The sequence below is a fragment of the Lampetra planeri genome, chromosome 2 (assembly GCF_965212315.1).
Source record: "Lampetra planeri chromosome 2, kcLamPlan1.2.h2, whole genome shotgun sequence".
Classification (NCBI taxonomy): domain Eukaryota; kingdom Metazoa; phylum Chordata; class Hyperoartia; order Petromyzontiformes; family Petromyzontidae; genus Lampetra; species Lampetra planeri.
In genome coordinates, this window is record NC_136108.1 from 29,444,834 (window position 1) to 29,712,967 (window position 268,134).

A 268,134-nucleotide genomic window follows, 5' to 3' on the forward strand; every position below is an offset into this window, starting at 1 on the left:
TCTTACACGGGATGATCCCGTTCGTCCAGTTTCCCGGCTATTTTGCAAAGGGAGATCCGTAGTGCGTGCGCACAGCAACTCGTTAACGAGGTATTTCATGCTCGTAAATATAACTCCAGTGCAAACATATTGCGAGAGCAACAGGCGCCAGAATAAAGTTAAAGGCACAGGTGCAAGGAAGCTCTGTGGTGGGTTTTTTGTATCTAATAGGGGAAAAAAGAGGGATAGGCAAGGGATAGAACCAAGCTGTGGATGTGTGCCAAGGGGATTCCAGAAACGTGGAGGAGCAACGCGGACTTGTTTTTTACGCAGTTTTCTCAAATGGCAGTTTTAGGAGGGATAAGGAGGCATTGCTGAGGCTACGGGAGCGAGCCAGAGGAACTAAGTGGCCCTGGAGGTAATTGGCGATGGATTTGATAAAGAGGGCGTCTTGGATGAAGACCGCCTAATGATCATGGTCACTCCGGATGTCCAAGGAGGAGGGACGGATTTGAGTGAACGTAAGCTTGGAATGATGCGTTCTAGAGGGAACGGAGTGGGGCGGAGTGGAATCATGGAATGAGACGTTCTAAGGTAGATGCCGAAGCGAGGCGGGAGGTGGTGTCACTAATCAGAACATTTATACTGGAGGAATCCGATGAGCTATGAAGCGCGTTTCACAGATGTCCAAATATGGGCAGGATAGTGGCTTTAACTATATTCGGATTGAGTCGAGGTGGATTACAGAGTTTGTTTCTGGATAGGAATTTTTTTTAAATCTTGTTGGCCATGTGGTCAATGTGGGTCTTGAAAGACAGTTTGGAGTCCAGAATAACGTCTCGATATTTAAACGTGTCGACCTACTCAATAGGGTGTGAGTCCAACACCAACAATGTAAACTAAACTATTTCGTTTTGTTACCAGCTAAGGCCCACTGAGCTGTCTAGCTCTTTTTTCAGAAGCGACCTGGCCACAAATGACCGCTCAACGAAGTGGCTTTATCGCGTGGACATTTAAAGCAGCCAACGTAATCTAATGGCAGGTTTCTAAATGTGGAGGGTAAAACCCGGGGAAGAGTCCACGCGACCACGGGGAGAACCTGTAAACTCCAAATATACAGCAGGCATCGTCGGGGTTGGGATAGAACTCACGACCTCCTGCATACCAGGGGAGGTCGTTAACATCTCACCACCAATGTGCATGCGAGGGTGGCGAGACAGGTTTGGGGCAGTCGTACAAGAACGTAACTTTGGTGTTACACTTCTTGGTTCTTTCGGTAAAGTCACGTAGAAAATAAAATAAAATAATAACAGAATACGACGTTTCGATTGCAACACAAGCAACCATCATCAGGTAAGAATGAATGAGAAAAAAGAAACATAGTAAACTTATCTTCTTGGTTCTTTCGGTAAAGTCACGTAGAAGGGAAGTAATAAAATAATAAAAATAAAACATAATAAAACAATTCTCACGACGTTTCGGCCACAACGCAAGCAGCCGTCCTCAGGTGAAGAATGAAACACCACCAAGCTTGGAGCGTATATTTAAGCTGGGTTGGAGGGGGGGAGGTGGGAAGAAGAGCGCCTTGACAAAATAATTTGCATATCAAGAGGAATTTAGCATATGGAAAATGCGTAGGAGGTGGGCGGGGGGGGGTTCAAATTAATATTATGCCCGTGCATTATGCAGGATTAGCGGCATCAAAGGGAGGGGGAAGGGGGGTAGCATTAACAAAGGAAAGGAATGTTAATAGTATGTAGCTGCAGTTACTAAACAACCACGTCATGGTCGGAGATGCATTGGGCTCTATGATATAGAGTCTTGATGAGAGAATTCTTCTGGGATGGATGGTGGTGGGAATCCGGTTTTAGATAAGCATCCGTGTGGGTGGCTTTCCTGTAGACAGAGTGGCTCATTGAACCATCAGGTCTCCTTTTGATTAGGACATCCAAAAAGGGTAGCTTGCCATCATTTTCGACTTCCATGGTGAATCTGATGGCTGGGTGTATGGAATTGATATGGTCGAGAAATTGGTCTAGAGCAGGCCGGCCATGTGGCCAGATGACAAAAGTGTCGTCTACGTACCTCTTCCATAAGGTCGGGCGTAGAGTCGCAGTCTGGATGGCGTCCGTCTCAAATTTCTCCATGAAGATGTTGGCTACAACCGGAGATAAGGGGGAGCCCATTGGGGTGCCCTCAATTTGCTTGTAGAAGGTTCCATTCCAGGTGAAGTATGTATTGGTTAAGCAGTGTCTCACCAGGGGGGGTACCCCAGCATTCAGTCCTTGATGAACCAAGTCTTCAATGATTGCGATGGTGTCAGGCACAGGCACCTTGGTGAACAAGGAAACCACATCAAAACTGACAAGCAGGTCGTCTGGGGACAGGGCAATCCCCTTGATTGTTGATACCAGGTCAGTAGAGTTTAGTACTGCAGAGGTGGTTTTTCCAGTGAAAGGCCGTAGGATTTCGGACAAAAAACGAGCCAGTTTGTAAGTCGGGGAGTTGATAGTAGAGACAATGGGACGAAGAGGTGTATCTTCTTTATGTATCTTTGGCAAGCCGTACAATCTTGGTGGCCTGGCTGCAGAAGGTTTCAACGAGAACTGTTTGGTCTGATCAATTAATGCGGTTGAAGCAGAAATGATGTTGTTGGTTTTGGAGACGAGGCTGTTGGTGGGGTCTCTTTTTATTTTTGTATAGCTGCCATCGGTGAGTAGTTCTTGAATTTTGTTGTTGTATTCTATTTTGTCCATGATGACAGTGGCATTGCCTTTGTCGGCTGAGAGGATGACAATGTCATCCCTCTTTTTTAATTGAGCTAATTCAAAACGCTCATCTTTGCTGATGTTGCTAGCTGGCATCTTAGCGTTTTTGAGGGTTACAGAGATTTCCGATCTTGCTACGTCTGCAGCGATGTGACTCAAGCCCTTGAGAGCTACATCTACTCGAGCAATTATATCATTAACTGGTATGTGTCTAGGTGTGACTGCAAAGTTTAGTCCTTTAGCTAAAACGGATTTCAAACCTTCAGAAATAGGACTGTTACTGCGATTAATTACGACTTTGTTAACATCTAGCTTTTCAATGTGTGGGTCCGGTTTCTTGTTTGAGAGGCGGTTGAATTTGGAAATCAAGTTGTCCTTACATTTAGTCGACATAGCGGCAGCTGAAGAGGCAGTCATTTTTTCCACATGTTCCCAATCCGATGTGGACATTGTTGCACTCAAGGATAAGTGTGATTTGTAGAGTGTCTTGTCTAACTGATCTAGTTCGGTGCGCGTAAGTCTGATTTTCTCTGAGATAAGAGCTAAGCTAGTTCTAGACAGAATTCGTTTCGCATTAGAAGAAGTTACAGCAGCAGATGTTAGTGTAAATGCGTTCGGTATTACCTTAGAGTCGCGGCATCTCTTCAGAAAGGTGAGAGACTCGATTAGCTGAGCCTTCTTGTCCCGGAGCTTGTTGAAGGATCTCAAAGTTATGTGGAAACCCTCCCCGTAGAGGCGGTTAAATTTCGATTTAAAGCTTTCGTGACTGCAGGGATTCATCTTCTTGGTTCTTTCGGTAAAGTCACGTAGAAGGGAAGTAATAAAATAATAAAAATAAAACATAATAAAACAATTATCACGACGTTTCGGCCACAACGCAAGCAGCCGTCCTCAGGTGAAGAATGAAACACCACCAAGCTTGGAGCGTATATTTAAGCTGGGTTGGAGGGGGGGAGGTGGGAAGAAGAGCGCCTTGACAAAATAATTTGCATATCAAGAGGAATTTAGCATATGGAAAATGCGTAGGAGGTGGGCGGGGGGGGGTTCAAATTAATATTATGCCCGTGCATTATGCAGGATTAGCGGCATCAAAGGGAGGGGGAAGGGAGGTAGCATTAACAAAGGAAAGGAATGTTAATAGTATGTAGCTGCAGTTACTAAACAACCACGTCATGGTCGGAGATGCATTGGGCTCTATGATATAGAGTCTTGATGAGAGAATTCTTCTGGGATGGATGGTGGTGGGAATCCGGTTTTAGATAAGCATCCGTGTGGGTGGCTTTCCTGTAGACAGAGTGGCTCATTGAACCATCAGGTCTCCTTTTGATTAGGACATCCAAAAAGGGGTAGCTTGCCATCATTTTCGACTTCCATGGTGAATCTGATGGCTGGGTGTATGGAATTGATATGGTCGAGAAATTGGTCTAGAGCAGGCCGGCCATGTGGCCAGATGACAAAAGTGTCGTCTACGTACCTCTTCCATAAGGTCGGGCGTAGAGTCGCAGTCTGGATGGCGTCCGTCTCAAATTTCTCCATGAAGATGTTGGCTACAACCGGAGATAAGGGGGAGCCCATTGGGGTGCCCTCAATTTGCTTGTAGAAGGTTCCATTCCAGGTGAAGTATGTATTGGTTAAGCAGTGTCTCACCAGGGGGGGTACCCCAGCATTCAGTCCTTGATGAACCAAGTCTTCAATGATTGCGATGGTGTCAGGCACAGGCACCTTGGTGAACAAGGAAACCACATCAAAACTGACAAGCAGGTCGTCTGGGGACAGGGCAATCCCCTTGATTGTTGATACCAGGTCAGTAGAGTTTAGTACTGCAGAGGTGGTTTTTCCAGTGAAAGGCCGTAGGATTTCGGACAAAAAACGAGCCAGTTTGTAAGTCGGGGAGTTGATAGTAGAGACAATGGGACGAAGAGGTGTATCTTCTTTATGTATCTTTGGCAAGCCGTACAATCTTGGTGGCCTGGCTGCAGAAGGTTTCAACGAGAACTGTTTGGTCTGATCAATTAATGCGGTTGAAGCAGAAATGATGTTGTTGGTTTTGGAGACGAGGCTGTTGGTGGGGTCTCTTTTTATTTTTGTATAGCTGCCATCGGTGAGTAGTTCTTGAATTTTGTTGTTGTATTCTATTTTGTCCATGATGACAGTGGCATTGCCTTTGTCGGCTGAGAGGATGACAATGTCATCCCTCTTTTTTAATTGAGCTAATTCAAAACGCTCATCTTTGCTGATGTTGCTAGCTGGCATCTTAGCGTTTTTGAGGGTTACAGAGATTTCCGATCTTGCTACGTCTGCAGCGATGTGACTCAAGCCCTTGAGAGCTACATCTACTCGAGCAATTATATCATTAACTGGTATGTGTCTAGGTGTGACTGCAAAGTTTAGTCCTTTAGCTAAAACGGATTTCAAACCTTCAGAAATAGGACTGTTACTGCGATTAATTACGACTTTGTTAACATCTAGCTTTTCAATGTGTGGGTCCGGTTTCTTGTTTGAGAGGCGGTTGAATTTGGAAATCAAGTTGTCCTTACATTTAGTCGACATAGCGGCAGCTGAAGAGGCAGTCATTTTTTCCACATGTTCCCAATCCGATGTGGACATTGTTGCACTCAAGGATAAGTGTGATTTGTAGAGTGTCTTGTCTAACTGATCTAGTTCGGTGCGCGTAAGTCTGATTTTCTCTGAGATAAGAGCTAAGCTAGTTCTAGACATAATTCGTTTCGCATTAGAAGAAGTTACAGCAGCAGATGTTAGTGTAAATGCGTTCGGTATTACCTTAGAGTCGCGGCATCTCTTCAGAAAGGTGAGAGACTCGATTAGCTGAGCCTTCTTGTCCCGGAGCTTGTTGAAGGATCTCAAAGTTATGTGGAAACCCTCCCCATAGAGGCGGTTAAATTTCGATTTAAAGCTTTCGTGACTGCAGGGATTCATCTTCTTGGTTCTTTCGGTAAAGTCACGTAGAAGGGAAGTAATAAAATAATAAAAATAAAACATAATAAAACAATTCTCACGACGTTTCGGCCACAACGCAAGCAGCCGTCCTCAGGTGAAGAATGAAACACCACCAAGCTTGGAGCGTATATTTAAGCTGGGTTGGAGGGGGGGAGGTGGGAAGAAGAGCGTCTTGACAAAATAATTTGCATATCAAGAGGAATTTAGCATATGGAAAATGCGTAGGAGGTGGGCGGGGGGGGGTTCAAATTAATATTATGCCCGTGCATTATGCAGGATTAGCGGCATCAAAGGGAGGGGGAAGGGGGGTAGCATTAACAAAGGAAAGGAATGTTAATAGTATGTAGCTGCAGTTACTAAACAACCACGTCATGGTCGGAGATGCATTGGGCTCTATGATATAGAGTCTTGATGAGAGAATTCTTCTGGGATGGATGGTGGTGGGAATCCGGTTTTAGATAAGCATCCGTGTGGGTGGCTTTCCTGTAGACAGAGTGGCTCATTGAACCATCAGGTCTCCTTTTGATTAGGACATCCAAAAAGGGTAGCTTGCCATCATTTTCGACTTCCATGGTGAATCTGATGGCTGGGTGTATGGAATTGATATGGTCGAGAAATTGGTCTAGAGCAGGCCGGCCATGTGGCCAGATGACAAAAGTGTCGTCTACGTACCTCTTCCATAAGGTCGGGCGTAGAGTCGCAGTCTGGATGGCGTCCGTCTCAAATTTCTCCATGAAGATGTTGGCTACAACCGGAGATAAGGGGGAGCCCATTGGGGTGCCCTCAATTTGCTTGTAGAAGGTTCCATTCCAGGTGAAGTATGTATTGGTTAAGCAGTGTCTCACCAGGGGGGGTACCCCAGCATTCAGTCCTTGATGAACCAAGTCTTCAATGATTGCGATGGTGTCAGGCACAGGCACCTTGGTGAACAAGGAAACCACATCAAAACTGACAAGCAGGTCGTCTGGGGACAGGGCAATCCCCTTGATTGTTGATACCAGGTCAGTAGAGTTTAGTACTGCAGAGGTGGTTTTTCCAGTGAAAGGCCGTAGGATTTCGGACAAAAAACGAGCCAGTTTGTAAGTCGGGGAGTTGATAGTAGAGACAATGGGACGAAGAGGTGTATCTTCTTTATGTATCTTTGGCAAGCCGTACAATCTTGGTGGCCTGGCTGCAGAAGGTTTCAACGAGAACTGTTTGGTCTGATCAATTAATGCGGTTGAAGCAGAAATGATGTTGTTGGTTTTGGAGACGAGGCTGTTGGTGGGGTCTCTTTTTATTTTTGTATAGCTGCCATCGGTGAGTAGTTCTTGAATTTTGTTGTTGTATTCTATTTTGTCCATGATGACAGTGGCATTGCCTTTGTCGGCTGAGAGGATGACAATGTCATCCCTCTTTTTTAATTGAGCTAATTCAAAACGCTCATCTTTGCTGATGTTGCTAGCTGGCATCTTAGCGTTTTTGAGGGTTACAGAGATTTCCGATCTTGCTACGTCTGCAGCGATGTGACTCAAGCCCTTGAGAGCTACATCTACTCGAGCAATTATATCATTAACTGGTATGTGTCTAGGTGTGACTGCAAAGTTTAGTCCTTTAGCTAAAACGGATTTCAAACCTTCAGAAATAGGAGAAAAAATGACTGCCTCTTCAGCTGCCGCTATGTCGACTAAATGTAAGGACAACTTGATTTCCAAATTCAACCGCCTCTCAAACAAGAAACCGGACCCACACATTGAAAAGCTAGATGTTAACAAAGTCGTAATTAATCGCAGTAACAGTCCTATTTCTGAAGGTTTGAAATCCGTTTTAGCTAAAGGACTAAACTTTGCAGTCACACCTAGACACATACCAGTTAATGATATAATTGCTCGAGTAGATGTAGCTCTCAAGGGCTTGAGTCACATCGCTGCAGACGTAGCAAGATCGGAAATCTCTGTAACCCTCAAAAACGCTAAGATGCCAGCTAGCAACATCAGCAAAGATGAGCGTTTTGAATTAGCTCAATTAAAAAAGAGGGATGACATTGTCATCCTCTCAGCCGACAAAGGCAATGCCACTGTCATCATGGACAAAATAGAATACAACAACAAAATTCAAGAACTACTCACCGATGGCAGCTATACAAAAATAAAAAGAGACCCCACCAACAGCCTCGTCTCCAAAACCAACAACATCATTTCTGCTTCAACCGCATTAATTGATCAGACCAAACAGTTCTCGTTGAAACCTTCTGCAGCCAGGCCACCAAGATTGTACGGCTTGCCAAAGATACATAAAGAAGATACACCTCTTCGTCCCATTGTCTCTACTATCAACTCCCCGACTTACAAACTGGCTCGTTTTTTGTCCGAAATCCTACGGCCTTTCACTGGAAAAACCACCTCTGCAGTACTAAACTCTACTGACCTGGTATCAACAATCAAGGGGATTGCCCTGTCCCCAGACGACCTGCTTGTCAGTTTTGATGTGGTTTCCTTGTTCACCAAGGTGCCTGTGCCTGACACCATCGCAATCATTGAAGACTTGGTTCATCAAGGACTGAATGCTGGGGTACCCCCCCTGGTGAGACACTGCTTAACCAATACATACTTCACCTGGAATGGAACCTTCTACAAGCAAATTGAGGGCACCCCAATGGGCTCCCCCTTATCTCCGGTTGTAGCCAACATCTTCATGGAGAAATTTGAGACGGACGCCATCCAGACTGCGACTCTACGCCCGACCTTATGGAAGAGGTACGTAGACGACACTTTTGTCATCTGGCCACATGGCCGGCCTGCTCTAGACCAATTTCTCGACCATATCAATTCCATACACCCAGCCATCAGATTCACCATGGAAGTCGAAAATGATGGCAAGCTACCCTTTTTGGATGTCCTAATCAAAAGGAGACCTGATGGTTCAATGAGCCACTCTGTCTACAGGAAAGCCACCCACACGGATGCTTATCTAAAACCGGATTCCCACCACCATCCATCCCAGAAGAATTCTCTCATCAAGACTCTATATAGAGCCCAATGCATCTCCGACCATGACGTGGTTGTTTAGTAACTGCAGCTACATACTATTAACATTCCTTTCCTTTGTTAATGCTACCCCCCTTCCCCCTCCCTTTGATGCCGCTAATCCTGCATAATGCACGGGCATAATATTAATTTGAACCCCCCCCCGCCCACCTCCTACGCATTTTCCATATGCTAAATTCCTCTTGATATGCAAATTATTTTGTCAAGGCGCTCTTCTTCCCACCTCCCCCCCTCCAACCCAGCTTAAATATACGCTCCAAGCTTGGTGGTGTTTCATTCTTCACCTGAGGACGGCTGCTTGCGTTGTGGCCGAAACGTCGTGAGAATTGTTTTATTATGTTTTATTTTTATTATTTTATTACTTCCCTTCTACGTGACTTTACCGAAAGAACCAAGAAGATGAATCCCTGCAGTCACGAAAGCTTTAAATCGAAATATAGTAAACTTAGAAACACAACAGCCAACACCCCAACCTGGCTGACCACGCTCCTCCAAAGAATGGCTGTTGTGTTGGCCGGCTCTCTGTGTTGTGTTGCATCGTGTTTCTAAGTTTACTGTGTTTGTTTTTTCTCATTCATTCTTACCTGATGATGGTTGCTTGTGTTGCCACCGAAACGTCGTATTCTACTATTATTTCATTTTATTTTCTACGTGGCTTTACCGAAAGAACCAAAGAGTAATTCCTGCAGTCACGAAAGCTTCGAATCTAGTTTCAACTTTGGTGGTTTTTTTAGCGTTGAGCACCAGTTTTAGGGCAATAAGTTGAAGATGATTCTAGTCCTGTTGTAGATGCTGTTATATGCATATTGAACTTATTTCGCATCCTACGTAGCCAACCGTGCTAATCGGAGGTGCAGCTGTTACAACTCCTCCGTGGAAAATTCGGAGGCCATCAGGGGCCGTGTTCATCAGCAAAAAAAAACATTAATGTCAGAGTGCAGATTCGGGATATCTCGATTGTTGACGGTTCATCGACAACAGGATCGGGCATGAGCACTGCCCTACCCAGTGCACGCGCGACATTGGGGACAACAGTGAACCAACTTTGGCTCATTCAGACGCTGTCTTTCCGACAGACCTGTTCTTCACCTGAGGACGGCTGCTTGCGTTGTGGCCGAAACGTCGTGAGAATTGTATTTTGTTATGTTTTATTTTTATTATTTTATTATTTCCCTACTACGTGACTTTACCGAAAGAACCAAGAAGATGAATCGCTGCAGTCACGAAAGCTTTAAATCGAAATTTAACCAACCAACGTTCGCTTAACGTTGAGTGTTTACTGGGTTTGCGTGATCGCGTGCGTGCAGGTCTGTGTGCAAATGCAATCAGCGCATTGCATGCGTGGTGCATGCGCAAACGCCACGCGTACGTGCGCATAAGGGGCCGTCCATAAATGACGTCACGCGATTTTGTACGATTTTTGACCCCCCCCGCCTTGTCACACGACGTCACAAAAAGTCAGACCCCCCCCCCCCCCGAAAAAACATATTTCCAATTGAAATCGCTTTAAACTATTGTCATTGTAGTGCGTATTTAATGTGGCGCTGCACTCTGATGTTGTAGGAGAAAACATTTATTAAAAGTCAATTTAATTAAGTAGAACGTGTTGTCTATATTTATTTAAAGTTGCGCATTTTGATGTGACGTCACATTTTTCACCCCCCCCCCTCGTCACACATCGTCACAAATGTCTGACCCCCCCCCCCCAGGTGCGTGACGTCATTTATGGACGGCCCCCCACTCGCGCCGCTGCTGGACATGCCACGGGCTAGGTGGTGGTGTATTGCGTAAGTAAGTGCAGGCTAGACAGTGCTGTGATATATTACGTTACGCATCAATAATACAACCACACTATTGCATAATGACATTTACAGCAGCAGTGGCGGTTAGTCTTCTGTATCGGGGCGTTGGGGGGGGGGGCATCATCTCAGGTAAAATACTCGTTTTAAAAAAGATCATGCTTTATTAAAAAATAATTTGGCAGTCTGGCTGGCTGGCGGAAGGGAGGGAGGGTCACGGTTAGTCGTGCTTTTTTATTTTCTAAAGGAATGTTCCATTTATTTATGTTTATTTTTAAAGGGTCACGAAACTGTTTCAAAGTTACAAAATAACTTTAAACATCAAGTATGTCCTGAAGTTGTTTTGTAAATTCCCCCTATCAATATTCAATACAAAGACTTTGCAACACAAAGGGGGCGATGTGCCAATGAGGTTATGTCGGCTTCCCATTGGCTAACTCAAACCCCTCACACGTGGCCTATGGGCGCTCTCAGGGACGCCCCAGCCAATCACAAGCCGCCATGTATCCCCAATGTAGATACGTGATTTGGTGACAGTGGCGGTTTCACAAAACTAATTAAAAAACATACACCACACATTCATAAATAACACCGACTTAAACGGCGACGTTTCGGGCAATGGCCCTTCATCGCAGCACACGTAGAGAGAGCCAGGCATGTCGAGTGATATTGTAGTACAGATGTATGCATTGTGATGCACGTGTTTGTGTTGTGGGTGGGTAGCGGTTGTGTTGCGGTTAGCGCGCTGCGCTATGAACCTGGCTACCCGAGTTCGATTCCCGCTCACGGCCACCAACACCAGTGACAATTATCCGAACCAGTCCTAGGTCGAGTCAGCGGTGTGTAAACATCGCCACTGGAAAGACAAAGGCGGCCAGCCGTGGTTGCTGGCCACCCACCCCCCTCGTGCGCCGTGTCGGTCTTCATAGGTGCTCGCTAACAGCACTTGCCCCAACAGTCTGTTGAGGCTACACGGGTTATCTTTGTCTTTTTGTGTCTAAATGAACACGTGGAGTAGGCTTGGGCTGTCAGGTGGTCTACAGCAGGAGGAGTGTCAGCAGCTCTGAGTGTTGTCCCCTCGGATGATGCGGTGAGTTTTCTCCACGGATTCTCTGGTTTGCTGCTCCCACACGAAATGTATTGAGTGACGCCTGCTGTAGTATATTTGTAGTTTGCATGGTCTCCCTGTGGTCGCGTGGATTTTTTTTCTCTCCGGGTCCTCCGGGTTTCCCCGCTCAACATTTAGAAACATGCGTTTAGAGTATGTGGCCGCTGCAAATGTCCACGTGATAAGGCACTTCATTGGTCAGGTCGCTTCTGAAAAAAAGAGCTAAATAGCTCAGTGGGCCTTACCCGGTCGAATAAAAAAAAGAGTTTGAATCAATTTTTTTAAGCGGTGCAACAATGAAATAGGTACATTTAAGTATTTAAGTGTTTACGATTTTCAATAACATTGCCCAAGAAAGGTCGCCTAATTATAAATTTTCGCTTTTAAGGCCACAGTGTTATTGACGAATGTGTTTATTTTTTATTTTTTGTGCCTTCGCACCAACCACCAATGCAGTATCGTTAAATAAGCTAAATGGAGCTAAATTAAGCTTCCGTCCTGGGCACTGGCATCAAAATCGCACCCGGTGTGCGACACCTCTGGCTGCCGTGATGTGTCACCTACCTTCGGTGATGGCCCCACGGAAAACGATCAACTTAGGAGCCCGAGTGTGGATTGTTTGGTGTGATGTGGGGTGACTTTGTAAATGGACCTTCGGGTCCGATGTAAAGCATCGCTGCTGCTGACATACAAGGCCTTAAACACGGCCTCGCGACACTTTATGTGCGTGCTGTGTACTAATAGGATTTTTCCCCTTTTTTCTGGCAACAAAACTGACACCTTTTGCAAGGAATCGTGTTTACATTAACCACAATACTTGCAGTCAAATGCAAACAAAAAAGAATACTCTGATAATTTATGCATTGTCCTTGAGACTGATTGGTCCACACCAGAGGCAGCTTTCTTTAGAGCCTAGTCTCATATGGTGTTCGACCAGATGATGCCAAAAGACTCACAGTTCAAAGACAACGCACTATCAGAGTAATGAGAGCTCGGGGTGAGCAGCTACATCATGGGACCTCCTTTGCCAGTACCAAAATATACTAATAGGGTTTTAAATTATCAGAGTATTGTTTTTTGTTTGCATTTGACTGCAAGTATTGTGGTTAATGTAAACATGATTCCTTGCAAAAGGTGTCAGTTTTGTTGCCAGAAAAAAGAGGAAAAAACCCTATTAGTATATTTTGGTACTGGCAAAGGAGGTCCCATGATGCGTGCTGTGTGTTGAACTTCTGTGGAACCATGCGAGGCCAGCTGATACACGACCTCTCCAATCCGTCGATCCAAATCCCTTCCCCACGTGCCGAGATCTCTCAACTCTGCTGCACCCGGGGTGGGTGGGGGGGTGACCGAACCACCACAACGCGCCCGGGCCAAGCCACGAAGCTCAGCTGGTTCGAGACAGGCGCGAGCTCAACTCGCCCTGTGCGTGTTCAGCTCTTCACTCAAGACTCGTCGCCCTGTTTGGATTGCAGACCTGCAAACTTCCCACTTGCCGTATTTCGTATTTCAGTTCCGCAAGGTTTGATTTACTCGACAGAGTCTGCACGCTGTGCATGTCTGTAATGATCCAGAAGGCTTTGGTGATTTCGAAAAGTTTACTGGTTTGGTCATGTTTGTTTGTTGTAGTACGGAGTAAGACTGATGGCCTTAATCTAAGTTGTCTTGTAGTTGTTGTTGTTGTTTGACTTGCATCCCACTGGGATTTGTGTACACAGCGTTGGTGTACGGTGCCTTTTCTGCAATATTTTGCTGTCTTTTCTTGGATTTTCTGTTTGCACTTAGTCACATATTCACTTTAAGATGTTTTCTTGTTCATGTTTTTGTTTTTTGTTTCTTGCGGTTGCACCCGATTCAAGAGCCGAATTGCTCACAGGGCTATACCTAATAAATTAACTTGAAATGAACTTGAACTTTGTCTGTGAACCCAGCGATTCTTAGCCTCCCCTGCTCCCTCTCCATCTCAAGCGATGTTATGTATGTTGAACTTCTTTCGCACCATACGTAGCCAGCCGTGCTAATCGGACCTTATAGTATTTATATTTCCTGCAAACTTCGCGAATGTCACACTGTGATCCCTGGATTCAAGGCGCCGTATAAGTGTCAATTACATAGATTTGATATCAATCACGTTTTATTGTACGTATTTATTCTCCTCTGACATATTGTATTCACAGCAATGTTTGATTAAAACCCGCCACGTTTACCATTAATGCTTCCCAAATCGAGAAATGTGAGGCTAATGCTTTGGGCAGAGATTCCGTGAAGCCCAGTGCCATGTGTAGGATTTCCGTGATGTAATTACTCGCAATTAAATACTTTGTTAAATGCTCGCGATATGATGGTTCTTGCGATATCAGTTTCCCATAACGCTCTATAATTTTTCCACGTGTGTGACGTCTTGTTGTTGTCCTTTGCCGCACTTCTGCACGAATGAAAACTGCAATTCCATCAACATAATCCCGCCAAGACTCTTCTTTCTCATCACGGCGACTTTACAATCTGAAACACGTGTAAATACACGTGCAGTTAGAAACATGATGATGACGTCTTCACATTACAACCGTGCCTGTCAATTTATCCAAAGAAATTTGACAACACCCGACGTAAAACGGGTGTGTGTACACGTGTGTTATGGGTGTACACGTTTACCCATGGGTTGTGTGTGTGTGTACACGTGTACTCTTTACACGTAGGTGGTGTGTAATGTTGCGTGTGTGCACGTGTACTGTGTATACACATGAGTGGTGTGTGTGTGTGTGCGTATTGTGGGTGCACACCTGGGTGGTGATACTTTGTAATGTTACATAATGCTCTGTGCATGACCTCTGTAATCTTTCTCATTAACCGTGGGATCTGACACCCCGTGGTGATCCAGGCGCTCCCGTGTGTGTGTGTGTGACGTGTGTGTGTGTGACAACGTGTGTGTGACGTGTGTGTGACAACGTGTGTGTGTGTGTGACAACGTGTGTGTGTGTGACGTGTGTGTGACGTGTGTGTGTGACGTGTATGTGTGTGTGTGACAACGTGTATGTGTGTCGTGTGTGTGTCACAACGTGTGTGTGTCGTGTGTGTGTCACAACGTGTGTGTGTGTGACGACGTGTATGTGTGTGACGTGTGTGGTGTTGGCCACCGACCCCCTCGTGTGCCGTACTGGCCTTCATTGGTGCTCGCTAACAGCACTTGCCCCAACAGCCTTTTAAGGCTATAGGGGGGATCTTTGTCTTTGTCGTGTGTCCGATGGTTGTGCGAGAGATGGCTATACTTGTGGTGCGACTGTGTAAGAGAACATGTAAATGTGTGTGTATGCGTATATGCCAGATGGCTTTGTATGTGAGTGTCTTCATGTGATGGTTGTATTTATGAGATGGCTGTGTGTGTGTGTGTGAAATAGGGTGTGCGTTAATCCTCGTGTGAGAGATGGTTGTTGGTGTGAGAGGGTGTGGATGTGTGTGTGTGACTCTGTTCGACGTTTGTGTACGTGGGAGGGAGAGAGCGTGCGTGTGTGTTCGTGGTTGTGTGCGCGAGTAGATGGCTGTGTTGATGTATGTGACAACGTACGGTGTGAGGGTCGACTCAGCCTTAAATGAGTGTCTGGTGCGGTGCGTAAACATCGGCACGTGTCGATGTTGGCCTTCAGAGGTGCTACTCGCCAACAGCGCTTAGCTCCGACAGCCTGTGAAGGCTACATGGGGCACCTTTGTCTTTGTGTAAAACATCAGCACAGAGGTGGAGGTCACAGGCAGCCCGGGCGTGTTGACCACACCGCGTGACCTCGATAGGTCAGGGCCGGCTAATGTCAGTTTCCCACAACACCTGCGAGCCAAACCGGTAGTGGACATCCCCTAGATCGACTCGGCCTAAAATGAGTAGGCTAGTACCTGGCGGAGCGGTGGCGTAATGGGTCTAGCGCACCGAGTTTCACTCGGGGCCACGGCGAACGAACACCGACAGCGACGTTTCATGAAAAAAACCCACAACAACATTTACCAATAATACTCCCCAATTGTAGCAATGTGAGGCTAATGCCTGCGATAGCTGAACCGGGCACCCCCCCCGCCCCGCCCCGCGCCCTCCGGGTGTTGGGTTGCCTGTGTAAACACAGCGCCGCACTGTAGACTTGACACAGCCGTGGCAACTATAGACTTGACACGGGGTCGCCTCCGGCGGGCGAGTGCACAACGGCGATGCGAGTAGCAGATGTCTCCCGCGAGCCGTGCGGGAGCCACGGGGGGGGGGGGGGGTAGCAAGCCTCGGGGTGGCCGCGCATCTCTTTGTCGCGAGAGGGACCCGCTAATCAATGCGCACTGCCCGCACGATGTGTGGCATGGGTCAGAAAGCAAGGGTCGTTAAATGAACGAGATGGAACACACACACAAAAAATGGAAAAAGTTGCGCAAAAAAGCATGGGGGGGGTGGTGCTGTCCATGTGGAAATGTGCCGAGAGGCTGACATTCGTGGATTAGGGGCAGATACGATGGTCAAAGGCATCATTTAAAACTGTTGGGGAACGTGAGTGGGCTTGGGCAGGGGACACGCAGCTCGAAGGGTTGACGGCTGGTGGTCACGGATAATGACAGTGGCAGCCAAAGGCTTGGGACCGTGTCCAACGACGCCGGGCACCGGGGAGATGCAGCGATGAAAGCGGCTCACGTGTTCGGCCCTCGGTTAGCACATCGCGGAATGATCAGCTGGTGGTTGCTTGCGGATGCCTTCATCCAGCAGTGGCTTGATCATGGCTGATGATCGATTGAGCGTGTCTAGCTCCTCTCTGAACCTGGCTGGCGGAAGGGAGGGAGGGTCACGGTTAGTCGTGCTTTTTTATTTTTTAAAGGAATGTTCCATTTATTTATGTTTCTTTTTAAAGAGTCACGAAACTGTTTAAAAGTTACAAAATAACTTTAAACATCGAGTAATTCCTGAAGTTGTTTTGTAAATTCCCCCTATCAATATTCAATACAAAGACTTTGCAACACAAAGGGGGCGATGTGCCAATGAGGTTATGTCGGCTTCCCATTGGCTAACTCAAACCCCTCGCACGTGGCCTATGGGCGCTTTCAGGGACGCCCCAGCCAATCACAAGCCGCCATGTATCCCCAATATCGATACGTGATTTGGTGGCAGTGGCGGTTTCACAACACTAATTATAAAACATACATTACACATTCCTAAATAACACCGACTTAAACGGCCACACTGATGTCCTGGATCAAGATCTCCTGCTTGGGTGTCTCTCTCACTCCACATGTCCATCGTGGCTGAGGCTTATAGCAGAGGTCGCAACCGGGTACCCGATACCCGTACCCTACCCGATACCCGGCTACCCGTACCCGGCCGGGTACGGGTACGGGTACCCGTTTGCGACCCTGGTGCGGCCGGGTACGGGTACGGGTAGGCCGTGAGTCACTGCTGAGTAACTGTTTGTCACTCATTTCCCAACGTCTTGTCTCTTCTCACAATTCAAGTTCCTAGAATCAACCCACCCACGCCTGCAACATAGCTTCATCCCAGAGGTCGCAATCAGGTACCCAATACCCGTACCCTACCCATACCCGGCCGGGTACGGGTAGGGTACGGGTACGGGTACACGTTTGCGACCCTGGTGCGGCCGGGTATGGGTAAAGAATCAAACCCCGTTTGCGACCTCTGGCTTATAGCAACTGGGCCAGCAATGTCGAGTCCTGAGTTCAATTGCCGGAGCTGGGTTATTGCTGTCAGTGGTTCAGCGTCGAAGCTACCGAGCCCACTTTCTCTGTCCCCGAACATGTTATATTCCCTGGGGCTGCGTTCACATTAGATGTGTCAGAGCAGCCGCTGAGGTCAGAGATGATTAGACCTCAGGTTGCCACCAATCCGGATCAGACACCGGGACAGCCCGGGAATTAGCGTCATATGTGTTCGCGTGGCAGCAGGAATTGATTTGTGTAGAACTTTATCGCAGTTACCTGCACAGTTGTTTTATTGATTTTTTATATAATAGACCGAGTGCTGACTGAGAAATAGATCCTCGATCGGTCTGCAGTGGCACGATTGGCGACTCTCAATCTTGGTGATGACGGCGATGTCAGCCCGATGCAGTCACCGAGTCGGCGTGAACGTCTCGGTGGGGGGGGTCTCGTGGTCTTTCAAACCTCTGCAGCGATTCGCGTTCTTCTCCTCCTCCTCCGCTTTGTCGCTCGATTTCCTCAAATGGGTTGTTGGTTCCGTGACCTTCAGTGACATTGGAGGCAGGTTCCAGAGCTCATGACATCACCGGGACACTTTTGACCTTTGCATACAGTGTATATACACACACACACGCGCACTGCCATCGAGTTTCCGGGAGACACGAATCCACACGTCGAGTTATTGCGGGCGTAATCTATTATTTATATATTTACGTGTATGCACACGCACGGCTATAAATATATAAACAACACACAACTCTATACCGGTAGACCTCGCTCATGCACACTCACGTATCAATACTTACCTTTGAAACAAAAACTACGCACGCATCGCTAAGCACAAACCCTGGCCGCATACACAGATGCAGAGGTGCACATTTAAAAGACAAAGATCCCCCGTATAGCCTCAACAGACTGTTGGGGCAAGTGCTGTTAGCGAGCACCTATGATTCTGGGATGACCAGAATCGCGCCCGGCCGCCTTTGTCTCTCTAGTGGGGATGTTTCCACAGCGCACCAGTTACTCATGTGATACTCACACGCATGCAGATACAAGCACGTTAACACAGACACACACATGCGCAGGTGTGAGGGCACACTCACCCGCTCACCCACTCACTCACCCGCTCACTCACCCACTCACCGATCCGCTCACTCACTCAACCGCACACTCACCCACTCACCGACCCGCTTACTCACTCACCACTCACTCACCCGCTCACTCACCGACCCGCTCACTCACCCACTCACGCACTCACTCACCCGCTCACTCACTCACTCACCCGCTCACTCACTCACCCGCTCACTCACTCACCGACCCGCTCACCCACTCACTCACCCGCTCACTCACCCGCTCACTCACCCATTCACCAACCCGCTCACTCACTCACCCGCTCACTCACTCACCACTCACTCACTCACCACTCACTCACCCGCTCACCCACTCACCGACCCGCTCACTCACCCACTCACCACTCACTCACCACTCACCGCACTCACCGCACGATAACTTTTGGTGTTTTCCACTCGTGGCTGAACAGCCCGGTTATCGCACACAGCACGGTCAGCGCCGTGGTTGGGGGACGAACCCGCACTGTAATTTCCTTGGCACACCCTCCTCCTCATACCATCTTCATCCTGACACCCTTTCTCTTCCTCACACCCTCCTCACAGCCTTCTCGTAGCCTCCTCCTCCTCCCCATACCCTACCTTCACCCAGGAAAGCCTCAAGGATTCTCACGACTTTTTTCAGGAGGGTCCTGCATTGGGATGTTTCGTCAATTTCACTCACGTATCGTTCACATTACGCGCCAGGAAACCGCAGCACGGTAACTGGAGCTGGAAACTTCCACGAATTGGAGGAGGCAACGCTCAAAGCTGCTCACACACGTGGAATCCGGAGACCGTAGAATGAACACAGGATGACGACTGTTAACGCATCCCACAAATTGCTTCTTATTTTATTAACCCATGCGGGGAAATGTGCAGCATTACAACTTTAATGGGTGACTGATGGAACCAGGCAAATTGCACAATTTTTCATTTGGGTAAAAGCGGGGTCGCCGTGTTGTCCACAAACCACACTGGGAGTTTATTCTCAGCCTCCGTCTATTATCAAAACCGTGCAATGCACCAGTCAAGTTCAACACGATACCAGTAGCGGCTCTCGGTGGAACACTAAAATCCTGCCACACGAACACAGATGCCAATTCCTGGACTGTCCCGGACAGGACAATCCTGGAAACGTGGCGACCTTTTGCAGAATATAGACCCTCACTTTTATCAAACACGCCACACAAGCGTGCCTGCTCTCCACACCACAGAAGCGTGCCTGCTAAACACACCACACAAGCGTGCCTGCTAAACACACCACACAAGCGTGCCTGCTCTCCACACCACACAAGCGTGCCTGCTAAACACGCCACACAAGCGTGCTTGCTAAACACGCCACACAAGCGTGCCTAATAAACACACCACACAAGCGTGCCTGCTCTCCACACCACACAAGCGTGCCTGCTAAACACACCACACAAGCGTGCCTGCTAAACACACCACACAAGCGTGCCTGCTCTCCACACCACACAAGCGTGCCTGCTAAACACGCCACACAAGCGTGCTTGCTAAACACGCCACACAAGCGTGCCTGCTAAACACGCTACACAAGCGTGCCTGCTCTCCACACCACACAAGCGTGCCTGCTAAACACACCACACAAGCGTGCCTGCTAAACACGCCACACAAGCGTGCCTGCTAAACACACCACACAAGCGTGCCTGCTCTCCACACCACACAACCGTGCCTGCTCTCCACACTACACAAGCGTGCCTGCTAAACACACCACACAAGCGTGCCTGCTCTCCACCCCACACAAGCGTGCCTGCTCTCCACACAACACAAGCGTGCCTGCTAAACACACCACACAAGCGTACCTGCTAAACACACCACACAAGCGTGCCTGCTCTCCACACCACACAAGCGTGCCTGCTAAACACGCCACACAAGCGTGCCTGCTAAACACACCACACAAGCGTGCCTGCTAAACACACCACACAAGCGTGCCTGCTCTCCACACCACACAAGCGTGCCTGCTAAACACACCACACAAGCGTGCCTGCTATACACACCACACAAGCGTGCCTGCTAAACACACCACACAAGCGTGCCTGCTAAACACACCACACACGCGTGCCTGCTATCCTAACCACACAAGCGTGCCTGCTGTCCTCACCACACAAGCGTGCCTGCTAAACACACCACACAAGCGTGCCTGCAATCCTCACTACACAAGCGTGCCTGCTATCCTCACCACACAAGCGTGCCTGCTAAACACACGACACAAGCGTGCCTGCTATCCACACCACACAAGCGTGCCTGCTAAACACACCACACAATCGTGCCTGTTCTCCACACCACACAAGCGTGCCTGCTAAACACACGACACAAGCGTGCCTGCTATCCACACCACACAAGCGTGCCTGCTAAACACACCACACAAGCGTGCCTGCTCTCCACACCAGACAAGCGTGCCTGCTAAACACACCACACAAGCGTGCCTGCTATACACACCACACAAGCGTGCCTGCTAAACACACCACACAAGCGTGCCTGCTATCCACACCACACAAGCGTGCCTGCTAAACACACCACACAAGCGTGCCTGCTCTCCACACTACACAAGCGTGCCTGCTAAACACACCACACAAGCGTGCCTGCTAAACACACCACACAAGCGTGCCTGCTCTGCCCACCACACAAGCGTGCCTGCTATCTACACCACACAAGCGTGCCTGCTAAACACACCACACAAGCGTGCCTGCTAAACACACCACACAAGCGTGCCTGCTCTCCACACTACACAAGCGTGCCTGCTAAACACACCACACAAGCGTGCCTGCTAAACAGACCACACAAGCGTGCCTGCTCTGCCCACCACACAAGCGGGCCTGCTAAACACACCACACAAGCGTGCCTGCTATCTACACCACACAAGCGTGCCTGCTCTCCACGCCACACAAGCGTGCCTGCTAAACACACCACACAACCGTGCCTTCTATACACACCACACAAGCGTGCTTGTTATACACACCACACAAGCGTGCCTGCTATCCACATCACACAAGCGTGCCTGCTATACACACCACACAAGCGTGCCTGCTCTCCACACCACACAACCGTGCCTGCTCTCCACACCACACAAGCGTGCCTGCTAAACACACGACACAAGCGTGCCTGCTATCCACATCACACAAGCGTGCCTGCTATACACACCACACAAGCGTGCCTGCTCTCCACACCACACAACCGTGCCTGATCTCCACACCACACAAGCGTGTCTGCTATACACATCACACAAGCGTGCCTGCTCTCCACACCACACAAGCGTGCCTGCTAAACACACCACACAAGCGTGCCTGCTAAACACACCACACAAGCGTGCCTGCGAAATGTGCTGACTGTGCCCCCTATTGATCGTGCATGAGAAGTGGACTGCAATCCTTTTCCCATTAAGTTTTAGCGAAATATATTTTGACAAAAAAATTAACAATTTTCTTACGGAAGTTTATTTATTTATTTACAACGCGTTGAGAAATAAAGCTTTTTAAATACATTTTACAAGAGCAACCAACTAAATTGTGAGCGAGTCTGAGCGCTCAGGTGCAATAGCTGAGTGAGTTCAAGATCGGCATGCTTTGGTCTTTTTCCGCAGTGTTATTCTTGGTGCACTATTGGTGTGTTGACTGGTTCGGACAATGATCCTTTCGGATATCTGGCGCAGCGGTGCAACAGCCCCCGGGGATTCGAGGGAAGAAAAAGCACAAAAATTGCGTCTTTTTCCCTTTCCTCGCTAGGGGACGCATTCCTCGCACTCTGATATAAGATCGGTGTTCGACACAAGGCAGTGACATCGATATTTTGAATTCTCCGAGGTGGAATTGAGCTAAATTAAGTGAAAAGTAATGCTGTCACTAAAATGGCATCACTTACGCACTCTTCCCGACAAAAGTCGCGCTACTTAGCATCGAGTGACATTTCTGTTGTCAGCACGAAACACGAGTGCATAAAGTAAATTCTTTGAAAATACGAAAAAAATTTGAATTGTTTTTTCTATTCATCTGAAAAACCAAAATGTACCAATCTGAAACGCATCTTTAGTTGTAACTAATTTGAACCAATCTTCTCTTCGCTTCAAGCGGACAACACTGCCACCGACCACTGTGATACTCGCCACCCAGTCGTCACTTCCCGCGGGCACGCCCGATCGATTGGTGAGATGAGATGGAGCAAGCTAATCTCAAACCAGACACCCGCAGCCGCCTTCACGTCCCTATCTCCGGCGCGCACGCCTAAAGTCACGCCGTTTCCCACACACGCACCCACACACACACCCCAGCCAGCCTCGACAAACTCCCAAGTTCACTCACCCACACACCAAGTCAGTCTGCAACACCACCACCACCATCAGTAGCAGCAGCCGTAGCCGAGTGTGCCTTCCCGCGGGGCTGCTGCTGCTGTTGTTGGCTTGGGTTCCGAGTCAGTTCTGATTAAACCACAATTTCGCAAACACATTAGTGTGTCCTGGAGTGAGCACACGTGAATGTGACAGAGACCGATGGTTGCTGCTCTAATTTGTAGTTACTGTGGTCGAAGCCAGCGGTTGTTTTGGGGGGGGGAACCACTCTTGGGCGTGAGCCACAGACCAAGGAAGTGGTTGTTGCAGTCATGGTCAGGGTTTTACCAATTTCACCCCCAATTTCACAACCTTATAATCAGCCAAAGCATTGGTTCCATGACAAAAAATCCAGAATTGGAGGCTTAGAAAGTACAGTTAGGAACACAGAATTCAGGCTTGGGGTAATTAACGATAGAACAAGGATTGGCTTTAGTCTATGGTCCCACGATAGTCTAAATCCAATGCTATTCAAGAGTCCGAATCAATGCTAGTGAAGCATCCTAATCCCACACAGTTAAAGTCTTAATCAAATACTACTTGTGAAGAGTATAAAGTCCAAACTACGTACTGTCGTCAAATGTATCAAGGAGATGAAGCGATCACATCAGCGTACGTGCAGGAGCGAGGTGGATCGTAGGACCGTGAGAGATTGACCACGGCTGCTGATGATGTTGATGATCTTAACTCCGCCAAAGTCTCCATACTAGTAGTACACTGTGTAAAATCCCACATTAGTCATGATTCTAAATCCAAACCCTATGGCAGTCCCAAGTCGAAATGCGGACCGAGTCCCACGCTGGTCCTTCTCGCGTAAAGTTAATTAGGTTTGTTTTAATCCTAACGCCTCTGCTCAGCACGGCCTCCTCGCAGTCACTAATAAGGCGATCACTCAAACAAGGCTGTCTGTGTAGGTGCGACGCGCTCCGATTAACGAGACGGGGAAGCGAGTGCAAACGTGTTTAATAAAACAAACATCACCTCTTTGTAAAGCAATGTAAGCCGCTTCATGAAGGAATTAAATGAAACCAACAAGGCAAAGAGCTGGGGGGAGAGAGAGAGAGAGGCCAGGGGACGTGAGGGAGGAGGTGTGGGGAGTACTCTCTAATGAATGTACCTCGTGTAATTTAATGAGATTTGTGGGTAATGTGGGAGCACGTTTTGCTGCCACTCTGTGTTTGGAGGCAACGCTGCTGGGAAACATTGCTCCCAAAGGTTCCATGGTTGTGGACCAACGTGTTTCGTTTAACACGGTGGAATCGACCCATGTCTGCGAATTATTTTATGACTCAAAATCCATCACGATATACATTTCGAACAATGTTGCCGTATTGCATTGAATGGGCGCTACGGTGTTTATGGATGACTCGTTTCTATAACACCGGGCAGCTGGGCAGTATATTTAAAATGTCACAGTGCTGATGAGACTCAAATAGGTGAATCCAGCGCAGAATTTACTCCAGGAAGGCAACAGTGTGGAAGGCTCAGGCAGAGGCTGATGCCTGAATTGATGTTTGGTTGTATGCTTTGTCAGTTTAACACGTGGCAGGCTTTCACGACCAATATTATCCATGAGAGAGGTTTTTGGAGTTAGATCACGTAAATATGAATGTGTCGTTAAACCCGCCACCACCCGACACAGCCAATTAGTAAGGTTTGTCACGTAAACACAAACTCGTTACTAAATCTGGCTGTTGCCTGATGATGCTAGTTGTAATTACTGACGAAACGTCGTACTCGAATTGTAAATGTTGTGGGTTTACTCTCCAACACACCGGTGTGTTGTACTAGTAACGATGCCAATGTTTTGTTTATGTGACAAACCTTACTAATTATCTGGTGGCAGGTTCAACGACACATTCATCTTTACGTGATCTAACCCAAAAAAAACCTCTATTACGTATGATTTTTGTGGAGCTCACCATTGTCTACAATATCATCGCAAGGAAGCAAATCGGACACACTCGTTATTCCAGAACCTCCCCAGGCAGTCATTGCACCTCATTTTAGGAAGACGAAAACAAAATCAACATTTCAAAAGAGGAACGCCTCAAGACACTCGACCTCATTCACCATTAACGTTGCCTGTTTAACACGTAGGCTTTCGCGACCAATATTAATCATAATAAACGTTTTTGGGTTAGATCGCGTTATTCATAAATGTTTTGTAACCCTCCACTACCCGACACGGCCAATCAGTAAAAAAGTGTCACGTTGACAAAAGACAAAATAGTTCACTACTTTAGCAAATTGCCCGATGATGCTGGATGTAATTACCAGCGAAACGTCGTACTCAAAAATTGTAAATGTTGTGGATTCCCTCTTCAACACACCGGTGGGCTAAAGTAGTGAACTATTTGTCTTCTGTCAACAAGACACTTTTTTACTGATTGGCCGTGTCGGGTGGTGGAGGGTTACGACACATTTATAAATAACGCGATCTAACCCAAAAACGTTTATTATGATTAACATTGCCCGATCACAGAAACATAAAAATAGAATGTTTTGGAAAATGGTCTTCAAAGTACAGCTTCATTGTATGAAATTCATTACGCCCTGTTTTGGTCGGCTGTCGCCAATAAATGATAAATATATAAAACAGACGAGGGTCTGTTTCGCCACCAAAAATAAAATAGCATTCAAGACTCTCTTGCCCGTGGGGATTCTGGAGTAATACTTTCCAGCAGCGGTTGTTTAAGCAAGAAGACTCGAGACTGGTTGCAGTTCTGTGGGATTTGCGACGTAAGAGCTGAAGTTGAACGGTGGAATGTTCATACAAATATCTTATTGTTGTTGAACACGTCATTGTCTGTATTTAGCATCGACTGAGACCGAGTAAAGAAAATCGACACAAGAAGGAACTTAGTTCAAACCCCCATCTGCCAGGCTTTTGAATGTCACCGAACCAGCGACATAGATCAGCGGTAGAACGTTCGTTGCTGTTGCGAATCTAGAAGGCCGCCCTGGCATCACTGAGGGCTTATTGACATTGCGAGCCGTTTAGTTTACCACCGAGCCACATGGCCTCGGGTTTCCTATAGGCTGAGTAGGTATCTTTCCTTACCTAAATCTGTCACCAGGCTCTCTGTGGGGTCCCCCCCCCTCCTCCCCAGCCCAAGAAACCTAGCACAGACACGAACGGTCCCTCATTGAGCTTAATAGACGAGTAGCGTGCAAATGCGTTGCAAAACAGCAGCAGCAACAACGCTGCAGTTTTAACATATGAAGCTGCGCAACATATGAAGAGTGCAACACAATTGCATGTGGGAAAATTGCAAAATTCAACTTCACCTTGTAACAAATGCTGCTGGAAAACAACAGGACCCCTTGGGATAATGGACCTAAGAGTTACATTTCCACAGTAATTAGATTAGAGAACAGACCCAAGCGTGCTGGACCATCCTCCCAGCATGGCTCGTTTTTTATTCCAACGTTTTAACATCCACGCAAACATCCACCACCCCCACCCCAGCCTAGCCAGAAGGAAGCGTTCGTAAAAAAAGAAATGTAAACACAACGTGTAATGCACGCTTGGGTTCGGTAATGCTTTCCCAATCAATAATTTATTATTTTAGTAAAATTTCCTTCGGCCGATCTAAGCAAAAGATGGTGTCGTTTTGGTCAGTGTCGAATGCGCCATCACATGGCTCCAAGGAGAGCACAAGTAAAGGTTTTCGGTTCCATTCATAAAATGAGCAAAGGGGCTCAGTAATACCTTGCTTCCATGGACGGTCAACTCGCAAGTCTCTTGCAGCAATACTTGAGTAAAATGTCAAGACTGTTTTTATGACAAAATTGAATATTAAATTCTATGTTCCTGCTGCCTACATTTTTCATTGAAATGTTGCGTGACGCAATTCTACTCTTTAAGTCGAGAATTCAGAGGCCAGCCAATAAGTCAGGCTGCAGCCCAAAATTGCAAGACTCGAGTCAATAAAATGCACGAAAACTCTGTCAGGGGCCAACACAAGCACTGTCGAGATATGCGACTACATGAAGTATGTGGAAAATGACATGTGTGGTATTGCTGTGGGCTTGATCCTTAAATGCTGCTACGAAGATCCTGGTCAAAGCCATCCTACCCAGTTCATGAACCAAGCCAGCCCACTTTTCATTGATCACAGCAACAAGGCACAGATGTTTTAGCTTTTGATGATGCAACAGGTGTTCTAGGGTTTACAAATAGAATATCGATAGGCAGATCAAACAGGACTGCAATTATTTAGCAAATTCGAGGTAGCCAACTATCCACATCAGTGAGTGGCATCGCTATCATTATCCACTCGTGCTATTTTTAGAATCATCCTTCTAAGTCCAGTAATGCTGCACTTGAATGGACAGTTATTTTACTCAAATGGTACTTGCCATATGAATGTGGAATGCCCATGTTCCATCATCATTACTATGTAGAGCCAAGCACCACCAAATGCTCATTCCAAAGCACAAGACCCTTGACCTAAAGAAATCTATATGCGTAACAAATGCTGAAGTCGGCACCAACTTTTAACCAAAATTGATGCATTTTTCTGACCCAAGGGAGAAGCTGGACTCGATCTAAATGCCGAGGGATTTTTCCTTGTATTTTGTGTGTTGCGTCTAATAACCGATATCACTCTCGTTGCCTGGGATCTTGTATAATCTAATCCAATACAATCCAATCTAACGGGCACAGACCACAAAACCCTCTCCACAGCACGCAGCCGTTTATAGAAATGGCTTTGCGTGTGTGGGGGGGGGGTCTGCTTCAATTAATCAACCGTGGCCACATTTCACATTATGTTTCGGTTTTAATGCACGAAATGGCGTAACAGAATCCACAACATCCTTCCCTCCATTTGAGAGCTGGTCGGCCTGTTTCCTAGTGGCATGTTTATTTTTGGGCTGTTGAGAGGTCATTGGGCGACTGCTGTTGCCGAATGGACAAGTGTATTGTTAATGCACCGATGTAATGCGTGCAGTTGCTTTTAACCTAAATTGCTCCCATGAACCAAGCTTCACCTCGCCCCGTCTCCTGCGTGGCTTTGTTACTTTCACAAGCACGATTACACCTGCTACACAAAGCCGATCGTAGGACGCCCTCTACAGACCACTGAAGCAGTCGCTATGCAAGAGTTTCGTCGCTGACAAGAAAAAAAAGGATGTTTTTCCGTCAGTGACCGCGAATGTCCTATTTTTTTTACTTGTCCTGTTGTTTATCACTGAAGGATCAACGATTTACAATGGCTATTTAACTCAACCCTTACAATCCAAGAAAAAGTTTGTTTTGTCAGAACACTTCGTTTTGCATTGCCACTGCCTACCGTAATACAACTGAGCAAGGTTTTGTTTTGGGATGACATTCATTGAAAGCCGTTCAAATCAATAACAGGGTACAGTATCAATGCAAACAGCCATTTTCTTCCAACAGAGCTATAAAGTATAAGGTTCTTATATATGAATTAAACCCGCTCTAAAGGCAACTAGGTTTATTGTATTAAAAGTAATTGTATAAACTTGTTTGTATATATTTAAACTCGATTCGAAGCTTTCGTGACTGCAGGAATTACTCTTAGGTTCTTTCGGTAGTCACGAAGAAATAAGTTGAATAATAATAAAATACGTTTCGATTGCAACACCATCAAATACAAATGAATGCAACCAGGCTATGCGTTGTGTTAACCAACTGTGCTGCATTGCATTACTCTTTAATTTTACTAAATTTGTTGTAAAACTTCCTATTTCTCTAAATTTTTCCTTGCTCGTCTGTTTCACACTTAACTTCTAATTTAGCAATCTTTGGAAGAACGTAATCAACCAGGCTATGCGTTGTTTTAACCGACTTGCATTTCATTACACTTCCTAATTTTACTAAATTTGCTTTCTCAAACTTCCGATTTTCTTGCTCTAAACATTGCCGTGCTGGTTTATAGTCCATTGTCTCTCCTCTGGCCACGAGGATCCAGAATTCCACAACTCTCATTGTCCTCTGCCCCAAACCCTCCCCCCCTATTTAAGGCCTCGACAGTGGCACCGTCTTTCTGCTTATCATTCTTTGGAGCGTGGTCAGCCAAGTGGAGTGTTGGCCGGCTGTGTGTTGTTGCATTGTTGTTTTTTCTCATTCATTCTTACCCTTTGGTTGCTTGTTGCAATCGAAACGTCATATTCTATTTGATTTTCGACGTGACTTTACCAAAATGTATATTTATTTTAGTAATTCACAGCACAAACCATCAGTGAATATTGAGGCTCATCCAGAAGCTACTTCAGTCCTTCCAGCACAAAGCATTAAAAAGCACTGCACCACACCAACTTAATCGAAATTAATGCCAGTCATTTTTATTTAAAACTTTTGGCTACGACATGGATACAAAACGTAAAAGATAAATTAGCCTGGATGGAGTCCAGCTTTCACGAGTCATGTTAATACAACATCACCCACATGTGGACACAGGACGTCACCGCTAATAGGCACCTTTCAGAAACTGAGATTTGCACTGAACGTTTAGCTTTGCCGCAACAAAGCGGTAACAGCAGCAACTGATAAGAACCACGTGTTGACTTGACAATACCCTCAGCCAACTTGCATCCTGATGAAACATGCAAAAGTAACATTTATGACAGCTTTGTTAGGATAACCTCAAAGATGGTGCAAGCCCAACAGAGGACATGTACAACATTATCATCATTGCCACCAGCCTACACATTTAGACTTTGCCTCATTTTAAAACACTCGTGCTGGTGAAGTGATAACGCCAACAATTTCGCCTTTATTAAGGATTATAAATACACCACAGGCCTGCGATCCGACTTTGCAACCACTTTGCCCTCAGGCTGTTAACATGACAACTCAATATTAGTTCATTATTCGTTTTCACAGATGGTTGTACAGACTGGACTCAAGCACCCAGGCATCTGTAAATGATGTTTCAAGTGCTGAGAAAAGACAACTGCCTCACCTTGTGCACATAGCAGCAGCTGGGGACACCGCGCACTACAGTATACGTGTTGTAGTGAACATCTGCACTCGATCGCAGCACGTTTGAAAAAGTGCTCTATGGAAAGGTGTGCATGTGTGTGCACGAGTCTAGTTACCGCACAGATGATCCGCATTAGCAACAAGCTGGGACACCACTCTATAATCTCATCGCATCAGCAGCACAGACCTCTCTTCACGCAACGAATACTCGCGCTCAGTAGAGCGACCGTACGAACTCGGTGGGAAGAATATCTTGGCAAACCAACATGGATCGAAGTGCCGGCTTCTTTGCTTGCAAATAAATGGAAAGCTCAGTTCGCTTGCCGGCCGCTCATACGTGCTCAATTTTATACATGTGACCTCCAATGCTGCTGATGAGCGTCTCACACACACACACGGTATCTGCAAACATCATCAACACATTTCACCACGCCAGAAACAAACCATGGGGACTTATTTAAAAAAAAACACTTCAGAAGACCAACGGATCTCTGGACGAACCTGTTTCGGATTGAATAACCCTCATGCAGTTAATTGCCAAACATCACTTTCACCACAGCTGCCAAACGCAGCTACATTTCACCCCATATCTTTGCCATCCAGGTATCTGTATCTCTGAACAAACACAATTTTGTCATTATTACAAATATGCTTTGCATTTTTTGCTGCTCGGTTGCATGGAGCTGATTGTTTTGCGTCAACGCAGAATAGCAACACAGCCCGACATCAACCAACCACTCAAATCGGAATAATGAAAACTCTCATTCAGTCTGCGCTGCAGGAAAATAACGGAATCGACTGAGTTCATCCGTTGAAATAAAAATACATAGCATGGACTGAGCAACTTAGGGTAGCCTTTAAAAAAGTGGGGGGGGGGGGGGTAAAATGCTTTAGCCTCCATGCCTGTTCAAGAACTACACTTTTGGCCTAAAAAGACAAGATGGTGACAGCAAAAATAAAATAAGAGCGCTCCTAAGAAAACCAGCCTCCGCTTCTGCATCCACCTCGACAAGCCGCAGGCACGGTAATCACCTCCCGCGTTTCTCCTGCACCGCAGCGCTCAATCTCACGACTGCACCGTGTCGTTAGCGCGAGTGCAGGCGGGAGTGCCGTGGCCCAGGGTTAGGCGGTCAAATCGCTTTGGCCTGCCCCTATTGCCCACGTGCACCTCCCCGCTTGCCCTCCTCCCTCGGGAGCTCGAGCGGCGGCTTTAGAAGTCTGCGTCGAGCGTGAACTGGTGGTCGACCTTAGACATGACGCCCATTTTCTGGTACTCGGCCACTTTCTTCTCGAAGAAGTTGGTCTTCCCCTCCAGCGAAATATTTTCCATGAAGTCGAAGGGGTTCTCCGCACGGTACACCTATCGGAAAATGCGAGGACCGATAGTTAATACGAGTGCGAGTTTTACTGACACATGAACGAAGAGGGATAAACCTCACCTATCCACATTCAACTGCTGAACATTTAACAATACAGGTTAACAGTATAATATAAAGTTAAGTTATTCACACTTTTTTAGGATAAAATAATCAAGTCACGTACAATTTGTATTTGAAAATTATAATTTTGGGGAACGAAAGGCACTTAGTATTGCGCTGAGCTTTGATCAGTTACACCCTTGGTGTTCGTAACGCGTATGCATGAAAATCGATTATAACCTTTCAACTATTCACAAATTTGGTAATCTGCGTACTATTCACATTGGGGCTCCCTAGTATCAGTTTGCCTGTGCACACAGCTATTAGCTTCCACAGCCACATAACATAGTCTCACTGGACCAAAATTTAAGGGTAGCAGTTTCCAACCGTTCAACCTGTGAATCACCGTTAACCCTCAAAATTCAATGATTTAATATTTTTTATTAACTCTTAATTGTAGCATTTGCAAGTTCCGTGCACCACTTTCCATGGCCCTGTTGATCACCAGTGGCCCACAAGTTGGAAACACCAGAGAGAAGAAACGAAATAAAAGTGTTGGTCAACCCTTAGAAGAATACAAATGTGATATTGTGGAGTTCACGAACTACATCCAGCAACCCAACTCCCTATCCTTTGCTCACCTTGGCACAACCGAGTTCTCCAAGCAGCCTGTCGGCCACAAACTCGATGTACTGCTTCATGAGGTCACAGTTCATGCCGATAAGGTTGACGGGCAGCGCGTCCGTCAGAAACTCCTGCTCAATGATCACAGCGTCCATCACGATCTGCTGTACACGCGACTCCTCGGGCTTGTGCACCAGGTGGCGGAACATGAGGCACGCAAAGTCGCAGTGCAGACCCTGACGCACGGAAGACGAGGAAAGAACGGGCAAGAGGGAAGACAAGACGAGACAGACATGGAGACCACAGGCAGTCATTACCAAAGAGCTAAGTCAGATTTGCATACCAGGCTCCTGCCAAATCAATGGATTGCACAAAAAATGTCAGTTCTCTTTCATTCAAATAAATATTTTTTGTCTTGTCTGTACTGTCTAGTCCACTGTTTGGCTTATACGTACCGAAAGCAATTTAAATTATACACAATATTGAAATAATGCATATTAAGTGGTTTAATGCACGCTCGTTTTTGTCTCATTGCCACAGTTACGCGTTTTCTATATTTAATCATTTGTGCCATCTTGTCAAGTCTTGTTCGTACTGTTGTACTTGTAGTCTTGTCATTGATTCAATTAAACCCAAGTTAGATCTGAACCGTCTGTAATATTACGTAAAAACTAAGTTATGAACGGATGTATACAAAACGATCAAGAACACCCATAAAGCCTTAACAGACTGTCGGAGCAAGTGCTGTTAGCGAGCACTTACTAACGGCCGGCACATGAGGCGGGTGGCCAGCACGCCCGTCCGCCGTTTATGTCTCCCTAGTGGCGATGTTAACACACTGCACCAGGTACTAATTTGAGGCCAAGTCGACCTAGGGGAGGCCCAGTACCGGTTTAGATAATATAATCACGGATGTTGGCCGTGAGTGGGAATTGAACTCGGCCACCGTGTTCTTAGCACAGTGTGCAAACCGTTACACGATTGCTCCCCATATATACACACAGAGCAGTGACAAATAACACCAATTTAAAAATGATTAGCACCACACAAATACCGAGGAACATTGTGCTTCCTCGGTGTTAGTGAGGGTGTCCGAATGTAAAGTACTTCACCACTATTACTTAAACACAGCTATCGAGATGGGACGTTATACAGAACACAGTTGATCTTGCTTGCACTTTAAGGTCTTCAGCTCATATGCAAATAACGTGCGAGGGATTGTGCTTTGGCAGATGTGCTCTGATCATGTCAGCACATACCAGGCACAGACCCACACGCAAAGGAGGTGCTCACCTCGTCACGGCTAATGAGCTCATTGGAGAATGTGAGGCCGGGCATGAGACCACGCTTCTTCAGCCAGAAGATGGAGGCAAACGACCCCGAAAAAAAGATGCCCTCGACAGCAGCAAAGGCCAGAACACGTTCACCTGCACAGTACACATGGCACAATAAATGGTACGAGCTCCCACATCCATTCTAAACAGGGTCTCCTCCCTCTCAAAAGAGAATTTATGTGCAAAGGCCCTCTGCTGGTTGAAGAGATTGCTCAATAACAGAGTTCTGAAAAGCAAGATGCACCTTAATTGTGCGTGGTGTGAATGTTCTACTAATGTGGTCACATACACACAAACCCACTGGATTATAATAACCTAGAGTGGGATAAGAATCAATTTAAGAGATCTCGGATCCAATTGTGGCATTCCAGCTCATTCGTGTTACGACAAGACACAGAGCAGCATAATTTGGAAATAATTGTAGGGATAAAAGAATGTGGATATAGGTAAATTGGGAGTCTTTGATTGGGGTATGATAGGTTCATGTTTGGGGAGAGCACGGGTCATACCGAAGGTGGCGTTACTGTCGGAGATCCAGCGGAGCGCCCAGTCTGCCTTCCTCTTGACGCACGGCAGAGTCTCGATGGCGTTGAAGAGAAACTCCCTACCCAAGCAAGACCACAACTAAATCAGCACGTGCACCACACAATACACTGATATCCAGTTCTTGGGAAGGGAGTGTTTCATTAAGCCGAATGTGCTGAAGTTTCTTTACTCCCGCATGAGCGATAGCTTTCTCCAGGTTACCCCTGGTTTTCTGCTGCATGCTAAATGCTCAGCGAAAAGGAACCAACCAAAAACTCAAAGAACCCACTTAAAAGTCTCCATACTCCAAGGCTTTTCTAGATACGTTTTTTCACGAGGCATGAGTTAATGCTGGTGGTCGCAATGAAGATGAGGGCTGTGTTGATTAAAGTTTCGCAGAGCGTTCCTCTACCTCTGGGTAGGGTCCTTGATGTACGTGTCGATGAGAAGGCTGTACATCTCCGAGTGGATGTTCTCCATTGCGATTTGGAAGCCATAGAAGCATCGTGCCTCTGTGATCTGCACTTCCTGGCTGAAGCGCTCCACCTGGTGCCAAACAGCAAGGCAAGGAAATATACAAAACAGCTATTTTTTATGCACCGGATTTTTGGTTGACACTTCTCGTACAACGATCTTTTTGAGTAAAAGTTTTTTGGCAGGCAAAAAGTCTAATCATCGACTGACCAGATTCTCATTGACGATGCCGTCGCTGGCAGCAAAAAAAGCGAGGACGTGGGAGATGAAGTGTTGCTCCTCTGGCTTTAGCTGCTCCCAGTGCTGCTGATCTTTGGACAGGTCCACCTGAAAGCAATAGCAGGATGAGAGTGTGAGCTGGAGTAACCAACACAAAAAAAACTTTGAGCAGCTGGAATCACACAGACCAGCCACATTTGATGAAATACATGCTGTGGAAAAAGAGCATTTTCAGCAAAGGTCACCGATATTAACATTGTATTCTGCTTTCATCTACAATTCAGTAATTTGGGCAACTTAAAAATACATTGGTAGCAGGTTCAATTAAATCACAGGCTCTTAGTGCCATCAAGAGTAATGTTCTTAATGTTTTGGCAGAATAGTCCTCTGCATAAAATATTGAGTTTACAGTGGGGGATCTTAAATACATTGGAATGGACGAGTGAGTTGGGTTGATGCTGTTATTAGAACTAACAAGCAGAGTATTATTAGGTGTGGTGTGACTGGGTTGGCGATACTAGTGTAATTCAAGTATAAGTCTGCGGAGTTTTAATTCTTAGGAACCATGTGTAAACCGAAACGGCAACTTTCTAACTTTAAACATGGCCCAGCACTGTACTTTCAAGCACTCATCAGTGAGTCATGAACCTGGCAGACTAGCCCAAGTCCTCAGATTTTTAAAGAAATTATAGCCTGAACCCGTAAACTAATGTGTATATGGTGAACTCAAATTATGCATTAATTGTATGATTAGTTGAATGTTGGCTGAACGCATATTCCACCAACATTTGGAAAAACAGAAGCCAAACTTTCATTCCATCAGGACTAGTTGCCATTTTACATTACACATTTAACACAAAAAAAACAATTCTGCCAACGAACGACCTGGGCCCAACCAAGGGACACCATACCTCCTCAGCTGTCCAGAAGGAAGCCTCTGCTTTCTTGTACATCTGCCAGATGTCTGGGTACTCGATGGGGAAGATGACAAAGCGGCGAGGGTTGTCCCTCAGCAGAGGTTCCTCCTGGGCACGGGGGTCACGCAACCGTACAACGCCGGCCTGAGGGGGTACAGACACATGCACACCTTCACCGACGTGCACCAACCACACATTTCACAAAGCACCATCCACATAAAGACGCTCCAAATATAATTTTAACAGTTGGTAAAAGTGCCGTTAGAGAGTGCTTCTTAAAGCCGGCACGATACACGAGGGGATGGTGGCTAGTACAACTTCCAGCCACCTGTGTGGATGGAAGTGGTACTATTTATCCACTGCACCAGGTCATCATTTAAGGTCCAGTCTACCTAAACACTGGTTAAGATAGGTCACCGTGAGTGGGAATCGAACTCGCACGGCTAGGTCCATTGCGCAGTGCGCCAAGCACCACGATTCAAAACACGCACCTTCACCAACATCCACCATACCTTCTTCAACATGGACGCATGAACCACACAACCTTCAATAGCAAGCATGTAGGCCAATAGGCAGTACATATAAACCATCGTGCAGACAAAACCACACTTGAAATACAATACAAACAATTGCTCGCAAACATTTAAAAGACCAAACCTGACTCCTCAGCTTGCTCAAAGTTGTATAATTACCTAGAGTAACCTCCCCTCACACGCTGTGTCCACTCTTTATAAAAATCATCGAGATGCCACCAACCACCAAGTTGAGCCTTTTCACCGTAAAAAAAAATCTTCGATATTTTGTTTAAATCAGAGACCACATGCACCTGATCTATAGTAAAACATAGCATGCGTTGTCTACTTAAACAAGGACACACGATCGGCTATATTCATTTAACCAAGCGCTCTTTTGTAATGCAGTCCTGTGCGTTCTTGGTAATAATCATCAGGCGTGTGCGCTCTGTAACTCGACTTGTTCTTACAACGGAGATTGGTAGACATGTAGATTCGGACCTACCATCAGCACCACCTGCTCAACATCTGTACACAAGCTTCTGTGCGCCCTCACACACAAACACCATCTCATTCCATGTCCCCTACTGTATGCGCCACACGTGTGGTTTATAAATAAATCCGTACGCTAACGTAAAAGCACTGTACGGGGCCAACACTTGAGCAATGTGGCCACAAGGTGGCGCACTCGTCTCACTAAACGCGCCGTTTGCGCAACGCCAAACTTCGCTCCTTTATGTAACTACAGCCGATGACCAAGGGATAGAGCCTAAATGTCTCAAAGCATTACCAGCATTACGCTACCGTAAGCGATAGGTTGTCATCAGAGCGTTAGACGCGTCACACGTTTGTGTGCGTCAAAGGCTGGCCCCTGTACTTGAGACGACCACTCAAGAGGGTTCCGATTTAAACGTACCGCGCAAACACCAGTCACAAAAAAAACATTTGAATTTTTCAACGAGGTTCAACTCAATAATAACCCGACGCCTACCGCTAATGTTGCTATAATGAAGGGCGGGTAAATTATACATCACGAATAGAGGGAACACAGAGGGGAGGGCCTGTAGACGGCTGATGCCCGTCAACAGCAGGCCAAGCAGCTGGCCGAGCGATACGAAACAGGTCTCTTTTGTTCGCCTTGAGACTTGGAGACCCGCCCTCCCACACCACTAACCCCACCCCCTCCAATCACCTCGGTCGTTTTCTCTCCAGCCTTTGTATCATCCTGGACGGCGACGGGAAGGTTCTGCGAGACAAACCAACAAAAGGGATGTGCTCAACACAACCCGTATCTCCATTGCAGCACGAGGCGGGGGTGGTGGTTAAACCCAGCTCTTAATACATTACAGCCACTCAATCCACCACCAATGGATCAAGTCTTCCCCACCCCATGTAAAAGTACGTTTTTTTAACCATACTTCACCACACTGGTTAATGGGGGTTTATAAAACGAGGACAAGCCTGGTTGCGAATCAAACGCATGTCGCTGTGTATTCACAGCACAGTGCGCTGTCAACTACCATGTTACTACTTATTTATTTTAAATAGATGGCTCACACAGCAGCTCTTATTTTTCTTGCAAGAAACCAGCTGTCAATGGGTCTCTAATGTGGGGAATAAATAAAAAAAATCGTCTGACGGTTAAACATGGAACGTACAATCAAACTTGTATGTAGGATCACGCGATCATGCTCTTGTCATAATCACGTAACGAGGCAAACCCATTGTTTTGGAAATGCTTATTACAGAGCATGCCGGGGACAGGCGATGGAAGATGTGGAAACTGCAGAGTAACGTACCCAAAACAAACCCCAGAATCTGAAGCATGTTTAACTAGCAAATGTGCAATGTACAGTTATTGTATACCTAGTACCAATGACTCTAAATGCACCCAATCCTGTCATGTCGAAGAAGCCAAGCAGGCCGAGCCTGGCGAGTTCTTTAATGGGTGACCATCAAGACTTGTGAGCTGCCCTGGTGGATTTGTCTAAATATAATTATGAATCCCTTGCGAAATTCTAGAGACTGCATAGCTTTCATGTGCACAACACCAATTCTGTTAAAAGCATTTAAAACTACATTTATTCCTGCTCAAAACACAGTTGTATCAAACATGTGCGCTAAACTGGTTTAGCGGTGACCGAAAAGTGAATTAAAACTCTGGGCTATCAGCCGTGTCAGATCAACAGCTCTCTCCTGGCAATAAAACCCAAACGATGTATTGTGCCAGTTTTTTTACGGCAGTGTAAAACAACCATCTTTTCTGGAGGTAGGTTGTAAGCCATAAGTGCATTTGGGAAATAACCAATTGTATATATAAATATAAAAATCCGCCCAAGGCTTCATTACTGTCGAGTTTGTGTCTGTGTGTGCGTGAAGGCCGTGTCCCCGACGTGGGGAGCGGTTAGCGCTACGCTGCGCTATGAACCCGGCGACCCGAGTTAGATTCCCGCTCACGGCCAACACCAGTGACGATTATCTGAACCGGCCCTGGGCCTCCCCTGGGTCGACTCAGCCTCAAATGAGTACCCGGAGCAGTGTGTAAACATCGCCACTGGGGAGACAAAGGCAGTCGGGCGTGGTGCTGGCCACCCACCCCCTCGTGTACCGTTTCGGCCTTCATAGGTGCTCGCTAACAGCACTTGCCCCTACAGTCTATTAAGGCTATACGGGAGATCTTTGTCTGTGTGTGTGTGTGTGCGTGCGTGAAGGCCGTGTCCCCGACGTGGCCACGGTGAGGCCTTGCCGGGCCCCACGCCCGTAGAGAGGCCCTCACCCGCTCCTGACTGTCGCACAGAATTCTCCGTGCGGCCCGCGATGCCAGCGCCTTGGAGTTGGGGCTCCGCATCTGCTGGGGTCAAGGATCAAATGAGAGATGGGGGACAGACGCACGAGGAAGAGACGTAGGACAAGAAAGAGAGAGAATAGGGAGAAAGAGACATGAGATGAGGGGAGAGATAAACACGGAGAGACAAGTAAATTAGTTATTACAAAAAGTACTTCGATATACCATTTAATCTTGATTTGAAGCTTTCGTGACTGCAGGAATCCATACGCTTAGGTTCTTTCGGTAAAGTCACGTAGGTAGAAATTAAATAAAAACAAATCACGACGTTTCGATTGCAACACAAGCATCATCATAAAATGAAATCGCGACGTGATGATTTCAACACAAGCAATCATCAGATGATGATCATCAGACGAAGATTGCTTGTGTTGCAATCGAAACGTCGTGACTTATTTTATTTCTACCTACGTGACTTTACCGAAAGAACCAAACAGTATATAACAATTTAATTGAACCTATTGACGTACCTAGCCCAATTCGTCTAAAATAACACCCATCTCTAAAGCAAACATGTAACGTTTCGGGAAATGGACCTTCGCGCAGTGTAGAGTTTTTTGTTTATTCGTGTACCGCTACCAACACAGAATCTTTTAACGCAACATTGTTACCAGATGAGATAATAGCAATCTGTACACTAAAGTTGCTTCCGACATATCCACAGCAACCACAAAGTTTATCAATAAAGCACTGCACGCTTATAAATTAAACATACATTATATGGCAGGCTCCGGAGTACCAGACACGTCAATTATAAATAATTTGTGTGTACGCCAACAATTAGCTATGATTATTATCGATCTGGTCACTCATTACAAGCCAATGCATTGTCACCAAACACAAAGGGCAGCGATTAAACCACACACAAAAAAGCCACAAAAACCAGATTACCACACGAACATAGATGCATTTCCCCTCATAAGTCACATTAATTGTATGCGTTGTCAAATTAAACCAAACATCGATTGTTTCATCTTCATCTCGTCCTTCGCGTCTCCCGCCAAACACGAACCGTCGCGCCCTTTTCACGAGGGGTGGTCGCCTTCTTGACCGGAGAAACCGCGTTCTCCTTGTTGGCAGCGAACACCGTTGAGGCAGACATCGTTTATGCGTCGTACGACTGGTAAAACTTGTTAACTTTAAGCTTTTAAGAGGTTCGTTATCGTTAACTGATGAGACTTGAGTCGGATCTTCCAGCTGCAGGGTCCCGCGCTTTGCGTTTCCCGCGCGGAGGTGACGTCATTTATACTCGGCGTGACGTCACCGAGGGCGTGGCCAGGAGCGTGGTCATGACGTCACCACGCCGGAGTCGCGTGGACCGTACCACTTTACAGCGCGGGGAGAATTGTTGGCCGTGTATTGCCAAATGCCTTATTTTCTGCGAATAAAATTAACATAATCACGTAACTTAGTAGTTAGAAAGATTTAATTTAGGAATAAATACCTATTAAGGCTTGTCCCCTTGTAATGAACGTTTCTCATTGTATTAATATTTTACAAGCACCCCTGGCGGTGGTAGTGGTAGAGCCCACATTGGGGGTGGTTGTGTAATTGGTCGGTTGCTTTAGGCGGGAGATTCATTCAAATCAGCTGTTCGGTAACATTACTTACAACGGCGTTAAACTACGCTCGGAAATAGAACAAAGTGTTTAAAATGATGAACATTCTGTGCGTATAATGCTCTAATACGAAGCAAGGTTGACGTTCAACGCGCAATCTATCAGTCTGATGTATTAAAGTTGAAATGTAAACTATAATTAGTTAAACTTGTGCGAAATTATACCGAGTAAATGTACTGTACAGCCTAAGAGCAACGTTTGTAAAATACCCTGCCACGTTGCACAACTTTAATTCCAACTCGTTATAAACTTTATATTATCCTTTTACAGCGATTTAAAAACAGCGATTAACTCGAGTAAGTTACTAATAGCTCGCTTTTGTCATTCTACACGTTGCATTCTTTTTTAGGCGCCAAAAAACGTACGAAAATAAATATTTAAACGCTAAATAAATATTTAACTTAACAGCTGGCGGGACAAAGGCCGCGTCTCAGCCGCTTGCCGCTCCACTGCTGGATGAGACATTCTCTCTATGCCATGTGGGTCATGCTGGGGGGCTATTTGACCATACTTCGTGATGATCAGCGTGGGCTGGTGAGGACGGACAGCAAAGACAAAGATCCATGTCCTCATCATGTCGCCTTCAGACTGTAGGACCGAGTGCTGTGAGCGAGCACTTTTACCAAGGGCCGGCGGCACCACGCCAAGCCGCCTTTATCTCTTCGAGTGGTGATGTTTACACGCCGCACCAGGTACTCATTTGAGGCTAAGTCGATCTAGGTGAGGCTCAGGATCGGGTTCGATAAGTTACTGGTGTTGACCGTGAGCGGGAATCGAACCCGTGGACGTAGCGCAGCACGACAACGATGCAATTGTGGTGGCGGGTTTCACGACACGTTTATACTCTGGTTATTTCGGTAAAGTCACGTCGGTATAAAATACAATTTTATGGATTCCTGCAGTCACGAAAGCTTCAATTCAGATGTAGTTTTATTTTTATTATTTCCCTTCTACGTGACTTTACCGAAAGAACCAATAAGACGACACGTTTATATTTACGCGATCTCACCGAAACAAAACCACCCCTCCTCGTATTATAAATGCGACTGTGTTTGCCCGTGCCGTAGCAGTACAGCATGGCACAACCACGTTGTGCCTGGTGCGGTCACCCATCGAAGAACTATCCAGGCGCCAAACATCCTGATAAGCACTCGTGGGCCGGTCAAATCGATTCAAATCGATCCCATAAGACCGCGATGCTTCGAATTGTTGTTGTCCATCGTCAGAGCGGATTGCAATAATTAGGATCGGTAGAACATGTTAATGAGACAAGACTGTGCGAAAATATGAATTGAGTAACAGTATATATAGTCGGTGGGAGTGAATCGTGTTACATGCCACTAAGGGATGGAATCGTGGACTTGAGATTCGATTACTGGTCGTTACAATGAGGACTTGATTAGAAACTCGGCTTGTAGGCTGATCAATGGACAAGCGTCAAACGAGACGAGGCGTTGAACCAAACGGTAACGATGACATTAATTGGTTCTTGAATTGCATCGTGAAACAAATTGACAACTCCAGAATCGTCAGGAGTGAATCTACGCTGAAGCAAGACCTCCCGCCCAGTCTCAAGACAAAGCCTCCGATTGGCGAACACTCGTTGCTGGCCTTTGTGAAACACGTGGACAGGGCATCTTGAGAGCAGACTGCCAATTGCTGTGAGATGTCGTAAACTTAAGTTACATAATAAACACATTCACTGACAATTGGGTTCGTTTCATGGCTACTGTTCGAATGTTTATTTAAAATTTCGTGCTTTAAGAGCCGCGGTGGCGAGATGTTATCAGATGTTATCTCGTCTAGGAAGCAGGCTATCGTCGGTTCGACCCCGACGCCTGAATATTTAAAGCTTGGATGCTCTCCTCGTGGATTTTATCTCGGGACCCACTGGCTTTTCCCTCCACATTTTAAAACATGCGTTTAGATTACTTGGCTGCGATACATTTCCACAACACACACTTTGTGGCCAGGTCGTTCTGAAACATAGGTAATAGCTCCGAGTTTTACCTGGTAAATACATTTATTTTACATTTTTTATGTTAGCTGTATAAATATTAAATACATTCGTGAAAGCTAAAGCTACGAATTACGAAGACTATTGCACGTATTCCTTAGCCGTGGCTCAATTCAGCACCACATCCTTTTACTGTATATTTCTGGAGGCGTATTATCTGTTATCTTGTTCGTTCACATGCGTGAGTAGTGACCAGCTCGTCCTTGATGTTCAGTTCAGTATAGTACGTGATTTTAAGAACTTAAAATTCAGCAATGTTTAATTATAATTTCCATCCGCTTGGTGCACACCATATCAGTGTCACGGGATGGCAACCGTGGTGGATAGTGGAATTGGGTATGTTAATGTTTGCACGAGGTCATACAATGATGCAATTATATCGAGCATGACCAGCATGCATCAAATGACACAAAGGACCGGCAATGATGGTGAAACCAAGGACACTAGAACTAATGCATAATTAAGACGCGATATTAAATTCCTTAGACTTCAACCTCGCTTATTCGGGGGGGGGGGGGGGCACAATATTTCCAACATTGCAAAAGATGATAGAAACAGCCCATGGAAACCCTCATCCTGCCATAGATTCATAATGGCCGATTGCCATCAAACAAGATTATATACACGCACTGGCGGAGCCAGGGTGGCACGTGTTCCCCCAAATGATCCGATCGAAATCCCAAATTTATATCGGATCATTTATTAGTAATAAATCGGCATGTTGCGACCCCCACTGCCACCGTGTAGCATATTATGTGCCAGGGACTCTGAGATGGTAGGACAATATTCTGAGTCCATAATTGGCAATAAGTAACGACAAAACAGCTATGACTCACATAATTATGCGCAATTGCGTATACAGTACACGACTTCCCTGAATGCATTAACCTTCAGCGAGCGAGATGCTGATCACACACGGTTCGAATTCGACCCTCGGTCGATGGCTGCCATCGCCGCACACGGGGACAAGTCCTTACAACCATCATTTTCCATTGTTGGAGGGGTTGCCCCCCCCCCCAGTACCCGAGTAATCCTGGCTCCGCCATTGTCTACACACGTTTATTAAAATTCATTTTCACCAATCTCAATAGGCTCTAAACTGGTTAAGGACTTGCAGACCGTATAAGATTTTGAATTCATTCTCAGCTTGGCGCAAACCATTACTCCAGCGTCACTGGATATATCATTCTTTTAGGGAAGCCTCCGGTTGCTCATTGAAAGCAAGGCTTCCTTCCCCACCAGCTTTACACAATGGGCATTTGCCCTAAACGTTGGTGATATTTTATCGTGAAGTGTCAATATGACCAATGATTTAACCATCAGTCTCTCGTCCGGACTTCTGAAGTCAACTGTACCTGGTTAAAATTGGTCTTTGGACATCACGAGGGTGAAAAGTGCGAGTGGTTTTATCCATACCACATGCCTCGTGCCATTTTAAATAGGTGCTTGCAAACAGAACAATGTGCATAGCTGCATTTTTTTAATCTCTTCGTATGGGGCACAAATTCCACACCATCTTTTTAGCCATTCACTAGAAAACTTACCACCAAGACATGGCTAGAAATGGGCATGGTCTAAACAAGTCAGATCTTTAAAAAAAAGTCATAATTTCAGTAATATATCAATACTCTTTGGTTATTTCGGTAAAGGTCACGTAGATAGAAAATGTATAGATCACGACGTTTCGATCACAACACAAGCGACCGTCTTCAGGTGAGAGAGAAAGCTACTGAAACAAGGTCTTATATAGGCCTGAGATGGATGCAGCCTCAGGGTAAGAGGGCAGGGCTAGAGCTGGTCTCCCTGGAGGCTGTGGAAGTGGCTATTGTATTGTGAAAGATTAGCATGTCAATGCACGAGCTTCGCATGTCGCAGCATCGGTGACTGAGCGGGAAGGATATCCAAGCCCGTCAATACAAAGACATCCAACCAAATAATGCAACTCAGTCGGCTAAAAATCACAGGATGGAAACATCACGGCAGGTCAAGACTTTACCTCGGTAATCACGTCCTTCCAATGATTGCTCAATTTGTACCCATCTTCACAGTTGAAGTTGCATCTGCATTTATATCTAGATGGCTTCATGAACAAATCTCTGATAGCCAGTGGGTTTGCAGAGTATCTTCATCTTGGAAAAAAATATATTTCGTGTGCCCACAGCATTAAAACAATGATCAGCAACAGCAGAGGTATTGGGTCCCACCGTGCTTCAGATCTGCCTTGTGTTCGTGAACAAGGTTCGAGACATGTCGTTTCGTTTAACCAAGGCAGGTCTGAAGCACAGTAGGAACAATACCTCTGCCGTTGCTGTGTTTTAACGCTGTGGGCACACGAAATATATTTTTCCAAGACGAAGGTACTCTGCAAACCCACTGGCCATCAGATTTGTTCATGAAGCCATCCAGATATAAGACAACTTCAACCGAGATGGGTACAAATTGAGCAATCTTTGGAAGGACGTGATTAACGAGGTAAAGTCTTAACCTGCCGTGATGTTTCCATTTTTCCTGCGATATTAGCCGACTCGGAGTTGCATTATTAGGTTGGATTTCTTTGTATTGACAGGGCTGAATGTCCTTCTCGCTCAGTCACCGATGCTGCGACATACTAAGCTCGTGCATTGACATGCCAAATACAATAGCTACTTACACAACCTCAGGGAGACCATCTCTAGCCCCGCCCTCTTACCCTGAGGCTGCATCCATCTCAGGCCTATACAAGACCTTGTCTCAGCAGCTCTCACCTGAAGACGGTCACTTGTGTTGTGATGGAAACGTCGCGATCCATTTTCTATCTACGCGACTTTACCAAAAAGAACCAGAGTATGGATTCCTGCAGTTACAAAAGCTTCAAATCTATATTAATCTATCAACTTTCAAAATGAGTATTTCCACACAAAACCACCATCAAGATAACAACTTTACTTACATTTTATTTAGATTGAAGGTGAAATTGCAAGGCGCAAAAATGTACAGTGGATAAAACGAAACATTTTTTAAAACGAGGCGCTCACTGAGCTGCCACGAACATGGCAGAGTGTACCAAAATAAATTCCACCCTTCAGGATCCACAACCTTTTTGGGATGGCAAAACATTAATTTGGAAAAACTATCTTGAAGGAGCTTAAACAAATGTGTTCACAATTAGGAATAAAACAGTCTGTACCCATAGACTGGCTAATGTAACACAGCATTCCATCACGTCAACAAGCGAAGATAAAAATACTTGCATTTCTAAGACACCCGCCATCTCACGTTGCAGAAAACATGACAGATTGCAACTGAGATAAATCCCTCCACTGGTTACCACCAAAAAAAGTGGATCATAAAACTAAGACGCAATGCACTCCTGCATGCAGTGGAAAAAAAAAGACACCGCGTCTGCTGTAGCAGTTAAACAAGCCGCTAGGAGAGCTTGAAGCAAGACCAGACACTAATGCCTTCTCATTGGCAGAATGGAGCGGCAAGCGGTTAGGTCTGTGCAAACTCTTAAAAGCCGCGATACTCTTGGGCAGTGTTATGGCAATCGGCAAAGCATTTAAGATTAACAGCAACTTGACAATGCAAATGGCAGTGACCGAGTTGTCTTGCCAATGGAAACGGTGTACTGGAAGGTGTCATACACTAACAATTGTTCCATAATGCAAGCCTCCGGTCATGCGACTTATAATTTAATTGCCAGTGGAAAAAGGTTGCGACTGCCCTAAAATCGCCCAAGTGGATGATGACCAAAACACTGGCAGCGACTACACTCCAGTTCACATGGCTCAAGTATTCACATCCACCACCCCTGGTCCATCTAAGTACAAGTTACTTCAAACCTTCATATAGTTAATGCCAGTGCATACTTTATTATAAATTGATAGTAGCAATAACTGGAAGGAGTGTCCTTAGATTGGAATGGACCACTGGCAGTCACCGTTTGGTAGTACAACCCAGTAGGCGACATCTAAAGGTCATACTGTATGGACACATTTTGGCAGAAAAGCAAATGCTTTTCCATGCCATCGAACATATTTTTTACATAGTGGAAACAGACAATTACACTGGCTCCACACAGAATAGCTAATATGCAGACAAATGTTAAGCAAACAGCAGTATACTCATTTCGCCTGACAATTGACGTGGAAAAGGCTCCTTTTAAAAATTACACTGATAAACGCGATCGCTTAAAGCCAATAGGGTCTTGTATCTGAACTTCTTGAAAAATGCAGTCCGGATCAATGCCAACAAACTAGCATTTCTTGGTGTCGACAACAGCACTCAAGAGAACCGCTGGATCTCACTTCACCTGATCCTCAACTCTGCACATGGGTGCATTGTAGCAACCATTAGCAGCAGTCACCAGCACGTGTCTTGCAAATGTTTCAGCCAAGGTGCCCAGACAAAAGAGTTCAAAGCTTCCGACTGGTAGGCCGAGAGGCAGTGTTTTAGTAGGAGCACCCAGGAGGCTGGGGGACGAGGAGGTCCCAAGTAGTTTGGTTTCAGACACCATGAGACATTGCAGATTTGATGAATTTGGTGGTATCGATGAAATGCGGCACTCGCTAGTCCTGCTGGACAGTCGCTCCCTCCCCCTCTTGGACCTGTGCCTCCTCTTCCAATGATGGACGCTCCCCAGTCAGCCTCTGTCGCATGGGGAGAGAAACGTACGGAGGCATAAATGGATTTGCAAGAGTTTGTCGACCAGGCAGCAGGCATGCTGTCAATACACAAATGGGTTTGTGATAAAAGAGTCTCGTGTCAAGGATGGAAATTATTTCAAATGGCATGCATCACCTATCATGCTTCTGTTCCAAATTTAGCTCTTTATATATAAGTTCACACTTAGAAATGGGACTATCGTTTTTAAATGGGGAAAAAATGGATAAACTAACATGATAAACACATGCATGTTAACAGCTTCAAAAAGTCAAAGAGTCTCCACTTTTTCACCATCATTGTCAACATGTCTGGAATCTTCTCCAGGTGGTCTCCAGAGCCCAGAGGCACATTTATTGTGGTATTGTTGCAAATTCTCAGAAGTGTGAATATTTTTTTTGAAGCACCTTGTATAATTTTGCATTGAACGAAGACTTATATATAACACAAAGTCCTTGCCAATAACATCTGACAGTTTAACCAGCATAGATTCAAGCAAGCTTGGCTGCTGCCAAGGCACTGTATCAAAACAGTTAAAGCAATGTTTGTGTTGGACCAATGATGCTGAAATTATGAACTCCAGTGGGCCTTGTGGCAGAGAGGATGTGTAAAAAAAAAAGGTTGTGGCATAACAGAGATGGAGGCATCTGAAAATTGTATTTGTTACAACTTTCTTCACGACACCAATAATTAAATCACTTCGGCGGCCACAATTCTAAAAATCACATTTCCAGTGCTTGTAATCGACTTTGCTGCCTTGCTTCTAAAGTCCAAGTTTCCGTAGCATATGCCAACATGGGCACGTAGTATATTTTGTAAAAGATAATTTCACAGCACTATTGGCATCTTTATACCACATTACAGAGTGCTACTCATTTTAGAGAGCCGAATTAAGGACGCTATAAACAGTAACCTAAACTTAACCATTTCTAAACTAGTTTAACTCGAAGGCTTTCGTGACGAATATCATCCATAAGGTTTTTTTGGGTTAGATCGCATGAATGTCGTTAAAACCGCCACCACCCGACACAGCCAACTAGTAAGGGTTGACACGTAAACAGAACGTGCCAATTCATCACGAGTACCGGTGTGTTGGAAAGCCCAGCCACAACATTTACATTGTGGCTTGGCTCTCCAACACACCGGTGTGCTGTACTAGTGACGAATTAGCACGTTCTGGTTATGTGACAACCCCTTACTAGTTGGCCGTGTCGGGTGGTGGCGGTTTTTAACGACACATTTATATATTTACACGATCAAACCCATAAAAAAGCCTCTTATTAATATTTTAAACTACTTTTTTTCTTATTTTAACCAGGTAAGGCCCACCAAGCGATATAGCTCTGTCAGAAGTGACCTGGCCACAAATGCTAGCTCAACAAAGCGGCTTTTCACGTGGATATTTTCAGCAGTTAAAAACTCGAAACGCATGTTTCTAAAATGTGGATGATATAACCAGAGGACCCAGAGACATCCATGCAACCACGCAGAGACACATGCAAACCCCAAATATAGGGAGGTGTCCAGGTCTGAATTGAACCCATGACCTCCTGTATACCAGGCGAGGTAGTTAACACCTCACCACCACCGTGTGGTGCTCCTACGAAGCCAATCGGGGAGGACACAAACCGCGATGAGGCAGCACAGACGCGATACGCCACCGGCGTTACTGCCAGGCCGTGCAGAGATTGTTACCTCGATCATCGTGGCCAGGAAGTCGACGTGGGCGGCCACCTCCGAGAGATCCTCATTCTCGCGTCGGAGCTCCGCGATCTCCTGGTCGCGCTGCACCAGCTCAAGCCGCAACTACCAGAGACAAAGATCCCCCATATGGCCTTAACATACTGTTGGGGCAAGTGCTGTTTGAGAGTACCAAGGCTGGCGTGGCACACCAGGGTGGGTGGCTAGTACCAACAACCACTCCTGGCCGCCTTAGTCTCCCCAGTCGCGATGCTCACACACCACACCAGATGCTCATTTAAAGCTGAGTCGTTCTATTGGACACCCAGTACAGGTTTTGAGAATTCTTGACAACGATATTAGCGATGTGCACTGCGCCACCTTTCCCCACAAGAACCTCCGATTAGCACCTTTGGCTACAAACGGTGAGATTGAAGTTCAACATCCATTACAACCAAAAATGCTCAATATTACCAATGTATCCTTATTTATTGTAGGGGGCCAGTGCTTTTAGCAAGCTGTTATTCAGATTGACACAGGAGGGGCTGCGCTGTGGCCAGCGCCACACCTGTGTTCTCCACCGCATCACCATTGCACACAAACACCTACAGGTGCGCACACACAAACTGTGCAAACATTTGGGCCGCTGTGCTATCATTTTTCTACCATCACACAATATCAATGTTCAGGCCATGGCGACCATCGCAATATCAGTTCCCTATAAATGTAGAATTCCATATTTTTGTCATTGTTTTTTTACTTTGCTGAACTTCCAGGAATTATTACTCTAAAGTTACGGTAATGCAGTTCAGTAAATAGAAGCCTTCAACGCATTGTAACTTTAAAACATTGTGCTTACAAGATAAATGCTGCCAGTTGCAAAACGCTGAATTATTTAAGACAATTGCAAAACATTAACATTAGCCAGGCTGTCAATTACTCCGGAAAACATTTCAGAATGTACCAATTTAAATGGATAGTTATTTTCTTTGCAAACTCAATTATATTGATGCTCAAAACTAATGTGGGTTAGGCCACAATAATCTGGCCAAATGTGTGACATGTCGCCCATTCACCACCCAACACAGCCAAGCCAATTGAACTTCCATGTGCAAGTGTTCAATTGTGGCGATTATTATTGCAAGTTAAAGAACAGGCCTCAACCACGTGTAGCCATGAGACACGGTGTTCCGCTTGAAACGCCGTGAAGCACCCTTTAGACAAGACCCAGAACCGTCAGAATAAAAACGGTAAATTATAATTATTCTATTTGTTTGGCTGTGCCGTAATGGAAGATCTTAAGACAAATTTAGCTAGATCATTACATGGTGCAATTTTGTTGTTGATATTATGAATCAATATTGGCTGAAAAATAACCTACACGCACAAAAAAATAACCATGCAAGCTGGTTAACCAACAGAGCCTCTATGCCAGCTCACCCGCTTGTTCTCCTGCAGCGCCTGGGCCAACGCCCGTCTGCGCTGCTCCGCCAGCTGTTGCCAGTATTCCGGGGGCGGATCCTCTGAGGGGATCAACGCAACGCACACACACACGTCAGCTTTTTAGTGACCCCCCCCCCCCCCTCCAATGAACATGCATCTCCTCTGCTCAAATATTTACAACGGTTACTGCTTGACCACGATTGCGAATTTAAATACCGATTATTATATTCAAGATACTACACAATAAAAAGGGACCAACATATTTGTCTGCGATGTTGCAGAAGTACATCCCTGCATGTGCTCAGAGGTCCAGTATTCGATGGCAGGCGCCTCCTCGCATCAACATCAGAAGTTCAGAGGGTGCATTTGCTTGAATTACGCTGAAATTATTGAACCATCGGTCTAACCCATATCACTGAATTGACGATCTCAAACAGTAAAGAACACTCAAGACTTCCCTCAAATTAGCGGTGAACAATTACTCGTGCACTGCAGGAGCAGCCCAACAGATGCTGAACATTCATTTTTATATTGTTTAATTTTATTTCGTTGTCAGATAGGGGATTGAGAGAGGAGAGCTTCAGTGGCTGTTCACACGTGTAGACGCTCACCCTGAACCATGAGGGCGTACGCATCTCGACTGCTGCAGCCAGCGAGCCCCGTCTGTCGTTTCTGCGTCGTCTTCCCATTTGGCGCCGCCTTTACCGTCGCCGCCTACAACCACAGCGAGAGGGCGGGAAGGGATAAGGGAGCTTGAGTGAGCACTGCCCCAGAGATCACGGTGTTGGTGTGTCAGGAGATCACGTACGAGACACCCACGTGCAGCGCGCTATGAGGTAGCCTATAATATGAAGCATTGAATGAGGACATCATTCCATGGTCAAGTAATTTATGTTGTGTGTAAACATTTAGCACAGTTCTGCCAATTTTTATCCAACAGCTGCTCCCCATTTCTTTCAATTTCAATTATTATTCCATCCCTTCTGGAAGCTCTCTTTTAATACTGCCAAGGACAGCAGTTACCACTTCAGTTGTAACAGAGAAGATCCCCTTCACCTTAAAATTACACTTTTATGGGCAATTCATCTTTTGCTACACTCATCTGCATACAATCTCCTCAAGCAGTATCAACAATAGTCTTTCGTGCTTTAATGTTCCGTCCTGATCTGTAAGGGCTACTCTCTTTGCATATTATTAATTAGCTTCCCTCTTGCTTCTTGAAACCTGCAATCACGTTTGTGTGGGTGGTGTTTGTTTTGTCGAATTGCATTGGAGAAGGGCATTAAGTCGGAGGCTGTTGACGGGTCAGTATAACCACTAATGATAATTAACTAAAGGAAATTATTTACGAATTTAAAAGCTGCTTTAAAAAAGGGAAGTCATAAATCGTATCACATTGACTTCAGAAAAGTGGGATTTGCCAAGACACATCGTGATGAGGGATTGATGGCCAATAAAAGCCTGGCGATGGCATGGAAGCTAAAGTAGGTAATACGCTTAAACAGGATGATAAATGCAGGTGTAGACAGGAGATTATCTCACAGAGAAGCGAGGCGATTGTGGTTTAGCAGGACCATAATAAGGGGCGCTACACGATGGCAAGATGTTAACCAACTTGCCTGGTATTCAAGTCATGGGTTCGATCCCGACCCTGACGCCTGTATATTTGGAATTTGCAGTATCCTCGTAGTAGTGTGGATTTCTCTGGGACCTCCGGGTTCTCCCTCCACATTTAAAAACATGCATTTAGAGTGTTCGCGCGTTGTTATACATTACCACATGACAAGCCACTTCATTGGATCTACAATTTATGGCTAGGCGACTTCTGAAAAACTGCTAAATAGCTCATTGGGCCTTACCTGGTGAAATATAAAAAAAATGTTTATAGTTTAGTTAATAAGGAGCGGGGGACGCAGGGACATCTTCATATAGCATATGGCTGCGTGCACGCGTTAGTCAGCGCCGCGGACCACACCTGCATCAGACGCCTCGTGGCATCTTGTGGGGGCACACACGGCTGGATCTCCTGCAGCGTCCGCCTGGGCCTTGGAGCCAGACCGTCGCCCATTGGAACTCCGCTCTGCACACGTACACCACCACACCGCAATTATGAATGCTGCATGTTATTCACCGCACGTGTACACACAACCACAGCAATTCAAGCACTTCACTTGGACCTGTTATTTGCCAAGTGCCTTGCCAAAAAGCACAAACAGTGCAAGTATGATTGTTGCTCAACTTCGTGTTATTCACCATAAGAGTAACATTTTGTTGAACCTGTTAATCACCACATTACCTTTGTCTCCCCAATGCGGATGCCTTTACACACTGCACTAGGTACTCGTGAGGCCAAAACAGGCAAACGTTAACAGCCATGCACACGCGCTTCAAGAACATTACAGGACACTACAACATTATAGCATAAACACCACAAGGATGAAACAGACACCAAGCAAATATCAGTTCAAAAATATTAGATGGTGGAGAGTACTACACATCCCTTTCGATACAATCACAGGATGGATAATCTTTAAACAACATTCAAGTTAATGTGCCACTTTCCACAGCAAGTGAATAATAGGGGGCAATGTGCAGACGTACTTTACGCATCGCAAAACACAAATTTGACTCCTTAACAATCAGTTACCAGAGTTACTAGACCCTGTCTGTAAAATTTCACGGCTCAGTCTATTCAAATCCAAAACTCACTCCTGCTCCCACAACAGGCACACTACTCATGCCCCGAGAGGTTACATTTTAGGGCAAGACCTATCCACTAACACCACCAAGTCATCACCACATGCATCTGCAAACTTTCCCCGCATGCTAAATCCTGAAAAAATGCCTGCCCTTATAAGGGTGCCACAGTGGCAAGATGGTAACTACCTCACCTGGTATACTGGAGGTCATGGTTTCGATCCCAACCCTGACGATGCCTGTATATTTGGAGTTTGCATGTTCTCCCCGTGCTCACGTGTATTTTTCTCAGGGTCCTCGGTTTTTCCCTCCATATTTTTAGAAACATGCGCTTACAGTATTACGCTGCTATAAATTTCCACATTATAATTTACTTTATCGAGCGGTTATTTGTGGCCAGGTCGCTTCTGAAAGAGCGCTATATAGCTCACTGGGCCTTCGTAAAAAAAGTTTTAAAATATTAAGCCAAGGCCAAAACATTAGGGCAATGGTTTTCACACAGAACCTTGATAACCAGCAACGTCAAGTCATTGGCTGTATTGTAAAACTCTGATAAAAAGCAATATGTAGGGATCAGTATAGATACTGTAAACACAAAGGGACCAAAATCAAAACACAAACCGATTCTGCAGACATAATAGCTCAGTCTAGCGGGACAGCCCAATAGGGATACAATTTATATTATTCCACAATATCATAATCAGAGTAGAGCACTGAACACACATTGACAACAGTTCTGGTATCAATATCTTCTGGCATCACCCTGCTGGTATCACAAATCCTTGAGTGGGGATTATAGGCTATTCACCTACGGGTTATCAGTGACCACCACTACATAGCTATGTCCTTACATTAATGAACACATTTATCCAACAATGCCTCGCCTCACTGCTAGTTAATGCTTTCCCTGTCCCTTGGGACTTGCTTTGGATGTTCGTTCTCATAGTAGATTGCAACACAAAACAGCCCGGTTTGCAGAAGAAGCCCCACAGCAGTGACCAGTGGTTACACGAGATTTAAATAAACAAGTGTTACTAAAGTTCGTCACAAACGCTCTTAAAGATATTTTGTTAACATGCCCAGAACCGCCCCACGGCAACAAAGTCTTATGCAAGTCAATTCGAAGTTGCTTCATCAACAAAGCTTTAAACACAAGCTGGACAATCTCATCCACAGCAGAGGTATGTAGTTAAAAGCCAATTGATTTCCAACTGCATCAAAATTTCCAAGGACATTGCTCTGCACTGCCTTTGCCGACACTTTCACCTTCGCACAAAAACCGACTCAGAAATCTATACGAGGGGATGTGTTAGGAGGCACAATCATTCAAGCGCACTTACATCGATCTTAAAAACGCTGCCTCCGCTCCCAAAATCGCCGTGGAGAGAGCGGTGTGCGATGCACACTCATAGCCCAAAGGCTGAATGATGCCGGATTAAGGTAACGCAACCTCTCGGTGCCCGTTGAGCTAAAGTCACCCGGGACAAAAGGCGGAGCAAACAATCTTAAACGTTCCTTCGCGAAATGGAGCTTTGGCAGGCTTGGCAAGTCAGCTCTCGGTGAACAAATGTGACAAAGTGCACAGTCAGTGCAATATTAACAGCTGCGGTTGGAGGAGACAGGAGTGCGATTCTATCTCGCTCGGCTGCCCGCCAGCCTACCCGCCAAACAGAGAACATTGATGAATAAAAAAAATCAATGGCAGCTTCGACAAAACAGTCATTGTGTGAAAAATAAAGAAATAAAAACAAAAACCACAGGCTCAGAGTGAAGAGAACAGTTAAATATTACGACACCAATTAGTAAGGCGATAGGGGCGCAGCAATCATTAACCGACCGCACAGGAAGTACGATGGGGATTTGCACGGGTGAACGGAGACACCTCCGCACCACTTCGTGGGGCTCAGGCCACCACCTCGACAGCGTTACGAGACCAGCAGAGATTTACAACCACTGGGCAAGCTGTACATGGGCCTGCTAACCACACAGCAGGTGCTCGGCACCTTCCCCGAGCTCACACAGCTAGATTATCTATAGCTTTCACCGATAGCCTACGTAAGCACTTTGATGAAGCATTTATCATTAAAGCTCATGTCTGGAATCAAAGGGCTTCAAAGCACTGATGAACGAAGACCTTCACAAGCTATTGCGATCCCTCATGGTAATGCATTAAGTACGACCAAAATATACCTATAATCAATCAACACGGTATGGTAAGGCCTTCATACAATAGTAGATTGCCAAAAGGGCTGCAATTTAGAAAGCTTACTTTCCCAGGTATGCTTCTGAAAATGCTCAATTTCTTGAAGCGCTTCTCAAACTCTTACTTGCAAGCTGCCTTTTATTAGGTCGCTCGCACTAAACTTCAGGAATCTGCGACAAGAACTCTTACCAAAGACTACTTTGAAGAACTTCTGCCTAAAGATCGCTTCCCAGTCATGCTTTTTCCCAAATTATTTCTACCTTGGTGCACAGCAACGTTTACCTGAAAACTTTAAAGCAGCAATTAAATTGTCAATGTGTCATTTACAAACAAGGCTCCCTTGTCACACAAGTTAACACCCCCACGTCGGCATCAAGCACAAAGCCAGATGTTATTTTGCTTCCATTCGAAACGACTGTATATTTATTGCGGCAAGTAATGGGTACTGTTGAGAAAGTTAAGTCAAAGTGCCCAAAGAGTTGCCGCTCATCTCCTCTTTGCAGCTCAGAACCAGTCGTGGAAATTCTGTATTCTGATGGTGGGGGGAAATGTCTGCATAGGACAACCTGATTGATATCCCAGACATCCTTATTTCATGGACTGTTGAAGGATGAAGTTTAAGTGACCTCTGGTAGTATTTGAAGTCTACTTTCCACACAGAGTGCTGTGCGTTACAACCATTGCCCACCCCGGCTGATGGTACAAACTCCACTTTAGGGTCACACACGCCAAAAATAGACTTTAGCCGTCAAGGACAGAACATGTTTAGATGTTGGAAGTATTACAAAAACAGATTACCCAAGAATGTTGTTTTTATTTTTGCATCATTAATATGGTCTTAACTCTGATTTCAGGAGAGTCCTACACTTGGCAGCATTAGAATAGTAAGGCCAATGACCCGTGAATGGCTTTCGCAAAAGCAAGTCGCCGTGTCCAACTATTTTTGAAACGTGTAGTTTGGTACTTAAATTTTATTTACAAGTGTAACGCGAAGAAAAATTAAACATCTCGTATTTGGCGATAGCCATTATATACAATGTCCAATCAGATCGAATTACATGAAAATATTAGCATTTAAAAAAGAGGCTGTTGAGCTCAGAATAAGAGCAAAACGAAGGTCAAGTACAACAAGTTTGAAAAAAAATGCCAAGTGGGTAATAACTCATAAAAGACAGCAGAGTATATTTACCAAGGGCAGCTACTTAAGGCAGATCGGGATAAAATAAAATAAATTTATAAAGGCTGCCGAGAGCAGAAGTGCTTTTATTCAATTCGAATAGATACTGAAAGCAATATACCAATGTGTCAACAAAAGAATGTTTAACCATTAATCATTGCATATCAGCGTTTTACAGACCAGAAGCATGAATTCTAACAAACAATCGCAAAGCAGGAAGCAATGCAATTTCACCGGTATATATAAAAAGGCAACGCTTAGATCAGAGAGCACAGGCAGGTTAAAATGTATCATATCAACTGTTAAAAAAGGGGACATGGGCAAAAACACGTAGCTAGAAGGTACGAGGGCCGGTGGTTTAGAAATACAGTTGCAGCCTAGGACAGGAATGTGCCCCAATGGGTGAGCAACGATGAGATGTGTGAAGAAATCAGCTTGTGTGAAGATGGAGACGGCTTGCATCCAATGGGAATGTATGATGCCTGATGATAAAGGCGTTTTATTTCCCCCCACCTTCACCAATATTCATGTAATTTTGATATTACTCACTGGGCTCCCCTTTGTAGGAAGTCAATGGTAGTCAACCTATGAACAGCCCAACCAATTCTAGATTTGAAGTTTTCGTGACTGCAAGGATTCATACTCTTTGGTTTTTTCGGTAAAGTCACATAGGTAAAAAATTTAAATAAATGAAAACCAAATTAAATCACGACGTTTCGGGCAAAACACAAGCGTCCTTCTTCAGGTGGGGACAACATAGCGAAAGCACAACCGCTTTAGGTATGTCTCAGAGATAGCGGTGACGAGGCATTATATAGTCGCTGAAGCTTTATGATGCAGATGGTGGAAGTAGACAAGTAAGCTAGGATTACGTAGCCTTTTGTTATGCTGCCAATGGGGTAAATTAGAGATGCACAAGCTAAAAAAAGACCAAAAAACAGCGTGTGGCAATGGTAGTGTGTGAAGCTGAGGGTAAGACTGGGAATATGGATATGTTTATGCAAATTTTATCTAAACTGGCTGTCTAGCAGTAAACTGCACGGCAGCTAAAGTTTAACTTGGTTAATTACATCCTTCCAATGATTGCTCAATTTGAATCCATAATCTCGGTTGAAGTTATGTCTATGTTTGTACATCTGGATGGCTTCATGGACAAATCCTTGGTAGTAACCAGGCGGCTTGTAGCGCACCTTGGTATCGGAGAACACAATGTCATGAGAACCGGCAGTATTATTACAGTGGTCAGCCACGGCCGAAGAATTCGTCCTGCCATGTTCCAAATCAGACTTGTGCTCGTGAATGCGATCAGAAATGTCGTTTCGTTTCCCCGATATAACAATCCTCACAAGTGCAACTCAGTTTGTAGACACCAGGGTACTGCAAGTCAGGAATGACATCCTTTACGGATGGGATCAGATCACGGATGTTGTGTACTGTATCGGATTTGGATCTTGTGTTTGTTTAGAATTTTGGAAATCTTTTTGGCAACACCTGCTATATATGGCAACGTAATGATTATGTTGCAGACTTCGGGCAGTGAACTGAAAGAAACACTACACCAGTCCTCGTGTGAATAGGGTGAGAGACCTTCCCCTTTCCAACTACCTGAAGAGATATGTGCATCTCAGTCGGCCATCACCCGGTTAAATAAAAAGACATCCATGTACTTGGAGTGTATGAACATGGATTGGCACGACAGGAGAATCTAAGCCTGAGAAACCAAACACGACATCATGTCAAGGTGAGCGCCCACTTTACGCCAAACAAAGAAATTCATTCACGGTAAATAACGATGGGCCGAATTTTTCTGCGGGGAGGGGGAAGTGGGTGGACAAAGCTGCAACGCAAAGCACACACGGCTCTTACGCGCGTCTTGGGTGAACCGCGTGGGAATGTGCCACTTGCGCCGTTCTCAGCATTTATCTCTAAGCAAACACGGTGCAGCGTGGAGTGGTACAGCGGAGATCCAGAGGGGCGCTCACACTAAACACATTTTTATTTCACCAGCTAAGGCCCACTAAGCTACATCGCTCTTTTTCAGAAGCGACTTGGCCACAAATGATAGCTCAACAAAGTGGTTTATCATATAGAGAAATCTATAGCAGCCAAATACCCGGACAAAAATCTACGTGACCACCAGGAGAACATGCAAGCTCCAAATGCACAGACGTCAGGGTCAGGATCAAACCCACAACCTCGTGTATACCAGGCGAGGTAGTTAACATCTTGTCACCGTGGCACCCTTGCAGGCAGCAGTACTCAGCGTATAACTATTCTAATTTAAGTCTTTCAGGAAAGCTTCACCTAGACAAGATTTTATTTGGATGGCCCCAAATTGTGAATATTGGCCAATTCCAAGAATAAATACCCTATAATTAAAAGCAGACAAGAGTGCTTTTCAAAAAATCTAGAGCGCAACAATACAGGATTGATCAAAACAATAAAGTACAAGGTTGCACAACTCATTAAGATCCTAGGTTCAAATCCAGATTGACTGCCCATGACCAAACCTGGTTGTCACCAATAACAGCACGCAAAAAAATTGCACTTAACATTACTATTAGCATTGTTAAATTGGTTTGAATGTCACAAGACAAATGTTGTTCTGAGAACTGTACTGCTCAGATAGTGCCTAATAAATAATTCAACGCACAAAATGTTGATTGCACAAACAAGATAACATTTGGAGATAACACAAAAGAAAACAAGATCAAACTAATTAGAATAGAAAGAGTAAAAAAAGTCATATCAATATCAGGGGAAAGTAGTAATAAAAAAATGATACGTAAGGTTAAGTGATAAACATCATTAGAAGAGGCATAACGTGCAATTCTGATTAATAAGATTCATCTTGTCTCAGCAGTGAAGCCAATTTCCTCTTAAAATAGACCAGGAAGGGATGGCTTTTAAAGGCAGATGCAATAACGTCAAAGTACAAGAGGAATTTACAGCGTTTTTCAGGTGGGCAGAAATCAGAGCTTGAGAAAACCCACCATGCATACAGGATAACACAAACGTCTGTACAGACATACTTATTAATGAAACCATTTGCTGTACCATCCTCTCAGAGCTATCTCGCAGCTCAGCAGGTTTGGACATTTAACAAATCTCCATGCAATCCACCAACTCTTGCCTCTCAAGCGCTGGATTAAAGGCATGCACCACCACGCTCTACTTACTGCTGAGCAAACAGCCAGATGGAGCAACCTTGGAGGGATTCTCTGGGTTCCCACGATCAGGGTGACACACAAGTGATTTTACGTACACATTCAAAGAGGAGGGAGGTTGCTCACAATGGCAGTGTTTGAACCCCAAGCTGCCACTGCCAAGACCCTAGGTATGAAATCTGGGCAGCCACATGTGTCAGATTCAAGACAGCCCAATAAACAAATAGCCCCTATATAGGCCGCTATTCTAGGCTATTGGATAAGGCGGTTAAAACTTTGTTCATGAGAAAGGTTTTAGAGTTAACATCAATAAATGCCTATAAGTACACCAGCAATGGCAGTTCAGTGCTATGGAAGCACATCTGAACATTTTAAGACTGGCAAAGACACAACAGCATAGGTATACATGGCAAGAGTTATGGCAAACTGGGTTCTTATGGGTTAATTGTTCGATAGTCTGAAGCCAGTCACCAATGAATGCACAAAAACCTGCACACGAGCGGTGTATATGATAATGCATCAATTCACGTCCAAGCCCTCATGTACAAGTAATACATACTTAGAATACACTAGAATTAATATTCGACTCTCTCAGATCACATTATATCGTGTCATAAATGAGGCTTCCCGATGTACGTGTTGTATTTAACGGGTTTCACATTACCCCAATCACCTGGAGGCTCATACATTAAAAAAAGTAAATATATTGACTAAATATTATTCATATCAAATTGTCACCGACTGCAAATCATAATTGATGTAAAACAAAGGTGGGAAAGTATTAAACCACAACAAATAAAATGGGTTTTTCTTAAGTTTGTTGGCAATAGTTTCTATTGCTGAAATGCTCAGGACAACTTACACAATTTTTTTACAAATTACCCATGGTAAGAGACCATCGAATTAGAGAAGCTTTTCAAGAGCCTCTTATGGAATTACCCAATGACAGGCCGATTGCACTCTTATTAAAAATCCAAAATATCCAAGCGCTTGTTTCATTTATAACAAGGTTCACCAAATGGACCCGTCTTGAGCAATAGGATTTTTTTGGTGCGTAGACACCCAGAATGAGTACCAAACCAAGGCGATAGGAGGGAGGCGGGGACGCGGAGGCATGGGAAAGTTAACACCGAAATAAAAAATAAAGCATAAAAAAGTCACAAACCACCCTTAACACAGGAACCTGTCTGGATCACATCAGTGCCCCCACAAGCACCCCCTATACAAAAACAAACACTTCACAGGGGCATTACCTCCTATGGCTGGCTATTGCACTCAAACGAGCAGGAGAGGTCGCTGGGTCGCCTAACCTTAGCCTTTAAAAAACACTTTCCGAACTGCAAACTAATTCCATCTTTTTAAAAACTAATCAGGAGAGGACTCTAATCGACTTTGGAGTCGTTTTTTGCATGTAGCAAATTATTTTGTTCAAGACAAAGGGGATCGTGTTTAGTATGAAAATTAGTAGCTTAAACATTTAGATGGAGCCTACCTTAACCGACCACCTGCAGTAACTTTTGGAAGCAAAAGTTATAACATTTATTCTTGTATTCCTCGAGTCATAAACAGACTAATTCAGTGCCAAATTTTAATAATATCTGTTACAATCGTCATTAACACGAGGAGATGAAATGTAAATATATAATTTTATCGTATATTTATGTTAAGTTAGTCAAGTTTGTGAAAAGTACACAGACTAGAACCATAACCACAAGTTGGGCAGGTGTACTTCCCTGCCTGGTACCCCCCCGGGCTCGAGGCAGGCAAGCTACGTGGACTGGGTATCTAAGCAGGGAGTAAGGACTATGCAAAGGAGATCTGGCTTAATTCATGAACTCCCAGCCTCTACTTCAATAACCAGCAAAGTGATTATGCATTCGTTATCATGCTGCCCAGTTAAAGTATTATGGATTATGCAAATCAATTTGGGCAAATATGGTGCGCAAATCTGCAAAAAGACAAACAAGAACACAAACAAGATTATACAAAAACAAAACTACCGATTATGGAATTAAATTTACTCAAAATTTAAATGATACATGGAACCACTGGGTTAATCATTGCATACCTAGGACTGTACATGTCAAACCGTTTGTCAATTCACTGCTAGAGGAGTGCCTTTACTCGGTGCAAGTCATTTAACAAAGCGACACATGTTGATACATCTGGGTTGAAGGTGGGATGCATTGCCATAGTAGCATAGAAATGTAGTACAGCATTGTTTTTTGCTACACTGCCCACAATTAACCATTAAAAACACATGGGACGTTATTCCAATATCTGGGTAATGTACAACTTTGCTGGTGACACAAAGCTGCATGTTTGATACAATGGTATGTTGCTAAACATTTCACAAGAGCAGCAAAGTTGTGCAAGTTTTAATTCGCTCTAAGAAACTACAAGTTGCAGCCATGGTATAATGGTGCACACTGAATTTACAATCCATAAAAACTCAGAGGCTAGCGAGGTAGTCATTACTCTCTGGCCTCTGTACTGCTAAGAGGCACAAATTGGCCAAAACGTCACCTATTATATACATTTCCTTTTCAAGTACAAGTTATTGTGGACCATGTTAAGCATGGATGCTTTGCGGTTCGATCACTCCCAGTGCTCAGCTGCATCGCCTGTCCACCCAGTTGTATAAATGGGCATCAGTTAGTTAATTGACAGGTAGTGTGTGGTGGGGGGTTGTGTGGGTACTCTCATCTCTTCAAAAGACGTCTAGGCAGCATAGAAGACCAGGCAAAATACTCTAAAGGGAGGCTTCTCTCGAGTCCCATGCAGTGGCGGTTGCTCCACAAGCAGTGTCGAGAGCAGGTAATTGTAATTGCATGACTGCACGTTTACAACCAGAAAGTGTTTGAAAATATATACTTTTACGTGACTTTACCGAAAGAACCAAGGAGATGAATCCCTGCAGTCACGAAAAGTTTAAATCGAAAAAAAAAAATCTCCAGAAGTCACAGCCTTCCAGGAGTGCAATTTTTAGCAGCATTGGTTCAACACAAGCACTCCGGTCCGGTTTTGACATTCAATCTTTCATCAGCATCATGAAGCTTGCCTTAACCAACCACTGATGAACTGCCAGGATGTGTATAGGTAAGACGCGACGGCGCTTGTGCATGACTCGCCTTAACCACACCCACGGTGCTGTTCTCCAGCTCGGCATTGACCCTGCTGCGCCCGGTGTTCATCTTTGCGGTCTCTTTCCTTCTTCCCGCAGCCTTCTTCTCTTCAGCCTCACCGCCTCTCAGCACAGGCGTTAACACAGCGGTTTCCCTACACACAGACTGAAGACAAAACACACAAGCAACCGGATGGCAATAAAAACACGTGTTAAGATGTTCAAACAGCAAATAGAAACCTTTTGCAAGGAATCAAGTCTGCATTAACCACACGTACTTGTGGTGAACATGCAAACACGCGTTGGATAATTTGCGTTGTCTTTGAAACAGATTGGGCCGGATCAGGTTCACACTCTTTGGTTTTTCGGTAAAGTCATGTAGGTTAAAAGAAAACAAATAAATTAAACCACGACGTTTCGGAGGCAACACAAGCTTCCGTCTTCTTGTGTTGCGTCCGAAACGTCGTGATTTAATTTGTTTGTTTTATTTTAACCTACGTGACTTTACCGACTTGCAATCACGAAAGCTTCAAATCGTGTATATAATCTTGTCTGATGGCAATCGGCCATTATGAATCCATGGCTGGATGAGGGTTTCCATGGGCTGTTTCTATCATATTCTTGGTTCTTTCGGTAAAGTCACGTAGAAGGGAAATAATAAAAATATTGTTTTATATTTAGAAGGGATTCAACGTTAAGGCTAGCCAGCCTCATGAACACACAGGCTAGCAACGGTCTTAGGTTCCGTGCCGTTAAAGAAAACCGAAGGCCAGTTGCTTAGAGAGGGGTTTTACCCACTTATCATGTCCTCAGTTTCATTAAGGACGATACGTCTCCCTAATACACGAGCCGTCCACACAAAGGTTTCGACATTCAGCGGCTCACCAGCAGTCAGGCTTGGACCGAAATCGAATGCCAGATGTATAGGCAAGGGCCCACACTAGGTTAGACACGCATCCCAGTTCGTCGTAAAATTACGAAACGCACGCATTAGCTTCGATGTGGAGAATGGTTACAATAACAGCATCGTCTGCGTTTGTTTACTTACAAAATATTCGCCACGACGCTCGTTACGGAAAAACAAAGCGAGCTCGGAAGATGAATTCTCCCTCCAAAACTACACGCGCTCTCAACGAAACGAGTATTTACATTCAATGCAGTTTAATTGGCGGCTGCTCTGTACTAGGCGGTGCTCAGAATACACACATACATATTTTTTTAATTAATCTTAAAGCGGTTTTAAATATTTAATCGCTTCTGAGGCAGTGCCACCTTGGGGATAGGCCCAAACCCACCAGGCCTCGGAGCGTAAACCCGCCGCGCTTTGCGGAACATTTAACAACGCGAATCAAAGCCGCGTTCTCGTTAGTGCTGCTTACTTACCCGCGTATGAGAAGACGAGAAGCCCAAGACGTGAGGAGATTAACAAAACCACGCGTGGAACTCTCCGATAGTGAAAACCCGCCACTCGAACCGCGTTACTAATGTTCCCGCGAAAATGTAACCCGCACATTGCCTTATATAGGCCTCTAGGTCCACGTGACCTCAAATGGACCAATCACACGCGTCCTCATCACTGCTCCCACCCCCCTCCGATGACGTCACCGGTGTTTGGGACACGCATTCCTCGATGATAACCCCTGCGTGACCTTTACACCGAGGAATCTATACACACAGTGGCAGAGGTGTCAATCCATAGGGTTTACCCGTATTCTGTGTACAGGGAAATTGAGTTGGCAGGTCCACACGGTGTACAGCCGTTTTAATACGGGCAACAGCAAAAAAAGTATGTTGTGTTTCTCACTTGTGATGGGTCTTTGTAGAATTAACGTTGAGATTTATAAGGGCACGTGGTGACCAATAAGGTCTGCATTGGTCTGTAATAAGGTTGGCACTGATAAGGGGTTGACAGGTATGCAGTAGTAATAGACGACTTTTCGGGCAATGGGCCCTCTTCATAGAACAGCAGTAACTGTGATACTGCGTTGGCGGTGGTTCACGAGCACAAATAAGAACTCGTCGCATTCGTCAATGGCACTGCCGCTAAAGGAAAGTAGTTGTTCCTGGATAGACTCGCCCCCGCCAAATGAATGTGGAATTTACCACCACTGACTTAGGGCTGTAAACAAGACGTGCACCGTCTCAATGTTTATTTGAGTAGAAAGTCATTCTTGACATTTTTTTTGTTTGTAAAGGGAAACAATAAGAGAAGACGGTTGGGGTTGTTCTATGCTATCAAGAAGGGCCGTTGCCCGAAACGTCGCAGATATTTTTCTTTTAAAGCTGTTGGCGATTGTGTTGTTTTATGGTGCTAGTACAACGCTGCAAATGATAGCAGCATCACCAATCAATGTATGTGTCCACAGGAGCGTTTACAAACCCACAATACACATGGTATGCATTTACATATTTTATTATAAAGTACTGTATATAGTATATATTATTCCCCGTTTCAGTCCCCCGAGTATTCCACGTGCTCCTCCTCACACTCCCATCAGACCCTATTAAACCGACGTCATTACCATGTTTCAAGTAATGTAATAAACATTTCCGGATGTATATCGATAGGCTGGCTACGAGTATGAACAAAACAGTGTGCATTGCTGTGGGTTAGTTGTGACACTAGAGGGGTCAGACGTGGTCTGCATGGGTGGAAATATAATGCCCTTAATCCAGGAAAGCCTCATGCAGTCTCAAGACATCCAACAGGAGGGTCCTGCATTTGGGATGTTTGGCCAACTCCATTTGAGTGGCAGGGAACGAACCAGAGTACAGTACTCGGAGGAAACTCACACACACGAGGGGATAACACTCGAAGCACCACAAATAATCACAAATTAATCTCGCGGTCCAGTGTGTTTGCAAGTGTTACAAATCTGCGTGATCCACCAACCCTTGCCTTCAAAGTGTTGGATTCCAGGTGTGCGCAACCGTGCCGAATATCTTTAGTGTGATGAGTATTCAAAGTGCGGTATCTCGGGTCGTATCAACATATTTTGGATGCTAATTTTGTTATTTAGTTTTTTTTTCTATCTACGTGACTTTACTGAAAGAACCAAAGAGAGTATAGATTCCTGCAGTCACGAAAGCTTCAAATCAAGATTTGTTACTAAACTCCCACGAGGCTTTTTTCAGAGCTCTGCTGCAGTTTTCAGTGCTTGAGTACTGCTGCTGAATATGGTGACAATATTCAGAACATGGCTCGCAGCACGAGGGGAAAATTAGTGGAGAGAAATCCAATATGTATGGATCATGTCAATTAAATGTAAATATTACCTTGAGGCTAACAGAACAAAACAGACGTATTATGTTGAACTTCTTTCACATCGTACATAGCCAAGCGTGCTAACTGGAGGTGCAACAAAATGTATCACGAGACAAACAGCACAAACAAGACAGCACAAATGAGACAAAACTAATTCGTAACACAGATTGACGATTCATCAAATTGCAGAGGAGGTTCACTCATTGCTTGCCGAGTCAAAGCAAAACTCATTCAGAGCCAACATATGGACAAACACACGTGGTTATATATACAGTACAATAATTGTGCGATTGAGTGGCTGTGCTAAAAATTAAAGTTGATCCACGTGCAGACACCACATGTCCTATCGTCTTACGATAGCAAATGGATGATGCATTGTTTCATGAACCGACTCATTTATGCTAGAAGGCACAGGGTATAACATGGACGACTTTGATGTTGGTTCGTTCAGCCCATCTGTTCTGGATTCGACGAGGGGTGGATCAGTACTATGTATGTGTTCAGATGTTGTTAAAGGTAAGGTCAGGGCAAAGTAGTGTCAGGGCTAAGGCCAGAGTAGGGTTAATGCCAGGGCAGGATGAATGTTATGGTTAGGGTTAAGGTCGAGATCAGGGCTAGCTGCTGCCCAGGTGCTTGGTGTGCCGGCCCTGAGCCACAAGGCGGCCGGTAGCTTTGTTGGTGATGTCGACGGTGGCGAAGGCGAGTGTTCGGCCCTGGCGTAAGACGTGAGCGGCGATCACCAACTCCTCGCCCACGCGTGCCGCGCTCATGTACCTGTGGGCACGCACGTGCATCAGTTTCACGATGCACAAAAACGGTTACTTTTTATGCCACGCTCATCCTCACGTTTCATGTTCATACATAATACTCAAGTCATTGTTTCAGATTCATATGTAATGTTAAGATCAGTGATACATTTTTACAGGTGATACTGATGTCAATGATCAATTTAGTGACCCACATTCATACGTGATAGTGAATGCGTTGTCCACCTTCCGTAGGTATTGTTCAAGTCAGTTCCAACGTTGATGCATCAATGTGTGATGTTAACGTTTGCATCACTGGTTGAGCTGTGATGTCCACTGGTCGAATGTCCCATGATCATATATGATATTCAAGTGAATTCCCCACATTCATATGTAAAGGCTCACTGTGTGAGTCAGAAACCTCTGTCCATACGTAATGCTCGCTCTGTGAGTCAGTTTCCATGTTTGCAGGTGATGTTCAGTGTGCAAGTCCGTGCGATCCGTCCGTACGTGATATTCATGTCGACGCTAACGCCGGGCGCAGCGCGCTCGGTGGAGAGCAGTGCGGTGGTGGAGACCACGTCGACGAGAGTGGCGGTGAGACCGCCGTGCAGCGTACCGCCGCGGTTCGTGTGCTCCTCGCACACGGGCATCTCGCAAACCACGTGGCCTGGCTCTGCCGACACCACCTCCACCTGCAGGTGTGCACACAAAACAAACATAACAAGCCACCATATACAGTGGCAGAGCTACCGGGTGTGCAGGTGGTGCAACTGTGCCAGGCCCAGGAGCGCACAGGGGCCCAGGTGCTGGCCTATGAAGGAAGCGGGGAGAAGACGGGGATGAGCTTTGGTGGTTGGTCACTGATGGCTTTAGGTTAGGTAATGTAGGGTATTTGCCCAGGATGGTGGCAGATTGTAGTCCTCGGATGACTGGTGGCCCACAAGGCCGTGGGAAGTCATCAACAGAACTGTTGTAGGTATGATTATTTTTTTTAACAAAACACCGCATTCGGTAATGAATGCTGGTCCGCGAAACATGTTTGAGAGTTGCTGAAAGGTTTGGAGCCACTGCTCTGAACGAACCACATTCCTTTCTAACATATTCATTTTAGCAACAACAACAAAACTCTAATTCATCAACAGATTAAAAGAAAAAAATATATAACAGCTGATCTTTCGGGCAATGACCCTTCTTTATCGTGTATGTGCTATAAAGATATTTAGTTTTTTTTTGTTGCGTTTGTGTACCACTTCCAACGCCGTATCACCAAATCAGTTAATCTCAGCTGATTTGTTTGCAGTTCACCTCATCGCCACTGCAGGTCGCTATAAGCCATACAAATCGCTTTTTCCTAAACACGATGATACAGTACATACAATAACAAGCCAGCGACATCGCATATAGCCTACACAGGCTTTTGTAATTGTTTGTGTGTCTTTACGTGAAGGTTGTGTGTGCGTGGTTTGTGTTCGTCTGTGTATGCAAATGTCCTATTCTGCACCATATAAGCACAATCACCGCACAATTGCAATGCATACACAGACATGCACAATTACAGTAACATACACACCAACGCAATTACACGAACACATACACACCTCAACACACAGCTAATCACACACATAGCTCAACATTACATACATGCACATTTGCACACATGCATACATACATACATAATTACACACACCGTACACACTGAATTGCACGCATACACGATTACACACACTCACACCCCATACATGCATTTACAATGCACCAGAGGTGGGACAAAGTCATTGTTATGCAAGTCCAAGTCGAGTCGCAAGTCATCAAATTCATGACTCGAGTCTGACTCGAGTCCAAGTCACATGACTCGAGTCCACATCTCAGAGGTGGGACAAAGTCATTGTTATGCAAGTCCAAGTCGAGTCGCAAGTCATCAAATTCATGACTCGAGTCTGACTCGAGTCCAAGTCACATGACTCGAGTCCACGTCACATGACTCGAGTCCACATCTCAGCAATGCACACACATTACATAGCACATGCGTCTTTACACGCCTCACGGTTACACTACACAATACACATCTCACACATGTACACTGCACACACCTCACACATTCACCTCTCAAGTCATATTCCACACACACACAGCTCAAACACATTGCACTGCATGCATCTCTCACACACACCACCTCACACACAATAGTTATAGGGCGAACACACAGGCACACATCAAACTGCACGCGGACACTACAGCGCCCCCAGTTCGAGGTCGAGTCCTTCACACACAGGGACGTTAGCCACGCCGACTCCTGCCATGACCTCCCAGGCCCCACGCAAAGTCACACGCGTGTTCACTCACTCACGTTAACCCTCACACACGTTAACCCTCACACGCGTCAACCCTCACACGCGTCAACCCTCACACGCGTCAACCCTCACACGCGTCAACCCTCACACGCGTGTACACTTATACGAGCAATGCCACGGCCTACATCTCCACTGCGCTCCTTCATTCAAGTGGTGGTCATTCCACATTGCTATGGAAAGTCTACAGAACCAATATTATTTAGCTGTTGTTTAATTGTCGTATATTTGCTTATTGTTTATGTTTCTTATCGGTGGCGTTTGCCGTTCAAGCCAGGTTCACTTGAGCACGCGAGCCGGTATAAGGCCTCAGGTGGGGCCCTCGGATAGCGGCTCGGGCGGGAGCGAGGCAACCCTTGGCCGGCGGAGGACGGCAACGGGACGGGGGGTCGGAAGTTAAAGAAGCGGAAACGCCGTGGCACTGTCGGGGAGAGCGAGAGGGAGAAGGGGAGCGAGGTCGCACCTTTCTGAGCACGTTGTCAAATCCCGGACTCTCGCACATCGCGCTCATGACCTGGCGCATGGTGCGGAGCAAAGCGACGCCGGTGGTTGCGGCCATCGCTGCTGCTGAGTGACCGGCTGACGTCACTGGCAGCCGAATCGATTCCGTCCGAACGATTCCAACGTTGACGATGATTCGACGCGATCGATTCCACGTGGTTTTCTCGCAAGCTCTCTCTCCCCCCGTAACACATTTTTTTATGTACTGTATATAGTTTTCAATCGTGCTTATTCTAATGCTTGGATGTTACTGTTGTGAAGACGTGCAGAGAGGAGTCCAGCACACGTGAGTAAACAGTCTTAGTTATTTTATTCAGCCGCACACAACACGTAGGAAGACTTCACCCAATAACGCCGCAACTTTTGTTGGGCCATCCTGTAAATCCCTTTCACCCTCCCCTATTAACCCGCATCAGACCATCAATAGGCAGATGCGCGCATGAGCGGGGAATCAAGGACAAGCCACAGTTGTGCGAATGTGGCCATGCAAGCCAAACTATAGACCTTAGAGTGAACCCATAGAATCTGAAAAGATCCATGGAGACACATGAAGACCAATAGAAACTTATCGATACCATTAAAGACAAGGCACAGTAGTTGCATCCAGCAATTACCAGCGAAACGTACTCAAATTGTAAATGTTGTGGTTTCACGCTTCAACACACCGGTGGGCTAAAGCAGTGAACTATTTGTCTTTTGTCAACGTGACACTTTTTTTACTGATTGGCCGTGTCGGGTGGTGGAGGGTTACGACACATTTATAAATAACGCGATCTAAACCCAAAAATCGTTGATTATGAACAATATTGGTCGCGAAAGGCTACGTGTTAGATGCATCCAGCTATGTTGAGTCTATGGGTAGTGTTGAGTCTATGGGTAGTGTTGAGTCTATGGGCAGTGTTGAGACTATGGATAGTGTTGAGTCTATGGGTAGTGTTGAGTCTATGGGCAGTGTTAGTCTATGGGCAGTGTTAGTCTATGGGGAGTATGCATGTATGTTAAACATCTTTCGCACCGTACGTAGTCAACCGTGCTAATCGGTGCTCCTGCTATTTTACGAGAACGATCCGTGGTTTAGGGTGAGCACAGCGGCAGCCTTAAAACACATAAACTATTGTACATTAAAAGTACAGCAGGCACCTTTCGTCAAGAACCCCGCTGCACTCATTCTAACAAACGAGGTCTAAAGTGGCCGTAAACGAAACACGTGTGAATAAAACCAAACTACAAAATATATGAGCCACCATAAAAAAAAAAGTTAGGTACAAGTGTGAGTAAGATCTAGACAGTATTTTTAGTCATACAGTGATATAGGTCTAACAGTACGGCAGTAGTTTAAGTCCCGAAGTAGTTTTATCATTAAATCAATCATAGTTTATTTGTTTACACGGAATCACATTTTGCCAGTGATCCGGATATTTGCAAAGGAGATCCTTGGAGCATCAGCAGAGAACAAGAACACAGCATCAACGTGATGATTGTGACATTGTAACATCAACATCTATCGGTTTCGTTATTTATAGCTGATTGTTATATTGCTACTGATAAAAGTAAATTACTGTACGGTACTAAACCTCCCCCCCCCCCGTTGATGGAGCGCAGACTGCATTGGTGCATAGTTTGGGTTTCAGGCCACAGTCGAATTATTGTGGCTTGTCTTTCATTTACCTATGGGGTTCTATTGCTCTGTATGTGTCTCCATGGATCTCTTCAGGTTCTGTGGGTTCACTCTAAGATCCATAGTTTGGGTTGCAGTCCACAGTCGCACTATTGTGGCTTGTCTTCAATTTATCTATGGGTTTCTATTGCTCTTCATGTGTCTCCATGGATCTCTTCAGATGCTGTGGGTTCACTCTAAGATCCATAGTTTGGGTTGCATGCCACAGTCGCACTATTTTGGCTCGTCATTACCGTAATTGTCCGCTCATGAAGGGCAGACTCCAGTGATTTACTGTATGGTCCGTAGTGTGGGTTACATGGCCACACTGCTATGCCTTGTATTTAATGTATGTCTATGGGTTTGCCATATGCTCCATAGTTTGTATTGCGTGGCCACAGCCACACCGTGGCTATCATCATCATCATTATTCGCTTTACCAATTGCAGTAATATATTACTTTCAAATAAAGAATGTGGACCTCGTTAAAAAGCATTCAATGAACATGTTTTGTGAAATTCACCAGCCTTTTCCCGACAAAACTTAGCGCCAACTTTTAATAATGAATAAGAATTACATTTTTATAGCGCTTTTCGTCAAGGAACTCAAAGCTGTACAGGACGCAGCAGCAGCAGCAGACATTCAGCATAAATATGATATCAATGCATTTAAAAAATGATTTACTAAATGAACTAAACATTTAGTAAGTGGAAGCGTATAACTAGGTTTGAAGGCGCATTTTTTTAATGTCCACAGACTCTAGAGATCCCTCTGATATTTTGTGGAAGAGCGTTCCATAGCCTGGGAGCTACACGGGAAAAATATCGGTCACCCATAGACCGAAACGTCGACTTGGGAATGCAGAGAAGATCTGCATCCTCAGATCTTAAGGTACCTTGACAGGACATATGAGTGCAGCATGTCAATGATGTAGGCTGGGGCAATATGGATTACTGCTCTGTATTATGGTTGTTATTGTTTGACTTGCATCCTACTGGGCTTTTTGCACAGAGCGTTGATATACGGTGCTTTTTCTCGAAGACTTTGCTGTTTTTTCCTGGATTTTTCTCTTTGCGCCTAGTCACTTTAAGATGTTTTCATGTTTTTGTTTGTTGCAGTTGCACCCGATTCAAGAGCCGAATGGCTCCCAGGGCTATACCAAATAAATGAAACTGAAATTTGAAACTGAAAGTTAACAATAGGATTTTAAATTGTATTCTTTGTGAAACTGGAAGCCAGTGGAGGTAGGCTAAAACGGGTGTAATATGATGTGAAAGTGTTCTGGTTAACACCCTAGCAGCCGCATTCTGAATATCCTGCAAATTGCTTGGCACCTTCTTAGCCACGCTAGGGAGTAAGCCATTACAATAGTTTATGCGAGATGATATGTATTAATATTTCAGTTTTTCCCCAGAAAACTCACGGCATGCAATTAATAATATATTACATCCCTATGTCAGTCCACTGCTGGATGACGGCCTGCCGATGTCGTGGGGTGTTTGACCATACTTCACGCTGATCAGTGCTGGGGTTGGTGATGGAGGAACCACAAAACCAGTGGGGATATCACTCGCCACTAATGTTAGCCGGCGATATCAGAACCGGTTCTTTGCGAACCTCAGTCATCTCTCCTTGCCAGACACACACCCCCTCACCATGTCTGTAAACAGGAAATTCCTTGGAGACAAACGAAACCACGGCATGACAAGTACAGTATCAGGTTATACCACATGTATTTCACGGAAACATCATATGCATCACCTACGTTGACTGCTGTACATGTGTTTTTACGAGAAATTACGCATCTGTGCGCTGTCAGGTGATACTTGGCGTATACACAAAATTGAACCCCCACCCTACAGCCGACATAGTCTGTTGAGGCAAGCACTGTTAGCGAGCACCTGTTAAGGCCGGACTGGCACCATAACGAGGTGGTGTGCCCAGAACCATTAGAAGAAAGCGTTCGATCACTGCATCGATCAGAAAATGGAATAAATATGACAAGTGCACAAAGAAGCTTGGAGTAATGCACCTGAACTTCGGGCTGCATGTGCTGCCGAGAGTGTATTTACCAATAATAACACGTGCTACACAAACACGAGCACACGGGCGATAAGTTTAGGATTTGCACGTTTTGGATTTAGGATTTTAATGGACAATTTCCGTTCTTTTTTGGATTTTCATATAATTTTACAAAGTGTAATTTAACGTCCCTTTACGCAACAAGTGACAGGGCATGAAAATAAAAGAGGTAATTTCCCATGAGGTACTTTCGGATCAATCTGAAGTGACATTTTTCCGATCTCCCGAATTTTAGTATTTAGACTCTTTTTTGTTATGTATTCGAAAATCGGAAACTACCCCAATCACCACATATAAGAGTTGCTTCATAGTTAACACAAATTTGGGAGTGACTGGTTCCTGCCGATACTGGAATATAATCCTAATTGATTGACCAATGTCTTAGTTTAGTCGACGACAATCAGTGTAAATTTTCAGTTGAAGTCATAACGTGTGGATTTCATTTAAACAATCTTGACAAGGTAGTTATTCTGGACTAGGTATGTAAACATTCATACGCCCTACCACGATTTAGATCAATTGGCTTGAGTAATAATCGAGACTAAATTCAAGAATTGATTCCTTTTTTTATTTTGTTCCTTGTGAAGTGGGCCCAAGTACACTTTTCTTAACAATGTGTTTTTTTAATTTAAGCTATGTACTCTATAAAACAGTTCATGTGCAGGTGCTGGGATGCTTGTGCACTGCTCGACAAACTCAGCGACCTGAGTTCCATTTGAACTCACAGCCAACATCGGTCCTGGCCTTCTCCCAGATCGACTCGGCATTAAACGAGGAGCTGGCACGGTGTGTAAACATCAGCACTGGGGAGATGAAGGCGGCTCGGCATGGTGCTGCCCCCCCCCCAATTCCTCGTGTGCCGTGCCGGCCTTAATAAGCGCTTACTAACAGCACTGCCCCCCAAAAGTCTAGAGGCTTTTGGGGACAGTGGATCTTTGTCAGTGTTGTGTAATGCGACCTCATAAAAGGTCGCGCTCAGTACACACAAAGTGCTTGCCACAAATGAACCACAGTACCTTGCTAATCTCGTCACGGAGTTTAAACCCTCACGCGAACTCCGATCATTCTCGCAGCAAAGGGCTTTTGACTAGCCATCAAACAAAGACGATCACTGCATTGATCGCTTTCAGATGCGGTTCTGCGGCCGCCTGGAACGCTCTTCCGATATTAGGAAGCCACTGGAGCGTTGCTCTTTTACAACTAAATTGAAAACTTTTATTTAGAACTGCTTTTTGTGTTTAGTTTGTTGTCCTTCCTCCGCACCTGCCATTATCACGGTTGGCTGCGTACGGTGTAAAATAATGTCAAAATGCAGTACATACATAGGTGGCAGATTTTTGATGAAGATGTTCCCTAATCCTTACGTTCCTCTTTCTGTCCCTCAGTATTTCCCTACGGCCGACCTGGCACGTGGAGGTCTTCATTCAGCAGTGCATTTTACAAAGGGTTGAACATTACAGTTATCATTACACGTGTCACTCATGTACGCACTGCAGTGGCATCACTGAGTGAGCACAAGGAAGTTGTCAGGGCTAGTGGTTCAGCAAAGGGTTAATTATTTGGGCCTAACCTTCGCCTTACCCACACCAACACCGATGATTTCATCTGTCGGATACCACGTATGTATTTTGAAGTTCTTTCGCACCGTACAGTGCTAATCGGAGGTGCAAACGCCATAAAGGTTAATGTGAGGTGAGGGCTGGGCTGTCTTGTGTGTTTTATTACCGGTTTCATGTTAGCAACACTCTTTAATTGCCACATTCTTTGGGTCTTTCGGTAAAGTCACGTAGATGGGTTCAAATAAAATAACAAAAAACTACGTTTCGTGTGTTGCGATCGAAACGTCGTAATTTTTTGTTATTTTCTTTGAACCTATCTACGTGACTTTACCAAAAGACCGAAATAATACGAATTCCTGCAGTCACGAAAGCTTTAAGTCAAGAATTGCCACATAGTTTATGAAGTTGGGAGTAACTGGTTTCCGTAGATACAGGTAATAAAATAATTTACTGTGTTAGTCATTCTTAGTTGAGTGGACAACACTCTAGAACGTTTAGTTAATTTATAATCTGGATTTCATGTCGTCATTATTTAATCTGGTCGACTAAAATAGTTAGGCTAGGTCAGTGTGGGCTGTACCTGGACCGGTTCACAGATGACTACTCACGACAGATTTGACCAGTCGCCGCGAATCGAACTCTGGGTCGCCGTCTTAATAGCACCACCGCCCCATCTCGACCCTTATTCATAAGCCGTTGTGTTACAGACACACGAATGGGAATTCCATTGAGATTTGGCCTAAATCTATTATTGTTCTTCGAGGTATTTTATTCTACGAAGAGATGTTAACTACCTCGCATGGTATACAGGAGGTGGTGGGTTCAATCCCGACCCTGATGCCTGTATATTTGGAGTTTGCATGTCTCTTACTCCCCGTGGTCGCGTGGATTTTTCTCTGGATCCTCCGGTTTTCCCCCTCCACATTTCGAATCAACACCACGCGTTTAGAGTATTTGGTTGCTATACATTTCACATGATAAGCCACTTCGTTGAGCTATCATTTGTGATAGCCAGGTCGCTTCTGAAAAAGAGTCATCTGCAGGTCAGTGGGCCATGCCTGGTAACATTTAAAATATTGTTTAAAGCAGCGTTGTGACGCCAGTTTGGGTTTTTGCCATCACGTGCAAGCAAGAAAGCTTTTGTACAGTACACGGTACAGTGGACAGGTAGCATCACCAAAGTTTCAGATCGAATAAAATATATATCCATTGCATTGTCTAATTTAAGAGCCGAACTCTACGACCCTTAGTGCAAGCAGGTAGGTACGTCTATGGGCCAGATTAGAAATTCATACCATACAAGGGGGCAAACACCTTTATTATCTTCTTGGTTCTTTCGGTAAAGTCACGTAGAAGGGAAGTAATAAAAAGTAATAAAAGAATAAAAGTAATAAAATAAAATAATAAAAATTAAACATACTATTATATTATATTACTTTATTATGTTTTATTTTTATTATTACTTCCCTTCTACGTGACTTTACCGAAAGAACCAAGAAGATGAATCCCTGCAGTCACGAAAGCTTTAAATCGACCTTTATTATCGATTTATTTACATGGCTAATGAGAGTTCATTATTTTATAACCCACTCATTTCATATGGTTATCACGCAATTCAATAGTTATCGGCCAGATCAATACATTATAACGTCTAAAGGTGTGCCACCTCAGGTGGGACGGACAGGTGAAATCAGAATCTTTATACTGGAGGAACCCGATGACCCATGAAGCTCTTTTACAGCAAGTTCCAACAACAAACAACGTTGAGCCAACGTTAGCATGTGGTCCTAATTGTTGGGCCAAGTGGTTTTTAACCTTTACTGTAGCCTTGCACCCCTTTGGTTCTCAATCTTAAAAAAGTACGTTAATAATGATATAGTTTTAATGAAACAAAGGAGTTGTACTTACGTGCCCGTGTTTCATTTGTGTTTCGATGATTTACCTTAAAAAAAAAATCTGCCCATGCCTCGCATCCTCCAACAAAGGGCATCTCTTTAACACGTAGCAGGCTTTCGCGACCAATATTATTCATAATATAGGTTTTTGGGTCAGATCGCGTTATTTATAAATGTGTCGTAACCCTCCACCACCCGACACGGCCAAACAGTAAAAAAATGTGTCACGTTTTTCAAAGGACAAAATAATTCACTTCTTTAGCCCACCGGTGTGCTGAAGAGAGAATAAACAGCATTTTAAAATTTGAGTAGTACGACGTTTCGCTGATAATTACAATCAGCTTCATCGGGCAAGAATGGTGGGCATCTCGCACTCCCAGGGGATGCGTGCACCGCAGGTTAAGGACCACTGGTTGGGCCCAACCTGAACCCCAACGTTGTTCCAAGTCCAATGGGGAATTTAGCCAACAATTATGAAACCCACCCACACACGACTCAATAGCGGGGTGAGTGGGTGGGGGGTGTGACAGAGATAGTGTGCGTAATGTGGCCACAGACCGCGACATACCCACCCACGCGTGTCTGGGTTCAGGCTACAGGCGCGCTACCAATCGCCCCCGTCGGCTCAGTTGGGTGAGAGAAAGCACGCTACGTGATGTGTCCACTCTCTCTCTAGAGTCTAGACCGTCAAAAGGAGTTATCTGTGACTGCGTGTAACGGGAACTGAAGAGCTGGTCACGGGAAGCGAAAAGTAAAAAGGGACGAACTTTGACCCAGAGGCGTGCGGACCAGGAGAGGACTCCGGTCAACAAAGGGGAGAGGGCCTCGCTGTCACAGGTGAGAGGAGGGTCACACCTGGGCGTGTGTGGTGGGGCAGGCCAGCCGTGCCGCGATTCGGTGTGTACCGTGTCGGTGTGCTGGTGCGGTAAGAATAGGACAGGATTCTGGAAGGCCACCAGCAGAGCCGGCCCAGCCACTAAGCGACCCTTGCAATTGCAAAGGGCCCCGTGGCCAGCAGAGGGCCCCCTAGAGTCACTGCTAGCTAGTGGGTGAAAAAAATCATACATCAAAGGGGCCTCTAACCAAATTTTGCTTAGGGCACCCAAAGGTCTAGGGCCGGTTCTGGCCACCAGTGTTGCTTTCACGCAGTCCCGGCTCCGAATGATGATGATGAAACCATGAATGACGAAATCAGGTGTGATTGATGTTTATAAAGCAAGGAATTTGAATGACGCACTCCTAGAATACCGCGTGGCTGATCGGATGTGGAAAACAAACTTTAGTTTATTATGTGGAGGGACGGATGGATATGTGGCGTCTTGTCTGCGTATTGATGTTGTCTGTGCAGTGATTGTTGTGTGTCTTGTGGGAAGCGGGAGGGTAATGGTCAGCGCGTCGCGCTTCGAACGTTGGCGATCCGAGTTTGATTCCCACTCACGGGCAGCAACCAGTGACGGATTTCACGATGTCACACGATGTTTGTTCCTGGGTAGTAAGGGACCGTCCATAAATGACGTCACGCACCTGGGGGGGGGGGGGGGGGTCAGACATTTGTGACGATGTGTGACGAGGGGGGGGTTGAGAAATGTGACGTCACATCAAAATGCGCAACTTTAAATAAATATAGACAACACGTTAGACTTAATTAAATAGACTTTTTAATAAATGTTTTCTCCTACAACATCAGAGTGCAGCGCCACATTAAATACGCACTACAATGACAATAGTTTAAAGCGATTTGAAGCATGTTTTATTTTCAAAATGGAAATATGGTTTTGGGGCGGGGGTGCAGAGCTTTGTGACGTCATTTGAGGGGGGGGGGGTCTGACTTTTTGTGACGCCGTGTGACGAAAGGGGGGGGGGGGGGGTCAAAAATCGTCCAAAATCGCGTGACGTTATTTATGGACGGCCTCTTATCTATCTGAACCGGTTCCTGGGCCTCCCCGAGATCGACTCGACTATCGTCGACCTCTCTCCACTGGTAATTTAAGTACAATTCTGTACTTTTTTAATTGTACTATAGCGGACACTGTTACCATCCAGACGTGTTTTGTTTCCCCTGCGTTCACTGTGTTACGTTGAATAGCGATGTTTTTTCATGTAAAGTTTGGATCTTGTCATAAACGTTGCACGATTGAATTATAATGAATTCAAATCGTACAATGCTGTGATGTAATTAAAGCTGTCATCATCAGCCGCTGTCAGCAGCTTTCGCGCCATGTGTTTATTATTACATAAACCCCGCGCACGGTTTACTTGTTTAATTACTCGTTGCCCCCCCTGCCCACCTGCTCGAGAATTATGTCATGTTTACGGTAAGCCCTCGGTTAACGCGTTTTCACCTGAACGTGCGTTCAATAACGCGTTTTTTCCATGAGGGAATACTTTTCGCACAACGTGGAACGCCCTCCCCCCCCCGTTATAACGCGCATTGCCCACCGTTATAAGGGGCCGTCCATAAATTACATCACGCGATTTTGGACGATTTTTGACCCCCCCCCTCGTCACACGGCGCCACAGAAAGTCAGACCCCCCCCCTCAAATATGACGTCACAAAGCTCTGCCCCCCCCCCCCCCCCAAAAAAAAACATGCTTCAAATCGCTTTAAACTATTGTCATTGTAGTGCGTATTTAATGTGGCGCTGCACTCTGATGTAGGAGAAAACATAAAAAAGTCGATTTAATTAAGTAGAACGTGTCTATATTTATTTAAAGTTGCGCATTTTGATGTGACATCACATTTCTCAAACCCCCCCTTCGTCACATATCGTCACAAACGTCTGACCCCCCCCCCCCCCCAGGTGCGTGACGTCATTTATGGACGGCCCCTAACGCGCAATGCGCACCGTTATAACGCGCAGCCAAGCGGTAGGGTCCAGTACGTGGAATTGTATAGTAACGCGGCGCTTAACGTGTTTTCTTCAGTTCGCCTAGTGCCGCTATTTTAGGCTTAAAATATTAAGGACCCTGTACTCGTTCCATGTGTAGTGGGTTCTTAAGACGGCGTAGACACTTGGTAGAGGCAACGCTACTTTATTACAAGACGTAGCTTAACACGATACAATCTTTACACTTGAAGGGGTAACGGCCCCTTCACCCGCTGCTAGCTGGGGAGATATGCCCTCGGCTAACTCGCCTTAGCTTCTAGCTATGGTCCCGGGTCCTCCGGCTAAGAGGGTCCTAAGGGAGGCTAGCTGACCTGACCCTGGTCACGGTACAGGTCTCGACCGCCAGCCACACAGACCCGGCCCTGATAAGGACGTCGGGCTCCAAGGTTTCCCGGGTCGCACCACTGGCTCGCTCTGCCCGGCCTTGAGAAGGACGGCGGGTCAGAGGAGTCCCAGGGTCCTATTTAGCCGGTCTTCTGTCTTCACTGGCTCTTCTGTCTTCTTTGACACAACTCCCCGAACCCTCCCGGGTCTGGCCTTTTATCCTGCTCCGTGGCTTGCTCCGCCTTAGCCACGCCCCCCTTCCCGAACCTTCCACCAGGTTCTGGAAGGGTGACGTCATTCCCCCACAGCCCCCTCGTTCCAGGAGGATCCGTTTTCCCGGCTGACTGTTTCCGCCTTAGGTCATCCTCCCCTGGTACTGGCTCACCCCGTCGACTGTCCCCTATCGGTAAATAGTAGCTATACCCCAGAGACGGTGTGCATTCGCCCAATAACACCGTTACACATGCAACATTGATGTTTAGTTGCTGAGTCTGGCAACTGGCTTAACAGGATCATCATCTGTGTACACAAGTTTTAGCGGCGTTGAAGGTGAACTGGAAAACGGCCTCATGTTTTAAATTTTCCATTCCTGTATGCAGAGTATGTAAATTAGCAAGGAAGTCTCTATACTGTATAGCACATTAAATAAATAGCTAGCTAAATTTAGCAAAACATTCAATGGGATCCATACGAAATTTCTTTATATTAGAAAAATAGGTAAAAAAACAAGATTTTCAATGCACACACTTTTATTTGCACTCTAAAGTAGAAAACTATTTTCACCCCAGAACTGAATGAATTGTGATGTGCTGAATAAAAGTTGATCGGCGGGACCTGGATCGGGTCTTTTTTTAAATGAAATCTTGAATTTTCACGTGAGACGATGAGTCTGTGTAGAAAATGTAAACTCGTTCGTATATCCGAAGATATTAAGCGTCAAAGATTTGAAAGAGTAAAAACATACAACATGGCACGTTCAATAAAAGTGTGTAAATACAATCTCTAACTAGACCCTATAGTGTTAATCCAAACTTTCCACGTGGACTTGCTTCCCTGCACAGGTCATGGTGCCTTGTAGGCTTGATATGCAAACCAAAAACCTATACAGTTCTAAAATGATTTTCAGAAGACACTATCTTTTCCTTCCATATTGCACATCTATTTAGATTTTAGAGCGAGCGAAAGCAGAAGAAAATAAAGTATCAGAGCAGTGATTTTGAACTAATTGAAGGTGAGTTAAATGCAGCGCTATAGTGACATAAAGTGAGGTGTTTTATGACGTAGTTTTGTGCAAGAATCACTGCCATTAATATAGTACAAGAGATTCACACTAAATATCGTATATCGAGGTTTCATTGTTTAAGTTAAGAAACTTTTATTTACGTGCAACAATTCCTAAAAAATTATTACAATCGCAAGAAAACGTAAATGTACATCTTTAATATTACAGTTTCCGTCCTCGGACGGGCAAAAGGCTAATTGAAGGTCAGTTAAATACAGTGCTACTTTTGACTTGAAGTGAGGTGTTTTATGACATAGTTTGTGCAAGCATCACTGCCATTAATACAGGACTACAGTGACATTCAGTGAAATGTTTGATGACATTCTTTCGTGCAAGATTCACTGCCATTAATACAGTGCTAGAGTGAAATTCAGTGAAGTGTTTGATAACACAAGATACAATTATACTCTGCTCAATTTTTTCGTAAATATTACAGCTTCCGTCCTAGGACGGGCAAAATGCTAGTCTATTTAGATTGGTCAATAAAAAGCAAGTTCATAGCTTGCAATTCAAGAACGTACTTTTATAGTACAATTTATATATTTTTTAAAATATGTTATTGGTGCATGGTAGTCCACGATTTTTTGGGTGATCTTTTCAGTGATTAGAGGGTCCAGAAAGGTTAGGAACTACTGCATTAGAGGGTTGGTTATGTTTCAGTGTCTTGATTTATTTTGCATTTTCAGCCAGCCGAACCTTTTTGCTCATTTTAAATCAGCATGAAGCTTTGGATGGAATTATTCCCATCATAGGAATATGGAATTTCCACCACTGGCTCAGACCCAATGATATAGACACGAGTGACACTAGTTTGAGCGATGCACTCAAACACCTCGGCGCGAAACTTCTCAACCTGACGCCTGTAACAGGAAATAGACCATGAACTCCGCCCAAAGTGTAGGCAAGTGTGCTGGACGACCACTAGGTTTACTTAGCCATTAATGCAGTAGGGGCACATGTTATTCTTTCCCAGTCCCAAGTGTAGCTATACAGTAAAGGACATCGATCACATCAGATTATCTCGAAGGGCTGTCACGTGGTTAAATAAAGCACGTCAGTCACAAGGTAATGAGTCTCAACAGGAGCTCACCTAGTTAACAAAAAACATAAGAGAATCCCAACGATGCACTCTTGCCTGCTTAAATATAGACCATCACAATCTCAATTGGCTGTTGCCTATTCTTGGTTTTTTCGGTAAAGTCACGTAGAAGTGAAATAGTAAAATAATGCAAATATAAAACAATAAAAATTCTCACGACGTTTCGACTTCAACACAAGCAATCATCATCAGGTGTGAAATCCACAGCAAGAAAATTTGAAATAAGTGGCGGTTTTTCTTAAATACGAGATTCCAATTAAAAAAGGATAAATGTCAATGCGGTCTTGCATGATTAAATAATGGACATGAATCTCAAGAGGTCAACTCAAACGATTATCACATGGCTAACTAAAGGCCATTTTTCATTTCAGGTGCCAGTGCGAGTAGGGTGAGGAGGTGGTTTCGCCGATGGCACCGTTACCGCCCGCCAAGGACACACGGAAGAATTCAGCTTCAAGTGGGACCACGACCCCATCAAGGTCCCCCAGGAGTACCCCCAGCAAGGGGGCTGCCCCCGTGGTCCCATCGCAACGCCGTGCATCCAAGGTAGCAGACGCAGCTGGCCTTGGTGGAGATGATGGCCCTCTTGGAGCAGATGGCTCCCAAAAGGTGGCAGGGAAGAGAGGAACTCATCTGACGTCTCCCCGATATGAGAAAAGCAATGGCAAAGAAGATGCATTGTCTGAGAACAACACTCACGCATCTGGAGATACTTGTAAGCCATGTAGAGAGACGAGAACGGGCATAACAAAGAGTGTTTCACTCGATGACACTCGCGGATCTGAAGACACTTTTAAGAAGTCTAGAGCGCCACGAAGAGCCATTAGCACCAGTGCATCGATGGGTGAAAAAGGAGTTGTTGCTACAAAAAATGCCGCATTAAGAAAGACGCCCCAAGTAGTCTTGGTGAAAAAGTCAGTATCGATAGGCAGCACGAAGCCCGTGGCATCTGCACGGGGAAATCGGAGTGGCTCCTCCAAGGTCTGTGCACCGGGTGTAAGTGGTGATTGTGTTGGAGCATCTTCACCGGTCAGACCAATCAGACAAGCAGCAGCCAGGGCGAGGAGACCAGGAGTGAAGGTTGAAGGTGTTGGTGTTCAGACGGAGACGTCCACCACGAACATTCGCCCAAACTCTCTGCGTGGCTCCCGCAGCAAGAGGAGCCCCAGCTGTCGAGATACAGTCGACAATGAAGGAGATGAAGAAGGTGATGATGATGATCGCGATGATGGCAGTGGAGCCTTACCCCAAAGCAAATCAATTGGACGGGTGTCACGGAAATGTCCACCGTCTGGGAAGACGGTCAGACCGGTCAGACAAGCAGCAGCCAGGGCGTGGAGTGGCTCCTCTAAGGTTTGTGCACCGGGTGTAAGTGGTGATTGTGTTGGAGCATCATCACCGGTCAGACAAATCAGACAAGCAGCAGTCAGGGCGTGGAGACCAGGAGTGAAGGTTGAAGGTGTTGGTGTCCAGACCGAGACGTCTACCATGAACATTAGCCCAAACTCTCTGCGTGGCTCGCGTAGCAAAGGTCTCGCAGCTGTGAAGAGGAGCCCAAGCTGTAGATATACAGTCGATAATGATGGAGATGAAGAATCTGATGATGATGATGGCAGTGGAGCCTTACCCCAAAGAAAATCAATTGGACGGGTGTCACGGAAATGTCCGCCGTCTTGGAAGGCAAGTGAGAGAGGGGTCCGTCGAAGATGGATTTCGACAGGGCGGAGGGGCCAGATCCCACGTGATGGTGCTGCTCATGCTGCATGCAGGGGCAGAGTTAATGCATTCGTTCTGCATAAACATGACGATGATGAAAATTATTCTACCGACGACGATGACACGGATGATTCTGATGATAATACCACAGCAGAAAAGAGACTGACTCTTAAGGATGTCTTAAATCGCCTGATGATCCAGAAATCCAAGCAGATAATAGTGAGCAAGGTCATAAATGACACTGTCAGGACCATATGGGATGCGGTGAAAGAAGACGGTCAACTTCCAGTCGACAAACTCCTGAACACGGGCAGCTACTACGAGAAGCTTAAGGTAATTATCACATCACTATTAAAAATAATGTATGCTATGAGTTTCCTGCCTGGAAATTAGCGAAGCTCCTCTCTACCCCAACGATAACTCAATTGTTCGTGCCTGTGGGCCGTTGTCACCAAAATAAACTAGATAACTGGCTTAACGGGATTTTCTATGTCACAAATTAATATTGAATTGAATGGTAGAACATTTTTGGACAACATGTAATAGTGACACCGACGAGGTGGCGGTAATGAATACGGAAGACTGACAGCTCATTTAAAATTGCGCTAACTTTTACATTTTTCTTATTATTTCACCAGAATATTCCTGAAATCCAAGAGAATCTAAAAACTCACAATACGTATTATCTTGGCATCTTATTCCATAATTAAGCAAATTACTATTGATGCTCCGAGAGCAGGATGTTGAGTATGAAAATGATAGCTGTCTCTTATTTGCGTTGCAGGCCAACAGGCTTCTCCACGAATCAATTAAAGAATACAATATAGCTACACTTTTTTGGTATTTTTCTCAATGTTATTGCTGTTGCACTATCAGTGTCATATCATATGATGATGATGATCGTTGTCCGCACAGATCAGTGAGCCGGATGAGTTTGATGTGATGCTGGTGCTGCTGGGGCGGGTGAATCTGGAGGAAGTGCCAGGCCTGGATGGAGCCTTCTACCTCGTCACGCCCAAACGCAATTCTGCTCTCCAGAAATTTGCTGTCGAGAACTTCATCTCACCAGCCAAAATCATCAAAGTGCTGAAAAACATTGTCAAGGGACTTCTGCCTACGCTTGGTGAGAATACGATTGACGATGGCGGCGATGTTGATGGAGATTCATGATGACGAATCGATGATGGTGATGGATGTTCATAACATTTAGTGCAAAATTTTAGTTTAAGTCAGAAAATAAATTAGCAGCCAATACATCACCTTCCCATTTCTGTCCCTCCACATAAAAAGAGACGTTTTCCACACATAGCATCAGGGAGTGAGTTGATGATGGTTTATAATAATGGTGAGTTTTGGTAATGGTGGTTTATGGCAATGAGCTGATGATGTTGATGGAGGTTTAAGATGAGAAGTCGATGGTGGTGATCACGAGTAGAATACGATGAAGAGGAAAATGAGTTGATGATTATGATAATGCAGATAATGACTGGTGATTGTGATATCGAGTTGATGACAACTGAGTGTAGTTGAGCAGTAATTTTAGGCTGAGTCTACCTAGGCGAAGCCCTCAATGAGTGTTTGATCTAGTTGTGTAACCTTAATAAAAAATCAGTTCACCCTCCACTTCGGTGGTGAATGTGTGTGCGCATGCACCTGCACGGGGCGGGGAGTAGCAGTGTAGTGGTTAGTGCATTGTGCTTAAAACCCGGCGACCCAAGTTCGATTCCCACTCACGGCCAACACCAGTGACGATTTTCTGAACCAGTGGTACTGGCCACCCATCCTCTCATTTGCCGTGCCGGCCTTCATAGGTGCTCGCTAACAGCACTTGCGCCAACAGTCTGTTAAGGCTATACGGGGAATTTTTGTCTTGTTTGTGTATGCAGGGTACAATGCGAGACTAAAGCGTGCGTCGAAAGGATGCCCGGCTGTGACTATTCAGCTGAAGCCTATCGAGGAGGAAGACGATGTGTGTGTGGACTTGGTTCCAGCCATCAAGGTACACAGCTAACATCACTGACAAGTAAACTGGTTCTGGTAGGGACCTCCTGCTTACACCAGCCCACAGGGGATTATTGTGTCCGTCGTGCAGGGAGGGGCTGGGTGGGGAGGGGAGGATGGGGAGGGGCTGGGTGGGGAAGGTGGGGCTGGGTGGGGAGGGTGGGGAAGGTGGGGCTGGATGGGGAGGGTGGGGCTGGGTTGGGGGTGGAAGGGGTGGGGCTGGGTGGGGAGGGGCTGGTCACCCCGTGGTGCCCTTATAAAACTCAACGTTTAACCTACTCACGCCGGCTTGTGCCCGCCCTCACAGTCGGGCATATTGGCGGAATACACCACGCCGCCGTTGACCCTGGCCATTGACCGAGCAACCCAACGTTCCTACCAGCTCCCTCCGTAGGAATGTGTTTCTGGACATCTCCTACATCGACTCAGCATTCAATGTGTAGTATTTAAATATCAGCATGGGAAAGATAAATGTGGCCGGGTATTTATTTTTACAAGAGCACCCCGTTATGAGCCATGCCAACCTGAACAGAACATGCCCACAATGTTTGTGTAGGCCACATGGCAATTTTTGTTTTTGTCTTCTGTGCTCAGGTGCAGAATTCAAGCTGGCCTCCAGCAGCGAAGACCCTCAATACAAGTTCTTGGCTTGGCCGGAAACGCATGGCGAAGTTATTCACGAACAAAAGCTTTTATTTGGTGGGAAAGAAGCCTCCCAGCAATGCAGAAGGTACAGTTGCCTGTCTGTTTCTTTATCAGAGATCATTCAAATTTGTCATCATCATTATAACTGTTAAGTAATTGGCCACTCATCATCCCCCCGTGCCAAAGGTGGTCCGCTAACAGCACTTGCCCCAACAGCTTGTTAAATACTACACCGGGGGACCTTTGTTTTGCAGGAGTAATCGAGGACAAAGCCTGGAGAATATCCTTTTCCGAGGTGGAGAAAGATATTGTGCTGAATCATGGGAACAAGAACACGTGCTGTGAGAAAGGACAGGAGCATTGCTGCAGGTAATTCACCTGTGCACACTCGTTCGTCTTTTGTCCACCAGTTCAAGCAAAAAGTCACAGCCGATGTGGCCAGGTGGCTCTCAGGGTATGACGGAATCTGTCCATCGTGAGTGTGAGAATGTTTTATTATTATTATGAAACTATTTAATCTGTATATACCCTTGACATGGAATGGGTATCCATCATGCATCGCTACATGCCTGATACGTAGAGTACACACACGCCTCCTTTTACCCCCATAGTGCACAACCCCCCACTATTTCATACATCGGCTTGAGAAGCGGGCTGTGAAATGTATATTCTCTATAAATACAGACAACGGCATGGGGAGGCCTTCATCCAACAGTCTCGCTTTCATATGGACAAGAATTTAGTGGCAACTATAAATCGATGTCTAAGTTGTGAATACAGCTGCTGGTTTCAGAGCAAAATGAGTGAATTCCACTTGTGCCCTCAGAGAACTCTCACAGTGGACATGAAAATAATACAGAGCCCCATAGACTTACACAAAGACTCATAGATTTGCACAATGACCCGTGGCTGTTGACAGTGATCCATAGACTTACAGAGACCAATCGACTCTCAATGTTTTCCATGGTTCATCGCAGTGCGCCACAGTCGCAAAAGTGGAATGTTTTTATTTTCCATTTGTGAGAAAAGGTGATTGTATCTGCCGTGACCATTTTGGATATGATATGGCACTGGTAGGAACCTCCTGGTTACACCAGCCCACAGGGGATTATTGTGTCCGTCGTGCATGGAGGGGCTGGGTGGGGAGGGGAGGGTGGGGAGGGGCTGGGTGGGGAGGCTGGGGCTGGGTGGGGAAGGGAGGGTGGGGAGGGGCTGGGTGGGGAGGGTGGGGAGGGGCTGAGTGGGGAGGGTGGGGAGGGGCTTGGTGGGGAGGGTGGGGACGGTGGGGAGAGGCTGGGTGGGAGGGGTGGGGCTGGGTGGGGAGGGGCTGGTCACCCCGTGGTGCTCTTATAAAACTCAACGTTTAACCTACTCACGCTGGCTTGTGCCCGCCCTCACAGTCGGGCATATTTGCGGAATACACCACGCCGCCGTTGACCCTGGCCATTGACCAAGCAACCCAACGTTCCTACCAGCTCCCTCTGCAGGAATGTGTTTTAAGATACGCTGTTGCCAGAAACCCATCCAGCAGTGGATAGAAAATGGCTGTTGCTGCTGCTGATGATGCTAAATCCAAACTTGTCCTTAACTTGTTTTTGTGACGTACGTGTCCATGCGTGCCTACGTACGTGTACGTCATCAGTTTTTCTTCCAGTTCGGAATAAAAACGAAAATAAAATATCTTTATCGGTACCAAGGCTCCCACAAGGCCATGCAGAAGGGCGTGTAGCACAGTTTGGTGCCAGCTATCGAAGGGTTGCAGTCATGTCGTACACTGTCTTAAAAAAGAATGGCGTTATGCCTCTCGAAATACAATTAACACTGAACCACTTGCATGTTCCGAGATTCAGTAGTGAATGAGACCCACCCTGCAACTTGCAGTCATCTCAGAGTGGAAAGGGTTCATTGCATTGTGTGCGCGTGTCCATGCGTGCCTACAGGAAGGAATGCCTCAAGCTGCTCAAGTGGCTGTTGGAGTCATTCAAAAAGTGCACTCCCAGAATGCGGAACAACCTGTGCTCCTACCACGCCAAGACGGTGTGGCTGCACGCTTGCGCGGACCGGCCCGACGACAGCAATTGGAATTTGAAGAACCGCCTCCTGTGCTTCATCAATCTCCTCAAAGATTTCGCGATGGCTGCCAGGAAGGGCATCCTCTTTCACTTCTTCCTGCCCAAGTACAACCTGTTCGACCAGAAACTCGTAACGGGCTCAAGCCTGAAGCATCTGGAACGGGCCTTATTGAGGGATATACAGAAGCTGAAGGAAGGGCGGGTTTCTGATGTGTTTCTGCAGTAGCAGGTTTAGCTGGTATGTTGACGGGCATCGCCATTGTTGCGGTGGTGGTTTGTGATGTTAGTGGAGCGTTGGTGTGGTTAGTCTGATGTTACAATGGTGTTAAGTTAGTGTATGGTGCCTCTTTAGCTTGTGTTTCTCATTGCTTCGTAACCCTCGTAAGCCACTACACACTCCATTGTGTTGTTCTTCGCGAACCCTAGCCACTTAATTTCACCTTGCCTCGACTGTTGCCCTGGAACCTGGCCTGTCTTAACAAGTCCACTGCTTGAAACAAATTCAGCGGAGACTTTAATTGTAAAACTATTTACGTGTTTTATTTATATCCGTTGTAGAAGGTTAAGGTCACGTGATCCTTCAATCTCTCCCCTTGACGGGCACAGGGTCCTTTGCGTGACAGTGGCTAAGGATCTGGGGTCTGTATAGCGAAGGTTTTAATTTTATCCATAATGAGAATGCCAGGTGTTAACCAACTTTGAAATTCCAGATATCCTTCAATTTACAACATTTTGCGTGAATGCAATTGACGAATTATACATACTTTTTGATTGATTAAATCGAACCAATTTCTCAACCACATTAATTACATACACCCAGCCATCAAATTCACCATGGAGGTGGAAAAGGATGGCAAGCTACCATTTTTGGATGTTCTAATTGAAAAGAGACCAGATGGCTCAATGGGACACTGTCTACAGGAAAGCTACCCATATGGATGCCTACGTAAAACCTTACTCCCACCACCATCCATCCCAGAACAATTCCCTCATCAAAACTCTACACCATAGGACTCTATTTATCTCTGACCATCATCACCTAGCCAGTGAACTGAAACACATTCACCAAGCTCTCAAGATGAATGAATATTTGGACCACACAATCCGTAAAGCTATCACCCAAACCGTTGGGAAAGAACCATCTGAGGACCCAATGTTCTGCCTCACGGCAGGTGTGGGGGTGTGTGTACACAGGAATTTCCTGTCTGGATGTTGAGTTTGGTCACGTGACCAGGAAGTTACGATTTAAGATTCTCTAAACCATGCGGCAGGGTATCAGCCATTACACAGAGTACAAAATGGCGGCACAAATAGCGTCTCAGTGAAGACAGGTGCAACTGTTCATTGTGGGACTTTAAGAAGCATTGTCTGTAAGTTCGTTTATGTGCTTATAATACTGGCAATGCTGTTATAATGTTAGGATGGCCGTTATAATGCTGTAAATGCCTTTATAATGCTGTTAAATTATGATAAATATGAGGCCTAGTTAACAATGAAGCCTGCCACTTGCCTTATTGTGGTTGTTACTTGTAATTGAATAAGTCGAGTCAGACTTGTACCCATGTAACCTTATTGCGATCTTGAGAGCAAGGATGACGAAATCCACAGTTCAGTGTTATGTGCAGTGCTGTACATTTAGGCTGCAGTATGGTGATTACACGATGTGCCCTTACTTAACACAGTAGCTTATTCTCTTGTGTAGCTATTCAGTACTAATGTAGGTACCTGGTCCATCCAGGATCCATTGTTGAGTTTCATGTTATCTAAGACAATGTTATGATGCTGTAGTGTTCATTCATTGTATTTATATTTCCAAGTATTAACAGATGCTGTATTCTGTGCTGTGTTTTTCAACACGGATGTTCACCCTGGCTCTGGAGGTTTATTGAATGCGAGGTTATCTACTCGGATAGTGGTGCAATGCAGCGCACAGCGAGGCCGAGATACCCAATCAAAACCATTACCTTGCCATACATAGCAGGGGTCACCAAAAAGATTTCCAAAATCATGAGCAAACACAACATCCAGGTTAGATTTAACACAGTACATAAAATCGTGATCTGGTCCCATCTGTGAAGGATAGGATCCCCGATATGCAATACCCTGGCATCTACAAACTAAGCTGTGTCTGCAGCAGTAGTTACATTGGGGAAACTAAGCGACATGTCTTGTTTCGTGTTCGTGAGCATAAGCATATTTGAAACAGGGTAGGACCAACACGTCGGCCGTGGCTGATCATTGTTTTAATGCGGTTGGCTCACACAAAATTGATTTCTCTAAGACGAAGGTACTTTGTAAGCCCACTGGCTATCAACAAAGATTTGTTCGTGAAGCCATCCATATATCCAGGCACAATTTCAACCGAGAGGATGGGTACAAACTCAGCAATAATTGGAAGTACGTCATCAACCAGTTTAAGTCATAACTGGCTGTGATGTTTCCATCCTGCAACCTTCTGATTTTTTTTTATTTTCCCCGTGGCTTTGGCTGTCCGATTTTACATTAACAGGTAAAATTTCTCACACCAACATAGCCACTTTCGCGCGCCGAGCTCGACATGGCGGTGGCTCTACGATCTTACATTAACATGCTAATTTATCACATTAACATGCTAATTTATCACATTAACATGATATCTCACATTAACATGATATCTCACATTAACATGCTAATTTCTCACATTACCATCACTAGCCCCGCCCACTTCGTTTATGACCTTTAGGCTACACCCATTTTAAACCTTTGAAAACAGCCTGCCTTGAGCAGTTTTTCCCCTCTTTATTTTCCTCCTGATGACGATCGCTTGTGGTGATCGAAACGTCGTAGTTTTTTTTTTTATTTCATTTGTATTTGAACCTATCTGTGACTTTACCGAAAGACCCAAAGAATACAAATTCTCAGTTTTTATTAAATTTCACACCAACCGCCCCGGGAGGATACGTCTTCCATCCGCGACAGTACCATGGCATCTCTACAGTGCAACAGTAACGACTCCACATTACCGTTCCAGTTATTCCAATAGGCAGATCTTTTGGCGAGTTCCCAGTCGTTTTCATATTTATGTAATTTATTATTTTTGTATTGCGAAAAGTTTATAGGTGTATATTTTAGGTGGGGAGTGAAGTTAGAATGACTGTCTGAAACACATGCCTATTTTTTAAATTAAATTAATGGGAAAGCCATTCACATTTCGTTTTATGGGCGTTTTTTGAAGAACCCATCCAATTTGTAAATCGAGGGATACCTGTACTGTACAAGAAAACTCATTTAATGTCCCTAGAGCTTCCAACCCTGAATGAATTATCAACCCAAAGAGAAGACTTTGAGGTGCATCACCTTTGCCTCTCGAGTGATGTCATGGTTGTCCTGCAATGCCCTTTCAGTTGGCAGCAGTGATTTAAAGAGACAACGATGGCGGGCAGACGTGAAAGTCACTTTAAAGTAGTTTGCTCATTGACAAACACGTGTTGGGCAGCCGTGGTCCCACACCCTGTGTGTTGCTACAAAGTGTAAAACTGTTCAAGTGAATTGGTATTCCAAATCTTCTACTTTACACTTCACTTTACCCAAGAAACCGAAGACATCCACCGAATTGCCTTTTAACTGTCCCAAGAACAAGAATTGGAATAGGTGACAAAGCCTTTGCAGTTGCAGCACCAACCTTTTTGGAACAACCTTCTTGGTTCTTTCGGTAAAGTCACGTAGAAGGGAAATAATAAAATGATAAAAATAAAACATAATAAAATACAATGTTTTCTTTTTATCATTGTATTATTTCCCTTCTACGTGACTTTACCGAAATAACCAAGAAGATGAATCCCTGCAGTCACGAAAGCTTTAAATCGAAACAACAACCTTGTTTCCTCCCTTAACATCATAAGTCTTCCCTCAAAAAAACATTCCGAAGCAGAAGATTAGTGCTGGATACAGCCACATTTGCCAATGTGATTTGTAACTTTGATAATTCCCCTTGGTATGGTCTGGGACAGTTTTTGCCGGTTTTTTTAGTGACTTTGCCAAGCTTGGGAATTGATGTACTTGTTGTAGCGTGAAAGACGACACGGAGGCAGTCTTCGGTTAAGGGCTTGCGCCGAAGATGTATTAAGGGTGTAGACACTTCCCCAGGGGAAGGATACTGTACTGGGTCCTTCCAGTGACCCCGCTTTCGTCACGGGGTCCCCCCGAGGTACCTATAGGAGACATGACGTCATCTCACCGGAAGGCGCGCATGACGTCACGTCCCATACTACTCTTCATTCTTATGCAATTTGCACTTATTTGTTTGTTTTAGGGACCCCACGGTGGCGTGATTGTTATCTTCCTCGCCTGATTTTGCAAGAGGTCGGGGGTTTGAGGCCTGCTGCTGTGTATTTGGAGTTTGCATGTTCTCCCTGTGGTCGCGAGGATTTTTTCTCTCCAGGTTCTGCAGTTTTTCCCCTCCCCCTTTCGAAATATGCGTTGAGATTATTTCGATTATTTTGCTTCTATAAATGATAAGCCACTTCGTTGCGCTATCATTTGTGACCAGGTCGCCTCTGAAAATGAAGCTAATTGCTCAGTGGCCTTCAACTGGTAAAATAAAAAAAATGTTTTGTTGTATTTGTGCTTTGCATTAATTTCTGACACTTTTCACTTCTGTTGTTGTTTTTGTATTGTGACGTTCTGGCCTGCCACGACTGGACATGTGAAAAATAGCTTGATAGCTCATCTGATTCCTCCAGTATAAATACATATTCTGATTCACAGTGTCCATTATAAATAATTAAACCACATTAAATGTGGCTGAGCCTGTCTGATTTCAAAAGCTAAGCATGGTCAAGCTTAAATTTCGATTGAAAGCTTTCGTGACTGCAGGGATTCATCTTCTTGGTTCTTTCGGTAAAGTCACGTAGAAGGGAAATAAAATAATAAAAATAAAACATAATCAAATAATTCTCACGACGTTTCGGCGCTTCTACGTGACTTTACCGAAAGAACCAAGAATATGGGCGAGCGTGTTCTCAGGCTGCCTGGGAATGAGGTGTCGTAGGTTTTGGTTGCCAAATGGCCAGAATACAGAAGTACACCAATATATTATTGAATCTATCTGTGCAAAGTTTTGAGTGTTACGCCTCCCTTATGTATAGATTGTTTCCCTATTGGTTTCTTATGCTTCTTACATTCATTCAGCATTCTGCACAATCGACAAGCCATGCGATGAGTCCTCGCTGGCCGTAAACCTCCGCAGGACTTAGTGGACAGGAATCAACAATATGCGACATTGCTTGTATAGAGCCACAGCTACAATTTGGGTTGTCCTGAAGACCCCCAACGGTGGTGGTCGGCCTAATTGGTGATACGTTAACTACCTCGCCTGGTATGCAAGAGGTCGTGGTTTCAAACCCGTGCATATATTTGGAGGCTGCATGTTCTTCCCGTGGTTGCGTGGATTTTCCCACAGGCCCTCCAGCTTCCCCCTCCACATTTGAAAACATGCGTTTAAGAGTATTTGGCTGCTATAAAAAATCCACATAAGCCACTTCGTTGAGCTATCATTTTTGGCCAGGTCGCTTCTGAAAAAAGAGCTGTGTAGCGCCAGTGGGCCTTACCTGGTAAAATAAAAAATATTTTAGTTTACATAAAAATGCTCATTCATTGAATTCGCCACACATCCCCAATGCAGGACTCTTCTGGAAAAGTTTTAAAAGTCAGTGAGGGCTTGTTAGGTACATAATTCAGCATACATATCAAATATTTGTTATGATTGCGGGATTGAGTAACTGATATAGATACACACCAATGTTATGCAGTTAAAAGCTGAAATCTGAAGCAGTTGAGTTAATGCTATGATTGATTTATTGACTTTATTTGTTGCCGCGCTGTTTTATACAAGAATGGCCTGTGGAGGACCTTGGTGGGACAAAGGAAGTTACAGAAAATATTGGAACCCCCCCCTCCCCCCCAGAAAAATGTCGATTTAGGGCCACCCGAAATCGAATCAAATTTTTTTCATTTCGTCCAGATATTTTTATCCCGATTGTGCTATCGGTATTTTGCCACGAGCAGTGCAAGCCTTCGTGCTGGAGAAAGGTCAACGAAAACGTGCATCACGAAGCTACCAATGGGACCGCTTCACCCTACATTATAAGATTGAGGTTCGTTACAAGACAGGCAAACCAATATATACCTTTATTTTTGCAGACATTGGTGACCATCAACTCACTGCAGTCACCCGGATTGAACCCAATGACACCCAGCAGTGCCAAGCCCAGCGCTCTGACCTCTGAACCACCCGGCCGGCCACATGTGGGCAGCACATCTTTTATAACTTTCATTCATGAACCGAGCCCGATGTGAGTGTGCGCCTGGCAGAGGTCGCAAACGGGTTTTGATTCCTTACCCGTACCCGGCCGCACCAGCGTCGCAAACGGGTACCCGTACCCTACCCGATACCCGGCTACCCGTACCCGGCCGGGTATCGGGTAGGGTACGGGTACCCGATTGCGACCTCTGGGATGAAGCCATGTTGCAGGCGCGGTTGGGTTGATTCTAGGAACTTGAATTGTGAGCAGAGACAAGACGTTGGGAAATGAGTGACAAACGGTTACTCACCAGTGACTCACGGCCTACCCGTACCCGTACCCGGCTGCACCAGGGTTGCAAACGGGTACCCGGCTACCCGTACCCGGCCGGGTACAGGTAGCCAAGTATCGGGTAGGGTACGGGTATCGGGTACCCGATTGCGACCTCTGGCGCCTGGGTGGTCTTGAAGGGTGGCTGATTCCAAATGTGAGATCGCAATATTTTTTTGTAAATTTTTGGGACGAGTGTGATGGTAAAGCCGACAAGAAGCGGGCAAACCTTCCCCCGCCATCCCCGTCTTGAGTCGTATGTGTGAGGATACAAAAAAAGACACGGCCATAGCACAGCTCAGAGCGGTATACATTATAATTAATAGTGTTCACATTTTCAGCACAGAAACAAACATAATCGGTAAATTGTCAATTTAACCCAAGTTGAGCACTTTTGTTCTTTAAGACTTAACAGTAAAGGCAAGATGGCAGTATCGGGGTCACACGAAGGTCGTGAGATTTGACTCCCAACATTTGCCGAGCGACTTAATTGGCAGAATTGGTTAAACGTGAATTTAAAGGCACGGGCTTTACATATGGATCCGCGTGTACACACACAATGTACATATAAGTACACGTATACACGTACATGCACGCACAGGTATACACGTTCAACAAACTTATAAGTGCAACCCAAGTGGAAATTGCCATCGGGTTTTTAGTTGCAGTCGCCCCACGCAGCTGCAGTGCGCAGCCTTCATCAGGGTTCTTGGGTCCGTACTCTCTGTACAGGCACTACCTATACAGGCATCAGTAGCTCAGCACATTGATCACAACCAGGTCGTGTAGCCTAGCCAGTGCAGCCGTCATCAGTGCACGATTCGTGGGTTCCTATTCTACAGCGCACAGTTACCGCATCCACTGCACGGCCGCGTTCTTCATTGTGTAAAGGAGAGCCGACACAAGATTGCAGGGGGGTTCGTCTTTTAATCCTTTCCTCCCTTCCACACCTGTCCCCAGCCGTCCCAATCTCGTTCCCGCCAAAAGCCCCCTCTTCCCGCCCGTTCTCCCCTTATATCTCCTCGATCACCCCTCCCACTAACCCTCCTATTGGTGGGAATCCTTCCCCTGACACCCCTACAATCGCAAGGCCCGCGGGCAACCGGTTGGCCTTGATGGCCTTTAGTGCGGCCTGTAACATGCAGCCCCCGACAATACACAACAGATGTGAAAACTCCCCTTCTTGCTGTCAAACCCCCAATGGTTTCAAATGTGTGGCGGCCATCCCACTGATGTCTTATCTGGGAAAGTGCCCCGCCCCCCTCCCACCTTGAAAATTAATGAAGAACACTGCATATACAGGCATCAGCAGCCAATTACATTTATGTCGCATACATGGCGCTGACCTAAAAGAGGCTTCTTGGCTCAATGGGCCTTGCCCCAAAGAAATAGACGAAAAGGGGTGTGAGATGCCGTGAAAGTAAACCCCAGAGACAGGAACAGAAGTCATTAATTGAGGTAATTCCAGTCGTGAGCCAAGTGGGAGTCTGTAGCGATCTGCTGTTATGGAGTGGTGTAAATATAAAATAAATGATATGGACACAAAACAATATTTGTTTTGTTGGTACAAATATATTTTCAGGAAAAGAGATTAAATAAATGTTGAACACATTTCTTTAGGCCTTAGGAAAATGAAATTATTTAAAGGAAAAGGGAGAAAATGTATCTGGAAGCGTTATAAACGGACACGTATAAAATTAGATTTTAATGGGGGTTTGTTTTTACACAACTGCTGAGCATAGGACCAAAGGCCCAAAATGTTGAACAGCCAGCAACAAACGGCACTATCAGAGTTGTAATAGTTAAAGCGTCGATACTTTTCAGGAATTAAGCAATGTTACTCTTCCATAAGAGTTTTTTTTTAGGCTAGATTGTGCAAATATATAAATGTGTCGTTAAAACCCGCCACCACCCGACACAGCCAACTAGTAAGGGTTGTCACGTAAACAGAACGTGCCAATTCGTCACTAGTACAGCACACCGATGTGTTGGAGAGCCAAGCCACAACATTTACAACATTTACATTGTGGCTTGACTCTCCAATACACCGGTGTGCTGTACTAGTGACGAATTGGCCACGTTCTGTTTACGTGACAACCCTTACGAGTTGGCTGTGTCGGGTGGTGGCGGGTTTTAACGACACATTTATATATTTACGCGATCTAATCCCAAAAAACCTATTATGGATGATATTGGTCGCGAAAGCCTACGTGTTAAATGTTACTCTTATTATAGGAGTTTGGAAAAAAGACACGATGGTGGGCAGGAATTACGGTGGCTCAGTGGGGGGAAGAAACAGAAAGAGAAGTGGTGTGACCTGCAATGTGGGGAATGAGTGGGTGACAGGGTAAGTGGGTGAGTGGGTGAGAGGATGAGTGAGTGTTATGACCTGCAGTGTAGTGGTTGAACAAAGTATGGATGAGATGAAACAGTCTGGTTGACCAAGTCCTCAACATGCCACGAGGGATAAACGAGCGAAGTTCATGGCAACAGAAACGATGGTAAGGAGCGATAGAAGAGTGCTAAGGAGGCAAATGGAGTAAAATCGGTGCTCGATGACCAGTCGACCTGCCTAACGTCGTGAACTACGTTAACAGAACTGACCGCCGGTAAGCCGGTTAGCCGGTGACTGGAGCGACTCGGTGCATCACAAATCGATCCGAATGCATATTCTTAGGTTTTTTCGGTAAAGTCACGTAGGTAAAAAATTAAAATTAATAAAAGTAAAATAAAAATAAAATAAAAATCACGACGTTTCGGAGGCAACACAAGCTTCCGTCTTCAGGTGGAACCATCACAGCACGATAGCTGTGACGGTTCCACCTGAGGACGGAGGCTTGTGTTGCCTCTATCAATACAGCTATCGTGCTGTGACGGTTCCACTTGAAGACGGAAGCTTGTGTTGCCTCCGAAACGTCGTGATTTTTATTTTTATTTTACTTTTATTCATTTTCTTTTTTTACCTACGTGACTTTACCGAAAAAACCCTAAGAATATGAATCCTTGCAGTCACGAAAGCTTCAAATCTACGATCTGAATGCTTTACGCTGATCGAAACCCAGCGAAACGCCACGATGGACATCAGATGCGTGAGCGCTGATAGAAGCCGCTGCTGTGAAGCCGCCACATCTGAACGCTGTGACGACTCAAGCCTGAGGCTGCCAATTTACACCTCAGTTATGCGAGGGAGATTCTCAAACACGTGTTTGTGGCCACGGCTAAAACCTTCAACCACACACACACGTGGGGTGTCCATAAAGGCGCAGGCCTGCAATTGCTTGCTCATGCCATTGCTGGTGGAAGGAGCCTCCAACAGAGGGGGTGTTTGGTCTACTCTTCCACGTTGCCCAGATATGTTGGAAGAGGTGCACGTACCCACACTTTACCCCACCACAAGCTACCGGCCGATCGATTCTAGTGTCGCCATTTATATATTGCAAGGGAAGACAGGGGTGGGGGGGTATTTAATAAACCTGCACCGTTGTTTCAACTTCCGTGGCAGGAGATAGAATTGAACTGGCGACCTCTGGACGGGAAGTGCAGTGGATGAATCGTCGATGGGCCAGAACAGAGATTGGTACCATCTCAGGAAGAAATACTCGAGCCGTCCCGATTGATTTCTATGGCCAATGAGTGAATTACGTCATGACCCACTGTACTTATGCAATTTGAACTTATATATTTTATAGATTTAACGTATTTTTTTAGTAATTTGGTTATATTTCCTATACTTTGCGCTGAAATCGTTTTTTGTATTGTTGTTGTAACTTTCTGACTCGCCCCGACTGGACACGTGAAAGAGCTGAATAGGTAATCGGATTCCTCCACTATAAATTCATATTGTGATTCTAATTTTAAATGGTTATTATCGTCATTGATCACAAATAAATTGGAACCTCGGGTGGTGCCAACACGCCAAATATCTGGGCTCATGGGACTAGATGCAGCACACCAAGGTAGCTCCGTAAATATTGTTCATCCATTATGGATGACCGATATATAATTAGACAGCTGTTTGCACTGTGCGGCTGAAATAACGGGAGCACATTCACGGTATAATTGGTTAAATTTAACCGAAAAGCGCGTTAATGTTAGTCCGTGGATTCATCTGGCAACCGTAATAATAAAATATAAATATATATCAAGTGTCAAGAAAAACAGAAACCAGTCGTCACATGCCGTGCTTATTCAAAATGACATACTCTTAAAAAAAATTGATGTTATAAAATCCTCCACTATGTCATCGTGAAAGGGGTTAGAGCATCACATACCCACACCTCCCGAGTGTTGCTTTTGAATCGACCTGTCTCGAACTCGTCAAATAATAAATTGTTTCTTGAATAATGAATGCAAAACACCTTATGCACACCCTGTACGTACCCGTGCGCAAAGACAAAGATCACCCGTGTAGGCTTTACAAGACTGTTGGGGCAAGTGCTGTTTGAGAGCACACGTGGCGTCTGGCTGGGGGTGGGTGGCCAGCACCACCACGTCCGGCCGCCTCGTTCCCCCCGTGCTGATGTTTAAGGGGCCGTCCATAAATGACGTCACGCGATTTTGGACGATTTTTTACCCCCCCCCCCCCTCGTCACACGGCGTCACAAAAAGTCAGACCCCCCCCCCCTCAAATGTGACGTCATAAAGCTCTGCCCCCCCTTCCCAAGAAAAAAAAATCTTGAAATCGCTTTAAACTATTGTCATTGTAGTGTGTATTTAATGTGGCGCTGTACTCTGATGTTATAGGAGTGTTGTTATAACAATTAGTATTGTTATCACAATTCTATATTTATTTAAAGTTGCGCATTTTGATGTGATGTCACATTACCCCCCCCCCCTCGTCACACATCGTCACAAATGTCTGGGGGGGCCGTCCATAAATGACGTCACGCACCTAGGGGGGGGGGTCAGACAATTGTGACGATGTGTGACGATTGAGGGGGTGAGAAATGTGACGTCACATCAAAATGCGCAACTTTAAATAAATCTAAACACGTTCTACTTAATTAAATATACTTTTTAATAAGTGTTTTCTCCTACAACAGTGGAGTGCAGCGCCACATTAAATACGCACTACAATGACAATAGTTTTAAGCGATTTGAAGGATGTTTGATATTTTTTTTGGGGGGGGGGGGCAGAGCTGTGACGTTATATGGGAGGGGGGGGGGTCTGACTTTTTGTGACGAATGGGGGGGGGGGGTTCAAGAATCGTCCAAAATCGCGTGACGTCATTTATGGACGGCCCCCGACCCCCCCCCCCAGGTGCGTGACGTAATTTACGGACGGCCCCTAAACACCACGCCAGGTGCTACTTCATTCAATGCACAATCGACGACTTGTAGGGGATTCCGGGTCGCCGGGTTGGGAGCGCAGTGCGATCACCAACGACGCCCGCGGATTCTCCGCACCCGGCACACAAACTTGCTCACGTGGGATGACGCACATTCTCATTCACGCACACACACAGTCACACAATGCCATACGTACACAGATTTACACCTATACCCAGACATACTGCAGAGGTAACGCTACACTGATGCATCAATTCATTCGATTGTCTAAGCTCACGATGCATGCATTGAATGGCTTAATAATCAGATGGAGGCGTTTTTAGATCCGTATTTGTTGTAGGCAGTCTGTCGACGTTGTGAAAGCTGCGAGTGGAACGCGTTTCTTGACTCGAGCGAGGTTATTATGAGAGCTTGGGGGGCAGTGCCAGGAAACACGAGAAGTGCGGCGTGTTGCAGGGTGGTGAGTGGGTGTGTTGTTGTGATCTGTAGTGTGGTGAGTGGGTGGGTGAGTGTGTTGTTGTGACCTGCAGGGTGGTGAATAGGTGGGTGTGTTGTTGTGACCTGCAGGGTGGTGAATGGGTGAGTGTGTTGTTGTGACCTGCAGTGTGGTGAGTGAGTGGGTGAGTGTGTTGTTGTGACCTGCAGGGTGGTGAGTGGGTGGGTGTGTTGTTGTGACCTGCAGTGTGGTGAATGGGTGAGTGTGTTGTTGTGACCTGCAGTGTGGTGAGTGAGTGGGTGAGTATGTTGTTGTGACCTGCAGGGTGGTGAGTGGGTGGGTGTGTTGTTGTGACCTGCAGTGTGGTGAGTGGGTGAGTGTGTTGTTGTGACCTGCAGGGTGGTGAGTGGGTGGGTGAGTGTGTTGTTGTGACCTGCAGTGTGGTGAGTGGGTGGGTGAGTGTGTTGTTGTGACCTGCAGTGTGGTGAGTGGGTGGGTGAGTATGTTGTTGTGACTTGCAGTGTGGTGAGTGGGTGAGTGTGTTGTTGTGACCTGCGGTGTGGTGAGTGGGTGGGTGAGTGTGTTGTTGTGACCTGCAGTGTGGTGAGTGGGTGGGTGAGTGTGTTGTTGTGACCTGCAGTGTGGTGAGTGGGTGGGTGAGTATGTTGTTGTGACTTGCAGTGTGGTGAGTGGGTGAGTGTGTTGTTGTGACCTGCGGTGTGGTGAGTGGGTGGGTGAGTGTGTTGTTGTGACCTGCAGTGTGGTGAGTGGGTGGGTGAGTGTGTTGTTGTGACCTGCAGTGTGGTGAGTGGGTTGGTGAGTGTGTTGTTGTGACCTGTAGTGTGGTGAGTGGGTGGGTGAGTGTGTTGTTGTGACCTGCAGTGTGGTGAGTGGGTGGGTGAGTGTGTTGTTGTGACCTGTAGTGTGGTGAGTGGGTGGGTGAGTGTGTTGTTGTGACCTGCAGTGTGGTGAGTGAGTGGGTGAGTGTGTTGTTGTGACCTGTAGTGTGGTGAGTGAGTGGGTGAGTGTGTTGTTGTGACCTGCAGTGTGGTGAGTGGGTGAGTGTGTTGTTGTCATCTGCAGTGTGGTGAGTGGGTGGGTGAGTGTGTTGTTGTGACCTGCGGTGTGGTGAGTGGGTTGGTGAGTGTGTTGTTGTGATCTGCAGTGTGGTGAGTGGGTGGGTGAGTGTGTTGTTGTGACCTGCAGGGTGGTGAGTGGGTGGGTGAGTGTGTTGTTGAGATCTGCAGGGTGGTGAGTGGGTGGGTGAGTGTGTTGTTGTGACTTGCAGTGTGGTGAGTGGGTGAGTGTGTTGTTGTGACCTGCAGTGTGGTGAGTGGGTGAGTGAGTGTGTTGCGTGATGCATGGTGGTGAGTGGGTGAGTGAGTGTGTTGTTGTGACCTGCAGGGTGGTGAGTGGGTGGGTGAGTGTGTTGTTGTGACCTGCAGTGTGGTGAGTGGGTGAGTGTGTTGTTGTGACCTGCAGTGTGGTGAGTGGGTGAGTGTGTTGTTGTGACCTGCAGTGTGGTGAGTTTGTGGGTGAGTGTGTTGTTGTGACGCTCCGGATGACACATGATCGGTATTGTCCATCGCTCGAGTGCTCAACATGAGTGGAGGTCATCAAACAAGTCAAAGTTTATTTTGTTGAACCAGATGATAACTCCTTTGCTGAAGTTCACGGTAGTAGCGATAATCGAGTGATAAGTAGGCGACTGTGGAGTGGATCAGTGCATCAATCAACCCGACTGGCTTACGCTGTTTACTATGCTAACAGTGTCATTAATCATCACCCTGAATCGCGACAATTAATCAAATTGCCAGCGAATTAATCGTTACAGCCCTAATACATACGCATGTACACAGAGTATACACAAACTCAACTGCACACACACACACAGTACAGAACTTTACAAGTGCGTGTGTCCATGAAACTTCGCGCAGTGCTGATGCTCTGTAAAGATGGAATATTCGGCCATCGATTGCCCAGCGGTTCCAACTACATCCCAGCGTTGGCTTAACATTCGCAAGTTGACCGTGGGTGGCGGCGTTATATACACACTGTACATATATACATGCACGTGAATACACATGAAGTCGTGTATTTACATGATATTCTACACAAATAAATACTCAAACATATGGTTACATATATACATGCAAGTACACATACATGGCCATGCACACACAAGCATACGTACGCAAGCATATGTACACACACACAAAGACACAAATATATCAAAACACACACGCATACAAGCCATTGACTACGAAGTGACGGTGGTGTCACCACGGCGCTTGTGCCAGGCTAGGTGCAGTGTCGGAGGCTTGCCGACAGGTCATTCGACAGACCCAAGGTGCCATGGGTTGATCGACTGAGATGACTGCCAGATGATGAACCACCCGTGCTCCACAGTGCCAATTTGATGCGTTTTATCCACCCGGCGCTCCGCTCGTTGTTGTGAGCCTCGCTGCTCTGCCCAGTAGCAGCAGCGTCCTTCACGAGCCTCTTCCGCAGAGGTCAATCTGGGCACCAATCATCGGCACATACACGCACACACACACACACATGCATGCGCACACATACAACACGACAAGACACAGTTCCCTCCTATAGCCTGCGCAGGTTGTTGACGCAAGTGCTGTTAGCGAGCACCACGCGTGGCCGTCTTTGTCTCCCCAGCGGTAAGAACGCCGCAGCAGCCACTCAAGTCGACCTAGGGGAGGCCCTGAACCAGTGGGGATAATCGCCACTGACATTGGCCATGAGCCTGGAATCGAACTCGGTTCGCCGCGGGCACGAACCACCGATCCAACCGCTCCCAACAAAACAATCCAGCAGACGTGACACTCACTCCACCGCACGTGGACACACACATCACACGCACACGTGCACACCACACACACACGTGGACACCACACACACCACACACACACCACACACACACACACGTGCACACCACACACACACCACACATACCACACACACACGTGCACACCACACACACACCACACACACACGTGCACACCACACACACACCACACACACACCACACACACACGTGCACACACACACACACGTGCACACCACACACACACCACACACACACGTGCACACCACACACACACCACACATACCACACACACACGTGCACACCACACACACACCACACACACACGTGCACACCACACACACACCACACACACACCACACACACACACGTGCACACATACACACGTGCACACCACACACACACCACACACACACGTGCACACCACACACACACCACACACACACGTGCAAACTGCGTGACAATAAATAATGTGCGTGAATAACTTAAGACACACCGCTCCACGGCACGCAAGGTCACCACCGTCCGGCTGGCTACACCGCTATCACCATCATCATCCTGTTAGGAAGATCAGCAGCAGAGGACAGTTACGTTGACTTATTATATACAAGATACGCACAACCCCAACCCCTAACCACGTGCAATACGCAGTCGTGCGCCTGTGTGGATTAAAACGAACGATGAAATTCTGCGTCTTCATCTCGAGGAGAGGGGGGGGGGCAACTATTTTCCTTCATCCGGCAAACGAACAAAATAAAGCGCAACTCAAACGAACGGAACGGAACGAACGACACGACGTGGAGCCTGAAGGATCACCGGCACAGACGTGCAAACAGCCGCTACGAGGAGGAACGCTCGCCGGATGGATCCGCAGCACCGCGTGCGCCGTTCGGCCGTCACACCGCATCCTCGTTCGTGCCGTCCAAATGTCGGGCAACAATAATAGCGACGACGTTAACGAACTTTGAACGCTGTACCGCCATCGCACGCTGTTCGCTCGCTCCCGCAGGGAGAGAAAGACAGGGGATGACTCACGGGGTGCGGGGAGGAGGAACCACAGACAAGCGGGAAGGCAACAGCAGCAGTCATGAGGTTAGCCGACACTGCCAACAATTGCCCAAGCTCTGTTATCCTCTATACATCAACGTGTGATAAAAACAATTAATGAGTGTTTACAGGCGAGTGACGAGTAGGGCTCAGGGTTATGATGTTCACTGTTGTCTAATCACTGTCACCACGTGAAACATAAAAGGCGGTTTCATAAAAATAAAAAGTGCTTGGCCCAACCACGGCCGGCAGAGGCGGCGTCTGGCAACACGGCAAAAGGCGGCGGCTGTTCATTTGGCGGTGAGCCCCACTTGTCTGGCACACCGAGGGAAACCGCCTCACCGCGGACACGTGAATTAAACCCACGGGTGCAACTCGTTTCTTTGTTCTCGGGTGATAAGGATGGCAACTTTACTTTGTTGTGCAGCGATTCATCGATATATATTTCTCCTTGCGGTGCATGCATCGAGCCATGCGCGAAAGAATCGACTAGTTCTACGATTCATGCAATTATCGTATTCGCCTGCAAATATACTAATTATATTTAGGCTAACGAAACTAATTTCAGAGGACAAACGGATTTAGGTGGAACAAATGAGATGACACAAACGACACCCGTGCATTACAAAGCTGATCGGTCGATCCTGATGTCGCATCATCGCGATGATTTGTGAAGTCAAGTCAAGGCGGGGAAACGCCGATATGTCTATAGAATTCCACACTGTCGCGGTTCAAGTTGGCCACCGTGCCTGCATACTTCCGGACCCCCAGAATTCCCTTGGGAATGAGATGACGAATCTAAGCGGGCCGTCACCGGGTTAAAGATGACTGCGAGGTCACCGAAACAATTCATTTTGGGCGAGTTGACCTGCCAGTAAAGGTCAATGGGGGTGACCTCGGAGAGGACAGGAGGGGGGGGGGTCCAACCTGCACAGCGCTTGCATGCACTCAGATACCCATGCACGCCGGGCGAGATGGCGATTGTTAAACAAATAAAGTAGTGGTTGCGTTGCTGCTGTAGCGATTCGAGTGGAACGAGAAGCCTTAACAGGGCATGAGTGACGTCGGTCACTCACATGGTGTGAGTTACTCATGCCCCCGGAAATGGCACGGTGGGGGGGGGGGGCTCTCGCTAACCTTTCGATGTATTTTGAGTCTCATCTGAAAAGGCATCGTCATAAATGATAAGTACGGTAATAATGATCGCAATTGTAACTAATTTAGCCCCCCTTCAATGTCGATGATGTCCCATCCAATTTGATGCGTTTTATCCACCAAGCTGTCCTCACTGTGATGGTGAGTACAGCTTTGTGTACTCACCATCACGGGGTCGCCGGGATAACCGGGTTCTTTGTGTTGGGCACGTACCACTGTGCCCCCCGACCTTGCCTCCTAACTCGTTGCCGAGTCGAATTCCGGTGACCCCCTGTGCTTGTGCTGACCATGCAGCTTACCAGCTTTGCAAGAGCAGTCGTGGAGTTTGTAATGAAAATTCTGCAGTTTTGTTAAAATGTCTTGGAGCTAGGAGCTAAAGAAGGTGACACTTTTGAATTCTAATTTTGGGCCACTCAGGAAAGCAGATTGTTTTGTTGTTGTATAATATAACATCCCTTGAAAGCTCAAGTCTTTTATCAATTCAAATACATCTATTGCTTGTAATGTCACGTGTATTTTTTGAGAACATAAACCATTACCCATACGTTATGTCTGTTAATTTGCAATATCATTCCACGGTTATAAGCCGACATGTGTTACTTTGACCCACTCTGGCCTTGCCATTACAGTGGCACAGTTTCAAGTGTCTAGACCTCACTGAAGACGTTTAATAAAGTTGAAACCAGTGCAGAGTTGCCTCAGTTCACCTAAATCCCCCTGGTAACACTGATCTGGAAGGAGGCCCATTTGGCCAATACATGACGTACGTCTACAACATTTCACTTTCAGCGATGAAACAAACCCCACTTTTGGCTTTTGAAACGTTTTAAGCGCACGATGAATATGCCCCGTACAGCGATACGCGCGTGTGACAGACAGCCACGCACTGGAATGAAAAGAACAAAAAATTGTCCAACGTGAGGGTCCGACTAGTTACGCACCGAGACGTAACGGTGTGCGCATTAGGGTTGCGAATACTTACGGACAAAAGTCCGCATCTTTTTTTTTTACTCCAATTCTAGTTTGGTTGATTTTTCCCCCCAACTTTTTTTTTCTTCTTCCTCTCATTCCAGCACTGTACTGCCTCATTAAACACGTGATTATCTGCATGAGGTCAGCGAGTTACAGTACATTCATACCGACAGCGCGTGGTTTAAAACCGCGTGCACTTTGGGAAAACCGCCGGTTCAACGCCGCGGTGGCTGTGACGGCAGCGGCGGCGGCGGCGGTGACGACGCTCGTTCACCACGGTTTTTTTTCCCATCGCCGGCCAACGCCGCTGCGTCTGCATCGATGAACCGTGCTTGCAGACCCACGCCACCAGTCCGCGAAACCCTCGCCGGCTTAAATACAAGTTGATACGTCGCGCGTTATTAAATACTTGTCGTTGCTCTGATGTGATGCCATTGTCAGTTCATTCATTCTTTCATAGTCCTTCCTTTGGGTTGCCACTTTGCCACCGTGACGATTCATGTCCTCTTTGATCATTGATTCATATTTCCGCTGCCTGTTGTTGTTGTTGTTGATAAGTCATTAATGCTGACTGGGTAGTGTTCCATGAGCACACATTTATTTATGGACGTTGGATTGGTAGATCACACAAGATTGGGAGTTGCAACCTCCGTAGTCTATTTGGAAGAGGACTAGGATCATGATTGCAAGGTTCGAATCCCAGCCAAAGCCACCTTAGCCCTTAATCACCATCACCACCATCATCACCATTATCACCACCACCATCATTATTTTTCTGCGGTGAGCACCATCTGAGGAGGCCTCAACACTTGGTGCAGAGATGTTATCAGTGGTCGCTGTATTACGGACAGACCTGGCCCTGCCACAGGACCGTAACACTTCTGCCTTTTTGCCGACAGTCAACAGCGTCGTGCTGCGTTCAATATTAAACGGGCTGAGAGCGGAGACTCGGGCCAGCCGCCAGGGTGGTGCAAGCGACGAGTGCGTTCGCCCTGCATTTGGAACGTTACCAGTTCAAATCCCGTCCGGGGTTCAACTCAGCCCATCGTTTCCCTTGGGGCGGTCAAAAGTACAGGTACCATTTTGTTGGAAATCAAAAGCATTTGTCCTCTGGAGAGACTCAATCAACTCGGGATTCACACCACTGGTTCAAGGGCGAGATCATATCCCTGGGACCGCAGTGTTAAGACGTAAAACTGTAGTGGCCTCAACTGCCACTCGCCGAGCCAGCAACAGCCCAGCCACGTTGCCCGTGTGAACGTGTAATGGATAATGTTGCTAAACTGAAAAGTTGCAAGATAATCAATTTTATTGTTGTTCATGTTTTTCTGTAACCGCTGCACTCTCTTTCTTACCCCAGCAGGCAACGCTTGTCACTGAGACAGGTTTATCTCAATGGGTTCGAACATGTGTAGGTATACATTGCCCTTTGTGCCCAACCATGCCAGATGGAGGCATGCGAGATACCCTGGTGCCCGCACAAGTCTGGGTCCATTTGGGTGAAGCAGCATCAGATCCAGTGTTCCCAAGCTCACCACAGTCCACCTTCCCATATCTACCAATGGTCTCCGTTTAAATTAAGCTGCGACATGCCGCAAGTGCCTGACGATTTATAAACATATTCCACGTGACATGGCGAGTGCCGATTCCAATTAATAAGCACATCTTTTACGCGTCACCACGCGCGTCCTGTCACGTGGGATTTGTTTAGCAATCATCGGGTGATGCGCGCGGGGGAGCGAGGAAGTGTTCAAACGTGGAGAAGTGGCGCCGCAGTGGGTTGCGAGGACTTGGATGGGTGGAGTTCGGGAATCTCACGTGAGACCGGAGCTCTGGTCGGCGTTTCCACAACCCCGCCAGCAGAGGGCCCACCTTCAGGGCAGAAGCTGCCCGCAACCCGCGCTGCGATTCACCCTCCACCTCACCCTGCTGCCACCGTTAACCTTTTCCCCCGGGGGAGGCCGTGTCACGCGAGCCCCGAGCGCCTCTCGGCCGCCGCCGCCGCCGCCACCGCGTCGTCGGCGTCGCATTCGCTGGCCGCGTCCGCGTGCTGCGCGTCCTCGTCGCTGATGAAGAGCACCACGTCCTGCCAACTGAGCGACGCGTCGTCGCTGCCCAGGCTCTCCTGCGCCGCCAGACGCGCCCAGCCCTCGCCCGCCGCCGCCGCCGGCGAGACGGCCGACGCCGGCGCCGCCGTCGACAGAACCCCGACGCCGTTCTCCCGCTCTAGGCAGTCGAGGCTGTGCGCCCGGCCCCGCCGGCCCTCGGCCGTCGACCTGCGGCCCCCGGCGCGGCCGCACGGCGAGGCCCCGGCTGCGAAAGACGAGTACGGCGGCGGCAGCGGCGGCGGCGGGTCGACGCGCGACGACGGCTCGCTCGCCGGGTGCGCCCGCCTGGCGCCGAACCGCGACCGCTGCTTGCCGTGGGGCGGCGGTGAAGGCGGCGGCAGCGGCAGCGGCGGAGGCTCCCCGCGGTCGGTGAGACGCACGAACGTCGACGCGGGTTTGGGCGCCGAGAAGTAACCGTGGTCGTTGTCGGCGGCGGCGGCGATGGTCGGAGCCGCGATCGGAGCGGTCGTTCCGAGGTCGTAGGCCAGCGCCCGCGGCTCGGTCGGCGCCCGGGCGGGAGGGGGCGGCGGGGGAGGAGGGGGCCACGGCAGCGCCTGGGGGTCGTCGGCCGGAGGCACGGCAAGGATGCGGCGGTGGAGGTCGACCAGAATGTCCAGCTTCTGCTCGATCGCCTGGACCTGTGGCGTGGCGAGGATGGGAGACGCCGTGACCAGGAAAACCGACGTGCAAGTGAAAAGTCAAACGTGTCTGCGGGGATGGGGAATGGAACTAAGCAGCTGGTCAGATAGGCACCGCACTAGCGAACTAAGCACTATCCCTACCCGAGACCACAAGAGCAAATCAAATGTGAGCTGAATTGATCAAACGTCTGCACATGCACGTATGCAGATAAGAAGTTGAAGATGAAGGCGCACCCCTGCAGTTGCTCAAGCCACTGCTGTAGGAAGGGCCTCCTTTAGTGGGAACTCAAGAGATAATTAGATTTACTCTCCCACTCTGGCCAGATGTACCCACACTTTACCTCACCACGCACGAATTCCCATTCGACTGTGCTGCACTTCATATCACTGCTAGGTTTAATAACAACACTGTATATTATTGAATCTGTAGATTCAACACAACACGATGCATATTATCCAGAATGTTCTTAAAAATCCCTTTTAAAAAAATGTTCTTCAAAAACCCAACGCGAGCGGCAAACGAATTCGCCGCGGCGGCATTTGCTCCACCCGAGAGGAATGGCGGATAAATAGGGGGCGGCGCGTCTGCGGCAACTGCGCGCACACGCCGCCGATTGTGGCGGCGGCTGCGATGCGTCGGGGCGGGGGTGGGGGGGGGTACACGCACGTGCTTCTCGACGCGCGCCACGCGGCCCAGCAGGCTGAGCTCGTCACACGGCGCATCCGCCTCGGGGCCCGCCCCGCGGTCGCGGCCCCTCCGCTCCACAGGCCCCGAGTGGGTCCTCACGCCCAGGATCTGGTCGACCCTGCACGCGCGGACGCGCTCGTTCGAATCGTCGTCTGGAACGCTCTTCCTTCCGATATTAGGAAGCTACTGGAGCTATGCACCCTTATATCATCTAGGTTGAAAACAAATTTCTTTAGAAATGCTTTTTCGTGTTTGCTTTGTTGTCCTTCCATCGCACCTCCGAATAGCCACGGTTGGCTATGTACGTTGCGAAAGAAGTTCAACATACATACAGACGTCGCTTCTCCTCCTCATTCAATCCCACAGACACAAGGCTCTGTTTAAGCTCGAACCGGCCGTGAAGGTCAGGTGGCTCAGAAGAGGTCAAGTGCGGTGAGTTTGGTTCTGTTTGTTCAAATTGTGTTATGCGTTACATTCCAGTTGTGAGAATTAAAATACCGATTTGACTGTTACAACCGCATATGGCAGAGCGAGTGGTAGGTGCTGCCCTGGACTGTCTGTGGATCAGATGTCACTTGAAGTAAGAAGGGATCTCAGAGGTAGCTCTGTTATATCCACTTCCATGAGACGTTCGTGAACGTGAACAGTTGCACAGCTCTGCGAGATATTTTAATGGAGACTGTCGTTGTGGCGGTTGTTGTGGTTGTTCTAGTTGTTCTGGATGTTGTAGTTGTAGTGGTTGTTGTGGTGGATGTGGTTCTTGATGTGGTGGTTGTGGTTATTAAAGTTGTTGTGGTTGTTGTAGTTGTTATTGTGGTTAGTAAAATTTTGATTTAAAGCTTTCGTGACTGTAGGGATTAATATTCTTGGTTCTTTCGGTAAAGTCACGTAGAAGGAAAAAATAAAAATAGAATATATAAAAAAAAAAATATATAAACATATTATATTTTTACGTGACTTTACCGAAATAACCAAGAATATTGTGGTTAGTTGTTGTTGAGGTGGTTGTGGTGGTAGTGGTGGTGGTGGTTCTTGTAGTTGTTACGGTGGTGGTCCCACCGGGCCTGCAGGCTCTTGACTCTGCCCAGCATGTCGAGGTGCCCTGCTGAGTACTGCTCGATGACGTCCTTCACGTCGTACGGCCTCAGCGTCTCCTTGAACTTCTTCTTCGCGACAAGGAACTTCATCACCCTGAGCGGCAGCAGCAACAACAACAATCACTTCAGCGCACCGGTTTGTTGGGAGAGCAAGCCAATGGTAAATGTTGTGAGTTTTCTCTCCAACACACAACCAGTGTGCTCAAGTAGTAACTAATTGCCACGTTTGGTTCACGTGACAGACCTTACTAATTTGCTTTGGTCGGGTGGAGGTTAGGTTTATTAGACATTTATGCATCTTGTAATTAATTGTATTACTGTACCCGCAGGGAGGAAAGCCGGCACACAAGCTCGGAGTGCGAAAGTCTCGGGAGAGATGGGAAACGATTCACGAGTGACAATCTCGGTGACGGTGCTGCCGTGACAAGTGCGAGATTATAATACGGAGGGCTTGCTTGGGTTAGATCGCGTAAATATATACGTGTCATTAAACAGGCTACTACTGGCCAAGACTAATTAAGAGAATCTATCGAAATTGAGAAAACTCAAAATAATTGTAACCGTTCGGACAGCTACCGACTTAGTGCTGCTTGGAGGGGAATCATCAAATAAAGCATTGTTTAAATGCATGCCTATACTGGCCAGCATACTTCAATAGGGATTACCGTTGTTACGGCCATTTTAGTACACAAAATGTACAGGAAGTACAAGATCAATGTGCTTGCATAATGCGCATGCATAATCTACGTTGATTAATCACATCTACGCCTCTATAAAAGTAACTAAACAGGTGGACTTCTTCACAAATCTGGCTGTCGCCTGATGAAGCTGATTGTAATTACTGGCAAAACGTCGTACTCAGATTGTAAATGTTGTGGCTTGGCTCTCCAACACACCGGTGTGCTGTACTAGTGACGAATTGGCACGTTCTGTTTACGTGACAACCCGAATTGGCTGTCGGGTGGTGGCGGGTTTAACGACACATTTATATATTTACACAATTGGTCGGCAAAAACCTGCCACGTGTCAAACTGGAGGGCTTGCTGTTACGTGGAGAGGCTGCGTTTTGAATGACAAATTCGAAGACGTTGGGGGAAAGACGTTAAACGCCTTTTATCTTCGTTTCGAGGGCCCGGCGTCCTTGTCGCCGGGCTCTTACAATCCAAACTGTGCACATGAAGTTGAAAATAACCGTCCCCTTTCATTCCGTAACTCTGACTCCGTTTCGCCGCGTGATCGCAAAGTGTCCCTTGTGGGACGTTGACCGTGCGCTGCTTTGTGAAGGCAGAGAGCCGTTCGGGGCAAGCGGCCACCGCGACACGCAAAATGTCAGCTTGTGAGCCCCCTCGTCGCCCTGGCACGTGTGACATTTACGTTCGCAAACTTGGTTCTGCTGCGTTTGGCCCAAGAACTCGACATTCAACGCAGGCGTCTGCTGTGCCGGAAGCCGGCATGCACCGGTCTAGTGAGAGATTGAGGCCTCCCAAATCGTGAATTGAGCCTCTCTCTGTACACTGGCGTGGCCCATTTTAGTTCCATCGGTTGACAGGAGAGGGACTTCATCGGCAGTGACAACCACAGGCTGCTGCTGCTGCCCAAGCACCGATGACACACACGTGCTTGCGTTTTCGTACAACAGCTCTGAGGGTTTTCGTGACTGCAGCGATTCATCTTCTTGGTTCTTTCGGTAAAGTCACGTAGAAGGGAAGTAATAAAATAATAATAATAATAATAAAACATAATAAAGTAATTCTCACGACGTTTCGGCCACAACGCAAGCAGCCGAGATTGTCACTCGCTTGCGTTGTGGCCGAAACGTCGTGAGAATTATGTTATTATGTTTTATTTGTATTATTTTATTACTTCCCTTCTACGTGACTTTACCGAAAGAACCAAGAAGCTCTGAGGGTGTCGAGCTTGCCGGCAGGGGCTGGTATCATCGGCATATCTCCCAACGGGAGTCAGGACTGGTTCTGCCGTCACTTGCAATTGATAGAAATGTGTCCCATCCACATCTCGTCTTGTCAAGTTGACGATGATTGATGAAGGTCTCATTGGCAAAAACCTGCGCCTACACCGCAACTCTGCATTTTGCTTCAGATTCAGAATACCGCTCTGCAAACAGGGTCCTTGAATGCCGGTTTTTAGCGTGACGCCAGATCCGCGCAGGTGCCAAACAGTCTCCGCGTTGTCTTTTGAGATTCGTGTGAAGAAGATGTTCACGAAGGGTATATCACGAAGTAGGCAAACATGGAGCGCAAAGAACGAGGGAGGAAACAGCCATGAACAAGAAACCGACGGCCGTCAAATACAGGGAGGCCACTGCCAGAATTGAGTAAAATTTTCCTTCCGAAGAAGACAATGCCGGCGATGCGGAACAGCAACCGCTACGTACGATACACTGACAAAGGATACACCCAGAGGTAACAGAAAGACAGAGCAACTGAGGTCGATCTCAGTGGAGACGACACTCGAGCACCGTAGAGTTTGTTTGGGGTTGCAGAGGTTTGTGGTTCGAATTTGGCAGGTTGCCCTGGTTAATACCGCAGGGTGTGTTAAAACATAAAACACGCGCCTGGTCTGCATCACAGTGGACATCCAGGATCCAGTGACATCATTTGAAAAGAGTGGGGCGTTGCTTGCCGGCGTTAAGACCTTAAACTTGCCAAATTTCAAAAGATTGCATTGCAAATGACTCGTTTGAGATTAAACATTGCCAGCATCGCACCCAATCGCCAAACTCACAGCAGCCAGTGGCAGTGAAACACCGAGACTACGTTACGGCCTTGCGCTCTATACACGGCTAAAATACGAAACCTACTAAAGTAGTTGACTTATGATGTTAAGGGAGGAAAACAAGGTTGTCGTTTCGATTTAAAGCATTCGTGACTGCAGGGATTCATCTTCTTGGTTATTTCGGTAAAGTCACGTAGAAGGGAAGTAATAAAATAATAAAAACAAAACCAAAAAAACTAAACAAAAAACATAATCATTTTCTTAATTATGTTTTATTTTTATTTTTTTATTATTTCCCTTCTACGTGACTTTACCGAAAGAACCAAGAAGAAGAAAAGTAGTTTTTATTAGGTAATGAAGGCAGATCTAATTGACCACAAGCTGAATGTTTATTTGGTTGGATGAAACAACCGAGTGGCTGCCTAAGGCAAGTATGTATGTATGTTGAACTTCTTTTGCACTGTACGTAGGCCAACCTTGCTAATCGGAGGTGCTAGGGAAGGACAACAAACTAAACACAAAAAGCAGCTCTGAAGAAATGAGTTTTCAATCTCGATTTAAAAGTTCACAGCTTCATTGGCTTCCGAATATCGGAAGTGCGTTCCAGACGGCCACAGAAGCGCTTCCGAAAGCGCGCGATACGGTGACAGTCTTTTTTCGATGGCCAGCCAAAATCCGTTGCGAGGATGACCGGAGTGGCGTGACGGGTTACACTCCTCGACGAGAGCGAGAGGAGTTTGTCTTCGAAATGGAGCTTCAGCAAAGAGCCAATCAAGGCCACACTTCGGTGCTATCTGACATTCGGCACCATCACTGCAACCTCGCAAAGGGAACCGATGCCACAGTTCCGCACTTCCTACAAGAGTCGTACATTCCTCCCCTCAAGGAAAGAACTCCAAGCTCGAAGCGGCGATGAATTTCCGTTTCATTTTTACCGCCCGATTGGTTTGCCGCCGAGAAAACAAACTCGCAGCGGCGCGGCCAAGATTAAATATAAACCCGTCTCGCACACGACGGATCCTTGCCAAGATGCCGAGACGGCCAGGGAGACGTGCTCGTGTCCGTGGTACACGCCGTGTTGAACATCGTGAGAGGCGGCGTCGCACCTCACCCACAACGGATTCAATGTCGGTGAGGACGATGCGCGTGGTTGCATTCCCAATCGCAATCTCACAATCTAAACTAAACTAAACTATTTTTATTTTACCAGGTAATGCCCACTGAGCTAGAAAGAGCTCTTATTCAGAAGCGACGTGGCTGTTACAAGTGATAGGGAAAAATCCATCCGACCACGGGGGGAGAGACACGCAAACTCCAAATATACAGGTGTCAGAATTGAACCCACGACCTCCTGCATACCGGGCGAGGGAGTTAACATCTCGCCACCGCGGCGCCCCAGACGGCCTGCACAATGTTCGTTCCTCCACCGACTGTGCGAAGGGAAACCTCTTCCTGAAGGATTTGGTGGTACATGTTGTTTATGTCGTTTATTGTGAAATTTCGGTCACAGTTCCTATGATCACTGCTACATTGCTTTTATGGCTTTATTTTGGTGATTTCGAAAAGTTTTTTGGTTTGGCCATGTTTGTTTATTGTAGTACGGAGTAAGACTGATGGCCTTAATCTAAGTTGTCTTGTGATTGTTGTTGTTGTTTGACTTGCATCCACTAGGATTTTTGCACACAGCGTTGGTGTATGGTGCTTTTTCTGCAATATTTAGCAGTCTTTTCCTGGATTTTTCTGTTTGCGCGTAGTCACTTTAAGATGTTTTCTTGCTCGTGTTTTTTTGTTGTTGCGGTTGCACTCGATTCAAGGGCCGAATGGCTCACAGGGCAATAGCCAATAAATGAAACTGAAAGCTCTTCCTGAGGGCGATGCCGACGAGGAGAACCACGAGAAACAAGGAATCAGCGAAATTCACGGTGCCCGGCAGAGCCTAAGGCACCGCACATCGTGCGAGCGCTGGATATAAAGAGACATAAAGGAATATTGGTCTTAGGCGCATGCTCCCATCAGGCAACTTCTACCAGGCTGGCCACTACGAAGATGCAAGCACGTGCCATGGGTGCTTCTGCAGCGGCACAAACAAGAAAATAATTACGTCCCCGTCACGTGTCCGCCTTTCTACGTACATTTTTGGGCAGGACGCATCATGGCTGGAGGGGCCAAGAATAATGGGGGTGCAGGAAAAGCAGCGAGGCCGTGATCGTGTCGACCGGTGAGGTGGAGCGATAGAATGAGTTCGGGTGCCAGGTGGATCATTATAAAGCACCACATGATCCTGAGTGGCGAAAGCGAACTCAGCCCTCTCCAGCACCCCCCACCCCCACATGATACAGGGCTGGCCAAAGCTGCCGTCATCACCACACGCGGTCGAATAACATCAACAACGTGTACTTCTTTTGCGCCATTCGTAGCCAACCCGTGGCTAAACGGAGGTGCGGGGGAAGGACAACAAACTACACACGAAAAGCAGTTAGAAATTAACGAAGACGGACGCTTGTGTTGCCTCTGAAACGTCGTGATTTTATTGTTTTTATTTTTTATTCATTTTAATTTCATTTTTTACCTACGTGACTTTACCGAAAGAACTAAGAGGATGAATCATTGCAGTCACGAAAGCTTCAAATCTAGAAGAAATTAACGAATTTTCAATTTAGATTTCAAAGCGCACGGCTCCAGTGGCTTCCTAATATCGGAAGGAAGAGCATTCCAGACGGCCGCAGAAGCGCACCCGAAAGCGCCGCGCGATGCGGTGACCACCGTCTTTGCTCGAAGGTCACCGTCACCGCTGGGGTCGTGACTCTGCCACCGCGGCGGTCACGGTGCTTGTCTTTTCCTACCTGATGGCTCGGATGCCGTTCTTGACGACGGGCTCAAAGTTCTCCCGGGTGACGTCTCCCGGCAGCCCCACCTCGCTAAACATGTCGTCGGCGAGCGCGCCCTCTGTGCACAACACGCAGCACACGTTGGTTCGCACGCCGGGCATACTTCACTCACCCGGGTCACTGCTGGTCGGTGAGAACGTGCCACTGATGTCAGCCGTGGCACTCACTCACGCACGCACTCACTCACGCACGCACGAGCTCACGCACGCACGAGCTCACGCACGCACGAGCTCACGCACGCACGAGCTCACGCACGCACGAGCTCACGCATGCACGAGCTCACGCACGTATACGCGCACATACACATTTATTCACGCAAACCCATACCCAACGATCCGTTCGTGACTGAATATTTTTGGGGCCGCAAGTAGATTGGAGCGGGCCACGTGCCGAGTGGCCAGAGTCGTAAGCAAGAGGTACACTGGATGTGGTGTGTCGAGGGCAGAAATATATCCTGGGTCACCGACAGGGTCAAATACGGCTGAAAGTTAGCCCTCTACACACTCGCGTACCAACACACACACACGCACAGAGACTCACGAGGGGGTACACACACACGCACGTAGGGGTGCTCAGATACGCCACCTGCGTATCTCAGCAATTCGTTGAAATTCCACATTCCTATGGCGAGTTTCTCTATAGTTAGGCCAGTGTTGACTTTGTACAAAGTGAAACATATTCCATCAACCCCAGGGAATGATGTATGCATACAAATCTTCCGTGCACGTGTGCAATGTATGTGTGCCAGTGTGTGCATTTGTGTGTGCATTTGTGTGCCCGTGAAGTGTGCGTGTCTGCACGTGTGTAAATATTTTGCATGATTGTGCTAGTTTGCCCATATATGCATGTCCGTACACATGTAACGCGAATGCGTGTGTGTATGTGTGTGTACATGTACAGGCATGTATCTGTGAGTGTGCATGCATTAGATGTGGTACCAAAATACATGGAGCCGAGTGGCCTTGCCGACGACTGTCTATGGAGAAGGCTCGTAATGAACGTTACTGGGAAGGTCGTGGCAGCCGCCCTCCAGCAACAAAGGCGGCGGAGCGACGCTCACAACAAAGCACAGAGCGACCGGCGGCTAAAACGCAGCGAGTCGACACAGTGGGGAGCACAGGTGGGACATCTGCCAGTCAGTCATTTCAGTCAGTCAATCCTGATCAGCTGGGTCTGTCGCGTAACCTCCTGCCAGAGAGCCTTCGACATCTCAAGCTGCATCAAAGTGCACCTAGCCTGGCACAAGCGCCACGGTGACATCACCACCACTTAGCGGGATATAGCAGTAGTTTTTTCGCGTTTTTTGCGTGTATGTACACGTGTGCATACATTTGCGAGCATCCATATGTGTTTGCGAGCATCCATATGTGTTTGCGAGTGTGTGTGTGTACACGTGTCACACACACTCACAACTTTCGAACGCGCCTCTAAGTCTGATCGGAAACATGACCCCTTCAAGTCTGAAAATAAAGTCGGCAAACTCATTTCTCAGTTTCGCTCTTCTTTTTCTTCTCACACCCGACCTATTTATACAGACCCCGAGCTCACATCCCTTCCAAGACGCCCTGGGCAGATTTCGGGGGATGAAAAGGGATCGAGTGAGCGATGTGGGCCGAGCGATGCCAGGACACCAGATACGGAGACCACGCTCTGCGCCACGCACAGCGCGATCGACACAAGACGATGACCACGATCGACGATTTGTGTGTCTCACGGATGCCGCCCTCCTTCACGCCGTAGGCGCATCGCGAGAAGCTCCTACGCGGGCGCGAAGCGAGCGACTTACACGGCAGCTCATCGCAAAACGCATTTGGAAGGGGCACCCCGAGTGGCAGCTGTCCCCGTGTGACGCAGAGTGACTCGGCACCTGGCCTGTGGGCGAGCATTGGTCTGCCAGCAGTGGAGGGCAGTGAGTGCTGTGTGTATTCACAATCGAGTAATTTGCGGGCAATTTGCAGGCAACGCGACGCAGCTTGTACTCGCGTTGTTGCCACTGCGTGTGAAGAGGCTATACACAACAGCGGGATTGTGCATTCCTCTCAATGAACGTCTTTATAGATATTTAATCGATGGTTGTAGCTTGCGGATGTCTCCATACAGCAGTGGATTGATCATGGCTGACAATGGACAAGTGTTAATGGCAAGAAGCGATTGAGGACACTGTGGGTGGATGATGGTCGCGTTGTTGCGGCCTGCCCTCTCATCACGAGCCTTCACAACCAGCGTCCGTCGCTTCGGACACACCCAGCCCCTCGCTCCAGTGACCTCGCGGTCCGAGCCGCAAGGATCGGAGTCACTGGCAGGACTCCCCACGGTGAAGAGGCGGTGATTCACAGACAGAGGAGAATAGGGAGATCTTAAATCTGAATTTGAACAGGGGCAGAAGGCGTAAACAGCACGGAGAGCTGGGGAGATGGAGCTCCAGATTGAGAAGGTAAGCCGAGGAGAAGGAGCGACCTCGCCCTGACCGGAGGTTGACTTGAGGCCAGGTTTCCGCACACATTAGAAATCAGAGCCGGCTCATTTCACATCCCGAATCTTCACAAGCTACACGGCCCCACCACCGGAGAGAGGTGATCGCAAAAATAAACGTTTTTACGAGGTTTGCATCCACTAGGGTTAGGTGAAGCCGTCCCCAACCTACGATCTCTTTTGTCAAGCTTCTTAGACGTTTGAAGTGGACCTAAGCATGGCACACCATTGACCTCGCCGCTTTTGGCTTGACTCCATGAGGCCACGACGGTTGCCAGGGGGATGGCACCGCTGTGTTTGGGGCGCTTGTGAAAGCGAGCGAGCGAGTAGGTGGACGAGCGAGCGGGTGGGCGAGCAAGTGGACGAGTGGGCAGGCGAGCGAGTGGTCAAGTGGGCGGGCGAGCAGGTGGATGAACGGGCGATAGGACACGGCGCGGTGGATGGGACTGGGCCCTTGTTTGCTGGAGCGGAGAGCACGTGACGGGGAGCGCAGCGCGACGAGACGGGACGGGTCGGCTGTGGCAAGTCCATGGAAGATCTCAGTCACAAACGAAAAGCACCGAACGAAATGACTGAAGAGTGCGCAAAGGAGGAGGTGCATGCCTGGAATTACCTTTGGAGAGAGAAAAAGGAGCACGTGGATCAGAGAGAGCGTACGGAAGTTAATGACATCGCGCAAGCTATGAAGAAAAGCCAGCGGCTTGGGCAGGACGCATCACGGCTGGAAGGGCAAGAATAATGACGGAGTGGCGGCACAGGAAAAGCAGCGAATCCATGAAGATGACTACCGGGGAGATGGAGCAATGGAATAATTTCAGGTGCAGGTGCCAGGTTAATTGTTATTATGATGCATCGCAGGATCGTGAGTGGCAGGGGGCAAACTCAGCCCTCTCTAGCCCTCCCCCCCCTTCAAATGATACAGAGCTACCCCAAGCTTCCATCATCACCACACGTGGTCGACCATCATCACCAACATGTAAGTATTTTGAACTTATTTCGCACCGCATGTAGCCAACCCTGCTAACCGGAGGTGGGGTGGAAGGACAGCGACGGCTTGGCGAGGCCTTCTTTTAGCAGTGGATTGACCATGGCCCGATGATGAGGCGACATATATATTTACGCAGAGAGATGGACTTTTCTCGATTTATTTGAGGCCGGAGCGTTGTCGAGGCTGGCGCCAGCCGGTGTTGAATGTCGCGCACGACGCTAAGCCGCCGCTCAAGCGAGGCTGCCCCGGCTCACGGCGGCAAAAAGGCGCGGCGGCGACGCTCAGTGTCGGATGTCGCTTTGATTAAAATAGAGGGCGGCTGTTAATTGAACTGGGGGAGAGAAAATATGCGCAAGCACACACACACACACACGTCCTTACAAATATTTATACGGTCAGAAGTGACCCCCTTGTGTATTTATACCGCAAAAAAGGTTGCACATAGAAGAAGACCCGATGCAGGCAGTGATGAAAAGGAAACGGACACTATGTGGACACACGTGTAGGATGGACGACAACAGAAACATTTAAAGGGTGTTGTTTTGGAAAATGGAAGGAACCGGCAAGAGAGAAAGACCTAACAGAGAATTTCTTGACGACAACACAAATAGATTGGTGCCAGAAAGATGCGGCACGGCTTGAGCATGCTGGCACAAGACACAGAGGAAAGTGGAAACAAATGACGAAATGTGCAGTGGACACCAACGGACTATCTGCCCATGGGTCGTGGTGACGGTGATGATGACAAGTGCCCCACAAACAAGTAGTCAGACACACACAGCACTCACTCGTGCACGCACACATACGCGCGCGGACACACTGATTCACGCAAACCCATACCCAACGATCCGTTCGTGACTGTATATTTTTGGGGCCGAGAGTAGATTGGAGCGGGCCACGTGCCTAGTGGCCAGTCGTAGGCAAGAGGTACACTGGATGTGGTGTGCCGAGTGCAGAAATATATTCTGGGTCACTGACAGGGTCAAATACGGCTGAAAGGTAGCCCTCTACACACTCACGTATACACATACGCAAAGACACACAAAGACAAAGATCCCCGTTTAGCCTTAACAGACTTTTGGGGCAAGTGCTGCTAGTGAGCACCTATGAAGGCCGGCACGGCACTCGAAGTTGTGGGTGGCCAGCACCACGCCCGGCCGCCTTTGTCTCTCCAGTGGCGATGTTTACACACCGCACCAGGTGGTCATTTTGTTTAGTGTACGTGGGGAGGCCCAGTTCAGATAATTGTCACTGGTGTTGGCCACGAGCGGGAATTGAACTCGGGTCGCCGAATTCCTAGCCCAGTGCGCCAACCACTACGCGACTGCTCCCCACACGGAGACACACGTGCAGATACACACGTACACTAAACAACAACAGTGGCACTGAATGGTGATCACGTTTTTCAGAGAATTTGTTCCAGGCTAGGTGCACCTTATGGCCGCATGAAGTGTTAACAAGCTCGCTGGAAGGAAGTCGCAGGACAGACCCAGGTGTTACGGATGGACTGTGACAAATGGCAGATGCACCACCTGCACTCCCCACTTCGCCAATTGGCTGCGTTTTTTAGCCGCTCGGCGCTCTGCTCGTTGTTCTGATCGTTGCTCCTTCACATGTTTGCTGGAGGGCGCCTGCCTCCAATTTCCCAGTCGCGTCCTTCACAAGCCTCCTCCACACACACCGATCAAAATACTGCGGATACCGATTGTTGACAAGTCCAACACACCCCCGGGGTCCTCCTTTACCACATCCACCCATCTCTTCTCTCACATATGCCATGCTCATTTAGCCCCCTGTTATCTATGTAGCTGCCTGGGCATGCGGTGGCTGGGGCATGCGGGCTACATGCAGCCTCGCCTGTCAGAGGAGCTCACTGATGGTACTTGATCTAGATCTTTGAAGGATCTGTGAGCTCCTCACACAATCCAGCCAGATTAAATATAGCATTAATTGCAGGCAGGCCGGCAAAAATTTTCAAGCAGGAGCAGGTGTCTTAGTTAAAGGCATCTTCGCTCCACTCAAAGATCCCCCGTATAGCCTCTAACAGAATGTTGAAGCAAGTGCTGTTTATATTTCGATTTAAAGCTTTCGTGACTGCAGGGATTCATCTTCTTGGTTCTTTCGGTAAAGTCACGTAGAATGGAAATATTAAAATAATACAAATATAAATTAATACAATAATTCTCACGACGTTTCGGACACAACGCAAGCAGCCGTCCTCAGGTGAAGAACAGGTCTGTTTGAAAGACAGCATCTGAATTTCAGACAGGTCTGTCGGAAATACAGCGTCTGAATTTCAGACGCTGTCTTTCCGACAGACCTGTTCTTCACCTGAGGACGGCTGCTTGCGTTGTGGCCGAAACGTCGTGAGAATTATTTTATAAATTAGTATTTTTATTATTTTATTATTTCCATCTTACGGGACTTAACCGAAATAACCAAGAAGACAAATGCTGTTTGCAGGCAGCAATGAAGGCCAACACGGCACACAAGGGGAGTGGGTCACCAGCACCACGCCCGGACGCCTTTGTCTCCCCAGTACTGATGCATACTCATTTAATGGCCGAGTCGACCTAGAGGAGGCCGAGGACCTGATCAGATATGGATCACCGATGTTGGCTGTGAGTGGGAATAGAACTCGGGTGGTTGGGTTCGTAGTGCAGTGCGCTAACAACTTCACCATTGCTCCACACACACACACACAATGACATGCACACACACACACACACGAAGACAAATACATATAGACGCACAAGCATACACGCACAAAGACAAAGATCCCCCAAATAGCATTAACAGACTATTAGGGCAAGTGCTTTTAGCTTTTAGCGAGCACCTATGAAGGCCGGAACGCACAGACACACAGACACACACACAATGGTACGCTCACACAAGCTATGAGGTGGCCAAGAGATGGTGGTACAGCAAAGGTATTTAGAATCAATCTTTGCCGAGCATTGCTTGCTCTCCAGGTCAGTTCATGCCTACTGTCTTCGCAAAAAAATCACCTTGCATTACGGGAAGGGTAAACATTGTTTCGGACATATTGAGTACATTAGTCATCATAAAAATGCTGCTTCTCGCATCAAAAATCGCAACGACAAACAAACGCCTCTCGATGAAGCCACGGCAGTGCGAAGGCGGCCGGGAGACTCGGAGGGAGATCGGGCGGCTCACAATCGGAGAGGCTGCGAGTTCAACTCCTGGTTGAGGGTGTTGACTCGTACTCTTTGGTTTTTTTCGGTAAAGCAGAGGTCGCAAACGGGTTTTGATTCCTTACCCGTACCCGTACCCGGCCGCACCAGGATCGCAAACGGGTACCCGTACCCGGCCAGGTACGGGTAGCCGGGTATCGGGTAGGGTACGGGTATCGGGTACCCGGTTGCGACCTCTGCGGTAAAGTCACGTAGGTAAAAAATAAAATAAATGAAAACAACTAAATTAAATCACGAAGTTTCGATTGCAACACGAGCAATCATCATCAGGTGTGACAACCACAGCAAGAATTTTTTTACTGAAGTGGGAGAGGTGTTGACTCAGTCCGTCATCCCACCGGGGCCGATAGCATGAGCACCGTTTTGCAGCAGTCAACAGCGACTGTCCCATGGAAATACTTGCTTCCGCCATGGAAATGGAGAATTTCTACCACCCCTGGATCAGGACACTGGGTACGTACAAAATAGTGGCAATAAACTTTCAGAATTAAGGTGAACCTTACCACTGCAGCCCTCTAGCAATGTCACCGATTGACCGCTCCCATAGATCTCGGTGCAATAGGGATTACCGTTGGTACGGCTATTTTAATACACACAATGGACAGGAAGGACAAGATCAAAGGATTCGCATAATGCACATACATAATGTGCGTTGACTCATTTAATCCCCCCCCCGCCCCGCACTTTTCGCAAGAGCGCAGAAGTGTGGTCACCACATCTACGCCTCTATATAAGGAACGAAACAGAAAGACATCTCCACAAATCTGGCTGTCGCCTGATGAAGCTAGTTGTAATTACTGGCGAAACGTCGTACTCAGATTGTAAATGTTGTGGCTTGGCTCTCCAACACACCGGTGTGCTGTACTAGTGACGAATTGGCACGTTCTGTTTACATGACAACCCTCACATGTTGGCTATGTCGGGTGGTGGCGGGTTTGAACGACACATTTATATATTTACGCGATCTAACCACAAAAAAAACTCTATTATGCAATGATTTGTTCTCCCCTTTGTTTCAAATTAAATAGCCGCCTCGCTATCGGTGCCACGTTCTGAGATAAAGATATTACCAACGAGAACTCTGACAGTAAGCGGTGCACCACCTTGTGTATTGCATCAGAGAATAGCCGGTGGAGGGTGCCACGGAACCACATCAGAGCTTTTTCAGAACGACGACGCTCACCGACGCGACCGGTGCGCGCGCGCCGATCGCCGTCACGCTCACCGGTGCCGACGCGGTGGTGCAGGACGCTGCGCAGCGACGTGCGCAGGCGCGCCCGCTCGCTGAACGAGCGCGACTTGGGCACGCGGGCGGCAGGCGAGGGGGCGTCGCTGCCGGGCCCCGCGGGGGAGCTGTACCCGGAGCGCACGGCGTCCACCGTCACGGCCCCCGCCGCCGTGCCGGGCCCGTTGCTGTCGGGGCCGTGCCCGCCGGGGGAACCGGTCGCGCCGCCGCCGCCACCGCCGCCGGGCTGCGTGAGGGAGCCGGAGCAGCCGCCGCTGGGCCCGGCGTTAGGTCGACTCCTCATGAGCTGCGTGACCGGGCTGGACAGTCGCTCGCGGAGGGAAAGCTTCTGGCTGGCGGGGAGACACGGGGCACACGGAGGAGAGAGACGGGCAGAGGGACAGAGACGGGACACAGAGAGAGATGGAAATGGAGAGGGAGGAGGAAAGGGAGAAATGTGGAGAGGAGCAGGAGGAGGAAGTAGAGGAGGAGGAGGGGGAGAAGTGAGACAAAGAGGCAGAGAGGTGCAGAGAGAGACCCAGAAGCTGGGAGGTGGAGGGGAAATGTGGGAAGAGATGGAGAGAGAAAGAGAATGCAGAGATGTGGGCAGAGGAGGGAGACGGACAGGTGTGGAGACAGAGGTGGATTGTGAGTGAGAATAAAGTAATATATTTAAAGGGCGGGATAGTCCAGGATGAATTTTGAGAAAAATAAATGTTACCAGTAATCATATAATAATATGATGACGTGTAAATATCAAGAATGTACAGATGAGAGAGTGATGAGAGCAAGTGAGAGAGAGAGGAGACAGAGAAAACAGAGAGATTGATAAGGCTTGATAAACGGCCTCGCAGTTACGGCTGAAACATCTTAATGGCCTCTGCTGGAAAACGCATGACATGCCAGCATCAGCATTCGTCCCACACACAGGGCAATCACCGAGAGGATGCAAACACCGATAGGACGCAAACAAAATAAGCTAGCGAGTCAGTCCATTAACAGAGCCTCCTCCAATTTGTTATGGGATTGGAACGCACCGAGAATTGTGCATACGAATAGAGATGCGCGCGCCCACACAAAACGCACGAACGCGTTCGATGTGAGAGCTCGGACTCCCACACTCTCACATGACAATGCCACTCGGGCAGCACTGTGTTATATAAATAATCGAAAACAAAAGTAAACATAAGCCCTTTTTTGGCAGTATTTCGTTGCCAATATTGCCCAAATGTTATGCAGACCCGGGCTTTGTGCTATTGGCGAGCTGTGCGGCGGGTTTTGTAAAAAAATCAGTGTCGAAGTTTCTGTGAACACATGACAAGTGTCCTCGAATGGAGGACGCAAGGCCAAAATCATTCCCAGGCACGGCAGCGATGTAGCCCGGCGGGCTGCCTTATTACACGAGCATTTATTTGACCCGCTCGCTCGCTCATGAAGCAATCACTCGTTAAGCAATCGCTCATTGCACCTCAAATCGATGAAGGGGCACGGTGACTTGTGGATCGAGCGGTCACCGTGAGCAGGCTCGTTTGTGAAAATAAACAATGGGTTAAGCGGGAATAAAACGGGATTCTTTTATGCTGTCGCTAACAGGAATATGTTCACGCAATTGGCCTTTCCCCGTGAGGCTAATATATAAAGCTCATGTGCACATGTACCTAACTTGTTAGATTATATTTGCACTGTTTTGATCCACGTGTGCGATTCGTTTACGCCCGTTAAATGCCTCGATTGTGAGTTGTGCACCATTCCTTTGGGGCCCTGGTGTACTCGTTCTCTGCAATGTCGACGTTGTCGTCTTTAACATTTTTGTTGCTGCTGCTGCTGTGTTCACTCAGCACCGTGGGTCTCCCGCGCAAAATAGCCGGGCAGCTGGCGCTAAACGGGACCATCATCCGTGCAGAAAATAAACACACACGTTCAACTTTCTCACTCTAGCCACGACTCACAATGAGAGTCTCGGCCCTACTCGAATATACTCGGTGGGGAGGGCGGGGGGGTATTTATGCCATGGTTAATCATTTACAGCCGGTGGTCAATTCACTATTGGATGAAGGTCTACCCCCATGCCGAGTCTCGCGAGGCTTGTTTGACCATACTTCACCGCGCTCCTTTGCGCGCGCCGGTTGGTAAAGGGGAGCCAAGGCCGGTTCAGATATCGCTCTCCACCAGTGGCAGCTGCCACCACTTCGAATCCATGCGGTCGTTATTTCACACAAAGTGTCCCTTTATCAAGCGAGCATGGGGGAGGGTGGGAAATTGACATCTCCACTGGTGACAACTGAGCCAGTGGTGGGGCATTTCCATATTACTGTGGCACGGGGCATTTTATCGTCCGCTTGATTTATATACTGAACCCAGCACTGGGATTTCGAACTCACAACCTGCCCCTGTGCCACGTGGCCGTTTAACGGCAATGGAGCTGTGCAATGGGCTGGTGCCGGTACGGCTGGATATGCAGGCGTGGGTTGAGTAAATGTCAGGAAATGTGTTCTTAGGAGATGGCCACGTGGCTCAGGGGTAACAGACGAGATCAGGGCTCGAATCGTCAGTTCAGCTGCCCGTGATTAAACTGGACATTTTTTAAAATTAGATTTAAATTACTGAAAGGACCAAGAATAAGTCTGCATTTTTCGACTGCCAGTACGCTCACTTAGTTTAATAACCATTGCTACAGTCTACATCATAGACTGCCAATACGCTCACCAGCTTAAAAACCAGGCTACAGTCTACATTATAAACTGCCAGTACACTCACCGAGGTTAAAACTATTGCTACAGTTTACATTATGGACTGCCAGTACACTCACCAAACTTAATAACCAGGCTACAGTCTACATTATAGACTGCAAGTCCACTCACTCCGATTAAGAACCAGGCTACAGTCTACATCAGTGTTTTTGTTGTTGTTAATTATTTTTTTTATCTACGTGGCTTTACTGAAAACCCAAATAATGTGAAAGAGCTTTATAGCTCATCGGATTCCTCCAGTATAAATATTTTGATTCTGATGGTCTCAGGCTGGTCACCGATGTCTAACAAAGTAGTGATCACATTACATTTTTATTTTCACTTACTTCAGTAAAAAAATTCCAGCTCTGAGAATTAAAAAAACAATATTGGTTTGAACGTCATGTGGCAAACGTGTCTTGGCATCAGCTTGTGTGGCAAAAATAAAGAGGTCGTTTGAAGGGATCTCGGGCAGTAGTTCTGTGATGTCTGCTTCTGAGCGCCGCCGTTCTCTTACACGGGGGTTGAGTGCACTGCACTCCGAGAGCTCCTAATGGAAAATTCTGCGTCCCGTCCCAATGCGACACTGATAGCACGGGTTGAATACAAATTGGGGAAATATAAAATAAACAATGTTGATTGAAAAAGAGAAACGTGTTCAGATTATACCGCACGCAAGTCACGCAGCATGCGTCAAATGTACAAATACTTCACCACCGTTGTCAGTGCTAAACCAAACACTGCCTTGCGGTTCGAGGCTGCGATTCGATTCGAGAATTGTTCTTTTTATTTATACTGCGCTGAATGGTTCCGCCTCCACCGGTTGCAGGGTTCACGTGAACCCAGTCAAGTGAACATGACACGCAAATAAATAAAAACACACAGCGATCGATTCGATGCGTGTGCCGTGAGAATAATAATGAATCTGCATTCTTCGATGAATCGATGTGTCTGTGCACCTCCATATGCTAAACATTTCGGCTCTTTATCCTTTTTCGGAGCTTAGAGAGACAAAAGATTTTGACCTGAATGTGGAGATAGAATTTCGAACCGAGGTGGCATATGAACAATTTACAGTTCAAATCCTGGTTGGTGGGGGGGGGAGTGAATCAGCCCATCATCATTTTGGAGTTTATAAAATTGTGGCTGTCCTAAAGATAAATTCAGCCCCGCCATAGGAATGAGGACTGTCCACCATTGGCTCAAGGCTGTAAACTGGAGATTAACACCGCCTCAATGCTCATCTGAGGAGAAATTAATTTTACTATTTATTCGTAAAATTAAACATCGCAATGAGCACACTGACATCGAAATTCGTTCAATAAAAAAAAGTATCTATCTATCACGATTCGGGCCCTAACGATCGCATCGATCCATCGATAAATGTTGACCCTTAATTTTAACGACGCACACAACGAATGGCGCGTCTAGGAGTGAGTGGTTCTCAAGTCGCGCGCCGTCAGCGATGGGCTGGCGTCGTCCCTTGCAGCCAGTAGAGGCCGCGACGTTACAATGAAATAATTAATTCTTGAAATGAATCGCGAACTCGAATCACTTCAATAAACCGATCATATTGACAACAGTTGAATTGTTCATGTATACTTCTATTAATTCATTAACTAACCATTGCTTGTCCAGAAATGCAATCGACTGCATCTCAAAATCCCTTCACACGATGCTCTTGCTTGGGGTGTTTGGCCAATTCCTTATTGAGCTTTTTTAATGTTTTACGTTGGGTGGTAAATGGAATGTCCATCCAGAGGAAGCCCATGCACCCGAGGGGACAACACGAAATAAATCACCACAAATAGGTCGCGGTACACAAATATAAAATATAAATTTTGTTGAATTTGTTGCCATTCCCCCGCACCTCTGATTAGCACAGTTAGCTACGTGTATGTATACACGTATAACATGCCTTCTGCAAGGCAGAATTTGCTACTTGGTGCTTAACCTCCGGCTGAAGCGTTTGCGAGTTTGGACTCGTTTTGGATCGGACACAAGCGGCGCGCCCCCGCAACATCGCCATCGTCGGTGGTGCCGTTATTCCCGCCGTTACCATCTTCGGTGGAATCGCAGTTATCAAACGAACCTGCAGGGAACGTACCAAAGATCCTTCCTGAGTGAGCGGGCGGAAGGGCGGAAGGATGGATTCATTAATGACTCAGCGTGTACGAGTGGACAGAGGTAATCCATCTGCCTCTCTGTTCCCGTCTCTATGTACGTCTGTCCCTGTATCTATTTGTCGGTCCATCTCTTAGTGTCTGTGTGTGTGTCTGTAATCTGTCTCCATGTCTGTCTGTTCTGTCTCTTTCTATCTGTGCCTATCAGTCTGTAACTCGCCTTCATGTCTCTCCGTCCATCTGTACCTTTGGCTACCTGCCCCATAGTCGATGTCTAAATGTGCCAATTTTATCTAAGGACACTGCATATAGTACTAGTATTTAAAATAAGCCTTGCAGCCTCTCTTTAGTCACTGCAGAAAGCCACCATTGTGGACACTATAGTGCTGTGCCTATGCAGCCTCCCGGTGCCCCTAATTTCACCTCCAACCCTAAAAGGGCCATGATGATGATGACAATGACATCTGCTGGGTTTCCAATTCGAAGTAGGAAAAAGAACGAGGTTCATATTAAAATCCATCCATATTCGTTGTGTAATTGACTGTTTTCACCAATGGGATTGCGTCGTTTGCTCCGATTGTTGTTTTTGCAGCTTCGTTCTGATAAAAAAAAAAGTATCCCTGTGCCTCGTTGGTCATGGGGAATGTTTGACCATACTTCACCATGTTGGTTAGTATGGGTTGGTAAAGGGGAAGGGGCCAGTGTATGTCCAGGACCAGTTACGACACCACTCAGCCATGGCCGGGAATTGAACTCAGGCCAAGGACTTCAAAGTAGCACTATCCATTGCATTACTGATCATGTCCACATACCTTCTGTTTGAAACTCATTCACCACATCCGAAATTATTTACCCGACAAAATATAAATGGCGTGTGCATTGTCACCCTGCTCACAAGCAAGAGAAGGGGTCTGGAAGGATGTATAAACATGGTTATCTGTCCTATTGATTCTAAACTACAGGGTGTTTGAAAAGGATGGACCCGATTTGAAATCGCTACATCTCTGCAACCACGAACCACCCATGAATGAAACTCTTACCACTTGAATGGGCGGGGCATAGAGAGGGCGGGGCATAGAGAGGGCGGGGCATAGAGAGGGCGGGGCATAGAGAGGGCGGGGCATAGAGTTTCAAATGATTATCGTTAGATGCCTCTCCCAGCGCACAAACAGCCCCTAGCCTCAGTCTTTCGCAAGACGGTGACCCCGCAACGCAAGGCGTTTTGCGTTCTGCAGTTCAGCAAAACTGAATCCGTAATTGCGGTGCAGCGTGCATTTCAATGGCGTTTTGGCATTGATCCACCAATGTCAAAGAGCATTCGTCATTGGTACCGACAATTTGAGGAAACAGGCTGTTTATGTAAGGGGAAGAGCACAGGGCGACCACGCACCTCAGAGGAAAACGTGAGAAGAGAGGCGTTTGGGATGAATTCAACTATCGTCTTGATTTCGATTTAAAGCTTTCGTGACTGCAGGGATTCATCTTCTTGGTTCTTTCGGTAAAGTCACGTAGAAGGGAAGTAATAAAATAATAAAAATAAAACATAATAAAACAATTCTCACGACGTTTCGGCCACAACGCAAGCAGCCATCTTCAGGCGAAGAATGAAACACCCCAAGCTTGGAGCGTATATTTAAGCTGGGTTAGAGGGGGGGGAGGTGGGAAGAAGAGCGCCTAAACAAAATAATTTGCATATCAAGAGGAATTCAGCATATGGAAAATGCGTAGGAGGTGGGCGGGGGGGGGTCCAAATCAATACTATGCCCGTGCATTATGCAGGATTAGCAGCATCAAAGGGGGGGGGGGGGAGGGGGGGGAGCATTAACAAAGGAAAGGAATGTTAATAGTATGTAGCTGTAGTTACTAAACAACCACGTAAAAAACTACAGTGTAAACTGCATGACAAACTAAAGTATAAACTACATAGCATCATCAGTAAACTTACTATACTCTACAATAAGCTGAGTTACTAACAGTAAGTAATACATGAAAAATTCTACGTTGTAAAAAAAAAAAAAAAAAAAAAAAAAAAAAAAAAAAAAAAAAAAAAAAAAAAAAAAAAAAAAAAAATTATATAATATGCTTCCATCTAAACTTTATTCTCTTACATCACACGGGTCTATACCGTACTATATACTTCCATAGGCAAAACCAACATTAAATTACATACTGTATTGCTATAAACCACCTTATACATTTTTAATATAACACTATGTATTATTCTACCCACCCTAATGTGTATCAAAATGGTTTATTACGTCCTTCCAGTGATTGCTAAGCCAGAATCCATCTTCTCGGTTAAAATTGTCTCTGTGTTTGTAAATGTGGATCGCCTCATGTACGAATCTCTCATGATAGCCAGATGGCTTGCAGAGAACCTCTGTCTTGGAGAAGTCAATGTCATGTGAGCCCACTGAGTTGTAACAGTGATCTGCCACGGCTGAGGTGTTTGTCCTACCGTGTTTCAGGTCAGCTTTATGTTCACGGATGCGGTCCGAGACATGTCGTTTGGTTTCCCCAATGTAACTGCTACCACAGAGGCAACTTAGTTTGTAGACACCAGGGTACTGTATGTCTGGAACCACATCTTTTACAGACGGTACCAGATCACGGATTTTATGTACTGTGTTGAATCGGACCTGGATCTTGTGTTTAATCAGGATTTTGGAGATCTTTTTTGTGACCCCAGCAATGTAGGGTAAGGTGATGGTCTTGAAAGGCTCCTCAACAGGATCCTTCTTGGTGGTTGGAGTGATGGCTTTGCGGATTGTGTAGTCGGAGTAACCATTAGCCTTAAGAGCTTGGCGTACGTGTTTGAGTTCACTGGAAATGTGTTCATGGTCGGAGATGCATTGGGCTCTATGATATAGAGTCTTGATGAGGGAATTCTTCTGGGATGGATGCTTATCTAAAACCGGATTCCCACCACCATCCATCCCAGAAGAATTCCCTCATCAAGACTCTATATCATAGAGCCCAATGCATCTCCGACCATGAACACATTTCCAGTGAACTCAAACACGTACGCCAAGCTCTTAAGGCTAATGGTTACTCCGACTACACAATCCGCAAAGCCATCACTCCAACCACCAAGAAGGATCCTGTTGAGGAGCCTTTCAAGACCATCACCTTACCCTACATTGCTGGGGTCACAAAAAAGATCTCCAAAATCCTGATTAAACACAAGATCCAGGTCCGATTCAACACAGTACATAAAATCCGTGATCTGGTACCGTCTGTAAAAGATGTGGTTCCAGACATACAGTACCCTGGTGTCTACAAACTAAGTTGCCTCTGTGGTAGCAGTTACATTGGGGAAACCAAACGACATGTCTCGGACCGCATCCGTGAACATAAAGCTGACCTGAAACACGGTAGGACAAACACCTCAGCCGTGGCAGATCACTGTTACAACTCAGTGGGCTCACATGACATTGACTTCTCCAAGACAGAGGTTCTCTGCAAGCCATCTGGCTATCATGAGAGATTCGTACATGAGGCGATCCACATTTACAAACACAGAGACAATTTTAACCGAGAAGATGGATTCTGGCTTAGCAATCACTGGAAGGACGTAATAAACCATTTTGATACACATTAGGGTGGGTAGAATAATACATAGTGTTATATTAAAAATGTATAAGGTGGTTTATAGCAATACAGTATGTAATTTAATGTTGGTTTTGCCTATGGAAGTATATAGTACGGTATAGACCCGTGTGATGTAAGAGAATAAAGTTTAGATGGAAGCATATTATATAATTTTTTTTTTTTTTTTTTTTTTTTTTTTTTTTTTTTTTTTTTTTTTTTTTTTTTTTTTTTTACAACGTAGAATTTTTCATGTATTACTTACTGTTAGTAACTCAGCTTATTGTAGAGTATAGTAAGTTTACTGATGATGCTATGTAGTTTATACTTTAGTTTGTCATGCAGTTTACACTGTAGTTTTTTACGTGGTTGTTTAGTAACTACAGCTACATACTATTAACATTCCTTTCCTTTGTTAATGCTCCCCCCCCTCCCCCCCCCCCCCCTTTGATGCTGCTAATCCTGCATAATGCACGGGCATAGTATTGATTTGGACCCCCCCCCCGCCCACCTCCTACGCATTTTCCATATGCTGAATTCCTCTTGATATGCAAATTATTTTGTTTAGGCGCTCTTCTTCCCACCTCCCCCCCCTCTAACCCAGCTTAAATATACGCTCCAAGCTTGGGGTGTTTCATTCTTCGCCTGAAGATGGCTGCTTGCGTTGTGGCCGAAACGTCGTGAGAATTGTTTTATTATGTTTTATTTTTATTATTTTATTACTTCCCTTCTACGTGACTTTACCGAAAGAACCAAGAAGATGATATCGTCTTGATGTTGTCTGTACAACAGGTGGAGGGCACATAGAGTATTTATAAAATGGTTAGTAAAACTTGATAACTCATTAAACCGTTTGTAACTTTTTGTGTAATTGTAACATGTTGACATCGTGAAATATACTGCTTTGAAATCGGGTCCATCTCTTTCAAACACCCTGTGCACTTTTAATCAAACAAATGGCACCTACAGTATTCAGACAAAAAAGTAAATTGGAAACCCAGCACTGGATGACAATGAATAGAGTAACAAGGATGATAATGGTGATAGTTATGATGATGATGACAATGAGAGTGATGATGGTGAACTTTAATCTTTATCCTTTCTGAATGCACCCCGCGTCTCCCTTGCAAGAGATATACTGAGAGGGGGCAGATTTATGAATCAATCGCGCGCCTTGCGATAAAAGCATTGAGATTTTTCTGGATTTTTGAGAAATACACACTCACCACTTTCAGGGAGGAATCAAAGCTGAAATGACCGTTATGGCCACCATCTTATAAATCGAAATAGCCACCCTCGGCAACCAATTTACCTGAAACTTGTACTTCTGAGGCTCGCAGAATGTGGATTTAAGTGGTTAAACCCTAATTTTTGTGGCAAATATTTAGAAGGATTAGACCAGGCTGTCGGTATCTCCCCCCTGCATATCTCCGCGTACATGCCCTTTGGAGTCTTGATTTACTGTCGTTATACCCACACAGCTTGTATGCTTTAGCATTCTGCTGTATGCATTTGTTCAACACTACCCCTTTCGCCAAACCTGGCCATAGTGAAAGGCAAATAACCAAACCAACTCAAATTAATAAGGTTCTCAGCCAATGTTTAATAACCAGTCCCATTATTCTGTGTAGGCCCAGTAGAGCATTGCAATTGGCTGCCTGGATTATCCTGCCTGTAATAAAGTTCTACACAAGGACCGGTACGAGGTCACGGTACAAATAAATTCCTGCCACCCAAACACAGATGGCAAAATTCCTGGACTATCCAGGTCAAATTATACTTAACAGCCACCTCCGTGATTGCAGAGGAAATTTAGAGCTTTGTTAGAAATCCCATTTTATTATCAAACGTCTCTCCCTCTCATCAATTGATAAAAATAAAATAAGCATATTGTTAGCTTGGGTAAAAAAAATATAAATGGTATCGGTGGATTTGGTCAATATTGGTTACAATTGACAGCCATCTTGAAATAAATGGTGGCCTTTTTAAAATAAGTGGCAGCCATCTTAAAATAAATTGCAGCCATCTTGAAATACCAGATGACCGATTTATTTAAGTTGTCCTCGTCACACTCCCTCACCCCTAATATGTGTGAATGGCAACGACTCAATTCAAACTTCTCTGTGGCTTAGAATTGCAGATGCGAGGTATATTGGTTACTTATGGTGGACATTTTCAACTGAGGGTGATTTCAGTTTAGATCGCTCCATGACACAGTGTTGTATATATTTATCTAGCATCCTGACAAACATCACGCTTTTATCACACAGCACACCTTTGCTGTATTTTATCACGTATCTGCCCCACGGGCCCTCATCTGGTTAAATAAAGGCATGTGACTGATCAATCGTCGTGCACAATAAATATCACCACGGTGGCGATGGTGTAAGCGAGATTCCATGCTTCGCAGTCGACGCTCATTCACATCGACGTTCTGGGCATGCATCCGCGACAGGGTTTCATGACAGCGCTCATACCGGTGTTGCACGTCTCGCAGTCCCCCGGGCAAACCCAGCGAGGCAATCCGGTGCAACCTCGAAGCAAGCAGCAACGTGCAAGTCGATGGAAACCTGAGCAATGTAATTCAACTGCAACGCAACTCGGTGCAAGTCAAAAGCGTCGTGCTGCAAACTGGATTGGTCTCAACGCAGAGCAACATAATGAAACGCGGCCCAGCTGCAATCCAAAGAAAATTGCTGCAACTTTACTGCAACAATGTTGCTTAAAGCAAGTATACACGTCGCTCCATTCAACATGGAACATTGAGCACATAAAGTTGCACACGTTGCTCTGCAACACCGAGCAACTTGGCTCAGTCATTTTAAAACGTGTTGTTGCTGCACATGCAAAGGAGCACTCGCATTGCCTGGATGGGGTCACGAGGTCGTCGTGGCAACCTGACGGCAATGTTCAAAATGGCCGCACCTTGTTTTGCATGTGGAGGGGTTGAGATATTTAACCAGAAGACTGGCTTTATCTCTACATATAAATGTCAATAACATTAGATATTTTCATTTTACATTCTTACTTGATTCCTCATTCTCAAAAATGCCTCAATGTCTATTTTATTCATAGGCCGAGCCGGTGCCTTCCCTTGCCTAGTCCCCCTGCTAGGGTGCCTGACACTCAAGGGCTTGCATCGAGCCCCGCTGAATTTACATAGACCACACAATCACAGAGACTCATCGATGTACACAGGGACGCCACAGACTTAACCCAGGGAGATCTAGAGGACTTAAGAGACCAGATTCATACACGCTTTCAGCCTCGCGTTTTAACGTGCGTAAACCAATTGGCACTGGTCCACAGCATCACTAAGTATTCACAGACACGCGTACAGACAGAACATTCCCCTGGCACAGCAGTGAGCCGCATATCAGCTGCTTAAATATGCTTAATTATACTTGTGGCGCGGCTGAATCCTCCACCATCTATTATGCTCCTGTTGTGCATTTAAACCGGCGCTTAATGCACTCCGTCGCTCGCCCTCGTTAGAGGTAAAGTCTATGTTCTGGTTAATTGCATTTTCGAAGTGGTGTCTGCTGAGGCAGTACAGTACATCAAGTAGGTCGTTAACACATCCATGCACCGGCGTGCGAGCAATTTTCTCGCTTGTGGAAAATATAAGCAACAAAATTGGGACCCATGTCGAACAGAGATAAACACCTGGCCATTCACCAGCATTGCTTCAAGCAAGCCCGAATGTGCTGATGAGGTACTAATGATTGTCAAAAACTGCTTGTGCTGAAACAATTTTGCTGAAATTGGGGTGTATTTTTTACGTGCAGAGAAAAAATATCCCCTGTTCCTCTCATATTTATGAGTTTTTCTGCAGACACGCCGGTTTCTTTCAAGACACAATACACTGGAAAAAAAAGCGATTGGCCAAACATTCCAAACAGGACCCTGACATGAAGCCGTCTTGAGACTCAAATGAGGCTCTCATGGGTAAATTGTATCATTTTCTGTCCATGATACCCCAGTCTAGAATTCCCTGCCACCTGTACGTTGGCGAGATGTTATCTCCCTCGCCTGGTATGCAAGGGGTCGTGGGTTCGATCCCAACCCTGACGCCTGCTGCTGTATATTTGGAGTTTGGGAATTCTCCAATTGGTCACGTGGATTTTTCTCCGAGTCCTCTAGGTTCTTCCCCTCCACATTTATCATCTGTGTCCAGGCCGCTTCTGAATAAGAGCTAATAGCTCAGTGGGCTTTACCTTGTCAAATAAAAAAGTTAATAAAATAGCTTTCCACCAAATCCCTGCCCCCTTTCCAAAGCAGGTGCAAGACCCTCACCCTTCTCCGATGCCGATGTCTCTTCTCTAATATAATGTTACGGCGCTATAGAACTTGCTATGATGCTAGAGCAAGTAACCTGCCCCACACCGAACATTACATCTCCACACCCCCCCGTGCGGGACAACCCCAAGGTGCTCCGTTGGCCTCAGGATACCATTAGCATCATGTTTGCGTATACCGTACTGCAAATTACGCGAACCGTAATTGATGGATTCTCACGCGCTCGGTTCCATGCATCCACCGTGAACATAGGAATCGATCCATTGCTGTCTGCAAATGTGTTTCGTGAGGGTTTTTTTGGGAGCTGTATCCGGGGTAAGGAGCTGGTGGTCAGCTTAGTTTCACTGTTAAGCAACTGTTCCCAAAAAGTCAACACATTCATTAATAACACTGCCATGAAGAGGAAAAGTGACATGATAGGTGACGATTCAGGCAATGGCTCTTCTTCAAAGCAGAGATCCCCCTCCTACTTCGGGCAGTGTTATTGACAAATGTGTCAAGTTATTACTATTTGTGCTCGTGCACCGCTGCCGATGCAGTACCACGAACATTTATTTTAATTTCCAACCACGGATCATCTCTCTACCATTTGCTTTCTATCGGAGAAGTCCACAGCTTCAGCATTAAGAGACGGAAGATGCCAGCATTATTATTTTATATTGGAGGAGCCAAAGTTATTATTATTTTCTAGCTCAAGCCGACGGCTGCCCGTACACCTCCGTCCGCGCGGATGAAAAATGAAAAAGCGATTGCCAGTTTGGCTCGGCGATCGAGGCGCGAGGACGGGCGGCTCAATTCCTCATGTCAGGAGGCGGCGGCAGTGACCCTCACTGCCGCCGCCTCTCGTCCTCCGTGGCGATAACTCAGCCGAGCGTGAACACCCCTCGCTCCCCCGCTCCCTGCTCCCCGCTCACCGCACGTCCCCCTGCACCCTGCTCCCTGCTCCTCACGCATCCCCCCCGCTCCCCGCCCACCACTCCCCGCTTCTTACGCATACCCGCGCTCCCTGCTCCTCACGAATTGCCCTGCTCCCCACCCACTGCTTTCCCCGCTTCTCGCGCGTCCCAATGCTTCTCACACCTGATCAAAGAATACAGCGGCGGCGCCATCGCAATAATGATCGCGTGCATCGTGATCCACCGCTTTGGAGGGTTGGGGGGGTGATGGAACACCCAGAGATTTACGAAACTCACAAAGTCCGCAGGGTCACGAGGCGGCCAGTGGGGGTCGGAGTTCAGCCGTCTATGTGGACTTGTGAGTGTTGCCCGCCGACACGTAAAATGTAAAATGGAGCATCGCTGAAATGTCTTGCTTACATCACTTTTGGCAGAAGGGGCCTCCACTCAAATAATATTGGCCTATTTTCCACGCTGTCCAGCCATCTCCCTCGAAAGAGGGAATGCCCACGTGCACAGCGGGGGAGTTTCTGCAGACGCTCCTGACAGAGGAACTGGCCAAACTGCCCAATGCAAGACCCTCCTAAAATTGGGGGTCTTGGGACTCAGGGAAGCTTTTGCGGATACACAAACGACTTCAGAATGCTTCTATCTTTTAGAGTCACGCACGTTGCGCTGTTTGAAAGGCGACGATATTTTTTTGTCGACAGGAACATTTGCTGGCGCTAATAGCCTGTGACACGGCCACTTAAAGTTCTCCACATAAAGTGCTTTCCAGTAACTACGGAAACAAGCGGGCAGCTAAAAACACAGAGGGTTCCCACTGTGATTGCGGTCGCAGGGGGCATGTCACGCCAGAGTGCAGGTGCATGAACGGCGGCAACGATTACTTACAGACTAATGTCTCTACAATCGCTCTGCCCCGGGAGCCAGAGCACATTGAGGTGTCTCGTAAGCCAAATGAAGGCACGCTTTTAATATTCTTAGGCTTTTGATAAAACCTTCAAGACTTGGCCACTTAGAAGCCACTTTTTGGATTCTTGGAATTCTATCGAGCTGCTGAGTGCAGAGTTTCACTGGGCGATTCAGTCGTGACCCCACGATGGGTGGCAAGCAAAGGTGGTGATGACAATCCTCGTTGGCTGGCCAGGTGGCTCAAGAGTTCATAATGGCCACGTCAGAGAATGCTAAACCAGCAAAGCTGCCATCCGAGTTTGAATACGGGTTTTGCGCGCCCGTTATGAAATGTGAGTTGATGACTCCACACACAAAAATACCCCATCGTAATAAAAAAAACCGCACTTAAATTGGCTACATCCTAGCTGCGGTAATTAAAACAGTTTCAGTTGTATTGACATGCTACAAGCGCTCTTAACGGGGCAGCTAAAAGGTGCTCGACTAATGTAAAATAGAAGATGTATCGATGTTACATGAGAAGCTGCGCTGTGACAACCATGCATTCTGGGGCAGGTCTAACAAATGCCGAGAGAATTCCGACTGTAAATCATTTTCGTCTCGTGACCCCGACGACGACGACAATGGCGTCGAGATGCAATTGTGGGAGAGGAAAAAAAACGAATTCAATTTCACTCAAGGGCAGTTCCCTAAATGAGACCTCAACATAAAAAAATCATCCTAATATGTTTGTATGTTGAACTTCTTTCGCACCGTACATAGCCGTCTGTGCTAACCGACATGGTAGCTTCTCTACGGAACAAATGAAGGGAATGACACGCACACGAAACTGAACACACCGTCACCAACCCAGCCGCGCGAGAAAGTCGGTTCGTCCAAGTCGGTCCGACACCGCCGTAATTTTACGAGCATTTCTGCCTCATCAAAGCAGGAGGACAAAATTATTTCCCTCCGACTCAACGGCGCTAATCGGTCAACTTGTTATGCCCCAAGCAGAAAGCCGCTTCGCGGCTGCCCTGGCGGTCACCCCCACATCTAGATTGTGCGTCTGCGATGGTGGAACTGCTCCCAGGGAAAGTGCCGATGAGAGAAGTCCCGACAGTCGGCGTGCGTCAGGCTGCCCGAGACGACCGTTACCCTCAGGCCGTGCGACTCGTGACTCCGCGCGCTCCGCTGCTGGATGGCTCCCGGCGCCGACGCAAGCCGCTCGCGATGCTCATGCAGCCTCCATGCGACCAGTGAGCGGTGGTGTGCGGGCAGCGCAGGCGCAGCGTATGGTGCAGAGTGGGGTGCGAGGGTCAGGGGTTAAGGTGAGGGTTGGGGCCAGGGGTTAGAGTTGGCGGTTAAGGTCAGGGTTAGGGGTTAGGATTATGATTAAGGGGTTCAATTGTTAGGCAAGGTACAAGGGTAAGGGGTCGGGTGAAGTGGCTGTTGACACCTGCCTTAGCGAAGGGATGCACTCGTAGTAGAACCTCCACGTGGAGGTGAGGTCCACGCGGGACGGATCCGTGGCGTGGATCCTCCACGCTGCCTGCAATCACCATCGTCACCATCATCACCATCGTCACCATCGTCACCATCGTCACCATCGTCACCATCGTCACCATGGTCACCATTGTGATCATCAACATCATCACCATCATCACCATCATCATCACCATCGTCACCATCGTCACCATCGTGATCATCAACATCATCACCATCATCACCATCATCACCATCGTCACCATTGTGATCATCAACATCATCACCATGGTCATCATCATCATCACCTTCAATCCTTGTCACCATCACAATCACAGTCACCAGCAAAGAGCATGGTTTTCAAAATCTGCTACGTTATTGATATTCCGTTACATGGTTGTGACATCACCACAGTCCCGAGCCAGGCTAGGTGCGCTCTGAGTGGGAGGCTGACTGGCACGATGCAACGGAACAGGCTCACGAGTGATGGCTTCTGCCGCTACTCAAAGTCGGCCGCTGCCAGCCCACGCAAAGGCATTATCATTCACGTCCCCACATCGACACGCGTGTTATGTACGATGTCAGCATGCGTGCGCACACACGCACAGTCACACACTAACAGGTAAAGATCCCCGTATAGCCTTCAACACTGTTGGGACAAGTGCTGTTAGCGAGCACCAATTTAGGCTTGGAGGGCGCACGAGGGGGTGGTGGTGTGGTCAGTACCACGCCTTTGTCTCTCCGGTAGTGAAGAAACCTAGGGGCGGTCCAGGACCGGTTCGGATATTCAGCACTGATATTGGCTCTGAGCGGGAAACAAACTTAGGTCACCTGGTCGGTGGCTCAGTGTGCTAACCATTTCACGTCCACCCCACACAGACACCCTCTCTCACACTCTCTCTCACACTCTCTCACACTCTCTCTCACTCTCTCGCACTCTCACACTCTCTCTCTCGCACTCTCTCACACTCTCTCTCTCACTCTCTCTCACACTCTCACACTCTCTCACACTCTCTCACACTCACTCTCTCACACTCTCTCACACTCTCACTCTCTCTCTCACTCTCTCTCTCACACTCTCTCTCACACTCTCTCTCACACTCTCACACTCACTCTCTCACACACTCTCACACTCTCTCACACTCTCTCACTCTCTCCCACACTCTCTCTCACACTCTCACACTCTCACACACTCTCTCACACACTCTCACATTCTGTCACTCTCTCTCACACTCACTCACTCTCTCTCACACCCTCTCACACTCTCTCCCACCTGTATGAGGCCTGCTGCTGGGCTCCGTCGCTTCTCAAAGTGCTTCTGTCTGTGCTGCTCCTGCACCTTGAGGGCAAAGCCTGAGCCCAGAATGCCCTGGGGGCACCACCGTCATCATCAGCATCATCGTCGTCATCATTGGCATCATCGTCGTCATCATCACATCACTATGGTCGCTTTCCCCGTCATTATTGACATCATTAACATTGTCATCATTACCATAATCATCAATATGCATGTGATTCGCGCTACCACTTTAATCCTCATCAGCGCTCACTACGACTACTGTGCCACCACACTGGCATGTCATCATGATGATGCATCGTCATCGTGATGATGATGTGTTTCTTGATGATGTTTCACTGCAATGGTTGTCCTTCCGCCGCACCTCGAATGAGCACCGGTTGGCTACGTACGGTGCGAATGAAGTCCAACATCCATGCATATAATGATGTGTCATCGCGATGATGATGATAATGATGATGATGCATCATCGTGATGATAATGCTTCATCGCGATGATGATGCGTCGTAGCGATAATGATGATGCGTCGTAGCGATGATGATGATGCGTCGTAGTCATGACGACGGTGATATGTCCTAGCGGCGATGATGATGATGAGGATGATGATCATGTGTGTCTCACGGCGGGCAGCGCGAAGAAGGAGATGCCGATGATGGCGAAAGCGGCCGCCAGGAGCCGCCCCCCCCACGTCACCGGGTACTTATCCCCGTAGCCGATGGTGGTGAGCGTCACCTGACAAGCGGGAGGGGGCACAGGGACAGAGTCAGCCCTAGGATGGAGGGGGGGGGGGGGCAGCGGGGGGAGGGGGGGCGGAGGGGGGGGGGGCAGCGCAGGCTGCGGCATGGACACTGTGCAAGAGGAAATATCAAACGTTTGCGGGAAAGGTCAGCGTCCCGCTGCGGCTGCAAACCACGCGAAGATTCACAACATGAAACCAACGCCGCATTGGCCAGATGCATTGCCACATCGGCCAGATGCATTGCCACATCATCTCTTTCCGTATTGCGGTCTTAGTCACCCGTGGGTTGTGGCATGGGGAAGGGGGGGGGGGTTCCCACAAGGAGCTAGGGGGTGGCGCAGAGAAACTCGTGATCTTGATTTGGGGGCCGAAATGCCAAAGCGATGGGTGGAGTTTGAGACAAGGCAAGGGTTAGGGGTTCGCGTTAAGACGATGGTGAGAGTTAGGACTATGGCTGGGAGTTAATCCGTGATTGCATGCTCATGTGCATGCGTGCATGTGTGCGTGTGTGTGTGCATGCGTGTGTGCGTGTGTGCATGTGTGCGTGTGTGTGTAAATGCGTGTGCATGCGTGTGTGTACGTGTGCGTACGTGTGTGCACGTGTGTGCGTGCGTGCATGTGTGCGTGTGTGTGTAAATGCGTGTGCATGCGCGTGTGTACGTGTGCGTACGTGTGTGCGCGTGTGTGCGTGCGTGCATGTGTGCGTGTGTGTGTAAATGCGTGTGCATGCGTGCGTGTGCGTGCGTGTGTGCGTGTGTGTGCGTGTGTGCGTGCGTGTGCGTGCATGTGTGCGTGTGTATACGTGCGTGTGTGCGTGCGTGCGTGCGTGTATGCGTGTGCGTGCCGCGCCTCACCGTGCCCCACCAGAGCGCGTCGGCGTACGTCTCGAAGTACTTGTTGTCCTCGTCCTTCTCGAGGAGGTAGACGAGGAAGGAGGAGAAGATGAGCACCAGGAAGCCGATGTACCACGCCGTGATCAGCTCCTGCACGCCGCAACGCCACGCACCGTCACCACCGCGGGCAGGCCCGTGCCAGGCTAGGTGCCTTGCGATTTCACCAGGTGTTGCGGCAAATGTGTGAAACGGCTATGACGTAAGCACGTAGTGATGCGTCACCACGCCGTGTGTGTGTTCAGTGTGGTTGGTTCATGCAGCCCCTGCAGTCACATTCATCAATAATAATAATAATAAACAAAATTGAGTCACGAATGGAACAGTGAACAAAAAATCTGAAACATCATCCACATCAAAGGGGTGGTGATGGTTGGGGGGGGGGGGTGAAGGGAGGGTGGGGGGCAAATCATTGAAATCCTAGAGGGATTGCGGTGGGGGGGGCGGTGCGTGCACGTGACACACGAGGTTTTGTCATCGTGCGTACATCACGTGGCCTTCACCTTGTGTGTGCGTACACCACGTGGCCCTCACCTTGTGTGTGCGTACACCACGTGGCCTTCACCTTGCTGTGTGTGTACACCACGTGGCCCTCACCTTGTGTGTGCGTACACCACGTGGCCTTCACCTTGTGTGTGCGTACACCACGTGGCCCTCACCTTGTGTGTGCGTACACCACGTGGCCTTCACCTTGCTGTGTGTGTACACCACGTGGCCCTCACCTTGCTGTGTGCGTACACCACGGAGCCCAGCAGCCGCCAGGTGCCGCCGCGCCGGTCCATGCGAACCATGCGCAGGATCTGCAGAAAGCGCAGGGAGCGCAGCGCCGACGTGGCGAACACGTTGCCCTGGGTGCCGGCGATGATCACGGCCAGCGACGCGATCAGCACGATGATGTCTGCGCGCACCGGCGGGACAGAGAGCGACGACGCAGAGCTCAGAGCGTGGAGCGTCCGACTACTGAAGTAGTTTAAAGTGATTGCACTCAGGATGTGGTCTCGTAACGATAAATAAGTGAACCTTATGGAGGTACCCTGGGGTACCATAGTACCCCGGCTCTCGTACGATGTCCGTGATGAAGTCATTTTTTGTCGTTTGATGGTCGGCGATGCAGCAATCGACTCATCTCGACGAGCTGTACACGATGCACTATTGAAAATTAAATTTTTCGATAACGGATTTGTTATGCTGATGTTTGGCGTTTCGACATCGTGGAGTGGCACTGATTTCGGATTGATTGGTACCCCAGTCGCGGAGTTCAGTTACACCCCTGGACGAAATAGTGTCCCAGAAATAGACTATTTAATTGCCTCGGCCATTTTGTATTATTTGGTACCCCGGGGTACCGCCATAAGGATCAAGTGAAGAACGCTAAATGAGTGATTTATTCAACAAATTAAAGTCTTTATGGAGCAACTTCAAGGGCAAAAACAAACGCTACCCTTTCCGTAACCATAGCAACCGTCTTTGCTGTATATCGACTGTACGTACCGCCTTGAAGTGTGATACCAAGCTCCACCCCTTGCTGAAATCACGCGCATGTCCAAGTTGTCTACAAGACGAATTAAAATGTGAGGTGCGGCCCTGCAACGTCTTGCTGGCGCCACGGCTGGCGAAAGGGCCTCCTTCGCTGGACAGGCAGCAGCTGTGGAGAGCGCCTCGAGACGGGCAGTGGTTCCTAGCCAGGGTCCGCACGTCACCGCCGGTCTTCGCGAGGCCGTGGGAGTTGAGCGATCACCGCGGACCCCGTCGCGAAAATACCATCACATGTTTCGCTCACAAAACACCAGATTTTCTGTTGGACTGCGTGTAAATTATTATTCCTTTTTTTTAGCGCCGCAAACGCGCGCACGCGTCGCCGCCGACTCCCTCGCGTCGCCCGCCATCGTACCGATGACGCAGAACGGCTTCCGCGCGAAGCGGCATCGTCCCCTCCATCCCCGGTAGCGGCAGCAGCAGCCGGCCGCCCAGATGCGGGCGAAGTACTCGAGGCCAAACACCCCGATCATGATGTACTCCTGCCCACGAACACGCAGACACGCGCGATAGGCAAAGACGAAGATGCCCTCCCCCCCCCCGTATAGCCTTCAACAGACTGTTGGGGCAAGTGCTGTTAGCGAGCAGCACCTAATGAAGGAGGTGGGAGGCGGGGGGGAGGTGGCGCGAGACGAGATAGCGGACGATCCCAAACAGGACCCGACATGGTAAATCGGGTCTCAAGGGCAATAGGAGCACGGGCAGTCCTGCACCGAGGCCATATTCTTGGTCCATCTGCTGCAGGAGAAGAGCAGGGAAGGGGATTTCAACAGGACCTACATCTCCGCTTTATCGACCTGGTCTGGGACTACAAAAAAACATCTAGAGCTCAGGGCTTTGTTGTCGTTCTTTACCAATTCGGGAGGACGCCGACCCTTAGCCCTCCGCTCCTCGCAGGCCCCGGTGGAGCCCCCGCGCGTGCGTGTGTGCGTGTGTGCGCGTGTGCGCGTGTGTGCATACGCGTGTATGTGCGTGCGTGTGTGTGTGCGTGTGTGTGCGTGCGTGTGTGCGTGTGTGCGTGCATGCGTGCGTGCGTGCGTGTGTGCGTGCGTGCGTGCGTGTGTGCGTGTGTGCGTGTGTGCGTCCCCACCAGCAGCAGCACCGCCTTGGAGGCGGCGTCCTGGTACGTCTGGATGGTGGAGAACACGGAGAGCACCAGGCAGCTCAGCACCAGGACGAACCTGCGCGCACACAAAGACGGACATCGATGATGATCCGCCACACGGCCTTTGACGCAAGTGCAGATGTGGTGAATGCCGGTTAATACCGCACCCAATATCGCTGTTCACACTCATGTCCTGCCTCGATGCGGCCCCTAGCTGCAAAAACAGAAGTCCTCCTCATTGGAAAAAAGAACAAAAACTCCAAGCTCGGTCAAGAATCCAGCTTCAGCGAGCACCTCTGAAGCTCTGACATTACATTCGGAGAGACCATCGATTCTCAGCTGTCCTTCGCTTCCCACATGCCACAGCTCTGCAGGACCTCTTACCTCCATCAGCAAAACATCTCCTGCAACCAGAGCCATCCCGAGGGGCACGGCGAATCGGGGCGACCGCCCCGGGTCCCGCGCTTTGGGGGGTCCCCGCGCTTTGACGTCAAGATGTCAGATCTGGTTTAGTTTGAAGTCGTCGGGGGACCCACACAGTGGGATTTGCCCTGGGTCCCGCACCCCGCTATGGACGTTCCTGCCTGCATCTGCCACTCTCTTGCAGCAGCTGTTGCTCAGACTTTCATCCATGCCCTCATCGGACTTGACGATCACACCTCTCTCTGCTAAGGCCTCCGAAATCCATCACCTCCAAACTCCAGCCGGTGCAGAATGGTGCCGCCAGACCTCCCATCCGAGCTGATAAATGAGACCACATCACCCCAATACTCCAATACCTTCATCACTACCCAGTCCAGTCTCAGATCAATATCAATATTGCTTTCGCCAAATTCAATATTCTTCATTTACTGGGCCCGCACCTACCTCTCCCCCCCTCTCGTCTCACTCAACTCCCCGGTCCAGTGCCCAACAGAGGAATGGCAGCTTCTCCCCAGCGAGCGTTCGGACATTCCACCAGGCCAGCTGCAGCAGCGATTACATTTTTGTTTCTGGGGGCTCCCTGAAAGGGGGCTGGGGGAGGGGGGGGGGTGATTCATTCCCCTGGCTCGACCGAGCGGGGGTTTGTCTAGGGGATGTAACGGACGATTATCCCCTTGGGAACTTGTGCACACGTCAAACGAGACCCACGTTGGATGGGTAACCAGCGCCCCGCACGGGACCGGAGCCGCCGCTTGCGGCGTTGGTGGCTGCGAGCGTGGTTCGAGGGTAATCAGTTTGACTATAATGTTAGAGTTTGGCATTGTCCACACACCACGCCACAACGTTTTCCCCTGGCGCTGCGAGGAGAGGTAGGAGTTGGTTGCCGAACGGTGGACAGACTCACAGATAGATGGGTGGGTGGGTGGGCGATTAGATGATAGATGAAAAGAGATATGGGAAAATAAGTCATGAGACTCGAGTGTTCCTGGGTAAATGAGCATGGATGGATGTCCAAAGAGACAGGAAGATGACAGACATAGAGACTGATGGATGGATGGAAAGACTGATGGATAGACAGGCAGAGAGATAGATGAGTGGACACCTGGACAAATGGGTGGACAGGCAGACAGTGAAATGAAATGGCAAATACGTTTACGTAACGGTCGTCATCCTTCCGACATCCACCACGAATCTCAGTGAGCTCTCACCTCGTTAAATGAAGATAATCAATCAAACCAAACATCAATAAGAAAGCCTTAATGAGAGAAGCGTTTGGCGGGATTTTGGGGGTGACCGGGCATTGGAAATAATTGGAGAATTTTAATTAAGGTTTCTTTAATTGCGAGCATTCCGCACCTAATTAAGCATCACATACTCTGTGGGATTAGCTCAGTAAATGGGCTCTTGGCAATGTAATTCGCAGTAGATTAACACCGGTGTCACAGCACTCAGCCAACAATGCCATGGTCCTGGGTTTGAATATGGGCTTCAGTCGTCCGTGACTAAACAGGGTTCTCTACTACACAGAGCTGATGGTCTCGGGCAGGTCACCAATGACCTCACAAAAAATAAATCCTCACAGTCATCAATTTTATCCCGATTGCATAATCATCGCAGAAGAGATGTCACAAAACTACTTCAAAGATGCATTCAAGAGAGCTGTTTTTTGTTTTAATTCACACACTGAGGGAGCTCACCTTCCCACACGCACACACACTCTCTTACAGAAAAAAATGTCTCAAGTGAGAGTTAAAACGTTGGATATATTTGAAGTCTATTTGAATTATCCGTCTACAGGAAAGCCACCAATACGGATGCCGTCCTAAAACATGACTCCCACCACCATCCATCCCAGAAAAATTCCCTCATCAAAACTCTACACCATAGAGCTCGTTGTATTTCCGACCATCACCACCTAGCCAGTGAACTGGAGCACGTACCCCAAGCCCTCAAGATGAATGGATATTCAGACTCCACAATCCGTAAAGCTATCACCCCAACCGTTGGGAAAGAACCATCTGAGGACCCATTCTAAACCATCACCTTGCCATACATAGCAGGGGTCACCAAAAATATATCCAAAAACATGATCAAAACAAGATCCAGGTTCGATTCAACACAGTACATAAAATGCGTGATCTGATCCCATCTTTGAAGGATGTGATCCCTGACATACAATACCCCGGTGTCTATAAACTAAGCTGTGCCTGCGACATGTCTCGGACCGGGTCCGTGAACATAAGGCAGATCTGAAACACTGACCAATACCTCGGCCGTGGCTGAGCATTATTTTAATGCTGTGGGCACACACGAAATAGATTTTGCCAAGACGAAGGTACTCTGCAAACCCACTGGCTATCAGCAAAGATCTGTTCATGAAGCCATCCAGATATATAAGCACAGACAAAATTTCAACCGAGAAGATGGGTACAAACTGAGCAATCATTGGAAGGACGTTATTAACCAGTTTAGGTCATAACTGGCTGTGATGTTTCCATCCTACCTGTCGATATTAGCAGTTATTTTCGACTCTCTGAGTTACATTCACTAACACAGCCACCGTTGCTCGTTTTCCTCGATGTGGCGGTGGCTCTTGCCGAGCTCTCTCCGATTTTACATTTACATGGAAATGTATTACATTGACATGCAAATCTCTCACAGCTCTCCGATCTTACATTTACATGCAAATTTCATCTCTAGCCCCGCCCATTTACCCTTAGGCTACACTCATCGCAAACCTTAATAACATCCTGCCTTAGCAGCTCTCCCGCTATATTTTTTCACCTGATTACTATTGCTTGTGTTGCGATCGAAACGTCGTGAAATTGTTATTTTTATGAAAATTAAATTTTTTATATTTACGTGGCTTTACTGAAAGACCCAAAGAATATATTTGAAGTTCTGATAGCTGGAATTCAGCCGAATTTATTTTAATACACAACGATTTTTTTCCCTGCAGCTATTGGTAGCCGAGCCGAGACCGTTCGCTCGTCACACTCGAGGCCCAGGTTTTACTCACGGATGGCTGAACTCGGATTCTTAACGATTAACTATTTAACCATTCACTTTTAATTTTATTTTCCCAGGTAAACCCCACTGAGCGATCCGGGCCATCACAAATTACAGCTCAACCAAGAGGCTTAAAATTATAGCAACCAAACACTCTAACGCGTGAATCTAAATTTGGAGGAAAAAACCGGAGGACCCGGAGAAAAATCCACACGACCACAGAGAGAGAGAGAGAGATCCAAACTCCAACTATACATGCGTCAGGGTCGGGATCGAACCACCGACCTCCTGTATACCAGGCGGGGTAATAGTTAACATCTCGCCACCGTGGAACCCAGGACCTCAGCGGAGCCGGCTCGATGCCTCCGACACAGACATTGTGGACCATCAAGAGCCAACCCTGCCAGTCAGAGGTCGCAAACGGGTTTTGATTCCTTACCCGTACCCGTACCCGGCGGCACCAGGGTCGTAAACAGGTACCCGTACCCGGCCGGGTACGGGTAGTCGGGTATCGGGTAGGGTACGCGTATCGGGTACCCGGTTGCGACCTCTGCTGCCAGCTCTGGGCTCCCGGTGCATCTTCCTATGCTTCACCCAGACCCCGCTTTCCGCCGGCCGGCTGGCCCGCCTGCCTGCCCCTCACCCCACCCACCCTCGATGCCCTGCATGGGCTTCCACCGTCCCCCCCCCCCTCCTTGCGGGGTATTTTGGGAAGGCAGGTCCCGGCAGGTGCTGCGAGGGCTGCTGTTTTCTGGGCGACTCCCCACGGCTAAATATAAAGGAGACATTGCTTATAGCGCTGTGGCCGGCCAGTTAGGCACACACAGCCAGACATACGATCAAGACAGAGGCAAAGACAAAGCTTCCCCGTATAGCCTGAATAGACTGTTCGGGCAAGTGCTGTTAGCGAGCACCGATGAAGGCAGGCACGGCACACGAGAGGGTGGGTGGACAACGCCACACCACCTTTGTCTCCTCAGCAGTGATGTTTACACACCACACCAGGTACTCATTTGAGGCTGATTCGATCTAGGGGAGGCCCATGACCGGTTTAGATAATTGCCACTGGTGTTGACAGTGAGTTGGAATTGAACTCGGGTCATCGGGTTCGTAGCGCAGCGCGCTAACCGCTACACAAATACACGGCAAAATTAACAATCAAGACACACAGACACACTATACATACAGACAGACAATCAAGACACATAGGCAAACACACAGAGAGATACGATAAAGACACCCAGGCAGACAAGCAAGTCACAGAAAGACATGCAAGCAGACACAGACGGTCAAGACACAGAGGCAGACAGCTGGTCAAAGAGACAGACAGAAAGGCAGACAGACAGACATTAATTCTAGATTTGAAGCTTTCGTGACTGCAAGGATTCATAACTCTTTGGTTTTTTCGGTAAAGTCACGTAGGTAAAAAATAAAATAAATGAAAACAACTAAATTAAATCACGACGTTTCGGAGGCAACACAAGCATCCGTCTTCAGGTGGAACCGTTACAGCCAAAGTCGCTGTAGTAAGTGAGACAGACATTAGGCGCACAGCCAGAAAGACACACGACCAGACAGACACAATGCTCAGCAAGTTAACGAAACAACCATCCAAAAAGCGAAATGAAATGTACAGCAAGTTTGCCAGTGCACGAGACAGCCAACCCATTTAGCTTGCCAGGCAGCCAGCCAGGCAGCCAGCCAGCACCACGAGCGAACTAATTAGACAGCCGGCCGGCCAACGAGACGGTGCGACGCGGGCCAAGCCATGGAGATGCGCAAAGCGCGATGCGCTCAGCTGGCAGTGAAAGGCCACCACTCGGCTAAATTCGTAACAAATTGATCGAAAGTGGCTTTGCCAAACGGCGCTGTTCAAACCAGCCGCTGATATAACGTTTCCCTTGATAGGAAAGAGTTAAGTACAGAACAATGGCTGCTCGCCCGCTTCATCTGCACCACCCACGAGCAACACTGGCCAAACACAGACTGTTGGGGCCAATGCCGTTAGCGAGCACCTATGAAGGCCAGCACGGCACACGAGGTGGTGGGGTGGCCAGCACCACGCCCGACCGCCTTCGTCTCCCGAGTGGCGGTGTTTACGCACCAGGTACCCATTTGAGGCTGAGTCGACTTAGGGGAGACCGACGACCGGTTCAGATAAATTGTCACCTGGTGTTGGCCGTGACCGAGAATCGAACCAGGGTCGCCCGGTTTGCAGTGCGGCGCGCTGTCCTCTGCGCTGCCGCATGCACGCAGCGGCGCACACACCCACACATCCTCCGCGGACTGCAGGGGCAAAGCGCTGTTAGCGAGCACCTACGAAGTAAGGCCAGCATGGCACATCTGCTGCGGCGGTGTGGCCACGGTCACACGGTGCCGGCACCTTTGTCTCCCCAGCGCTGATGTTGATGCACCAGATCAGGTGGACTGAGACTCCGATCGTTTGCCATTCCCATCAATCGTGGCATCCAATTGATCTGCAAACGCACCGTTTTTTTTGTGGAGTGATTGTTCCCATTATACACTTTGCGGATAACAGATCCCATAGACTATTTAACACATGTACTACCACATAGTTCTAGAAGCTTTCCACGGTAATACCAAAGGAATTTCCATTTGGTACAGATATAATGAGAGGTTGATTGATGCCCGGGTGTTGTCAAGGGATGGCTCCCCAATTTGTCAACCGTGTCATCTACTCTGACCATCTGGTAATTGCTGCTCACTAAAAAAAGGAGTTGGAGTCTCACTCAGAGGTGGGAGCCTCACCATTAGCCCCACCAAAACAAAGCACCTGCCTGGGTATTTATCATCAAACACTCCACCCCCTTAACCCCCCAAAGTGCATAATAACGGTTTTTGGGTTATATCACTTAAATACAAATGTGTCGGTAAACCCGCCACCACCCGACACAGCCAATTAGTGAGGTTTGTCGCGTAAACAGAACATGCCAATTAGTTACTAGTTCAGCACACCGGTGTGTTGGTTGTGAAGGCCTATGTCTCAAACTCCCCATAAGTCATGGGGCTGTTGTGGAGAGAGTGGAGGAGTTCCGTACCTGGACAATATGATTATTACCGGTTTCCAGTGTAGTAGCAGACGTCTCACTCTGAATCGGTCGAGCATAATTTTGTTTTGATCGGCTGCGTAACATTGTTTGCAACCTACCTGGCCTATCGCTTCACACAAAGCTGCGGGTATTTTCAGCCACAGTCACGTCCTCCATTATCTATGTTGCAAAACGTGGACCCTTTAAAGGATCAACTGTGCCAGTTTGAAACATTCAGGCTGGCCTGCTATGATGGATCGTGGGTTTAACCATACTGGATTGTGTGAGGAGCTGACAGATCATTGGAAGATGTGGACACATTCCCATCGGTGAGCTCCTTCGGCAGGCGAGGCTGCGTTGGCTGGGTCATGGAGCCCGCATGCCCAGCCACTGCATGCCCAAGCAGCTTTTGCTTGTCCGGATAGAGAGGGCTAAACGAGTACGGCATGGGCTGGAGAAGAAATTGAGTGATGCGGTACTGGAGGCTGTGAAGATGATTGGACTTCCAGATGACTGGTAACAGCAGTGTCAAGATCAACTTCTGTAAAGGAGGCCCGTTCAGGACGCGACTGAGCATTTAGAAGCAGTTTCCCTCCAACAACAACGGAAGGCGTAGGAGCGAGGCTCACAATAACGAGCAGAGCACTGGGCGGCTAAAACGCAGTCAAGTGGGCAAAGTGGGGACCACATGTGATGATGTGATGACATCACCGCCACTTAGTGGCAAATGGCGGCTGTTGTTTGTTGTTACAAACCAATGGGCTGCAGAGAAATCGAGCAGTCTCCTGCTGTTTTAAAGCTGGTTTGGCCCATGCCTTCCAAACATCCAACCTAAGTATCGTGCTAGCATCATGACCCATTCAGGTATTAAAGTCACTCAATACGTTAGTTCTGTCCCGAGGGGCCACTTTAAACAACAGCTGGGAGAGCAAAATGCTTGAAGGCATCGGAGGAGCCGATTAACATACACACACACATGCAGATACAAACAAACATCATCAATATGGGCACAAGCCACCATCACCACTATTCCGTATCTATTGTTGACAGGGGTGGGGGGTGAGCCCTCAAAAGCCTGTGACTTAAGGCCTTCAAACACCTCACCTCCACACCCCCAGGTCCCCATTAATTCTATTTCTCAGAGTCACTCGCTGTTGGTTGACATTATCTTGCCCCAGGGAGAGGACTGCCCCCCCCCTCCCTAACGATTACCGGAAACCATGTTCCAAAGAGGTCCAGGCGGTCACCTGGTCCCACTTTTGACAGAGCAATGGCAGCCTCTCTTCCCCAGCAAGCATTTGGACATTCCACCTGGTGTTCCCAGGACTCCCCGAGCACACAGCCCGAGTCCGGGAACTCCTCTACTCTCTCCACAACGGACCCATTGCTCATGGAGAGTTGAGGAGGTGGACTTGCCCAGGTAGGCAATTTGTTTCAGTGGGACTAACGGTAAGGCCCCACCTCTTTTGGTGGCAAGCTCAAGGTACAGCAGCAGAGCCTCCGAATCGTTCCCAGAGTGAGTAGCAGTGACCAGGTCATGAGCATACATAACCCGATCGACACAGACACGTGCACAGACACAAACACCGACAACATAGGATGCAAACAGATACAAAAACTGCATATGTATGTCATAAAGACAAAGGGTCCACCCCCCCCTTTAACAGAATGTTGGGGCAACTGCTGTTAGCAAGCACTTATGAAGGTCGGCATGGCACTCGAGGGGGTGGGTGGCCAGCACCACGCCCGGCCGCCTTTGTCTCCCTAGCGGCAATGTTTACACACCGCACCAGGTACTCATTTGAGGCTGAGTCGACATAGGGGAGGCCCGGGACCGGTTCAGATAATCGTCACCGGTGTTTGCCGTGAGCGGGAATCGAACCCGTGTCGCCAGGTTCGTAGCGCAGCGTAGCGCTAACCGCTACACTACCGCTCCCCACACAAGCACCACCACCCACTTCGCTGCTGCTCTGCCAGCCACTGGCAGACATTCCCCGCCCGAGTCATTACGTAACGCCTCGCTTCGGTTACACAATGGACAGCACAAGCTCGCCGACACGCTCGCCGCCGTGCTCAGCAGCTCGGGCACATCGGTTCGATTCCCGCTTTAGTCGCATGGGTAATTTCTGCGGTGAGGGGAGGGGGGGTAGAGGGCATGATGACTCACTCGTCTTCAAAATGATTTGACGAAGTCGTCAGAGTCAGACCGGTGGAATTTTTGGTCTACACGTTTTGCGCGTATGCGTAAAAGACCAAAAGTCAACGCATTGGGTCAACAACACCGCCCTAAAAGGAAAACAATATACGCGTAGGTAAAGTTTCAGGCAATGACCCTTCTATATGAAGGCTCATTGGTCTTCACGATATGACAAGGGGACATCGGCCCGAGACGTCACCTGTCACCAATTTTTTCCTTTTAGCGGCAGTGTTATTGACGAATGAGTTCTGTTTGTATATACACACACATCTGTAAACGATATTGCTGTGGTGTATTGACTAACACTGCTGGACTTGCAATCCAGAGGTCGCTGGCCCAATACAATCTCTTCAGGCACGGCAGTTCAAACAGCGGTGCAAACTTATTAAATCTCCCTCCCCGAAACCCCCCATGTTTGTCCATCCAGCAGTATAAATGGGTACACCAAGACGTGTGGACAGTGTGGAAGAGAAGGCCAAATACGTACCCTCTCATTGGGTCTCTCTATTGAGCTCCCTCTAGTGGAAGCCCTTCCGCCAGCAGTGGTGTGAGCTAACAGTTGCAGGTCTGCGCCTTTGTTGTTACCCTGCACATTTATAATCAACTCCACCGTAACTGGATCAACGGCCTGGGACACGGAATCCGATATTCACATCGTCGTCGTCGTCGTCATCATAATCGCTCCATTGTTGATTTATTGAGAGAGATGTTTCTGTGTATAGCTAAACTAATTCTAAGACTAACCCAAGGATGAGAAGTAGATCGAACATCCGCAAAAGAATCCCTCTTTCCCCAATGCGCGTTGAACTTTCTCAGAGGGCATGGCCTGAGCATAGAGCGTGGGCAAGAACATGACATGGGGAACGCAGCGGATCAGCGACCACTACCTCGCTGCCATCTGCGAGTCGCTATGCAAGACGTGCCGAGCGAGCGAACAGCGGTGAGCGTGCCACGGTGCGCATTTGGACAAAGCGTCGAGTGGGGGGCGGGTGGGGGGGGGAAGATTGGGGATCGCAAGCCATTCCTCATCCATTCATTGCGGAGGTGGAGGGGCGACCACTGCGAGTGCGACGGCAGTGAAGGCGCCGCCAAAGCTCGTTCAACAGAAACATCGCTGGCGCTTCGATGATTCGTGAACGTTCTCGTGCAGCAGGAAGCTGTGATGACGCACAACAGAGCCCGTGCGACATTCAGCAAACCCCTTGCCTGCTGCGGGGGCGTTACGTTCTTGAAAATCGCCGGAACTGGAAAATTCGCGATCCACGACTTCACCACTTGGGCGTCACAGACAGATCGGCAGCCCATCCACGGCCGACCTCCCCACTCCGCGTGTCCCTCGCGAGTGTCCCCGCCTCCGTGAGTCCGAGCGCCGTGGCTGCACAGTCCTCTCGTCCGTCCACAACTTCTCCTCGGCCGTCCCCGGGGCCCCGTTCCAACCAAAGTGACCGGACGAGAGGAGGTTTGGCAAGCGGCGCATGCGGCCCGCGCGTGTGCGGCGTACGGACAAACGTCTCTGCAATGTCTGCGACGTCTTGATGCCCGACGTTTTTCATTTTTTTATCGCCTCTCGTACTTTACAATTTCTTTCCCTGTGACGGAAAACATCGGGAATTCCCATCGTTCTTTTTTTTAATCTCTTCTCATACTTTACGATATCTTTACGTGTGACGGAAAACATCTAGAATTCGCATCGATTCTCCACGCCCGACATCCTGAGTTCGTCTCCGAAATTCTGTTGCTGCGGGGTTTAGGCGCGCGCAGCGCGTAAGGAGGCACGCAACGACGCATCACACCCGCGAACGACACCGACTGTCGAACTCACAGACTGCGCGTACGTGTCAGAATCGGTCGTCTGCAACTTCACGGGAACCAAATGCTAATGAGATGGCGAGGCTACATCCTAGCTACTCGGAGTGAACAACGATGCACCGACGGGCACGAGTGAGAAACAACACAAACGAGGCGGGAACAAACGACAAAACAACAAGGCGGTTATTGAACAGAGAGTCGTGCTCCCGAATCGTGACACTTCCCGAAGAGCACCAACTCTCGATTGAAAACGAATTCCTTTACAACGGCTTTCTGTGTTAAGTTTGTGGTCCTTCCCCCACACCTCCCATTCACGCACGGTTGGCTACGTACGGTGCGAAAGAAGTTCAACATACAGTACTACTCATCGTGACAGCATGTTCAGTTTGTGCGAAGTCATTCGTGACCAAGCAGAGGCCACCAACAACGCACTACACCTGAGAATCCAGCTTAACGACAGGCAACGGAATGCTGGGTTCGAACCGAGTGGTGGCTCGGTGCTCTGACACCCTGCCCCTCCACCCCGAGCCCCCTGCCCCTCCACCCTGAGCCACCTGCCCCCTGCCTCCCCCCCCTTGACTGCCCACTCAATAGCGGACCTCTGTTACGGCCTCGGCAAGCAGCGCTGGGCACACTACCCAACCTGCACTTACCGAGATGCCTTCTCCGTCAGATTTCTATCGCGTGACAATTTGGGGGCAATCTTCCAAGCGCCTAATTATACGCGGCAGAGAAATGCAACGCTCGCTCTCTCGCTCTAAAAATACGTTCGGATGAACGGACCACTCGTTCCCCCTCGCCCCCCCCGGTTTATGTTTGATCGGCGATGCGAATAGCAACAAAAACATCGAAACCAAACAAAGCACGCGCATGGCAAGGGGTAGTGGTGGTGGGGGGGGCATGCGGTCGTCCATGAGAGCGAAACCCACATTTGAAGTCTCTCAAAGAAATATCGGAGATTCCATCCAAAACGGCCCTGCTGCCAGGGCTTCATTTCCCATGGAATATTTTCCAGGGGCATTCAAACCTCCACCCGCCCCCCTACACCGCCCACCCCAAACAGCAGCAGTGGGGGGGGGGGGTCGTAGCACGAAGAAATATTTTCTGGAACTCAGCCCCAGTCAGCTCCGGGTGAAGTTAAGCCCTGCCTGTCGTGACCCCAAATTCCACGGCTCAATGCTGCCGACCTTCCCGAAACTTCCAAAACGCTTCGGTCGCGGGGAATGGTATCACGTCGGCACGGAACTCGCCCAGCTGCATCCGGTGCTCGTTTTGGGCCGAGTCGACCTAGGGGCAATCTCGACTACGTTTAGATACCAGTGGCCACTGGCGGTGATCTGAGGGAATCTCGCGACCGTGGCCAGGAATCGAACCCTGGGTGAGCTGGGGCCATAGCGCAGTCGAAACCAATACAACCCCACTCCCCCATATATAGTCACAGACGCACGCACACACGCGCGCGCGCACACACACACCCGCGCGCACACATAATGCGTCTCAGCAGAAAGTTGGATGGATTCCACTGAGCGCCGGAGACACCCAACACCGCACCTCCCCGTCACCGGAGTCCCAGGGGGGTTTCCCCATTGAACCCCCCCCCCACTCCGGGGCCCAAAACCACTTCCCCCTAAGCAGACACTCACACCCGACTCGCTCACGGATGCAGACACTCTCTTACAAAGACTCGCCATACAGCCTACGTCAGCTATTTGGCAGAAGTGCTGCTAGCGCACGAGGGTATGGTGGGGCCGGCACCAGTACTGATATTTACACACCAAAACCTGGCACTCATTTAAGGCTGAATCGACCTAGGGGAGACCAATGACTCTACTATTTGCCACTGTTATTGGCCGTGAGCAGGAATCGAACTCGGGCCGTCGAGTTGATAGTGCAGTTCGTAAACCACGATACTACCACTCCCCCCAAATACAAAGATTGCTCGTATGGCCTTTAACAGACTTTTGGGGAAAGTGCGGTTTGCGAGCACCTATGAAGGTCGCCTCTGCACATGACGGGGTGGGTGGCGAACATCACACCTGGCCGCCTTTAACTCCCCACTCCTGATTTGTTACACACCACACCAGCTACTCATTTAAAGCTGAGCCGAACTAGGAGAGGCCAAGGACCAGTTCAGATGTTTGTCCCAGATCACACCTTTCAAATGAGACTCATCCTGGTCTCTTGAGTTCTCACTTGGGTTACACAATATCAGCTTGAATCTTGAGACCACCTAACCCTAAATTCGTACCATAAACCCTGACCTCGTAACCTTCTCTTAAATCTCTAAACCTGAGCATGGGGGAACAAATGTTCACTTGCTGGTGGGAATGTTCAGACTCGTGGGAGTCCAAATATTTGCGGAAACATAAATTCGTTTTCACTGGCCACCGCTCCGACCAGTGGCAAGTGACAGCTAAACTTCGAAACTAAACTTTTTATTTTACCCAGTAAGGCCCACTGAGATATATCGCAACCTGCCTATCACAAATGATAACTGAATGAAGTGGCTTATCACGTGGAAATTTATAGCAGCCAAATACTCTGAATGCACGTTGATTCTAAATGTAGAGGGAAAAACCGGAGGAGCCGGAAAAAGTCCACACGACCACGAGGAGAATTTGAAAACTCCAAATATACAGGCGTCAAGGTCGGGATCGAACACACGAACCCACGACCTCCTGTATACCAGACGAGGGAGTTAACATCTCGCCACCGTGGCGAGATGTTAATAGCTGAACCAGTCCTCCTGAGTGAGCCAACCACCTCACTCCCCCATCAACCTGCACTGCCCAACATGCCGACGTATGGTTGAAAAATCCAACGACCCAGCAGACTGACAAAGGGCGTCTTCATCATCAACCGTGATCAACTCACTGCTGGATGAGGGCTTCCCCAAGGCCCGCTGCCACCTCTTGCGACGTTGCCACAATCCGTCCACCACCTGCCAGGCGAAGTGAATTCATCGCTCTATACTCTTAGGTTCTTTCGGTAAAGTCACGTAGGTAAAAATAATAATAAAATAAAATAATAATAAAATAAAATAATAATAAATCACGACGAGGCAACACAAGTCTCCGTCTTCAGGTGGGACCGTCACAGGTAAATTTACTGTAGCAAGATGATATATGAAGATGATACAGCAAATCTAGCTGTGACGGTCCCACCTGAAGACGGAGACTTGTGTTGCCTCCGAAACGTCGTGATTTATTATTAATTTATTTTATTAATATTTTTTACCTACGTGACTTTACCGAAAAAACCTAAGAGTATGAATCCTTGCAGTCACGAAAGCTTCAAATCTAGAATCATCGCTCCATCTTCTCCGGCAGACCTCCTTGGCTGCCACTCCGTCGTTGTTTTCGAACCGCCACCCTTCACCCCCTTCCTGGCCGTGGCGTCTCCTGCCCGAGCCGTGTTTGCTCTCCTGCACAGTTTGTATGACGCGAATTATTTCATTATTTCACGCGATCACCCCGCGTCCCTCTCGCGCTAGCACGCAGGACGAGAGAGTGGGCGGTGGGGATGCGCGCGCACGCCCCATCCCCGTTTCTCATCCGGGCCCGAAACTCAAGGCTACAGCGCAAATGGCAGCGGAGACTATAAGTCAGCCGTGAGGCTCGACCGGGAGATGGGAGCACGGGGAGGGAGGGTGGAGGCGGGCGACGTGCGCCGGAGCTGTTGAGGGGGGGTGCGGGGAATGGGTCGCGGTGCGATGAGCGTGGGCTACAGGGATCAGTCGGCGGGAGACACGTCAGTTCAGGTGAAGCATCAAACACCCCCTGCCACAGAGCAAGCAAATGGCTTCTTATCTTCTCTCCGGTCGGGGATCGACAATCTGTGCCCGTGATTTAAAAATAAAACGAAATTTCATTGTCCAGCCAATTTGTCAGATTGCCGTCGTCGGTGGCCGCCGTGATGTCGCGTGACAGGGAACCCAGCGCCTCGCCGATGCGGTGGTGGATCGCGGGAAGGTCTTTCACGTGGCCTCTTGCCGTTCTCGGGACCCCAGGCCTGCGCTTGGCAACAGCGATTACAACAATAACCCAACAACCCCACAAAACACAGCAGCTTGGAGGCAACGGGTCAATGGATCGTGTCGACTTGAGCTGCGAGGTTCCAGGAGATGAGCGCACAGTACAGCAAGTGGGTTCAGTCCAGAGATGGATCTGCTCCACTCACTGGATTGAGCCTGTGGATTGAATTAACCTGTGCGGGGCTTTTGAGGGTTCTCAAGTTTCGTCCCACGTGACGCCAAACACTCATCAACGGAATAAAGTCAACATCCCATTACGGGATCCTCCTGAAAAATGGTTTTGGGACTCACTGTGCCTTCTCTGGGCAGCAGGCTTTATTATTATTATTATTTACATGCCAATTATGCCAATGACCAAATCACCCAAAATGTGCGAATCTGTCAGATGTCAGAAGCTAAGCAGGTTTGACCCTGGAGAGTGCTTGGATGGGCGACTATCACACCACCATCCACAAACCGGTTGCCATAGAACAGTGGGGCTACTTGCCGGGCAGCAGAGGGCAGTCGGGTAAACCCCACTGTTATTCTGTACTTCTACATTTTGCCATCTCTGCTGGATGCAGATTGATGCCGATCCGAGGTTGATGACTAAATAGATGACACAATCATTCTGCCTTTGAACATCATCATCATCAGAAACTTCACCGTCGCTCCCGCTCGGATCGATGCCTCAAACTCTTCAGTGTCTCCCATGGGCACGCAACCGGATCCAAGGTAGAGGAGTCTGGGGCTCCTGCCGCTGCCAGTGCTGCGAGGAGGAGTGAGGGGCTGCGGATGTGGGCAGGTGCAGGACGGCGGCACGTTGGAGGAAGAACGAGGGAAGGCGAGGGGAGTGTGTCTCACGTTCATCACGCAATCGATTGGTATCTCCGCCTCCCGAGACGCAGCGAGCCCTATTCCCACTCCCCCTAACCCCCGCCCCTTACTCCCCCCCCCAACCCCCACCCCCACTCCACCGTGCCCTCTCCAGTTCACAATTTCATGATTTCAGGGGGGAGTGGTGTCTGCAGAACCCTCGTGTCATCAAAGGGGGCCATGCCACGGCTGGAGAGGATTGAACTCGGGGCCCGATGTGGTGGCGGTGGTTTTAGTGGCAGCAGTGGTAGTGGTGATAATGGTGTCGTGGTTATGGCGGTTGCAGAAATTCTGGTGGTTGTCCTGAACCCAATGATGGCAATTCCATATTGCTATGGCGGGGACCAGCCTGCGCTTTGACGAAACACAACCAGGATGAGTGCTTTGGAGGCAACGGTTTTAGTACATCTGCGAAACAAACCGAACCCCAATGGGCGACGTGGTGGCCAGGGAGACTGCCGCAAAGCGAGTGGACTGGACTAGCGAACGCATCGGTGCGGAACCCTCTTGAGCGTCGTCCCATTGCAGGCACGTAGACTTTTCCACGGGTTCTCCAGTTTTCACGTTTAATATTAAAAACAAAAAAGAATTGGCCCCAACACCCCGGGGCAAGACTCTTCTTGAAGCGATCCTTGAGGCTCAGCGAGGCTTTCCGGATGATTAAAATGGCCTCAACCTCAACCCACGGGGTGAACCCTTTTGTTTCCGCAGATGGCGGTGACCTCTCCGGGGCGTTTGGTCCGGGCAGCCCGTGAGCCTCGTCGCTGTAAGGAGATACCTCCGGGGTCCCAGGCATGGGAATGTCACGTGCGCCAGGTACAATTAATTACAAATTAATAAATAATGCCTGCGTATCGATTAGCGAAAGCGAGCCAAGGTTTTACATTTCACCCTCGCTCGCTCTCCCGACCCACAGAACGTGTACTCACCATCACAAAGACAAAGGTCCCCCGTGTAGCCTCTAATAGACCGTTAGGGCAAGTGCTGTCATCGAGCGCCTATTAAGGCCGGCACGGCACACGAGGGGAGTGGTTGGGCGGCCAGAGCGTCGATGCTTTATTTACACACCATGCTGGGTTCTCATTTAAGGCTGAGTGGCCCTAGGGGTGGTCGCCAGGGCCGAATTGCATGATCACAAGCCACTGATGTGAGCTGCGATAGCTGGGAATCAAACTCAGGTGTGCAGCAAGGTACTAACCACTGCAGCACCGCTCCTCCAAGTATACAAAGACAAAGATCCCCCGAATAGTCTTAACAGACTGTTGGGGCAAGTGCTGTTAGCGAGCACCTATTAAGGCCGGCACGGCACACAAGAGGGTGGTTGGCCAGCACCACCCCCCACCGCCTTTGTCTCCCCAGTGGCGATGATTTTACACACCGCACCAGGTACTCATTTGAGGCCGAGCCGACCTAGGGGAGGCCCAGGACCGGTTCAGATAATCGTCACCGGTGTTGGTGGCCGTGAGCGGGAACAGAACTCGGTTCGTAGTGCAGCGCGCTACCCGCTACACTACCACTCCCCACACACACAGATAGGCACACACACACAATATACCTGCTAAACGCACATCAGTCGCACACAAATGTATATACACAGAGACGCGTGCGATTCCATCTGCTTCGCATTGTTCGTCACGCGGCTGTTAATATTTCTGTCCGTGCACGAGGCTGTCCGCGTCCATGCGTGTTGTGTTTCTGTCAACCCTTCAGTCCGTCTGTCCACCCACATCTGTCTCACCCATCCAGTCTGTCAGTCCGCTTGCACGTCTATCCGTATATCTGTCTGGATACACCTTCAATAAGAACGCTTTGCTCCCCGGAACGATCCCGGAGGAATCTTTAGAGCCGCGGGGATCGTGAGTGAGGAGACACGCTGAGCTGCAGGGCTGAGAGTGGATTTCCCAGCAATATGGAACGCACCGTGCAATTACCCATGAACCCCGGCCGACACAGTGACCCCAGCCCCCCCCATCCACCCCCTCCCACCCCTCGTATGAGATGAGGGTTCTGTAGGGGATGAGACGGGGGTTCTGTATGGGATGAGACGAGGGTTCTGTATGGGATGAGGATTCTGTATGGGATGAGGGTTCTGTAGGGGATGAGACGCGGGTTCTGTATGGGACGAGGGTTCTGTATGGGATAAGACGCGGGTTCTGTATGGGACGAGGGTTCTGTATGGGATGAGATGAGGGTTCTGTATGGGACGAGGGTTCTGTATGGGAGGAGTTACAATCTCAGCGTCGCCCGAGTGACAGCAGCAGAAATCAAAGTCATCGTGCAATTTGTTTTTTTTAAAACGACTTCGATCCGCGGGTGAATAAACGGCGCATCCCTGCGGCTCCTGACATCAGCATTGATCACGGCAATCCTCCACCCCAGGATCCTTGACTCCAGAGCACATTTCTACAACAATAATTCACCCACGTCAGCGTCAGCGTGTGCAGGAGCCCCCGTCCATTAACACGGAAATGCTTAACGCCGTTAAATTATTCACCACCAATTAGAGCGACGTCTCATTAACCGCCCGAGTTACTCTCCCGAAGCTCAGAGAAAAGAGTGGCTTCTCGAGCAGTGGCTCTGCTTAACCTGGGGATGCACGCTGCACTCCCTGGGGGTGCGAGACACGGGCAAAACATTTTCTAGAAGGTAAATCATCGAAAAACAAAAATGAAGCGCGGGCGCGTAAGCAAAACTTACTCTGTTTCATCAAACCTATGCACTTGTTAACATTACACTTTTTTTTTTACAATTGAAAACTAAAGGGGTTACAAGGCTGCGGTCAAGGTCAAGAACCACCTGGTCTAGATCCCCTACTGCGTTAAACGAGAACAGTCTTCACTGAGACACCCAGAGGAAAGAGTATCTCTGCTATTAAGCCACTGGGATAAACTGTTCCCTTCCCCCCCCATCACGCTGAGATCATTCTCCCCCTTCCCTCCAGCCGCCCAGACGGGGGGCTGGGCGCGAACTTGGTTCAGCGGCTCGGCGCGCAGTCAGCAGGCAGAAGCCGCAGACGCCGCAACACGCAGACTCGGCGGCTGATGCAGGCGGCGCCCAGCGATGTTCACATGAATAATGAATGGGGCTTCAAGGAAGGGGACGAGGAGGGGGTGAAGGAGGGGGGTTGTTTGGGCCAGCATCAGCAGGGACCAGGAGGAGTGGTGGAGATTGGCAGGAGTGGGGGGGGGGGGGGTCAGTGTCAGGGTTAGAGTCAGGGTTAGGGATGGAGTCAAAGGCAGGGTTAAGGACACAGTCAGGGTTAAGGATACAGTCAGGGTTAAGGATACAGTCAGGGTTAAGGATACAGTCAGGTTCTTGGTTCTTTCGGTAAAGTCACGTAGAAGGGAAGTAATAAAATAATAAAAATAAAACATAATAAAACAATTCTCACGACGTTTCGGCCACAACGCAAGCAGCCGTCCTCAGGCGAAGAATGAAGCACCTCCAAGCTTGGAGCGTATATTTAAGCTGGGTTAGAGAATTGTTTTATTATGTTTTATTTATATTATTTTATTACTTCCCTTCTACGTGACTTTACCGAAAGAACCAAGAAGATGAATCCCTGCAGTCACGAAAGCTTTAAATCGAAAAAGATACAGTCAAGGTTAAGGATGGAGTCAGTGTCAGGGTTAGAGTCAGTGTCAGGGTTAGAGTCAGGGTTAGGGATAGAGTCAAAGGCAGGGTTAAGGATACAGTCAGAGTTAAGGATGGAGTCAGTGTCAGGGTTAGAGTCAGTGTCAGGGTTAGAGTCAGTGTCAGGGTTAGAGTGAGGGTTAAGGGTAGAGTCAGGGTTAGTTTTATGGTCAGGGATTTAGTGAGGTTCTGGGTCAGGGTTGGGGTTGGGATTTGGGACAGTGTTTCTGCTCTGTTAGGTTTCAGGTGAGTGTCAGGGTTAGGTTGCAGGTTCCCCGACCTGTCTGTATAACGCTATCTCCAATTCTCCCCTCGCACAACGCGTGTTTTCTCCACGCCATTCAGTTTGCTCCCACATGAGAAAAATCATAATAAATCAGCCAAAAAATATCTAAACAGCAGCTTCCAGAAAGAGTCTCAAGACTCGGTGAGGCTTTCCTGGGGAAGTAAACACCATCACTGTTATGAATATTCCGCTCATTGCTTTGGCGGCCAATTCTCATCCCCTCCAGCCCCGCGGGACACCGCAAGGCACGCATGTCCATCAAACATTAATGCGTCTTCAAGGGGTGGAGGTGACCCGGTCAAAGGAAGCCGCGTAACTCAATCATCTGAGAATTTAAAATTACATTTTGTTGAATTTAAAATTACACGGGGACACGCGCGTGCACATGCTCGCGCGCGTTTCCACCCTGCGTGTACTGTACCCGTGCGGCCCACGAGCGAGGTCATGACTCGACGAGGTAGTACAGCAAGCGGGATGTCAGCAGGCGGTACCCTCTGCCATGCTGCGCGCGCACAGGGGCGTCATCACCTCGGGGCGCCGGATAAGATTTGCACAACGCCCGGAGGCGGTGGCACAGGAAGTGGGCTTGTTAACCTATCTGTGTGGACCCTTTGAGTGTTAAATTTACTTAAAAAAATATATATTTTACCAGGTAAGGCTCACTGAGCTGTATAGGTCTTTTTCAGGAGTGGCCTGGCTATCACGAATAAAAGGTCAACGAAGTGGCTCATTGCGTGGAAATGTATAACAGCCAAACACTCGAAATGGATGTTTGTAAATGTTGAGGGGAAAAACCGGAGGATCCGGAGAAAAATCCACGTGACCACGGGGAGAACGTGCCGACTCCAACTATGCAGGTGTCAGGGTCGGGATCGAGCCCACGACCTCCTGTGTACCAGGCGGTGTTATCCCCTCTTAGGCCACGCTGCGTTTTAGTTTTTCACGGAGAACTCCAGTTCACTACGACTCGAACCAAAAATACTCAGTAAGGAAACTGGCCAAACATCCTCCTGGAATTGATCCTTGAGACTCACAAAGACGACACAGACGTAACGATAGATAATTATGATTATTAACGAGGCTTCACACATCGGCACTCAACTGGAACAAAGACCCGCCCCAATCTCTCAGAGTCACAGAGTCCATTCGCTGCACACGTGTCGCCCCCTAAGCTCATTTTAATGAGTTCAGAGGCGGAAACTCCCCATTTCCATGACGGGATCTGTTCTACACTTAATTTTGACAGCAACTACTCCAAGTCTTCCACACCCAGGTTTGACTTTGTTTAGAGGCATTTTCACTTGAGGTTGTGGAAATTCCACACTCCTATGACAAGGGTAAGTTGATGCTAAGTTTATTAATTACATGCAACGACAGCGACTGGCAATATCCCTTTATCAAGAAAGTCTCACCAGGTGATGATGATGATGGTGTATATAATGATAATGAAGAGTATGGTGATGATGTGTATGATGATGAAGAGTATGGTGATGATGGTGTGTGTATGATGATGACGTGTATGATGATGACTATGATGTGTATGATGATGTGTATGATGATTATGATGTGTATGATGATGATTATGACGTGTATGATGATGGTGTGTTATGATGATGACGATGATGTGTATGATGATGATGTGTATGATGATGATGTGTATGATGATGTGTATGATGATGACGATGATGTGTATGATGACGTGTATGATGATGACGATGATGTGTATGATGACGTGTATGATGATGACGATGATGTGTATGATGATGATTATGACGTGTATGATGATGACGATGACGTGTATGATGATGAGGATGGTGTGTTACGACCGAGCTGGCTTCAAAACTCAAAGCCAGAAATATTCCTCTGCTCAAATGAGCATCGATGCAACGGTGCTCACCTCCCGTTTACAGCCCTCACCCAGTGGTGGAAATTCCACATTCCCATGACGGGAGCAAGTCTCTCCATAGGACAACCACATTTGACTTCCTCTCACAGTGATACTCATTTTATTTCACCCCGGAGGGATGATGGGCTGAGTCAACCCCCAACCAGGAGTTGTGGCCGGGTCACCAGCTCGGCTGGCTTGGAGCGGGGATTCTTGGCAGGGCACACCTCTCCATAGCAACCCTAGATTGTCGCTGTACCCTCTGTTCCTATAATCCTATGATCAGGTTAATACTGGTAGGAACCAGCCTACAGGGGATTATTGTGTCCGTCCGTCCGTCGTGCATCCAAAAATGGGAGGGGTGGGGCTGGGTGGAGAGGGGCTGGGTGGGGAGGGGCTGGGTGGGGAGGGGTGGGGATTTGAACTCAAATAATAATTAGCACGAAGCTTCGGGCATTGTCGAAAAAAAATGTAATCTGAGTAATAAGTGTGCATTGCCATTTTAATATCCCTCACCTCGGAATACGTTCTCATCGCTGCTCATTGACATTGAAATGCGTCGCTCCAACTCTCCCCACACCATTGTCTCACCGCCAAATCCCCCTCGCCTCATAACCACCTCCAACATCCATTTCATCCTCCCGTCTCTTCTTGCCCCAACTCGTGTTTCTTCTCTTATCCGCGCTCTCGTCTCTCTACCCGTGCGATTGCAACGACTGCGTGCGCGCGCCTCTGCCCCCCCCCCTCTATTATTTGCGCACTTCGCCTTGCGTTCAAATTCGTCAAATTCGAAGATTGCCCTGCGAGTAGCTCGATCGGGACGACACGTAGCAATCACCACCCCCCCCGCTCGCGCCCACCAGCCCGCCAGCCCGCCAGCCCACCAGCCCGCCAGCCCGGCGCTGACTAGACTCGGGCCCCAGGCCACGCTCGTGAGCGACACTCTCGAGCGCTCGGCACCGTCACGCAAAATCAACTTGAAACTTGCTCAATTTTTTTTCGATTTAAAGCTTTAGTGACTGCAGGGATTCATCTTCTTAGTTCTTTCGGTAAAGTCACGTAGAATAGAAATAATAAAATAATAAAAATAAAACATTCTTCACCTGAGGACGGCTGCTTGCGTTGTGGCCGAAACGTCGTGAGAATAATTTTATTATGTTTTATTTTGATTATTTTATTATTTCTATTCTACTTGACTTTATCGAAAGAACCAAGAAGATTGCTCAATTTTCTTCGTCAGTGACCATGTTTCTGATCCCACTTGGCTGAAGTGGGGTGGGGGGGTAAACAAATGTTTTGCACCGATCAAAAACCGTCCTCTTCGTTATCCAAAAGCGCTCCAACCGGCTCTCGTTAACCTCTTAGTCCCATCGCGACGGTCTGGTCGGCCATCAATAACTGCGCGAGGCAGACTCCCTCTCTTGTGGCTGGGTCCTTCCAGACAGATGCCTGGAATTGTTGAACAAAACTTAGTGCACATCACTTTTCCCTTTACTCATTAATCTTGAGCCCAACTCCGCAACCCGTCTCTGTTAATGCCATTCAATGATTTTCTGTACTGTAGATGATTTCCACTGGTTGTTATAATGACTGTAATCAGCAAATATGAGATGGTTAATGATTTCTCTCCTTTCGTGATTGTGCCTTTGATTCTCCACTCCAAACTTTCAGAAAGCATGTGTTGTCACCGCTGTCGTACAATCTCGGCGTAGCGGTTCCTTCTTTGCCGACAGTTTTGTTCATTTCTGTTTTATCACTGTTATCATTAGTATTAATAAGCGCCATTGTAATGGCTTGCCCTGTTGCGGCACTGTAAAAGCTGCCGTTATTGTTTTATCCGCTTTGGTTTGTCACAGTTACGTTTACACCGACTCAAATACCTTCTCATCATGTACAAAGGCCAGGTATGATGCCCGAGGCTTTTATATTTATTCACCTCGGCCCATGTTTTAACCCGTGACGCAAATACCACGGGCGAGGGAAGTAAGGTCAATGATGCGATGCGTGAGGAAAAGGACCGGGAGGGAAGAGCGAGGAGAAAGAATGGAAAATAAAGAGGAAAAGGAACGGAGAAATGGGAGCAAAGGTTCGGGAGAGATGAGTGTCGGGGAGGAAGAGGCTCCACAAGAGCCTCCACGCTGCTGCTGCTGCTGCTGTATGGAGAGACTGTTCTCACAGTGGGCGGTGACAGGGAGAGGGGAGGGGTTCAGAGTAGGCGAGGCGAGGCCACATACGAGTCTCGTGATTTACGGAAAGCTTGACTTGATTTCAATTAATAGATGGAGGTGGTCAATGGTAGAGAAACCTTTCGCGAAATTCACCTTGCTCATGCTCATGCGGTTCATCGGCCTCTCAAATGTACACTTTCTCTCCCTTACAATCGTCGTGAATAATTGATGGCTGCATTACAAGAGGCTGATGGGGGGGTGTAGTGCTTCGAGCCAGTTTCTCGCCCCTTTTGCTCGGAAGAATTAAGGAGGCTTCATTCCATTGGTGGAGGGACTTCATTCACGTACGAACATTCAGTGAACTGGTCTGCGAACTTCCACCTTTGCATTTGAAAAGTGTGGCTTGATTCCCGGGGTACATTTTCTTTTTTTTTATGGAGATCCACGTCCATTTCATCCACGAGTATTAGGGCCCTGAATCTGTCACGTGCTGCTGTGCCACCTTTCTACCATTTGTGACTTTCCAACTATCAACATTATCATTATGGACTTCATCGTTAACACAAATGCTTTGAATTACACAACGAAACAGAAAGAGGAGCACGTGGATCAGAAAAGGACCACAAGCCAGAGGCGTCGTGTTGACGGCTAAGGAAAGTCATCGGGGTTTGAGCGGAGCGCGCCGAAGAAAGTGGCGGAGATCGATGGACGAGACTGGCGACGGAGTGGCGGCAGCCAAAGGAGAGAACGCTCCAGAGATACGTCCGCTGTGGAGATGGAGCGATGAGATCCGCTCGCGCCCGGGAGCGAGACGCAATGCGGAATCGCAGCACCTCGAGGGACGATGACAGCGGGCGACGGGGGGGGGGGAGAGGTCTTATCCAGCGGTGGATAGAGCACGGCTCACGATGACGTGTCGTCGCGATCGCTGTCACGGCACCTCGCCGGCCAACAGGGGCCGCCACGCTCACCGCAATGTTACACAACAATAGTAAAATGATGATGATGAAATAAGAATAGTAATGGCAAGAATTGCTTCCGAATGGAACCGTGACCCCCAAAGTCACGACGAATCCGTGAACTGCTAGAACAGGGAGCGGTCCCAGACGCAGGGATGCGCACACACGCGCCAACGATCGCACCCCCGGAGTAACCACGTCCCCCCTTCACAAACGCTGACATTCATGAGCTCGTATGAAATAAATAATACAAACAAACAAATATGGATGGGGGTGAACGAGGCATCGGCGCAGTGGTTAGCGCACTGCCCTGTGAATCCAGAGCCCTGCATTCGATTCCTGCTCAGGGCTAATATCAGTGGCGAGTTATATATCTGAAGCAGTCCATGGACGGCCCTCTTAGCAACTCCCAATGACCGGCCGTGGTGAAGTATGATTAAGCGGCATGGGGATGGAGATTTTCATCCAGCAGTGGAGTGACAATGGTGGGATGAACGTTATTCGCCGGAATAAATCGCTCGATTGCAGCTTACTCAGCGGGTAGCGCGGACTGCTCTGCAGGATCGCAGTTTTATGAATGTGACAACGATTGCAAAACAAACAAAAAACAATTTCAGAGGAGCAATCGATGAGACGGTCCCCCCCAGCAGCAACCTGGGCTCCACACGAGGGTCATCCCCCCGTGTGACCAAACCGGCCCGGATGCGCCCGATCTCAGAAGCCAAGCAGGTCTGAGCCTGATCAATGGGCTGGGCTACAAGGTCGGTGGTTTTTTTTGGCAGTGTGGGTTTCTCCCCCGAGCGTGTGGGAGTCTACAACATCACAATGCCTAGACCCCTTCCCGCACGTCTGAGCGAGCCTTTTGTGGGTAGATAATTTAGAACGAAATCATCGGCATACGGGTCACAATCCACAGCTTTACAGCCACAGCTCGGTGGCGTTATTCTGAGGTTGCGTCACCCAGACATGTGCTTAATTTGAACTAATCATAAAAATCAAAACCATTGATCTCGCGCCGGGTGGGTAACGGTGCACACATAACAAATACCCAACACGTTCGTCAATAACGCAGCTCTAAAAGGGAGCGCATGTAATCGGTGACATTTCAGCCGAATAACCTCCTCCATCTGTCTGTTGTGAAGACAGGCCCTTGCCCAAAATGTCACCTGTCATATATTTACCCCTTTTAGGGCCAAAGTGCTATTGACGAACGCGCTGAGTTACTAAAGTAATCAAGTGACTTTGATTACATTGCTTTGAAAATACCAAGTATGGGACGATAATATGTTACATTACTTCTTAAGCCTTCTATCATCTCTAATCAGTTGACTCTTTCAAAGTCACCCTCCCAACAAACACTGCCTCTCTCTCTCTGTCTCTCATCTTCTCTTCCCCCATCTCTAACAATCCTTCCTCTCTCCATCTCATCCCAGCTCCCTCCTCCTCTCCCCACATTCTGCTCCCACCTCTCTCCCTCTCGCCAATGTACCATCAGTGGTGAATTGATGGCAGAAAGCAAACTGATCAGACAGCCGCGGAAGCGATGCAGTCCGGCGCTCCCCAAGGGCAATTTTGAGCAAAAGCATCGCTCGCATTTCCCCGGGTCCCCTATCCCCCCCCCCCGCGTTACAGATTTGAGAATTCCTCTCGAAACCTCAACTCTTGATTTCTATCCTCCCGAGTTGCTCTCAAAACTGCCGACTCCGTAACGGGAATTGGCCGTGACTCGACTAAATGTGGGGCACCTCTTGCTATCGTGATTCCAAGTTGCAACCCGACGTTGTTGTTTTACACGTGGGGCTGGAGGGACATCTCGAGCAGCACGCTCCAGACGGACGCGCGCGCGCGCACGACGTAAAAGCTCTCCCGTGGATGTAATCTACAGGATGGTCCAGATGTCTTGTGATCCCCCCCCCAATTAATTGACCCCCTAAAATGTGTTTTTCTTTGCATATTCATTTCTGTTTTAAATTAACCTTACTTCAGCAAAATCAAGTTTTTAAATATTCAATGGGAGTCGCGAGAAATCTGGACCTCCCTGGACATGTAGAACATCACGATGTATTCCTTCACATGTTGGTGAGTGGGTGAGTGAGTGGGTGAGTGAGTGGGCGAGTGAGTGAGTGGGCGAGTGAGGGGGTTAGTGGGTGAGTGGGTGAGTGAGTGGGTGGGTGAGTGGGTGGGTGAGTGAGTGGGTGAGTGGGTGAGTGAGTGGGTGAGTGGGTGAGTAAGTGGATGAGTGAGTGGGTGGGTGAGTGAGTGGGTGAGTGAGTGGGTGAGTGAGTGGGTGAGTGAGTGAGAGTCCAAGTGTTGAATCAGAGCTCACCCCCACTCATCGCAGCGTGGTCATGCCGTGGGAGTGCACAATGACTGTGGTCTACCCCAACTCTCCACACCCTGCACTATCCACTCCCTGCTACACTCTCACCATGATGCACCCTCTGCATTCCACTGCTGCATGCCCTTAACCCCCCCCTCCCAATCCCCGCTGCATTCTCTACTTACTGCTGCAACCTCTGCATCCCCTACTCAATGCTGCACATCCTACTCCGTTGCATCCCCTGCAATCTCGACTCACTGCTGCACGGAAGTTCACCCACGAAGTTACCCGCTTCCTGCACACGCTGCTGCACTCTATTTGTTTTCCCTGCTGCATAGAAGTTGACCCACCTCGTCCTCTGCTCCCTGCTGCTGCTGCACTCACTGCTGCTGCTGCACTCACTGCTGCTGCTGCACTCACTGCTGCTGATACTGCTGCACTCACTGCTGTTGCTACTGCTGCACTCACTGCTGCTGCTACTGCTGCACTCACTACTGCTGCTGCTGCACTCACTACTTCTGCTGCTGCACTCACTAGAGCTGCTGCACTCACTACTGCTGCTGCTGCACTCACTGCTGCTGCTGCTGCACTCTCTACTGCTGCTGCACTCACTACTTCTGCTGCACTCACTACTTCTGCTGCTGCACTCACTACAGCTGCTGCACTCACTACAGCTGCTGCACTCACTACTGCTGCTGCTGCACTCACTACAGCTGCTGCACTCACTGCTGCTGCTGCACTCACTACTGCTGCTACTGCACTCACTACAGCTGCTGCACTCACTACTGCTGCTGCTGCACTCACTGCTGCTGCTGCACTCTCTACTGTTGCTGCACCCACTACTGCTGCTGATGATGCTGCACTCTCTACTGCTGCTGCTGCACGGCAGGCCGTACTCACACGCAGGCGTGGTAGATGAAGGCCCACCCGCGGGGTCTCTCCAGCAGGTTGTAGAGCACGTTCTGCAGACGCCGGTAGCCCGGGGCACGTCGCGGCTGGTGCCTCCCGCTTCGCACGCGCATCGCCATCCCCGACAAGGGGTCCCCTTGGAGCCCCGGAGCCCCCGCGGCTCCCCCAGGACCCCCCCCGGGACCCCCGGAGGACTGCAGCCCCAGCAGAGAGTCAACGTCGTCGCGGCCGAAGCTCCCACCACCTCCTCCTCCGACCCCGTCGCCTACTCCTCCTCCATCACCACCACCACCACCTCTTCCTCCCCCGTCCTTCTCCACCAGGGCTGCCCGGAATCCGACGCGGCCCGCGGCAGCCGGGCTCCCTGAGCCGCGCCTCTCGTAGTCGCGGTGTGGGACCGGCATGGCACAGCGTGGGGGTGGTGGGGGGTGGTGGGGGGACTACCGCGGATTTCAGGTGTCGAGTCCGCGGCGCGGCTGTCTCGCGGCGCACGTGTTGAGCGGGCGCATCGCTGGTGGCGCGGACGGAGCTGCTGCTGCTGCTGGTGATGGTGCTGCTGCTGATGGTGGTGCTGATGGTGGTGGTGGTGATAGTGACCTGGTCTGTGAATGCTGCCGATTCTGCTGCTTATGAATGTGATGGTGATGTTGTTACCGCTGCTGTTGATATTGATACGGCTGCTGTTGCTGCTGCCGACACTGATGATGATGATGGTTGTTGTTGTTATTCTGCTGTTGATGATGATGGTGCTTTGTTTTATATATAAACGATGACTGCTGCTGTCGCGACTGTAGTCGTGGTCCCGTTGGTTGATATTATCGAGACAGAGAGACGGAGCGAAAGTTCCCGGTTCGACTCCGATGCGCGGCGGCCGTGGGTACAGCACGAGTCCCCGTCTCAGTGGCGAATTCCGACAGATCTCCCCGTGTCTCCGCGTGTCTCCCCGTGTCTCCACGTGTCTCCCCGCGTCTCTACAAACAGCCCCGCGTCTTGAGACAATTCTCTCCGCACGCCTCTCTACTCTCTAGCCACTCCCCTCCACAACCACCACCACCAGCACCACCACCAGCCACCACCAGCAGCACTCCAGCACAAGCCCAGAGGTGTCACTCACCGCCCCCGGAGGCCCCTTTACCGCCGACAGGAGGCTCCGAGCTGCCTGTGCCGCCCATCCCGACACGAACCACCACCACCTCCTCCTCCTCGCCACTTGAGCGCACGGCGGCGGCGGCGGCAACAGTCACAGTGGCTTCAGCGCTGGCGCGCGGAGCTCTCCGCCGCTTCTCCCACTCCCCCCACCAGCAGCAGCAGCGTCGTCTCCAGAGGCAGCGAGTCTCACACTGACCCCCCCCCCCCCTTTGAGTGAGAGTGAGCGCGACTCTGTCTCTCCCTCACTCCTCCCTTCTGTATCTCTCTCTCCCTCTCCCTCCCACCCCTCTCTGTCTCCCTCCCACTGGCCCTCCAGTGCCTCCCTCCCCTGTCTCCCTCCTCCTGTCTTCCTCTCTTCCCTGCGACTCTCTCCCTCCCTTCTGTGGTCTCCCTCTCGCTCCGGCTATGTGCTTGTCACTCCCTTCTGTCTCCCTCGTATGGCTCCTTCCCTTCCCTCCGTGTCTCCCTCCACTCCCCGTGTCCCCTTCCCCGTGTCTCCCTCCCCGTGTCTCACTCTCCGTGTCTCACTCTCCGTGTCCCCCTCCACTCCACGTGTCTCACTCCCCGTGTCTCACTCCACGTGTCTCACTCCCCGTGTCTCACTCCCCGTCTCCCTCCACTCCCCGTGTCTCCCTCCCATCCCCGTGTCTCCCTCCCCTCCCCGTGTCTCCCTCCCCTCCCCGTGTCTCCCTCCCCTCCCCGTGTCTCCCTCCCCTCCCCGTGTCTCCCTCCCCTCCCCGTGTCTCCCTCCCCGTGTCTCCCTCCCCGTGTCTCACTCTCCGTGTCTCACTCCACGTGTCTCACTCTCCGTGTCCCCCTCCATTCCACGTGTCTCACTCCCCGTGTCTCACTCCACGTGTCTCACTCTCCGTGTCTCACTCCCCGTGTCTCACTCCACTCCCCGTGTCTCCCTCCCCGTGTCTCACTCCCCGTGTCTCACTCTCCGTGTCTCCCTCCCTGTCTCCCTCCACTCCCCGTGTCTCACTCCCCGTCTCCCTCCACTCCCCGTGTCTCACTCGCCGTGTCCCCCTCGGTGGTCTCCTCCCCGCGGGAACCCTGACCACGTGCTGCTTGCTGCTGTACCCCCGCTGCCCTCGTCACGTGATTTAAAAGGCCCGTTTCCCCGCGTGCCGCCCCCTGCCTAACGCCCGCTGCATCATCAAAGAAACAAAGATCCCCCGTGTAGCCTTCACAGACTGTTGGGGCAAGTGCTGTTAGCGAGCACCTATGAAGGCCGGCACGGTACACGAGGGGGTGGGTGGCCAGCACCACACCCGACCGCCTTTGTATCCCCAGTGGCGATGTTTACACCGCACCAGGTACTCATTTGAGGCTGAGTCGACCTAGGGGAGTCTCAGGACCGGTTCGGATAATCGTCACCGGTGTTGGCCGTGAGCGGGAGTCGAACCCGGTTCGCCAGGTTCGTAGCGCAGCGCGCTGACCGCTCCATCATGATCATCACACAATGTACACACAACGCACAGACTACACACAACGCACAATGTACAAACAAATACACATAAAAAATATACAGTCATCCCACACAATACAAACACCGTGGATATGCATATATTCAGAGATACATAGAAATATATACACACGTTAAAGAAACACGTATATTTTTGCATATAGGGAAACTCGTTATGCTTGTCGTTTATTGGAGGGTCTTGCCACGTTGTTTGTCGTCGGGAGCCGGTGATTGCTATGCATATAAAATCGAGTCGTTTGCAGTGTAATTATTTAATATTTGGCAAGTTTGAAACTTTGATACCGGCACACTTTGGCCTATTCTTCCTAATGACCTCCCTGGATCTTTAACGTCCACTGTGAACCTTGTGACGCGTCGTATTTTATGGCAAATATCCACCCAGCGCAGTATTAATCATGGCGGCTGATGGGTTTCGAACCGTGGCCCTCTGCAGAAATCTGCGCACGCGTGTCACCACCCCAAGTCGTCGCATACTGTGCATGAACGACATAACATACACACGAATATATGCAAAAAGACAAAGACCCACCCATATAACGTTAACACACTTTTAGGGGCAAGCACCTAGGGGGTGGGTGGCCAGCACCACGCCCGACCACCTTTATATCCCCAGTAGCGATGTTTACACACCGTACCGGGTACTCATTTGAGGCCGAGTCGACCCAGGGGAGGCCCAGCACCGGTTCAGATAATCGTCACTGGCGTTGTCCGTGAGCGGGAATCGATCTCGGGTCGCCGGGTTCGTAGCGCAGTGCGCTAACCAACACGCCACAGATCCCCACACACACACAGGTACACATACAATGTACATACCACGTGCACACCGCTCGCATGGAGTGGCGACGGAATGGCAAATGAGATACCGCGCCCTGCTGTTGGGAGAAATGAGATCAGCCCACGTGGCATCAGAGGACTTGCGAAGGATGATGACGAGGCGGCTTTCATCCAGCAGTGGATGAATGTTCGATCACGACACGTGGTACATGCGCATTTGTCTACTCATGAAACTACACGAGTACAAATCATACCGTAGGCACCGCCTTTTGCTTTGGAGAAACCAATGAGGCCGGAATGGCACACGAAGAGGAGGTGGTGGTGGTCATCGCCACGTCCGCTCGTCTCCTCGGTGTTGCTATGAACGCACCGCACCGGATACTCGAGGCAGAAAAAAACCCAATCCAATCACTTCCAACAAAAGCCCCCCCCCACCTTCTCATTAATTACGTTTCCTCATCTCGTTCGTCATCTCAGTCGAGGTGTGTGGAGCAGCAACCGGGCGATTGTAAAAAAAAACGAATTCGCGACCATGAAAGAACACAGACGGGGGGAGGATCACGGACACTTCCGGTATATATTTTTTTATTTCCACTCAAACGATTTACACATTGCGACCTCCCCGCCTGCCAGTGTGTGAGAGAGCGAGAGCTTGAACCTCCAGCCGCGCTCACAACCTCCGCTCGAAGATTGGCTCCAAGCCCCCCACCCCCTAACCTGGTAACCTCCTGAAACTCACAAATTATTCTATTAAAAAAAACAGCTTTAGCTGTTTTCTTCTTCTCACACATAACGTCTTAGCCCTGCAAAAAAATCTACTCCAGTGTCTCGTTTAAAAACTCAAGAGCACACACGTGCTCCTATAAAACTGAGATCTCCATTTACCACGCGGACCTGTGCATCAAAACAGCGGTAGGGGAGCAGGCGCTGTTTGCGAGCACCTATTAAGGCCACCACGGCATCCGTGCGACGAGCGGGCTCGAAACCGATCAAGCCCCGACCGCCTTTGTCCCTCTCCTGCCGATGCTAATCAACACAAACAAAGCAAAGCCGACTCATTTCCGGCCGCGTCAATCTCAGCGCCCCGCGAACATGACGGAGTTCAACGGTGGTCAGTCGGAGCGTGTCGGTGACCACCGCATGAACAATAACACAAACACATCGGGCGTCGGCGAGGTGACGTGCATTGTCGACCGTCGAGGCAAATGCGATGAGCGAGCACCTGCTCAGGCTGAAATGGCCCGAAACAAACTGGTGTGGCCGGAAAAGCCATCCCCCAGTGCTGATGTTTGCACACGAGAAACAGGTGCTCATTTAAGGCCGAGTCAACCTAGGGGATGCCTTGGAAATGTGGAAACACCACCTGGCGTTCGCGGCCAGAAATCAAAATTCAACGTCGCCAGGCTCGCAACAGTGCTCTAACCGCTGCGCCACCACTCCCCACGCACACAGACATGCGTACACACGTTATATAAACATAGAAACAAATAAAACGTGGCATTAAGGCAATTCGTCTAAGCACCTATCTTTGGTTCTGAAAATTGGCCCCTCTTGCTTAAGCTCCCAGCGACAACTCAATGGGTGCCAACTAAAGCATTTACGCTAGAGCATTGCCAAGGCGCGATCAACACTTTGCACGCGACATGACGGGACTGGGGCCGCGAAACGTGCACACATTGCAGACCCCTCACTTGCGCTCGTCATTAACGCTGCCTCATTAGCACAGAAAACCGTTCCCACTTGACTCAGGACATCGCCATGGAGAGAAATACCCAACTACATCGTCAGCCGTTTCCTTTGCTCTCTTGATGTTTACTCATCTGCAAACGTCAGCCGATTATACAAATTTCTGTTATAAGGCAGCGTCAATGATGGACTTTTTAATTTACTTATTTTATCAACACTCACTTGGTTCACCCCCGCGTACGAAATGATTCTATAAAAACCCAGCTGATCGCTGTGATCTGGGAATGTCGACAGTCACAGTTCGGTCCCACAGGAAGGACGAAATAATAGTTATCATAATAATCACAAGTCGATATACCTCTCCAGTCCAGCAGCTGGTCCTGCTGTCAAACCTGAGCTGATATGGTCATTTAAACCCAGGACGGGGGCCTCCTGAGTCTCAAGACGACCTTTTTTCAACAGGGTCCAATATTTATACGGACGCGTCAATACAACATACCCACGAATATATCGCCACTTCACGGCCATCGGCGCACCGATCTCTGCTCGATCCACCAACTTCGCCTCCCGAGCACTGGATTTAAAACTCAGAAAACCCTCACGGTGCCTTGTCTGAGGCTAAAGTTTAGGGCGAGAGCGAGGGGCGGGGAGGTCCTACTCGGAATGTTTTCCCAGTTCCCTCGAGTTGAAATCAACTTTAGAAATGTGCACAACTGATGGAAGCCAATTGCGTTTGCGCTTTCGATAAATGTGTTCCCGCCACGGGAACATGGAATTCTCACTACTGGCTCAGCAGTTGCCAGTGGTGATATGCGCTGGACAATTTCTCGTTTGATAATAAATACCCACGAAAGCCTGGTTTGGTCTCAACATTTTCAGAAGGGTGCATTGGAAAGTTTGGCAGCCAATTCCTTCGCATTTGGCATCGGGGAGGAATCTGCATTAATGGAAGAAAACCCCCACACTCTCTCAATTCTCTGCACGGATATATTCCAAAATCCCCTACTGGCATCTCCTGGTCACCTCAGCCCGAACTACTATCAAGTATTCCCAGGGAGTCGCCCATTCAAACACTAACTGCAATCAAACCTGCTTGGCTTCAGAGATATAAATTAGGTGGCACATTTAGAGTGATCTAGTCATTAGGAAAACCGAGGAGACGGACTTTGGTTTGACGAACCTGCCTTCCCTTCATACCCACCCTTCCACACCCTCGCCGGACATTGTGGATTTTAATAGGGTGGTCGAGGCAGACGAACGTATTAGGACTGGTGCAGGTGATAGTACAGAGCGACTCCCCTCCTAATGAAAGCCACCTATGGCTCATTACCTTTACGGCTCGGCGTTTCCAATTGACCTTCAAAGAGAGAGGGGTGGACGGATGGATGTGTGGGTAGGTGGGTGTTTGGTTGGGTAGGTGGGTGGCGAGCCGGTCTCAATCACGCGTCTTGCCTCCCCCGCCGCTTGAATTCTCTAGGCAATCCCGTTCGCCCGACCCACATCCGCGAGGCATTATCATTGCCGCTTAAGAAAGCGAGGCCGCTAGGGATGGAGAAATAAATTACAGCTCCAAAAACAGAGCCTCAAATGATGAAGAGGACGCCGGTTGACTGTGGCCGGTGCCACGAGCGGGCGATTGCAATCGGCATTGAACGATTCACCCCAACTTACCCCCCTCCGCCCACAACCCCCCCCGCCGCCACCGCCCCCTCCCACCGCATGCGATTTGATTGCCACGATTCGGGGTTGTGAAACAACCCAAGAACCAATTCCTTTTTGGTCGAGTTTTCACCGCCACATTTGTAGTTTCTCATTTCATTTGGTCTCATTTGTACAGTTTTGTTCCCTCCACTATCATTAATGCCACATTGGTATCTCATGCATTTAATTTGCAGCCATTATAAGCAATCAATTCGCATGCGTGCAATTTGAAGCATATCATGAGCATAATAATTTATATTAATGAATCGATGGATCATCTCATGCGTAAATTCCAATTACGTGAACTATGCGGAGTGTGTGATATAGTCTCGTGCGGGATTCACACACTGCCCATCATCACTCCAAGGTCAATAAAATTAGTACCACTTTGTTGACATCAACAAGTGGTTGTTCTCCACAGTGAACATCCACTGCTATGGTCACGTGGAATTTCCTCGGAAATGAACATCAGCCAAATGATTGTTTTGAGCAGGGAGACACGCTTGCCGTTTGTCTTGTTGTTGTGTGGAATGATGCGCGTTCGCAACGACTCAAAAGAAATGGCAAGTGAACGAACGATAATTGGAGACATGAGCCAAGACTTGATAAGATGAGCATGTGGACTTGGGCAGGACACGCCGAAGCTCGGGGGGATTACGGCCCAAATGGGAGGACGCTCACTACAGAAGCCGATCAATCAGCTCCGTCCACGTGCTAGAACGAGACTGGAATCGCAGGACGAGAAATGGCGACAGAGTGGATCAGGTCTTAATCCAGCAGAGGAGAGATCATGGCCGATGCTGATGATGGATATGCAACTTGTACATCTAGTTTGGAGTTTAGAGCTCTCGACTCCAGTGGGGGTGAGGTGGTCAGGCCTCATCGCTCTCCGCAAGGAAAAGGCCAAAATCCCGTACGCGGTTTTCCCCTATAAACACAAATTCAGTATCGGGTCCCAACCCTGAAACAAACGCGGTCCCAACTCTAGTTCCAATCACGCGCACCAAAAGCCACCTGGGATGATGAGTAATAACATTACGACTGATTCAAGGATAACAAAGTCTATTGCGCCATAGCCCCAAATGATTAAGCATCTCATCATAACCTCACACCAACACTGAATGTATAATGGCGGCCGTGTTGTCGAGAAGCATGACTGTGATTCTCCCACCAAAGCCCTGCCATTCCCACATCACAAACTCAATTACACACTCCCCCCCCCCCCACTGTTACTCATTTTATAATCTCTAAATGCCTCTCCCTCCCCCCCACCGATATAAAGTCTCGAGCTTTTCCTTCCCAACCCCTCCGCTCCCTGCAGACTCCATTTAAAGGTCCCACGGTGCGCTATTCAGCTGCAACCACCCCAATGTAATTACTGGGAATTTTCCCTTTCACCACCACCACGTACCCCCCCCCACCCCCACCTACCGTGTGACATTACGGACCGCTGGGGAAAGCGTTATCAGCGAGCGCCTATTAAGGCCGTCACAGCATGCACAAGGCAGCGGCCTGACGCGCACAGCCGACTGCTCTTACATCATCCATGCTGCTGCTGCTCACCACACGACTTACATGAGTACTTATCAAAGGCTGGGTCAACATAGGGAAGGCCCAGGCCAGGCCAGGACGCCAATTGACCATCGACGTTGAGGCGCATCACGGCCAGGAATCGAACCCGCGGCTCCCAATGTACTAATGTAAAAGTGACGCGTCGACTACAGACGAACAAGACGTGAAATATGAAGCACGCGAATGGCGGGCCTCTGAAGGCACTCAGTAGTGGTTTGTGAATCTTAATGTAGGCGGCTGGAGGGAGCAAGCGTGGGTCACTGAACCACCACCACCGCCCCCCTCCCCTCCCTCTTACCCTTGGTTGACACAAGCGGAACCCTCGCAGCGCTCATTTGAAAGCACGGTGAGTCGGCGTTGTGCGCTCTGCAGCCAAAAGGAGGCCACGCACGAACACAGACACACGCGTGCACACGCACACACCTGGTTTCGTTGTGTGCGTGCATGCGCACGAGCACACACGTGGCACAGTCCGCATTAACTCATGGTGTGATTACGCGTGCCCTGTGCGTTGCGTTCAGCGTTCACGAGTTTGTAGTGCATGATTGAGTGTGCGGTGCAACTGAATGGGCAGCGTTTGTGAATGGGTGGTGTGTGTGTGCGAATGGGTGTAAATAAGATTGCACAGTAAGCGGGAATGAGCGCTCTGTGTTAACTGCTTGTGCCAGTGAGTGGTACCCAAATATACGTGGTGTGCATGACCAACGTGAGTGAATGCAAGTTGCGAGTTACCAATTAGTGAGAGTGAATAAAGAACACCGACGAACAATCAGCATAAGCCATGTGACGGTGTGACTGATGTCACAGTGTAAGCCACGTGGCGGCGTGAGTGATGTGACGTTGCGAGTGACGTGGTGGTGCGAGCGATGTCGCCGTGGGAGCGACGGCACGGTGCGCTGCTCTAGACAGACACGGTGCGCTGCTCTAGACAGACACGGCGTTCTCCACGATGAGCTGCCGGTTCTCGATGGGCGGCTGTGCTTCGGGAAGATTGAACTTCACCTTGGCGCCGCTGCTGCTGACGCCGCTCTCCGTGTCAGAGTCGTCGCCCACGACACTCGACACCTCAACGTCCGCCTGTGGCACGCACACAAAGACAAAGATCCCCCGTATAGCATTAACAGACTGTTGGAGCAAGGGCTGTTAACAAGCAACAATGAAGGCCAGCATGGCACAGAAGGGGTTGGGTGGCCAGCACCACACCCGGGCCCTCGCCTCCCCAGTGCTGATGTTCACACACCGCACCAGGTATTAATTTAAAGCGGAGTTGACCTAGAGGAGGCCCATGACTGGTTCAGCTATTTGCCACTGATGGTGGCTGTAAACAGAAATCCAACTGAGGTAACTGGGTTTGAGTGGGCTAACTACAATGCTCCCACGACAAAGATCCCCCGTAAAGACTCCAATAGGCTTTTGTGGCAAGTGCTACCACAAATACACATTTACATATTCACACACACAATTACACACACATGCATACATATACACATATTAAAAGACACGACACACATATATACACAAACATACACATATAGCCTGTAACACGATTGTTTGGGTAAGTGCTTAAAGTGAGCAGCTAAACTAAACAATAAACTAAACTGAGCCATATCGTTATTTTTCAGAAGCAACCTAGGCCACGAAAGATAGCTCAACGAAGTGACTTATCCCGTGGACATTTATAGCAACCACATACTCCAAATGCATGTTCATAAATATGGAGGGAAAAAAAGCCAAGGACCCAGAGAAAAATCCACGCGACCACGGGGCGAGAACATTCAAACTCCAAATATAAATGTGTCATGGTCGGGATCGAACCGACGACCTCCTGCATATCGGGCGAGGGAGTTAACATCTCGCCAGATATGAAGGGTAACACGGCGGTCGCGGTAATCTAAGGGGTCGTCTGGCCAGTAGCATGGCAGGCTGCCTCTGTCTCCCCAGCGGTGATTGTACACACTGTCGCAGGTACAAATTTTAAAAGGTCGGCTTCAGAGACCATTTACTCTTATTGTTGCTCTATTTGTGAACTCCGTTTTGCTGGAATCATTGTGTAGTGTGTAAACAGATGCGCAACTGCACCCCACACCGTCAACAATTCTCTATGGGGCTGTGCATGCATGTGTGTGTGTGTGTATTTCTATATACACACTCAAATTGGGGGAGCGGTAGCGTAGCGGTTAGCGCGTTGCGCTATGGACCCGGCGACCAGGGTTCGATTCCCACTCATTGCCAACACTGGTGACGATTATCTGAACCGGTCCTGGGCCTCCCCTAGGTCGACTCAGCCTCAAATGAGTACCTAGTGCGGTGTGTAAATATCGCCACTAGGGAGACAAAGGCGTGGTGCTGGCCACCAACCCTCTCGTGTGCCGTGCCAGCCTTCATAGGTGCTCGCTAACAGCACTTGCTCCTACAGTCTATTAAGGCTACACGGGGGATCTTTAATTTTTGTGGTGGGGTTAGTGTTAAGTGTTATGAGTGGTGGGAGTATTGGTGGTGATGGTGGTGGTATTGGCAGTGATGATATCGGTGATGGTGGCGGGAAAGGACAGAAGCAAAGTGAGTGTAGAAGTCATTTGCACTTCTTACTCGGTTGAACGTATTTCGCACCGTACGTAGCCAACCTTGAAATAAAGTCTCAACTCAAAACTTTGCCGACACTCAACATGGCATGCTCGTGACTGCACTCTCAAACGTTTTAATGTCCGAAGTGCATAACCATCACTAAAAGCTACTGAATGTGACTTTACGGCCTTTCCCTCATTGACAAAGAGCCCAGGACAGACACCCTGTGTGTGTATCTATACGGTTATGAGGTGAAATTTTGATTTAAAGCTTTCCTAACTGCAGGGATTCATATTCTTGGTTCTTTCGGTAAAGTCACGTAGAAGGGACATAATAATAAAATTTATTGCTGTGGATTTCACACCTGATGATGATTGCTTGTGTTGCAGTTGAAACGTCGTGATAATTTTATTGTTTGATATGTATTATTATTTTATTATTTCCCTTTGACGTGACTTTACCAAAAGAACCAAGGTTATGAGATGATTATGAACATTTGAAAGCACTCCAAAAACGGACGCCCCGACTAGAGACAATGCATGGGGAGAGCACAGTTAAAAACCCGCCAATATTAGTCACTCAGTCGAACATTTGTCGCCAGCCCTTCGCACTTTTGTCAGGGGTGGAAGAGACACGGTTAGCTACGTACGGTGCGAAGGAAGTTCAACATACATACACAACCTCTGTAACTTTCTGACCTGCCCTAACTGGACATCTGTAAAAACAGAGCCTCATAGCTCATTGGATTCCTCCACCTGTATACATAAAGCTTCAGATTCTGATTCAGAACCAGCGTTCAATGGTGGCTGTATCAAAGAGAGGCGACCGCCACTGGCGAGGAGCCACACGAGTAGAGCTGGTTCGAGCCGGCCGCTGCACGAGCTCCAAAATCAGGGGCACGTGTCTGCTCGTTACTCGTCTCCATGCAGTTGATGTAGCACCTCAAGTGGCTGCACGGTTGTTCAAATGATGTAATCACGCACAACGTATGCAAGTCGTCAACAGGTCGATTCATGCGCGCGACCCGATGGGCGCGTCGTGGAAACGCGAGACTCCACACCCATCGATATTAATCGATGCGTCGTTGCGAACCTGGTTTTGTGAATTTGCGTTTTCGCGCAAAGGATGACGGATCTGTGTCTGTGCTGGCAGAGATGTGTGAGATGGAAGTGGTGGTGGTGTGGCCGGTGCATGCGGTGAGGCCCATACGACCGGTGTGGTCAATGTTTCTGCCTCCGCCACCTTTTGCATGTGGTTCTCGTAGGGCGCGGGGCGCATGCACGGCCCGCATCCACGCAGGATCACAGCCACGATGATGCAACGGATGGACAGCCCCATCTCCACCAGCGCCATCAGCACTTCTATCAACCACAGGGCCATCGTGGTGTCCTGCACAGGGCGGGGGGAGGGGGGGGACATCATCGCCATCGCAGATGAAACGACGCAACAACATCATTATCAACATGGGACCTTTTTTGCCGTATCAAAGTATTAAAAAATACGAATAGGTTTTACCCTTTCTGGCAATAAAACCGGTGTCAAGATGTTCAAACACCAAATAGAAACTATTTGCAAGGAATCATGTCTGCATTAACCACACAAATGCAAAAAAAACATGCTCTGAGAATAAAGGCATCGTCTTTGAAACGGATGGGTCTACACCAGACAGCCTTCTTTAGGGTCTTTAGCCTAGTCTCACCAGTCACACCAGAGAATGCCAAACGGTGAACGGTACAAAGACAATGCCACTATCAGGGCATTCATAGCTCGGGGTGACGCAGCTACAATGTGTCACAAGATGAAGAATCCATTCGAGGAACTCTCGCAGTGCAACCCTTCATGTCAGAGGGCGGCCTGCGGATACCGATGACAACTACCTCGTCGATCCCTTCGAGAGATCCTTGGGCGACACTGAAGGGGCAACACATTCCCACCCACCGTGCTACAGAGATTAATGTTTGTCCTCAGACAACTAAACTGATGTTTTTACATGTCAGAGTTGGAATTTAGACAAATTATGCGCAAAACCAAATGTTATGTTTTTTGCAGTGGTTGGTGACAGGGCTAAGAGGTCATCAACTCACCACACTAGAAAACCCTGCTAATAATCACAGGCATCTGCCGAAATCCAAACCCAGGATATCTGTGGTGCCAACTCGAGCTTCCTACGTCTTAAAAACACGCTGAGTTTGACAAGTATTTATTGTAAATCAGCAGATCTAAGTCTCTTGCTTGCAAATCTCTCAGAAACTCCCCTCCTTCCTCGACGCTCCCCCCCCCCAACACCGCTCCATCCCTCCCCCACCTCGTAAACGACAATGATAAATAATTCAAAATGTATCGCGAGACGCTAATGGTGGTACATTACACGAGACAATTATGAGAGCGGTGAAACACTGAAAAGGCAAGAGTGAGTTATTGCTGTAAGGAGATTTGGTGAGAGGTTGTGTGATGTAATGGAAGGGAAAGTCATAAGTACGCTGTGTAGAGGAGGCACTTTGGGGCCGTCGTTCATTTGAACCGTACGCATTCTGCGTGATTCACTCACTCCCGCCTCGAAGCGGGTGTGCCACACGACATGCCACCACACCCCCACCTCCACGTGGGTGTGGTGGAAGCAATTCACCCAACCCATTTAGCAGCTGCATAGATTATAGCTGTGAACCATATGCTTGCATTATGTTGCCATTATTACATGAACCAACATTATGCTTCGCTTATATAGCGTTTTAAGCAGACACTTTGCATTGCAGTGGAGTTGCATTCATAATTATTATGCTGGTTAAGATTCCAAGCACTGTTTCTGACCAGTGTTTGTGTGGGGAGTGATGGCGTAGTGGTCTGTGGCGTTCACTATTATACCCGCGACTTGGATGCAAATTCACGACCACGATGCACATCAGTAGCAAGTGAAATATGAATCTGTCTTACGCCTCCCCTAGGTCAACTTCGCCTTAAACGAATGCTTGGTAATATGCGTAAAGTGTAAGCATCCGCATTGGCAATTAGGAGACAAAGGCAGTCCTGTTCTGGCACCACCTCCTCCTCCTCATGTGCCATGCCAACCTCAATAGGTGCTCGCTAACAGCACTTGCCCCAACAGTCGATACAGCTAAAGGGGAAGCCGTTGTGTGTGTGTGCATCTCGTTCAAAAAACATCATCTAAAAGAATACAACAGAAGGGCGCAAATAAATATTCTTGTCATTACCAGCGCTTTAGTGTGTAATGTCACGTTTTCTTGGAAACGGATCTCTTTGGGTGGGAAGGAAAGCAAGTGTGAAAGGAGGGGGGGGGGACTGCTCGGATGTCGGATTAGCGATGGGCGGTCTCGTGGGAACTGGCGATTCGGAAGAAAATACCGCTGCCTCTCGGCATAACAAAACCCCTCCCCGGGCCCTCTCTCTCTCTCGAAGGTAATCCCTTTAGGGAGACCGTGGTTACAAAAAAACACGGGAAAATTTTATAAAAACAAAAACACTGCGGTCCTGGCAAATGGCCAGGAAGAAAAGACAAAGAGCTGAGCAGCAGTTTTGGAGTCAACCCTGGGCACCCTAAATGGGCACACGGAGCGCACACAGCCACTCACACCCCTTAATATTATTAATACCCCGTTTCAGTTTAAGCTTTTGTTAGGTACAACACGCGTGTGGGTACAGAGGGGAGCCCCAAATGTGAGCGTGACCTTATGAAAGCAAAGGGAAAATATTCAGAAACAGATGTTGGGGTTTTAGGAAGGAGAAAGTGATTTCACAATTACAGCCTTTAGTTAATAAATGAGTCTCGTGACTCCATTTCAAAAGGTTCCTGCTTAGAATATTTTAACAAATCCATTTCGAGTATTATTGAACATCACGACTGACGGGAGATGTACAAAATTAACTTCTGATCGGAGATCACTCAGGGGAAGAGCTAGAGAAACGAACGACAGAGTTTGTGGACAGGAACAATGAAGACAAGGAAGAGAATGAAAACAATTGAGGAGGTCTTTGCCCAACAGTGGAAAGTTTCAGGCTGAAAGCTTCAATAACAATACCATGTGGGTGGACACCAGCCTGCCTGGAGAAAATCCATGCACACTATAGGGGATAACACTCCACAGTGTACGCAGATATACGTTTATGAACCTACTTGCTGCACAACCACCTTCCGGCCATATTGCAGCTGGGCAGGATTAGGAGGATCTTAAGTTTTGAATGAATCCGTAACAGAGTTATATTTATGCAAGGTCAATTATAAACTTGCTGTCCTGCTACATCTTGACAACCTCACCGAACAGCTGTCTGGTAGTCTCACAGCAACATACGTCGTTGTGATCCACACAGAACTGGATTATGGGTAGGCATGTAATGATTGACCCCCACCCCAGCGATTCAATGACATATCACGACTGGGGGTGGGGGGGGATCATGATTCGTCTCGTTTTGCCGTCTCACTGAATATCATCATCTTTAATGGTAGGTTTTTACCCTTTTAACTGGTACAAAACTGACACCTTTATTCAAGGCATCATGTTTGCAATGGTAAAAGAGATCTCATAGTGTAAATCATCATCTTTACCATTCCGTTTGTACAGCTTAGTGAGCTTCCGTTAACCTCAATGTAACATCGCAATATCAAATGAATATGATGTTTGCATCGTATTTGCACTTTCACAATTTCAGTGTACGCACTTATTTGTGCCATGAAGAAATTACATGAAAAAATATCATCGTAAAGTGCGTAATTACAGGCGTGGTGCAGCAGCACTACCACCACCATGCCCCAAGTTCCAATAAAATTCCCTACGAGTGTTACAAGTCGAGGTGAACGCTGCGGGCGAGCCGAGACGCAACACGTCTCTCCAGAGCGGCTCCTTCGTGAGCGACGTCACGGCGAAAAAGCAGAACACGGGCCACCCCCCCTCCTGCCCGGGGGCAATGAATCACGCCCCATTTAAGGCTCCCGGTCGCAGCGAGCAGCGGGCCTGCTGGCCGCCGAACATGCTACGGGCGCCAGGTCGCACGTCGAGCAGCCGGCAGATGGAGGGGGGAAGGCGTCGCGCGGCCAAGGGATGGCCACATTGGTGGAGCGTCATAACGCTCACACGCGCGTACAAATGTACGCACGCGCGGAAGCTTGCCTAACGGGCTGACATCTCTATTACCCAGAAAACTCCGCAACCCGTGCGCGTGCAGGTGCCAACTGGGACGCGCCAGACGATGGGCCTGGGAGGAGGCGGGGTGTGTACCAACTCGCAAAGTGTGTGTGCGGAGGGGACAAGTTGTGTCGTGATAGAAATGCAGGAAGAATTCAGGGCGTCACTCTTTAACAGCTCCGTAAAGTCATGGGTGGTAAATCCAATTGGTGGTGCTCTAGTCTGAGAGAATGACTCACAATCGAGAGAGCAAGATCAAATCCTGATTGGTGATCAGCTCAGCCAAATATCAACATAAAATAAGGAACACTTTGTGAGAAGTCAACAGTTTATTGTTGTTGTTTGAAGAGTCCAGCCCAAAAACACCATCCTGCCCCGAACCAACTAGGCTGTTTGTGTGTCCCAGGCAGTCAGACATGAGTTTGAAGATTCATTCAGGAGAACAAAAGATAAAAATTATGGTCAGGCACTCTTGTCATACTTCATCCAGCAGTGGATTGACCATAGCTAATGATGACTATGACTAAGACATTATTCCACTGATGTTAATATTAATATTTAACAAAATACACACATGTCATTGACACCACAAGTGGCATCATGACATGCCTGGCCATGCCATTTAAGGAATTTTTTTTCTTATTAACAAAGTTTAATATTCACGCTGGACAGCCCAGACGTGGCCGAGGTGGTTTGCTTCAAGAGCAGTTTATTTTTGGATAATTTTCCTTTACGACCACTGATGGAGATGGCAAAGTGATTTCTGGGTCAAATGAGCATTAAGGTGGTGGCCCATCCCCTGTTTACAGCCCTGAGCCAGCGGTGGAAATTCCACAATTCTATGGCAAGGGCCACTGTATCCAAAGAACAACAACTGTTGACTTTCCCACAAAGAAGTGCTGATATTATTACCGTGGAGAAATGGTGGGCTAAGGCAACGCACCCCAAAACAAGGATTTTAACTCGCAGACTACCGCCTGCAGGCTGCTGGCTCTACCGCCTGCTGGCTCTACCGCCTGCAGGCTGCTGGCTCTACCGCCTGCTGGCTCTACCGCCTGCAGACTGCTGGCTCTACCGCCTGCAGGCTGCTGGCTCTACCGCCTGCAGGCTGCTGGCTCCACCGCCTGCTGGCTCTACCGCCTGCTGGCTCCACCGCCTGCTGGCTCTACCGCCTGCTGGCTCTACCGCCTGCAGACTGCTGGCTCTACCGCCTGCAGGCTGCTGGCTCTACCGCCTGCTGGCTTTACCGCCTGCGGGCTGCTGGCTCTACCGCCTGCGGGCTGCTGGCTCTACCGCCTGCGGGCTGCTGGCTCTACCGCCTGCGGGCTGCTGGCTTTACCGCCTGCGGGCTGCTGGCTCTACCGCCTGCGGGCTGCTGGCTTTACCGCCTGCTGGCTGCTGGCTCTACCGCCTGCAAGCTGCTGGCTCCACCGCCTGCTGGCTCTACCGCCTGCTGGCTCTACCGCCTGCTGGCTGCTGGCTCTACCGCCTGCAGGCTGCTGGCTCTACCGCCTGCTGGCTCTACCGCCTGCAGGCTGCTGGCTCTACCGCCTGCTGGCTCTACCGCCTGCAGGCTGCTGGCTCTACCGCCTGCTGGCTCTACCGCCTGCAGGCTGCTGGCTCTACCGCCTGCAGGCTGCTGGCTCCACCGCCTGCTGGCTCTACTGCCTGCTGGCTCTACCGCCTGCTGGCTGCTGGCTCTACCGCCTGCAGACTGCTGGCTCTACCGCCTGCAGGCTGCTGGCTCTACCGCCTGCTGGCTGCTGGCTTTACCGCCTGCGGGCTGCTGGCTCTACCGCCTGCGGGCTGCTGGCTCTACCGCCTGCGGGCTGCTGGCTCTACCGCCTGCGGGCTGCTGGCTCTACCGCCTGCGGGCTGCTGGCTCTACCGCCTGCGGGCTGCTGGCTTTACCGCCTGCGGGCTGCTGGCTCTACCGCCTGCGGGCTGCTGGCTCTACCGCCTGCTGGCTGCTGGCTCCACCGCCTGCAGGCTGCTGGCTCCACCGCCTGCAGGCTGCTGGCTTTACTGCCTGCTGGCTGCTGGCTCTACCGCCTGCAGGCTGCTGGCTCCACCGCCTGCTGGCTCTACCGCCTGCTGGCTCTACCGCCTGCTGGCTCTACCGCCTGCTGGCTGCTGGCTCTACCGCCTGCTGGCTCTACCGCCTGCAGACTGCTGGCTCTACCGCCTGCAGGCTGCTGGCTCTACCGCCTGCTGGCTGCTGGCTTTACCGCCTGCGGGCTGCTGGCTCTACCGCATGCGGGCTGCTGGCTCTACCGCCTGCGGGCTGCTGGCTTTACCGCCTGCGGGCTGCTGGCTCTACCGCCTGCGGGCTGCTGGCTCTACCGCCTGCGGGCTGCTAGCTCGACTGCCAGGCCACCTGGCCAGCTTCGTAGAGATGAGTGAGACCGCAATGTTTGTACAAATCAAGACGATTCATTTGATTTGGAGCGGATGGCGTCCGTCTGCCTGCTGCCAGTTCCTGTGCCGTGTCGCTGTTACAATGGCTTCCTGCCAACCGACTAAGAACGTTTCTTATTCGAGTGGACGAGAGTGAGTTGATATTTCATTATCGCTTTTTGGAGGCAGACTTGGGTAACTGTATTTGCATTAGGGACAGTTGTTGTCGAGATTTTTTGCTAACGTAAGCTCTTAGCACGCGTTCCTGCACACGCGCCGGGATTTCAGGCTAGCACACTTAGGCTCACAAAGGCCATTCACACGCGCTCCCAAACACACACCACCACCCTCCCCCCCCTGTGGAACACAACATGGCCATTCCATCCGGCAGGGTGTCTACCAGCTGCGTTTTGACATATATTCAATCTTTGTTATCATGGATGTAAATCTGAAATTCATTTTAAAAAGATAGAGGTGTAGCCCTGCCATTGCTTGCTCACGTGACTGAGTGGGAACTCTAGCCAGCCCCTCAAGAGTATATCTGGCTTCCTTTTCCACACTGATCAAACCTCTTAGAAGAACCCACAATTTACCCCACCACATGTGACCTGCAAAAATGGCCCGGGTCCATGTTGCAAATTAGACTATCCCGGGTCTCTTGTGATCTCACCTAGTTATATAAAATACGCTTGACCTGCTGTTCGAACAAATGATGTTGTACCCATTTATACTGCTGGGCGGAACGACGCAGGAGAATTTAAGAAATTGGCCACATTGTGTAAACTGAATGTAATTGGTGCCTCTGGATTGCAAGTCCAGTGTTCTAGCCATTACACCATGGCGACAAGTCTAAGAGAAAAAAAAGTAATTTATACGTCCAGGAAAGCCTCACTAGATTTTTCAAGCTCATTTTCAAGAGGGTCCTGCCGCCCTCAGATGTTTGACCAACAGCATTTTAGGAGTGCTTAGCACGTGGGAGTAAATGAGGAGTTCTCAGATAAGCCCCGTGCACACACGAGCGAATGGCATTTCAAGGCTCACACAGATAGGTTCATAAACTTACTCTATTGCCATCTCCTGCCCACATTGCAGCCCAATGGGGATTTTTAGTAACAAAAATAAATGCATGTATTTCATTAACCCCTTCCCTTACAAAGCACTGGATTAGATGTGCACCACCACCAGGACTGGCTCAATGTGAATCCAGGTTTCTTATTGTAGGTGCCTGGTGTGGAGGTGACCGCATCTACCATGCGATGTTCGGGCGCCGTTGAGAGTGGATCGCCGCTCTTTAAGGGTCGTGATGTCAAGGCCTAAATGCTGAAGAGACGCTGTGGTCAAAGGCGTCTCCCGCTTGAGTCAACTTCGTGGCTGTACTTTTGTCTAAAAAAAAAGACCACATGGCTGTGGTGATAATTAAAGTATGAGATTTTGGCTTGGCACAGCTTAACATAACCCAAGGATATGTTAATCCCTGAAAATAATTACGATTATTTTCCTCCAGCGGGCAGGGGCGGATGGCGTTGCAGGGGCCGGGTGCATGGAGCGGCACAGCGCCGGGTCATTAGTGGAACGTGCACGGCACGGCTCGGGTCTGCTATGGCAAATGTCCGTGGCAACGTGGCGACAGCGTTGGTCGATGCTGGCAAGGTTTTTTTTTCTATTTCTATTTATTTATAGGTAACGCCCACTGAGCTATACAGCTCGTGTTCAGAAGCAACCTTTCCACAAATGATAGCCAAACGAAGTACAAAATGTATAGGCGCCAAATACTCCAAACGCACGTTTCTAAATGTGGAGGGAAAAACCGGAGGACCCGGGGAGAAATCCACGCGACCGCGGGGAGAGAGACATGCAAATTCCAAATATACAGGCATCGTCAAGGCTGGGATTGAACCCACGACCACATGTACACCAGGCCAGGTAGATACCATCTCACTACCGCGGCGCCCAAGGCTGGTAAGGGGGGGCGGACTCACGTAGAGGCGGGAGGGGTCACTGGCGCAGGGCATCTGCGTGACAGACTGCCCCGACGAGCGGTGTCGAGCCACCTCCTGAGGCTCCATGCATTCCTGCTCCAGGTTGCGGCCGTTGCTCTTGACGGTGAGCACCACGGCCAGGCCAAGCGTCACCCAGCACAGCGCCGTCAGCAGGCAGCAGAGCGAGGACGTCACCAAAAGACCCGTTTGCTGCCACGGCAAGTGAGGAGACAGAATCAGAATGTTTATTTAGACTGGAAGGGGAATCCAATGAGCTATGAAGCTCTTTTCACAGATGTCCCAGTTGGGGGCGGGTCGGCAAGTTACAACAAACAATACAAAAAAACGATAGGAATGCAAAATACAGAAAATGTAAGCAAGTCACTGAATAAGAAAACATTGCACAAGCATGTACATTTCTGAAAAATTTTCAACGCTAAATGCAAGCTTGGGCAAGGCAGCAGAACAAGAAGAACAATCCCAGACCACACATAGACAGCACAGAGTCCTTCAATAACATTGCACATTAAAATTGAATGACCGATACACCGGTAAGGATCAAAGTTACAAATCACATTTGCCAACATGTGGTTGTGTCCAGCACCAATCTTCTGCTTCAGGATAACGAAGCGAGGAATTGATGGAACGAGGTTCGGCTTGCGTCAGATTTCAAGCGGAGAGTGCCCTATCGTCCCTCGGCATCTCCGTTTTTTGTCCCTGCAGCTACGCTGACCACTTCTTGGTTGTCGTGGACGCATCCAATTTTGTACGACAAAACAATGAGTTACGTTGCATCATATTTGGGTTGCATTTCACGAAAACTCTGCAGTCACCGGGCACCTAACAAACCGTTACGTCGTCGCGCAATCTCTATTCTTACGTTCGCGAAACATGCACCAAATGGTGTGGGTGGTATTTAATTATTTACGTTTTATGCAAATTACACACTACGCAAATGTTATGCCCGGGGTAATGCAGTAAACAACATTCTATAAACAAGACCAACTTTTTTTTTTATTACAACTGAGACAGTGACAATAAGTTTGCAAAACAGGCTACATGCATGATTCAAAAAAAGGCTGGTATTTGAGAATTCATCAATTCGCTCGGGGTGAATCATTGCATACCCAGCAGCAGTGGGGAGCCAACGTGAACCAGTGAGGAAGAACAATCATAAAAATGTGAACCGAATCGGGACCCTGAATATTTGTGCTTGCTCAAACCGCGGAGGGGGTGGCGAGTCGTTCTATCCCTACCCAGCAAGGCAGGCATGGCGTGCAAGTGATGCAGTGATGGAGGCCACATGATGTATGCTCAGCCACCTTCGTCTCCCCACTCCACAGTGACTGATGTTGACACCGCACTTCACCAGGTACTTATTTAATGCCGGGCTGATCTGATTCAGAAACCGATTTGCTACGAGTGATGGCCATCGTGGACAGCAGAGGACAGGGGGACAGGAATCAAGCCTAGATTACCAGATTGACTGACAAATATGCTCCACCACACCCCCTTTATAAAATCGCATGCATACAAACACAGAAAACGACAAATATCCCTCGTGTAACTTTAACGACCATTGTACTTTTAGCTTTTAAATGCTTTTAGCTAGGATCTAGTGAGGCCTATATGAGGGGAGGGGGTCGTGTGACCAAAACCATGGTGCAGATGATCACACACAATCACGTGTGTTTATGTTTGGCTGAGTCAACCTAGGGAAGGTGCAGGAGAGGTTGTGATATCGGTTGCCACTGATGTTAGCGATTGGCCAGGAATCAAACAGATTCGTAGCGCATTGCGCGAACCACTTCACAAATGCTCCTCATGACAAAGACACACACACACTCACTCCCACACATTCATCACAATGCAGCAAACACCACGCATGTGGTGCTGATGTCGGACGGCATAAGCAACCCATTGAACATACCCACATCAGGAAGGTCTGATTGTTGCCATGGTAATGGACACAGGAGTGGGGAGAATCAGGGGGCTAAACCAGGGCTGGGTGGGGAAGGGAGAAGGGGAATGGATATGTAATCTAGGAACAGGGAATGCGAGGCGAGGGGAGGCCATCTTCTTAAAATGCTCAACGAGAAATTGGCCAAACATCCCACACCGGATCTTTCCCGAAATGGTCTTGAGATTAAGGGTCTCTGTGCTGAATTGAGTAATAAGGCAGTGCTAATCTCTGTTGTTGGTTCCGAACCATTTTGTGTTGTAATTATAAAAACAACGGTTAAACAGAAACATTTTATGACCGAATATCCCAATGAACTCATAATGGTTGTCAGTACTGCACCGAGGCCGTACCGCTAACATCCTGGGTTCAGATCTGGGTTTCAGCCACCCGTGGTTAAACCAGAAGTTGTGTTATGTTTTTAATGGTCTTGTCCCAGTCACCAATGATTGCACCCACGCCCCCCACCCATGATATAATAAATGTGGATTTTCACATGAATCAGCCAACCTTAGCTCTCAGGGCTAACAATTAGCATATAAACGACCAACGACTGAGAACTCTGTGTACAGAGCATGAAGAAAGACCACCTGGTGCTGGATGAGAGAGGCATATCAATTTACGCAGAGTAGACATCATGGTTGTACTGTAAGCTCATAAGAAGACTCTACATGGACTCGATCTCTCTTGGTCGACTGAACTGCGGTGTGCTCGTCTCGGTTCGTTCACTCCTTTCACATGGCACAGGAACATTCTGGCTCTGTCCGTTCACAGCACGCACGAAGAGTGACAGAACCTTTTAATATTACGCTTCAGGCCTTGGAAACTCATCACCGTCCTCAGCAAGTCACCCATTCACCATCCCTTTATTCTCAAATCACGCCCGACTCATTTTTTAAAAATCGATTTCAATAACGTTTTATGTTGCAGCAAAGCGTGTTTTTTTTGTAAACAATTTCACTCTCTTAATTGCCGTTTTATAGGAACTACACGTTATTTGTTCTCACTTCATGTGGTCTTGACGTTGCAATGCGCTACACAAATGCAATGCCATTTTTTCCTCGTGTAAAAAAGCGACCCCTATTGAAATGGCCATGCGGTGTCACCCTCCGGGGTCGTTAGCCGATGCCACTACTACGCGGGCGGTCCCGCTTGCCGTGACCGTCCCAGGGGGAGGCCGCTCCTTCGCCTCGTACCATCGCTGCCAAAATAATTCCTTACAAAAAAAGAAAGTCAAGTGCTGCCTCCCTTGTCCCCGGTCCCTCTCACTGCAGGTGTGACAAATTCAAGGGGGTATCCAAGGACAGAAAGCATGGAGGGGGTGGGGAAGAGGGAGAGGTTGAAGAGGCGAAAGCCAGACTGTGGCTCATTCCCCAAGACATCGTTTCTGCCTGCCCTTGCACCGGGCCGACACAGTGAGGGATCAAATTAGGCAAGCAGATATACAGTGTTGCTCAGGGTCACAGATTTCATTTTCACTGCTGATATGTGGGATGTAGTGTGGCAGTGTAATTTTGGGTGGGAGCACAGTATGGTGTGAGGTGTGCTTTCCGGGGACATGGGGGCCGCACATGTGCAATTCATACCACTGTGATATGAACCTGGTGACTCGAGTTAAATTCCCAGCCACAGCTAACATCAGCGGCGAGTGATATCTGTTCCGGTCATGGGACCTTCCTTCATCATCCCGCACTGACAAGTGTGGTGAAGTATGGCTCAACAACTCCATTGACCGGCTAAGTATTAGAACTGTAAAACCCCTTAACCTATTACGATTAAACTTACCGCACAAGTTTACCGATACCAGTGGCTAGTTTTTGGGAACGATTGCCAATGTTATGCAGTTTCTGCGTAATTAGCACATTAGGATGGCAAGCATAAAGGCAGCATCCTTTATGCAGTGGCTAGCCAGTGAATCTACTGCACGTGTACGTGTCTATGGGTGTGTGTGGGTGTGTGTAACACATCCAAACCACTCAGTTGTTAATTATCTGAGCAATAAAAATTATGAACTGGTCTAAAACAATTATATTTCCTCCTTTGTTTAAAATACAGCTTGGAATATGATTTAGAAAATTTTAAGTATTGATACTTGTATACAAAGATGATTAATATTAGATTTAAAAATGATTATGATTACAATTAAGGGTGATAACAAAATAGCATTAAAAAAATTACCAAGTGGGTCTATTTAATCACAGAAATTTAAATAAGTTGAACCTATTGATCAATTTGCTTTCTCACATCAATGCAGTGGCAGGAGGGTTTGTTTATTTAACAAGGCAAACCATTAACGAGTATTAGCTCAACTCAGTCTTACGAATCAAGATGTGGCCCATCAACACATTGCTGTTCCGAGTACTAAATTATCTGCAATTCACCTGCAATTGGTTTACTATCTCAACAGATATCTGATGCCAAGCAGGGTTGAGCCTGGACAGCTCTCGGATGGGTGACCAGCATGTACCGTATAAGCTGGTTATGATAGGGCTGCGGGACTATGTTTGGGAGCAGAATCTACTGTTGTACTGTACTTCTATGCCAACATGTCTATGCTCCCTGTCGCCACGAAGCTACACTAACCAGCGTAGAGAAGTATAACAATGGTCGAATAATCCCCACGGCCCACAGGGTGGGGAAGCTATCATCCTGCAGTGGATTGACAAAAAGGCTGTACAAGTACACATTGTAAGTGACAATGCTGTTACTTATTTACTTACAAAGCAAGGTCTCTGTAGGTTCTTGGAGAGAAGGATGGCAAACACGCCTGTTGCAATGCACTGCAAACACACACAAGAAGACAAACAATCAACATTTAGAATTGTACAAGAAATTGAATTACAATGTATGCCGTAAGGGAGTACCTCTTAACGCCAGAAAGGTGTACGATGGTGTGCTTAGAACCACATCTGGCCACCTGTTTTCCCAGCCTTGACGCTCACACGCATTTAAGGGCGAGTCGACCTAGCAGAGGCTCGGGAGAGGTCCAGACACCAATTGATACCGGTTTGTACATCTTAGCCAGAAATCAAACCTGGACCAGCTAAAATGCAGTACAGTGGTCCAAGCACAACACAACTGCCCTGCATTGAGCCTTCAATTCAAGGGGATGCAGAGGTCAAGGCCTGGGATCATTTTATGTTTGAGGCCAGTGTCAATCAAGTCCAGTCAAGGAAGGCACCCTAATGAGGAGCTCGGTGTTGGCTGTGACGGCGGCAGCACGTTGGACTAACCATCATGCATGTTATCGCGAAGAAGGGGGGGGGTGAGTTACGACATGGGCAGCTTTGGACTCAATCTGCCAATGATGCTCCCTTGCGGGGCCCTGGCCCAAACGCAATGTTTTTGTGGATGTAGCTTTGGGCGGGCACGTGATGTTTTTTTCCATAAGCGCTTTAAGAGGTAGGGAGTAAGAAAAAAAACCTTTCCTTCAAATTCAATCTCCCTCCTTTTGTCGTTTCATTTACAAGCGGGTCCTGGGGATTGGCATTCCGGTGTTTTAAATCACACCTCGAAAAGAAATATAAAATAGCCGCGACTATTTCATGTGCGATGATTACTCGGCGACGCCAGCGCCTCTCGCGGCCGATGAAGCGTGCCGGCGACTGCCGCCACCACGACGCCCGGGATGGCTGGTACAAGCCTTGCCTTGACGCGGCGACGGCGTCACGAGGAGATTTATTGTTCCTTTAAAGTTCGACCGACTGAGCACCGCGCTGCAAAAAAAAATGTCGGGAAAATTCCCAAGGCCAGAGAACCGTTTTATTCCGCCAACAAATGATGTTCCACTTGCGCTCTCTCAGCTAGCGGTGTACCGCCATGTGAGTGACCCCAGAAGCCAATGTCACGCAACTATTTCTGAAGTCACTTCAATAGAACTCTTCATCCACACTCAGGGCACACCTTTTCGATGCCCTACAACGATTGGTCCTGTCGTGTCAATCAAATGGAACAAATTCATTCTCAAAGCCGGAATAAGACAAATTAAGTGAACGACGAAATCAAATAAGATGTGCTTTTTTGTGCACGTGGTCATTAGTTAATGGACTGAGACCATGGAATCAATACACTTTAATCAAGGGTGACTGAAACCCAGATTCAAACCCTGGTCTCAGTGGTGGCTGCGCTCAGCACTGGCCGCTGAGCCACCCGGCCATCTCCCAAGAGAATGCTTAACAGCTTCCTCAGCCAGCCGTGTGAAAGAAGGCAGTCGGGTGGGAGCAAGCGAGCGAGCGAGCAAGCCTTTTGAGTGAACTTTTGGCCGGTGTTTTTCGCTCATTGCAAAACACTTAACCTTCTCAACTGCAAACTGTTTAAAAATAAACTCAACTCCACGGCAGCAAGATGAGGATTGTCGTCTGGCCACAAATGATCGGACCAAAGCCATGAAAAAAATGTTTTCCTATGGGTTTTTCTCCCCAATCCCATTCCATGTTTGCTACTAGTATTGCGCCTGAAACGTCCTGTTTTATTTTATTTGATATCTACGTGACTTTACCGGAAAAAAACCCCATAGAGTATGGATTCCTGCAGTCACGAAAGCATCAAATCATGATCAAATCAAGATAGTATTATGTTGCGAGATGGAGAAATATTTATTTGGAACTGAGAGCTAGAAGTGCATCACGCTGTATTAATTTGGCTTGGCCTAACGGTGAGAACCGACATGCATCTAGAAAAATTGTCCCGTATTCTGGATGAATAATGGATGGTGAACATTTCTTTGCAGAGTGTGCATCAGCGTTGTATGTGAGGCAACAACTCATGGCCTGGTCAATGGCAGGCACTGGTGTATTAAGATGCAACCCAAAGAACAAAACGCTTCATCTTGGAAGACATGTGCCTAGCAAGTGTGTCCCAGATGGCCACCAACATGAGCATGAAGCTATACGAATGTGACACAAGGCTTTACTGTCAGAGTGTGTCATTATAGAAATATAATTGCATCACTGTGCCTTCAAAATCATACATTTTAATACATCGTCAATGTAGTGATGTTGCTCACGCAATATTATGGCTCTCTTGATGATACCTATAAAATATTATTTCCCATTACCAGAGCCTGACACTCATGTCAAATACACAGGACACACAAACTAGTGCTCAGCACACAATGATCAAAATCCATTCCTATGGCCATTGAAAACAAACCATGTGTTTAAGAATATTACATGTCATGCAAATTATATGCACACAATATGCTTCTGTCAAATTTACCCAAATGGAGCAAACAAAACTATACATACAAGACACGTAGAGAAAAAACACAACTAAGACGATGCTAAAATTGAGCCAAAAAAATTACACAAATGGTTGAATCGAGTGGCGGGCCCCCAAATTGAGGCAATTAACGACATTCCGCGGGTGGGTCGTATAGTGCCAGGTCGACTCGGTGCGCATCGACAAGGTGAGAGCCGCACACGGCTTCTGGTGCTGGAGGGAGAATCTCTCGCCGAACTCGCCGTGAACACGGCACCACCGCAACCAGTCGGCGCACAATGCAAACCCGAGCATCACCCCCCCCAACCCACCCCCTCGCGCCTCACTCCCGCCAGCAAGCGAGATTTAGGGCAGATTTGTACCTCCTAGCACAATTTATCCTCAGCATTCACCGCGATACCGTCCTGAGTGACACCCCAACCTTATCATTACAGTGATTACAGTGACCGTGCTCAATCACTCCGAGCATTTCATTTTTGCGGCTCCTGATGGCGCAGGGGAGTCCTTGAACGTAACCCTTCAAAGTATCCAAACACAGACTTCATGCATCGTCAACTCAGTCATTTTGCTAGAGCAGTCAACACCTGATGACGGTTGCTTGTGTTGCTCCCGAAACGTCGTGATTTAATTTATTTTCTCTTTTTTACCTACGTGACTTTACTAAAAAAACCAAAGAGTATATCAGAACAGTAGTACAGCACAAATGTGAAGGCCCACCAATGATTGTGAGACCCCAAAGCCATGTATCGGATATATTTGAAATGACAAGGCTTCTTGCTAATGATCTGTTATTGTCATTGGAATCCAGAATGCTACCTCTCTTTGCACATTGTGTTTACGCATCCGTTATTTTCACGGCCAGGAGGAAGAGTGGTGGAGGCCCAGTAGTTCCTACACTGGAAAATAAATCCGACTGCCACCCGTGGCTAACTTCAGTGGAGTTTTATACCTGAGCTGGTACTGGGCCCTCTTCCTGCTTCACCAAAAACCACACTGACCGGCATCGTCAAGTATGGTCCAACAACCACCATGACCCATACGGCGTGGAAAGGACTTCATCCAGCAGGGGATTGACAAAGGGTAGTAATAGTTAATATTGATGACTTATGGTATTCATCGCTGGCATCAGTCCGTCAAAGTATAATGTAAAATAAATATTTATCGAGGCTGGTGCCTTGGTCTGAGTGAGTTTTTATGGCAACCGTTTACAGAGCAACTACAAGGAATGTACGACTCGACCACTGGCACGGGAAAACGGGTATTCCATGGTTCTGCCAACTTAAATACCAATAAGTCCATGTAGAGGTTTTAAGCAGACCAAGTTTTAAAGCCCAAACATGTATGACAGAGTGCATCAATGCGTTTTTGCTGCAGGAAAAACTTTAAATATTTGGCTGGGTGGTGGGGTGGTTACATGGTGGGGTGCCTCGCACTTAGAAAGTGCACTTTAAAATCCCTGTGTGTGTGGTGTCGATCAGCCAGTTAAACAAACAGGATCAGTGAGCACCATTTTGATGGAAATCAATAATGATTGCCCCCCATCTCCTATGCGCACACTGGATGCTGCTATAGGAATGTAGAATTTCCACATCTGGCTGGGGGCTGCAAAACAGAAGATGAGCACTGCTCCCTCCTGGCGTGAGCGGAACGCACTTTTGATGCTTTGAAAACCAAAATGACCGCATTCACGGTGGGAGCACAAACACAAACCACAGAAACACCACCTCCCTTAACACCACCTGTTACGTCTTAACATGGCAACTGCCTGCCCCAAATATTTGGTACTACTTTACATGTATGTAAGTATTTATCACGTAGTTTGTTATCTTAAAGCCCTTTGCCAATCCATTGCTCAAGGACTTCACATGCCATGTCGGTCATGTGGCTTGTTTGACCATATTTCACCACGTTGCGGGATGGAATTGGCAAATTGATTGTAACATTCTCAATCAAGGCCAGTCACTGACGTTACCCATGATCGGGAATCACAACTCAGGTCGCCGGAATTATCATGAAGCGCATCAACTACCGCATAACCATTCCCTGCACGATAGAAAGACAAAGATCGAGCCTCATACACAGTCTGGTGCACAAGCGGGTGGCGAGGCCAGAAAGCCGAGTGCACGTGTTATGCAATGTAAGTTTGTGTGTGCGAGAGCTATGCCCATCCATGCCCAACTAAAGTCCATAAATCACCGAGCTGGCAGACGAAGAGAGTCGTTACTGCCGCAGTTTATGGCGCGGGCCCCACTTCAATTTCATTACGAAAGTTGACGTGGCAATCAATTACTTCGAGCCGTGCAGAACATCGCGGACGATTCGAGATAAACAAGTTTCGACCGCGCATTCCGGACAGCGCATGTGTCAGGCACAATTGTCGGCCTCCGCTAAATCGCGAAACAATGGGAAAACCGCAATGGCTGCTCCACTGAGCAACGTGTCCTTTCAGTTTAACACGTAGGCTTTCGCGACCAATATTATTCATAATCAACGTTTTTGGGTTAGATCGCGTTATTTATAAATGTGTCGTAACCCTCCACCACCCGACACGGCCAAATTGTAAATGTTGTGGTTTCACACTTCAACACACCGGTGGGCTAAAGCAGTGAACTATTCGTCTTTTGTCAACGTGACACTTTTTTGCTGATTGGCCGTGTCGGGTGGTGGAGGGTTACGACACATTTATAAATAACGCGATCTGACCCAAAAACGTTTATTATGAACGTGTCCTTTGTTTAGTTGGGTTGAGGCCACTTCAGAATCATCCTCGTGATTACAAGGGAAACCCGTGCTTCCGTGGTTACGCGTTACTCACCAAAATAATAATATAAATGGCAGATGTTTATCCAGTAAAAACTCAACGAGTTGCAATACTCTTTTGCAACAGCGTCATGCACATCGAGCGAGTTGTTTGGCATGTGGAGGGAAATGGGGAACCTGGACAAAAACCATCACGCATACTAGCGGCAAATCCTCAAAGTTCCGAACAGATGGGTTCACCAACTTTCTCTACGCTCACCATCCCAATCACAAATACTTAACACTTGCCGTACAAATACTGGAGGAAGGGCCTTTGCTATTGAGGCCCCCAGGGTCTGGAATGCAATTGCCAATAAACTGCAACTTGAATCACTACCTATGAGATCTTCACTCAAAACTGCTCTAGAGGAGTTGTACACAGCCCTAGCTGCCACTGCTATTCAGTGGCCTAAAATCAAATGTTTTCGTTTCGGATGACTGCTGCAACGTATGATCTTGTGTTTGGATTTAGTGTGCTGATCTTTGAAGGTGCATTTGAAATTTTTTTATACTCCTACTGATGCTCCTGCTGTTGTAGAGTAACTCATGCAGCCAGCTATGGCTACAGGGTTTGGTGGTACATGTTGTTTATGTCGTTCATTGTGAAATTTCGGTCACAGTTCCTATGATCACTGTTACATTGCTTATGGCTTTATTTTGGGGATTTCGAAAAGTTTTTTGGTTTGGCCATGTTTGTTTGTTGTAGTACAGAGTTAGAATTATGGCTTTAATCTAAGTTGTCTTGTGGTTGTTGTTTGACTTGCATTCCACTGGGATTTTTGCACACAGCGTTGGTGTACGATGCTTTTTCTGGAAGATTTTGCTGTTTTTTCCTGAATTTTTCTGTTTGCGCGTAGTCACTTTAAGATGTTTTCTTGTTCATGTTTTTGTTTTTTGTTTGTTGCGGTTGCACCCGATTCAAGAGCCGAATGGCTCACAGGGCTATACCAAATAAATTAACCTGAAAACTGAACCACTACATTCACCAACCCCATTGCTAACACATAACACTACGCTCACCGCCCCCACCGCTAACATGTAACACTATGCTCACGACCTCCATGATAAACACTTAACAAGAGGAATGTAAATATTCATCATCTCCTTAATTAAAATCTACTCTTACATTCACTCTACACGGCACAGGACATACGTTTTTGTAACTTGGTAAAAACTTGTTTTTCTCGTCTATGCCGCCATCCATTGGTTGCTAGTTGTCTTAATTAGCAACCAGTGGACTGTGACATAGACGATGAAAAACTCGTGTGTAATAATTGATCATTTCCAATGTGTGCCAATTACATCCCAATGCTGCCATGGACAAGCAAGACAGTACAAAGGAGACAGGCGATACAAATGAAATTGTGCAAACACCTAGAAAAAAGGAATCAATTCTTGAATGAAATTGTGGTGCCAAACGGTGACGCTGTGGGGGACGGTGAATCGTGACATGTCTAATGCCTGATAAAACAGAAATATAATTGGCTGACATTACAGGCAATGGCCCCAACTCCGGCTGATGAAACATTAGCCCTCTATGCTAATGATGACACTAATGAGGCGTTTGTGTCTCTGCTTCTACGCTGATACTCAATGCCGTAAGCCATGTCGTGGCTTGGAAATCAAAATTCGGGTCACGAAACAACTAATTTCACTCCCTGGTACGTGTAGAATTTACAGAGGAATCCACAGAATCTGCGCCGCTGGAACAATTTTCAGAGGAATCCACAGAATAATCTGCGCTGCAATAAAAAAATTAAACCTACACTGTTAAGATGATCGATGTTTAATACAGGTAGTTTCATGCAGCATTTGATTCTCATAGATCGATTTTAATTGATGGGTGATTACACATCCATGAGGGCCCTTTGATTCTAAAACGTTTTGCCTTTCTCCTAATTAAGACTTCAATTGCGTTATCGGCATCACATTCCGAGGCTGAAACATGTCTAGTAGAAATTACTCCAACAGTGAAAGTGCAACACCTTGTGCGAGGGAAAGGCACAGGAAGAAGACGCGATGGCTGACATGGCAAAAAATGGAAGTCCTTACAATCGTCTTAAACTACACGAGAGGCACACTTTTTACATGGCCTGCTAACAGTGTCCTGTCGCACGATAATCAATAGTAAACATTTAATTTTCAAGAGATGTAATATGCTAAAAGAAAGCAAACCAACACATTTACTGAGAAGTCTTTTGTGCAGCCATTGGTGCCTGGGCTAAGAGCATCAACCACCCACCACACTTGGGATCGCAGTTTAATCATGGGCGGCTCAAACCTGCATATGAATTAAGGATCTCAGCGGTGCTTGCTCAGTTCTCTGATATGACATAAGTCGCTCGTGAGCCACCAGGCCACCTCCCGTTTATTGTTAATTTTGACTGTGACTCAGGTTTCCCATTGAAAACAAACAACTTATCTCGAGGAGCTCTCCACTGGTTCAATAAAGGGCAGCTCATTAAACTGCACTGACATCACAGGGCTGCAACAACACCCTTGCGCTTCACGCCCTCGGAATTCTTCAACAATTCGAGCCGCTCAATCAAAGCTTGAGCTTATCCGTGCCGCCCCGCACACGCGTGAAATTTCAACGCGGGTCGCTCTTATCTGGGAAGCCGCCGGAAATCGATCAAATCAACGGGCGGGGGTCATGAGATAAGTTTGTGAGGTGCCCGACGTTGGTGCGGGGGGGGGGGACACATTCCCATGACCTCACGTCCACGGCAGAAAAATGAAAACGTCCATCACGGCACGCGCAACGTTTTCTATGCGCGCAAAAATTGATGCGCATTTTACAATGAATTTTCTCCAATTTCTAGACAAATTAGACCGCGGGGAAAAAAAGGTAAAAGGTCAAGGGAGTGGATTCTTTTTTTTTGGCATCCAATTTCCACGGCGGAATTTTTATTATCATAATGCCGCGGTTTGCTGAGAAAATTACAAGGTCCACGAGCGTGGTGCTTTTCCGCAGCCGTGATCATGTGCCAGTGCTTCCAGTTGTAATTATGGCTAAATTATTATCGCTCACGAAACACTATTATCACTTTAAGAAACCCATTATAGCGCCCGCAAGTCAAATTGTCCCCATGCTCAGGTGAGCCTTGGCCACTGTCCCCTCTCACGTCAGCCGCAAAAATGCAAGAGTGTTTCCCCCACCCCACCCCACTTAGGATGCATGGCCCAGTTCCCTTTATTTGAAGAACTGTCACATGAGAGTGGGGGGGAGGGGCAGCTGAAGAAAACCGACACTGCGAGGGGACACCACCTACAGATTTGTTTATGCAGATTGATCATCAGCAGAAGTCGGCAATCAAAGTAGCAAGAAGCGAAATTTTTTGTTTGAATTCGGTAAAAATAACAATATTTCAAGAGCCGCAATCAATGCCTGTGAATATGATACGGTGGTCCTTAATAAATAATGTCACGAAGCAGTCCTTGAAGAGCTACATGCGGCTCTTGAGCCGCAGGTTGCCGAACCCTGCCCAGCAGCCTACTTGCTTTACTCCAAGAATGACAGCAAAGCAAAGTCTTCAAACCCCCACCACCCAAAGCGTTCTATTCTAAGGGTACGGTCTACAGGACCGCTGGACACGTCCGCCCGTGCGAAGGACAGAACGTCGTCCGGAGGGAGAACGTGGAACGGGCTGCACCAGCAGCGGCGCGAGAGGCGGCGCTGCACAGGTCTCTCCACGTGGGTGCCCCTGTGGTCACTACTTATAAATCGCAGCCCCCGTACCACCACCTTAAGAAATGGTCGCTGGTCACAATGGCGCGAGAACTCGGCTGGAAAAAAACCCCAGAGACGTCCCGCTGATTACTTAATTTTGCCTCGCTCGCGTTAATCCGACTTAATCAAGTCTGGAATTTGTGAAAATTAATTGCGTTAAAGGTGATGGAAAATTTGAGCCGGGCAAAAAAATGTGCGTGGCGTTCTTGACGTGCTTGCCGTGGCGTCTTTATAGGCTTAACAGACTGTTGGGCAAGTGCTGTTAGCGAGCACCTATGAAGGCCAGCACGATACACAGGGGGTGGGTGGCCAGCACCACGCCCGACCGCCTTATTCTCCCCAGTGGTGATGTTTATTCACCGCACCAGGTACTCATTTGAAGCTGAGTCGACCTAGGGGTGTTGTTACTGGTGTCGACCGTGAGTGGGAATCGAACTCGGGTCGCCGGGTTCATAGAGCAGCGCCCTAACTGCTACACTACCACTCACCACAACCACTACACACACAGCTCACCATCATCAACACCACACATGCCTCACCACAAACACCACCACCACCACACATGCCTCACCGTCATCAACTCCACACACGCCTCACAGCTGCCATCATCACCACACACGCCTCACAGCTGCCACCATCATCACCACACACACCTCTCCACCACCACCACCACCACGACCCATACTCTACCATGACCACCACACATGCCTCAACACCAACATTACCGCCACACACATCCCATCACTACACACACGTGGGAGTGGGTGGCCATCACCATGCCCAGCCACTTTTTTCTCCCTAGAGGCAATGTTTACACACCGCACCAGGTACTCATTTGAGGCCAAGTCGCCCTAGGGTAGGCCTAGGGCCGGTATAGATAATCGCCACCGGTGTTGGTCACGAGCAGGAATAAAACTCGGGTCACCGGATTCGTAGCGTGGCGCGCTAACCGCTACACTACCGCTTACCACACACACACACACCTCTCCAACACTACCACAAGCGCCTCACCACCGCCACTGCAACGTACGTCTGACCACCATACGTACACTCCTCCCCATCACCACCACCACCACAACGGCGCGTCGCCGTGACCACACTATCGACGTCTTGCCCGTCGCTCAGAGGCCACCCCTTCACAAGCCACGCGGGCACCGGGGTGGGGCAGCGGGGAAGGAGATCGATGGAGGGAGGGGAGGTCGTGCGTGGCCTTTGTTGCTTGACCCCTGCGGTGATGACAGGCGGCGGAGGACGTTGATCTGTGGCGCTGACAAACGGCGCCGTCGTGCGAAGCACCGCTGCTCCGAAGCATCGCGTGCTCAAGCCAATCGGCAGCACTAACCCCATCCATCTCTCCGTTCCAATTGCATGGCTCTAGTGCGCCCATTACCACGCCCCCCGGGCCCCAATAATAACCGCGACTGCCGAAAGCGGTGTTTTTTGGGGCGGCAGAGTTTTTCGCTGAAGCACCAACGTGCGACGGAACGAGTTTCCGCGCACGCGTGTGCACGTACGCAGCGAGGCTTTTCCAGTGGACACTTGTCGCTGGGTTTGTGAGGATTCATCACTTGAATATCAATTTCTAAAGACGGTCGTGACACACGCAGTAAATGACGCGTGAAAGAACACACTATTATTGCCCCATGCAAATTCTACGTGAAATATTCCACTATATTCATGATCAGAATGAACAAGAGAGTAAACATGAGGTCGTACACACAGTAACAATGAGCTCTGTAATGTCTCATGTGCTTGCTCGTTTGTTTAGTCTCATTCGTAGCATGAGGCAAGGTTACATTGGCATATAATTTACATATAACCGGTAGGAAACATAAATAACATATTCTTGAGTGCAGGATTCAATTAGGAATCAGCATCTTTATTTATACTGGAGGAATCCCATGAGCTATAAAGCTCTTTTTCACAATGTCCAATTCAAGTGCTGTGAACATAATAAACCATTTTCGTCACCGGGTCAATGAATCATTCGGGGCAGCAACATGGCCCAGCGGTAGAGCGTTTGTCGCGCGCTGCAGAGGTTTGCGATTCAAACCCAGCAGCCACCCTGGCAAGTACTGCGGGTGCATTAACTGTAAAACACGCAGCGTCTGCTTCACAGTAGACGTTAAAAACCCTGTGAAGTCATTCGAAAAGAGTTTACCATTATGTGCTGGCGACGTGGTTCAAATTCGCCAAATAAAATAAACGACCTGAAAATTACTCGATTGGGATTACACACAGCAACGTCGCTCCCTACTGTGAAACCAAGTCTGTAAAATATAGCACCATCGTGAAAGCATTGCGCGATTCGAATGGCGCAAATATCACATGTACGAAATTATTATTATCAATCATTACTTGTCCAACGTCCACATTAAGACCAAGCAGAGTGAAAAAAAACGCTCCCACCCCTAATGAGGCTCTTTTTTGTAACTCAGATTATCATCTTAGAACTAAAAACAGATGATCATTAAAAATAGCACCACCTCCTGCAGGCAGGGCTACAAACGTTCACAACCCTCCCACCCCACCCAATGAAGCTTTCTCTGGTTTTGTTGTTGTTGTAAATGACATTATCATTTTAGAACTATAAACAGACGAGCATTTAAAAATAGCGGAACCTCCTGCAGGCAGGGCTAAAAACGCCGGGACGTACGGGAGAGTGCGCAGATAGCCGTATCGCCCACGTTCCCGTGCGCGCACGCACACGGAAAACAGCCTCGCGACTGGAACAGCGCACGAGCGAGTGCTCTTCTCTGTTAATCCTCCCAGGTGAGGCGGCCACACCGCAAGCGTGACATCATCGCCAGGTTGCCGTGGCGACGGACAGCGGGGGGGGGGGATGCTAGAGGTCGTGAGTGCGGAGCGGGGGGGGGGCTCTAGCAAGGACAGCGTCCGGGGCAGGAGGCGTCAACCATGAAAAGGACGACGACAACGATGCCGCAACATTCGCGGCAGCTCTCATTCAGTCATAGCCCTTACGCACGATGACTGTCCTCATAGCGACATGCCAGATGGAATTTAGATTCACGAAACCAGCACGGTGGGGGGGGGCGGTGCAGGGGGAAATGAAGGACTTTGCTGAAATATTTTTTTGCTGCTTTTGACGCATCCACGGTTATGAAACTGAGCGACCAATGTCTCCGTCCTGGAAACATGCGACAGTCATTCTGGCTCCAGTGAAATCACTCTTTGGCAGCACGAGTTAATTTCTGTAGGAGCTGAAGCCTGCACAAAGCCCGTAACGGCATGTGCAGTTAATCACCGAGATGAGGAAAAATACATAAACATTTAAATAAAAAAATGTAATCCACAAAATTCCAGGGCTGGCCCCACTGCAGAGGATGTTCCAACGCCTTGGCCAAACTCCACACAGAGGTGAAACCGCCCTGCATGCGAAGCGGCAAACTGCCCAAGCGCAAATAAACCAGCCTGACGGCTATGAACATACAGGATGGTGCAACTCAGGGCAGACCTTACCCTTTCACATATGCCCACAATCACGACCTGCTCTCACCACGTGCCACGTTACGAGGGGGGCGGCTCAGGGAGGCTCAGCAACCCCCAACAGAAAGCACAAGCGCCATCTTTCAAGTGATCCGCTTAAAAATATATATATTAAGCCCCAGCCGCCTCACTTGACCGGTCCACATTTAACGGCGCAAGGGAATGTCACTGGTGCCCCCTTGCGAGCCCACGCGTCTTTTATTTCTATTAATCAGAGCCTCAGGGGAGGAGACTGCAGAGCCACGGTGACGCAGAGACCTCCCAACACTCATTATAGGTGCGTGCTCACGCACGCTGGGATGCGAGACACGACCCCACTTGGTCATCCTCACGTGCACCGAAGTATAATACGCCGCTGGCCTCCTCAAACATACAACTACAGCTCTAACCCTATCCTTAGCCCTAACTCTATCCTTAGCCTGATCCTTAGACCTGGCCTTAACCCTATTTCGAGCCCTATCCTTAGCACTAACTCTATCCTGAGAGCCTGATCCCCAGCCCTGCCCTTTTCCCCATCTCTTGCACTATCCCTATATTTAGCCCTCACTCTATCCTTAGCCCAACCCCTAGCCCTATCCCTATAACGATATCCCGAGCACTAACCCTATCCTGAGCCCCAACCTTATCCCCAGTCTTCAAACTGTCCATCCCCTATGCCCCACGCATGATTACATTGCGCCCACCCAAATTCCCACTCCTGCCAGATTCTATTAATTATCCTGAATGCCCGATCTCATCCAATCGGAGAATCTAAGCAAGGTTGAAGCAACAAATTATTAAACCCAAATTATTAAGCATCAAACATTACCCCTCATTGTGTGGGTTTTCTCCAAGTACTCAGATTTCCTCCAGCAAGCCAAACGCTCATTAAAGTAATGTGCAAAAGAGTACTGAGAGTACTGTGATTCCAAGAGCCTCTCCTAGAAAATTAAAGGGCACTACCATAATAGTATGACTGTGATTAGCTGCAGAAGCATTATTTCTAGCAGACTTGTTTTGCTTTGACAGGATGAAGCAATCCATGCTCAGGTCAACACTATGAGTCAAGTGCAGAAACGGAAAATGGTGGAAAATGCTAAATACACACACCACATCCGGCCCACCTTCATTACCTACTTGGCCTTTGGAGTGGTTTGGCTTTGCGCCCTCTCGGCATGTGCCGTTAGCAATAATGATAATACTTACCTATGAGTGTCTCAGTGAGTAGCAAGCCTCTTACTTGCCCTACAATGGGATATTTGACCAATGCCATGAATTAACAATTTACGCATGGGAGGAAACTAGGAGTACATGGAGAAAGCCTACCACATGCATAAAAGTTACACATTTGTCACACGCACACATTTCCTTATATTCAGAGGTGGGGGAAACCACAAGCGGGACGGCATCCAATACTGGCACTAACAATTGCCCAAACTCTGTAGCCCTAAACCGGGATGTTTGGCCAACTCCAATAATAAGCGATTGTACATAGGGAAGGAAGCTGGTGTACACAGAGAAAACCCACGCGAGCGAGGAGAGAAAGACCCAATCACCATTAAGATTAAACATACGGAAATGTATCCATTTCCTGTACTGTCATCTCCTGACTAGCCAAGATATCGTGACCTGGATGCCCACGAAAAGTGAGTTTCAAGACATTTGTGTGATCATCCACCAGCCCCTGCCTCGAAAGTTCTGGGTTGCAGGCATGTGCCACCACTGTCCTGTTATGATGAGATAATACTGAATGCTCCACAGACAAGTAAACCGACCCACTTGCTGTACTCCAATTCCCTGGTCAATTCTCAGCCCGGTGGGTTTGGAAGTTTCGCAAATCTGCATTATCCACCAAATCCTCCCCTTCAAATAGCCAGATCACACGCGTGCACCACGGCACCTGGTTCAGAGCCTTTGACGTATCCTTTGATAATGCAACCCCAAAAATAAATTACCTGGCGGCTGTAATTGTGAATAGAATCATTGGCCTGCTGTTTGAGGTTTACTCATGGTGTTGTCTAACACCGCAGGTGGAGTGATATCTGGACAAGTCCTGGGTACCCATTTTACCAACCGGCACTGTGCAGTGGACACCCACGGGCTATCTGCCCTTGGATCGTCGTGATGATGATGACTGTGTTTAAACAAACCCCCCATTAAAGAAAGCTTCAACTCATATTAAAAATTTATGGGTATTTTATTTTCCCAGGTGAGAACTCAAGGGACCAGGATAGTCTTCATTTGCAAGAGTCACCTGTAGAAGGTGATGATTGCTATACGTAATCCCAAATTAATAATTTGCGGGTAATGTTTTTAATTTGGCAAATTCTGACACTTGACGGCGGCACACAATGGCCTACTCTTACGAATGACGTCATGGGATCTTGACGCCCTGTGTACCCACAAGTACTCCTTTAACCCTCCGCATGATGCATCCTCACGTGTGCTCCAGTGTCCTCCTGTATACCCCTGTATCTTCCTGTGTGCTCATGTGTGCTTGTGTATCCTCCCGTGTGATAACCTTCTCTTGTGTTCTCCTGTATACTCATGCATGTTCCTGTGTACTTCTGTATTCTCCAGCTCGCTACTTTTTACTCCGGTATCCGCTCATGTGTCCATACATTCCCTCCTGTATCCTCCTGTATCCTCGTGTGGCTTCCTGTGTACTTCTGTGTTCTCACGTTTCCTCCTGCGTCCGGATGTGTGCATGTGCTAGCCCGAGTTGCGTTTTAGTTATATGCATGAGGCACGAGCGCCAATACGTGCGGATGCGCATGTCCTTACGTGGTCGCGCGTTACGCGCAAATGCGCGTACTCATGCCTCGGTGCAAAGCCTCACCATCAAGCCGGATAACACGGAGGAGAAGTTTCCGGCCTTGTACTCCTGGTTGATGCTGGAGCCGGGCCGCGACACGTGGCGCAGCACCGTGCCGTGCACGATGGCGCCGAAGATGAAGCTCAGGTTGCCGAGCACGATGAGCGTCAGGCCGATGCGCATGAGGCGGATGGAGCCGCGCTGAGCGTCTGTGGGAGTAAGCGACGGGTAGAAAGCGGTGGCCCATTAGCACATGGGGTGGGGGGCAACACGGGAGCACACGGAAGCACAAAGGATCACATAGGAGAGACATACATAAAGGACAGAGGTGCACACAGGAGGAGGTAAGCAATCAGATGAGCACAGGAATAAACAGGAGCATAGAGGAAAGGATACAAAGCAACCCATTGGAACAAGCAACAGAGCACAGGAAGCCACAACACACAGGACAGAGTAGACATAAATATAGAGGAGCACACAAACACACACACAGGAACAAGGGGCCACAAACACGAACATAAACAGACACACACATGGACCAACATGTACGCACACCAAGGACACACATTGAACAACACAATGGGTACATACCAACACACACATGGGCGCACACACGGGCGCACCACGCTTGGCACAAATCTCCCGGGCACCCACACTCAATGTTATCAATTTTACTCTTCAGACTAAAGTCGCAAAACAAGTCAGCTCATGTTAGAACATTTCAAGACCTCCCATTCCAAATTGGTTCCACTCAACTAGAAGGTCCATACAACACGTACCGATTATCCACAGTAAGGATGAGGCCAACACACGGCTGTCAAGCAGACTAAGACGGTCATGTTAAACCGATGGTCAGAGAGGATGAAAAGGTCCGCTTAGGGCAGCAGAACCATGGTGCTTGTAGGTTGTCCTCGCGAAGGGTGAAGCTGGTACAGCATTGCCCTATTTGGTAGCAGTTTTTTAAGTGACATTGCCAGCATTTTTTTAAGTGCCCACTTTGAGCCTATTTAAGGCCAACGATAAAGAACAGGCTGCTGTGCACATGTACATTGGAATGAGTTTCAGATTTCCTTTATTTTCAGATCGTTTAGCCCAATTTCAGATTTTATTCTGTACTGTATTTTGAGATGTTAATGTACTACATTTTAATTGGTCAAGAATACTAATGGAGTGGGCACCTAAGAAATGGCATGCATCCGCGTGGATGTCCACAGAGGAGTCAGAACAATAAAATCACTTGGCATTTGAGGCTCTAGACCTGATTTTTTAAAATGAATAATAAACAGCTAAAACAAATATATACCTTTGATGTAAGCTTTTCGGAGACCTCAACTTGAGCATTACAATGGTTTGAATTTTTGTCCTGACCCTTACCAGGACCAGTTCAGATATCACTCACTACTGATGTTAGCCATGGCCAGCAATCAAACTCAGGTAGCTAGGATAGAGCAGCATGCTAACCACTACACCCCCCAATGCTCCCCCCCCCCCCCCCATTTCATGAAATGCTGGTCAAACATAGCACAGATGGATAGGCAAAGTCCCGCTTTATCAAGCAATTGCCACAAACAATGCACTGCATGAAAATTTAATGAGCATTACAATGATAAATATCTCCCCAATTTATTCCAATAAATGAAGGCAATGTCAAAGCCGATCGCGACGGAGCTTTCAGCTCCCCGATAATTTTAATTCCCGTCACAGCAAACGAATGGGCACTCTAAAACGACTTTTAATTAAAAGTCAATGACGACATGGGACCTGCTCAATAACAATAACTCAGAGAGAAGCATCTCCTTACACTACGTGGGCGGGTGGATGCATTTTAACCGCAAATTCGTGCGGCCGAATAGGGATAATTAGATTACTTCGAGGCTAATTCCTGACGGAGTTAGTGGACCACGAACGCCACACTAAATAGAAAATCCTTCAAATGTCACCCTAACTAATGGCCAAATGCTGCAATGTCGCTTTTGCTTTATGCGCCACTGAACGTGTCCGTTAGTCTGAAAAATCACCTGGAAGGCAAAAAAAAAGTAATCTTCGCTTGTTACAAGGTGCTCCACGCCGATGAAATGTCACAGTTGCTTTGTCCTTGGTCTCGTTTGACCGGGTCATTTTTGCTCGGGAAACTATCTTTCAAATCTGGTGACGGACTCCCGGGGCTGTCATTGTGTTGGCTGTTGGTGTGAACTGTGATTGGCACTGCCCAACCTGTGGCGGCAAGATATCGCCAGTCAGTCTGTTTACAAAGTAAACAGAAGCAAGTAAAAATAGCCTCGTGAAGGCATATTGAAAGCATGTCACGTCTGCACTACGTTTAGCATCTATTCCACCATGGCATTCAGCTTTCAGTTTGCTCTTAGTTACTAATTCACAATATGAGTACAGAAATGTGATTAGATAAAAGCTGTGTGTTTTCAACCACTTACTATATTACAGTACTTTCAAACGCTCAAGAAATTCTACTTATGCATGTGTACTTTTTTCAAACCAGGTTTTCTGTTCTTGTTCGCTTATACATTTATGTAAAGTGATGTGTCCTTGGAAAAAAAGATAATACTGGTCTTCATGGGTTATTACCTAGCATCACTCAATCCCCCATTATTTATACTGTATTATGAAAATAGCTTACAGAGAAGAGTGTAAGCGCATTACCGAGCACTTTCGAGGCAAGGGCTGGCACGTCACAGAGATATGTGACACTTCAAACACCAAATGGGCTGCGAGGTGAACAGGAGTTGGCAGTACAGAAAATCAGTGCTATCTTCTTGCGTGCACGGTGGATTTTTTTGGGGTATTCTGGTTTCCTCAAAGATCAAGCAATTGGCGACACTCATGGAAATGGGCAAATATGCCAGGGCAGGACCCTCCTGAAAGAAGTGTCTTGAGTTTCGATTTAAAGCTTTCGTGACTGCAGGGATTCATCTTCTTGGTTCTTTCGGTAAAGTCACGTAGAAGGGAAATAATAAAATAAAGACAGACCTGTTCTTCACCTGAGGACGGGTGCTTGCATTGTGGCCGAAACGTCGTGAGAATTATTTTATTATGTTTTATTTTTTATAATTTTATTATTTCCCTTCTACGTGACTTTACCGAAAGAACCAATATGAAGTGTCTTGAGGTTATATATTTATACTATTCGACTACGATAGATGCGAGTAATTCCCCCGGTGCCTCCCTAAAAAAGACGAATTGCCCGCGTGGGGCCCTCCCACTTGGTTCTCAAAGTCCGGGCGGCTTGTTGACACAATAAGACATCCTTAGCTTTGACGATGACAGCACCACCGGCATGCTCAATACAGACTCCACTCTACATCACTTAAACTACCCAACACGCTCACATGACTGTTTGGCAATACGCGTGTATTGTGATGACCTTGCAGCCGGCAGGATAGGGAAGTACAAGCATGCTGAGCAGCAAGCGGTTTGGACTTTACCCACGCGGACGCTCACTCAGTAGTTGTATTATGCGTTGTGGATGTTACATAAAACATAAACAGTACAGTTATAAACCAAAATAGATAAGCAGACAATGTCTCCTTCATATGATCGGTCTCAGCACAAGAAAACTCTGGACCGGTTTTGAGTGTCTCCAGATGGAAACTGCTGCTGAAATGATGTACAGTACTTTGACAAGATTTTGGGGCTCATGGGTTGTGTAAAAATAATATTTAAAAATTACATGGAGATACTGATATAAGGAGACATTTACTGGCTATCTATTTTGTTCTTTATATTCTCCATAGCAACACGAATAACTATTACGATCAACAAAGAAATGTGGCTAGCAACACTTTGCGACTACACATGTTAAAGTCTCTAACCCTTAAAGTCACGTAGAATATCACCAGAATATACATTAGTCAGTCAGTCACGGCCGTTTACAGCAAAAAAAATTAAATGCATAATATGAGATGTTAACTAAGTAGTGCGCAAGATTGATTAAATGCACTTAATACATTAGCGGGGCGGAGTGGTGGTAGTGGTAAGCACATTGTGCTTCGAACCCGGCAACCCAAACTCAATTCCCGGTAACGACTTGCATCAGTGGCAATTGATCTCAGAACTCTGTCCATTTGTCTTTGTGAAGTGAGGATCACATGTATATAAGGGGGTTATTAGTTATGGTGCTATTCAGGACTTGCCCTATCGATGATATTTGACCATTTTAGGAAGGGGCACTATTTGTGTTACTGTGCAGATCACAGAAATGGACACTAAGTAACTTGGAAAAGAGTTGATGGCATTAGGGCACTGGTGTCTGAAACGGAAGCGAGGAATTTCGTGGCAACACTGGATAAGCAATGCACAAGTCCGGAACAAACGTGGTAGCTAAGTGTTGTAGATATGATTAGGAAAACATGGCTGTGCTGGGTGGGCCATGTGTGAAGGATGATGGACAACCAGTTATCGAGACACACACTGGAATGGTCGACACGAGTCGAGCGACCAAGGCAAAAACTTAAAACCAGATGGTGGTCCTGGATTGTGGCTGGTGGTCGCATATTTACTGTGCAGGAGCTGTGGAGTCTGTCGGAGGCTAAGTGATGAATTTTGGTGACATCAACGACTTTGGCTATGATGACATCTTGATCTATAGACTGGGCAAATTTACCAAAGGGTTTGCCATGAAATATTAATGAACTCACTCATCGTTAATGACATGGTCCTCTTAAACAATGCTAAAGTCGCACACCAAAGCTGATGTCATGTCATCTAGACCTCAACTGCTTTTATGCTTAAATTTATATATTCTTTATAAACAAGTTGATGTTATCACGTGTGACGTAATAATGAACACATTCATTTCATAATAAAGTTGAGGTCTCGTGCCACCAGGACCAGGCTCAGTTTTCCCTGCCTGGGTCCTCGCACCTCCCCAGGGAAGAGATCTTAAAGGAGACTGTGACAGGCACAATGCGCACATTATTATGAGCTATGGTCTATACACTGCTGTATGAACACCAATATGTTTCGGATATAAGTTGAGCCCAATCTATGTGCCTCTCAGTGTCATTCCAAGCATGCATCTCTCTGCTTTTATCATCATACTCTAGGCACTGTTACAAAGATACAAATTATCTCTTAACTTTCGTACATTCTGATTCACGTGTTACTTATTCTGTCTGTCAGTGTAATTCTAAGTGAACACCTTTCTCTGCGCTTCTTTAAAAACGAACCATTCTTTGCACACTTTCTTTTTATTTTATTAATGCTTATTTGTTTCTGATCCGTACCAATTAGCACGGTTGGCTACATACGGTGCGAAAAAAGTTCAACAAACATACAATTGATAATATGCATGTTTTTAAAAGCCTTGTATTTAAGGCATTAAATGGGCTTGCATCACCATACACCCAGGCTCTGGAATTCCCTGCCCCTTGGAGGTTAGGAACTCATCGGCGATGGAGACGTTTAAGTCCCGACTGAAGACCCCCCACTACGTATATAAAAGGGCCTCTCTCCATTTCTCGATATCCGTAGTCTTTCTGTCAAGGCGCCTTGTAGATCTAAATTAGTACTGATACTTGCAAACACAACGGCATGTTGAAAAGGTTACAGAATTCATGCATAGGAATTATTTTCTTCCTTGTTTATTTTAAAATGTAAGTGGTGGGGGACGGGAGAGATTAACATATAATCGGACCAATCATCGACCCCACCATTTGACATAACTACAGTACATTGAAACACACAATAACAGTATTTTTTGTGTTTAGGTTTGTACAGTAAAATGCATATATGCTACATACTGATGTTTTCTTTTATCACATAGACATTTTACGTATGATGTCATTGTTTTTGTTACATATCTTTCAATATGCATTTGCTGCTCGCCAGACCTTTCAGCTATCCAGACCAGGGCTCTCGCCATCGATTACTCTGGCAAGCCACGGTAGTTTTACTCTGTATGTTTTAGATGCGGCAGACTGGTGCGGTTTTAGTTCATGTACTGCAATGATCTACAAGTGACTCTGGTTGGATTCCTGCCTACGATGAGCGTCACTGTCGGTAGCAATTGGGATGCATACGTGGCCCAAGTCTGATGTAAAATTAGTCATAGGTGCAATGTGGGCAGTGTCAGTGTCAACCGAGAGGCAAGTCATTGGCGACTTGTTCAGGGCGCACGTAGCTAAACAAAAAGGACAATTGTTGAATGTCAACAGTATTCAATATTCAACATGCCTAGGCTTTTACACCATTGGAACCCCATTTGCCAGTAAAATATGATAATTGTTTTTTTACCCTTCTATCTGGCAACAAAACTGACACCTTTTTTTAATTTATTGCATTATGACTGCAGGTATTGTGGTCGATGTAAACATGACTCCTTGTTGCCAGATATAAGGGTAAAAAACCAATTATCATGCCTAGGCTTGTTTCACTGATGAGCTCTAATGATTGAGGACCCATATAACACTATAAACTATTTGTCAGACTCTATTTGAGCTCAGCCTAAAATATATGCGTGCGACAACATTGTATTCGTTTATTCAAATTCTGTTAGTTATGTGTTGTATATAGCTACATTTATAAATAGTCACATCATTGCACGATACTGTGCAATATTTAACACTGCTGTAGTTGTCTCTAAATATACTAGACTGTACATAAATGTAATCTTTTACAGGCCTATGTTAATCCACTGCTGGATGAATGCCGTGTCGGTAACAGCCAGTTTGTATTGTCATACTTCACCACCATGGTAAGTGTAGTTTGATGGGGGTGCAGTACAGATATAACTTGCCACTGATGTCAGACATGGCAAGGACTAACTCAGGTAATCGGATTTAATGCAGCGCGCTAACCATTGCGCCATCGCTCAACCCCACAGCATTGTTATAATTGTATAATACATATATTACACTGGGATACATATTATTATAATGTATATCTATGTTTTATACAGTTTTATGGGCCATTACATAACAGAGCATACAGCACTTACACCACAATAATCTGTGTGGGTTGGTAAAGGTGGGGAGCGCACTTGACATGGGAGTACAATAAAGGATGTTTGTGGTACTACCCTCTGCTGCCCATAAAACATGCCCACAGCCTATAACACCGGTTATGCATGGTGGCTGCCCCGCTAAGCACTATCCAGGCACAATCCTCGGAGTTTGCTTCGGAGTTATGACGAGATCGGGGCCACTTGGTCACTGACACACGCTCCACCTCCAGTAGTGGGCACAATCTGAATATTTATTTAGAATGGAGGAATCGGATGAGCTATAAAACTATTTTTTCACACATGTCCAGTCGGGGCGGGTAATAACGTTACAACATAATTCTAGATTTGAAGTTTTCGTGACGGCAAGGATCCACACTCTTTGTTTTTGTTCGGTAAAGTCACTTTACCAAAAAAAAACAAAGAGTAACGTTACAACAATACAAAAACACGATAGGAGTGCAAAGTACAAGAAAGGTAAACAAATCACACAAAGCTCTCCGCTCTACGAAGGGTAAAACCTATTCTTATTAATATATAAGAACCACTTTGTTCTGAGATAACAGGAGTTAAACCTTAATTCTAGATTTGAAGCTTTCGTGACTGCAAGGAATCATATTCTTAGGTTTTTTTTTATTTTATTTTCATCAATTTTGATGTTTTACCTACGTGACTTTACCGAAAAAAAAACCTAAGAATAGGAGTTAAACCTGTCCGTCGAAATATCCTGTTTGCGCAACCGACGTTGGCGAGCTTAAAAGAAAGGTGTGGGCCTCATTAGCACATTACGCCTACACACAACCACCGCCTAATGTCATTTAATAGCACTGCAAATGTCCTATGGATAAACTCCCGCCACAGGAATGTGGAATGTCCATCACTGGCTTATGGCGGCTTCTGTATACAGGCTAGAAGCACTTCCGCACGAAGTCATGAGTTGTGTAACACCGTGTCCCGAGACACCGAGACATCGCCCACAGCCAAAGCCGCCTCTGAGTTTCCTTGAAACTAGTCTCAACAGCCCTCAAAAGAACCACAGTGATGTCACTGCCGTATTATAACACGAGGTAGATTTTAAATAAGTGGGCTGCTGTTGCCGCCGTGTAAATCACTGTTTCATTACTTTGATGGCTTCATTTTGGTGATTTCCAAAAGTTTTTTGGTTTGGCCATGTTTGTTTGTTGTAGTACGGAGTAAGACTGATGGCCTTAATCTAAGTTGTCTTGTGGTTGTTGTTGTTTGACTTGCATCCCACTGGGATTTTTGTACACAGCGTTGGTGTCTTTTCTGCAATATTTTTCTGTCTTTTCTTGGATTTTCTGTTTGCACAAAGTCACATATTCACTTTAAGATGTTTTCTTGTTCATGTTTTTGTTTTTTGTTTGTTGCGGTTGCAACAACAGGGCCATACCTAATAAATGAACTTGAACTTGGTTGCGCAATGAACTTTTCAATTCACACGTCGCCAAGTTTAATTCAAACTTCGCCAGCACGGAAGTTGTAAAAATGATACAAGTACTGTGTATATTTAATCACCGTTCACCCTGAGACCACGCATTCGTCCACCCAGCAACATAAATGGGAGCACCCCCACCGTTCAGCAGGTCGCTGTTACGGTGGGGTAAAGTGTGGGTACCCACACCTCTATCACGGCGTCTGGCCATCGTGGAAGAGTAGGCCTTTGGTCACCATCGCTTGACATTCGTTCAACATTATCTCCGATTTGTGTTAATTCCCTGATCCACTTGAAATAGATACTATCACTATTACAACTGATTACTGTATGTAATTGTCGTATGTTGAACTTCTTTCGCACTGTACGTAACCAACCGTGCTAATCGAAGGTGCTATTAAAACATGCTTAATTCACAATTAACAAAAATGTAACAACGACATTCAACAAAACGTTAAAGGTGCGGCCGTGCAACGTCTTGCTCACGCCACTGATGACGGAAGGGCATTCACTACACAGCGCTCGAGAGATGAATTCTCGAGGGTATTTGGTCTACTCTTCCACGATGGACAGTTCAAGTTCATTCATGAGGTATAGCCATGTGAGCCATTCGGCTCTTGAATCGGGTGCAACCGCAACAAACAAAAAACATGAACAAGAAAACATCTTAAAGTGAATGTGACTAAGCGCAAACAGAAAATCCAAGAAAAGACAGCGAAATATTGCAGAAAAAACACCGTACACCAACGCTGTGTGCAAAAATCCCAGTGGGAAGCAAGTCAAACAACAACACAGCTTAGATTACGGCGATCAGTCTTACTCCGTACTACAACAAACAAACATGGCCAAACCAAAAAACTTTTCGAAATCACCAAACTAAAGCCATGAAAGCAATGAAACAGTGATCATAGCAACTGTGACGGAATTTTCACAACAAACGACATGAACAACATGTACCACCAAACCCAGCAGCCATAGCTGGCTGCATGAGTCACTCCACAACAGCAGAGTATCAACATTTTTCAATGCATCTTTAAGATCAGCACACTAAATCAAAACACAGGTCATACTTTTCAGCATGACAGACGTCATGGGAGAGGTGGGGAGTACTCACACTTTATCCCCACACACACACGAACCATTCCGATCGACTGCCGCGTACTAATTGCAACTACAGGGTGGAGGGACAGACAGGCGGTAGCGGCGACTTGGGCTAAGGAACCTGCCGCCCCATTGTTTCAATTGCCGCGCCTGGAGATACAATCAAACGATTACACCCGCACGTACGACTGCTGTACTGCCGTCGTAAGTTACATGTGCGAAGGGGAAGGCCCACCGAAACGCCAGTGCTATTGACTAAGGTTGCCGAGTTGTATTGTTATTGTCGTGCCTCAAGTCGCGATTTAAACCGGGAGCGCTTGCTAGGCCCGAGGTTCCGTGTAGGCGAGGCGCCCTCCCCCCCGATGGCATCAACACAGCGAGCGAGCGCCAGCAAGGAACCGCTGCTTATTGTGTCATGTTATGCGAGGCCTCGTATCCCAAACTCACCAAAGCCGCACACCATCGCGACGGCGTCTCGATCGAAGTTCGCGAAGAACCAAAACTCGGAGGGGCTTGAAACTCAACGACAGATGGATCCGTTCGCGACGCCGTTCAAGATGCGACCCCCCCCCACGTCCTGTCGATGACGTCACGCCGAGCGCGATGATGTCATCGCGCGATACGGCTTGGCGGCGTGACGCCATCGCGCACTAACGATCCTGGCCCCACCCCCCGCGGACGTCATCGCTCACGGCAATCCTGACCCAACCGCGTGCCATCAACGGGCGAAATGGCTCGGCCGACGTGACGTCATCGCGCACTGACGATCCTGACCCCACTCCTCGCGGACTACGAAGTTGACCCGCATGACGTCACTCCGCTCGATGCGATCCGGCCGGCGTGACGTCATCGCGCGATACTCCCAATGACGTCAAAGTTTGCTTTTGTCAACATTTTAATATTGGGAGACAGAGTCTGTTTATTTATTTTGCAATTTATTTCTACAACGACGCTCATAATTACGTGGTGTTATGGATAAAATAGAGACGGATTTCCGTCGAACTAAGACCCAATACAATAAAGGGCGGGTCCGTGCCTATAACATCTGCTGATGAGACCCTGAAAGTCGAAACCGGTCCAGAGTTTTGTTTGCATTGAACCGATTTAAAGTTGTCGTGACTGCAAGGATTCATACTCTTTGTTTTTTTCGGTAAAGTCACGTAGGTAAAATTTTTTTTATGAATTAAATAACGACGTTTCGGGCGCAACACAAGCGTCCTTCTTCAGGTGGGGACAACTTAGTGCCCGAAACGTCGTGATTTTATTCATTTAAATTTTTTACCTTCGTGACTTTACCGAAAAAACAAAGAGTATGCGTTGAACCGGTGCTGTTGAGATTGTGCACTCCCAAAAGGTCGTGTGGCTAATGTGAAGTGTTGAAAAAAATGTCGGATTATTATATGTGGAGGGACAGATACACTTGATGTGAATGAGGTGTATTGTCTGCTTATTTTGAATCGTGAAATTCTATGCACGAGTCGATGAATTTACAATTGTGGCTTCATATACTTTTCTTTGCCGTTAACCTCCCACTTTAACTGCACTCACCCTCACTTTGCATTGAAGTGATGCCATCCAATTAATCACTTTGCTCTTCTATATCCATGAGCCAATAAAAGATATTTCATTTATCGGTCACCACCTGACGTGACATAACATTTCTGGTTCCAATTTCTTTAAGTGGCCAACAATAGTGAGTTATGTCATATCCATTTAAAATGAATGGGCTTATCAAATGCATCACTCTTATTCGCTGTATTAAGAAATTGGTACAATTTAAGTTTGTTCTCCTGTAGGTGGTGCCGATTTCTGCTACGTCCCATGGACTATCTAGATATTTCAAAATGTTGCTGAGATTTCGTTCATTATCAGCTGCCGTAATGACCTACATTGTTTGTGTTACCTATATTGCTTGTATTCCCACTGTAATTAGCTTTGCCCTCGACATGCCTCTGTTAAAGTGGAACTTGCATGGCACCAGTCTGTGGTAATCTTCTGCGTAGAATCCGACAATCTGCAGTTTTCCAAAAAATAGATTGAAGAAAGGCAAACGCATACGTGAAGAAAATAGTAACCATCTCAAAATTGCTGATTTATCTATGTGAAAAACCAATGAAAATTATTTGCAGGAAATGATTGAAGAGATAAAAAAGAGGGGTGCAAAGTGGGGTTCAAGATAAACACAGGAAAGACAAAAGTAATTCACAAGTTTGGTGAAATTAAGATAAAGTGTTGAAGGCCACAACTAGAGAGGACATTTGAGTACAGTATGTGTGCCTCGGAGAGTTATTGAAGGCACACCAGGATCACAATTATGAACTAAAGAAGCGACAGCAGGATGGAGCACTCTTGCAAAACTGAATGTGATCATGACAAGCAACACACCGTGTTTGGTAGTGGGGCACAAGCACAATAAACAACAAAACCGCAAAAGATCCTTCAACAACACCGTGGCTTTACAATAACATTGCCTTCTATATTTCTGCTTTTAAGTTAATGTTTTTGACGATTGTGTTACGTTTGTTTTTCTATTTAAACGTGGATCAGAAACATGGGTACAGTGAACAAGAATGAACTGAAAAGCCAAAGAAACACGATTTCTTCCTTGAAAATATGCACACAGAGACGTGGAAACAGAAACGCAAATATCAGGGAATAAACACATTCCTGCGGAGGGAGCTGGTAGGAACGTTGGGTTGCTCGGTCAATGGCCAGGGTCAACGGTGGCGTGGTGGATTCCGCAAATATGCCCGACTGTGAGGGCGGGCACAAGCCGGCGTGAGTAGGTTAAACGTTGAGTTTTATAAGGGCACCACGGGGTGACCAGCCCCTCCCCACCCAGCCCCTCCCCACGCAGCCCCACCCCTCCCACCCCCCACCCAGCCCCACCCTCCCTACCCAGCTCCTCCCCACCCCCCACCCAGCTCCTTCCCACCCAGCCCCACCCCTCCTACCCCCCACCCAGCCCCACCCTCCCCACCCAGCCCCTCCCTGCACGACGGACGGACACAATATCCCCTGTGGGCTGGTGGAACCAGGAGGTTCCTACCAATATAAACACATTCTCAATGTGAAGGAATGTGTGTGGACCCGGACAGGATGGGTGAGTGGTGATCTTAAGGAGGGGGCATGCCCAACAGGATAAACACCACAGAAATGTCGTGATGAGATTGGCTCGTGTCCAGTTGCGAAATTGATTGTTGTGACATTGCGGGACTGTGAGCGAGAACGACGACGTGGGGAGTCCATCCAGCAGTTGACAGAACACGGCCGAGGAGGATCATGACTAATCTTGAGTCGAAATATAATTATAATAAGAACGGCGCATCGCCTTACATTGAAACTGCATTATATTCAGCCAACAAATCTAGATTAGTTCATCATTTTCACTAAACACTAAATCACTGTTAATTGTGTATTAAAACACTTGTGTGCAGAGCAGAGTTTTCTCTCTCGTGAAACAATTAACGGTAAATGCTAGGCTAAGTCAAAATGAAGCTAATATTTTTTTGCTACAATTTTGTTTTACCCTTAGCTCTTTGCAAATGTCCCAAACTGGTAAAAAGTGGCTTTTTTGTGCAAAGCCACGATGACGTGGAGTGGCAATGACCTCACCGTGCAAACATCTTACAGTCGTAATCACGGTGGGTTTCGCCGTTTCCCCCACGACCCCGTTCTATAAAGGCGATGGGTTTCACTTTTAACTACAGCTGGGACATCCGATCGTTTAAGTAATCGAGTACTCAACGATGTCTGTCAATCAGTACCTTCGTTTAACCGTAATCTGCAGAGTAATCGATTACTTAATCGCATATCCCAGCTCTGTGGTAAATAAGGGACATCAATCACTAGATACAACGAATATCAATGGCTCTGGTTGTATAGAAATATGCCAATTACAATAAATAATTAATCTCAATTGGACATCACATGGTTAAATATATGGGGCAAATCACGACAGACTATTTCAATGGGTTCTCCCATGGGTTAAATATAGAACTTCAATCACAAGAGACAACCTCAAAGGGTCCCCAGATGGTGACTTAGTCACAAGACAAACTATAAGTGGGTTAAATATACAGCTTTAATCTCATAAGATAATCTCAATGTGCTCTCCCACGTGGTTGTATAAAGGATGTCAATCAAATTATTCTCGAAGAATCTGTTGCACGCAGAACAACCGCTGCTCGTTAGAAACGTATAATTACCGTAATATCTTTCGATTTAAAGCTTTCGTGACTGCAGGGATTCATATTCTTGGTTCTTTCGGTAAAGTCACGTAGAAGGGAAGTAATAAAATAATAAAAATAAAACAATACAATTTTCACGACGTTTCGATTATTTCCCTTCTACGTGACTTTACCGAACGAACCAAGAATACCATAATATCGCATAATTTCGCCACTCATTTCAACAACAGCGCCAAAACGTCTCAACACACATAGCAATACAAATACAAAGTTTCGAAACAACAACATTGCACGCAATCAAACATCTTAAAGGTGCATTGAAATTTTTGATACTCCGACTGATGCTCCTGCTGTTGTGGAGTGACTCATGCAGCCAGCTATGGCTGCAGGGTTTTGGTGGTAAATGTTGTTCATGTCGTTTGTTGTGAAAATTCCATCACAGTTCCTATGGTCACTGTTACATTGCTTTCATGGCTTTATTTTCGTGATTTCGAAAAGTTTTTGGTTTGGCCATGTTTGTTTGTTGTAGTACAGAGTTAAAATGATGGTCTTAATCTAAGTTGTCTTGTGGTTGTTGTTTGACTTGCATCCCACTGGGATTTTTGCACACAGCGTTGGTGTACGGTGTTTTTTCTGCAATATTTTGCTGTCTTTTCTTGGATTTTCTGTTTGCGCAAAGTCACATAGTCACTTTAAGATGTTTTCTTGTTCATGTTTTTTGTTTGTTTGTTGCGGTTGCACCCGATTCAAGAGCTGAATAGCTCACAGGGCTACACCTAATAAATAAACTTGAAATTTACTGAATCAAGTGAGTAAATTTAGCTGTGACGGTCCCACCTGATGACGGAGACTTGTGTTGCCTCCGAAACGTCGTGATTTATTATTTTATTTCTATCATTATTTCTATTATTTTATTATTTTTACCTACGTGACTTTACCGAAAAAACCTAAGAGTATGAATCCTTGCAGTCACGAAAGCTTCAAATCTAGAATTGAACTCGAAACAGTTATCTTTAAGCCCCGCCCACCCCCCAACACGTTCCATTCATTGGCTACCACATTCAGAGAAGCCCCTCCCCCTTAACTTGTATTTAAGAGATTGTTTCTTGGAATTTTGCCTCACTTGATACAATAAATTTAGCTGTGACGGTCCCACCTGATGACGGAGACTTGTGTTGCCTCCGAAACGTCGTGATTTATTATTTTATTTATATTATTATTTCTATTATTTTATTTCTATTATTTTATTTCTATTATTATTTCTATTATTTTTATTACTTATTTTTATTTTACATCTACGTGACTTTACCGAAAAAACCTTAGAGTTTGAAACATTGCCAAACAAATTCGCTAAATCGCATTGATCACGCCCCCTCCCTTCCAGGGCCACGAAAGTGCAGCGCGCGAACGTCGCCCCATGCTGAGTCCGCCTTGTGGCGGCGGCGGCGGTGGTGGCGGCCGATTGCGTCCCGTGGTAGCGGCGGCGACGGCTTTGGCAGTCTTCTCTCGCATCCAGTCAGCGGCGGATGCTCGCGCAGCGACGAGCGAGAAGCACACACACACGGGGACGAGCTTGCGCGGCGGCCGGAGGAGACCATGGGCGGGTCGCGGACGTGAAGGGAGTCGGGCCGAGGCGTAGGCGAGCGGCAGGCCCCGTTGGCAAGGGGGGTGAGGTAGGCCGCGCGGTTTGATTCCGCAGCGCGGATACGCGTGGGGCGTTGATTGCATTTGTCAGTGCGGATAAGCGCTTGTCACTCGGCATCGCAAAAGTGTAATAAGCGGTACGCCTCGTTCGCGTGTGTGTCCCTCCACGTGCAAAATACGAAAGTATGTACACGTCCCATCAACAACACGGCCCCTTCTGTGAGTGCATAAATTCAGCCGCCATTAGTTCAACACACGCACACCTGTAAAGGAGTTTTGACATTCCAGTGTCTCATCAGCACTGAAGCTTGAACTGACAGATTTATTGAAATTCTAATTAAAAATGGATACTGCATAATAATGAACGTCATTGTGGGGAATATACGTAACGAACTAAATGAGCATAAACTTGCCTCCATTATAAGAAGTTCTTTAACGATGTTTAAATGCAAAAGTTGGAGGTGCGTCTTGCATTCAGGTATTTGACCTGGAACCTGGCTCTGCAAGTGACACAATCCGCTCAGCGGTCAATCTATTTGTTACTCGGCATGTGTTCCACTGGGTCTATACGCCACTTGTATAGGAGCCAGAGCCAGTTAATCTATGTGCCACTCGCTCTGACACCCATTCTAATGTAGGTAATGTTTTTATGTAATCTTCGCGTGTCTCTTTCATTGTTGTAATTGGTGCTTTCGTTTCTAAATGTGTTTATTAGCTCCTTGTTTGTGATAGCTTGAATGATATCCAGAGTCTATAAAAGGCTCGAAAAATATTGTACTGTTATTAATATGTAAGAATAAGGAAATACTTGTTTTTCCTGGAAGCTGGTACATTTTAAATACAGTAACTCAAACTTTGTGCCCAGGAGGAGGCGATGGACTCACACAACTTGGCCAAGCGCAAGGAGGTGCGCAAAAGCCTTCGTGTCAAGGTCATCAGCATGGGCAACCCGGAGGTCGGCAAGGTGACCAAAAGATTTCATCACCAGTGGAATCTAATTGGGAGGGTCTCATTGAGACCACTGGAATTACCAGAGCATCTCGTTCCTAGAGTTCATCACGAGGGTATCGGTCCCAATATCTTTTGGGACCGATACCCAGTCGAAACGTCGTGAGGATTTTTATTGTTTTATATTTGTATTATTTTATTATTTCCCTTCTACGTGACTTTACCGAAAGAACCAAGAATACGGTCCCAATATCATCGTGTTACCAAGGTATTATCACAGGGGTGTCAGTCTCATCATGCAGGCCAATAACTATCGTTAATTTACTTTTTTTCAGCATGATTGATAATTGCATGGAAATATTAAAACATAGATTGGTTGCTGCAAGTCTTTAACTGTCTAACGGTATAAATAAAAGTCCTGCCCTGTGTGCGCGTCTTTGTGTGAACATGCCACACTCACTAATGAGACCTGCTACCGGTGTCTTACAATGGCTCCGGCTGAAAATTTTACCGATTATATTCACGATTTCATCAGGTTTGGAATCGATAATAGAATCTGAAAATGAGTATTGATCATTTATGAATGGCCCTATTGATAGGCATGGAAACACCACCAGAGTCTCGCTTCATTATGATAATTTACCATTTACACCGTGCATCCCATTGCAATACGAGGTGTTTTGTTGCAAGGGACCCCCAGTGGCAGCGGTCCTTGTGAGGCACAAGGGGAAAACGGCACCAGCCAGAAAGTGGGCATTGGTCTGCCAATAGGGGGAGATACTGCTTTGTGGCTTAGGCACAAGGGGAAAACGGCACCAGCCAGAAAGTGGACATTAGTCTGCCAATAGGGGGAGATACTGCTTTGTGGCTTCCCAATTCAGTATTTTGTGAGTACGGTAATTTATCAGATTTGGTAAATCTGTACCATGATGCCGGCACACACGGCCTACTCATGTTCACGCGATCTTTAACGTTAACTGTGAAACAGGCGGCGCTTATTTATTTTCAGCACGGTTGGCTACATACAGTGCGAAAGAAGTTCAACATAAATACATACATATGTAAATTACACTCGGCAGTATCAATCAGGGCGGGTGCCTGGCTTGAACTGTGGACCTCTGCAACAAGAGGAAAACGTGCTCGCGGCCATGTCACCGCCCCCAGCTCTGCCTCGTCTGCCAACCCCCGTCTCTGCCGTGTTCCTCGTCCCTTGTGCGTGTTGTTCTGTGCAGAGCTGCCTGATCAAGAGATACTGTGAAAAGCGCTTTGTGCACAAGTACATGGCCACCATCGGCATCGACTACGGAGTCACCAAGTGAGAGTCACCCCCAGAGTATATAAAGTTGAGCACCATTGATCTCCATTGTATTGTAGATAAGCTACTATTACAATTGAACAGTTACTGGCATTAGAATATTTACATGATTAATAAGCTTTATTTTATATTTAAATATATGTTGTAATAATGTAACTGTGTATCCTCATAACATTCATATTGTATACTTTATAACTTAAATTATGAATAGAAACCTTTTCATTTTACAAGCAGTATGGAAACGCGCTCGGCAATGTCACTGATTCCAGGAGGGCTGAGTAGTGGTGGTGTAGTGGTTAGCGCGCTGGTCTATCAACCCAGCTACCAGAGTTCGATTCCCAGCCATGGCTGATATTCAGTTTTCAGTTTCATTTATTTGGTATAGCCCTGTGAGCCATTCGGCTCTTAAATCGGGTGCAACCGCAACAAACAAAAATCAAAAACATGAACAAGAAAACATCTTAAAGTGAATATGTGACTATAAGATGTTTTCTTGTTCATGAATATGTGACTATGTGCAAACAGAAAATCCAAGAAAAGACAGCAAAATATTGCAGAAAAAGCACCGTACACCAACGCTGTGTGCAAAAATCCCAGTGGGATGGAAATCAAACAACAACCACAAGACAACTTAGATTAAGGCCATCAGTCTAACTCCGTACTACAACTAACAAACATGGCCAAACCAAAAATACGTTTTCGAAATCAACAAAATAAAGCCATAAAAACAATGTAACAGTGATCATAGGAACTGTGACCGAATTTTCACAATAAACGACATAAACAACATGTACCTGAGTGATACCTGAACTGGTCCTGAGCCCACCACTTCACCAACCTGCTCTTACCAGCATGCTAAAGCAACCCCCAGTCAACGGACTGGTGAACCGGTCCCTGATGGTGTCACTCGACAATAGACTGACAGACCATTCCCTTTATGTCATCCAGGGTCCACGTTCGAGACCGGGAAGTGAAGGTGAACATCTTCGACATGGCTGGACACCCGTTTTTCTACGAAGTGAGTCCAGTCAAGTGCCGCATCCCCAAGTTGGATTGCTGACAATGGTACACAACAGCACCAGTATCAGTTTGTTTCTGCTGCTAGCCTGGACCCTACCGAGGTTAAATTGCCCCCTAATGAGCAACTGGTGCTGTGTGGTGACCATCGGCAATCGGGAGATTAAGGAGGCCAGACGTACGTGGTGCAGGCCACACCACCACCTCTTTCCGCACCTCCAATTAGCGCGGTTGGTTATGTACGGAGTGAAAGTTCAACGTACATACATTCACACGAGTGCAGTTTCCGGCTTTAATAATAATAGTCCTGTATTTACACAGGAAAGCCTCACTCCATCTCAATAATGTTTCAGAAGGATCCTGCATTGGGATGTTAACTTTCAGAAAAATAAGTTTCCCGTGCGTGCATCTCCATGTACATGTCTGTTTTTGTGGGGAGCAGTTGCATAGTGGTTAGCGCAGTGTAAAATATCTGAACTAGTCAACAGCCTCCAAAAATTCCAATCAGCTTTAAATGAGTACCTAGTGCAGGGTGTAAACGTCACTACCATGGAGGCAAAGGCGGCCACACCACCCCCTCGTGCTGTGTCAGCCTTAATCGACTCTTGCCAACAGAATTTGTTCCAATGGTCGATGACTTGCTGAGGACTGATATATAGGCGGATATGTGCAAAGGTCAGATGTGTGAACGTCTATAGAAAATTACAATTAGACCATGCACAAACTGGGCAGCAGTAAAGCACAAAACGTTTAAGCAAGGGAAATGTCTTTATTGCACTTTAAAGGTAAGAAAATGTACATGAGATTAAGATTATATCACTGTTTTTGAAAAGGTCGGGTTTGTGAATATTGAAAATGACAGTTACAATGTGCACAAATCATGCGCTGGGCTTGGGCGGTTTGTTGGTCAGAAAAATGTGCAATGTTAGGATACGCAACATTGTAACGTATATATGTATGTGCCTGCACGCGTGTCCGTGTGTTTACACTTCTTTGTGCGTGCGTGTGTTAGGTGCGTAATGAGTTCTACAAGGACACGCAAGGTGCACTGCTGGTATTTGACGTGGGCTCGCGCGACAGCTTTGACGCACTGGACGGGTGGCTCGCCGAGATGCGGCACGAGATGGGGCCGCATGGCTCGCCCGACGACGTGCTGGTGGTGGTGTGTGCCAACAAGGTGCGCCCGGGCACTCGCTGGCACGTGTACTCCTGCACACACCGCAGAGGTCGCAATCGGGTACCCGATACCCGGACCCGGCCGGGTACGGGTAGCCGTTTGCGACCCTGGTGCGGCCGGGTATGGGTACGGGTAGCCGCACGTGACTCGCCCCAACCAATGAGTGAGAAGGCCGTGAGTCACTGGTGAGTAACCGTTTATCACTCATTTCCCAACGTCTTGTCTCTTCTCACAATTCAAGTTCCTAGAATCAACCCACCCACGCCTGCAAACATGGCTTCATCCCAGAGGTCGCAATCGGGTACCCGATACCCGTACCCTACCCGATGCCCGGCTACCCGTACCCAACCAGGTACGGGTAAGGAATCAAAACCCGTTTGCGACCTCTGACACACCGACACACGTACACGCACTGATCCCCAGGGTGGAGGCTGAGAGTAAGGCCTTTGCTTTTTAGTGGCAAGCTCCAGATTCGGCAGCAGTTTCCCAACTTCTCAGAGTGAGCAGCGATTTACAAGTCATCAACATGTACAAGATGGTTGATCAGTAGCGAGCCAAACCTTGACGACACAGGCATCAATCAGACTCCTTCTGTATCTACCACATGGAAATGTTTTGCTGTGCAGTCATGGAGAGCTTCTCAAACTCCATGATGAATAGGGAATGGCTCTTGACTCCTGATCACATGACTTAACATTCAGGGCCTTGACAATCATTAAGATCCTGAATTATTGTGATCCCAAAAGCTTGAAGAACAACTCAAAGCCCTGGTCTCTTGCCTCACATGTACACACATACTCATATCCACACATGCACACATATCAACAGTGCACGATTCTCATATTTCCCTATACCAATGGTCAGTGGATATCGTCTGGGTTAAATCAAGGTTTCTGTGTTTGTTGGTTTTTCCATGCAGGTGGAGACAGGACGGAGGAGGGTGGTGGATGACAGTGAGGGGAGGCTCTGGGCGGAAAGCCGTGGGTTCCTCTACTTTGAAACATCGGCGCAGACTGGAGAAGGCGTCGGAGACATGTTTCAGGTGCCTGTGCAAGTCTAGGTACACATTGATGCTACAAGAAGTGTCCCAAAGCTCGCTGGTATTGGTCACAGTACCATCTCATGTGTTGTGGGTTAATGAGCACTGGACATGGTGTGCAATTAGTCAGCATTTTCTTAAATACTAATAACTAAATGAAAATGTAAGACTTGACCAAAATCTCACCAGTTTGTCGTCGTCTACACCAAGACTAAAGCAGAAACGCTGACCTAAGGTAACGCTGCCGCAGACGCTGTTTGCGGCGATCGTGGAGCTGTGCGACAATGGCGGGCGGCGGCCGACCCCAGCGGTCACCGTGGGCTTCACCAAGGAGCAGGCTGACGCCATCCGCAGGATCCGCAACAGCCGCGATTGCTGGGAGATGCTGGGGCTGAAACCCGGGGCAAACAGGTGCAGGTCACGTGCTCGCCACGCCCTCGACACGCACAGCCGCTGCTGCTGCTGTTGCTTAAAGGAAGACGCAACTCGAAATTCGTCGTGTCTCGTCGTACTGTAGATACGATACGGTACCATGTAGCATCTACATGCAACCACATCTCGGGTCGCGCAGTCGGTCATTGGTTAGAGAAGAAGATGGATGGGGAAAGGGAGTTTCTTGAATTTGGGGGCAGCAGGAGAGATTGAGCGACTGCCCACTGAGGGAAGGTTGACCGGGGGGTTTCAACAAAAGGGTGCGTGGAGGGGATGAGAGGAGAGGAAGGAGAGTGTGTGGAGGGGAGTGGGTCGATGTAAGAAGGGAGAGGCAGGGAAGTAGAGTGAGATGAAAGAGCAGAGTTAGGTAGGGGTGATTTTATGGTTAATTTGAAGGCACTGAGTACGATATCAAAATTGACCCAGGATTGGATTGAGAGCCAGTTGAGGGTTCGACTTTAGCCATGTAATGATTGCTTAAGCCTTCATGCACTTCAACGAATTGTCGTAATTCAACATCATGATTCGTTTCAAGAATCATTGTTTTTTATATGCTTTTCAACTAATATTGAAAGCGTTAATGCATGAGCTCATTCTGTCTGTAGTGGAGAGTAGCAATGGTTTGTATATATTACACAATATGAAAATATTTGTATTTTTAAGTAATGTAGACAACCTCGAAAATGTATCCGAGGATTAGCCAACCCATGGGAAAAAAACTCTAAATCATTAATAATATTGCATATTGACCTATTGCAATAATGTCACACGCGATGGCCAAAAATGAATGACTTGGACTTACCACGGTCTTGCCTAGATTCCTTATTCAGGGAGGTGCAGGGCCTTGGACAGTGCAACCATGCGAGGCAGACCTCGACCAAGGGAGGACCCTGGGTCTTATAACTGCATAAATGTAAAAAAAAAACTAAACAAGATGACATCGTCACGTGATATCGCACACCGTGTGTTTCTCCTGATTGATGCCATTAACTATGATGCTTTCATTATTAATTAGTATTTAATGGAAATGCGCTTGCAAGCCTGGTGGCCTGGGGACCAGGCCGGCCTCGCCTGGTTTATCTGCTTGGGTCCCCCCGTACCTTCCCGGGAATCAAGGCGAGACCAGGCTAGGTCCAAGTCACTTAGCCACAAGCTAACCACCGCCACATAAAAATGAATAATACGTGTGTATACTATACTATTTTTTTATGTCTCTTTTTTGCATACAAATATATTTGCGTATGTGTCTATACGTTCAGTGTTGGGGAGTAGTGGTTAACACACTTAACTACAAACCCGGTGATCGGAGTTTAATTTCCACTCCCAGCCAACATCGGTGACGTATATCTGAACCGGTCCTGGGCCTCTCTGAACTCTGCCTTAAATGAGTACCCAGTGCGGTGTGTGTAAACATCAGCACTGAATATGTATGTATGTGCGTGCGTGCGAGCATAGGGATGAGATTAACAAGGCGTACCGCAAGCTCGCAGTGCTGCTGCACCCGGACAAGAGCGTGGCGCCTGGCTCGGAGGACGCGTTCAAGGCCATCGTGAACGCACGCACCGTGCTGCTACGCAGCTCCGACTGACACCGCCACCGCTGCGGCACCCGCAGTCTCAACAGCGCCAGCAGTGACGGCACCAGAAGTGACACAGATGTGACAAGAGACAGGGTGCTAGTGAACGAAGCGGTGGTCCCTGGCACTGAGGTACGCGGCAAGCCGGCGCAAGCGAGATCTGGAGAAGGGAGACGGTTGTTGGCGATCGGTTGCGTTGGTTGCACCAAGAAGTTTCACTGCTGTACGAGTGGATGTGAGTGCATGTCGTGGTGACGTCACCGCCACTTAGTGGCGAATGGCGGTTGTTGTACCTGTGAGTGCCTGTATGTTGGTACTTGTTTAAGAAATGCGAGTCCCTTTGTGTGAGCGTGCGTGTGTGAATGAGTGTTTTATGAACGTATGCGAGTATGTATTTTTAACTTCTTTCGCACCGTACATAGCCAACCATGCTAATCAGAGGTGCGGTGTTGTTAATGTGCCGAGTGGATGTTAGTACGTGTGATAATGCGTGGATGTTAGTGCGAGTGTGTGTGTGGGAGAGCTTATGAGTGGATGCAAGCAAATGTTCCGTCCATGTGGACACGCACGTGGTCGAGAATGATTTTGGTTGTGCGTGATTTGTGAGCGTGTTTGCGTGCGATCACTTGCAATCATAGGCGACACCACTGGGGGACAGTGGGGGGCTATCGTTCGTCCTTAGAAAAGCAATAAGAGTTGGGACAGGCGAGTGAACCAAATTACCGACTTGAGTTTAACGGTAAAGTTTCAATATAACTATTACGACGTATTTTTTGGTGGTACATTTAACAATGAATGTACACAATCATGTTTAAGTTAAAACGTGTTGGTGAATAGGCACTGTAGCTGAGGGGAAAGGACATTATGGGTCAGTAAGTGGTTAGGGTTGTGATTTATGTTTCTTTTCAGTTGAACATAAAAAAAATGTGTACTTAACAATGAGTATTACAAATTAAAAGTAGCTTTAACTGTTAAAAGAAATCACACTGTATCCTTGATCTAGTAATCGTAATCCCCATGACCTTTGAGGGAGGGTGGTGGAGGCTGCGGTGTCTTGATGTTACTGAGATATGCATGACATCACTTTATTATCACAAGGTACCACGTGATCCCATTATATCACCTGTGATAGTGAATGCATTTTCACGTGATCGCACGTGATCTCATAGCACTCAGTTCCTCCTCTCGCTCTTCCACGGAGTTAAAAACAACAACAAAACCCTGTTCACTGAACAGTCCGATGCCAAATTCGTACTGCTCAAGGCCTGTAAGGGATCGTGGAATTCCAAAGCCAATCGTGTAGACTTGTTTGAGGGTTATTATTTAATGTTCATAGCTCCAGAAAAGTTTATTTTTTAACTTGTAATCACTTTTTTTTTATCACTGAAAATGCACGCCTTGCTAATCTGATTTTAAATGTGTACACGTGTGCCTTACACATGCATGCACAGACATACTGTACACATGTATAATGTATGTGCACATGTGTCTTCGTGCATGTTTGTGTGTGGACCTGCATGTGTACGTATCGATACCTATTTGTGCGCACACATACATTGCATGTAATTGTGTGCACATACACATTTGCGCGTGTACGTATTTGTGTGTATGTGCATACATGTGCAACGTGCACCAAAAACATTCACAACTCGGGTATTCGAGTGTAAACCAAATGTGTGGGCTGGCCATCTTGTTAGGATTTGTGTAATCTTAACGGTGCTATATTTGTAAACTAAATTCGAACAGGCATTAATCAATTATGAAGAAGAAAAAAACAACTGTTAATACTAATAGAACATCTAGAATTTGGCGTGTTATATACGTATATACTTGTTAATGAATATAGCTCATTTGATCACGTTTTATGAAGGAAGCTTATGCACAGCAGGCGATAGAGGCACTGGCGATCCTGCATTGAGCAGCAGTGTGTGAATAAGGACTGGGATTTTTCTGACGGAAATGTAAAACTCTGTCATCACTAGAAACATCTCAACACACAGGCTTGTGAGTGTGTTTGAGGCGGGAGCCGAGAAGGAAATTATGGATACAGGGACTGTTTGTGCGGTGGAGTGGGTGGGGTGTGTGCATCTCGGTGAAGAATCCCTTCCATCGGCAGTGCCTCACTCTGTGGCTTTAAAGCCGATGAAGTAGAAATCAATTTTGAAGAAGGGAAGGAATTGGTATCACATTTACTGTAGAGGTGTTACTGTGGTTTTATTGAACCTGCCTTGAGAAAGCAATGTTGACTTCAGTTAATCATCAATCGTTACCCGGTTGTGCAGATAGGAGTTCAGTAGCATAGCAACAGCATCCAAAATATTACCTTTATTAAGGAAAGCTTTATCAGGAAGTTTTTGTGATGTGTCTCCAATTCTAGATATAACACTAACATTCAACAGAGACTAAATATCTTTACCAGGAAAGAGTAATAAAAAAAAGTGACTCAACAGACAAGGGTCTGTGTTTCAGCACACTAACATATGATTCAGGTTTCTCAGCCTACGTGTTTCTTAACATATTTTTCAGCAGCATTTATTTAAATAGGCGAACTATGGACTAGCTTTAACTTCTCGTTTAATTTCTCCGAGTCTCATTAGCAGGACATGGTTTGTTTAATGCTGCTGAGTTGCCTGATGTTAAATGCAAGAACTCTTCCCAAACACTATGGTCGTAGACAATATGTAGTTCTTCAGGAAATGGTCTGCCAGGGGCGAAGATGGTGGTAATGCCAGAGGATGGCGTGTGATGTCTCCCAAAAGGCCGTGATACACTTGAGAAGTTTAGGGCAATCGTCAACAGAAACACATTCACTCAAAGCAACCGTGGCAACTTGGTACCACAGGCAAAGTAACAAGTTATGACTGGCCAATGAACACGGTTACCAAGTATCCTTGATGGTTTACAGAGCATGCCACCTTGTTGAGTTTTTTGACATGTGCTCTGATGGGAAGTTGCAATCCCAATTGCTCATTCGACGAGCAGTGATCACAATTGCCCAGATTTGGTAAAATATTGCGATTGATGATACGCAACCTTTGCCAGTGATGCCAGCAACGATTGCCCAGGTTGTCATTGCCTTCACGGATCTCTCATGCATATGCCAGGCAGCGTTCCATCTTGTGCCGCTTTCAAATGACGTTTTACTACGTGACCGTTATCGGAGTACGACAGCCCACACTCGCAGTGGGGGCATGAAATCTGGTCTCAAGACTGGCTGGTCGACCTGAAGCACAGCAGAACTAGAAGGTTTGATGGTGGTTGTACGGGCAACACGGGGGCCAGCAGTGCGCTTATTGTACTTGGAAGGTAGCACATTTTGTGTTATTTAATAATAACAATACTCAATAGAAAGTGTGTGTGTGTGAGAGAATGTATTTTATTTTTATCGAAAGCATTTTCCCATTAGCTCTTAAAATTGAGTGCCACAAAGCTGTATTGTACATGCAATATTAAAGAGTGAAGTATTGGGCCCTGTAATGGCCAGCAAATTGTGTTTGTATAAATGATCTCACTTAAAAATTCTTGTCTCACCTTGTTATATTCTACAAAACGAAGTCTGGTTTTGAGCTTAAAATGTCATGTTCAGGAAGAAAATAGTTTTTTATTGCAATCTGAAAATGTGATTAATGAATATAATAATTCATAGAAATTAAATAAAAACTGGCATTTCAAATTGCTGCCAAATGGCTGCAAGGTGCATGCTCAGTCCTCACTTAATCCATTAAGCTATTAACGATGCATTAATTCAATGATTAAGATACATTTTTAGGCTCCCGAGCTATCGAGTCGTGTGAGCACTGAACATGATTTACGCATATTAAAGGCAAACGATATGCAAGTGTTATTTAGGTTAACGGACCAAACAATACTGTAAAAAAGTTATGGCAAAAAATGTACCTTGTGCTGGAAAGGTGAAACATTACAGCCCTAACATCCAAAATCCTGGCTACACTCATCTCTCATAGCTCACCAATCATCAGTAAAATAGAAGACATGGTAACGACCGCGTAAAAAAAAACTACGCATCATTATATGTTTCATGCACTGCCCTTGGCTGTTGCTTCACCCCCTTGGCTCCGTCCAGCGAGAATGTCTGTAAACGCGACATCCTGCGTCACCGCTACCCCCAGGCTCTCCTCCAGTGTTGCTCGGTCGCCCTCCACTTCCCTTGGCCCCACCTCGGGGCCCGGAACCAGGCTGCCCCTCTCGAGCCCCCACCTAACACCCACGCTGCCGCCCGGCGTGGCGGAGGGCGGGCGTCGAGCTGGGGCAGGCCGGACGCCGGCGTTGTGTTGTGCATCCAAGAGTGGCGGAGGGGTCTCGCCACGGGTCCCGGCCCACGCGGGCCTCTGTCTGCCGCTGGTCGCGACAGCCTTGTCCAGGGAAAGCAGCGCTACCTAGGATTGGTGGGGGGGCGGTTCAAGTACCAGTTCAGTGATTGGGTTAGTATTAGGAATAGTGTTTGTATTAGAATGGAAGAAAGTGTCTCGTCTGGGTTTCAGATTAGGGTTATGGTCTCGGGTGGGATTAGAGTTTGGGCCAATATTAGTGTTTTGAGAAGCATTCATGGTGAAGCTCGGGCTTAATGTTATGGCCAGGATTCAGAATTACGTCAGGGTTTGGATTCTGAACACATTCCTGCGGAGGGAGCTGGTAGGAACGTTGGGTTGCTCGGTCAATGGCCAGGGTCAACGGCGGCGTAGTGTATTCTGCAAATATGGCCGACTGTGAGGGCGGGCACAAGCCGGCGTGAGTAGGTTAAACGTTGAGTTTTATAAGGGCACCACGGGGTAACCAGCCCCTCCCCACAAAGCCCCACCCAGCCCCTCCCCACCCTCCCCGCCCAGCCCCACCCTCCCCACCCAGCCCCTCCCCATCCAGCCCCTCCCCGCCCAGCCCCACCCTCCCCACCCAGCCCCTCCCCACCCAGCCCCTCCCTGCACGATGGACGGACGGACACAATAATCCCCTGTGGGCTGGTGTAACCAGGAGGTTCCTACCAGTATTAAGACTACATGTTAAGGTTACAATGTTTACAACTGCATGTTCAGGTGAGGTTTAGGATATGGGTTGGGTTTTTGGGTAAATATTAGGATCAGGTTTAGTAAGGTCATGGTTCAGATGAGGTGTCGAGCTACATTATAAGATCAGTGTCAGGATGTGGTTAAAGCTATGGTTGAAGTATTCTTTGGGTCGTTTGGTAAAGTGACGTAGATAGTAAAATAAAATAAAAATCACGACGTTTCGGAGGCAACACAAGTCTCCGTCATCAGGTGGGACCGTCACAGCCAGATTTGCTGCATCAAGTGAGGCAATGATTCAAGATGTAATCCCTTAAAAGCAAGTTGAGGGGGGAGGAGAGGGGGGCGGAGCTCATCAGAATGTGGTAGCCCCCTCCCTCCCGATACGTTCCATTCATTGGCTACCACATTCTGATGAGTTCCGCCCCCCTCTCCTCCCCCCTCAACTTGCTTTTAAGGGATTACATCTTGAATCATTGCCTCACTTGATGCAGCAAATCTGGCTGTGACGGTCCCACCTGATGACGGAGACTTGTGTTGCCTCCGAAACGTCGTGATTTTTATTTTATTTTACTTTCATTAATTTTAATGTTTTACCTACGTGACTTTACCGAAAAAACCTAAGAATATGAATCCTTGCAGTCACGAAAGCTTCAAATCTAGAATTGACGTAGATAGGTTCAAAGAAAATAACAAAAAACTACGACGTTTCCTGATGACAACCGCTTGTGTTGCGATCAAAACGTAGTTTTTATTTTCTTTGAACCTATCTACGTCACTTTACCGAAAGACCCAAAGAATATGAATTCCTATGGATGAAGATTAGGGTGAAGCTTGGGTAAGATTGGGGTCAGGATATGGGTTTGGGCTGCATGTGTTGGGTTGGCCTACTGGTGGCATGTGTTGGGCTGCATGTGTTGGGCTGGCCTACTGGTGTCATGTGACGAGTACTGGGTTGTCGTATCCCCTCACCAGTGACTGGGCTTTCCGTAATTTTCCGGATGTCGAGCGAGGCTGTGAGTCGGGGCCCAGGGAGGTTCTACCCATGTCAGGAGCAGGTCCCCCTCTTCTCCACCGCCTGAGGTGTTCAGACACAAAAACAAAGATCTCTTGTGTAGCTCACATGGACTTTTGGGGCAAGTGCTGTTGGCAAGCACCTTTTGAGGCCAGAATGGTGCCAGAATGATCACGTAAGTTGCACTGTACCTGGCCACCTTTGTCTCCCCAGTGCTGCTATTTACACACTCTGGGGTGGCCAACCTGTAACAGACTAAGAGCCAAAGATTACCCTGACTTCTGCAAAGAGCGAAGTGAATATATATTCGTATATATATTGACTGGCTTTCGGTACAACATGGATGGACATTATTTGCCATTGTGATAGTCGTTCTACGTTATGCCCCTTCAATAGAGCCGCATGTGGTGGATTAAAGAGCCGCACGCGGCTCGGGAGACACCGGTTGGCCACCGCTACACTATATGTATACACACACAAACACAGATATGTGATACTCTTTGTTTTTTTAGGTAAAGTCACATAGGTAAAAAATAAAATAAAAATAAATAAATCACGACGTTTCGGAGGCAACACAAGCTTCTGTCTTCAGGTGGCACCGTCACCGCCACTTGATACAGTAGTTTTGCTGTGACGGTGCCACCTGAAGACGGAAGCTTGTGTTGCCTCCGAAACGTCGTGATTTATTTATTTTTATTAATTTTTTTACCTACGTGACTTTACCGAAAAAACCAAAGAGTATGGACCCTTGCAGTCACGAAAACTTCAAATCTAGAACAGATATATGATGTTGGGCCATTTGTAAAAGCACGTTTATTCAAAGGCTTCTCGGTGCCATCACCATGCTGATCAGTGTGGGTTGAAGGCAAGGGGCACCAATAAGTCTGTCACTGCATGTACCGTCGATAAACACCTGCAAAAGTCAATATTGCACATGTGCAAGGGGATGGTGGCATCGGCACCATTTGTTCTCAATCAACTTTGTCTCCCCTGATCTGCGGGAAGCCCAGGGCAGGTTGAGATATCAATTGCCTGCATCTGAAGGTGTTGCATGCAATGCCATGGGAACCAAATTACTGTCTATTAAAATCCTTAAAATAGATGCTTAGAACTGTTCACCTAAAAGTGCTATAAATACAATAAACCATGTTTACCAACGTTGGGGCGACCCCTACAATACCAACAGGGTATTGCAATGATCCAGTAGTTGGATCGTCTGTATGGATCATTGACATGACTTCCTCAACAATTTAAGATGAAGCCCATAAATAAAACGGCTTTTGTAGATGCGTACCAAGGCTGGGTAACATGTTTCCCAACGTGGTTCATCATAAGAGATTGTTGGGCTAGGATACGCCATAATGTTGACGATGAAAACGTACGTGTAATGAGTTAGACACTTTGTTCAATGGACAAAAAAAATACTTTTGTTTGGGTGAATTGAGTGCTCTTGGATGGTGTTTACAACAGGAGGACCACGAGGCCGATATCCTGGGTACGTATCTACAAGATAAGGGCTGTTTGTATTTTGGGTTACGTCTCCCTCCGAGTACATGACAGCGAAGTGGTGGCATGGCGACAAGACGCACGCGAGCTTGGTGGCGTCCACGGGCTCGTCGTTGTCCAGATAGTTGTAGCGCAGGGTGTCCACGGGCCGCGGGTTCGACGCGCGCCAGGGCGGCATCTCCCTGCTGCTCCCCCGTGTGCCGCCGCCACCCCTCGCGGACGTCAGCATCATGGATCTTGAGCCCGGCACGAGCCTCCCCTCGGCCTGGCTGTCCAGCCTGGCCAGCGGCTGCACGTCCGCCACAACCAGAGCCTCCTCGGGGGGTGTCTGCATCATGTCATCATATCAATTTAACACTTTCCCATTCCGATGACGTACGTGTGTGTCATCAGTTTTTCTTTTGATTCAGTTCCATTGACGGAATCGAATCGATTCCTAACGAAATCGGAAAACGCCGTACGGGAGGGCGTGTGGCACGGTTTGGCACCAACTATCACAGAGTGCGGTTGTGTCGCTACAGTTCTCTGCGGTGAGTACAATGCCTTTAAAAACAACGGCGCTATGCCTCTGAATAAAATGAACGCTATTCGCTTGCACGTTTCCGAGATTCAGCGGTGAACGGGACCCAGCCTGCAGATGCCTCGTAATGGGAAAGGGTTCATGTTTATACCGCTATCCCCATGCTCTCGATCTCAAGGAGGCCTATGGCAGGGGGCCCCCAGAGGTAGCTGTCCCTATCAGGCACAAGGTAAATGCAGCACCAACCACTGAGTGGGCATTCGTCTGCTGGTAGGGGGCGATGTTGCAATGCGGCTTTAAAAATAAGTTATTTTCAAGTGATTTATGCTATTTGGAAACATTGCATCGTGACGCCGGCACACATGGCCTACTCCGTTTCGATTAATTTTGAAGGAGCTTTAACGTCCAATTTGAGGCAGACTGCATTTTTTTAGGTTAATACATTTACAGTATTAATCGCATGGCTACGACCACTGCACACGACGCCATTGTGATTCATCATGGCACCTCGACTCAACACGTGCGATCCACCAACCCTGGCCTCCACAGTGCGGAATGACAGGCGTGCGCACGACACTCATCAATGTAACCATTATCGTTTATGTCAATATCGACGTCAATAAGCATGATAGCAGTCGTCATCATCAGTGTCATCACCAGTGTCATCACCATCGGTATCATGACTGCAGAAGTAGTTTCCTGCCATTTTTTGCACGTGTTCTGACGGGTGCACTGAGGAGAGAATTTTGAGTGGACATTTCTTCATCTAAATACATAATTACTGATAACTCTGTTGGCAGATAATTGACACATTTTTTTTTCACCCTAAAAGCACTCTGTGAATGTGCTCCCAGTATGGCAGGGTATGGCGTGTGGCCACTGATCCATAGATGGCAGGCAACAAAATGTACGAGCCCAACCAACCCGGCGTTGCGTTACCGCATTTCTGATCCATGACGCGTTCGCATGGTGAAATGTTTCACTTGTTTATTTTTGTAAACACGATCACGACGCTTGGCCTACGGTTTGTTCCGACAAGGGCGGCCATTCATTGCGAGTCACTCGATATTTATGTTTTATTCATTACTCGTGCACCGTGCTCCAGCCAACATGCAGGGAAAACTTTCAACAGTGGCATTGGCAGTGGAGCTCAGCGAATTAACCCTGGTTTAGACATTTAATTATGCATCGGGCTAATGGAAATGTCCCTTATGCAGAACAGAGAGAGGGAGGGCCATAGATTGATGACCTTTGTTTATGACCAGGTAAGAATCCACTGAGATGAGCTTCTTTTGCAAGAGAGAATTTACAACAATGTGTCCAATCCACTGCTGGATGAAATAGTCCAAAAGCCACGTTGGTTGGTGAAAGGGAGGCCCAGGACCAGTTCAGATATCACTCACCACTGATGATAGCCGTGGCTGGGAATAAAACTAAGGTTGCCGGGTTCACATCACATTGAACATTATTAGCTTTAAAGAGATTGAATTTTTGGCTAAGTTCATGTACAATATATACGAGATGTATTATGTGATGTATTGGTGCCAAAATAAATTATAATAAACACCAAACAATATGATAACATATAGGTCAATAGCCTCAGGGGCTTCTGGACAAATGCTTTCCAGGAGCTTTTGTTTGACAGGCCTGACTTGATGACACTCAGAATGTCCAAATTAGTGCAGAGTTTGCAAGCTTGAAAACAATTCTGCTGGAAAACATTGCTCCTGAAGGGGCATAGACGAAGTGTTGAAACAGCCCTTCATCTCTTTTGTTAAAGCATCATACGTACGCGTTTCTACTAGCAAATACTAGGTAACAATTGATACAATTGAAAAAATAATCGTAAATGTAACATGTTTGAATTAAAATGATAAACCATTGGAACATCTGAAACATTCTAGTGTACAATACAATTTGGATTTATAGAGCATTTAGATGTGTGCACATTTACTTTATAGAGAGAAGTCATTCGTAGGCAGAGGAAAAAAGTAAGGGCTTAGGCCTAGACTTGAACATGGGCAGGGAGTGTCTTACGTTGTAGGAATAACATTAGTGACATCACTGTGCAAACAGCTTGTGTTTGTGAATACAGGTGGCTCCCATTGCCTTGGTAAGCAGTCGGCATTGTAATGATTCACACGACTGAAAGTTTGAAGAATTGTTACGATTCGAGGTGAGAGTTCAATCAAGAACAAATTGTCTCGTTTGTACCGTCCCCTTTGTACTGTCCTATTCGTGCAGTCTCGTTTGGACATTGTGAAAAATAGCTTCATAGCTCATCGGATTCTTCCAGTCTAAATAAAGATTCTGATTCTGTTTGATCTTGCTATTGTTCCATTACAGCAAGGTGTCTCACACTCCAATTCTCGTGGCGACCCACTAAGGCATGCCTATTCGCCTAACCCATTTACAAAGCTTCGCCATCTTCTTGGTTCTTTCGGTAAAGTCACGTAGAAGGGAAGTAATAAAATAATAAAAATAAAACATAATAAAATAAGATAATTCTCACGACGTTTCGGCTACAACGCAAGCAGCCGTCACCTGAAGACACCTGAAGACGGCTGCTTGCGTTGTAGCCGAAACGTCGTGAGAATTATCTTATTTTATTATGTTTTATTTTTATTATTTTATTACTTCCCTTCTACGTGACTTTACCGAAAGAACCAAGAAGATGAATCCCTGCAGTCACGAAAGCTTTAAATCGAAAAGCTTCGCCATTTAAATACAAAGCAAATGATTACACCAAGTACACATCTGATGATTATTGTTAGGGTTAACTCTAACCCGATTGTAATTTGAATTATCATTCCTAAACGTGTCAACCCCTTACCAGTGCCTACCTTCTTAGAGACCAACTCAGACCTTACTGGTCACCCCGTGCCCTTATACATCTCAACATTCATCCTACAAAGTCCCATCACAAGGGAGACACATAAATAGAAAACTTTTTTTAAATCAATTTCATTTCCAAGAATACGGGTAAACCGTATGGGTTGACAGCAGAGGTCGCAAACGGGTTTTGATTCCTTACCCGTACCCGGCCGCACCAGGGTCGCAAATGGGTACCCGTACCCGTACCCGGCCGTACCCGTACCCTACCCGTACCCGGCCGGGTACGGATAGGGTACGGTTATCGGGTACCTGATTGCGACCTTTGGGATGAAGCCATGTTGCAGGCGCGGGTGGGTTGATTCTAGGAACTTGAATTGTGAGAAGAGACAAGACGTTGGGAAATGAGTGACAAACGGTTACTCACCAGTGACTCACGGTCTACCCGTACCCATACCCGGCCGCACCAGGGTCGCAAACGGGTACCCGTACCCGGCCGGGTACGGGTAGCCGGGTATCGGGTAGGGTACGGGTATCGGGTACCCGGTTGCGACCTCTGGTTGACAGGTATGCATTCCCTATATCATGTGGGACAACAACAATCTCCGTTTGCCACTAAGTGGCGGTGATGTCACTACGGCACTTGTGCCAGACTAGGTGCACTTTGAATCACCGTTATCTGTGTCACGTGGGATGTGTTTACCAATCATCAGGCAAGTGCAGGGTATTACGACCTAATTTCTATTGTAATGAAGGCAACTGGTAAACATGGATCGCCAGGACCAGAGTGTAGTAAACCCTGAAATAAACAAGAGATAACATTTGCATATCATGTGTAATTAAACATATTCTGCAGGTATCACGAGTGTAATAATCTACTTTTAATTGACGAGTCAATAGATAATTGCACACCTACTAGGTGTGGCGATGACATTTTCCATTCACACCACTGATGCGCCATCCCAGTTGGTGTGAAATCGGAGAACAAACTCACCTTGGGCCTCAGGCAATGCAGCTCATGCACTGCCTGGATGTAGTGGCGCTTCCAGAGGCCCTGCTCAAAGGGCGTTGGCGAGAAGCCCAGGCTCCAGCCGAAGCGCAAGCACTTGGGCATCCACAGGCAGTCGCTCTCTGAGAGGTGGCGCCAGTACCAGCAAACCTGGCCCACGCACACACAAAGAAAAATATCCCCCATAAAGCCTTTAACAGACTGTTGGGGCAAGTGCTGTTCATGAACACGAATGAAGGCCAGCACGGTGCATGAGGTGGTGGTGAGGCCAGCACCACGGCCGACCGTCTTTGTCTCCCCAGTGCTGATGTTTACATACTGCACCAGGTACTCAAATTGAGGCAGGGTCGATCTAGGAGAGGCCTACGACTTGTTCAGATATCTGCCACTGACATGTCAGCAGCATTGGAGATGTAAAATATACATTTTTACTATGTAAGGATTTGCAGTTGTGATGAATAGCTCTGTGATGTGTTTTGGAGTTGTCCTGTGTGTTGGTTGGTAGCATGTCCCATGTTTCACTCCACGTGCTGGGAGCTTCCTCAGTTCCTCAAGAAGTTCTTGAAGTTACTGAAGAAACTCCCAGCGCATGCAGCAAAAAATCAGACAGTTCGTAAATAAATCTCCAACATGTTGGGAAAAAAACGTTGGATTTCATGCCGAACAGTACAACCAGAAAATAGATCAGGTAAAATGCATTATTTTTATTATTAGAATCTGGCATGCAAATTGTAAAGTTTGAGCAGATTAAAGTCGATGCTGGGCTGTGACATTTCACAGGTCCAGTTGTGGCGCTGAGAGAAGAGGCTTCGCTGTAGAGGAGGGGTTGAACTGTGAAATTCCACAGGCAGGGTCTAAGGTACGCTAACCCTTCAGACAACCCCATGCATGTAGAAAACATCTTCTGTGCCTTCTCTATTTTTCTTTGCTGAATCAGCCACAACCCCAAATGCATGGTTACGTGGGCAAGTGATCCAGTGGGCAGATGAGGGAATAGGTGAGTGAACAGGTTGGCGAGTGAGTGAGTGAGAAAAATGAGTTTGGAGTTTTGAGTGTCACTCCTCCCCGGATGTGTGGGTAATTTCAGGGTACTTTGGTTTCCTCACAAATACTGATAAACAATTTTTAAGATGTCTATTGAGACTCAGAAAGGCTTTCCTAGACAAATAAAATGCATTGTTTTTTTTAAAGTGAGCAGGACCTAATGTACGGCATTAAACTGTGGTATAGGACAGTTTCTGAACTTGTCATCATGACCCTCCAGGGTCTGTGTTTTTATGAACACCAATATTTTCTACTCATATGCAAACAAAGTTAATGCATGTTGCATGCACCTGATGATTGATAACAACAGAAATCTGGAGCGTGGTGTAGAGTACAGGTAAAATGCACTTACATTCACAATGACTACGCAATGGGAACCAGCGACTGAGCAGGTTAACCAACTGGTGGATCGGCAAAGCAGATACAACTCAAAATCATATAACTCAAATAAAGTGGACAACAAAAAGAGAAAAAGACTCAGGCACATTTTGCCTTAACAGTTTTTTCTCTGTCATTGTTGTATATCTTGTCTACATTGTACCTTGCAACCTCAACATTGTATTTGGTCTGCAGTTACTTCCTTCCTGAGTAATTATCTCAAATACTGCTTTGTTTTGGCACCTCAAGATGCACTGCATGGGAGGTGCAGTATCGATATTAATTCATGATGATGCGATGAGCAAGTGGGTGGGGGACTGAATGGACGAGCAAGCTGGTGCTGACCTGTGCGGCACGGCAGAGGCTGCGCGGGTCAAGGTGAGCGAAGATATAGAGGCAGAGCACGCGCGGGAGGGCACGTGCCGGATCTAGTGCATGCTGAGGAAGCGCCGAGCTCAGCAGCGCCTCGCAGTGCCGGAGCTGGCGTTCGGAGCAGAAAGAAAGCACCTCCTCGAGAACGCGGCGCCGCTGAGTATCCGTCCAGCGTTCAAACTTCTCTCGCGCCAGCCAGTGGGAAGGTGGGGGGAGAGGGATAGGGGGGGGGGAGGCAAATGAGATGGACGAGGAGGGTGGTGGAGAGTAGAGAGTGACACGAGAATGAATGGCATTTGAATTTCGTCTCATCTCATCAACAGTTTTCCATCCCAGGTATCCCATGAGCTTGTCAGAGCGAATGTTAAATTATGAGCAATGGACAGATTATTGAAATATTAAACAAAACATTTAATGTGATGGAAACTAAATTAAAAATGAAGGGACTGTATTGGAAGTTGAGTACAATCACAAATACAAACTTCATAACATGAATTATTCACGGTGCCTTCTAACAGAGTAGTCAATGCCTCCTATTTTTTTTTTATTACCCAGGTTACTTAGGATTAGTGTAAACTGTAATTTCCAATCTATGAATGAGTTCATCTTCCTACCCCAGCTCACTGAAGAAGAGCCATTGCCAAAAACGTTATCCCATAATAAATGTGAATGTTAAATGCCAGCGTTAATCCTTTTCATCATTCCTTCCCCCCTGTTCATACGAGCGGTTTATATTTCCACCTTCCCGTGGGCACAATTCCCTTCCCATCCAAACCTACGAGCTACTAAAATGAATCGGGTTTCTGTCCATTCCTATGTGTCATGTCTGTTCCCATCTCTTCCCCTCATATTTTAACACTTATTCCCATTCCTGCAGAGCCAGTGGGAACCCATCAAAGTTCCACTTTCTAGGGAGAGCGCTGGTGTCGTTTGGCAGACACAGCTGCCACTGACGCTTGTTGTTATAATCTATGTTTTATGAGGTCCAATGCCATCACGAGGTTTATTCTTATATTTATGCCAAAATGTAAGCGTTTGATTGGGGGTTTATTTGCTACTCAAAATCTATTAATGTAGGGAATCCCAAACGCCAGACTTCGTGATTCACCACAGTATGCCTTTTCCACGTATGTCTGGGTTCTCATTGCGAATACAAATTAAATGTTTACACGCCACTGCGCACACCTGATGATCGGTAAACACGTCCCACGAAATGAGAGCGCCGATGTGTGGTTGAATAAAGCGTTTACTGATCTACCGAAGCCCGTATCCATAGCAGACAGGCTGACGAGCGGGGCAAGGCAAGAGGCCAGGTAGGTCAAAATGTGTGTTGCCCTCTCCTCCAGTTGGGCGACAAGCCGACACTGCAGCGGGCGCCAGCCAGACAACGCTCCTGTCTACCGCCCACTCAGGGTGCGGGGGGGGGCAATGGGGATAGGAGGGGGAAGCTGGCAGATGACTTTGGGAGGCAGGTGCTGGCAAGGAACGATGAAGAGCCAACTCTCACCCATTTGGCGACCAGCTCCCGCCGCTCCTCAAACACCTGCCAGATGCGAACAAGCACACGCACAAACACAAACACAGCAATCGGTGGGAGGCATCAGCAGGATTTATTTATAACGACGTGCTGACGTGGAGGCTTGCTGTGAGTGTGCATGGATCGTCATTGTGCTGGCGAGTAGAATGAGGGTGTGACATGCACATTTTACGCGTGTAGAGGGGTTTGTTTTAGGTAGAACATTTTTTTCCCCCAATTTTGGTAAATTAACACGATTGCACCGTTTCTTGTTCATGAGAAAATCTAATTCGTTTTAATGGTAATCAAGTAAAAAAAATTTTTTTACTGATTTTTTTTAGATGTCTAAAATTGGTTTAATGGATTTAATCTTATAAGGGGTTCTAGTAAACATTTAAACATCATAACAATCGGCAACTAGTTGTAGAGGTGAACATTTGCATAATTATAAACAATGTTTGATCAAATTTTAAAAAAATCATTATGGGAATTGTACAATATTACAACCATGGACATATTTTACAAAACCAATGCACTTTATTTATAGAAAACCGAGAACCCATTGAGCAAAATGTCTGTAATGAAAGGGAGACGTAGGATGCACATACAATGCAAAAGGAAATGTACATAACGCACAATATCATTGCACATTTGTCAAGACACGTGACCGTGGGGTGACACCGGTGTGGGTGGCCCTCAACCAGGAGTGGAAATTCCACATTCCTGCCGCAAGTTTATCCACTGCTCACTTGGTAATATTGACAATTATTCAATGACTGGCGAAGGTATTTTTTTTTATTTAAAAACATCTCATACTTCTTGAATGCCACTCCAGAGACCCTGAGTTTGCTTCACTGAACTTGAAATGAGACCGAACTCCCCCCCCCGTCCCCCTCTATTTCCCCCCTTCCTTCCACGAAGAAAAGAGATCTGACGCACGTACCACATAACGCTACGGTCCTACACGTCCACGTTGGTTGTCTGTCCGAGCCGCCTATCCCGCTATAAGTTTTATACCATCCCCCCCCCCCCCCCCCCCAGTTGGATAAATAAAAGTAATAGAAAATAACACATTGTCCTGCGGAGGGAGCTGGTAGGAACGTTGGGTTGCTCGGTCAATGGCCAGCGTCAACGGCGGCGTGGTGTATTCCGCAAATATGGCCGACTGTGAGGGTGGGCACAAGCCGGCGTGAGAAGGTTAAACGTTGAGTTTTATAAGGGCACCAAGGTGTGGCCAGCCCCTCCCCACCCAGCCCCACCCCAAGCCCCTCCCCACCCAGCCCCTCCCTCCCCACCCAGCCCCTCCCTGCACGACGGACGGTCGGACACAATAATCCCCTGTGGGCTGGTGTAACCAGGAGGTTCCTACCAGTAAAATCTCATACTTCTAATTGGATGCCCAGTGTGTGTTTATGAGCAGGAAGATGAGTGGCCGAAGTTACCTTGTCGTTACTCGGCGCGTGGTTCAAGGGTGTCCAGGTGCTGAACTTTGTCTGCATCTTCGCCGCGCCGTTCACTTGCTTGGGAGCTGCAAACGCCATCGGATCTACGTCAGAGGAAACACAGTGACATGCAATTTGTAATATGCATAGAGCATTAAATACTAACGAAAAAAATCCATATTTCTGTCCATCAGCCAATTGGCCTTCTGAATCAATATTTTTACGTGTGGTCACCGGTCCAGAAAGCCCATAGGCTGATGGACCACTTTATTTTCTCGTGTATAATCGTATTAACCGTAATATACCACAACACAATGTATTTATATACATTCAGGTTGGTCGGATGAGGTAGATTTGTGGAACTCCCAAATCCACAGGACTGCGAGACAGATGACCAGGATGACCAGGAGATAGCAGTACAGAAGACCTGTGAGCGTCATCCCCTCATATGCTTGGTGGGTTTGCTCTAGGTATTGTGTTAGCTTCCTACCACTCCTTTGAAATTAACCTGCCCAAACATTGCAATGCAGTATCCTCCAGATAGGGAGTCTTGACATGTGCCAAGGCTTTCCTGGATGAAGTTTATAATCCGAAGTATTTAATCCGGCTGAACGGCACGGTGTTTGGAGCGCGTGCCTTGCAGCCAAAAGGTTGCGAGTTAAAACACAGCCGGGGATTTACTCAGCCCATCACCTGTCAAATACCGACACAATGAGTACCCATACTCTTCGGTTTTTTCGGTAAAGTCATGTAGGTTAAAAAGGAATAAAAAATAATAAATTACTGTAACAAGTGTTACAGTACCACGGGGTGACCAGCCCCTCCCCACCCAGCCCCTCCCCACCCAGCCCCTCCTCACCCTCCCCACCCAGCCCCTCCCCACCCAGCCCCTCCTCACCCTCCCCACCCAGCCCCTCCCCACCCAGCCCCTCCTCACCCTCCCCACCCAGCCTCTCCCCACCCAGCCCCTCCCCACCCAGCCCCTCCTCACCCAGCCCCTCCCTCCCCACCCAGCCCCTCCCTGCACGACGGACGGTCGGACACAATAATCCCCTGTGGGCTGGTGTAACCAGGAGGTTCCTACCAGTAAAATCTCATACTTCTAATTGGATGCCCAGTGTGTGTTCATGAGCAGGAAAATGAACACGTGTTACAGTAATTTTTGCTGTGACGGTTCCACCTGAAGACGGAGGCTTGTGTTGCCTCCGAAACGTCGTGATGAAATGTATTTGTCTTCCTTTTTAACCTACGTGACTTTACCGAAGAAACCAAAGAGTATGAATCCTTGCAGTCACGAACGCTTCAAATCTAGAAAAAAATCAGTACCACATAGTGGGTTAGACAACAGAGGCTGATTTGTACAAAAAAACCCACTTCTGTCATCGGAATGTGGAATTTACACCATTGAATTATCATGCTTGAAAATAGACGATTGCCCCGACACGTTCACTTGACCTGCAACCACTTTAATCTGAACAAAATGATTAATATTATAAATACAGCAATTCAAACCGAGTGGACCCAACACTCATTGGGGCATGCTCGTATCCAAGTCAAAACAACGCTGCTGCTGCTGTTGCTGCTGCTCAAACGCGCAATCTGCGTCGACCGCTCTCAACCAGCCGGTGGAAACTCGTCGTTCCCGTGGCGAGACAAAGTACATCCGCGGCGTATTAATTATTTTAGAGACCCGTAAACCAGCGCGGTCGTGCCCCCTGCTTCCCCCTGCGCGCGATTGCAACACTGCCGTGCCGCAATAATTTACCGTCAGCAATCCTCTGGCCGGCGATGTTGATCGCTTAATGCTGCTTTCTGACAAAAAACGCTAAATATTTGAATGGTAAATCGTGAAAGCGACCACCACCACCATCACCACCACCACCCACGCGTTTACCTGCGCGTCGCCACTCCAACACCGCGCTCCGCGATTGGTCGACAGCGAGAGCCCCGGTCGCCATGAGAACACCAATGGGAGAGCGCGGGGAGACAGAGCGGGGGGGGGGTGCGGGAGATTCGGGGTGTGGTGACGTCTTTGTTGTAGACACGCCCCGCGTCTCGGTAGCCCCGCCCACCCACGCTGCTGACTCCGCCCCCCCTGTTCACGCTTTCCAAGTACAGGGACTTTCGAGAATTCGACTTACGAACTTTGCGATATACGAACAAGCCCGGTCCGTACGTCCAGATGCCTGTTCGGACCGAGAGTCGTAAGTTTAACCGCCGCGCAATAAATGGCGGTGGTGTCATCTACATCTGCAGAATATAACGAACAGTAGCATCTACATCTATATGAGATAATAAAAATGTTTAAGCCATTCCCCGTGTTTAGTGTACATGCCGTACAACATGTTTGGAATCGCATACCTGTAATCCCCTTATTAGTACCTACCTTATTACAGACCAATTCAGACCTTATTGGTCACCCTGTGCCCCTATAAACATCAACGTTCATCCTACAAAGTCCCATCATAAGGGAGAAACACAAAACAGGAAAACATTTATTTAACTAAATTTCCCTATACAAGAATACGGGTAAACTGTATGGGTTGACAGGTATGCGTTCCCTGTGTCACGTGGGACAACAACAATAACCGCCGTTTGACACTAACTGGCGGTGAAAAAAGCGTCATAGCTCATCGGATTCCTCCAGTATAAATAAATATTACTGGTAGGAACCTTCTGGTTACACCAGCCCACAGGTGATTATTGTGTCCGTCGTGCAGGGAGGGGCTGGGTGGGGAGAGGCTGGGTGGGGAGGGGCTGGGTGGGGAGGGTGGGGAGGGGCTGGGTGGGGAGGGTGGGGAGGGGCTGGGTGGGGAGGGGCTGGTCACCCCGTGGTGCCCTTATAAAACTCAACGTTTAACCTACTCACGCCGGCTTGTGCCCGCCCTCACAGTCGGGCATATTTGCGGAAGACACCACGCCGCCGTTGACCCTGGCCATTGACCGAGAAACCCAACGTTCCTACCAGCTCCCTCCGCAGGAATGTGTTCAGATTCTGCGCCCGTAAGAGCAGTCCTTGAAGGAAGCGTCGGCTTTGCTCCAATTACTAGATCTGGTAGCAGGAAGGAAGTGATGACGAGATGCGGTCGTGGCATCAAATATATTCGTCGTAATCACCTGTTTAATTTGAACTTGGGTGCCTGCCAGACCAATCCGATGAGCTATCTCTGATTTGGGGGAAAAAAACGGTGGTGGAGGTGGAGATACTGCTGTTGATTTAAGGAGGGGGATAAATGGATGAGTGAGTAGATTCATTGGTGTGGGGAGATGAATGATTTGATAGGTGGGCTATTGGTTGGGCAGTTGGATGAGCGGTTTGGTCGGCAGGTGAGGAGGTGCGTTATTGGATAGGTGGGCTAGTGGTTGGGCAGTTGGGTGAGCGATTTGGTTGATGGGTGAGTAGGTGCGTGACTGGATAGGTGGGTTAGTAGTTGGGCAGTTGAATGCGCGATTTGGTTTGTCGGTGAGTAGGTGCGTGGCTGGATAGGTGGATTAGTAGTTGGGCAGTTGAATGAGCGATTTGGTTTGTCGGTGAGTAGGTGCGTGGCTGGATAGGTGGGTTAGTAGTTGGGCAGTTGAATGAGCGATTTGGTTTGTCGGTGAGTAGGTGCGTGGCTGGATAGGTGGGTTCGTAATTGGGCAGTTGAATGAGCGATTTGGTTTGTCGGTGAGTAGGTGCGTGGCTGGATAGGTGGGTTCGTAGTTGGGCAGTTGAATGAGCGATTTGGTTTGTCGGTGAGTAGGTGCGTGGCTGGATAGGTGGGTTCGTAGTTGGGCAGTTGAATGAGCGATTTGGTTTGTCGGTGAGTAGGTGCGTGGCTGGATAGGTGGGTTAGTAGTTGGGCAGTTGAATGAGCGATTTGGTTTGTCGGTGAATAGGTGCGTGGCTGGATAGGTGGGTTAGTAGTTGGGCAGTTAAATGAGCGATTTGGTTTGTCGGTGAGTAGGTGCGTGACTGGATAGGTGGGTTCGTAGTTGGGCAATTGAATGAGCGATTTGGTTTGTCGGTGAGTAGGTGCGTGGCTGGATAGGTGGGTTCGTAGTTGGGCAGTTGAATGAGCGATTTGGTTTGTCGGTGAGTAGGTGCGTGGCTGGATAGGTGGGTTCGTAGTTGGGCAGTTGAATGAGCGATTTGGTTTGTCGGTGATTAGGTGCGTGGCTGGATATGTGGCAATGGATCTGCATTCACTTCGCGCCACCTGTCAATACTCGTTTCCACACCAGGGAAACAAAATTATCCTCCCAGTGAACCACATTCTTAGATCTTTCGGTAAAGTCACTTAGAAGGGAAATAATTAAATAATACAAATAAAACATAATAACATTCTCACGACGTTTCGGCCACAACACAAGCAGCCGTCCTCAGGTGAAGAACAGAGCTGTCGGAAAGGACTGTCTTTCCGACAGCTCTGTTCTGCACCTGAGGACGGCTGCTTGTGTTGTGGCCGAAATGTCGTGAGAATTTAATGTTGTATTTTTATTATTTTATTATTTCCCTTTTACGTGACTTTACCGAAAGATCCAAGAATATGAATCCCTGCAGTCACGAAAGCTTTAAATCGAAACACATTCTTAGAACTTCAATTCTAAAAATCCCGCTATCATCGCTCCCGACTGCCCAGACAGTGTGCAACCCTGCGGCTTTCATGCCATTGGGTGTGCACTCCGAGTATTACAACTCAACGTTGAGGGGTTGTTGGCTGCCATGCGAAGCCTAATCAATGACTGGATAGGAGGTTTGGGTGAGCAGGTGAATGTGTGGGTGGAATGAGCAGGAGAGTTATATTTGGGTGAGTGGGTGGATGAGTGGGTGAGCGCATGGGTGGATTAGCATGTGTACTGCAGCTGAGAGTTGAAAATGTGAGATGAGATGTAATTTAAGGCGCTTTGCGATATTGGGGGAATTTAAGCGCCCAATAATAATGTAAATGCATATCCACGTCTTTAAACGTGAGTGAGGGATTGCGTAGATGAGTAAAGTGGTTTGCGAGTGGGTGATCTGATGAGTGGATGAGTAAGTGTATACGTGGATGAGTAGATGGACAGCTGTGTGATTTGATGGATGGATGTGTGTGTGCAAGTGGGTTGGTTGTGGATGAGTCTGCGGAAAGGTAAGTCTATACGTGTGGGTGGATGGGTATGTGAGTGGGGAGCGGTGGTGTAGCGGTTAGCGCACTGAGCGACGAACCTGGCGACCCGGATTCGATTCCCGCTCACGGCCAACACCATCAGTGACGATTATCTGAATCGGTGCTCAGCCTCCCCTAGGTTGACTCAGCCTCAAATGAGTACCTGGTGCCATGTGTAAACATCGCCACTCGGGAGATAAAGGCGGCTGGGTGTAGTGTTGGCCACCCACCCCCTTCGTGTGCCGTGCCGGCCTTCATAGGTGCTCGCTAACAGCACTTGCGCCAACATGCTGTTAAGGCTATACGGGGGATCTTTGTCTTTTGTGGGTGGGTAAGTGTATACGTGTGTGAGTGGATGGGTGTGTGAGTGGATGGGTGTGTGAGGAGGTGTGCGAGTGGGGTGGGTGCCTATGTGTTTGTGTAGTGGGGAACGGTAGTGTAGTGCTGCGCTACCACCCCGGCCAACATCGGTGACAATTTTCTGAACTGGTCCAGGGCGTCCCCTAGATCGACTCAGCCTCATTTTTGTACCTGGTATGTTGAGTAAATATCGCCACTGGAGAGACAAAGACGGTCTGGCGTGGTGACGGCCACCCACCCTCTCGTGTACCTTTGAGGCCTTCATTAAGGTGCTCACTGACAACACTCGCCCCAAAAGTCTGATAAGAGTATATAAGGGGATCTTGTCTTTTTTGTATTTGTGTAAGTTGTTGAGTGGATGTGTGAGTGTGCGAGTGGGTTGATGGGTGAGTACTCCATGTTTATGCGACTGGGTGAGTGGATGAGTGGAGTGGGTGGATGAGTAAGTGTGTCAGTGGGTGGACTGGGTGGGTGGATGAGTGTATGTGTGTGTGTGCGCGAGTGGGTGGATGAGTCTGTGTGTCAGTGGGTGAACTATGGGTGGATGAGTATGTGTGTGTGTGCGAGTGGGTGGATGAGTATCTCTGTGTGTGTGCGAGTGGGTAGATGAGTGTCAGTGGGTGGACTGGGTGGGTGGATGAGTGTATGTGTGTGTGTGCGCGAGTGGGTGGATGAGAGTGTGTGTGCACGAATGGGTGGATGATTATCTGTGTGTGTGTGTGCGCGTGAGTGGGTGGATGAGTCTGTGTGTCAGTGGGTGAACTGTGGGTGGATGAGTATGTGTGTGTGCGAGTGGGTGGATGAGTGTGTCAGTGGGTGAACTGTGTGGGTGGATGAGAATGTGTGTCAGTGGGTGGATGAGTATGTGTGTGTGCGAGTGGGTGGATGAGTGTGTGTCAGTGGGTGGATGAGTATCTGTGTGTATGTCTGTGTGCAAGTGGGTGGGTGGATTGGTGTGTGCACCCGTGTGTCATGGGGGTGGGGGGAGGCACCAGTGCCGAAACTGGTCATCTGTATACCGTGCTCTGCTGGGCTGATGTGCGAGTCATTCCTCCCACGCGGTTTTTTTTGTCTCTGGTTTTATCAGGGTTGTTGTAGGACGCCGTGTTCCAGCCGCGTGTCCTCGTGTAACCTCGCCGAGACGCTCGCACGCCCCACTCGTGGCCCCCGCTCCTTCCGAGCACAGCGCTCAGCTTCTCCCAGCCCGCAGTCTCTCTACCCCCTGTATCTTGCACGCTATAATGGGGATGGGGGGCGGGGGGCTGGTTGTACGTTTCAGATTTTAATTGGTATTTTTAAGGACAGTCCATTTAAAGGTGTTTGTTTTAATATACTGCTGTAATAAGACGCGCTGGGACACCGCATCTGCCAAAAAAAACCGAAACTTTATTTTTGTCTTTTGCTGCGTTTAGAATTTATGTATGACAACATTGGTGATGTACATCGCATAGTGGTATGTGTTGGACCCGATGTAATTAATAAACTTAAATGTACCATATAAAACACATATCTGCTCGCCCACTCGTCTCTCTGCTATGATGACGACCTGTTGCTGAAAACGTCACCTTTTGTATATTTCGTTCCCTTTTATGGCAGCGTCATTGATGGATGTGTGCAGCTTTGTCACGTACACACATACGGACCCACTCACGCATACGAATCAACCAACCCACTCACGCATACGAATCAACCAAACCATCACCCACTCGCGCATACTAATCAACCAACCCACTCACGCATACGAATCAACCAAACCATCACCCACTCGCGCATACTAATCAACCAACCCACTCACGCATACGAATCAACCAAACCAATCACCCACTCGCGCATACTAATCAACCAACCCACTCACCTACTCACCTACTCACCCACTCACACATACTAATTAACGAACCCACTCACCTACTCATCCATACTGATTAACCAACCCACTCACCTACTCACTTATACTCACGCATACCACTCAACAAACCCACTCACCCACCCAAGCAAACTACTCAACCAACCCACTCACCTACCCACCTTTCCTCACGCACCTCCGATTAGCGCGGTTGGCTGGGTACGGTGCGAAAAAGGTTCAAGATACGGTACATACTAATCAACAAACCCACTCCCCTATAAAAACAAAACAAACCCCGTATAGCCTTATCAGACTTTTTGGGGCAAGTGCTGTTAGCGAGCACCTATGAAGGCCCGCACAGAACACGAGGGGGTAGATGGCCAACAACACGCCCGGTCGCCTTTGTCTATCCAGTGGCGATGTTTACCCACGACACCATGTACTCATTTGAGGCTAAGTCGACCTAGGGGATAGGGAGTTCAGTTTACTAATCAATCAACCCACTAACCTATGCACGCACGCATTCACTTACAGTATCCAATACACGTACTCGTCCAATATTCACAGCAGCACGACGTGTGTTGAACATTTGTATTCCGTAATATGTATCGTGTAAAGACATGGAGACAATACTTTATCTGTGTTTGGAGTCCATGGTAAGTCCAGTTCTCCATGCAAGTCCAGTTCACCACGGAAGTCCAGTTCTCCATGAAAGTCCAATTACCATGGAAATCCAATTACTATGGATGTCCAATTCTCCATGGAAGTCCAATTACTATAAAAGTTCAGTTCTCCATGGAAGCCCAGTTCTCCATGGATGTCCAGTTTCACCACGGAAGTCAAGGTCTCCATGAAAGTCAAATTACCACGGAAGTCCAATTACCATGGAAGTCCAGTTCACTACAAAAGTCAAATTACCATGGAAGTCCAGTTCTCCATGGAAGTTCAGTTCACTACAGAAGTCCAATTACTATGCAAGTCCAGTTCTCCATGAAAGTCCAATTACCATGGATGTCCAGTTCTCCATGAAAGTCCAATTACCATGGATGTCCAGTTATCCATGGAAGTTCAGTTCACTACAGAAGTCCAATTACTATGCAAGTCCAGTTCTCCATGGATGTCCAGTTCTCCATGAAAGTCAAATTACCATGGATGTCCAGTTATCCATGGAAGTTCAGTTCACTACAGAAGTCCAATTACTATGAAAGTCCAGTTTTCCATAGAAGCCCAATTACCATGGAAGTCCAGTTCTCCATGGATGTCCAGTTCTCCAAGGAAGTCCAATTACCACAGAAGTCCAGTTCTCCATGGAAGTAAAGTCCAGTTCTCCATGGAAGTCCAATTACCATGGAAGTCCAATTACCATGGAAGTCCAATTACCATGGAAGTCCAATTACCACAGAAATCCTGTTCTCCATGGAACCTGTGGCTCAAGAGCCGCATGCGGATCTTTAAGAATTGCTTCGTGACGTTGTTTATTAAGGACCACCGTCTCGTATTCAGACTGCATTGCGGCTCTTGAAATATTGAAGGTTTTTTTTTTAAATAAAATTCCCAAAAAAATTCCACTCTTGTTATTTTGGTTGCCGACCCCTGGTTTACACAGTTCTCGAGAATTTCAGTTTCACACGTGTGGGCGTGCGTGTGTGTCTGCGTGTCTGCGTGGGTGTGTGCGTGGGTGTCTACGTGGGTGTGTGCGTACGTGTGTGCGTTGGTGTGTCCGTACGTGTGCGTGGGTGTGTTCGTGGGTGTGTGTGTGTGCGTGTAAGCGTGCATGTGTGTCTGCGTGCGTGTGTGCGTGTGTGTCTGCATGGGTGTGTGCGTGCTTGGGTGTGTGCGTGGGTGTGTGCGCGTGTGCGTGCGTGTCTGCGTGGGTGTGTGCGCGCTGGATCACTGGGAAAAACCCCCAATGCATCACGGGGATACCACTCAGAGGTGGGTAGTGCCCTGATGAAGTTTCGGTCAGAAACTGCCTCTCTGTACTCTTTTCTGGAGACCAGGCCCGGTGGCCCTCTCTACAGATGGGTGTTTTGTCCGTCGTATTTGTGTTATATATAGGGTCCAAAGGTGATGCATTAAAATGCGTCACTCTACACCAATGCTTCAGAATCCACGTTATGTGCAATGTCATAAGGTGTATGAATCATTCGGCGTTACAAAGACGTGCAGCTCTTACGGCTGTAATATGGCCCTATCAAACAACTTGCCATTCAAAGTCAACTTATTATGTAAATGAGTGAGGTTTTGGGCAATAAAGAAGGGACATTACCCGAAACGTCACCTGTTCTTTTTTCCTTTTAAGGCAGTGTTCTTGACGAACGTGTTGTTTGTTATACTGTACTGTCGAAGTAAATATTTTTGCGTTCATATTTTTAACCCACAACTGGATGGAGACCTCCCCACACCGTGTCGGTCATGGGAGTTGTTTGACCATACTTCACCACGAAGGTCAGTGCGGGTTGGTGAAGAGTGGGGAGACAGGACCGGTTCAGATGTCACCTCGCCCGTGCTGTTTGCCCCGAGGTGGAATTTAACTTTAGGGTTAGCGGGTTCAGTGCGGTGAGCGCAAACCACTCCGCGCAATACAAATACGATAAACACTCCTCGTTCACCGTGACGTCTCTCTCGGGGGGCCAGATGCTGTTGTCAGCGAGACGCGTGAGTGGGTTGACTGCCTCACCGCCTTTGTCTTCCCAGTGACGACGTTCACACTGCACCAGGTACTTCCCTTATCTGGGGGGAGGTAAAGGCCAGGTTGAGATAGCAACGGGCCATGATTGGATCATGACGACGAAGAGTAACGATTTACAGGCTACTGGCAGACGACAATGATGACGATTGCTATCGATAACGATGATGACAAATAACAATGGTACTGATCATTGGATGATGTTTAGGATTGTAATGATTATTTGACGTTAATGGCTCTCAAACTGCAGCATCTGACAACGACCTTATGGAGATGACGTTTAGATTATGAAGACAATCCCAATTGGATGTTCATTATTTTTCATCTGCTGCTGATAAGAATAATTACTTGTTTAGCCAGGAAAGCCACCAACTCCGAATACAATTTTTTTCATGAGGACCCTGCTCCACCGATGGCGTTATATATGTTCAACGGTGGCAGGAGAAATGGGAGCAAACTCATCCAGAACATGGGCAGAACATACCAACCCCATACAGAGTCAAGGGGTTCGAACCCAGGTCCTGATTTGCCGAGGCACGAGTGGTTTCTGCACCACCCTGACGACCACACACACCACCTCACATTGTCAAACATCACATAAACCCAACACACTAAAACCAAGACCCCCGTTTTAGCCCTACAGACTGCCGAGGCAAGAACGCCTCTATAATACACACCGCACCACAGTTCATCTTCAACTATATACAAAACCAGGGACCCGAGTTCGATGTTGAGGCTTGAGTCGAACCGGGGATCGGTTCTGATACAGCTCGCCCATGGTTCATGTGAGTCGTGGCGTAGCGCAGTGCGCTAACCAATGCGCCACCGCTCCCCGCTAGCACGCACACTATTCATACTAACATGTATAGATGCACACGGGGACTGGCCACATGTCACAATTAACTAGAAAAAAAACACGGGGGAGGGGGGGGGTGTGCGAGGGTGGGGGGCGAGGCCGGAGTACATCGCTGCACGTAGCAGAGATGTACCCAGGCTAAAAATAAAACGCACGCCTCTCCCGGATGATAAGCCCAGCAAGCAGGCTCGGACCGCCGAATCTGCGCTTTAAACGACGTTTGAAACTACAGCGCACGCACATGTTCTAAAGTAGTCACCCACGGGTAACTTTCGCAGTAAAATAAAAAAAGCCATAAAGCCACTTCACGCGGTTGTTGGTAAACCCTTCACAGCCAACTACGAGCGAGGGATGTCGCTCAAACATGGTGGGCAGAGGAGGAGAGGGGGGTGGTAATGAATGACACTGAAAATTGCGACACATCTGGGTACAAGTTTACAACGTGCCTCTTCACCCCCCTCCACCACCACCACCCCTCCAGCCCTCCAGCTTGTGTTGCAGACACGTGACCCTCACTCACTGCGTGAGCTCTTCAGGAACCCTCGCGACCCCCCGCAAGCCCCGCCCACCACACGCAAGCCCCGCCCACCACACGTAAGCCCCGTCCACCACACGCAAGCCCCGCCCCCCGTGTCTCGTTAGCCCCGCCCACCACACGTAAGCCCCGCCCCCGTGTCTCGTAAGCCCCGCCCACCACGCATAAGCCCCGCCCCCGTGTCTCGTTAGCCCCGCCCATCCGTCGATCGCGCACTGCATTTAAACACCGCCCCTTTCTATTCCCTGAAATTAAACAAATTATTGGTGGCGTTTTCGAATAATAACAACATTAACGATGCCGTTCGTAACGCGCATGAACGTTTCACGAATTTAAATGAGCGTGACTCCGAGGCGCGAAGCCGAGCTCGGTGTAAACAACAACAACATCAAAATCACAACAAAAATCAACAAGAAATCGTCAAACGGAAGCGGCAACAACAAACACACGCGACGTTTCGGACAACGGCCCTCCTTAAATTAGGGACCAGCGTCTGAGATGGGAGTTTAATCGTTGAAACGCCACACCGATGTAAACCTCAAGAGAAGTTCGTCGCCTTAAGCTCTGCCCAGACGATGGGGAGGAGGGTAGGGGAGGGTGGGGAGGGTAGGGGAGGGTGGGGAGGGTAGGGAGGGTAGGAGGGGGTAGGAGGGGTAGGGGGGGGGCCCTCCTCCTCCTCCTCCCCTGCCGCCCCACGGTGACGACATTTCGAACTCGTTGCACCCAGCCGTGGGTTCACGCACCCTCGTAGCGCTGTTTAAAGTAGGAATAAAAATAAATAAGGTGAAAAGTACATCGCGGCAACACCCCCCACACCACCACAGTCCCCACGGCGCTCAGGGTTCCGAGAAAACGAAGCAACAACACTGCACCACCATCACCTAACCCAGGCAGCAGCATGCAAGCCCTGCTGCCAGATTAAATAATAATCCGCATGTGATGATGTCTTGTTGATTTTTTTTATTTGGTGGTGCCGTCTTAATTTGATGTTTAGTCACGCGTCTGTTACTGATTTGTTGTTTTCCATTCGTGTTGGTTCAAGTTCATTTATTAGGTATAGCCCTGTGAGCCAACCAACAAAAACATGAACAAGAAAACATCTTAAAGTGAATATGTGACCAAGTGCAAACAGAAAATCCAAGAAAAGACCGCAAAATATTGCAGAAAAAACACCGTACACCAACGCTGTGTCAAACATCCCAGTGGGATGCAAGTCAAACAACAACAACAACCACAAGACAACTTAGATTAAGACCATCAGTCTTACTCCGTACCACAACAAACAAACATGGCCAAACCAAAAAACGTTTCGAAATCACCAAAATAAAGCCATGAAAGCAATGAAACAGTGATCATAGCAACTGTGATGGTTGCCTTTCCATTATGTTGATAAGCCCCTTTGTTTGTGTGGGGTTGCCTTGTCAAGGCTAATTCCTTAAGCGTGGTGCTTAATTGATTTGTTGATATTTTTGTTACAATTTCAGATTCGAATGGTGCTTACGATCTCAAATCTCCGTAACATGTGGAGTCATGTCAGAAAAAAACTACAATTATTTTATATTCCCGTTGCGTTCATTATCATTATTCATAACTCTCTTGTAAGGACATTTTAGTGTCGTTCCTCAGTCTTCACAGGTTTTCTCTGGTGTAAGCCATGTAGAAGAAACGTATGGTACTTTGAAAGATAATATATTCAATATTTCAAGCATGCCTCTCCTTTAAATAAGGATCGAGATTGAGTCAAGCAGTATATTACCACGACATTATTACCTGTCGTAAACTGCTGGTTTTATATCTTTCCTGACGTCAAATTTGATTATTGTAAAATGTATCAAACAAATCAACAGATGTTGGAGATCATTTATTAAATTGACAAAAAGCGCACAATCAGCCCACCACGTGTGTGCAGATGATTCCTGTTGCCAGGCCAGCGACACAATTTCATTTTAACTTGCGAGGGATTTCAATTAAATAATTCATAATTCATTTGTGCACGGTAGAAACAGATCCTATTCGTTATATATTCATTTGTCAGTGGACGTAACCACTTTGTAACTTTTAACGTTTTGCTGATTATTACGGATGACCATAATTTGATATTTTGGCAAATAATAGACTTAGAATTGCCTCATTTTTGGAAATGAGTCACAGATAAATTGTATGGCCTCTATTTTTCGAATTGACAGGCCGTTGACATGTATATACTGTAGTGTATCTAACGATAAAGTGGAGCATAATTGATAAGTGAATTACATATTAACTTATAGTATATTTATTTGAAGAATTACATTTTAAGCCAGGAGTCTCAATATTTATTCAGAGGGGTTTTCGAGGTACAGTATGCTATATATGTTTAATTATTTTCCCACACTGTCATTATACCCCCCCCCCCCCATTACAGTACTATGATGACATAGACTGAAGGTTTATCATTTTCTTTTAATATAATTTGTAGGTGGAACGGTGGCCATGAAACCGCAGAGATAAATTCGATTCCCGGCCACGATTTAATCGTGATGAAGTACGGTCAAAACACAAATGATGAACCCTCGATGGAGGGCTTTTCTCTAATCTAGCAGTGGATTGACACATTGATTTAAATCATTCATGATGCATTATATCCGTTTGCATGAATCTCTTGAGGGATTGTGGTGCCCGATCTAATCCGGTTCTGGATGGGGGGGCCCGGCCAGAAGGGGGGGGGGTTGGCCGGGAGGGGCTGTGCATGTTGTGGGGGTGTGGGGGGGGCCAAAAACGGCCGAACCCCCCGTTTTCGACCAATCACAGCACGCCCAGGAGCTTGGCA

The 268,134-nt window shown here is 47.6% G+C and overlaps 8 protein-coding genes and 2 long non-coding RNA genes across 14 annotated transcripts; 3 read left to right on the forward strand and 7 right to left on the reverse strand.

The window, feature by feature from the left end:
* Positions 1–13,754: 13,754 nt before the first annotated feature.
* LOC144731049 (uncharacterized) lies at positions 13,755–17,770 on the reverse strand. Its single transcript, XR_013587889.1, has 3 exons — positions 17,585–17,770; positions 16,293–16,420; positions 13,755–14,140 (listed from the first exon to the last, which is right to left on the reverse strand). It is a non-coding gene; the product is annotated as an uncharacterized LOC144731049 (long non-coding RNA).
* An 11,272-nt stretch (positions 17,771–29,042) lies between these two features.
* LOC144731054 (ribonucleoside-diphosphate reductase subunit M2-like) lies at positions 29,043–39,794 on the reverse strand. Of its 2 annotated transcripts, XM_078612052.1 has the most exons (10): positions 39,589–39,794; positions 38,508–38,579; positions 36,924–36,977; positions 35,214–35,363; positions 34,294–34,410; positions 34,022–34,155; positions 33,594–33,688; positions 33,044–33,177; positions 31,768–31,986; positions 29,043–31,068 (listed from the first exon to the last, which is right to left on the reverse strand). In XM_078612052.1, exons 1-10 carry the CDS (start codon positions 39,676–39,678, stop codon positions 30,919–30,921), a joined length of 1,215 nt encoding a protein of 404 aa, XP_078468178.1. In that variant the 5' UTR covers positions 39,679–39,794; the 3' UTR covers positions 29,043–30,918. The 2 variants fall into 2 exon arrangements, with proteins under 2 accessions (XP_078468178.1, XP_078468185.1); XM_078612059.1 differs by lacking the exons at positions 36,924–36,977; positions 38,508–38,579; positions 39,589–39,794 and adding an exon at positions 36,237–36,385.
* Positions 36,934–38,647, forward strand: LOC144731070 (uncharacterized). The gene is made up of 2 exons (XR_013587897.1): positions 36,934–37,129; positions 38,443–38,647. It is a non-coding gene; the product is annotated as an uncharacterized LOC144731070 (long non-coding RNA).
* A 5,325-nt stretch (positions 39,795–45,119) lies between the features above and the next one.
* Positions 45,120–63,865, reverse strand: LOC144731073 (geminin-like). 2 transcript variants are annotated; one of them, XM_078612078.1, is made up of 7 exons: positions 63,728–63,865; positions 62,352–62,510; positions 51,952–52,056; positions 50,588–50,690; positions 49,974–50,056; positions 48,549–48,659; positions 45,120–46,840 (listed from the first exon to the last, which is right to left on the reverse strand). In XM_078612078.1, exons 2-7 carry the CDS (start codon positions 62,412–62,414, stop codon positions 46,760–46,762), a joined length of 546 nt encoding a protein of 181 aa, XP_078468204.1. In that variant the 5' UTR covers positions 62,415–62,510; positions 63,728–63,865; the 3' UTR covers positions 45,120–46,759. The 2 variants fall into 2 exon arrangements, with proteins under 2 accessions (XP_078468204.1, XP_078468213.1); XM_078612087.1 differs by lacking the exons at positions 62,352–62,510; positions 63,728–63,865 and adding an exon at positions 54,014–54,128.
* An 876-nt stretch (positions 63,866–64,741) lies between these two features.
* Positions 64,742–69,313, reverse strand: ACOT13 (acyl-CoA thioesterase 13). The gene is made up of 3 exons (XM_078612105.1): positions 69,170–69,313; positions 66,866–67,050; positions 64,742–66,383 (listed from the first exon to the last, which is right to left on the reverse strand). Exons 1-3 carry the CDS (start codon positions 69,263–69,265, stop codon positions 66,224–66,226), a joined length of 441 nt encoding a protein of 146 aa, XP_078468231.1. The 5' UTR covers positions 69,266–69,313; the 3' UTR covers positions 64,742–66,223.
* A 16-nt stretch (positions 69,314–69,329) lies between these two features.
* On the forward strand, positions 69,330–93,043 carry LOC144731085 (uncharacterized). 2 transcript variants are annotated; one of them, XM_078612099.1, is made up of 7 exons: positions 69,330–69,493; positions 82,365–84,042; positions 84,625–84,832; positions 85,596–85,708; positions 86,305–86,440; positions 86,610–86,724; positions 88,296–93,043. In XM_078612099.1, the coding sequence occupies exons 2-7, from the start codon at positions 82,402–82,404 to the stop codon at positions 88,651–88,653; spliced, it is 2,571 nt and encodes an 856-aa protein (XP_078468225.1). In that variant the 5' UTR covers positions 69,330–69,493; positions 82,365–82,401; the 3' UTR covers positions 88,654–93,043. The 2 variants fall into 2 exon arrangements, with proteins under 2 accessions (XP_078468225.1, XP_078468230.1); XM_078612104.1 differs by lacking the exon at positions 69,330–69,493 and adding an exon at positions 75,999–77,237.
* Positions 93,044–106,617: 13,574 nt separating this feature from the next.
* On the reverse strand, positions 106,618–175,288 carry LOC144731122 (potassium voltage-gated channel subfamily KQT member 4-like). The gene is made up of 13 exons (XM_078612106.1): positions 173,949–175,288; positions 146,407–146,497; positions 145,672–145,798; positions 144,503–144,678; positions 143,745–143,873; positions 142,773–142,883; positions 142,128–142,223; positions 140,829–140,921; positions 124,841–125,189; positions 116,896–116,998; positions 111,279–111,410; positions 110,199–110,337; positions 106,618–109,528 (listed from the first exon to the last, which is right to left on the reverse strand). Exons 1-13 carry the CDS (start codon positions 174,359–174,361, stop codon positions 108,749–108,751), a joined length of 2,739 nt encoding a protein of 912 aa, XP_078468232.1. The 5' UTR covers positions 174,362–175,288; the 3' UTR covers positions 106,618–108,748.
* A 7,571-nt stretch (positions 175,289–182,859) lies between these two features.
* LOC144731139 (keratinocyte-associated protein 3-like) lies at positions 182,860–224,516 on the reverse strand. The gene is made up of 6 exons (XM_078612109.1): positions 224,371–224,516; positions 214,439–214,623; positions 199,085–199,144; positions 194,405–194,614; positions 186,136–186,282; positions 182,860–183,405 (listed from the first exon to the last, which is right to left on the reverse strand). Exons 1-6 carry the CDS (start codon positions 224,384–224,386, stop codon positions 183,253–183,255), a joined length of 771 nt encoding a protein of 256 aa, XP_078468235.1. The 5' UTR covers positions 224,387–224,516; the 3' UTR covers positions 182,860–183,252.
* A 4,891-nt stretch (positions 224,517–229,407) lies between these two features.
* DNAJC27 (DnaJ heat shock protein family (Hsp40) member C27) lies at positions 229,408–240,780 on the forward strand. Of its 2 annotated transcripts, none has more exons than XM_078612130.1 (8): positions 229,408–229,786; positions 230,623–230,721; positions 231,938–232,020; positions 232,969–233,038; positions 234,050–234,214; positions 235,134–235,256; positions 235,504–235,664; positions 237,141–240,780. In XM_078612130.1, the coding sequence occupies exons 1-8, from the start codon at positions 229,640–229,642 to the stop codon at positions 237,271–237,273; spliced, it is 981 nt and encodes a 326-aa protein (XP_078468256.1). In that variant the 5' UTR covers positions 229,408–229,639; the 3' UTR covers positions 237,274–240,780. The 2 variants fall into 2 exon arrangements, with proteins under 2 accessions (XP_078468256.1, XP_078468263.1); XM_078612137.1 differs by lacking the exon at positions 229,408–229,786 and adding an exon at positions 229,795–229,976.
* On the reverse strand, positions 240,618–255,089 carry LOC144731151 (F-box only protein 16-like). Its single transcript, XM_078612119.1, is given in 9 exon segments — positions 240,618–241,360; positions 241,362–241,658; positions 243,255–243,360; positions 244,887–245,131; positions 249,150–249,314; positions 250,932–251,138; positions 252,466–252,501; positions 253,917–254,020; positions 255,001–255,089. Coding segments are annotated over 8 exon segments (1,236 nt in total). The 5' UTR covers positions 254,016–254,020; positions 255,001–255,089; the 3' UTR covers positions 240,618–241,279.
* Between the last annotated feature and the right edge of the window lie 13,045 nt (positions 255,090–268,134).

Bases quoted from the DNA above. Each gene is read 5' to 3' on its own strand.
- LOC144731054 (XM_078612052.1), bottom strand. From the start codon at position 39,678: ATGTCTGCCTCAACGGTGTTCGCTGCCAACAAGGAGAACGCGGTTTCT. The intron at 33,178-33,593 runs GTATGACCCGTG...TGTACTGTGCAG, and splicing joins CGACAGTAACGCCACCTTCG to GTGAACGTGTTCTGGCCTTT. The intron at 31,987-33,043 runs GTGAGCACCTCC...TCCGTGCGTCAG, and splicing joins AGCTCATTAGCCGTGACGAG to GGTCTGCACTGCGACTTTGC.
- LOC144731073 (XM_078612078.1), bottom strand. From the start codon at position 62,414: ATGAACACCGGGCGCAGCAGGGTCAATGCCGAGCTGGAGAACAGCACC. The intron at 52,057-62,351 runs GCGAGTCATGCA...GTACGTGTGCAG, and splicing joins GCACCGTGGGTGTGGTTAAG to AGCGGAGTTCCAATGGGCGA. The intron at 46,841-48,548 runs GTAACAATCTCT...CCCATGCGACAG, and splicing joins TCCTGGCCACGATGATCGAG to AGGCTGACTGGGGAGCGTCC.
- ACOT13 (XM_078612105.1), bottom strand. From the start codon at position 69,265: ATGGCCGCAACCACCGGCGTCGCTTTGCTCCGCACCATGCGCCAGGTC. The intron at 67,051-69,169 runs GTGCGACCTCGC...GCACACCTGCAG, and splicing joins TTGACAACGTGCTCAGAAAG to GTGGAGGTGGTGTCGGCAGA. The intron at 66,384-66,865 runs GTACGGACGGAT...GCGTGCCCACAG, and splicing joins AGCGTCGACATGAATATCAC to GTACATGAGCGCGGCACGCG.
- LOC144731085 (XM_078612099.1), top strand. From the start codon at position 82,402: ATGGCACCGTTACCGCCCGCCAAGGACACACGGAAGAATTCAGCTTCA. The intron at 84,043-84,624 runs GTAATTATCACA...TTGTCCGCACAG, and splicing joins GCTACTACGAGAAGCTTAAG to ATCAGTGAGCCGGATGAGTT. The intron at 84,833-85,595 runs GTGAGAATACGA...TTGTGTATGCAG, and splicing joins GGGACTTCTGCCTACGCTTG to GGTACAATGCGAGACTAAAG.
- LOC144731122 (XM_078612106.1), bottom strand. From the start codon at position 174,361: ATGCCGGTCCCACACCGCGACTACGAGAGGCGCGGCTCAGGGAGCCCG. The intron at 146,498-173,948 runs GTGAGTACGGCC...GTGTGCGCGCAG, and splicing joins TTCATCTACCACGCCTGCGT to GTTCGTCCTGGTGCTGAGCT. The intron at 116,999-124,840 runs GTGAGCGTGACG...TGTTGTGCACAG, and splicing joins GCACCACCGCGTCGGCACCG to AGGGCGCGCTCGCCGACGAC.
- LOC144731139 (XM_078612109.1), bottom strand. The intron at 194,615-199,084 runs GTAAGTAAATAA...TTGCCGTGGCAG, and splicing joins ACCTACAGAGACCTTGCTTT to CAAACGGGTCTTTTGGTGAC. The intron at 186,283-194,404 runs GTGAGTCCGCCC...CGCCCTGTGCAG, and splicing joins GTGACCCCTCCCGCCTCTAC to GACACCACGATGGCCCTGTG.
- DNAJC27 (XM_078612130.1), top strand. From the start codon at position 229,640: ATGCTCGCGCAGCGACGAGCGAGAAGCACACACACACGGGGACGAGCT. The intron at 233,039-234,049 runs GTGAGTCCAGTC...TGCGTGTGTTAG, and splicing joins GACACCCGTTTTTCTACGAA to GTGCGTAATGAGTTCTACAA. The intron at 235,257-235,503 runs GTGCCTGTGCAA...ACGCTGCCGCAG, and splicing joins GCGTCGGAGACATGTTTCAG to ACGCTGTTTGCGGCGATCGT.